General features: G+C 42.6%; 4 protein-coding genes across 4 annotated transcripts; 2 read left to right on the top strand and 2 right to left on the bottom strand.

The window, feature by feature from the left end:
• Nucleotides 1-47,082: 47,082 nt before the first annotated feature.
• Nucleotides 47,083-53,020, bottom strand: LOC120936579 (E3 ubiquitin-protein ligase RNF152-like). Its single transcript, XM_040349040.1, has 2 exons — nucleotides 52,382-53,020; nucleotides 47,083-49,152 (listed from the first exon to the last, which is right to left on the bottom strand). Exon 2 carries the CDS (start codon nucleotides 49,095-49,097, stop codon nucleotides 48,285-48,287), a length of 813 nt encoding a protein of 270 aa, XP_040204974.1. The 5' UTR covers nucleotides 49,098-49,152; nucleotides 52,382-53,020; the 3' UTR covers nucleotides 47,083-48,284.
• An 18,215-nt stretch (nucleotides 53,021-71,235) lies between these two features.
• Nucleotides 71,236-153,379, top strand: SGPP2 (sphingosine-1-phosphate phosphatase 2). The gene is made up of 6 exons (XM_040349039.1): nucleotides 71,236-71,654; nucleotides 110,004-110,063; nucleotides 125,307-125,465; nucleotides 134,964-135,143; nucleotides 140,105-140,194; nucleotides 152,531-153,379. Exons 1-6 carry the CDS (start codon nucleotides 71,427-71,429, stop codon nucleotides 153,071-153,073), a joined length of 1,260 nt encoding a protein of 419 aa, XP_040204973.1. The 5' UTR covers nucleotides 71,236-71,426; the 3' UTR covers nucleotides 153,074-153,379.
• Nucleotides 153,380-165,656: 12,277 nt separating this feature from the next.
• Nucleotides 165,657-244,408, bottom strand: FARSB (phenylalanyl-tRNA synthetase subunit beta). The gene is made up of 17 exons (XM_040349038.1): nucleotides 244,299-244,408; nucleotides 239,644-239,699; nucleotides 230,619-230,773; nucleotides 230,374-230,446; nucleotides 228,307-228,422; nucleotides 223,845-223,995; nucleotides 221,110-221,218; nucleotides 220,052-220,122; nucleotides 218,564-218,625; nucleotides 216,750-216,801; nucleotides 214,221-214,282; nucleotides 211,307-211,514; nucleotides 210,327-210,407; nucleotides 208,183-208,275; nucleotides 204,039-204,156; nucleotides 195,393-195,545; nucleotides 165,657-166,634 (listed from the first exon to the last, which is right to left on the bottom strand). Exons 1-17 carry the CDS (start codon nucleotides 244,354-244,356, stop codon nucleotides 166,483-166,485), a joined length of 1,770 nt encoding a protein of 589 aa, XP_040204972.1. The 5' UTR covers nucleotides 244,357-244,408; the 3' UTR covers nucleotides 165,657-166,482.
• A 7,267-nt stretch (nucleotides 244,409-251,675) lies between these two features.
• Nucleotides 251,676-287,506, top strand: MOGAT1 (monoacylglycerol O-acyltransferase 1). The gene is made up of 7 exons (XM_040349037.1): nucleotides 251,676-251,824; nucleotides 258,443-258,581; nucleotides 266,371-266,549; nucleotides 272,599-272,803; nucleotides 279,899-280,073; nucleotides 284,060-284,259; nucleotides 286,968-287,506. The coding sequence occupies exons 2-7, from the start codon at nucleotides 258,488-258,490 to the stop codon at nucleotides 287,120-287,122; spliced, it is 1,008 nt and encodes a 335-aa protein (XP_040204971.1). The 5' UTR covers nucleotides 251,676-251,824; nucleotides 258,443-258,487; the 3' UTR covers nucleotides 287,123-287,506.
• The last annotated feature ends 852 nt before the right edge of the window (nucleotides 287,507-288,358 follow it).

The raw sequence follows: 288,358 nt of genomic DNA, 5'->3' as shown, positions 1-288,358 counted from the left end.
ACTAAGTGTATCCCAGAGAGCAGCCGGCCGCACGGCTTCACTGCCTGTTTCTTACTGAGGATGGCGGCGCCGGGGGCTGCTAGCATCGAGGGATCGGACTTGGGGCAGCTGACATTGCGGGCGAGTAGGACAGGTAAGTGTCCTTATTAAAAGTCAGCAGCTACAGTGTTTCTAGCTGCTGACTTTAAAAATAAAAATTGCGAGTGGAACCCCCGCTTTAAAGGAAGTCCTTTCCGACTGCAGTGCCATTTCGAAAGAGCACCACCTGCAGTGGAGGAAGTAGACTGTACCTGCCTACACCCCAGTCTGCTTATAAATCTTTGGCTGGGAGAGACATTGCTGATGCGGTATAACTCCCTTGCATCTTGTTTCTGTGCTCAGTCTTGCCACAGTGTTTGACCTGTGACACAAAACTGTCTTCCACAACCTCACCTTAGTAGGCTGTTGCTCACCTATTTTCTAAGCCTCCTACACAGGTCTTTCTGTTTCAGTTAATGACTGTGTTTCAACTTACGAATGAAATTGATGATCATTAGCACCTGCTTGATATAATTGAATAATCACACACCTGACCCTGATCCTACAAAATTCCTGATTTTGTGCAAGTTTAAGAATTTATGTTGGTTTGAAGCCAAAGGTTCATTTCTGTTCATTCTGTTCATTTCTTTTGCATTTTTGAATTGATAAAAATAAACAGTTAAATTATATATATTTTTTTTTTGTTCATAAATATTTTTATTGTTTACGAAAAAAAGAAAATTAGTACAAAACATATACGGTATATATAGTACATAAAAAATATCATATTAAAATATATAGAAATAAATTAACAGTTATAAAAGGGAGTAAGTATTAATCGAAAAAAGGTAAATAACAAATGTATAAGGCCTCATACACACGACCGAGGAACTCGTCGGAAAAGACACATAGTTTTCCTCGACGAGTTCCTTGTTAGGCTTGTCGAGAAACTCGACAAGCTTGCTTTGCGTACACACTGTCAAGACAAAATCTCCTCGTTCTCAAACGCGGTGACATACAACACATACAACGGCAGGGGAAGTTCGATTCCACTGGCACAACTCTTGGGGCTGGTTTTGCTAATCTCATGTGTTTGCGTGTTAAGTAAAAGTTTGTTAAGAGACGATTTGCACTTTTCAGTCTGTTACAGCTTGAAAAATGTGTTATCTCCATTACAAATGCTACTTTTACTCCCGTTTCATACTTTATTCTGAGCAAGCGCGGGTTTCTTAGCATACACACGCTCGAGTTTCTCGTCGAAAACCAGCCCGACGAGGAACACGACGAGCAAATTCAGACTCCCGTCAAGGAAACTTGCTCTCTTTTTTGCTCATCGAGTTCCTCGACAGTTTCATCGATGAAAAACATATACACGACCGGTTTCCTCTGCAAAAAAGCTCTCTCAGCAAGTTTCTTGATGGATTCTGCCGAGGAAACTGGTCGTGTGTACAAGGCCTCAGAGTTGTTAAAGATATATCATTAACGTAAAATGGATCTATCAAATTCCTGTGGTAAATAATATGTAATCCAAGGGGATCATGCTTTCTCAAATGTGTCTAAATCATCACAAACAATAGTAGCAAATTTTTCATTGGACATAAACCAATACCAATACCCACTTTACCAATACCCTCTTCCGTCTTTTGAAAATGTTATTCACTGCTGCTAAACAAACCTTGGCAAAAACATGTTGGTCTTCTACTCCAAACTCCACTTCGGTCAGAAACAAAATTAATTGGTTTATGTCCAAAATATATATATTTTTTAAAGCATTCTTACTTTACAGCATTTCTTCATACCTGCCTAAAACGTTTGCACAGTACTGTATTTACTCATGTACATTGGTATTATGGTCCCCACTGCCTCTGAACCAAATGTGTACTATTCTGATACATATTCCAATACATTCTCAAAGCACCACAAGACAGTCACGAGTCTCCAGTCTCCCCAAACCCCTCTGCACACATTCCCCAGGACTGAAGAAGCTTTAACAAAAGCCACTTTATCTGCGTTGTCCTATTAGTCAATACACGCAAAGACTCTGTGGAGCGTTATGGCAATGTCTTTCTGTCAGACTTACTTATGTGAAGAAAAAGCAGGCCTTAAAGGAACAAAATATAATCCTTTTGTGGCAAAGCTCTGCATATTTCATAACCCAACAGTTTTTATTATTGCTAATGAGATACAGTAAATGAGACTAAGTCTACTCTTAGCTTTTCTGTTTCCAAAACAAAAAAAAAACACGAAGTTTGGGAGTTTAAAAGAACAAATCCAATAAGAATTGAACATGTTCCTTGGCGTAAAATTGATATCTGGAAGAAGAAATCTGTAGTTTGGGAAAGGATTGTAAAATGAGACACAGGGATGATAAGCAGTGAACATTTCATAATGGACTGTATCAAATTCTACATCTGGATAGGTCATTTTCTTCCAACTTTACTCTTTACTGTAAAGATTACCAGCAGGGATAACTGGGTGTTAATGCACACAATTTATCATCTGTATCAAATAAAAGGCAGCTGATTAATCAAACTCATGTCAGTGTCCCAAAACATTACGGGAGGTAGATTTATTACTTATTACATGGCAGATATCCTTGAAGGGTAAAGTTACACAAATATTTTCATAGGAAAGTACGTATGTCTTTGTCAAAAGCATACAGGACCCATCCAACAGTTTAGAGAGGGCACTAAATGGGAAAATGAACTGGGCAGTTATCAAAATATAGTGCAAGGAATTAGATTATGCTGTAGACCATGGCAACCAAAGAGATCAGTTTTGGAAGCTGATCTGTGATTGGTTAATAGAGGTTGCTTTACTGAATTCCCTTTTGATTTCCCTTTACCAATCACGTCAAGTATGAATTCCATTTTGTAATGTGTTATTGAAAAGTCTAAAATGGAGTACACATATTAAGAAAATCGGGCCATCTTTACTGTAAAAAAAAAGAAAATCGGGCCAATGATTGCCCAGTTTTTCCTAATGCTTCACAGCAGTTCGAAACCGAGGATGGAGATAATGTACTAAAACTCTCATACGACAAAGGATTTTTTTGATTGCTAATTGTTTTTGATCATGCACAGTCTTTCGTATCTGATTTTTCTTGTATGAAAACAGTACACATTAAATGAAAATCATTACTTCTGTTCACGGTACGAGAAAAAATTGTCCCTTTAGAAATTTTAATTTGGAAAGTCTAAATGGGATGTTGAAAGTTGTGTACACACTATGCGAAAATTTAACGATCGTTCCTCATACAGATTTTCTCTTCCATTTTCTTATAGTGTGTACCCAGCTAAACAAGAATTTACAATCACTTTAAGAGCCCATTTAAGCTAACCATAGATGGATGATAATTTGGTAAGTTCGGCAGGGACAGGCCACATTTAGATCCATATGTGGCAGCTCCCACTTGACAGAAGTTGATCAAACGATCGTCTATTGTCAAACAGGCTCCATGGAAAATCTTTCCTAATCAACATTTGCAGCCAAGTGTCTGCAGGGGTTGATCAATGTGTAACGAGAGAGGAGAGTACCTGTTGTCAGAATACAATGTCTCAGCGTGGAGAATTCCTCCATCCATTTCGATTGTGTGGGTGGAGGAATATGTTAATATTTTTCGTTCAGCCTGCTGGTCTAATGGAACAAAAAACATCCATTTATGGCCAGCTTTACACTGTTGCTAAAATGCATGTGTCCAACTTTGTATCCTTTCTGTTTTTACCATGGGACAAGAAGTGAAGGGAAATCCCCCAACTGTACACATATGGCAAAAAAAATGTGGGGTTTTGCCCTTTGTTCTATTTTATCATTCTGTACCCGAGTTTGGAAACTTGGAATTTCCATCACTCAATAGTAATACAAATTGCAGCTTCTAAACATTTTCAATCAATTTTAGTAAAAATGTTTTTTTATTATTATTTACCGTACACTCATTGGGTTTAATTCATTAAAGGAATATGGGCTGTTCACCTAGTACAGGGTTCTTCAAACTACGGCCTTCCAGGTGTTCAGGAACTACAATTCCCATCATGCCTAGTCATGTCTGTGAATGTCAGAGTTTTCCAATGCCTCATGGGAAGTGTAGTTCCGCAACAGCTGGAGGGCCGTAGTTTGAGGATCCCTGACCTAGTAAAGTGAATGCGATGAACACGGTGAAGCTGTATTCACTATGAATATCCAATCATGTGCTTGAAAATAAAAAAAATGAATTACCCTTGCACATGATTGGGTAATTAAAGTGAGCATAGAGTCACCTTTTTTTTACTAACATTTACTTTTCAAATTGGAAAAGTGAATAGAGTGAAACAAACCTAATGTTTTAAGGGTACACAGGTTCGCTGATTCAGTGAAAACAAATCACATATACACTAGCAAGTGTCTTGTAGAAGTTCAAAAGAAAACTTCACTGTACCAGATTCTGGGTTTCGAGAAAGAAGCCACACTCTACGGATGTCGCAGCAGAAAATTTTGCTCAATGAAACAGGCTTCCAAAACAGTCTCTGCCTTAAAGCAGAAGTAAACCCATCTATTTGATAGTTTAAAAAAACAGTTAACATTCCCGGCATGCCGGAAATGCTAGATGTCACATTTGCTTGTGCTCTCAACCAAACTGTCAAACCATCCAATGGCTGGTTTCATAACTGATCACATGTGCAGCATCGTGGCAGATGCAGATTAAACAGAGGCCAAGATGGCAGCTTCCTTGGCTGAAAACAATAGGAGGGTTTACTTCCACTTTAAGACATGACGCGTTTCACCCCAATCAGGCTCATTCATTGAGGAATTATGCTGAGTTCATACAGTAGTTTATCAGCAGTGTCCTCCTCCAGTGATAATTCAAACAGTTTGAATTTTTATTTTTGACTTTGGGCAAAATCCAGTAATAGCATAGGTATAATTTTCTGACACTAGTATGTGGTCTGGAACTCAGAAATTGATTTAATTCTGTTCCAGTGTATAAGATAACACTAACAGCTATCAACTCATTTTCAAAGTTGGACATTTTCTGTGGCTAGAGCAAGAGCTTCCAACTATCATACCCCCATACATGGCCTGACCTTGTCCAATCATCCTAAGCAATGCTCAGACCCTGAGATCTGGTTGCAGTGCTATTATGCATGAAGGTACAAGTTAATTCAATTTACTTGGGGTAGGGTCAGATAAATAATAGATCAATGTAAAATAATATCGCTTTAGACACCCACCTCCTTTTTGCCTCTGTAGATCTGATACCACAAAGTTATGCACTATAAGAAACTAGTAAATATTCCAAAGCCTGTCATAAATTTGGCAGTATATAGATGATGACACAATAGAAAATAACAATGCTTGTGTACTTGTGGCAGCTTCTGGCATTCCCAGGTTATGGAAACTTCTATGCATTTACTCTTCAAGCTAGTGGCGTGTATGTCTGCGCCCAATTCACCGGCATCCAACTTGATAAAAGCAGGAATGCATATCAAGAATATTAACCATAATCTGACGCTTTCTCAGACAGACATTGTATTCATTAATCTGTATTTTGCCTTAAGCCATCGTGATTTCACCACTTACTCTTCCAAAGCTTCAAAATCAGTTTCCTTAGAGAAGACAGCTCCGGTCAAGGGGAATTTACACAACCTTCCTACATCAAACAGTTCCACTGGCTGCATCTAGTTGTAGACAAAGAGCGCAAAGATGTTTTCTTTATATACAGATGCTGCTTCCAGCGTAGAGCGGAACCGCAGTTTTCTACTATTTAAAGAGGCAGCCTTGCACTAAACAGAAGCAATCCAAGGACAGTGGCATAGAGTATGGTTTAAATAAGATGCAGCTTCTGTTTTAATACTAATATAAAATATACATTTTTAGATTATTATAATATCAGACTATTAAATAAAATGTGTTTATTATTTTATGTATTGTAGAAGGAATACTAAAACAAAATCCAACAATCCATAATAATAATACTAAGAACAATGATATTATTATTTTTAATATTATTGTTGTTCTTTTTATTACGTTGGTAATAATAATAATAACTAATTAGATATAGATATATCTATATCTATATATATATATATATATATATATATATATATATATATAGATAGATAGATAGATAGATAGATAGATAGATAGATAGATAGATATATAGATATTTATATATCTATATATAGATATCTATATATCTATATATAGATATCTATATATAGATATATCTATATATACTGTATATATATAGATATATCTATATAAATATATAGAGATATCAATATATATATATATATAGATATATATAGACAAATATCTACATTGTTATCATTGCAATTCGTGACTGTACTATTCTTTCGGCTCATTGTATAGTTACCAATTAATTGTTAATCAATTTACAGATATTCTCCTGATGAAGCGGCAATAGACCGCAAAACTAGTTGAGATGTTTTCAGTGACCCTCAATCCCACTGTGATTCTCCCCTTTTGGGGGCCATTATACTGGTGATATGTATGGATTGTCACTATGCTTTTAAATTATACATGATTATGTGTGTTTTATTGATTTTGAATTAATAAAAATTCCATATATTGTTCTATATATGTGTGTCTACACTTGGCCCTACCTACCTATCTGTACCGTAATAGTCCAATTGCCCCTGTTCCTTGTTTTTTTTTTTGTTTTGGGACCAAAACTCCGATCTCCACACGTCTAAATTTTCTGGATGATGGTACTATTAATTACAGTACACTACATATATATTTTTAGAGGCTATATCTAAATTTTATTAATATACGCATACATATATAAATAAAATGTTAATTTTACAAATTGAAATTACTTTGACCGAGATACCATGGAATGTTTCTTCCTCATAAAGTTTGGTATCATATGTTCTGTATTGTTTCTATTGTTTTGTACTAATAATGATGTTGTTTTTGTTAAACACAATTTAAAAAAAAATACACTTTAAGGAATTCTAGTTCACACAAAAACATTTTTTTTGGGTAAAATATAAAAGATGATGTTATGCCAAGTAAATATGTACCTAAACATCCACGGTTTAAAATTGCATACGCCCATAGAACAGCGCCAAACTACGGTACCTAAAAATTTCCATAGCCTTTACAGATTTCCAAATTAGGTCTATACAAGAGCTAGAATTATTGCTCTCAGTCTGACGTTCATAGTGATATCCCACATGTGTGGTATGAACACTGTTTACATATGCGTGCAGGACATCTGTATGCTTTTGCCCTAAAAAGATAAATGATTTGGTAATTTATTTTATTTCAATTAAAAAATTTTAATCATCACTTTTATTGCTATTACATGGGATGAAACCGCCGGCTTCAGTCCTGGCTTCCCGGTGAGATGGGAGAGCCTGGAAAATCACACCACTTGTAAAAGCAATTCAACGACTATTTAGCTGCTGGGATCACTTGTATTTTTAAAGAGCATCACCGGCAATAAAAAAAAAGATACTAGGATAATGCCTGTAGCGTCAGGCATCATCCTGGTCTCCCCACTGAAACCCAGGATGTCACATGACATCCTACGGGCAGGAAGTGCTTAAAGTGGTTGTAAACCCACTTTTTGACTTTTACCTACAGGTAAGCCTATAATAAGGCTTACCTGTAGGTATAAAGAATATCTCCTAAACCTGTACGGTTTAGGAGATATTCCCCTCGCAATGCGAGGACAGTAAAATGATAGAATCTTTCTAACAGAGACACAAACAGCAATAAAAGTACATTTTGTAAGAATGCCTGAAAAGATTTGCAATCTCTGCTGGGTTCTTATAGCTGTTTTGCCTTGTACACATGATCGGATTTTTACCGTTTCACCGATAATCCGACCGTTTGTACGCTCCATCGGACATTTGTTGTCAAAATTTCCGACAACAAATTTTTTATAAGATGCTCTCAGACTTTCTGACAACAAATGTGTGCCGTCAGATTATCCGATCGTCTGCACATCAGAATAAAATCCAAAGTACAAACACGCATGCTCCGAACCAATTCTAACCATCTGACAACATTAGCAGAAGTTGCCCAAAGGGTGGCGCTAAAGAGCTGAAAAACAATGTAGTTTCATGTATGTTGGCTGAAAAAGTTCTGCCGTCTGTATGCATACCAAGTTCACGGCCAACACACTTCGCACAAAATTCCACGGATTTGTCCAATGGAAAACTGATCGTGTGTATGAGGCATTGGAGTCCCCCAGTCACCACACAAGAAGTGAAGCTATATACTCCAGTGGGGACATGGACAGCAATGGAGGTCTAACAGAGGTTCAAGCCCTTTCACTGCTCCTTTCAAAGCTAAAATAAATGTACAGGCTTTGGTTCCACCTGTAGTTGTCAGTTTTCTTGGATCAATACTGTTAGGCCTCGTACACACAGGCCAGAATCTCGTCAGGAAAAAAACATTGAATCTCATGCCGCCCGAGTGTACACACAGTCCTTTCAAAAGAACCGTGGTTCTTTTGAAAGGCAAGAATGTGGTGACCTCATCGCGTACGACGAGCATGCGCTCGTCACATTTGATGCCATCGCTGCCATCTTGCTTCATCCTACCTATGCCGTGGAAGCTACAGCGCATGCGTCAAAGTCATTTCGAGCATGCGCGGGTTTCCTAGGCGACAGGTAAGTATACACACTCTCGGGTTTCTTGTCGGGGAAACAGGCCGACAAGAATCTCAACGAGAAAATAGAGAGCAGGATCTCTATTTTTCTCTTCGAGATTCTGGCCAGATTTCCAGACGGGAAACCTGAAAGCCTCGTACACACGCTCGATTTAGAGGCTTTAGGCTCTATTCCTGTTTACATTTTCACAAAACAATTGTACATTTGGATTTGCATATTTTTTTTTTCTTTCATTTTTAGTTTGCGCTTTCTAAAAAGGGAGCATACTGCTGATTAAGAATTGCAGACATCTTTTAGAAAAGTCTAAGAGGCAGAGAACAAATGGTTGGAATTCTGCATGGCGGGTAAAGCGTTAAGACATCAGGCAGCCGATTATGCATGGTACTCGCAGCAAATCTGCTGGAATCTATGACCAATAAACCAAGATAACTGTTAAACAATGATGCTGCTGTTTACCTTGTTATAAAGATAATTGATTTGGGAATGTAAAAATTTGTGCTTTTTAGGCAAATATAACTGAACATGTCTGGAGGGTGTTTTCAGAGTAAATGAACTCTAGGAAACTAACATCAAGTAATGTATGATGTGTTCTAAAAGCCGATAAACATTGCAACGTATACTGATTTACAGGGGTGACATTTTAGACATACTTCCTTTTTTTCTGATTTGTGCAACTGGTTATTTAATATTAAAGTGAAACTCCACTGAAAGAAAAAAAAACAAGAAGTTATTGTACACGTTCATTTTAGCAGGCTTCAGAGCATATCTATACCTGTAATGCCACGTATACACAATCGGAAATTCCGACAAGAAAACTGTGGATTTTTTTTCCGACTGAATCTAGGCTCAAACTTGTGTTGCATATACATGGTCACACAAATGTTGTCTGAAATTCCGACCGTGAAGAACGCAGTCACATACAACACTACAACGAGCCGAGAAAGTTCAATGGTTCCGAGCATGCGTCTAATTGATTCAGCGTATGCATGTTTTTTCTACGTCAAAATTGCATACAGACGATCAGAATTTCCGACAAGAACCAGCTCTCAAATTTTTGCTGTCAGAAATTCCGACAGAAAAAGTCAGATGGAGCCTACACACGGTCAGAATTTCCGACCAAAGGTCACATCGAACTTTTCTTGTTGGAAATTCAGATCGTGTGTACGCAGCATTATAGAGATGGATAAGGGAGAATGGGGCCCTGGAAAAGGTAGCAACATTGCCCTCCTCCATTCTATAGTTTGACCTTGATAAAGTTTGTAATAGGCACACAGAAGTCATCCCATTTACATTGTCTCTACTGGTATGACCCCTTTAGACACAAGCTACAAACAAGTGTATCAATCCTTTTGAAGGAATGGGAAGGTACATAGCTGTGATCCATTTTGGTATGTCCCAGTTTAGTGCAGGAGCAAAAAGGTGGTAGCTGGACCTCCTAGACCTCCACCCCACAATAGGCTCCCAAATAGGCTGCCTTGTGATGATCCAGCTCTGAATTGCATCTGTACTAAGACTTGGTATTCGGGTAAATTTCTCAAACAGACTTCTAGAGTGTGCTATAATAGAAAAACATTCAGTCCTAGTGTTGTCCAAATAGGAAAATTGAATTTTTACATCCCTGTACTATCAACAACCAATAAATCACCAGAGATAAAAGGCTCATTAGTCATTACATCTCTCTCTTCATTCTCATGATTTATCATAATCGTAATACACTTCATAACTAATCATCCCCCAGATCTCCATCTACTATACAACACAGGCCCACCCTGATACTCAGGGCTGGAGACAACCAAAATATGCCATTTTCAACCTCACTCCCTGGCCTGCATACAGTATATTACTGTTCAAATTGATTATGTTATTCAATTCAACTTGGTGCCACCCCATGGCTAGGGCATCATTTGCCCAACAAACCTCGAACATTTTATTCTAAAGTAATTGCTCTCCATGTTGCACTATTGTTAAGATTGTTTTCACTTCAGTTTTAAAGAAGGATGATTGTAGCAATCTTCTTATGCCACAAATTCTTCTGTGACATGTTAAATGTATTTTGATTGTGCCAATCATGTTATACTACAAATTTTATTGAAACATGTTCATTGTCTTCTTCTCATTTCCTCTCCAATAAAATATTTGAACATGTTCATTGTATTCTTTTTACGTCCTCTCCAATAAAATATTTGAACAAGCAAAGGTTCACTACAGCAAACTTTAAAGAGGAACTTCACCCTAAACTGTAACTTTCACTTTTAAGAATCCTCCAGGCTCCACTAACAATACTGGAGGTTTATTTATTTTAAGCAATTCCACCAGAAGTTGGCCCCCTCCACTCCCTGCAACCTCTTAAAGCACGTTACAGTTCCCAAGAGGCTGCAGGACCAATCACAAAGCGCAGCACGAGGTGCGCGTGTGCGGTGGGAAGCTGGCTGTGACGCTGCAAGGGGTCACAGCTCTCTTTCCACAGTAGACATGCCAGCGCTGGGGACGCAAAGAACGGCAAACAACTCGGTGAGGACACCGCTGGATCCCTGGACAGTTAAGTGTCCTTATATTAAAAGTCAACAGCTACAGTATTTGTAGCTGCTGACTTTAAAAAAATAAAATTCTAGAGACTGAAGATCCTGTTTAAGTCAGTGCTGAGGTTTTCTAAAATGTTACCTCTGGATCTGTTCAGACTTTTGGCGAGTGCTAAGGCGTTTTTTGGGAGTTTTAGCAAATCATAGCTGCTGGCTGCAGATTGAAATGAAAAGGTTGTTTTTTACATTAAGGTGGAGTTCCAGGGACGTAACTGCCCCAAGAAGTTTGACAAGATCTGGGGGGATTGGGTGGCGGCCAGGAGACTGACGTTCTGAGGTATCTGGGTCTAGTTGTATGCCCCCTTTTCCTCCGGGGTGGTCATGGCATTCCCCTACTCATTCTGGGTCTGGTGAACGGGTTGGTGGAGCCCTCGCGCTTAGGTTTTGGCAATCATTCAATGTTCAGGACTCACTGTGGCTATACGGTGTAATGTATGCTGTGATTATTTGGCTATCATGCTTGGCCTGCTGGATGGGATGTGACCCCCTCCCTTTCTTTCTCTCCCCCCCCTCCTTTTCTCTCCCCCCCCTCCCTCCCCCCTCCCCCTCCCCCCTTCCTTCCTTCCTTTCTTTTCTTCCTCCTTCCCTTTATTTTTTGTTTTCCCTCTCTCATTCGGACAAGCTAACACGATGTATTATACTGAAGATGGCTATCCTTGCACTGTCTGTAACAACTGTTTAGAGTCTTGCGGCCCTGTGTGTACCGTTTGGCCTGTATAAGCATGTAATCATCTGATTTTCTTCAATAAATATTCCTTCTGTTAAAAAAAAAAAAGGTGGAGTTCCACCCTAATTTGCATTCACATCTGCATTTGTTGCCGATCGCTTCACATTTTTGGACAGTGTATTTTTTTTAACATATAGTATTTTTCTTTTGTTGAAAATGCTCCACTTCCGTCCATCTGCGCCATGGCAAGGTACGTCACATGCTTTTCCCATTGGCTCCTGGGAAATCAGTGTAATCAATCCCCGGAGTCAATGGGCATCCTCCACTGCTAGCATTGCGTTATTTGTAAATCAAAAATTACATGATGCTAGGTAGAGGTAGGCGCCATTGCTACAGCAACCTGCTTTACACAAGTCTGAGATCGTGAGGTGCTTGCTGGGTAGCCAGCAGCACCCAATCCTGGAAGAGACTCCTAGCGGCTTCAGATGCCCACACTCAGGATTGACGCTTGCTGCATGAGGAGAGTACAGTGAGTACCAATACTTTTACTAACATAGAAAACAAACAAACAAAAAAATATATATATATACATTAGGGCTGCAGAAATGAATGATTAATTCCTCGATTAATCGTTATTTTTTTTGATCGATCAAAATTCTTTTGATCAGTACTAGTGATGCAACGCATCATAAATGATCCGTGATTCACTTGAACGCTTCCTTTTTGATCCATGGTGTGCTGGCAAACATTTTCCTTATGACTTTTTGAACCAGTTCCCTGCTGGTTATTGCTGCAGCACCCAAACCCTTGGAAGCTTTTCCAGGAACGTGTGTGATGGGAAAATGGAATAGTACTAGTAGTAAAGCATCAGTGGAGACACCTTTTTCCCATGATAATTCCTACAGGGGCGAATTTACCTTCCTAGGGGTAGATTTCCTTTCACTTCCTGTCTCCCTGCATTAGTAAGTAGGAGTAGTTTGTAAGTCAGATGTTTGTAACCCAGGGAACGGCCATTGCCTGACCATAGTCATATTGCTGCTTACAAATGCACATTTATTAAGTTGGGTATTTTTTTAACTGCAGGTAGTGCCTTGCTTGCTTTGGGGCTCCAAAACAAGTGAAGAACTATTCATGTCTGTGAATGACAAAAAAGTGCCAGAAAGAGGAGAATCCAATAGCATAACCTGTCAAATTCATATGACTGGCTTTTCCCCCAAACACGGAGTGTCCTCTACATCAGTAAACAAAAAACACTCTGTAGGACACCATAGGCTCATTAACCCAGCCTGAATTTTATGAAAAAAAAATAATAAAATGCTGCGAGCGGGGTGAAGTAGGCCCTGTGGTGTCCAACTAAGAACAGAAAGCAATATCCACTTTCTGTTATAAATGGGCCCCATAGTGATAAAACAGTGATATGCTGTTACCTGGAGGATTACCTGCCTTTTATGTAAAAGCACGTAACAGCACATCATATTTTAGCTTTGTAATTCCAACTGGAACTGCACCATTGAGCATTTATTGTTGTTTGCTTGCAAAAGTAACTGTTGTAGAACACAATACTTCCTTCCTGCTAATATACTGTAAAATGTGCCTTATGTTAATTTATCTACAGTCAAATGTAATCACTACATACAGCACCTTACACGAGGAAGCATCTTTAGAGTAACGGCAGGTGGTAAACATGAGCCTACATGGCTGTAAAAGTTCTGAAATATGTTCCAGACAGATATCAGGGAGTGTCAGTGTGGAGCCACAACTGGCGGCGAGGACTGATACGGCACACACTCACTAACAGGATTATCAATTTTCCCCTTGTTTACATCATATTTCTTTGCCTTTGTTGTCATCAGTTCTAAGGCCAGGTGTGGACTTGCGTTTGCCTCCTGCGGCTGGATCACATGACTTCAACTATAAGAAAAATAATGCAATTGATCATAATGTAGGATGGATATGCAATACATCGGATCAATAACTTCAAAGTAAACATTTATTTTTAAACCAAATTGCCATAATCTTCCTCCTAAAAATTAAAAACATTACCATGACCATAGTGATCACAGAATGGGCCAATGTGCAAGCACGATCTGGCTGCCCTCCAATTGTTTTGGCTCCAAGTTTCCTTCTAAACAAGTATGCTCAAATCTCATAGATGTGGATGCCAATTCAATGGAGGAGGGAGAGTGGAGGATTTGGGAGGAGCAGGCAGCAGTTCTTGGGCTGTTTATCATGGGAGTATAGCTATCTGACAAGGATTGTTAACAAGTTCAAACACTATTTCCCCTAGCTATTGGTTACGTTTTTTTAACCCACCCAGACACTATTTCCTTATGAGACCTCTTAACCAAATATGTTTGCTATTGTCCAGATTGTTGCAGTAAACATGGCCATTGTTAAAAAATGATCTAGCAAAGGCACTTTTTTATGATATTACCCTAATACTTGCCTACCTAATGCCTACCTAATGGAAAATGATTTGAGGATTTCCATCAGTGGATAACACTATAGTGTAATGCTAATACAGGGACTTCTGAAAATAGAAAAAAAAAATTTGGGATGGAAACTCCACTTTAATGAAATACCATACACTCAAACAAAACAGTGTAATGCCAGTCATTGTGCAAATATAAAAAAAATAGGTACATAAAAAAATTACAATATCAGAGGAATCTTGTGAGCAACTGATACAATCAACTAATGCGGATACATAAGCTAAGCAAACAACACTTCACACACTTCCACATCAATGTGCAGTATGAAATAAAACTGTTAAATGTGCTGCGCTTTAAGGTAATAAACTAAAAGGGGTTGTAAAGGAAACATTTTTTTTCCCTAAATAGCTTCCTTTACCTTAGTACAGTCCTCCTTCACTTACCTCATCCTTCCATTTTGCTTTTAAATGTCCTTTTTTCTTATTAATGTTCCTTATTTCTTCTGAGAAATGCTGTTCTTCTGTCTGTAACTACACACCGTAATGCAAGGCTTTCTTCCTGGTGTGGAGAAAGTCTCTTGAGGGGGGAGGGGGCGAGCAGGCAAGTCAGGACACTCTCTACTTTGCAGATAGAGAAAGGAGCTGTGTGTTAGTGGGCGTCCTGACACTCCTGCTCGCCCCCTCAAGAGGCTTTCTCCACACCAGGAAGAAAGCCTCGCATTACGGTGTTGAGTTACAGACAGAAGAACAGGAAGTGAGCATTTCTCAGAAGAAATAAGGACATTTAAAAGCAAAATCGAAGGATGAGGTAAGTGAAGGAGGACTGCACTAAGGTAAAGGAAGCTATTTAGGGGAAACAATGTTTTCCTTTACAACCCCTTTAACAGAAAATAAACCCTGATATGACATACATGTAATACAACTATTTAATACATTTTCTTTCCTCATATTCATCCATCTACATAATGCAGCTTGTTGTATATAAATATAAAGTGCTCAATAAAATAAATATATGCGCTCAAAGAAATTAATAAAGTGTAGTGCCAAATAAGTGAAAAAGAATGTGCTTCACGTGACTTCCTGCAACGTAACACGTAGGGGTGGGCGAAAAGTCTAACGTGATGCTTAGACACAGATTGGAGCAGCACAGAGTTATTGCAGTCCTGTGGATATGTAAAACTGTATATAGCTGGTGTAATGGAGCACCCAACAAATGTCAGTGGTATATATATTGTATATATATTGTTTAATAAAGTATGTGGTTTTAAGGATTTAAGCACTCTGGAGTTCCTTTTCTTGCATATAATTACTGGGTAACCGCTGGTACTGGGGAGCACAAAGATGTATATTAGACACATACTATATTTTCTGTTAAGTTCATTACCTTATAGCACAGCACATTTAACAGTTTTATTTAAAAAAAATTACAAGACTGTGACTATGGTGCCATACTGACGAAACATGTTGGCCATGGTTTGGAGTGATCTTGGAGAGAGTTACCTGTGAGCTTGCTGAGCAATTGGAAAGATGCAGCTGCCTTACAGAAGCACAAGTCTGTGAAAAAGTCCACATCTAAAGTTGTATCCAATGAGTAAATTTATATTAACGGAAAAAAACGTGTTTTGTCACTATGATACCATAGTGTGAAAACACGTTGGCTGTGGTCTTGCTATACTGAGCAATTGGACAGATGCATCTGTTTATACAAGCAGCAGTGCCACATTGTTTTTAAAGTAATACTGTATATCGGTTTCTTCCTTTCATGTCAGTGTAATTCATATTTGCTTCTAAAAAAAACTATTACGGTAAGCACTATGTTTGTTCTCTGTCCCCCCTGAGCATTGATAAAATCCCAAACTACATGGGCTACCTGTGTTTGCTGGATTGATTATGTGGGGGACATGTTGATAATAATCTATACACAGATCTTGCCTACCATTATCAGCCTGGGAAGTGAGGTTTTTCTGTTACTGCACATTTCCTCACTGGATACAACTTTACAGTATGTACACATTGCTACAATTGCTTTTATTACTACACTGCGTATTGTTATTCTCGCATTTTGTCCTGTTCCAAGTCAAAAGGCAGAATTCACCACTAGTTAGAGTCAGTGCTTGGATATTTAGTTTTGGACTAGTACCAAAATCTTAATTTTATCTAACCTTGTTATATACAGTGGGGGTTATTTACGAAAGGCAAATCCACTTTGTACTACAAGTGCAAACTACAAGTGCAAAGTGCACTTGAAATTGCACTAAAAGTGCATTTGGAAGTGCAGTCGCTGTAGATCTGAGGGGTAGATCTGAAATCAGGGGAAGCTCTGCTGATTTTATTATCCAATCATGTGCAAGCTAAAATGTTGTTTTTTATTTTCCTTGCTTGTCCCCCTCGAATCTACAGCGATTGCACTTCCAAGTGTACTTTCAGTGCAATTTTAAGTGCACTTTACACTTGTAGTTTTCACTTGCAGTGCAAATTGGATTTACCTTTAGTAAATAACCCCCTGTATGTTAGTAATTTCTTATTACAAAGGGCTTTTTGATGCTCCGTTTAGGTGAGGGGTTCTTGAGCACTGTATTCTTCATGGATGTGTCATCACATATACGGGCTCATTTATTTGCCTTTTAGAATGTTTAGTACAGAAGGCCTTCATCCTGATAAGAGTGTCACCAATTTTTAACATTTTAAAGGTGGCCTGACTCACACAACATCACTTTACGTATATTAAAGGGGTTGTAAAGGTTTGTTTTTTATTTTCCAAAATAGGTACCTTTAAGCTAGTGCATTGTTGGTTCACTTACCTTTTCCTTCGATTTCCCTAAATTTTTCCCTAAATGTTTTTTTTTCTTCGTTTCCTTTTTCTGAATTTCTCACTTCCTGTTCATCCTCAGTAAGCTGTTTTGTCTGACTAACCCCCAGCCAGATGATGGGGGCAAGCTTACTGAGGAGAAACAGGAAGTGAGAAAGAAAAAATACATTTAGAAGGAAAATCGAAGGAAAAGGTAAGTGAACCAACAATGCACTAGCTTAAAGGAACCTATTTAGAAAATAAAAAACAAACCTTTACAACCCCTTTAAGCTTGGTGAGCCTAGATGCTGATAAGTGAACGCTTTCTATTTCTTTGGTACATAACCCCAAGGGTTGAAAGCCATCAACAAAAAACAAGCAAAGGAAGAGATATTATTAGGCGCAACAAAGGTCCATTAGATACTAGGAAGGAAGCAGATAGTTTGCTTTAAACAACAGTGTACTGGTAAAAATAAGTGATAAGTGAGAAGAAAATAAATACTGTATTTGTTGGCGTATAACACTCACCTTTTTACCTTTTTTTGAAAATAGAGGGTAAACTGTGCCTGCGTGTTATACGCAGGGGGCGGTGGAACGTTTTTTCCCTGAAACTTCCCTCTTAAAGTTAGGGTGCGTGTTATACACCTGTGCGTGTTATACGCCGATAAATACAGTAATAAGTCAATATTGTGAGTGCCCAACTCAACACTAAAGTTGAGATTTTCTATTCAAGGAATCTTTAGAGAAAAGCAGATCATGTTGCACATTTACTGTATGTATTTATTGCTCATAGAGGTGTACAGTATAGCTAACACATTTCAGTGAAATTAAAGTGTCCCCTTTATCAAGGCTGTTTGTATGGAACCAGTGTCCCTAAGGTAAGTTAAAGAAGTTTAGAATCTCTGCAGCTAACATATTAAAACTCTCTCAGGTTCAAATATTTTAGGCAAATGTGTTATTTTTTCTATATGATCGATTTTGAATAGTTTTTCTCACATCAGGAAAGAGCCTGGAATTAGGGGCACTGGAATTGTATGGAAATGTGTTGGCTATGTATCTCTGTGAACAATAAACAAATCAATCATCAAGACAAATTTGCTTCTAAGGCCCCGTACACACGACCGAGTTTCTCAGCAGAATTCAGACAGAAACTCGATCGGAGCCGTATTCTGCAGAGAAACCCGGTCGTGTGTACACTTTTGGCCGAGGAAACCGACGAGGATCTCGTCGGGCCAAATAGAGAACATGTTCTCTATTTCCTCGTTAGTCAATAAGGAAACTTGGCTCGCCCAGATCCTCGGCGGCTTCACAAGGAACTCGACGAGCAAAATGATGTGTTTTGCCCGTCAAGTTCCTCGGACATGTGTACGGGGCCTATTTTGTCATTAAGGTTCACCCCTTTGGTGTAAAGTTGTACATATGGCTGGGGTTGATCTTTCAGTTTCTACAATATCATTAGATATTAGTCCTGCAAGCAGCATCTATGGGGCGGTCAGCGCTCCCAAAACGCCCCTGCCCATTGCAATAAGTGGGCAACGCTCCCGAACGATTCGGAAGTGTCGCAACACGGGAGTTTTTAACCCATTTTTTGGTGTTAAAAGCACCCCTCTAGCGTCCGAAAAGCGCTGCATAAACAGCAGTAAAGTGCCGCTAAAACGAGTAGCGCTTTACTGCGAACGCACAGGCAGCCCCAGTGTGAAAAGGGTCTCAAGTTGGGCTCCTTCTCTAGAATACACAAAGTCTTCATGATAAGCTGTACTGTCATTGTTGTCTATGAAAGGCTGTTGCCACCTCTCTGAAAATGTTTTAACAGTTGAAGCGGAAGAATCTGTGAGCTATGACAACTCGTCTTCCCTTCTGGTCTTTGTTATGTCGGACAGATTTGCTATAACTTAAGCAAATATCTCTCTAAAGGTTCTTCAAATAGAAAAGCAGCTCCACCAGAAATCTAATCCTACAATTATATAATCTGAAGGCACATTTTGCCTTTTCCCCCTGCTAGACATTCTCACGACATCACTTCGGCACAATGCAACGTCTGCAAACACAGCTCAGATAGTGTTCCATGTTTACATAAACACGCAATTGGAGCCAACATGTGAGTGAATGAAGCTCTATGGGGCTGGATGGAGTCACTTCAAGCATTATTGGCCTTTTACAATGGCCTTTTAACTCGTTCATCCCTATAGCAGCCTATTCATTTCACAAATACAATTTTAGTTATTCAACAGTCATCTAATATTTTTGATTGTTGTATTTTAGTAGAATGGTTACAAGATACCCCAAGGAGAATCTGGTCCCTGAAAAGTACAGATATTGTATTCACTTTTTTACTCCTATTATAGAAAACAATGGCTTATATGGCTCTGCGGCTTAGCTTAGTGCTAGTTGTTTTATGAATATATAACAAAATCTAACCATCCTATAGGACTTGGGACCACCTTATTTACAAATAGAATTGGATGGTTTTATTAGCATTGAGTAACTGTAGTATTGGAACTAAATAGTGCTATTTTCTATAAATCACTTTTGTAATCAAAGGATACTTACCTGCTGTGTGGAATAGTTTTCCACAGAGCGGCCTTGAACCTCCTCTTTTTGGATCCCCCACCAGAAATCTTGGCTCCTCCTCTTCTGTGCCTGCCCTTTTTGCAAGCAGCTTGCTATGGGAACAGATGTGTGGACTCAATCCCAAGCCAATTGTGTGTGTCTATAGATGCACACAGCGCACCTCTGCCTCTCCCCCTGCTCCCTCCTTACAGGATTTGATTGACAGCATCAGAAGCCAATGGCACACAGTGCTCTCAGCCAAACTTGTGAGAGCGCGGAGAGGTGTGAAAAGACCGGTAGCCAAGCACAGCAGGGATTTTGCAAGTTATGTTGTGTTCGTGTCCACTAAAAATGATTTTAGTGTATTTTTTGTGAAAATATAGTTTCTTATATTTTCTGAGGGGTGGGGGTTTGTGGCTCCGTTAGATAGGCTGTATAGGGCCCCATGATTTCTAATAGCGGACTTGTTGGTACCCAGTAGAATCACCCACACATGGGTACCCAGCTTGCTACAGGAGTCACCCAAAGGAGGGGGGAACTGAAAGCATTGGCAGGTACAGGCCAGATGAGGAAGGGAACCAACCTTTCTGTGTAATATTGTTGAACAGAGCAGGTAAGTTTACCCTCTTTTTTGATTTTTTTATATTGCCCTTAGAGTCACTTTAATCGGTCCCAAATCGATTTATTTAATTATTCAGCTTATTATTATTATCAAATCATATCATAAAAATGAAAGATTCCCCCCCGTTTTGCTTCCTTGTATTGTATCTATTCATTTATTTACCATTATGTTTTTCTTTTCTGTCGCAGAATGGCCAAGCTCTTTCTGTTCTAAGTTACAATAAAGAATTTTCCACTCCATTAATTCCATGTCATTCATGGTTTCCAACAGCACAGTAGGAGGTTTACTCTAAAGAGCAAATCAAATATTATTGCATCAATTAACAAGCATTGAATTTTCTATGAATTGATGCAATATTGTGTATCCTGACAGCAGATTCAATTATGATGCTGTGTGTCAGCGAGAAGAATCTATTAAACAAGTCAGTGTGGTTTCATTTTGGGAAGACTTAAGAGGATTATATGAAGAACCACGGTGAGATGGTGAACAAACCTGTAGAGAATAACTCTAAAATGGAAAAGAAAAAAAAGAGAAACATTTTATTTTTTATTTCTTTTATTTCATGCAAGTAAAATATGTTTCCTAAATGTATTTTCGGTGAAAAAAATATTTGTCCATAATCTTGTTTAAAAATTATAAAAATGCAATTTACATAATTTTAGTTTTCAAATTTTTATTTACAAAACAGTAAAATAATGCAATTTATATCATTTTAATTTTCAAATTTTTATTTACAAAACAGTAAAATAATGCAATTTATATCATTTTAGTTTTCAAAAGTTTATTAAAATACATTATAATAATGCAATGTATATCATTTTAATATGAAAAATTTGTCTAAAACAGTAAAAAATAAAATAAAAATGTTGGTGCTCGATTATCCCGGATCCAACAGTAGTTTGTAATTCTGTAAATGCTGACAAATGATTTGTGGACAGAGGCAGATGAGAAATGCTTCACTAATATATGGTACACTCACTGTTCAAGATTCTTAGTAATGTATTTTTTATTTCAAATAAATATATATACAATCAAAGCAAATATACGTGCTGTAACATTTTCCCTGCACTGCAGTGTGGTTTGTAATTTGACAGAAAGCACAAGTCTAAAACCCAAGTGTAACATTATAATTATCAATGGGGCCTATCTCTGTCATTGCAGTGCATTGTAAGCATTGCATTTCTGATCATCTGTGATTTCAGTGTGTCATTTATATCTAGAAATATATGACAAAAATTGTAATCAACAAGCATACGACGCAGAATTGAGGTTGCATTTACACTTGAGTTTTGTTTTTGGCAGTTTTGCAGGCTTTTTTTTCTTTTTTATGTTTCTACAGGCATTTTTGCAGGCACTTGAGACTTAAGCATTTTTTTGTAAATGATTTTTAGTCAATGGAAAGCTAGTTACTAGGGAATAAAACCTGCAAACAGGTTGTTTCACACTTTTTTCACACATGGTTTTGTTCATGTGCTTCACTTGTAGTCTATTGGGCCTAAGACTTGCCAAAGTCTGATTCAATGTGAACGGGGGCTAAAAGAAGCTCATCTTAGTGAAACAGTGCACAGATGTGAACAGGCACAATTGAATACAATAGGATTCTGTAGGTTGGATATTTTGGAGCTTTGAGCTTCAAGCTATATAATGCTTATGTGTGAATGGTGGAATAAATAAAGTTTGGTATTTTTATTATTTTTATAAATCTCTGACCAGTTGTTTTTGACATAATATATGCTTCCATTAAGAAGTATGCACGTTTTCCTGAAAATTTGCTTCTAAAGGGGATAATGCTATAATATTCAGGAAATTTTAAGGAACAAGTGCATACTTCTTAATGGAAGCATGTCAAAAACAACTGGTCAGAGATTAAAAAAATAATAATACCAAACTTTATTTATTCCACCATTTACACATAAGCATTATATAGCCATTTTTTCCCAAAACACCAAAAAACATAATCACATGATATGCAATATTTACCTAATAGTAATATTTTTATATATGTAATCCTATGTTCAACCTACAGAATATATATATATATAATATATTAGAACTGCTAATTTTACCGTTTAGTTCTTTTAAATTCATTAAAGTGTATTTTTTCCCCAACAATTGCATTTGAAAGACTGCTGTGCAAATACAGTGTGACATAAAATATTGCAACAATCGCCATTTTGTTCTCTAGGGCAGTGGTCGTCAACCCTGTCCTCAGGGCCCACTAACAGGCCAGATTTTATGTATTACCTTGGGGAGTTGCAGACTAGAATACTGCACTGAGCAGCAAATGATATCACCTGTGATGTATTTCAGTTATCTTGTAAACCTGGCTTGTTAGTGGGCCCTGAGGACAGGGTTGATGACCACTGCTCTAGGATCTCTGCTATAAAAAAAAATATGTAAAGTTTGAGGGTTTTAAGTAATTTTCTAGCAAAAAATACTGATTTTAACTTAAAATACTTGGTTAAACTGACCTCATTTGCAGACAGAAGTTTATCCCTATGATCTAAAAGAACAAAACAAAACATTGTTTCTCTTTATCTCTCAGTGCTGAGCAATGTTGATGAATATTTGCCAGATGGTTGTTTATTTTTTGTTTGTTTTTTGACAGCCATGAGCAAAGAATGGCTCTGCACTTAGATGAATCGTGGAAATGCCAGATTAAGATTGTGAGGGAGGCTGAATCGAAATTGCAATTTTTTAACGATTATTTGTGCAGCTCTAATATATATATATATATATATATATATAAAATAAATAAATATATATATATATATATATATATATATATATATATATATATATATATATATATATATATACACACACACACACATGATAGATTTTTATAGAAATGGTCCTGGAAATATAACTAGACTGTGGGGGATATTTTGTAAGGTATTAATTAAGTTTACCTTTGTGCTGTTTTTTTGGTGGGTTTCAAGCTAAAGCTCTCTGAAAACTGTATTACACTTGATACTTCTGGCCCATACGTTTTCTACATCCTAAAAGTAGAGCAAGGCCCTCTCTGTTTAGTTTTTGGAAAGAGATTCATTCATAATTTATTATTAACTTCTCCTGTCCTTTCTTTTTGTATTTTCTGGAGATGTCATTTAAATCACAGAAAGCGTATGTATGCATTAAAAAAATTCAAGGAAAGGTTCAAAAATATACAATGTGTAGAAGTGAACAGCTCCATAATTTTTGTTTTATTTCCTCTATTTTCTAAGTCAGTTTCCATACAATAATTAGCACATGACAAGTATATCTGCAAAAGATGAGTGGAAACAAAGCCACAATAAACTCCAATTTTGTTTAGATAAAATCTCCCTTTCAAATGGTTTGCATCTATTGCAATGATTTTAGCAAACTTTATTTCAGGCATTAACTGTAGATATTGATTTAGGCCTTGTCAGCATTTTTAAAAGCTTCTACCTTTACTTTAAGAGAAATTTCAGCTTAATACATTTTTTAGGTCAGCAGCTACAAATTCATGCAAATTAGGGGAATTGTTTGGGGTACCCCAGGTCACCAGAACTAGTGTCCCAACTGGAAAATTTCCCCTCTATTACTTTTCTGGGGACAACCCAAAATTTGGGATTTTCTTTTACTTTCACATTCAATGATAACGGTAAACAGGACAAATAGAGAGGATGAATCTCCCCAACGGGTATACAGATGGCAATAAAAACGTATAGATGTTGTATGCTTCTCCCTTCTATCGAAAACTATACTTTAAGTGCTGTTAAAGCGACAATATCCTTATTCTTCAAAAATAAATCATTCGCATCCAAAAATGGAACTTCCGCTTTAAGTGTAGGTGACCCACTGACATGCCAGTAATTTTTTGGGGGGGAGGAGTGGCTACCCTGTTTTTACGGGCATCCAGGTCCCACTTATTCCCCTGGCGCCAGAAGAAAGTTTCCCTCTCCCCCTCCCTCCCTGCAATCTTCTGGGACAGGTCACAGGCTTGTGGCTTGTTATGAAGGACATCATATGACGTCCAGTCGAATCAATGAAGCCCCAGCCCGGATATCATTTTGCTATAGGCTGGGCAGGAAGGTGTTAAGCCATGTAGCAGGGGGTGTGTCCTATGCCCCATTTGTTTACTTTGTCTAATAGGTGTCCCTCGTTCCCATCTCAGAATGTTGGGAGGTATGCATAGTCCAGAGTCCATCTCAGGAGTGAGCAAGAGTGGGTGTCTACCTTCCTACATATAGTGGGATCATAGAGAACAAACGTACCCACCCTCTAACAGGAAGTTAGATCACTACAGCAAAAAAAAAAATGAAAAAAAAAAGGGATTTGGCGATATGAAATAGGCTGAGAGCAAAATAGGGTACTTGAGTTAAGAAAACTCTAATCGATTTTTTTTTTTTTTGCTGTTACTGCAAATTACATTTTACAGCTTCAGTATTTTTTTTTACATGGTAGAGTCTTCAAATGTATCTCACTATACTTATATTAAAAAGTTGTTGTTTGCTCATAAGTTAAGAGCTAAGTCCTGATCTCCATCTATAACTGCTCACCCTGGCACTAAAGGATATATGCTGCACAGTGTCATCTTAAGAGCATTATAGGCCCCCGGGCAATACAGTGCACTGGGGCCCTGTCTACACAATTACGCATGAGAATTACTGACAAAAATCATCATTTACTGGCAGAACCACATTTTTTACTGCCAGTGCAAAAAAAGTACCTAAAATTACAGTTTTCAGTGCCCAACAATGCAAATGTCAGTATTTAAACTATAAACATATAGCTAGTGCTATTAGAAATGTGTTTAAGTTAAACAAAAGTAAAAAAAAAAAAATGTCTTCATTGACATGAAGGTCAGGTTACTATAACCCAGCCAGCACAGAGTTTCCTCTTACATCAGAGTCTGCAGGATTCCCCCTTACAGTGAAAGGGAACTCTTATGTAAAGGGGAACGCTGCAGATCATGATCTAAGGGGGGAACTCCGATGTGGAGGGGGGCTCTGGTGACCAGAGACAACCTTATATCAGAGTCCACTGCTTTCTCTTTCCCACTTACATCAGGGTCCGCAGACTGAGTTCCCCCTTGCATTGTAAGGGGGAATCCTGCAGACTCTGATGTGGGGGGTACTCTGGTGACCAGAGACCACCTTCCTTAGATTAAATACACTAAGGTAAGGGGGGTCACTAATATAGGAGGGGGAACCTTTATATCAGTGCCCCCTTACATTTTTGCATTCACTCCCCCCTTACATCAGCAACCCCCCGCACTCGTGGAGGACCGGATCTTCTCTGTGATTTCCGCGAACTGGGCATGGGCAGTTCTAACCCGTCACTCTCCATAATTTTTTACTGGGGTTGCTGGGCAGCCGGTGGGGCCCCCCAGGCAAGCGGGGCCCCCGGGCAACTGCCCAGCGTGCCCAATGGAAAAGATGGCCCTGATGCTGCACACTGGCACAGTAAGGATGTAGGTGCCTGTGATGTGACTGGCTGATTACTGGCTTTTCCTTCTCTATGGTGTGCATATAAAAAGATGGCAGTGCCCAATGGGGAAATAAACTGGGTCTCAGGGCACAGATGGGTACAGTGTTTTCCTACATGGATAATGTACTGGTAAATAGTTTCTGGTCTGAATACTTCAAAGTTGGCTGCTGTTTATGTACACATTGGCAAAGGAAAGAATTGCTTTAACTGAACCTCAAATATCTCACTCCATCAGTTATCTCAGCTTAACTTGAAATTTAAAATACAGAATATCGAAAAACCAGACATAAACCCCAATAATCTGGGGCAAGTACAAAATAAAAGAAAAAGAAAAACAACAAAATCACCCAAGAAAAACACAATTGGGGTTATTTACGAAAGGCAAATACACTTTGCCTTTAGTAAATAACCCCCAATATTACATGTTAGAAGCATTTTCAAAGGGGTCCAGCAAGGGTGGGCCCAAAGATAAGTGGTTCATCTCTATTTATTAACCCATACCTCCTCATGGGGAGTGACATCTATATGGTACCCCTTCAGCAATTTTGTGGAATTTTTAGTGGGTTGCCCCATTTGTTTACATCAAACATCTGCTGGGTGCTGAAAGTCACAGAAGTTAATACCAGTATAGATAGGAGAACTAATGCTAACAGTCCTCCAACCATGGAGACTCTAGCTTATATGTAGTGCAGCAGGCTAATATCTACTAAACCCGTTTTTTAACACAGGCTGTTGGACAGGTTAATTTGGTTGGTAAGTGGACTGGTTGGTGAGTTGAGCTGGGAATTTACTCTGGTTTTGTCTTTCATGTATTTGCCCTTTCATGTGCTCCTTGCTGTGAAGGCCAGTTATAGGTGGGGGCAGGGGCCAGCTCTTTGTTACTGGTGTAAATTTGGTATGGGGACACACTGGGCACTTTGTGTTATGTGCTGGGTGTCCAAGGTGCCACTGTGCCTTTAAGGACAACCGGGCTACCTCCAGGCCCACCTACCCCCTATCTATCCATTAGAATGCATGTGCTTCCACTGTGGAGACGCTCATAAATTTAGTAGTGTAAGGACTGCACGCAATACACAGGGTGCCTTAAAGAGGCCTTGCAGCTTACGCATGCATTTGCAAATGTGTGCTAACTAAACCACTGTTTTTAACGCAGACTGTTGGACACGTTAGTTTGGTTGGTAAGCAGACCGGTTGGTGAGTTGAGCTTGGAATTTCCTCTGGTTTTGTCTTTCATGTGATTGCCCTTCAATGTGCTCCTTGCTGTGAAGGTCAGTTATAGGTGGGGGCAATACTAATATCTCCTAAGAGGTACATATTTTATTTTTCCACTAATGTTTGTAAAATATAGGTCAAAAAGTATGGAAAACAGAATTTATTGCAATGAAAGTAAGTTCTGTTTTCACATTGCTTCCTGCCAGGTTTCAAAAGTTTTATTTCTACTACATTCAATTTCAGCGCGGGGAATTGGGTGAAGAAAGTACTAGCGATAATTTTTTTGGGCCTTTTTTTAAACAAGCATCCTGAGTTTGACAAAAACATTAGATGAATGTCGCCCAGTATTTCTGTTCTTGGTCACACATCTACAAGCCATCACTTCTCAAACGGAGAGATTATAGACAACATACAGAAAGAACCTCCAGTGTCGGTATATGGTCCCATTCATTTCTATCAGGACTCAGTGTGGAGACTTAGCCAGTGCTAATGAGAATTTTAGAGGTAAGTAGGCATCTGGGGTAACGGTAAGTCCATTTAGCCAATAGGTAGGTAACGTTTGTTTTGATAAACATAAACCTGTCCTTTAAAGCAGAACTCCATCATGACTATCCTGAGTCAAGATTGATAACGATTGATTTCCTGACACAATTCTCGGGGCGGAACCCATTTCTGCCGTTTGACCCAAATCAATGGGAGCATGCAGAGAGCTGAGAAACACATTGCAAACTCACCTTTCAGCATTCAACCTCAAAGAGGAAGGCCAAACTCATTTATTGGTCTTTTATAAACAATATGACATCACAAACATAAGCACATTTGATTGGTCAATCTATACATTTCAGCCCCTTATTACACGCCCCCCTCTGACGTCTGTACTTGGCATCGTGGCACATATTTCACAGCACATGTTTCAAAGTCTTTGGGGGCCATCTTCTTCTCTCGATGGGATGGGCCGGAAGGAGGGAGTTTAGGAGTGCAGTAGAAGGGAGGGGGGATGGAGTGAGAATGAGCGAGGGAGTGGGGGGGTCACAGCTGCTTTTATTTTAGTCCTTTGTATCTCCATCCAAGTAGAAATGTACTGTGTCTTTAAAACATTATCTGTTTCTTCATGTAAGGATAACAACATTTCAGAGGTTTTAATAAAAGAATTAGCTTAACATAAAATAGCATAGAATAAAATATTCATTTTATTTCACGTCGATCACAAGATGGCTACTGCTTACTGTACAAATCATTTCTCCGGTGATGTCAGATATCACACAAAGCATTCTTCTTTTGGTGTTGCAGCTGAAAGATCCAACTCTCATACAGTGAAGGGAATCTGTCATTCACCCTAGCTCTTCTATACCCTCATCCATTAACAAAATACCTTGTATTGTTTACAAATTACAAGGCGTATTGTGACTGGCAAGGGTAGAGGAAGGACAAATAAATCAAAGGGTCTGGTGGTTGTGCCTTTGGGTTCCACTAACACGTTTTGTTATAGCCTCAGTTATACATATAGGAACACATGAAAATATTATATTTATATGCAGCAGAGGGTAAGAGATTCACTTTATTTGGAATCTTTTTATTGGGTATATGATTTATTTAACTTTTTGGTGTAAGAATATACGAAAATATATAAAAAATCTCCAGTTTGGCAATTGAGTTTTGTTGGGAGTCTGGCCCCGTACACACGACCGAGGAACTCGACGTGCCAAACACATCGAGTTCCTCGGCGAACAACGAACAACGAGGAAATAGAGAACATGTTCTCTTTTCGGCCCGACGAGTTCCTCGACGGGTTCCTCGCTGAAAAGTGTACACACGACCGAGTTTCTCGGCAGAATCCAGCTCCGACCGAGTTTCTGGCTGAATTCTGCCGAGAAACTCGGTCGTGTGTACGGGGCCTCTGAAGTATGCTCCCTGTTTTTCCAATATAGTTTTATTTTATTTTTTTCATTCACACCTGAGCATAGCGTCTTTGAGCGCTTTTTTAGTGTTTTTTCAGGCTAATTTCTGGGTGGTTTTGGTGCTTTTTTTGCGTGCTTTGCAGCATTTTTGGGCTTTGCCGTTTTTTTTATTAGCCAATAGAGAAAGCTATTAACTGTTGCATCATTTGTGGCTAGGTATTTCAGCTTTTGTAGCTTTTTCATTAGCTTTTATTTCTTATTTTATTATTATTCTTTTATCATAATGTTTTTCCATTAGGGTAAGGGGTTAGTGAGTTCAGTTTAGGTTTAGGTTAGGGTTAGCATTAGGAGTTGGGTTTTTTTTTTATTATTATTTATTATTATTATTATTATTATTTTATTATACACATAATAATAAATGAATAGATAAATGTAAAATATATACACAAACAAACAAAAATCACGAAGACATTTAATAAATGAATACTACGTAACAAGAAATAAATAATTTACCCTTAACTTTAACCCTTAACCTTAAAAAATAAAATAATAATAAATAACTAAACACCCTAACACAAAAATGATTATTATTATTATTAACCACTTCCATACAGGGCGTTTTCAACCCCTTCCTGCCCAGACCAATTTTTAGTTTTTAGCGCTGTCACATTTTGAATAACAATTGTGCGGTCATGCAACACTGTACCCAAAGGAGCGAAATTTTTGAAAAAAAAACACAATATTTTTTACTTTTTGATTTAATAAATATCACAATTAAAAAAAAAAAAAATTCCTCAGTTTAGGCCGATACGTATTCTTCTACATATTTTTGGTATGACAGGAGGTGGATCTGTGTGTTTACACACACAAATCCACACTCCTGCCGTGATCGCCGGCAATCGCGGGTGCCCGGCGGACATCGCAGACGCCGGGCATGTGCACCGAGTCACACGCGCGCCCTAGATGGCCGGGAAGAAAGGACATCATTTAACGTCCACCCGGAGGGTGGGAGGGTTCCTGCCGGCGTCATATTATTATGGCACGGTAAGGAAGGGGTTAATAATAATGTATTTATTTTTTCAAGTTTGGGTGTTGTTATATTATTATTATTATTATTATTATTATCATTATTATTAATAATAATAATAATGTATTTATAATTTTTTAAGGTTAATTATTATTTATTCATGTATTATTACATAATATTTATAAATTTTACCTATTTATGACGATTTTTAGTTATTTGTGGATTTATTTTACATTTATTTATTAATTTATTATTTCTATTTTATTTTTGACTTTTGAGGAAAAAAACGCACAAAAACTTGTGTTTCTATTCATTTTTATGGAAATACCAAATACCAAAAAAATGCCCAAATCTGCATGACAAAAAAAAGCTCCAGAACTTGATTGAGCTTCAGGCGATTTGGCTTCAGGCGACTTGGTGTGGAGATGTGAACCATCTCCATAGAGAATAATTGATATTTTTTCTTCTCCAGCGTTTTTGAGCTTACGCTTCGAGCAGATAATCGCTCAGGTGTAAATGGGGCCTAAGTGTCTTCTATTGAAACATGCTGTTCAAACTTCAGCCAGCAGAGGGAGATCCAGTGCAACTGCTGTAATATTCCAAGGAGCAGTATGAGGTAGACACGCTTATTTAGCAGGAATAGATTTAAGTAAATAGAGATCCGTTTTTATATATTACAGCACTGTGTAAAGTTACAGAACCGATAGCAATAAATTATAACTAAGTTCACAAAAGGATAAGGAGTAAAGGCTTTGTACAGCACAGTTGTGGTGATTTACAAATGCACACAGGAAGGTTTCCAATAGTTGAAAATATTTTAAAATGACCCCTAGAGAAGGTTATAGGGTGTTTCTACGCTTGTCATGAACAGTAAAATCTTGGAGCGCTAAGAAACACTGTCTACACACATGACATGTTTATTAAACTGAAACATAAACCTTTCTCACATTATAAATGCGCTTCTTAAATTTAAATATATGTCCTCTACCTTACACTAAAAACGATTGTCCTGAGACAGGGTCACAGACACCTAGGCCCAGATTCTCAAAGGACTTACGACGGCGCAGCGCCATGTACGCCATCGTAAGTCCTAATCTGACCCGTCGTATTTATGCGACCGATTCTTAGAATAAGTTAGGCATAGATATCCATTAGATCCGACAGGCGTAAGTCTCTTACGCCGTCGGATCTAAACTGCATTTTTTTTTTGACCGCAAGGTGGAGCTTCCGTCGAATTCCGCGTCGAGTATGCAAATTAGCTAAATACACGAATTCCCGAACGTACGCGCGGCCGACGCAGTAAAGTTACGACGTTTACGTTAGGCTTTTCCCGGCGTATAGTTGCCCCTGCTATATGGTGGCATAAGTGCGGCGCATCAATGTTAAGTATGGCCGTCGTTCCCGCGTCGAAATTTGAAAAAGTTACATCGTTTGCGTAAGTCGTCCGTGAATGGGGCTGGACGTCATTTACGTTCACGTCGAACCCAATTACGTCCTTGCGGCGTACTTTGGAGCAATGCACACTGGGAAATTCCACGGACGGCGCATGCGCCGTTTGGGAAAAACGTCAATCACGTCGGGTCACAGTAGATTTACATAAAACACGCCCCCCTGATCCAAATTTGAATTAGGAGGGCTTACGAATTTCAATAAGGAGCGTCACGAGTTGCCGAAAGAAGCCGAACGGCGATGCGCAGGTGCCGTATAGCGCTGACTCGCCGTTTGGTTTCTTTCGGCAACTCGTGACGCTCCTTATGCGACGGGGGGAGGTCGTTTTTGTCATCACGTCAATCACCTGCTGCATAGGAATGCTAACTCCCACGGGAGGCCCTACCCGGAAGCCAGAGAAGAAAATAGCTGTACAAAAGGTATGAACAGCAAAAAAAAAAAAAAAAACGGCATATTGTCGAGGGTCATGTCAATGTAATATTAGAAAATAGTTTTTAGGGTGGACCCCCGCTTTAAAGGGGTTGTAAAGGTTCGTTTTTTTATTTTCTAAATAGGTTCCTTTAAGCTAGTGCATTGTTGGCTCACTTACCTTTTCCTTCCATTTCCCTTCTAAATGTTTTTTTTTCTTTGTCTGAATTTCTCACTTCCTGTTTCTCCTCAGTAAGCTTGCCCCCATCATCCGAGCGGTGTTTAGGCAGCCACAACAGCTTACTGAGGAGGAACAGCAAGTGAGAAATTCAGACAAAGAAAAAAAACATTTAGAAGGGAAATGGAAGGAAAAGGTAAGTGAACCAACAATGCACTAGCTTAAAGGAACATATTTAGAAAATAAAAAACAAACCTTTACAACCCCTTTAATGCTTTAGGACATAATCACAGCTAACTACCCCATTATTGCAACATTTGAATTCATATAAATGTTTCCTTTATAAAGGTAAGGGTAAGTGTTGGGTGCAACGCTGTTCTAATACAGCAACAAAAAAAAAGTTTTATGAAAAATATAAATGCAACCCTCTTCTCGATATTACAGGAAACTTATATGGAGAGAAAAATGGGGCCTGCCATGGCCAAACTTCTATATATTTTTCACAGTACAGGTAATAGGAACCAAATCTAATAATCAGGGACAAATCTTATAAACTCGAGCCTGTCCCTGAAAATTTAGAACACAGATCGATTCACTTTCATAAATCATAGAAGTTAAGTTCTCTCCTGAGATTCTCCTCTTCTAAAGTGAGTACACCCCTCACATTTTTGTAAATATTTTATTATATCTTTTCATGTGACAACACTGAAGAAATTACACTTTGCTACAATGTAAAGTAGTGAGTGTACAGCTTGTATAACTAAATTTGCTGTCCCCTCAAAATAACTCAACATGCAGCCATTAATGAAACCGCTGGCAACAAAAGTGAGTACACCCCTAAGTGAAAATGTCCAAATTGGGCCCAATTAGCCTTTTTCCCTCCCCTGGTCATGTGACTTGTTAGTGTTACAAGGTCTCAGGTGTGAATGGGGAGCAGGTGTGTTAAATTTGGTTTTATCGCTCTTACTCTCTCATACTGGTCACTGGAGGTTCAACATGGCACCTCATGCCAAATTACTCTGAGGATCTTAAAAAAAGATTTGTTGCTCTAAATAAAGATGGCCTAGGCTATAAAAAGATTGCCAAGACCCTGAAACTGCAGCATTGTGGACAAGACCATACAGCGGTGTAACAGGACAGGTTCTACTCACAACAGGCCTCGACATGGTTGACCGAAGAAGTTGAGTGCACATGCTCAGCGTCATATCCAGAGGTTGGTTTTGGGAAATAGACATATGAGTGCTGCTAGCATTGCTGCAGAGGTTGAAGGGGTGGGGGGTCAGCCTGTTAGTGCTCAGACCATACGCCACACACTGCATCAAATTGGTCTGCATGGCTGTCCTCCCAGAAGGAAGCCTTTTCTTAAGATGATGCACAAGAAAGTCCGCAAACAGTTTGCTGAAGACAAGCAGACTAAGGACAAGGATTACTGGAACCATGTCCTGTGGTCGGATGAGACTAATGCCGCGTACACACGACCGTTTTTCATGAGGAGAAAACTGACATTTTTTAGATTGGTCATGAAAATCGGTCGTGTGTATGCTCGATAGCAGTTTTCTCGACGAGAAAACTGCCTGCAAAAAAATTAGAACCTGATTGTAGTTTTTCCTGTCGTTCTTTATCTCATCACGAAAATCGCTCCTGTGTATGCTTTTGCGAGGGGAAAAAAACGTGCATGCTCAGAATCAAATATGAGACGGGAGCACTTGTTCTGGTAACGCTGTAACAGACTGAAAAGCACAAAGCTGAAAAGCGCGAATCGTCTCTCACCAAACTTTTACTAACATGAGGATGAGCAAAAGCCGCCCAAAGGGTGGCGCCATTTGAATGGAACGTCCCCTTTATAGTGCCGTCGTATGTGTTATCGTACATGTTGTACGTCACCGCGCTTTGCTTGAGCGTTTTCTTTTTCATGAACGTGTGTATGCAAGGCAGGCTTGAGAGGAATCACAATGAATCACGTCGAGAAAAACCTTGTTTACGTGTTTGTAAAGTCTTGTTTAAAAAAAAAATAAAAAATAACAAACAAGTTATACTTACCTCCTCTGTGCAGTTGGTTTTGCACAGAGCAGCCTGGATCCTCCTCTTCTTGGGTCCCTCTTCTGCAATCCTGGCCCCTCCCTCCTGTCGAGTGCCCCCACAGCAAGGAGCTTGTTGTGGGGGCACCCGAGCTGAGTCACAGCTACCTGTGTCCATTCAGACACGGAGCCCCGACCCGGCCCCCTTTCTCCCCTGATTGGCTAACTGACTTTGAAAGCTGTGGGAGCCAATCAGGGGTCAAGTCCTGGGGAAAAAAGTGTGGGAACTCCCACCCAAGATCCACTCCCCCACCAAAAAAAAATGATACATAATTACTAAACCGCATATTTATTTTTTTTCGATCCACTGTACCTTAGTAATCCTTTATGTCACTGGCCGCTTCCTGTATATGGATTCATCGGGTAGTGTGCGGGTATTCACAAGTTACCCGCAAGTTCTTTCGAAATCCCGCGATAACTCGCGGCAGACCTCCGCAATGTCTCCTGGGAACAATGACAAAAGCTCCCAGGAGACATTGCGGCCTTGAGGAAGTGACGGAATACCCGCACACTACCCCAATGAATCCATATACAGGAAGTAGCCAGTAACATAAAGGATTACTAAGGTTCATCTGCCCCTGACAGTGACTCGAGCTGGGCATCACCACTTAGTGAAGGATTGCTCTAGTCCTGCAAAGGGAACTGAGTTCCTGCTGTGAAAAAAGTGCAGGAACTCCGTTCCCACGCGTTCCCGCAGGACTTGAGCCCTGGAGCCAATGGTGCCTCTGCCAATCAGTAGAAGAGTCACGGATGGTGAAGACACTGGTGGACATCGCTGGAGAGAGATAGCATTAGTAAAACGTTTTTTACATTTACTTGTTTTAACTTTTTTTTTTACATTTCTTCAGTTGCTTTCTGGTTTCTGACGTAGGTCAAAATGATGTCATACATCCCAGGAGTCTTCATGGGCTTATTTTTCTTTCATCTGGGGAAGAGGAGGAGATGTTTTCTTAACTAAACACTCCCTCCTGTCTGCATGCCTGAGCTATGGGCAGATGGATTCCAGGAAGTAAATGCTACATGAATTATCTGCCATTACTCAAGATGACCATGGTTTGAAATGCTAGGGAGGTGTTTTCTCAGCAAAATAAAGCATGGAGACATGGATGGATGGGTGAGTTTGCTTTGTATATTAAAAATGAATTAGATTGTTTGTGGTGCTTGGATACCATTTAATTCCATTTTAAATCCTAAATGAAGTCTTTTTGAAAAGAATAGGACAAGGGTAGAATCCCAGTCAGGTTTGTGCATTGTGTGTGTCTTAATCTGGCAGATTTATCCTCATATCCTGTCCTTGTGACACCCTAAAGCTTCGTACACACGATCGGATTTTGCGATGGGAATAGTGTAATGACAGGCTGTTGACAGAAAATCCGACCGTTTGTATGCTCCATCAGACAAAAGTCCAAAGTAAAATAATAGCAAATAAAGAAAAAATAATATAGTGTATACAATTGCAACACAAGTCATATTGTAACTGAATGTTTTTAAAAAAAAATATATATATTTTCAATCTGCAGCCGCTGTAATTTTCTGAAAATGAAATGCAATATGGCTACCTGGAGGAGTTCTGCACACAGAATGTGTACCGACCACCCCCAGAAACATAGTTTCCTGTTTGTGTGATTGGCTCAATGATTTTCCCAGAAGTCTGCACCAAGATACAAGTCAGATTTCAGGCATTCCCTGGAACAAAAATTACATTTTTGGTGAGATACTCCCAATAAGAACGCGTGCCCGGCGCGTCACTAAGATGCTGATGCGCATGCCTGGCGGCCGCGATGTCCTTACGTACCCTCTGTTGTAAACACAGAGCTCCACGTCCTGTCAGGGAGAGGAGACCGATGTTGTGTCCCTTGTACATAGGTACACAGATCGGTCACCTCCCCCAGTCAGTCCCGTCCCCCCACAGTAAGAATCACTCCCAGGGAACACATTTAACCCCTTCCTCGCCCCCTAGTGTTAACCCCTTCCCTGACAGTCACATTTATACAGTAATCAGTGCATATTTATAGCACTGTTCGCTGTATAAATGTGAATGGTCCCAAAAATGTGTCAATAGTGTCCGATGTGTCCGCCATAATAACGCAGTCCTGACAAAAATCGCAGATAACCGACATTAAAAAAATAATAAAAACAAATGTCATAATTCTATCCCCTATTTTGTAGCCGCTTTAACTTTTGCGCAAACCAATCACTATACACTTATTGCGATTTTTATCAAAAATATGCAGAAGAATGCATATCGGCCTAAACTGAGAAAAAATAAATAAAATTGGGATATTTATTATAGCAAAAAGTAAAAAATATTGTGTTGACATCAATTTTGTTTGGGAGCCACGTCGCACGACCGGGCAATTTTCATTCAAAGCGTGACAGTGCCGAAAGCTGAAATTTTGCCTGGGCAGGAAAGGGGTATATGTGCCCAGTAAGCCAGTGGTTAAAGACTGCTAAACTGCAACATATTACATTTTTGTTTTTGAGTTACCGTGAACATTGCAAGTGACGGGCCAATTTTAATGCACCTCCATATAATGTGACATACAGGTATAGTTTGCTGTTATTATGCTGTTCTGCTGGGAGGTACTTACAGATCATGATGATGTAGTGAGGCAACCAAATAAATGTAAAGTCGGCATGCAAAGTGTGCTTAAAATGAAAACGATATTTTCAATGTCCACATAGCACAGTGGTGCCCAACCAGTGGCCCGCGGAGCCCTCCAATGTGGACCGCGACCTCCTGCCCTGGGATGGTAGGTTGGAAAGCCCAGATTGCAGGTTACCTGCACTGAGCCATAGACTTCTGGTTTTACCTGTAGGTGTGGTGCACTTTCTGAAAGTGCACCACACCTGCAGGATATAATAGAATTCTATGGCAAAGTTAATTTAACCTGCAGGAAAGCCACAGGTGCACTGTGCTGCACCCACGGTGTGGGTAGACCGCAGACCATCAGTGTAAAAAGTAGCCTTAGTCCCCTTTAAAATTATCCGTCTGACCCAATCGGACCCTCCATTTACCTCTATGGAGCGGCAGATGTAAACAGGACTTGTGTCCATTTACACCCGCCTACCTCCAATCCGATCTACTAAAAAAAAAAACAGAATCCGTCCCCTTCCATTTGATCGGGTCAGAGGGCCCATAGAGTAGAGTGGGCTGTGTCTGTGTCCGCTTTGCATATGCAGAGTGGACGCAGACCTGTCATCTGCCCACCATGCTCATTGTGGCCTGCGACTGGTTACTAAGTCGCTTAAGTGGCCCTCGCTCTTCAAAAGGTTGGACACCCCTGACATAGCAGTACATGCAGGGGTCAAGTCCTGGGGGAAAAAAGTGTGGGAACTCCCACCCAAGATCCACTCCCCCACCAAAAAAAAATGATACATAATTACTAAACCGCATTTTTTTTTTTTCGATCCACTGTACCTTAGTAATCCTTTATGTCACTGGCCGCTTCCTGTGTATGGATTCATCGGGTAGTGTGCGGGTATTCACAAGTTACCCGCAAGTTCTTTCGAAATCCCGCGATAACTCGCGGCAGACCTCCGCAATGTCTCCTGGGAACAATGACAAAAGCTCCCAGGAGACATTGCGGCCTCGAGGAAGTGACAGAATACCCGCACACTACCCCGATGAATCCATATACAGGAAGCGGCCAGTAACATAAAGGATTACTAAGGTTCATCTGCCCCTGACAGTGACTCGAGCTGGGCATCACCACTTAGTGAAGGATTGCTCTAGTCCTGCAAAGGGAACTGAGTTCCTGCTGTGAAAAAAGTGCAGGAACTCCGTTCCCACGCGTTCCCGCAGGACTTGAGCCCTGAGTACATGCTTCTATTGTTTTTACATACCAACAACAACATGAGAACATTTCCTATAAATAAGAGATGCTGTAAAGAGTGGGTGAGCATGGAGGCACGTAGAGTCCCCCTATCTCTGATATGTCAAGCATTCCCCTTTCATCATTTTAACATAATAAGACACTAACAATCATAGAAGAAACATTTTAATGTAAGATAAATTAACTTGAAACTATTGACCAAAAAAGTTTGCCCATAAAAAGTAATAACATCATTACAATTTAGTATAATAAAATACCATACATGTATATAAACTGAGACATAAATTATCTTTTTGCACTTAAAATCATTATTACAAATCAATGTTACTGCATCTATGTAACACATTTATTAATGTATCAATGACTGAGTATTGTGTCCATGATAATTCCAACATCAGGATAATATATGCAACATGGTCATGTTTTTTTGGAATAAGTAAAGGCCAGTTCTGTTTAAAACTAATATTTGAGTCATGGGTTGCCAAGAGAGATCACTTTCAACTTTTTATATTTCACCCAAGACCCAGCAAGATTACGATTTTCCTGCATAAGTTGGTGTCCAAGTCTCCTGATATATGGCCAGAAAAAAAGTCTCACTCTTCCCTTCCATGCCTCCCTTTCTATCCTTTTATTCAACATGATATTCATTCCATTAAAGGGGTTGTAAAGGTAATTTTTTTCCCTAAATAGCTTCCTTTACCTTAGTGCAGTCCTCCTTCACTTATCTCATCTTTCGATTTTGCTTTTAAATGTCCTTATTTCTTCTGAGAAATCCTCACTTCATGTTCTTCTGTATGTAACTACACACCGTAATGCAAGGCTTTCTCCCTGGTGTGGAGTGTCGTGCTCGCCCCCTCCATTGGACAACAGGAGAGTCAGGACGCTCTCTACGTTGCAGATAGAAATAGGAGCTGTGTGTTAGTAGGCGTCCTGACTCTCCTGCTCGCCCCCTCAAGGGAGGGGGAGAGCACGACACTCCACACCAGGGAGAAAACCTTGCATTACTGTGTGGAGTTACAGACAGAAGAACAGGAAGTGAGGATTTCTCAGAAGAAATAAGGACATTTAAAAGCAAAATGGAAGGATGAGGTAAGTGAAGGAGGACTGCACTAAGGTAAAGGAAGCTATTTAGGGATTTTTTTTTTTTTACCTTTACAACCCCTTTAAGGATGCATGGCACCGTTGCCCAGTCCAGGGCCTCGGAGTGGAATGTGAACTCCCTTCCAATCCTTTCACAGCTCAAGAGTGCCAAGACATCTAAGGGTTTTATTTCCCAGAGCTATAGTACACTGCTTTGCAAATATCTAAAGGAACATCCCCTGACAGTTAGGAGGAAGTGGAAGGTGGATGTAGGTCCCTTGGACGAGGAGCAGTGGGAGGAGGCCCTGCAGTCGGTTACCGTTTGTTCCCTGAATGTGACAACGCCTGACGCAACTATATACACTCCTAAGAGTATACTATACGCCCCACAGATTGCATGTTATGGGATTGCGGCCCACACCGACTTGTGCAAGATGTAAAAGGGACCATGGGGATTTGATACACATGCTTTGGCGCTGCCCCAAGTTGCACGCTTATTGGAAGGGGGTGACAGACACACTAAACGCAGTATTCCAGGTCTCGATCCCATTAGATCCTAAGCAGTGTCTCCTGAATCTTCTAGATGAGCTGGAATGGGAACCCCATATTAGAGAGGCCCTTAACAGGGCCCTTTTTATGGCCAGGAAATTGATCATGCAGCATTGGAAAGCTGAGGTGCCCCCCACGGTCAGGGAGTGGATCACTGCACTTGGTAATGCATTGAGGATGGAGAAGGTTATATACCAACATAGGGGACGCTCTGGAAAATTTGAAAGGTTGTGGGACTTGTGGTTGGGAACGCCGGGGCTAGCTCCGAATGACCTAGTCATGGACAGACTCTTGGGCTAGCAGGACAGGGGGTGGTGTGGGGGTTGGATGCGGTTTATATGTCCTTTCAGTATGCTGATTTGTGTTTACATATACTTCTGTTCTGTATATGGCCATGTATGTGTCTGTTATATTCAATATGATTGTGGTACTTTGGACTGTATGTGTCAAATTTTTAATCAATAAACTTATTTTTCTTGGATTAAAAAAAAGGATGCATGGCACCAACATCTGGCTTTGTGATGACTGTTACAATTAGGAGGTACAAGATCCTCCTACAGAAATATTCCCCCAATGACAGCCCAGAGAAATATACAGTACACTGCTAATGTGAAACAAAAACTGAAATATTAAGATTTAACTGAGCTGAACATTTTTCCTTTTACATTTTTTAATGTCAACAGCTTGCATTGTGTTTATGGGTGTCTATTATTTACCAATGTCAGTTTAATCCCCCTTAAATCATACATCTTTTGTGTTACAAACCATTACATTTAATCATATCTAAAACTGTAATTACTCGTACATGACGGTAAATTCTATACATTCACAAATATATTCTCTACAATTTGACACATTTTTATATTCACATTGCTTTTTTTTCTTCTTGTCTTCTGCTGCTTAAACAATTAAGTAGTAAAACATATTTTCAAGAGCAAAGATGAGATTAGGTGACAATCCTAATGTATGTGACCAGAACCATTTTAGCAGATTAGGCTATAAACTCCAACAAACTGGACCAATCACTACGGAAAAGAAGACAACCGTACTGGTATGGGCATCCTCTGATTACTCCGGTTTATTTCGTTGGTCAGTGCTAAGTGAAGCAGTGACATAACCCATAGCACCCAATCATCAATCAGGAATGAGTTTTACTGTAGTCAGATCACTGAAATATTAATTCTTATTGGCTGCAGTGGGTTACGCTGTGTGCTCATGCCTCATTAACTTGCTACTTTAGTAAAGTTTGATATTTGGCCAACACTTCAGCCTTGACCCAATTAAAGTGTATACAACCTAAACTTTTTTTTATTATTAAATAGAGTAGGTGATGGATAGAGCCTCCATCATTTTTTTATGTGCTGCCTGTATCTTGTTGAGGATATTTCTGTTTGCTTACTGGAGATGCAACAACAAACCAGAGGAAATCTTTACCAAGTCAGAGGAAAGCTCTTTATTTATTATAGAACAGGTGTCCTCATTGGAAGATTTCACCTCCTGTTTCTGTGACATTTATAACATTTGAGTTAACATGGTCTATACAAACTGAGTGTTGCATGGTCTTGCTAGTGGATATTTTCAATACTGGAACTTTATTGACTGCTCAAATAGGGGCCGTTTTATTAATCACAAAAGACGCAACACTTCAGAGCCTCTTCATCAGGTAGACAGTGACTCTATATACTCTTAGGCCCCATACACACGATAGAATCCATCCGCTGAAAAATCTCAGCGGATCGGTTTCAGCGGATAGATTCTATGGTGTGTACATTCCAGCGGATCTTTATCCGCGGATATTTCCGAATTCCAGCAGATAAAAATTTGTTGACATGCCAACAAATCTATCCGCTGGAATCGGATCCCGCGGATCGATCCGCTGGTCTGTACAGACTCACCGGATCGATCCGTCCGAGGGGATCCCCCGCATGCGTCGTAATGATTCGACGCATGCGTGGAATTTCTTATATGACTGCGTCGCTCACGTCGCCCCGCGTCATCATCGCGGCAACGGCGCGACACGTCATCGCCAGAGGATTTCGGCGCGGATTTCGATTCGATGGTGAGTACACTCCATCGGATGTAAGTCAGAGAGGCAAGTGCTGTATTCTCAAAGCACTTGCCTCCTAAGTTACGGCGGCGTAGCGAAAATGGGGCCGGCGTAAGCGCGCGTAATTCAAATGAGGATGAGGGGGGCGTGTTTTATTTAAATGAATGGTGACCCGACGTGATTGACGTTTTTTACGAACGGCGCATGCGCCCTACGTGTACATATCCCAGTGTGCATTGCGGCAAATTACGCCGCAAGGACGTATTAGTTTCAACGTGAACGTAAATTACATCCAGCCCCATTCACGGACGACTTACGCAAACGACGTAAAACTTCAAAATTCCGACACGGGAACGACGGCCATACTTAACATTGGCTACGCCACCTAGGGGGCAGCTTTATCTTAATGCCGGCATACCTCTTACGGAAACGGCGTATCTTTACTGCGACGGGCAAGCGTACGTTCGTGAATCGGCGTATCTAGTCATTTGCATATTCTACGCCGAACTCAATGGAAGCGCCACCTAGCGGCCAGCGGAAATATTGCACCCTAAGATACGACGGCGCAGGCCGTCGTATCTTAGGTAGGTTTAAGTGTATCTCAGTTTGAGCATACACTTAAACATACGACGGGCTTAGATTCCGAGTTACGTTGGCGTATCTACTGATACGCCGGCGTAACTCTTTGTGAATCTGGCCCTTAGTCACTGGTTGTGATAAATAAAAGGCCTCCTATTTGAGCATTTAAGTGCCGGCGATGTTCTACTATTGGACATGTTGGGTTTCCCCATCACTTTCATTACCAGTAACAGTTCCCAGGAGAAATATGAAGAAGATCTCCCCAGCGGGAACGGTCAGGAGACAAACATCAGTAAACACATCATTGTGATTCTAACCCTTCCCCACTCCTTCCAAAACTAACAAAACATGAGATATAGTTTAGGGTAAAGTGCTCTGAAAGTTGGCTTGCCTACCAGAAAGACAGGTAATTCATTATACTCTATAAAAAGAGCCAAGATGCATCCATGTTCCAGAGTTTCATCTTTAGATTCACTGTTCCTGGCCCTGAAACAGCAGGCTTACATAATAACTGTACAGACTATTCTTTCTGGGCAGGGGCCCAAATTTACCACAGGGAGCTAAAGGGAAAGTCACATTTTGGGGCCAGATGACCCAAACACAGAAATACCCTCTTCGGTAATGCAACTGTTGTAACATGGAATTAGGCCTACTGGTTTGGGTTTCTCCAGTCAAAACTATTTTTATTTTTTTTTGTTTTGTATTGAGTGATTATGGGTTAATCCTTTTGTCAAGTTTTTATTGCTGTCCCTCTATTTGTAGAGAAGAATGTGAAATTTATAATTCACCCATTACAAGAAGTGATGGAAAATCTTCTAATGGGGACACCTGTTCAAGGGACCACTGTCTACAACTTTGGGAGATATCTGCTGATGTCTTGTTGAGTCTCTGGGACAAGAAGTGATGGAAAATTTCCTCAGTGGTACACAGGCAGCAAAAAAATATATAAAAATACTTGGCAAGAGTTTTAACCTTTCTCTACTCTATCCAAAAGGAGTGCAAATTGTCCAGTCCAGTTGCGTTTGTATGTACTGCATATACATTATCAGAGAAGTCCTCTGGGGTCCTGACTCATACAGATTTTGACCAGGTAGCACCATTGCTAGAGGGCAAGCATACATAAAGAGCACCAATAATGAGCATCGAAAGGAGAACCAAAGAGTTTTTTGCACTGGTGCTCCATGCAGTCTATGTCCTTCACTAACTGAGCATATTGACGTTGGCACCCACCGCGCTCATATCTATACCTTAAACATTTATAGCCAGATTCATAAACACTTACGACGGCATATCAGTAGATACGTCGTCGTAAGTCTGAATGCGCGCCGTCGTATCTATAAGCGTATTCTCAAACTGAGATACGCTTCACTGTTGCTAAGATACGACCGGCGTAAGTCTCCTACACCGTCGTATCTTAGCTGCATATTTACGCTGGCCGCTAGGGGCGTGTACGTGGATTTACGCCTAGAATATGCAAATGACCTAGATACGCCGATTCACGAACGGACTTGCGCCCGATACGCTGTTTACGTAAGGCGTTTTTCCGGCGTAAAGATAAACCACCAAAAAGATGGCGCAGCCCATGCAAGGTATGGACGACGGAACAGCTGTCGTATTTTATGTCGTTTGCGTAAGCGTATGTGAATGGGGCTGGGCGTAGGTTACGTTCACGTCGAAAGCAAGGAGTATTTGCGACGTGATTCTGAGCATGCGCACGCATGCGCCGTACCAACGGCCCCGTATTTACATGGGGTCACGGGTAATTTACATGGAGCACGCCCCCTACCTGCCTATTTTGAATTAGGCGGGGTTACGCCGGGCCATTTGCGCTACGCCGACGTAATTTAGGGAGCTTTGTGAATACAGTACTTGCCTCACTATGTTACGTCGGCGTAGTGCAAATGTGATGCGCTACGCCGGCATAAAGATACGAGGCTCTACGTGAATCTGGCCATTATTTCCTGTACATATACAGGAAAGTGCATGGGGGCACACATGTTCCTGCCTCTCTACCAGACACATACAACTACGCACATTAAACACTGCCTAAACATTACATGCGCAGAACAGTAAGTAGCGTCATCAACATGCTCAAATCTATTGAGATGGAGGGGGGTTCTTGCAAGAGAACCATATTCAGTTTGGTAAAAGCCATGGCTGTCAACTGACCAGAGTATTTAGCAAACAGCATAGAAGCAGTTCTGCATGATCAACAAACCAGCATCTGTCTAGTTAAAAGAAGCATCATTCAGCATACAAAAAAATCTAAACCCTAACATGTTTTAGTCAGTGTCCTGGGTTTTAGTCATATACAGTATGTTGTACCACCAATGAGAAAAAATAAAGCGCTGCCTGTGAAGGCTAACATATTTAAATTTGAGTTGGTAGCGGTTAGATTCTTATGTTCAGTGAGAATCCAATTTTTGGGGAGTGTCACAGGAACTAAAGAAAAATCTTTTCAATTAAAGCGGAAGTAAACCCATCTTTCTTAGGCCCCATACACACGATAGAATTTATCCGCGAATACGGTCCAGCGGACCGTTTCCGCGGATAAATCCTCTCGTGGATTTCGGCGGATTTTCATGCGATGGTGTGTACACACCATCGCATTGAAATCCGCGCCGAAATCCTCTGGCGATGACGTGTCGCGCCGTCGCCGCGATTATGACGCGGCGACATGCGCGACGCTGTCATATAAGGAATTCCACGCATGCGTCAAATCATTACGACGCGTGCGGGGATCCCTTCGGACGGATGGATTCGGTGAGTCTGTACACACCATAGGATCTATCCGCTGAAACCCATTTGCTGGGATTTATCTGCGGATGGATTCTATGGTGTGTATGGGGCCTGACAGTTTCAAAAAGCAGTTACATTTCCGGCATGCCGGGATTGCTAACTGTCACATTGGTTGTCCTCTTAACCAAACTGTCAAACCATCCAATGGCTGGTGCCATAACTGATCACATGTGCAGCATCATGGCAGTTGAAGGTTAAACATAGGCCAAGATGGCAGCTTCCTTGTCTGAAAATGATAGGTGGGTTTACTTACACTTTAAGTTACATGCAGAAATAAAAAGCTGACAGTATTGAATATTTCCAGGCATCAGTTTGGAACAATGTAACTATGTATATAACATACCCGATTGATGCCCTTGGAAGCTGGAAATCTCTTAAGCAGACACCGCTACTCCAATGATCTCCACTTGCTTCTAGGACCAATGCCAAACGGCTGCTCTCCTGCATTGTGAATATAGGAGGTCGACCACTTGGCAAGAAAAAGCAATCTGTGATTGGATGAGATGGAGAAGTGGTCTGCTGAAATCATGTCCAATCAGAGAATGTTTTGCATTCATTCAGAAAACGCAATGCATTCCTTGAATGGTGCCCATGCTGAGCGGCCAACCTCTTGTGCTCACAATGCATTAAACCAGCAGCTCAGCATGGGACCCAGAAACAAGTGGAGATCACTGAAGTAGCAGTGTCTACCTCAGTGATTTCCAGCTTCCAGTGACATCGGTCAGGTATGTCATATACTGTACATAGTTAAATTAGTCCAAGCTGGACCAGTGTAACTATTTAGAACATGCAGATGCCTGGAATTATTTTTTAACTTTTCAGCACACTAGCTGGGAAAATCTGTTTTTTAATAATGTTTTTAAGGCTTATATGCAAAAATTGAACTTGACAGACTCAATCTTTTAATCTTGTGTTAATGAAAAACTTATTTTTCTCTGTATACTTCAAATGTATATAATAACAGAGAAATATTTGCACACAGCCGTTTCTTCCTATTTAATGGCCCTTTTCACAATGCAAGCCTTTAAATTACTCAGCGTATTTAAATCTGAACTAAGAATATATATTTTGAACATATTTTTTATCTAAAAGCAAGAGGTATTTGTATTTTCAAGATTTTTGCAGTGATCCTGTAGTAAAGACCAGCCACTCCTGCCATCTCTCTTTGTGCAGGGTGACTGGTCTTGTATCCACCCCCTCCTGTAGTTTTCTGCAGGCAGCCTGTATTAAGTGGAAATGCTGGGTTCCTCCCATAGCTTTGCTCTCTGCTTAGGTTAATAGATAATATTTGGGTTTGCAAAGGGATTTGGTGCACACAAATTGGATTTATATACTTTGTGGATATTGAAAATAAGTTTATGTACTTGGAGTTCACCTATAAAATAATGCACCCCCTATGAGGATAATATCTTATGTACTCTGGTGGCTTAACTGTGACTCTCTACATTTAAAGCTGAAGCACTGGAATCAGGCAAAATGTATCCTTGCAATGGGGCTTTCCCACACAAGGTTTATATGGTCATTTAGTCTAGGAGTGTATGAATAAAGTGTAATACTCCAGCACTGCATCCTCTCTAAGGTGCTTCGGGCCCTGGTCTCATGTGTGCTTTCTCACATAGTTACTCGTTAACAGCCTGGCCCCTGTACTGCTCCTCATGATGCTGTCGGACTGCGGGCAGCCCAGAGCTTTGGCCAAAAGAGAAGAGTGATGGAGAAAGGAATAGGGTAAGTAATATACTCTATTCCTGCACCCCTAGACTAAATGAGCATTTAACCCTTGCATTGTTCAGATTTAATAGGTTCAGATTTAATAAGTGACAAAATATGGAAGACCAAGCATACACAAATGTAACTGTCACTAGGATAACAACACAAAAACTCAAAATTTGTGGTCACAGAAAAAACACCATACTTTTCCTTTAAAGGACATGTGAGTTGCTATTTTTGCCCTTTTCTTCTTCTAGAAATTCTATTTGCTTGGCTGTTTCAGACCTGGGGGTGGGGTGATATCAGTTCTGCATTTGGGGATTTAGGTGCAGGATGTGTAATACTGGTGCTGGGTGAATGGTACCAGTGCTGAGTAGATGATATCAGCACTAGATGGGTTATACAGGTGCTGGGTGAGTGATACTAATGCTCTGTGTATGATTTCTGTGCTGGGTGGGTGATACCCGTGCTGGGTGAGTGATACCGTTGCTGGGTGTAGGATTTCTGTGCTGGGTGGGTGATACCGGTGCTGGATGTGGGATATTAGTGCAGAATGGATGATACAGGTGTTGGATTGGTGATATTGGTGCTGGGTGGGTAACAAGGCTAATACAAGTGCTGGGTGGGTGATATTAGGGCTCGGTGGATAGTAACTATCATTGCTGGATTAATAAAATAAGTGCAGGGTGGGTAATACCGATATTGGGTGGGTGTTACTGGTGCTGAGTGGGTGATGAAGGGGCTGGGTGTGTGATACTGGTGATGGGTGGGTGATACAGGGGCTGGCTGGGTGAAACAAGTGCTGGGTTGGTAATACTGGGCTGAATGGATGATACAGGGGCTGGGTGTGTGGTAACTGTGCTGGGTGGGTGATAGAGGGGCTAGGTGTGTGATACCAGTGCTGGGTGGGTAACACTGGTGTTGGGTGGGTGATACCATGCTGGCTGTGTGACACGGGTGCTGGATGAATGATACTTGTTCTGGATGTGCGATACCAGTGCTCAGTTAAGGATACTTGTGCTGGGTATATGATACCGGTGCTGGGTGAATGATACTGTTGCTGGGTGGATTATACCAATGCTGGGTGGGTGATGTCGGTGCTGGGTGAATGATACTGTTGCCGGGGTGGATTATACCAATGCTGGGTATATGATATCGGTGCTGGGTGAATGATACTGTTGTTGCCGGGTGGATTATACCAATGCTGGGTGGGTGATGTTGGTGCTGGGTGTGTGATACCATACTGAGTATGTGATAATGGTGCTAGGTTGGCGATATTGGTGATGGGTGTGTGATACCAATAGGGGGGGGGGGGGGATGATGCTGGGGTGATTCGGCTGTTTGTACCTATTATTTGCAGTAAAAACAGCATGGCAATGTTCTTAAAAGGATGCCTCATTTAGAAAAACAAAAAGGCCAAGATTTTATGTTCAAAAACATGGGCAATCGAATTGGATGCCCTTGTGTATAAGCAGCATTGGAAGGATCTTGTGTTCTCTGTCCATATCAGCCTGATAGGTTATGGCAGTATATATGTGTGAATCATATAAGACAGTGTTCTACCTACAGGGTCACATGGTACATCAATTAACAACGACCTAATATTGCTAATAATTAATCCAAAGGCTGTGTATAAAATACATGGGGTAACGATGTGAGCAGTGGAGATTGTCAGATCAGTCGTATTTTAATTTTTATATTTCATGTGTCCCTCCTACTGGATGGGCCCCTGCTACCTTCCCCGGGCTCCGGCCTGTACTTCAGCCAGCAAATGACCCAGGTGACCACCACTGAGAAGAGGGCCAACACACTGGCCACTGACAGGCAGATAGGCCCTGCAGGAGAAGGCGCTGGGGCCCCACTGTATCTGTTCACAAAAACCAAGCCAGCAAACAAAAGAACCACCATGGCTATGAAGGAGAACACCACACAAACGCAGCCTGCGGTCAGAACTGCCCTTTTACAGCTCTGGCATCTATCATAGCCCCTTCTGGGTGAGGGGGCACTGACTGCCTGGGCTTGACCTAAGGCCGAAAATGTTTCCCGGTCTCTGTTAGCTGCAGCGGCCGCTAAAGTGGCCTCTGGTCCAGGCTGTAGAGCATAGCGAAGCTCAACAGCACCATGGAGCACAGCAGCTACTGGTGTGCCGTGGTGGTATGGCAGGCCACGTTGATGATAGGTGATGGGTGGAAGGACGTCCTGGGGAAATGGGTCATCATGCCGTACATACAATGGGAAGGCTTCGGCCACCTTAGTGTTCACAGGCAACGCATCCACCCTTGAGTCTGGGACCACAGTGCGATGGCGACATACCGGGCAGCAGAGGCGCCATGGCCGATCCTCTCTGCGGTGCAGGGTGTTCAGGCACTCTTGGCAAAAGGTGTGCAGACACTCAAGCAGTTTGGGGGCTCGTCTATCCAAATCAAAGTAGTTGTAGCAGATTTTACACTCATATTCCTCATAGGACAGGGTGAGATCTGAGCCTGAGCTGCCACTGGTCTGGTAATTAGCCATGTCCAAACTTCACTCCAAGGCCCATAGCCCAGTCCAGGATCAATGATACACCTCCCTGGAAGAAAGCAGCACAAAGAACAGCAACTCAAATAAATGTCACTGGTCAGAAATCAGACAGCCAAATGCATTCATAATAATTATATACAGAGCACAGTGATTACCAGGACAGGTCACCTATTGCCTGACACACACTATTAGTGGATTGAAATAAGTCCTGTGTCCTGGCTCTTGATGGTGACATGTCGCTGGTCATCTCCTGTTTGACATTTTCTAATGCCCCGTACACACCATCACTTTATGTGATGAAAAAAAATGACGTTTTTAAAAACGTCACTTTAATTGACTGTGTGTGGGGGAAAACATTGTTTTATGTCTTCTAAAAAACGACCAAAAAAAATTGAAGCATGCTTCAATTTTATGTGTCGTTTTTCAAAACGTCAACTTTTACTTCACAGAAATTGACCGTGTGTAGCAAAAAACATCGTTTAAAACGACGTTTTTTCACCCGCGCATGCCCAGAAGCTACTTATGAAGCAAGCTTCAATGGAAAAAGTGGTGAGAACGTAACCTCGCTTTGCTAGAACATTGTGAGAAAAACGATGGTGTGTAGGCAACTTCGTCTTTGAAAATTGAAGTTTCAAAAACGTCATTTTTTACTTCACAGAAAATGTCGTTTTTTTTCATCACATAAAGTGATAGTGTGTATGCAGCATAATAGATTTTATTTTGGATCTCTGATCTGGTCCTACGATTGTGACTTGTCACTGTATTAGTGGATTACCATCAGTCCTATGATCACTGGTGATCTAATGTCTGATATTTTCTATTGGTGAAATGTAATCAGTCCTGTGATCTGCTTGTATGATTGTGGTGTATGCCACTGGTGACCTAATGACTGACATTTACTAATACTGGATTTTAATTAGGATCTGTGATCTGCAATGGTGGGTGACGTGTGTTATCTATTATTTTCTGTTAGTGGATCGTAATTAGTTCTGTGACTTGCCCCAAAAATAGTGACATGTCTCTGGTAATCTATTGCCAGGCATACACTATTAGTGGATTTGAATCTGATCTGTGATCTGGACATTTGGCTGTGATATGTAATGGTGATCCAGTGTCTTACATTTTCTATTATTGTAATGTAATTAGGATCTGTGATCTGGTCCTATGGCTGTGATATGCAATGGTGATCCAGTGTCTGACATTTTCTATTAATGTAATGTAATGTAATTAGGATCTGTGATCTGATCCAATGATTATTATTATACAGGATTTATATAGCGCTGACAGTTTATGGAGTGCTTTACAAGCGTGACATGTCTCTGGTGATTAATTATTTTATATTAGTGGATTGTAATTAGTCCTGTGATCACTAGTGATCTATTGTCTGGCATTTTCTATTAGTGAATTGTAATTAGGATCTGTGATCTAGCTATATGATCACGACATGTCACTGGTGATCTATTACCTGACATGTTCTAATAGTAGATTGTAAACAATCCGGTTACTTGGCCCTATGATTCTAACATGGCTCTGGTAATCTACTGTCTGATGTTTTTTATTAGTGGATTGAAATCAGTTCTGTGACTTGGTCCTATGATTGTGACAAGTCTCTTTTCTGATACAGTATTTTCTATTGTAGCCTTTTAATCAGTTCTGTGACTTGGCCTTATGATTGTGACATGTCTCGGATAATTCACTGTCTGATATATTCTCATAGTGGATTGTAATCAGTTCTGTGACTTGGCCCCTATGATTGTGACATGTATTTGGTAATCAATTGTCTGTAATCAGTCTTGTGATCTGCCTCTTATGATACTAACAAGTCAATGGCCATCTACTATCTGACACTATAATTGGATTGTAATTAGGAGCTGTGACCTGGCCCTGTGATTGTGACATGTCTCTTGTAATCTATTGTGTGATGTTTTATATTAGTGGATTGTAATTAGTTCTGTGACTTGGCCCTATGATCGTGACATGTCTCTGGTCTATTTTCTGATATTTTCTATTGTTGCATTGTAATCAGTCCTGTAACCTGGCCCTATGATCTTGGCAAGTCTCTGGTAATCCACTGTCTGATATTTCTCTTATTGGAATGTAATCAGTCCTGTAACCTGGCTTTATGATCGTGACATGTCAATGGTAATCCAGTGTCTGATATTTTCTATTATTGGATTGTAATCAGTTCTGTGACTTGGCTCTATGATTGTGACTGATCTATTATCAGATGTATTGTAATCAGTCCTGTAACCTGGCCCTATGTTCCTGACATGTCTCTGGTAATCCACTGTCTGATATTTTCTACTATTGGATTGTAATCAGCCTGTAACCTGGCCCTATGATCGGAACACTGATCTATTATCAGATATTTTCTATTATTGGATCTTAATCAGCCTGTAACCTGGCCCTATGATTATGACATGTCTCTGGCAATCCACTATCTGATATTCTCTGATGTACAGTATTATCGATATTTTCTATTATTGGATTATAATCAGTCCTGTAACCTGGCCCTATGATCTTTACATGTCTCTGGTAGTCCACTGTCTGATATTTTCTATTATTGGAATGTAATCAATCCTGTAACCTGGCCCTATGATCTTGGCATGTCTCTGGTAATCCACTGTCTAATATTTTCTCTTATTGAAATGTAATCAGTCCTGTAACCTGGCTTTATGATTGTGATATGTCAATGGTAATCCAGTGTCTGATATTTTCTATTGTTGCATTGTAATCAGTCCTGTAACCTGGCCCTATGATCTTTACATGTCTCTGGTAATCCACCGTCTGATATTTTCTAATATTGGAATGTAATCAATCCTGTAACCTATGATACATGTCTCTGGTAATCCACCGTCTGATATTTTCTATTATTGGATTGTAATCAGTTCTGTGACTTGGCTCTATGATTGTGATGTGTCAATGGTAATCCATTGTCTGACATTTTTTGTTATGTTTTGTAATCAGTCATGTGACCTGGCCCTATGATGGTGACAAGTCATTGGTCATCTACTGTCTGATATTTTCTATTAGTGGTCTGTGATCAGTCCTGTAATCTGGCCCTAGGATGGTGACATGTGACTGGTGATCTATTGTCTAACATTTTCTACTAGTGAATTATAATCAGCACTATGAATGTAAACCTAGATGAGATGGTCTATATCATTTACCTGGAATTACCTTACTTTCCAGGTAAATGTATATGTTTTCAGTATCAGGCATGATTTCAGCACATGGAACAACAGATTATTACTGTTTGGAAGGTAGTTTTTACTCACAGAAGCTGCAATTCCCAGGAGGAAATCAATGTCACTTATTGGAATGTATTGGCAGCCTTGTCCAGCTCTAGTAAACACACTGATCTGAGTGATGTCTCATGCTTTAGGATGTGTTGGGAAAAATCAGGATTTCAGCATCCACGGTCCTTAACAGTTCTGCTCTCCATCCTCCTCCTGTGCTTTCCTTTGTCTCCTCCTTGTGATGCTGCCTTGAAAAGATGTGTTCTCTTCCTTTCTTGTATTCATTTCATTCTCTGTGCCATCTCAAGCCTTTGTTGGTCTAATAAAGTCAAAAGCAGACAATATTTTCTCCACAGGTCCGACATGACTCTATATTCCATTCCTCCAGTGCCCAATGTCTTTCCAATATTGGAACAAAGGCAGCAGCTGCTCTCCTTGTCTCTTTCTGAGCTTCCTGCTTGCTCCCCAGTAATGTGATGTAACGCAGAGTCTTTGTATGCAGGATTCCTCCTGTTAATGTGCAGGATCTGACTGGTCTGGAGGACAAACACATAGCAGCATCTTTCACCTTTTCTTCTCCTTCTTTTCAGCTGATTTGCTGTACAAAAGGCAAAGCTTCCCCCTTTGCTATGATTTTCTGTCTCCTGTGCTTTTACTGTACACACAATGTGACACCCAGCACCTAGAAGAAGCACAGTGACAAATCACAAGGTGGAAATTACACATTTTACAAGGTGGGGAGAAAAAAACGCGTAAAGGGATGACATTTCAACCCTTGCAAAACCAGTCCCGATAGTAATACTATAGTGGTGGTAGACCATTTTATTGCTCTATAAAAGGGGAATAATAAAGCATTGTTCATGCAGAATGAGTTCCGGGCTTATTCTGTATGGTGGTCAGAATAGTCATGGTTAGTGGCAAATTTAGCATATCATCATTTGCATTATTTTACAAATGTACATCTTTTATTATACAGGAACATCCCCTTTTATTTTTATTTTTTAGAGTGATCCACAAAACCAAAGAAGAATATGGAATCTTTTGTAAAAATCTGTGTTTCTATCAATTTATAGGCTCTTTTTATTTTTTAGGTGAAAAGCTGAAGAAGGGACTTTTAGTAACTTTACAAAATTGGATAAAGAAATTTCTAGCACTCACAATATACAGCAAGAGAAAGAAAGGTCCGTTGCCCCCCCCCCCCGCGCTTTTTTTATTTTAACAAATCTTTTTTTTTAACCACTTAAGATGGATGTACAGTGGATCCGAGTAATGCAGTTAACAAGCGTTTTGCAATACGAGCACTGCATTTTAAAATATCCTAACTCGGTTTGCGAGTGTTGTCTCGCAAAACGAGCACATTCAGGCCAAAGCAGTGTGCAGTACCGTGTTTGGCCTGAGGTGGGAGGGAGGAGGAGCCGATCAGCGCCGTTCGGAAATGCACAGAAATGCCAGAGGACAGCTCGGCTGACCTCAGCAAATCTCAGAAAGGGAGTCTTTCTGATGTTTGCCGAGGTCAGCCGAACTGTCCTCGGCCTTTACGGCCGTTTCCGAGGCTCTCCGGCATCCCCCGCCTCTGACCGCATGCGGTATTGCATGCCATTGAAGTTAAAGCGGGGGTTCACCCTAAAAAAATATTTTCTAACATTACATTGAGCCAGGGCTCAAGTCCTGCGGGAATGTGTGGGAACGGAGTTCCTGCACTTTTTTCACAGCAGGAACGCAGTTCCCTTTGCAGGACTAGAGCAGCCGAGCCGCCCGAGCCAATCCTTCACTAAGTGGCGATGCCCAGCTCGAGTCACTGTCAGGGGCAGGCGAACCTTAGTAATCCTTTATGTTACTGGCTGCTTCCTGTATATGGATTCATCGGGTAGTGTGCGGGTATTCCGTCACTTTCTCGATGCCGCAATGTCTCCTGGGAGCTTTTGTCATTGTTCCCAGGAGACATTGCGGAGGTCTTCCGCAAGTTATCGCCGGATTTAGAAAGGATCCATATACAGGAAGCGGCCAGTAACATAAAGCATTACTAAGGTACAGTGGATCAAAAAAAAAAAATATGCATATGGGTGTATCTTTTTTTTTGGTTGGGGAGTGGATCTTGGGTGGGAGTTCCCACACTTTTTTCCCCAGGACTTGACCCCTGCATTGAGCTCACTCTCGACATTGAAATTTTTTTTTTTGCTGTACATACCTCGTATAGCTATTTTTTTACCCGGCTTCCAGGTAGTGAATCCCGCGGGAGTGAGTGTTCCTATGCAGCAGTTAGTGATTGACTTGATGACAAAAACTACCCCCCCCCCCGTCGCATAAGGAGCGTCACGAGTTGCCGAAAGAAGCCGAACGTCGGTGCGCAGGCGCCGTATAGCGCCGACTCAACCTTTCGGCTTCTTTCGGCATACTGTCAAGGTCGAGAGTGAGCTCAATGTAATGTTAGAAAATTGTTTTTAGGGTGAACGCTTTAATTCGCTTTAATGCGGAACAAATTATTTTCGTTTCGATTGACTTCAATGGGAAAACTCGCTTTGCTGTGCGAGTACTTTGGATTACGAGCATTCTCCTGGAACGGATTATGCTCGTAATCTGAGGTTCCACTGTAATCCCAATTCATAAAATTTGAGCTGGGCACATATACTGTATCTGCAGTATTTTGTTATCTCTCTTCAGAGAGCTAAATCCCGTAGCTCTCTCCTGAACCTTTCCTCTGTTATCAGCCTGATAACTCCTGAAAAATTCTCTGACACATCAGATAAAAGCAGCCTGAAATTCCTGTCAGGGGAGGTTGCTAAAATAGATTAGCAGGCAGCTAGCCCTGTTACAAAACACCTCTGAGAGTCTCTACCTATGATGAGAGGGGGTGTGTGCCTTTTCCCCAATCAGTAATGTTAGCTATGTTGGCTGTGTGCCCAGACATCACACTCTGTGTTAAACAGGAAAAGAACATTTCCTAACAAAATCTGAACTTTCTAAACCGTATATAAATGTGAAGATATACATATAAAATGTAGGGACATTTGGTTCATCTCTGTGTATCGTCTGAGGCTGTTCACTTCACTGGGTGTATGGGGGGTTTACATCCACTTTAAGGACCATAAGGATTTGCCCCTTTAATGATCAGGCCATTTTTTTGCGATACGGTACTGCGTCACTTTAATTGACAATTGCGCGGTCGCATGACGTTGTACCCAAACAAAATTTATGTCCTTTTTTTCCCACAAATAGAGCTTTTTTTTGGTGGTATTTGAAAAATAAATAAAAAATAATTGCAAAAAAAGTATATTGATTAGTTTGCGCAAAAGTTATAGCATCTACAAAATAGGGGACAAGATTTTAAAAATTTGCTGTTCGCTGCTAAAGTGTTCGGGTTTGACTTAAAGAAAAAGGTGGGCAACCCAAATTGAATGGGAAATCCCTGCATACCGTTTCCAATGGCTTATAGAAATCTAGGGGAGCATTTAAAATAAAGGAGCTCCTATTTACAATTAGTTGTTGACACCTGTGATTGCCGACTTTGGCCTGTCCAGTGCCCCCCACCACCTCTTCTACCCTTTTCTTTGTCATTAAAGCGGAGTTCCACCCAAAAGTGGAACTTCCTCTTTAAGCACTGCTTACCCCCTTACATGCCACATTTGGCATGTATTTTTTTTGGGGGGGGGTGCTTAGTTTTGAGTGGGACTTCCTGTCCCACTTCCTGCTTCTGAGTATGGGCCGCCTAGGCGACTCCTCCTCTCCACCTAGGCGGCCCCTCCCTCTCGGCAATCTTCTGGGACACGTCGCAGGTCCCAGGAGATTGCCTGCCCACTCAGAGAGCATCTGGCCGTGAAGCCACAAGCTGTCACGGCCAGGTGCCCACACTTTCAAGGGAGGAGCCATGGAGAGGAGCGTGGGACAGGCGAGTGACTGTTTATTAAAAGTCAGCAGCTAAACTTTTTGTAGCTGCTGACTTTTAATAAGCAAAAAAAAAAAAAAGCCTGGAAGCAATAGTAACATTTTATTTTATTTAAGTGTTATTCATAATGTGCTATTATGCTCCACATATTAGCAAATCATGGCAGACTTACCTGTCAAATGCAGCCCACTAGTGCTGTGCTCTCATCGTTCCTGGAGCTTCCAGGTTCACCTAGTCTTCCTTCCAGGTTCACCTAGTCTTCCTTCCAGGTTTGAGAGTTTAGGGAGGTTCCACAACAAATGGAAATAGGCAGACAAGAAAAGGTGTCTGGTAGTTAATGAAAGTGGCTGTTTCTATGTTAATGGCAACTACAGATTTACATAAAGTCATATGACATTTAGTTTAATTATTGTGTACAGTATATTGTCCTGTATTGATACTACCAGACCAGACCTACCTACTCTATTAACCGTGTCCTTGATCACGCAGTGACAGGTGATCTGACCATGCAGTAAAAGCAGTGCTTGTAAAATATGTTTTTATATTTTCTGTAAATAAAGGAGGTAAAATCGCCAAGTCATTTGAAAGCAAGCTGTGAAGCTTCAACATAAATACTAATATAGTACGTGAATTTGTGACATGGTACGTGTCATGATCCAGCTAAAAGTGAGCAGGTCTGGTTCATATTGAGTTGGCCTACCCTTTGCAGCTATAACAGCTTCAACTCTTCATGGAAGGCTTTCCACAAGCTTTAGAAGTGTGTCTACTCTATGGGAATGTTTGACAATTGTTCCAGAAGCGCATTTGTGAGGTCAGGCACTGATGTTGGACGAGAAGACCTGGCTCTAAGTCTCGGCTCTAATTCATCCCAAAAGTGTTCTAATCGGGTTGAGTTCAGGACTCTGTGCAGGCCAGTCAAGTTCCTCCACCCCAAACTCGCTCATCCATGTCTTTATGGACCTTATTTGTGCACTGGTCCAAATCATTTGGTGGAGGAGGGATTAGGGTGTGGGGTTGTTTTTCAGGCGTCAGCATACCAAGACATTTTGAGCAATTTCATGCTCCAAACTCTGTGGGAACAGTTTGGAGATGACCCCTTCCTGTTCCAACATGACTGCGCACCAGCGCACAAACAAGGCCCATAAAGATATGGATGAGTGAATTTGGGATGGAGGAACTTGACTGGTCTGAACAGAGTCCTGACATAAACCCGATAAAACACCTTTGGGATGAATTAGAGCAGAGACTGTGAGCCAGCCTTCTCGGTCAACAGGCCTTTTTTAGTCATGCCCCTTTTATCAATCGACTTCAGTACACCCCCTGTTGGGGGTGGGGGTGTGGCCACTGCAAGGATGGATTTTTTTATATTCCTTGTGTAGCGCCCTGCTCCTGATGATCAGGAGCTGCTTTAAATGTAATGGGGGTCTGAGCTGTTATTTGATTAAGAATGATTAAGGGCAATTTAGCCTCTGTTCTAGCCATGGCTGTGCTGGGAGTATCCAACATTGAAAGCCTGGGAGTGTTATTACCACCCAAGGCCAAGGGTGGCAGCAGCCAGGTCTTGATACATTGAGTGTCCTCAGCAACGAATCAGTGAGAGTGGTTGCCCCGCTGTGCATGCTGGGGAGGGGTATAAAGGGACAGACGCCATTGGTGCGGGGTTCGTCTGTCTGTCCGTTCCTTGTTTCCCGCCTGACCAGGGGTGCGCGTTGTGAATCCTGGCTCCGGGACCAAGTTGGCCCGAGGGTGCGGCTTTGATTGGTGGGCCCAGTTGTCTGGCTGGGGCCTGTTCTGCAGAGGTGATCCTGTGCTGTCCGTCCTGCGGGAGGAAGCCACTTGATGAAGGAAACCAGGGGAGGACTTATCCTGGTAAGGACCATGCAAGAGGCTGGTACCTAGGGAGAAGGCCTGGAGATTTCATCTAAGGATGCATCGTACACCGAGAGGCCTGACAGTGTCGCCTGTCGGATCTAAAAGTTCTAGTGAGAAAAGCTAAAGAGATCCGGGTGCTGAATCCTGTGGCAGAGGATTCCGGACCAAAATATCTCACCGAGAAAGGAAGGTCTGTGGCAGAGACTGTACTTTATTTTGTGTGCCATCCCGGCTGCTAGGCCAGTGAGAGGGACCTGTTCGGGTGAGCAATACCCACTCTGGCTAGAGTGGCGACGAGAACTGTTTGCTGGAAACAGGAGTGTTTCCTTACTTTGTGACTGTGCAGCTGAACCTACCTACCCTTTCTACCCCTCACTCCTCTTTTCTACTAAAGTTCTCCAAAAATAAACCCAAAGAAAAAAGATGTACATTGTGTGTGGACATTGAAATTCTTTGGACTCTCCTTTCACCCTGGACAGCGAGAATAGAGGTAACGTGCCACCCGAAATCTAAACCAGCAGCTCCTTCCGGGGTAGTGCTACATATCTATTTCACAAAGACAAACTCTGGATATGACGCTGAGCACGTGCACTCAGCTTCTTTGGTTGACCATGGCGAGGCCTGTTCTGAGTGGAACCTGTCCTGGTAAACCACTGTGTGGTCTTGGTCATCGTGCTGCAGCTCAGTTTCAGGGTCTTGGCAATCTTCTTATAGCCTAGGCCATCTTTATGTAGAGCAACAATTCTATTTTTCAACTTCCAGTGACCAGTATGAAAGAAAGAGTGAGAACAATAATGCCAAATTTAACACATCTGAGACCTTGTAACACTAACAAGTCACATGACACACGGGGAGGGAAAATGTCTAATTGGGCCCAATTTAGACATTTTCTTTTAGGGAGGTACTTACTTTTGTTGCCAGCGGTTTAGACAATAATGGCTGTGTGTTGAGTTATTTTGAGGGGCAGCAAATTTACACTGTTATACAAGCTGTACACTCACTACTTTCCATTGTAGCAAAGTGTCATTTCTTCAGTGCTGTGGGGCATCCTCAAATGGAAGGGCAAGGAGCGCAAGGTCTCTAAGGCCGGGTACTCACGAGCAAACATGTACGGTGAAACCGGTCCGGCCTGCCAGAGGGCTTCTGTACGATGGTTGTACTAACCATCGTACAGAAGTCCGCGCGTAAACACTAGGCGGGGCGTGTCCGCGTCGTCGCCGCGACGATGACGCGGCGATGACGCGGCGACGTGGGCGGGCCTGCCATTTAAAGGCTTCCACGCATGCGTCAAAGTTATTCGACGCATGCGAGGGATGGCGGGCGCTCGGACATGTACGGTAGGTCTGTACTGACGACCGTACATGTCCGAGCGGGCAGGATTCCAGCGGACGGTTTTAAAACACGTCCAGGAATATTTGCCCGCTGGGAAAAGGCCCGGCGGGCAAATGTTTGCTGGAATTCGGCCCGCTCGCGCCTACACACGACCGAACATGTATGCTGAAACTGGTCCGCGGACCAGTTTCAGCATACATGTTTGGTCGTGTGTACGGGGCCTAACATTCACCAGTTCGGTGATGTCGTCATGGAGGAGTGAAAGAGGACTCCGGTGGCAACCTGTGACGCTCTGGTGAACTCCATGCCCAAGAGGGTTAAGGCAGTGCTGGAAAATAATGGTGTCCACACAAAATATTGACACTTTGGGCCCAATTTGGAAATTTTCACTTACTTTTTTTTCTGCAATACTTTACGCTATGCGCACAGGTGAATGAGTCAGAACAATTGACTGTAAACAACTCATTCCTTACATTCCTTATGTAAGGGCCAGTTCACACCATAGAAACACAGTCCAGATGCATTCAAGATGCTTTTCTGCATGCATGTTTTTTACATGTTTTTGATGCATTTTGGGTGCGTTTTTGATGTAGTGCACTGCATTCTCCCCCCCCCCCCCTCTTGTTTCTTAACCTTAAGGCCTCGTACACACGACCGAACATGTCCGCTGAAACTGGTCTGCGGACCAGTTTCCGCGGACATGTTCGGTCGTCTGTATGGCCGACCGGACCGTTTTCCAGCGGACATTTGTCCAGCCGACCGTTTTCCGGCGGACAAAAATTTCTTAGCATGCTAAGAAACTTGTCCACTGGAACGATGTGCGCCGGACATGTCCGATGGTCAGTATGACTGATCGGAAATGTCTGCTGGCCCGAGAACCCGCGCATGACGTCAAAGTGATTCGACGCATGCATGGAAGCATTTAACTTTCGGGTTCGCGCACGTCGCCGCGTCATCGTCGCCGTCACTTCGCCTTCACGTCGTCGTCACGTCACCGCGTATTCTGTCCGCGTGGATTTTGGTTTGATGGTGTGTACAACCATCAGACCAAAATCTCCGAGCGGACATGTCCGATGAAAACGGTCTGCGGACCATTTTCATCGGACAGATCCGGTCGTGTGTACAAGGCCTCAGGCTCTGTTCATATCTAGGCATCCCTGATCGCGACCGGAATCGCAGCAATTCGTGGAAGGCCCTTGCAACCTCCGTCACTTCCAATAGCACCCAGATCGCGGCGCAATTTTGCAACGATTGTCAACTGACAATTCAAACCTAAAATCATCTAAAAATCGTGCAAACAGAATCGCGGTACGCCTGTCGCCCAAAAAAAGTTTTGGGTGATTAAGGGTCGCAGGCAGAATCACAGCGATTCTGCCCGCAATCGGGGACGCCTAGATGTGAACAAAGCCTGAATAAGGACATGTGTGTTCCAGTGCTTTTAGGTGCATTCGAGTGCGTTTTTGATGCGTTTTACAGTGTTCCATTACAGTCAAACACAGGAAAAATGCAGCATGTTCTACTTTTTTTTTGGAACTAGAATACATTGAAACTGCAAGCACTGGTGTGAACTATGCCAATGAAAATCATATAACCTACTTTCCATGCGTTTTTGATGCAGAGAAAAAAACGCAGTGGACTGCATGTGGTGTGCACTGGCCCTAAGCCCTAAAATACAATGGCCCAGATTCAGTAAGCAATTGCGCCTGCATAACCATAGTTACGCAGCGCAATTGCTGACTTGCGCCGAAGTAACGAGTTCTCCTGATTCAGAGAACTCGTTACGCCGACTGCAGCCTAAAATCTGCGTGGCATAAGGCTCTTATGCCACGCAGATTTTAGGCTGCATTCTTGCGTTGACCGCTAGGGGGCGCTCCCATTGTGGTCAGCGTATAGTATGCAAATTGCATACTTACGCCGATTCACAATGTTGCGCGGGCCCTGCGTACGCAAGTTACGGAGTTTCCGTACGGCGTCTTTAGCGTAAGGCTGCCCCTTCTAATAGTAGGGACAGCCAATGCTAAAGTATACCCTCCGTTCCCCCGTCGTGAAATTTGAATTTCACGCCGTTTGCGTAAGTGATACGTGAATGGCGCTGGACGCCATTCACGTTCACTTTGAAGCAAATGACGTCCTTGCGACGTCATTTGCCGCAATGCACATCGGGAAAGTTTCCCGACGGCGCATGCGCTTTACGAACGGCGCGGGAGCGCGCCTAATATAAATGATTCCCGCCCCCAGCGGGATCATTTACATTGCGTGCGCTTACGCTGGGCAATTTTGCCGGCGCGGCCTCGCAATTTACGGAGCTACTGCTCCGTGAATCGAGGGTAGCGCAAAATATTTGCGGGGGCGCAGGGCAAAATCGTTGACCTGCGCCTCCGCAAATAGAGCACAGATCTCTTTAAATCCGGGCCAAAGTAATTATGCAACAACAGTCACATGTGTGTTATAATTGCTGCCTCCATGGACTTCTCAATTTCTTCCTGTGTTCTAAGACCCCTTCAGATATGTAGATACTGACATTGGGAATCAAACTCAAGCTCTGCCATGCCCCTTCACACAAGTAAATATTTGTCTGTGCATGTGGCAGGGTGGTTTATTAGCAGAATGGGAGGCACAGGGTGCCTAATTGGTTTAAAAACACCAAGGCTGCGTACACACGGTCGTTCCAAACCGATGAGAATGGACCGAGGTTCAGTTTCATCGGTCCAAACCGACCATGTGTATAGCCCATCGGTCTGTTGTCCTTCGGTCCAAAATTTTAAAACATGCTTCAAAATCGAACCGATGGACCGCTGACCGATCGGTCCAAACCGATGGTTAGTACACAAAAGCATCGGTTCAAAACCCGCGCATGCTCAGAATCAAGTCGACGCATGCTTGGAAGCATTGAACTTCGTTTTATTCAGCATGTCGTGTGTTTAAGTCACCGCGTTCTGACCTGATCGGTTTTTGGAACGATGGTGTGTACGCACATCAGACCATCAGGCCACTTTAGCGGTGAACCGATGGAAATGGCCCGTCGGACCATTCTCATCGGTTTGGAACGACCGTGTGTACGCGGCCTCAGAGTTTCAAGGTGGGATCAGCCAGGACAGGGTATCTACTTTTAATTGTTGGAGCTTTATATAATATTTAGGGCTGTTACTAATTTCGATTAATTATAACGCGCATACAGATCCAACTACTTTTAGCTGATCTCCTTGCAGGCTGATTCCCAGTGCAGCTACCAACCACTGGAAAAATGGATAGCAGGATACACAAAAAACACACAAAGGCAGCGCTCGATGGGAATAACATTAAAACTTTTATAGTCTTCAAGTAGGTAACAAAATAAATATTGCACTGGAGATAAAATCGATGTAGCTACATAAACTTTAAAAATGGTGCAAGTAATACCAAACGGTAGAAAAAGCAGTCATAAAAACATGTAGCTAAGTATGATACTGGTATAAAAATGTGTACAACGATACCACTGCTGAATCCAGATGAGGAGGGGTTAACATCAGTCCGTCGGCATGTAGATGTCCCCATGAATGGAACTATCACAACTCCCTGGCTGTAGAATCCCAGGTTGATAGAAGGAAGTGATAGAGGGAAGTGTAACAGCCCTTGCGTGCGGCAGATAGTAAGGTCCCGTCGGCATGCAGATATGAAGGCACAGCAAGGGAGCCCATGGACATGGCAAGCCCCGCCGGTGTCTGTGACGTCACCGGATCTCCGACGGAATTCCCTGAAGGTCCGGAAGCCGGCGGAGAGGTGAGTACCAATCAAAAGAATTTCGATCAAAAAAATGTAAGATTAATCGAGGAATTAATAGTTAATTTCCACAGCACTAATAATATTGAATATAGAATAGTTTATTTTAATCATTTAACACAAATTATGCAGGGTTATAATGTATATGGAGAACTGCGACTTACTGACAAGAAACATAACTGCTGGTTAAAAGTCAGATTCAGGGATACTGTTAAAAAAAACTAATTCCAGGACAGAGCCTTCAATACCCAAAAACCAAAAATTGGGGGACTATGGACAACTCAGTAGAAAAACCATCCTGACAGCAATAAGCACGTTATCTGTAAAGCACCAGGCGGTATCATCTCTGACAATAGGACAAAGTGCGTATTTACACTTAGTGACGGAGTAGACGAGAACACACAGGAGAAGGTAGGGCGTCACTAAAGAGATCCTCCTACCTGCATTAATACTGTACAGCATATTATCAAGGATCATGATCTGGTAGAGTTGATAACTTTAAAGGTCATGATACACTATAAAATCATAGCAGATAAGCTAAGGATATCGGCAGCCTGGCCATACATGGCTCAATCTATAAGATCTGAATTTTCATTGCTGCTGTTATAATAGCTATAGCTGTGCTATTACCTTTTGTGCAGATGCAGTCATATTCTGGCCAAATATTCAATCAGATAGGTGAAAGCAGAGCAGTCAGGGTAATGCTACCCCTATATAAGCCCATTATTGGCAGTTTATGTCTTAGTTTATATATTTTACCCCAATAGCAGGCGATCAAACATGCCTAGGCCCAATTTACTGTTGCTGCTGTGAATGAAAATGACTCTCCAACTGACACCTATACTCCTGGATATCGGATGCGGGATTTAGGCCCAGATTCTCAAAGGGCTTACGACGGCGCAACGCCATGTACGCCGTCGTAAGTCCTAATCTGGGCCGTCGTATCTATGCGACTGATTCTTAGAATCAGTTACGCATAGATAACCATTAGGCCTAGTACACACGAGAGGATTTATCCACGGATACGGTCCAGCGGACCGTTTCCGCGGATAAATCCTCTCGAGGATTTCAGCGGATTTGGATCCGATGGAGTGTACTCACCATAGGATCGAAATCCGCGCCGAAATCCCCTCGCGATGACGTGTCGCGCCGTCGCCGCGATGATGACGCGGCGACGAGCGCGACGCTGTCATATAAGGAATTCCACGCATGCGTCGAATCATTACGACGCATGCGGGGGATCCCTTCGAACGGATTGATCCGGTGAGTCTGTACAGACCAGCGGATCAATCCGTTGGGATCGATTCAAGCGGATAGATTTGTAGACATGTCTACAAATTTTTATCTGCTGGAATCATGAAATTACCGCGGATAAATATCCGCAGGAATGTACACACCATAGAATCTATCCGCTGAAACCGATCCGCTGAGATTTTTCAGCGGATGGATTCTATGGTGTGTACGGGGCCTTAGATCCGACAGGCGTAAGGCTCTTACGCCATCGGATCTTAAATGCAATTTTTTTTTGTCCGCTAGGTGTCGCCTCCGTCGTTTTCCCCGTCGAGTATGCAAATTAGCTAGATACGTGAATTCCCGAACGTACGCGCGGCCGACGCAGTAAAGTTACGACGTTTACGTTAGGCTTGTCCCAGCGTAAAGTTGCTCCTGGGTATATGAGGCGCAATCAATGTTAAGTATGGCCGTCGTTCCCGTGTTGAAATTTGTAAATTTACTTTGTTTGCGTAAGTTGTCTGTGAATGGGGCTGGATGCCATTTACGTTCACGTCGAAACGAATGACGTCCTTGCGATGTCATTTGGAGCAATGCAACCTAGGATATTGCTACCGTATAGGTTTAGGAGATATTAATTTTACCTACAGGTAAGACTTATTATAGGTAGAAGTATAACATTTGGGTATACAACCGCTTTAACAAGTAATCTAAACGATGTAAGTGCTGCCAGAATATATCATTGACTAGAAGTATATACAGTAGATACACACCAGTATGGCAATACAAACTTTATAAAATAAAAGGATAATAATAATAATAATACATCCAATGTACAAACAGGTAATATCAAAGGGCCCAACAAGAGTCTTGGTGGAATTGTGTACATATCCCGAGTACAGTGCATTTGGAAAGTATTCACAGCGCTCCACTTTTTCCACAGTTTGTTATGTTACAGCCTTATTCCAAAATGGATTCAATTCATAATTTTCCTCAAAATTCTACAAGCAATACCCCATAATGACGATGTGACAAAAGTTTGATTTTTATATATGTAGCACTACCCCCGAAGGGGCTGCTGGTTTAGATTTGGGCCTGCCTTTACTTTACTGTTCCATATGCTCGCTTCAGGGGTTGTCCTTGAAGAGTTTCCATAAGAATGTCACACCAACACATTGTCTCTTTTAAGGGTTTTATTAACAAAGTTCTCCAACAGAAGGGTAGAGGGACAGGGAAAGACTCAGGCACTTTCGCTTTGCGGATCACGGTTACCACTTAGATCCAGAGGATTAACTCAGCTCCACACTGGATTTTAGCAACCACCAGATAGGCCTACTCTCACCAGCCTAGCAGCTGGTGCGAAGCTCGACAAAGTCTCTGCCACAGACATAATGAGTGTCTTCAGGCCGTCCCACGATCTTCTGCCACAAGATCATGTAGCCGACTGCACACCCGATATAGTTCCAACAAAAGTTACACGACTCACGTGCCAAGAATCTTTCAGCCGGACCGGCAGCACACTGAGGTAAATCCGCCAGGGTACGTCCATCAATTGAATCCCACTGGTTCAACTTCCTTCCACAGACAAGGTTGCGAAGGACCATCCCTGGATCAGTAGGCCCCCGAAACTCCTAGGCCTACTCTTAGTTTCTAGGCCTCGGGCCCCCGACAAACGCCATCTGTCCCTTAAGTACCCCTCCCCAGAACGCACAGCGGGTTGACCATGCCTCTTCTGAGAGAGAGATACCCAATACATCCACCTGCTGCCTTTCCAACCATGACCTGCGGTGACAGCGACACCCATCGTCAGGGGGAAATTTGTGCAACCCAGCCGAACTGAACCAACAATTTAGAGTAATCATCCTGAGCCAAATCTACTGCTCAGGCAACTATAATTTAACACATAGCGCCCACTCAATAGGAGCAGGGCGCTACATATAAAAAAAACTATGCATATTGTGCTGTTAACCCCCTTGAATTATATATTGATTATTTCGTTTTTTTTTTTAGGGGGGGGGGGTAAAAACACACCCGATTATGTGCATAGACAACGAACTTTACCCCCTTGTGCTGTCAAACCACCTACACTTTAAAGTAGAATTCCGGGCAAAACCTAACTACTCTTACAAGTGTTACCTTCCCTCTCCTAATATCTAATCTTACTAACCCATGTAAGAAAGATCTGTACACTTACTTTTTTTTTTTTTTAAGGTAGCTCCGTTCGGGTCATGTGATCCGGCTATCCTCTCTCAGAAAGCGGCAGCCAGAGGGGAGAGGAGGGAAGGCCAACCCCTTGCTATGGAGGCACTTGTGTGTGCTTGCTCACCAATCGTGCTCGTCCGCCCACCAGTCCTTTCTCACTGCCTGTGAATGGTTCAATGTCTCCTGCTGCCATGTCTCTGTCAAGCTAATGAGGCTGCAGAGGGCCAGGACAGCAGCATCTCTTGCACAAATCGCTCAATCGCAATCAGGCATGTATTTAGGGGGGCTGTGGGGGTACACTGAAGGTTTTGTACCTTCATGCATTGAATGCATGAAGGTACAAAACTTTCAGCCTTTACAACTTTAACACGAGCACCCACCTAATCTATCCAATCAATTTGTATCCAATCTGGCAGGCGCAGTTTTTGGTAAATCTAAGGGAAGTTACGCAATCAGATTGTAACATGCGTGATGAATTTAAGACATTGCTGCTTCTGACTGATAGTGTCAGAAAATGTGAGGTTTGGTTATGTCACTACTGCATACCTCCCAACTGTCCCTGATTTCGAGGGACTGTCATTGATTTGGAGCAATGTCCCTCTTTCCTCCTCATTTGTCCCTCATATTTGTCTGCTCTATATAGATGTATATAAAATGCACTTTTTATCTATCAAAAAGTGTTTCCCAGCACCAAACCTTTCATCTGATTTCTAAATTGCTGCATTTGTAAATTTCAAAAGACAATATAAAGGAATAGCAGTGGTAAAAAAAAGAACTTGTGGGTTTAACCAATTGTATTTTTTGTACAAGTCTCCTTTAAGGGGGGCGTGGGGAGGGGTGTGTCCTATGCCTGCATACTTTTGCTGATAGGTGTCCCTCATTCCCATCTCAGAAAGTTGGGAGGTATGCTACTGGGCTGCTCACTGTTCTCCAACAGGAGGAAACATAACCCTGCCTTTACCAAGAATGCTGCCTCCATATAGAGACACAGTGCAGAACAAGGCATGATAAATCAATAATGGGGAAAGATCAGATACAGGGAGACCACAGATAATACTGGTGACCGTTCTGGTGACTGTTCTCCTTGCTGGCGGCTCTGGCAGGAGGAAGCAAAACCCTGCCTCTACCAAGATGGCTGTCTCTATATATAGAGACACAGTACAGACCAAGGCATGATAAATCAGTAATGGGGAAAGATCAACTACAAGGTGACCACATATAATACTGGTGACTGTTCTTCTTGCTGGAGGCTCTGACAGGAGGAAGCAAAACCCTGCCTCTACTAAGATGGCCGTCTCCAAATAAATAGAGACACAGTACAGAACAAGGCATTAGAAATCAGTAATGGGAAAAGATTGACTATAGGGAGACCACAGATAATACTGGTGACTGTCTCCTTGCTGGAGGCTCTGGCAGGAGGAAGCAAAACCCTGCCTCTACCAAGATGGCTGTCTCCATGTAGAGACACAGTACAGAACAAGGCGTGAGAAATCCGTAATGGGAAAAGATTAGCTATAGGGAGACCACAGATAATACTGGTGACTGTCTCCTTGCTGGAGGCTCTGGCAGGAGGAAGCAAAACTCTGCCTCTACCAAGATGGCTGTCTCCATATAGAGACACAGTACAGAACAAGGCATGAGAAATCCGTAATGGGAAAAAATTAGCTATAGGGAGACCACAGATAATACTGGTGACTGTCTCCTTGCTGGAGGCTCTGGCAGGAGGAAGCAAACCCCTGCCTCTACCAAGATGGCTGTCTCCATATAGAGACACAGTACAGACCAAGGCATGAGAAATCAGTAATGGGAAAAGATTAGCTATAGGGAGACCACAGATAATACTGATGACTGTCTCCTTGCTTGAGGCTCTAACAGGAGAAAGCAAAACCCTGCCTCTACCAAGATGGCCACCTCTATATAGAGACAAAATGCAAAATGAGGCATGATAAATAATCACTACAGGCGGTCCCCGGGTTACAAACATTCGACTTACAAATAACTCCCTCTCACAAACGGAGAGAGACAACAGAAAGTGAGAGGAAATCTACCCCTAGGAAGGGAATTTCACTCCTGTAAGAGTTATCATAGAAAAAAGGTGTCTCCACGAAGCTCAGTCACCAATCCTTGTTTCCACAACAACTTAACATTTTCAAAATCCAATTGTCACAGGGACAGAAAGTTAGGTGAAATCTTCTGAACAGGTGCACAAACAGCAAAATAAATAATACAGGGGTGTTATGTTAACCCTTTCCTATGCTAACCAAAAAAACATAATGGCCCAGATTCACATAGAGCAGGGCGCACATTAGGCCGCCGTAGGGCAAACAATGTACGCTACACCAACGCAGCGCAGAGAGGCAAGCACTGCATTCAGCAAAGCCAGTGCTCCCAACGGTGCGCCAGCGTGGCGTGGGTTTTGAAGGCGTACATCGGCGTAGGTGGAAGTGGGCATGAACCCATGCAAATGAGGCGTGACTCCATGCAAATGATGGGCCGAGCGCCAGACAGGTATGTATTACGAACTGCGCATGCTCCGTGACGACAGCACCCCCCCATGCGCCTGCTCACAACCACGCCGGCACAACTGCCTAAGCTAAGCCGGATCACTGCGTACGCCGTGAACATAACGTACGCCCAGCCAGACACACGTCCAACGCAAAATTCGTTGGCTTGTGTTCCCTGGTGCAGACCTGTGCATGTCTGTTGCCGGGTTGCACCTCCTTTATGGGGCATAAATTTACGCCGGACGTACAACTTACGCGCATCTCGCGTAGCATGCGCCGGGCACACGCACGTTCGTGAATCGCTGTATTTCCCTCATTTGCATATTTGAATGGCTGATCAATGGGAGCGCCACCATGCGTCCATCCTAAATGTGCGCCTACCCTAAGTTACGTCGCGGGGTGAAGCCTGTTTTTAGGCGCATATTAGTTTGTGGGTCTGGCACACAGATACGACGGCGCACATTTGCACTTACGTCAGCGTAACTTGTTATACGTCGGCGTAAGTGCTTTGTGAATCTGGGCCAATAATTGTTCGACCTCAGAACAAACCTGCAGACCCAATCTTGTTTGTAACCTGGGGACTGCCAGTAATAGTAAAAGATTAGCTACAGGGAGACCACAGATATTACTGGTTACTGGACCTTTGCCTTCTGCCTGTCTTATTTTGGCACAGCTTTAAGAGTTCAGGTTCTCTTGAATATCATTTTTAAACCTGTTTTGTGAACAGATAAAATTTTTAAAGTTTTTGGAACAATACTGGTTTAGTGTAAGGTGACCATATTTTTTAAATGAAATCCGGGGACATTTTTTTTTTTTTTTACTAGTAAGCGTCTCATAGCTGGACTGCGATATTTTGGCGGACAAATCGGACAGGAAGTGACACTTTGTGGGAACCAGTGACACCATTACAGTGATCAGTGCTAAAAATATGCACTGTCACTGTAGTAATGACACTGGTTGGGAAGGGGATAACATCTAGGGCAATCAAACAGTTAAATGTGTGCCTAACAAGTGTTTTCTTACTGTGGGGGTGATGCTTTTAAGGGAAGGCATAGATCCCTGTACCTGCTTTGCATACTGACAGAACAGCAATCTGCCTTGTTTACATAGCCAGACCACCGTTCTGCCTGTGTACATAACGATCAGCGGGTACCGATGGACATCGAGTCCGCCGGAGCCAATGATTGGCTCCAATACCCAGAAATGCAGGATCACCGCAGCCCCTGTTCAAATCAAATCCGGGGACAGACTTGGCGGAAACCGGGGACGTCTGGTCACCCTTGTCTAGTGAGCACTGATTTATGTCTGGCTGTCTGTGGTGAATAAGGATGAGCTCCGGCGTGTTCGCATAGAACACGTGCAGAGCCCGCCAGGAAGTGAGCATGGCGCATGTGCTAATCACAGCCAGGGAGACATTGTCCCGATGCTCAGCTGCAGGGATCATGCAATGTCTCCCTGGCTGTTATTAGCGCAGCGCCGGGCTCACTTCCTGGCGGGCTCTGCATGTGTTCTATGCGAACACGCCGGAGCTCATCCTTAGTGGTGAAGAAACAACTTCTGTTCCCCTGTATGAGGGATGGAGTTGCTGCATACGCTTGTCTGTGCTCAGGTAGATATGTGCTGTATGGTAATTGTCTATTCCAATATAGACTTGTGCTGTGTATATACAGAAACTTGAATTCACTATGGAGATGAATAGGACTTTTGTTGCAGCAGAGACAATTACCATACACATTCACTATGTATCATCTATTGATAGAGGTCCTATGCCTCGCTTTAGTCATTATGGTATGGACTGTGACTAACGTACCTGGACTGCAATCTAATATACATGGTGATAATCTTCTCGTTTTATGTAATAAAATGCATTTAAATAAAGATTTTTTTTTTTAATTATATGGTTATACAGACACAAAAATCAAATACAATTTTATGATAATCTATTCGCATTTTATGATTAATCCTGTTCACAATGCCCTGTGCTGTACAGAGCCTGGCCATCCTTAACTGGAACAAAGGTAGAACAGGTCTGACCTGTCTTTGCAGACATGATGGAGTGAATGGCTCCTTGACTCATGCAAGGTGTGCTGCTGCTTCTGCTTGGATGCAATTGGCAGGGAAAGTGTTACAGTTGCAGGTTCAGGTGCTTGGTAGTACTAGTAAGGTGTGTGCAAGTGCTAGGACTTCCCTGAACACCTGTTTCCCACGCTCTCTACTTTTTGCAATATCAATACTGATCAAAGGGCATAGCCAGGGCTGGATCTGTTCTGTTACCTCTTTTCTAGTTTCAGTTACATAGAACATGGCCCTGGAGCTGGTCAAATCTCTGCAGGATCCTCAGCTGGTGGCCCAGTTCCAGAGGTCTTGTGGCCTGACCCTTCATCTAAAGGGTGAGGCTAATGGGGCTGCTTCAGGGCATTCCACTGCCTACAGGGCAAGCACAGAGAAGACTGCAGGAGGGAAGGGTGTTCCCCAGGAAAATGGTCACATCTACAGCAATGGATCATATGCAAATGGGACACATAGGCAGGTAAAACGCTCACCTTTAGTTGTTATTGGAATAACAAGCACTTGAATGATACTTGTAATCTGAGACTGTGATACACTTCTATTCATTCATGCAAAGGAGAGATACAGATTGAAGGACATAAGGCTATTTCCCATAACAACCTATTAGGGGTAATGTTCCAAATTCCACAGTCTAATTGCTGTGAACAGAACAATTCAATGTATTGGGATTTAAGCATTAATGTTGATGGCATGACTGCTTGTTCTGTATGGTACCAACTATAATTTGAGGCATCCTGGGATTTTAAGGATAGATTCACACCTTTTGGGTATACATTTTCCTGCCATTTATGTGTATCTTTGATGCAGTTTTGCCAACCTACCAGATTGAAATTTACTGGCACGACACCTGAAATTTACGGGCGCAGCCACGTTTTTACTGGCATTTCACAAAAGTTACTAAATTACATTTTTAGGTGCAAATGTCAGTGTTTAGGCTACAAACAAGTACGCTAGGCAAACAGAAATGTGATTTAAGGTAGATATTAAGGTAAAAAAAAATATATTTTTGTTATTTTCGATATAATAAGGGCAAATTATTTAGTCACATCACCCCCTGCCTTCACCCGCCTCTGCGGTGCCACAATCCCCCCCCCCCCCCTGCCTCCAATCTCCCTCTGCCTCCAATCTCCCCCAGGCCCCATGCCTCCATCGTCCCTTGCCTCCATCCCCCTCTGCGGTGCCACCAACAACCCCTGCCTCCAATCACCCCCTGCCTCCAATCTCTCCCAGGCCCCCTGCCTCCAATCACCCCCTGCCTCCATTGTCCCCTGCCTCCATCCCCTTCTGCGGTGCCACCAACAACCCCTGTCACTAGGGTTGCCACCTCATCCCTTTAAAACAGAACACATATGAATTACACAGGTTCTGTGGCTGATTAAGGTGGTAATTGAACTCAAGTGGAGCCTTATCTAAATTAAATTAGCCTCAGAACCTGTGGAATTCATATGTGTTCTGTTTTAAAGGGATGAGGTGGCAACCCTACCTGTCACCATCCCCCACCCTCTGCGGTGCCACCATCCACCTCTGCGGTGCAACACCAACACCCCCTGCCTCCAATCTCCCCCTGCCCCAATTGCCCCCACCCCCCTCTGCGGTGCCACCATCACCCCCTGCCTCCAATCACCCCTCCAAATCTCCAATGCGCAGTTCCAAGCAGAACCGATCTCGGCTACTTTTACTGGCACATCTCCGCAACCACAGACATTTACGAACGGGGGGAAAAGTGACCGTTTTTACGAACTGTCTGTAAAAATACGGACGGTTGGCAACACTGCTTTGATGCATGTTTCAGTGTGCATTTTATGTTTGGCTAAGGAAAGTAAAAAAAAGTAGAGGTTGCCAGGAGTTGGGGCTTATTGTCATTCACTAAAACACAAGAAAACGCATGTTACATTGTTGTATGCTGCCATTAAAGTCTATGGGGCCAAAAATGTGTGCTGATACACCAAAAACGCACCTATTTTTGACACCACATGGCATAACAGTGCACAGATGTTAATGGGTCCCATAGAAACGAACAGCAATCTTGTTGTTGTGTATTAAAGTGGAACTTTAAGTAGAAAAATAAACATTTGGCAAACCGGCAAGATTTTACTATGTCTCTTCTGCAATAAAGTTCCATTACCTGCCTGCCTGTATGCCCTGCATACTGAGCCATGCATACAAATTTCAGCAGTGCCAAGATGAATGATCAGGCTGATGATGGTGGTGGTTGGCGGGGAGCTCCGGGAGAATGCAGCACTGGATAGAAGAGTATAGTTCTGCTTTAGGCCCCTTTAACATTGGCTGTCAGATCAGGTTCACCTGTCGGTTTTTCAAGCGGACCTGATCGGATGGTGTGGTGGACACATGTCCGCTGACACCTGCCGCCATTCGATTTGATCCTGTCTGCGAAAAACAGATGGATTTTGGTCCTATTTTCCATCAATCTGGCAGATCAGATCAGATAGAAACGGGCAGGCGATCCATTTCCATGCGATTGCCCCATAGAGGAGAGCGGGACTGTGTCCGCTCTGCATAGCGGTGCCGACCTGTCTTCCGCCAGTTCAGCATTAATTGGCAGGGAGATTCCCCGCTGAGCAAGCGGGTCCACTTAGGGGAGGCGTTCGTGTGAAAAGGGCCTAATGCACATTGGGCAATGCCCATTAAGTCACACAGGTGTGAATGGGGCCTTAATACAGTGCATTGAAAAAGTATTCATACACCTTGAAATTTTCTACATTTTGTCATGTTACAACCAAAAATGTAAATGTATTTTATTGGAATTTTATGTGATAGACCAACACAAAGTGGCACATAATAGTGAAGTGGAAGGAAAATGATAAATGTTTTTTCAACATTTTTTTTTTTACAAATAAATATGTGAAAAGTGTGGTGTGCATTTGTATTCACCCCCCTTTACTCTGATACCCCCAACTAAAATCTAGTGGGACCAATTGCCTTGAGAAGTCACCTAATTAGTAAGTAGAGGGCCCCCGTGTGCAATTTAATCTCAGTATAAATACAGCTGTTCTGCAAAGCCCTCAGAGGTTTGTTAGAGAACCTTAGTGAACAAACAGCTTAATGAATGCCAAGGAACTCACCAGAGAGGTCAGGGAAAAAGTTGTGGAGAAGTTTAAAGCTGGGTTAGAATTAAAAATCAGATCCCAAGCTTTGAACATCTCACAGAGCACTGTTCAATCCGTCATCTGAAAATCTAAAGAGTGTGGAACAACTGCAAACTTACCAAGACATGACCGTTCACCTAAACTGACAGGCCGGGCAAGGAGAGCATTAATCAAATAAGCAGCCACAAGGCCCATGGTAACTCTGAAGAAGCTGCAGAGATCCACAGCGCCCAAAAAAGCCATAAGAGTATCCCTTTACAATTTACGAGAAGCCATGTGGGGGACACAGAAAATATGTGGAAGACGGTGCTCTGGTCAGATGAAACCAAAATTAAACTTTTTGGCATAAAAGCAAAACGCTATGTGTGGCGTATCACCCTGAACACACCATCCCCACCGTGAAACATGGTGGTGGCAGCATCATGTTATGGGGATGCTTTTCTTCAGCAGGGACAGGGAAACTTGTCAGAGTTGATGGGAAGATGGATGGAGCCAAATACAGGGCAATCTTAGAAGAAAACCTGTTAGAGTCTGCAAAAGACTTGAAACAGGGGCAGAGGTTCACCTTCCAGCAGGATAACAACCCTAAGGGCTCTTTCACACTGAGCGCCCATACAGGTCCGTCTGTCGGTTTTTTTTGCGGACCTGTACGGGCGCTCCGTGCTCCTCTATGGAGCCGCGGATGTCAGCGGTGACATGCCCGCTGATTTCCGACCCGCTCCGATCCGCCAAAGTGTGACGGAGGAAAAACCTACTTTTCCTTCCGTCTGGCGGATTGGATGAACACGGACATACGGTCCGTGTTCATCCGATCCCCCCCATAGGGGGAGCGGAGAAAGGACAGGGCGGTCCCTGCACAGTGTGCGGGGACCGCCCTGTCAACCGCCGGCTCAGCGGGGATCAACGGAGCGATCCCTGCGGAGGTGCACAGGGCGGATCATTACTGATCCAACCAGTGTGAAAGAGGCCTAAACATACAGCCAGAGCTACAATGGAATAGTTTAGATCAAAGTATATTCATGTGTTAGAATGGCCCAGTCAAAGTCCAGACCTAAATCCAATTGAGAATCTTGAAAATTGCTGTTCACAGAAGCTCTCCATACAATCTAACAGAGCTTGAGCTATTTTGCAAAGAAGAATGGGAAAAAATTTCACTCTCTAGATGTGCAAAGCTGGTAGATATATATCCAAAAAGACTTGCAGCTGTAATTACAGAGAAAGGTGTTTCTACAAAGTATTGACTCAGGGGGGCTGAATAAAAATGCACGTCACACTTTTCACATTTATTTGTAAAGAATGTTGAAAACCATTCATCATTTTCCCTCAACTTTACAATTATGTGCCACTTTGTGTTGGTCTATTACATTAAATCCCAATAAAATACATTTACGTTTTTGGTTGTAACATGACAAAATGTGAAAAATTTCAAGGGGTATGAATACTTTTTCAAGGCACTGTAGCTACATACCCTTGTGTAATGGGTATGGTCCGACGTTACTAAATTACATCAGGCTGAAAAAAGGAATATTTCAAACAGTTACTTGCTAAAAAAAAAAATCTAGGTTTTAAAGTTGGGAATTAATGTCAGTCATGGGTCAAATAACTTTTCCAGACCAACCCCATCCACATCCAATACAGTCAATCTCCAATCCTTTTTTTTCTTTTTAAACATACTTTTTTTTTAGGACTGAATAAGTCCACTTTTTTGCCCCTTTGACATCATCTTTGGATCCATTTAAGTATTTTCTCCAGGAGGATAGATCCAAAATGATATCCAGCATCACCTGCTCCAGATGCAGGATGCCCCATTGGAAAATGTGGACTGTACTAAGAAAAAGCAGTGACAACATTCATCCTCAGCATGTTCACGACCCCTCTGCACAGTGTGACAACACTGCAGTAAATTCACGGTATGCCAAATAGCATTGTCACCCAGCAGGTAGAAAGCCATGAACTGGCAGGATCACCAGGTACCTGTATTTATTTCATGAAGCAGCAATTTTTAGAAAAGCTTTGTAATGTATTTCTTTTAGACGTTTTTTCAAGTGCCATAATGAGAATGAAAGCAGGGCTGGGCTAAAAGGTAGGCACAAGAGGCAATGACCATGAGCGCTTAAGCAGGAAGGGGGCTGCAAAAAGGGCAGGACCTGTAACCTTTGCTGCCAAAGTAGTTTAAAGTAGTAGTACCTTGGGTGCAAGCGGACCTTGTCCTGCCACTGGATGGTTGCTAGGGAATTTTTTGTTGCCTTATCTCTCATTTTCATGTATTGTGATCTTGATAAAGGCAGCTAAATCAATGTGTACCAGATGTGCGGGAGCCATTGATCTCACTATGTGACCCTTATGGATTGCTTAGCCAAGGTTATTATTCTGAGCTGGAGTGATGTCTGACTCCTTAAAAACCCAGCTACTTCCAGGGCAGTGTGGACATGTACCTCCCTTCAAACCCCAAAAGTCTTTGGAGACAGATGATGGCATCCTCTGATACTAGATATGAACTATAGTTTTTGAGTGCTAGCGGGGCGCTGTTAACCCTTGCTAGTGGCCGAATAAAGGGTTAAAAGTGCCCACAAAGCGCCGCTGCCAAGGCTCTTTGCAAGCGCTTACCATTGATTTCAATGGGAAGGGGGCTTTAGGAGCGGTGTATTCACCACTCCTAAAGCACTGCAAAGAAGCTGCTTGCAGGACTTTTTTTGCCACCCTGCCAGCGCAGCGACTCAGTGTGAAAGCACTCGGGCTTTCACATTGGGATTGCAGATGAGGCTTCTTTCAGGCGCTTTACAGCGCTAAAGCGCCTGAAAAACGCCCCAGTGTGAAAGGGGTCTCATAATTGCTGCACTATGGCCTTAATCAGCTAGATAAATTAAAGTAAAAGTTAAGACACCTTTTAAATACTGTTGGCCCCCATCACACGGCATACAATGAAGCACAATTTTTTTTCCTTCATTTCCTATGTGGTTAATTGACTTATTATGACGAAGCGCATCTTGCGTGAAATGCGTTAAACATTATTGCTGCCATCCTGTATCTTGGATCTGTGATGTTTTTGAACTTGGAATTTTTTCAACCTCTTTTGAACACATTTCAATCAACCGCAAAGCCCTGGCCCATCTGTGTCATGTGTTGCTGGTGGGAGAAGACTATTGCTTCCTCCGTCAACATCTAGAGCAGTGGATGCAGTTGGGTGTAGTCATGCTTGAGGGAATTCTACCCCATACCCCTGTACATAACACAGAGCGGCTGAGGCATTGTGGTCATGTGACCCCATAGAATATGAAGAAAACAATGCATTCCACATGCTGGTGGAGGGCAGGTATGGCAATCTATGCAAAATAATTGACTAGTAAATAGTGTATGGCTTTCTGGGCAAAATAACGGCAGCTGAATACCTGACTATGTGGTGTGTGCCACCGGTGACCCACTACCGATTAGATCAGACACAGCAGGAGCCAATCAGCGGGTCCACCGGCCACCCGCGATTGTTCTCTGGAGAGGGAGAATGGCGGTCCGTCTATGTAACCAAGGCCGACTGCCGTTCTTTGAGGGAAGAAAATGTAGATCTTGTGTTTCTGCCGAGCAGAAACACGGATCTCTGTTTTCCTACAGTCACAGCATTCCCTCCACAGTTAGAAAGTACTCCCTAGGAGTACACTTGACCCTTTGATTGCCTTCCAAAGTTAACCCCTTCCCTGCCAGTGTCAGTTATACAGTTTGGTGTCACTGGTCCCTAAAAAGTGTCACTTAGTGTCATATTTGTTTGCTGCAATGTCGCTGATCACCACCGATAATAGTAAAAAAAATAAAAAGCCCATAAATCTATCCCATGGTTTGTAGACGCTATAACTTTTGCGCAAACCAATCAATATACACTTATTGGGATTTTTTTTTTTTTAACAAAAATATGTAGCAGAATACATTCAGCCTAAATTGATGAAGAAATTCGATTTTTTAATTGGATATGTTTTATAGCAGAAAGTAAAAATATATATATATATATTTTTTTTGTTTTATAGCACAAAAAAATTAAAATCGCAGGGTGATCAAATACCACCAAAACAAAGCACTTTTTGTGGGGAAAACAAAGACATCAATTTTGTTTGGGTACAGAGTTGCACAACCGCAAAATTGTTAAAATAACGCAGTGCAGTATCGCAAAAAATGGCCTGGTCAGGAAGAGGGTAAAACCTTCCGGAGCTGAAGTGGTTAAACAATGTCACAGTAGTAGCATTACCCCCTCACCCCCCCTAAATACTTACCTCCTCACTCGATCCAGTGCTGTGCCCATCTGTAGCAGCTCTCTCCATGCATTCACAGGACAGGGAGGGAGCAGCGAGAGCCATTGGCTCTTGCTGCTGTCAATTAAATCCTGTGAGCAAAGAAAGCGGGGCAGGGCCAAGCCACGCTGTATGTGTTTATAGATGCACACAGCCCCGCTTGGGAGTGCCCTCATAGCACATGAATGCCCTCATAGTAAGCGGCTTATTATGGGGGCACTTGGAGAAGCAGCGCGAGACCCCAGAAGAGGAGGTCATCATCGCATTAAAAGCAAGACCCTCTCCCCACCATAAAGTATTTTACATTGGTAAATGTCCCCTGTGGCAGTGCCCAGCCCCCACACTTTTTTTTTTTTTTGTCAATCTCTTGCCTATTAGCCTTGAAAATGGCCAGAATTGCCTCCATAGACTTCAGTGAGTTTGATGAACGCCCTTAGAACTGAACCCAGGCACTTTCCCTAGTATGATGTTATTCGTATCCAACACATAGGCCCCATACACACGAGAGGATTTATCCGCGGATACGGTCCAGCGGACCGTATCCACGGATAAATCCTCTCGAGGATTTGCGCGGATTTCCATGCGATGGAGTGTACTCACCATCGAATCGAAATCCGCGCCGAAATCCTCTGGCGATGACGTGTCTCGAGGATTTGCGCGGATTTCCATGCGATGGAGTGTACTCACCATCGAATCGAAATCCGCGCCGAAATCCTCTGGCGATGACGTGTCGCGCCGTCGCCGCGATTATGACGCGGCGACGTGCGCGACGCTGTCATATAAGGAATTCCACGCATGCGTCGAATCATTACGACGCATGCGGGGGATCCCTTCGGACGGATGGATCCGGTGAGTCTGTACAGACCAGCAGATCCATCCGTTGGGATGGATTCCAGCGGATAGATTTGATAGCATGTCATCAAATATTTATCCGCTGGAAATCCATCCCAGGGGATAAATATCCGCGGAAACAGATCCGCTGGAGTGTACACACCATAGGATCTATCCGCTGAAACCCATTCGCTGGGATTTTTCAGCGGATGGATTCTATCGTGTGTATGGGGCCATAGGCTTAGGAGTTTCAGTGGAAAAGAGTTACGGTAATACCTTACTTGGTGCCATTAAAAAATGTCATTCAAGAAATGTTCCACCTTTGTAAGCATCCTATAGACTTCTATAAATAAATGAAATTTAGGTTTTTACTGCCCTGCCCCTGCTTTATAATAGGACGCTCATATGGAAAGGGAATCCATACAGAGTATAGGCTTGCAATGGATGTTGTATATTAGTTGTTTCTGTTACAAATGACCTTTTGATGTCAAGAAACAGTAACTAACAACAGTCACAGACAACAATAGGACAATTCCAGTACTAGTCAGGTAAACAAGAAGAATGCTTACACTTGTACGTTACTGAAATTTGAAATGAGGAGCTTATATGCACTAACAAGGCCAAACCTGGGACTAGTCTGGCAATTAAAGGCAGTTTCCTTAGGCTGGCGTAGGTGGTTTTTACTGAACTGGCAAAGATTTAAACCATGTTTGGGCAGGCTGAATGTACCAGGTTGATCGATCAACTTGGATACAACCAGCCTGCTGGATTTCCTTGCAATTATGGCTAGCGGCTGCTATAGCCACTAACAATAATCACTGTCTCAGGCAGGAGGGGATTCCCCTGTCAGCACTGTCTGTGTTAATGGGGGAATCGTGTAAAGTTCTTTCCTGAAACCATGGGTTGGAAACTTACACGGTCTACTGCCTGTGTTCTGCCGATGAGTGTCGTCCCCCCCCCCCCCCGGCAGATTATGCCCCCCCCCCTGTACTGCGCAGGCGCTTGCCTCCGAAAATAGCCGAACATGCGGCCCCTGCGTGGACCTCGCTGTAAGTGGCCAGTCGGCCTCACTTCGCTCGTACGGCTCGCTCGGCCTCCTGGCTCTTTTTTTAACATCCTCCATGTCCACGGGGATGGTAAGGAATGAGCCTGGATGTCAGAAGTGAGCGCAGGCGCCGTCTAGAGCTACATGTTCGTCAATTTTCAGAGGCGCAGTACAGGGGGGGCATAATCTGCCTGGGGACCTTTTTCGGCAAGACACCTGCCTTAGTCTTCCAAAGATCACTGCTGGTTGGGTGCCATTCTTCCAGAAGCGCATTTGTGAGGTCAGGCACTGATGATGAAGGGGTAGGCCTGGCTCGCAGTCTCCATTTATCCCAAAGGTGTTCTATCGGGTTGAGGTCAAGTCCACCCCAAACTCACTCATTCATGTGTTTATGGACCTTGTTTTGTGCACTGGTGCGCAGTCATGTTGGAACAGGAAGGGCCATCTCCAAACTGTTCCCACAAAGTTGGGAGCATGAAATTGTCTAAAATGTCTTGGTATGCTGGCGCCTTAAGAGTTCCCTTCATTGGAACTAAGGGGCCAAGCTCAACCCCTAAAAAAACAACCCATGCTAGCTGCCATTAAACAACTCATGATGCAGCTTAGAATAAGTGTGTTCAAAATAGGATATGGCCTAATGTGTACTGGTATCATGTAGTACTTGTTCTGTATCTCAAAACTGTGCTTGCTGTACTCCTGTGATTAATGCCCTAGCACAGTGATGGTGAACCTTAACACCCCAGATGTTTGGAAACTACATTTCCCATGATGTTCAACTGCACTGCATAATGCATGAGGATCATGGGAAATGTAGTTCCAAAACATCTGGGGTGCCAAGGTTCGCCATCCCTGCCCTAGCACAACTTGCCACGTAATATTCATGTGCATTGAAGAAGTTCTTTGTCATGTGACCAGTGATACAGTATCTCACAAAAGTGAGTACACCCCTCACATTTTTTAAAAATATTTTATTATATCTATTAATGTGACAACACTGAAGAACTGACACTTTGCTACAATGTAAAGTAGTGAGTGTACAGCTTGTATAACAGTGTAAATTTGCTGTCCCCTCAAAATAACTCCACACACAGCCATCCCTAAGTGAAAATGTCCAAATTGGGCCCAAAGTGTCAATATTTTATGTGGCCACCATTATTTTCCAGCACTGTCTAAACCCTCTTGGGCATGGAGTTCACCAGAGCTTCACAGGTTGCCACTGGAGTCCTCTTCCACTCCTCCATGACAACATCACCGAGCTGGTGGATGTTGGAGACCTTACGCTCCTCCACCTTCCGTTTGAGGATGCCCAACAGATGCTCAATAGGGTTTAGGTCTGAAGACATGCTTGGCCTTGACCTTTACCCTTAGCTTCTTTAACAAGGCAGTGGTCGTCTTGGAGGTGTGTTTGGGGTCTTTATCATGTTGGAATACTGCCCTGTGGCCCAGTCTCTAAAGAGAGGGGATCATGCTCTGCTTCAGTATGTCACAGTGCATGTTGGCATTCATGGTTCCCTCAATGAACTGTAGCTCCCCAGTGCCGGTAGCACTCATGCAGCCCCAGACCATGTCACTCTCACCACCATGCTTGACTGTAGACACACACTTGTCTTTGTACTCCTCACCTTGTTGCCACCACACGCTTGACACCCTCTGAACTAAAGTTTATCTTGATCTCATCAGACCAAAGGACAGTAATCTATGTCCTTAGTCTGCTTGTCTTCAGCAAACTGTTTGCAGGCTTTCTTGTGCATCATCTTTAGAAGAGGCTTCCTTCTGAGACGACAGCCATGCAGACCAATTTGATGCAGTGTGTGGCGTATGGTCTGAGCACTAACAGGTTGACCCCACCCCTTCAACCTCTGCAGAAATGCTGGCAGCACTGATATATCTATATTCCAAAGACAACTCTGGATATGATGCTGAGCATGTGCACTCAACTTTTTTGGTCGACCATGGCCTGTTCGGAGTGTAACCTGTCCTGTTAAACCTCTGTATGGTCTTGGCCACCGTGCTGCAGCTCAGTTTTAAGGGTCCTGGCAATCTTCTTATAGCCTAGGCCATCTTTATGTAGAGCAGGGATATGCAATTAGCAGACCTCCAGCTGTTGCAAAACTACAAGTCCCATCATGCCTCTGCCTCTGGGTATCGTGCTTGTGGCTATCAGAGTCTTGCTATGTCTCATGGGAATTGTAGCTCTGCAACAGCTGGAGGGCTGCTAATTGCATATCCCTGATGTAGACCAACAATTTTTTTTTCAGATCCCCTTTGGAGAGATTACTCATTTCAGCTTTAGGTGTTTGGATGTCGGACAGGATATGTGGTGAACATCTGACCAAGGCTCCAAACCCTACCCTACCCTACTATTATCAAAATGAAAATCAAAAATTATTCGCTAAAGCTTGTCTTTTTAAAATATTAGCTCACCTTTTCTCAACCAGGGTGCCTTGGCAAAATGCCTAAAATTGCCCAAAAATGTATACAAGCCAGCAGGTGGATCAAGCCTGCATTTTAGTTACCCAAAGCCCCAGGTTTTTTATTGAGCACAATTTCAACCTTCCAACCACCAGCGTCCTAACAACCAGTGGTGTCGTCAGTTGATAAGGAGGATGTTGGTTACCTGCACAGCATCCTTGTTTGACCTTTCCCTGCCCCTTTACATCAACACTGGGGTCACATTGGCTAAGTCGGGGGTGTCAAACTCAATGTCATTGTGGGCTGCATCAGCATTATGACTGCCCTCAAAAGGGACGGTTGTATTGTGAGATTAGATGTCCAGAGCATCCCCTCCCCTTACATTAGATGTCAAGACAGAGCCACCCCACCATCAGAAATTGGGTCCCCAACTCTCCCTTACATCACAGTGCACCCTCCTTTCCTTCTGCTGCTGCTGGGAAGAAACTGGATGCATTGCTTGAAAGCAGAAATTAAGGGTCTGGAGAAGGACCAGAGGAGGGCTGGAGCTCTCCTGCAGCTGCAGGAGAGGTGTGAGGGCCACATGAAATGGCCTGGAGGGCCGGATTCGGCCTGCGGGCCTTGTGTTTGCCACCTATGAGCTAAGTGATGAAGAGAAACTGAGGGAGAAGAGAAACGCTGGAATAATAGTCGGTACTAGTGTGTAAAAGTGTTTTTGCTTTTGAAGAATAAATCCCCTCTAATGTTGGGTGTCCTATGTGTGTTGACACTACTACATTATGTAAAACTATTAGAAACTTTTTCACACTTTAGAATGGGGTTCCTTGTGACTGTCCATAATTTTAAAGGGTGCCCTGAGATTGTCCATAATTCTAAAGGGAGCCTTGACTGAAAAAAAGTTGAGAAACACTGTATTAGCTGCACATTACCTTCAATCTGATGCCTCAAAACTGGTTGGAAAGTATTGACTTAGGCTCCATGCACACTGAAGCTCATAAACTGTAGTTTATTGGCGTTTTGGCTTTTTTTTTTTTTTTTTTAAAGCCTATAAACTGAACTCTATGTTAGCCTATGTGTCAATGCACACATGGATGTTTTTTTAATGTAAATGAGCATTGGAGTTTATGGGCTTTTTTCTGAACGCCAGAAATTTGCGTTCAAAGTGTTGTTTTTCGGCGGGAAAAACGCAAAACGCAGATAAACGCTAATAAACGCTCAAACATGCAGCTCGCCAGCCTTTTTTAGCATTTTTTTATCCATTGGAAAAAAGAAGCTAAAAACCGCTACACTGAAAAACGCTAATAAACGCTATTGCAAAAACACTAAAAAACGTTAAAAGGCTCCCTGCAAAGCTACTAGCGTTTTTTATAGCTTTTTTTTTTAGCTTCCAGTGTGCATGGAGCCTAATTCAGCTTTGTTATCTTGATCATGTAGAGATTAATTGTTATTTTTTTTTAACATTAGATTCATGCTCATTTTGTCAAGGGGAATCGGGTAGTTTTTTTAAAAGCGAAGCAGTACTTACCGTTTTAGAGAGCGATCTTCTCCGCCGCTTCCGGGTATGGTCTTCGGGACTGGGCGTTTCTATTTGATTGACAGTCTTCCGACGGTCGCATACATCGCGTCACGAGTAGCCGAAAGAAGCCGAACGTCGGTGCGGCTCTACACGGCGCCTGCGCACCGACCTTCAGCTACTTTCGGGAAAATCGTGACGCGATAGATGCGACTGTCGGAAGCCTGTCGGAAGACTGTCAATCAAATAGGAACGCCCAGTCCCGCAGCCCATACCCGGAAGTGGCGGAGAAGATCGCTCTCTAAAACGGTAAGTACTGCTTCGTTTTTAAAAAAACTATCCGATTCCCCTTGAGCATCAATCTAATGTTAAAAATTAACATTTCCGGGTGAACCTCCACTTTAGCATTCAGGGCTTTTTTTCAGGGGGAACTTGGGAGAACTCGGTTCCACCACCTCTGGCTCAGACCCTTTGGTGCCTGCTCACCACAATCACTTGTAAACACAGAAGTGTGTTTACAAGTGACAAGTGACTCTTCTACTGTTTGTGAAATATGAACGGGTCTTGGTTGAGTTCCTGCACCTATTTTCTGAGGAAAAAAAGCTCTGATGAACATGCAGTATAGAATCCACATTCTGAAGAGTGGACGGGCACATCTGACAAGAAAGGATCATCTGCGGGTCTGAGCAATTGAACAGAAAAGATCAGAAGCCCTTGTGTATGGGCCTCCGTGTGTCTGGTCATAATGTGCAGGCTTGAGTTTAGTTTAGCTCATATAATATTTAATACTATAATAAATAATTTGTGTGCATCATGATTTGCAGGCCTCAGCATTTCACTTTGTTGTTTTGCTGTGGAATGTGTGTTGTGTACCTTATTTTAGAATTTTGCGGCACTTACCATGTCTTGTAATATGTAACTTTCCAGGACCTTTTCATATGGTGTCTCTTCCTATTCTTCTGCATGCAAGCTATAGGGCAGCTGAAACTGTCTGTGTAAAGTTTGTCCACAGTACAAATTGTGGCCAATCAGACAGACGAGGACTATGTTGGATAAGGGATGTGCTTTATCTTGCATGCTGGGATTCTCCATGCTTGCCGTGTGATAGTCATCTTGATGGCAACACACCCATTTAATTGTGGGGAGTGAGTTGTCACACAACTTAATCACATGATAATCTTTACCCTTCACGTTATAAAACACTGGAGACAACATATCGCAATCAAAAAAAAAAAAAAAAAGTTTGCGTTCTTTTGCCTTTGTTAACTTTTATATCGTGGAAAATAAGAACGTTTGGATTGCTATGAGCCATGCAGACACTTCTATCAAGTTGTTGTATCTGTTTTAAATGAAACTAATACTGTTATAAAAGGATGGGTTCTATAAAACATCTTTAGATAATAAGTGAATTCAGACCATGATCTTTTAATACTGTAAAGGTCACAATAAATAAAGAGCAAAAAGTCCAATAAATATTGCAGAAGCGCTTTGGTTCTAGTTAAAATGAACACACTTCTTTATGTAGAATTCATCATAAAGGAAAATGAGGAGAGGTGCTCAAAGGAGTGTAATACGTTAATAATAGCGGTGTAAAAAGTCCTCTTCACACTCCACCAATTACCAATATACCACCACGTGAGCACAGGAAGCCCCTCTCGGGGATGCACTTACCACAAGGATAAGTAAATTATGCCTTCAAAACCCAGCAACATTCCTTCTCTCCTTATTTGAACCTCCTTGTGTAAAGATGGGATCTGATTGGGCTCATGCAAACAACAACAAAGTATACTCCATAGCGTGATACTGTTAAAAGTTTGTTTCCCCATGTGCCCCCCTCACTCACTAAGTACGTAGAAAGTAAACAATCAATATCAGCAGAAGTGCGGATGCATAGATGCTCAATACATGATAGATGTAGTTACCGGTACCGCCAGCCGTTTGTGTGATGTCCAACACTTCCGGGTAGAGCGCGGTGGAGCACAAACGTCACTTCCTGGTGTAGTGATGAGACCATGGCCCTGACGCGTTTCGTCACTTCCGGACGTCGTCAGTATCACGCTATGGAGTATACTTTGTTGTTGTTTGCATGAGCCCAATCGGATCCCATCTTTACACAAGGCGCAGGGAGGTTCAAATAAGGAGAGAAGGTATGTTGTTGGGTTTTGAAGGCATAATTTACTTATCCTAGTGGTAAGTGCATCCCCGAGAGGGGCTTCCTGTGCTCACGTGGTGGTATATTGTGGAGTTTTTACACCGCTATTATTAACGTATTACACTCCTTTGAGCACCTCTCCTTTCCTTTATGAGGAATTCTACATCAAGAAGTTTGTTCATTTCTACTAGAACAAAAGCGCTGCTGCAATATTTATTGGACTTTTTGCTCTTTATTTATTGTGACCTTTACATACTTTTTTTGATATGTGATTCAGAGTGCTTTACCTATCATTATATATACATCAATTTATTTGTTCATCACTCGTACAGTTAACCCCCTGAGTGCTGAGCTGTGCTGAGAGAAGAGGGCAGACTTAGCAGTGGTTTTATAGATCTTTTAATACTACCTAGAAAACATTTAACTATTAGAGCATCTCTCATTCTGAGCTGTGAAGATTGTGTTCTAACATGTGGTTGAAGTTGCTTCACTCCTTTGCTATGTGCCCCTAAATTTGTCAGTTACTGACATAGTCAATCATGCTGGACTAGAACGCAAGGTGCGTCTGCAAATTCCCAATACCTCATGACTGCTGAGAAGCTTAGGCTTAAAGGAGTTGTAAAGAATTTTTTTTTCACCTTAATGCATTCTATGCATTAAGGTGAAAAAACATTGAATGCTGCAGCCCCCCCGAGCCCCCGTTATACTTACCTGACCCCTCGTAAGTCCCGCGCGGTCCCGATATCCTCTTCACCGCTCAGCCTGGCCGCTGATTGGCTAGAGCGGATGGATTGAGAGCAGCGCAGCAATTGGCTGGCGCTGCTGTCAGTCACATCCAGTGACGCGGCGTGCCGAGGGGCGGGGCCGAGTGATACAGCAAGCGGCCATGGGCGCTCGCTGTATCACGGGAGCGCGCCCGCAATTACTGACCACCATGCGAGCTCTCCCAAGACTGTGGTTAGTAATTGCGGGGAGGACCAGAGACAGCCGCCGAGGGTGAAGACATGGCACAGAAGACATGGATCAGGGCCACTCTGTGCAAAACGATCTGCACAGTGGAGGTAAGTATAACGGGCCAAATTCTCAAAACCATGTCTAAATTTAGGATTATCTAACTTATGTCATTTAAGTTACGGCGCCCTAAGTTGGTGTCGTAACTACCGTATTCTCAGTGCATTTGCGCACAAAACTGCGCCATCCTTAACTTAAGTTTCAATGCCTAAGGCGTGGTTATGGCAAGTGGGAATGAAGTGGGCGTGCTTCATTGTAATGAGCCGTGACCCCATGCAAATGAAGTGCCGGCCGTACTGCGCATGCGCGCGCGAATCTGGACCTCAATGCGCATGTGCAGAACTTTGGTCAGCGCAATCAGTGAGATAGGTAAAAGGCCAAGCGTACTTAGTTTGAAGATCGCCCTGTGTCTAAATAGCCCCAGTCAAACACACTTCAATTGCAAAAGTATTTCCCTGTGTTCCCTTCCTAAAGCAAGTTGCTTCTGCTTTGAACGTTTGTCAGTGTTTGTTGGTAAGATTGTTTTGTGAGAAAAGTGTTTGTGGAGTTGGAGGTTATAGTTGGTGTTTGTTTTTGATAATTTGTTTTTTGTTTTGATTGTTTGCCTGTTTGTTTTTCCTATTAGTATTTTTTTGGTTTTGTTTATATTTTTTGTTTTCCTTTTTTGCCTGTTTGTTTTCGAATTAATAGTAGCTGTCTGTCTATTTTTTATTTTGGCTTGTTTGTATTTTCTTTGGTGTGTGTGTGTATTGTTGTTTGTTTGTTGGCTGAGTTCCCTGTTGCTGGGTGTTGTCTGTCATGGCTCCCAAGCGCAGGAAGCTAAATTTTTCACCGGCAGAGAAGCATATACTTGCTCAGGGCGTCATTAAATTTGGGCGATTTCTCCATGGCCCTGAGAGCCACACCACCACCCCGGCCAGGAGGAAGGAGATCCTTCAAAAGATCACCGATCGGATCAATGCGGCGGGGGGGGGGGGAGACCAGGACCATCGCTGGAGTTAAAAAAAAAAAAAATGACTTGAGGAGCGTGTCCCGGAACAAGCTGGCAACGCTGCATGCCCATACCAGGGGCACTGGAGGAGGGGGACCCTGCCCAGTCAGGATGAGTGAGGAGGAATGGGCAGTGGCCCAGTGTTTCCACCCACAGCAGGTGGTGGGCCTGCCTGGCTTTGACAATGATCCTCTTATGAGGACAGGTAATTTTTTGGAATTTCTATCTGGTGATTAGCATGTGTGGGTGGGGGAAGGGAAGATGTGCCAAGTGTATGGATCCAACAACCTGTGATTGTTTTGTGTCCTCCCCAGATGGCCAGGAGGTGGCAGCCCCATCAGCCCAGGAGGTGCCAGCCCCATCAGCCCAGGAGGTGGCAGCCCCATCAGGTCAGGAGGTTGCAGGCCCATCAGCCCAGGAGGTGGCAGCCCCATCAGGTCAGGAGGTTGCAGCCCCATCAGCCCAGGAGGTGGCAGCCCCATCAGGTCAGGAGGTTGCTGGCCCATCAGGTCAGGAGGTTGCAGGCCCATCAGGGCAGGCTGCTGCACCACCCCCAAGACAGGCTCATGCAGAGTCCCAAGAAGGGCAGGATTCGCCATGGGAGGGGAGTGCCCACAACTCCCCTAATTTGGATGTTGAGTGGGAGGAGGATGAGGGGGAGGAAGATGACAATATTCTGATTGGGCAGGAAATAATGATGGGCCAAGATAAGACTTTTGAATCATCCCCTGAGGGAACCCCACAGGCGCCCAGAAGTCAGGCCACCATCATGGGTCGCCCCTTCCAACCCTCCTCCAACATGCAGCAGCACCCATGGCTCACTCCAACTCCTCCTCCAAGGCCACAAGCCTCAGGGGCAAGTAGGATGCCGACCCCTGAAAACAGGGGGGGGTTGGTGCGTCTGCCGGTCAGTCTGTTGAGGGACAATGTCCGGCAGACCCGCAGTCTGTCTGCAATACAAAAAACTATCAGCAAGGTGGAGCGCAGCCTGGGTGCAATGAGGGAGTCACTGGGTGACGTGGCCACCAACTCCGTGGGGGTCATCACCTGTTTGTGGGACCTGAGGAACGCCACAACAGGTGTGGCCCAGGAGGTGACTGCCCTCACCCAGGCTGTGCAGGCCAATACCCGGGCTGTGCAGGCCAATACGGCTGCCATAACTTCCTGTCTGACAAGGATAGCCGTTGCCTTGGAGGGAAGGCCAGCAGGAGGACAGACACCAGGGGAGGCTGCTTCCTCCCCTGTACAGTCCCCCCGCCCTCAAAATACTCCCTCCCCTGCACAGTCCCCCCCCCTGAAAATACTCCCTCCCCTGCACAGTCCCCCCCCCTGAAAATACTCCCTCCCCTGCACAGACCCCCCCCCGTGAAGATCCCCCAGTTGGCCATGGCCGTGGCCGTCCCCGTGCCCGTGGGCAGCCCAGAAGGAGCACTCGGCAACATCCTTAAGTTGCAGGGGTACTTTTTTTTTTTTTTTTTTTTTACACTGTACTTATGATTTGGTATATGTGTGTGAATGATGTGTGAATGTGGGGGGATGGCATTCCTGAAAACATAAGGGTGTCACCCTCAGTTTTGGTGGAGTAGGGATCCCCAGGACCAGGGAGAAGTCATCCTAGGTTCCTGAATGGTGTATGAATGCACAGTGACATAATTGGAGCCGTGGCGGGGCGTTACTGCTCCCAAGTACCAAAGGGGGGGGGGGGTACTTGGATCTAATCCAATTCTATGTGCATGTGATGTGTCTGTGCTAGGGACCACAGTGACGTGCATTCATGCATTCTCATTGTGAGATAATTAATGTGCGTTTTGTAAATCAAAATAAACATTCTGTTTGGCATATAAGTAATGTGCATTTATTTAGCAAAATAAAGATTTAAAGGTCACATAATCTCTGTGATTTGGTCTTGGCAAATCAAAAACAAAAATTGTATTAGGATGCATTTACTGGGCAAAGATGCCTTCAGACAGTTGTCTCCTGATAGCCTGGCCCTCAGCAGACCGGGTAGAGGGGTTTGGGGGGGGGGGTTGCCTGGGTGGGGGGTTAGGTCAGGAGATATCTCCACATGCATGCCCCTTCTTAATGCAAAATTGTGCAGTATGCAACATGCACCAATAATTTTGCACACAAAGTCTGGGGAATACAATAGTGTACCCCCAGTCTTGTCCAGGCATCTGAATCGTGACTTTAGCATGCCAAAAGTCCGCTCAACTATAGCCCGGGTCTGGACGTGCACCTCATTGTATTTTCGTTCTCCGGGTGTTTGGGGGTTCCGAAAGGGGGTCATCAGGTGGGGTCCCAATGCATATCCTGAGTCACCTGTAAGGGAAAAGACAGGAGAATATTAGTCATGCATGTGCCCCTTGTGATGTCTCCATCATGGGGGGGGCATACCTGACACCAATGTCACTCACCAATCAGCCAGCTGTCTCCATACACGTTCATCTCCAAGTCTCTGTAGATCTTGGTCTGCCTTAGTATGAAACTATCATGGCACGAGCCGGGAAACTTGGCACAAACGTGCCAGATGAGGCCATGTGCATCGACAATCATCTGGACATTGATTGAATGCCAGCCTTTCCTGTTTCTGAACAGGTGTTCAGTATCATGGGGGGGCTGGAGTGCCACATGGGTGCAGTCAATCGCCCCGATGATCTTAGGAAAGCCAGCAATATTATAAAAGTCTGTCATTGCTTGCACACGCTGGTCCTCCTGGGTGGGCATGACAAACTGATGGCTCATGCGCCGCAGTATGGCAGGGACCACCTGATGTAGGCATTTACTCATGGTTGACTGCACCATCCCAGCCACACCTCCAGATGCTCGCTGGAAGGAGCCACTCGCTAGAAAATGCAGTGTTGCCATAACTTTTTCCAGAGGTGTCAGGGCATGGGAACGTAGGGTTGGGGCGATTAGATCCTCATGAAGGAGTTGGGTAATCTCCAGGATGGCCTCCCTATCAAATCGGTAGTTGCCAATGACCTCATAAACTGGCATTTGCCAAATATCACGGCGTGGCCGATAAACACGCGCCTGTGCCCTCATCCTCCTCCTCTGTGCCCTCCTCCTCCTTTGTGCCTGTAAGGCCTTGTACTCACGGCAGGACATGTCCGATGAAAACGGTCTGCAGACCGTTTCCATCGGACATGTCTGGCCGGGGACTGCCCGGGGACTTCTGTTCGATGGCTATACACACCATCGAACAGAAGCCCGCGCGTAAACATTACGCGGGGCGTGTCCGCGGTGTCGCCGCGTCGATGACGCGGTGTCGCCGCGACAATGACGCGGCGACGTGGGCGGGCCGCCTTAAATATGCTTCCACGCATGCGTCGAAGTCATTCGACGCATGCGAGGGATGCGGGCGGCAGGACATGTACGGTAGGTCTGTACAGACGACCGTACATGTCCGGGCGGACAGGTTTCCAGCGGACTGTTTTAAAACAAGTCCGGGAAACAGTTGTCCGCTGGAAACCTGTCCGATCCGTCCCAAAATGGTCCGCTCGGGCCAACACACGGCCAAACATGTCTGCTGAAACTGGTCTGCGGACCAGTTTCAGCAGACATGTTTGGTCGTGAGTACGGGGCCTATGGCAGCAAGTGCCGTCAAAATCATTGCTGGTCCTGGCATTTTTCAGCAACAAACTTCACAACTAGAGCTGTAACTCCCTTCTGCAAACCCTTCCACAGCATGTGTAAAATTAGGGCTGGTTTTATAATGTGGAAATTTAGTCAGAAAAACTAACAGGTGCGCACAGGGCGGAAAATACGGCACACACACTTAATTCTGAGAATCGCCCTAACTCCCTCATTTGCATCTTTGCCTATCAAAAACAGCGGCGAGCCTAGCGTAATTTGCGCCCGGGAATGCGCAGGTGTAACTACTTTAAGTACGGCTGAAAATACGGAAATCTTTGCTTAAGTCATTTTGACGATCGCGCGCAAATATACGCGCCGTGTAAAATTAGAAAAATGGAGTTAAGTCTGCGTATCTCTTTTGAGAATTTGGCCCAACATGTTTGTTGTTTTAAATGACATTTTTTTTTTCCTTCAGTGACACTTTAACTTAACTTCCACTTAATTCAACCATAACAAACCTTACCCCCCCCCCCAATAATTACACATAGACCATTTAAAGTTGGAAGTGGGCAAGGCCACAGCTTTATTGAAACATGTCGGTATAACAAACTTCGAATCCAAAAACCATGCCAGTCACGGTTACACTGTGAGCATCTCTAAACAAACTGTCTAGTCTAAGAGGCCTGTCTCCACCGTCAGTGCAAGACAGGCATTAAGCTGACCCTGTAATTCAATGTGAGGGCTTAGCCCAAAAAGTAATGCAATTGCTGGCCAGGTAAAACCGCCAAAGAAGCTATTACGAAAAAACAACACAATGGGCGGGTGGGTGGACAACTCTTGTGACGTCAAATTCTTCGATAGTAGTGGGACGTGCCTCTGCGTAGATTTTTCTAGAGTTCTGGCTCCACCCTCTCACCTCGTGCCATTGTGGCCAATCCCATCGGAGCCACTCTGACTCCCTCCTTATGTTGACGCCCCCCCTGGTTGTCAAGCATCCAGCAGTCAAGGCTCCCTTTCCTTAGTGCAGGGTGGGTCAAGGGGCCTTCATTAACATGTAGGTTTACCAGCAGGAACATTTTCCAAAAAATGCCCCTATGCAATTCCATATCTTCTGAATAGTACATACCAGCACTCCTTCTGTTTTTTTTAAATTGCTGCACCTCCTACAACCATGGTGTGGCCTCTCCGCATTAAAATACTGGCCCCCTCAATCCCCCTTCATCCTGCTGTTTGCTGGTCGGGCTGGACACTACACTGGACGCTGTCTCCAAGCAGGCTTCTGGGTTGTTCAAACTGTGTCTGTACACACTGCGCCCTCTCCTTCTCTAGATCAGCTAAGTAGTGGCCACTCCAGGCCCTTCAAACTGCGGACTGGTAAACTTGAATTGTTTTTCCTCTTGGATTTAGATGGGCTTTAAGAGACTAAACATGTTGAATTCCCCTGTACTTATAAACATTGGAATAAACTTGGGGTTACAAGAGAGCTGAGGACGGGAAACGGCAGCACACTGGTCCTACCAGTGAATGGTTGTGCAGGGGGGAGATGTGTCAGCACACGCCTAATAATTGGAGTTTCCAGCACAGCCAGAAAACTGACCATGTTGTGCTTGTATGCCTAGTGTAGTCAGTTTTTAATAGGAAAGCATAAGGGACTGGCAGGAAGACCAGGGATGTCACACAAATTAAGCAATACAAACAAAACAGGATACTTTTTCATACAATACATGGTACAACAGGCACACATCAGGAATATAATATGGAAAGTAACACATTCTTGTACATCGGGTTTCCAATATTGTGCACATTTTTTATGGTTCAGAAAAACACATTTTAAGTCTTGAGTATGTTAAACACACCAGCATAGTTTGTATATTTTACATTAGGTGGAATTTTGTAGAATTTTGTAAAAGTTGATTCATCATCAGCTTTTCAAAAGAGCATGGTAATATAAAACTGTATACAGTACACAAGTCGGCACCTCCAGTACATAAATTAATGGGAGGATCCCCTGCCCCAAAATATCCCCCATTTCCAGCAGTTCAGCATTAAAATGATGCTAAAACCCAACATGGCCCATTTCCACAATAGGAGTGTTTAAAGTGTAAACAGAAAATATACACAAAACGGTCAACAATCCTCTAGGGGTCTCCAAACTATGGCCCTCCAGTTGTTCAGGAACTACAATTCCCATCATGCCCATTCATGTTTGTGAATGTCAGAGTTTTACAATGCCTCATGGGACATGTAGTTCCGCAACAGCTGGAGGGCCATAGTTTGGAGATCCATATGTATGAAAGTCAGTTGGGTTTAGACATTCACATAACCTGTTATGTATGTTGCTTGATAAATTCATAAATTATAAAAGATAATGTGTGATAATTCTCTAGATTAGTAATTTTAAAATCATGGGGCGTGCACACTGCTGCACCACAGCCTCCCTCCTCCCAGGTCTCCCATCGTGGCCTGCAATGCCCCTTAACCTCCCACAGTGCCCCCTAACATCCCTCAGTCTCCATAGTACCCACCAACCTCCCACAGCGCCCCCTCAGTCTCCATAGTGCCCGCCAACCTCCCACAATTCCCCCTCAGACCCCTCAATCTCCATAGTACCCACATATCTCCCACAGTGCCCCCTTAGTATCCATAGTGCCCACGAACCTCCCACAGTGCCCCCTCAGACCCCTCAGTCTACATAGTGCCCACCAACCTCCCACAGCTTGCTGCAGAGCCTCCAAACCCACACAGTGTCCTCCAGTCTCCCACATTGGTCTTGCAAAACCCCAGCCCCCTCGTTTTATTGTTGGGGCACAGCAGGTTTTGGAAGAGTTTAGCGGGGCCTGGTCTCAGTACAGTTGACAAAGGCTGGTCTAGATCAGACAAACATATGTATGAATGTTTCATGTGACCTAGAAAAATCATGGATACTGTTTTTTTGTTTTTTGTTGTGTTTAAAGTATTATTTTCAGCTTTGTGCGATAACTATAGGATAAACATGCAAATGTTTTCCAAAATACATATATATATATATATATATATATATATATATTCAGCATCTGAACAATTTCCCCACCCCGTCTATTTTGACTCTAAAATAAAAAATCACTTTTTTGTATAATGAACTGCAAGTAGATTTTCCACCTCCGCACCTCACTGAGTATGTTCATATGACCTTTATTGAAGCAATCCTACCCGGCACTTAAAACCTGTCTCTACTAAAGGCTATACAAGGATCAGCCATAACTTTATGACCACTGACAGGTAAAGTGAATAACATTGATTATCTTATTACAGTGACATCTGATATTCAGTGGGACAGCAGCTTACCCGTGTTCATAGTTAAAATTGCCTACATGAGTATGTGAGCATCAAAACTGGAAGAAGGTGACCTGATCTCATGAATCACATTTTCTTTTACTCATGTGGATGGCTCTGTGTCTCTTATCTGGGGAAGCAGGATGCAGTATAAAAAGGCGGCATGACGGCAGAAGCAGTGTGATGCTTTGAGCAAAGTTCAGCATGGAAACCTTGGATCCTGCCATTCATGTAGATATTACTTTGACTTCTAAACACTGCTGACCAAGTACACCCCTTAATGCAAACAGTATTCCCTGATGGCCTTTTTCAGCAGGATAATGCATCCTGCCACACTGCAAAAATGGTTCATTGTGAATAGTTTGAGGAATACAACAGTGAATTCAAGGTGTTTACTTGGCCTCCAAATTCTCCAGATTTTAATCCAATCAAGCATCTGTTGGATGTTCTGAAAAAACAAGCCTGATCCATGGAGGCCCCACCTCGCAACTTACAACTTAAATGATCTGCTACCGATGGCTTGGTGCCAGATACCACAGCATACCTTAAGCAGTCTAGTGGCATCCATGCCTCATCAGGTCAGGACTGTTATGGTAGCAAAAGGGGGACCTACTCAGTATTAGGTGGGGGGGGGGGGGTCATAAAGGTATGGCTGATCAATGTATATGCCAACTTACTGAAGTTATTGTACTCCTGATCCACCAATCAGCATCCAACCTGATGTGAAGTCTGAATCTGATTGGTGGCCTGTGACCATAGTTGGATGACAATACGTTTATTAAAACTCTGTGTAACATTTTTTTTTTTTCGCCTCTTTTTATCCTTTGTTGCCTCTCAGTGCTGCAGCCCTCTTCCAGCACTTCCTGTCTACATTGCTTTGGACCAGATTACCAATAGTGATAACATTGGACCATGTTTGAGCAATGGGGTTAATTTTTACTAAAGGCATATAGGCTGTCCACTTTAGAAGGGAATTTTCGTCTAGCTTACTAAATGAGGTGATGCTCTGCTGCCTTTTATCATCTAATCATGTGCAAGCTAATATATTTAAGTACAAGAGAGATCAGAGGGTCCTGCTCATAAGCGCCTACAATCCAAAAGGCATTGCTCAGTGATAATTGTGAGGGATGAACGTTTTACCACATTCACTGAGATAAGGGAAAATTCCTTTGCAAAGTGAAAAGTCTATTTGCCTTAAAGTGGAGGTTCACCCGAAAAGTTAATTTTTAACCTTAGATTGATGCTCATTTTGTCAAGGGGAATCGGGTAGTTTTTTTAAAATCGAAGCCGTACTTACCGTTTTAGAGCGCGATCTTCTCTGCCACTTCCGGGTATGGGCTGCGGGACTGGGCGTTCCTACTTGATTGACAGTCTTCCGACGGTCGCATCTATCGCGTCACGATTTTCCGAAAGTAGCCGAACGTCGGTGCGCAGGCGCCGTGTAGAGCCGCACCGTCGTTCGGCTTCTTTCAGCTACTCGTGATGCGATGTATGCGACCGTCGGAAGCCTGTCGGAAGCCTGTCAATCAAATAGGAACGCCCAGTCCCAAAGACCATACCCGGAAGCGGCGGAGAAGATCGCTCTCTAAAACGGTAAGTACGGCTTCGATTTTAAAAAAAACTACCAGATTCCCCTTGACAAAATGAGCATCAATCTAAGGTTAAATTTTTTTTTTCGGGTGAACTCCCGCTTTAAGTAAAGTAACCCCCATGTGAGTTAGCATGACTGCTTGTAGTTTCCACCAGAGGTGAATGAGAAATGATTGCAACACAAGAGCACACCTGGGAGACCATTGCCCACCTCCTAGAAGAAGTACCTGAACAAGGACCTTTATGGCAGGATCAAACTGTATTATGTAAAACCCGTATTTATCGGGTATAGGGCGCTCCCGCGTATAGCGCGCACCCCTAAAGTTGCCCCGAATTCCTGTGGAAAAAAGTTTTTTTGTACTTAGTTTTGGTGTCTTGCGCGGCGTCCATCGGCGGCCTCGTCGGGTCCGGCGTCCGTCTGCGGCTTCGGGTGTCCTCTTCATCGGGTCCGGCGTCCTTCTGCGGCGTCCTCCCCGCTCGTTTCCCGCGCCAAGTTTGAATACTGCGCCGACATATACCGAGCGCAGTACACTCGTGTATCGTCGGGCAGGCTCGGCAACTCTCGCGCTGACGTCCTGTACGTCCAGGACGTCAGCGCGAGAGGACCTGAGACTGCCCGACAATACACGAGTGTACTGCGCTCGGTATATGTCGGCGCAGTATTCAAACTCGGTGCGGGAAAGCGGGTATCGGCGTACCCACGATTTTGCCCTTATTTTCAGGGCAAAAAAGTGCGCGTATACGCCGATAAATACGGTAAATGCTGCACTGTGTATTAGTGGGATTCCTCACTACTCATCTGCATATGAAATTACATATCATGGGCTCCTATTATTTCTGTGAAAGTTTGTTTGCACATCCTTAGATGCAAGGCTAGGTGAAAGCTCAAAGTAGCCTAAACATGAAAAAAATGACAACCTAAAGCAGGCTTCTATGAATGTTCTTACTAAAAGGTCTTAGTGACCCCAGTGTGGCTGAGTTGTGTTTACTCCTATGTAGCGCCCTGCTCCTGATGACCAGACGCTATGTTAAATTTGGTGGGTGTCTGAGCTGATAATTATCTCAGACTTTGTTAATTAAGGCTAAATCAGCCTCTGTTCCGGCTCTGCCTGTGCTTGGAGGGGTTTCCCTTTGTTTGTCTATGGGTAGCGTTGTCACCATAGGCCAATGTTGGAACTCAAGCAGGTCAGGGTGTATTGGGTGTCTTTCTCCGGGAACAGCCCAGTGGGAGTGGTCTCCCCGCTGGGCATGCTGCGGAAGGATACTTAAGGGGCAGACGCAATTTTTTTGGGCCCCTTTTCCGCCTCGTGGCCCTCCTGCCACGAGGTATGCGCTGCATGATTTTTGGCCTTGGTTCCATGTTGGCCCAAGGTTGCGTTCCTGCCAGGTAGGCCCAGTTGTCCTGACTGGGGCCTATGCTTTGAAGGTGATCCTGTGCTGTGTGTCCTGTGGGAGGAAGCTGCTCAATGGAGGAAACCAGGGGAGGACCTGTCCAGGAAAGGACCGAGCGGAAGGCTGGTACTTTGGGAGAGGCCTGGTAACTTTATTGGAGGATGCACCGTAGTCTACGAAAACCTTACAGTGTGCCGGGTTGACTTAAAGGCTCTAATACTGTAAGGCTGGATATCCGGGTACCAAATCCTGTGGCAGAGGATTTCAGAATCGTTCACTTTTGTTTGCAACCAGTCTGTGGCAGAGACTGTTACTGATCATTGTTCATGCTTCATTCCGGCTGCTAAGCCAGGTGAGAGGGGTCTATCCGGGTGAGCAATACCCACTCGAGAGGAAGTGGTGAGTGACTGTTTTGGAACTTAAACGTTTTCCCTAGTGATCTGTACTATGCGCCTAAACCTTCCCATGCTCCTCCATCCTTCTACTTTCTTGCAAGTTATGAGAAAAATAAAACCTAACAGCTAAAGGTTTTACAACTTGTGTGGACATTGGAGTTCTTTACAGACTTTCTTCCCCTAGACCAGGGGTCTCCAAACTGTGGCCCGAGGGCCAGATGTGGCCCTTTGCTATCCTTTATCCGGCCCTTGGGGCACAATTCCTCCCACTGATATGAGGCAGCATTCCTCCCACTGACACCAACAATGGGGCACTATATCATCCACCGATACCAATGATGGAATACTCCTCCTCCTATTGACCACCAACCCTGAGGCCATATTTGTTCTCACTGATGCTGGGCCCGTGACATTTTCTTCCCCTGCTGGCCACAATCCGGCCCTCCTAAAGACTGAAAGGCAATAAAGTGGCCCTTTGTTTGAAAAGTTTGGAGACCCCTGCCCTAGACAATGAATGTTGAGGTAACGTGAAAGGCCCAAATCCAATCCAGCAGCTCCCAGGGGGGTAGTGCTACACCTATAAATCCTGTATAATTATACTAATAATAATCCTACTGGACTGTACAAGATACAGTGTGGCTCAGCTGGTCACAGTGTTTCTGCTTTTGTTACCTCCTTTATTTTTAGTACACTTTTTCTTGCCATGTCAGTTGGAGTTCCTGCTTTTGCAGCAATTTTAAAAAGATGTGTGTGTATTTATATCCTATGAAGATAATGTAGCCCTGTGCTTTTAGAGCTAGGCAGTAAGGGAAAAAAAGGAGCCATTACTTCTATGTATGAGTTGCATTTTTATCTGGACTGTGATGGATTACATGATCTGTGTACGTTTCTAGTGAGGAAGAAACACCCCGTCCTCTCTCCCCGCCCATTACATCCAATAATCACTATATTGACTGTTTGTGTATATGACTAAGCAGGAAATCTCTTGCAGCTCAGCCCTGAGTATCTATGACACAGTGCTGTTCAAATAATCAGAATACATTAGTTCTAACTGTACGGTAAAGGCCACAAATAAAATATGACCATATACTGTACCATAAAGGTGAGCAACAATATTGCTTCCATTGTGGATGGAGTAACTAAATAATATACGTGTTTCTGAAAAGGAAGGTAAACGTTCTATTTATTGGGGTACTTCTGTTTATTTACATTGCGTGAGCCCCATTTATTACAGCCAAAGATCTGCTAAAGTCAGACACAACCATAAAATCAATTGATTGACATTTTTGTAAATATTTTATAATATCTTTTCATGTGACAACACTGAAGAAATGGCACGTTGCTACAATGTAAAGTAGTGAGTGTACAGCTTGTATAACAGTGTGAATTTGTTGTCCCCTCAAATTAACTCAACACACAGCCATTACTCTCTAAACTGCTGGCAACAAAATTGAGTAAACCTCTAATGCTGCGTACACACGGTCGTTTTTTGTGATGAAAAAAAACGTCATTTTAAAAACCGTCATTTAAAATGATCGTGTGTGGGCAAAACGTCATTTTTCGTCTTCTAGAACATGCTTCAATTTTTTTTATGTCGTTTTTCAAAATGTTGTTTTTTGTGTCATAAAAAATGATCGTGTGTGGGCTAAAACGACGTTTTTAAACCCGCGCATGCTCAGAAGTAAGTTATGACGCGAGCTTGAATGGAACAGAGTGCCGCCGTACGTGTTGTACATAACCGCGCTTTGCAAGAGCATTTTTAAAAAACGATGGTTTGTAGGCAACGTCGTTTTTAAAAATGAAGTTTGAAAAACGTCGGGTTTTTTTCATGATAAAAAACGGCATTTTTTTCCAAGCCAAAAAGCGACCGTGTGTACGCGGCATTAGTGAAAATGTCCAACTTAGGCCCAAAGTGTCAATATTTTGTATGGCCACCATTATTTTCCAGCACTGTCTGAACCCTCTTGGGCATGGAGTTTACCAGAGCGTCATAGGTTGCCACTGGAGTCCTCTTCCACTCCTGGTGGACTTTGTGCTTCTCCACCTTCCGTTTGAGGATGTCGCAAAGATGCTTAATAGGGTTTAGATCTGGAGACATGCTTGGTCAGTCCATCACCTTTACCCTCAGCTTCTTTAGCAAGGCAGTGGTGGTCGTGGAGGTGTGTTTGGGGTCGTTATTATATTGGAATACTGCCCTGTGGTCCAGTCACTGAAGGGGATCATACTCTGCTTCTATTATACACTGTTATACCAGCTGTACACTCACTACTTTACATTGTAGAAAAGTGTAATTTTTTTCAATGTTGTCACATGAAAAGATATAATAAAATATTTACAAAAATGTGAGGGGTGTACTCACTTTTGTGAGATAATGTAAATACAGCAACTGCCATTGCTGAGTTCATTTTAAGGGAGCAGGTTCTGTATCTTCATCTTGGCTTGACTACCTGGAAAGTAACTGACATGCAACAAGCATGCAGGTAGGAAGTTCACATTTGTTAGACGGCACTTAAGTACCGGCTAAGTAATGGCTGCTCCCACACATGTCAGTTACAATGCAAAACCAAATTTCACAGCAGCTATCACAACATACAATGGGATTCACGTACCTCGGCGCATTAATCCGCCGGGCGCAGCGTATCTAAGATACACTACGCCGCCGTAACTTTATTCTTATTTGAATCCTCAGTGTATCTTTGGCGGCGTAATGGCGCGCCATTCAAATCTCTGTGATGGTGGCGTGTTTTATGTAAATACGTTGTGACCCAACGTAAACAACGTTTTTTTTTTTTTTAACTGCGCATTCGCCGTCCGTGGGGGTATCCCAGTGCGCATGCTCGAAATTAAACCGGAACCAGCCAATGCTTACGACGGTGACGTCATTCTACGCAAATACCTATTCGCAAACGACTTATGCAAACAACGTAAAAAATTCAAAATGCGAGGCGGGAACGACGGCCATACTTAACATTGAGTACGCCTCATAATAGCAGGTTCAACTATACACCGGAAAAAGGCGGATGCAAACGACGTAAAAAAATGCGCCGGCCGGACGTACGTTCGTGGATCGACGTAACTAGCTAATTTGCATACTCGACGCAGAATTCGACGGAAACGCCACCTAGCGGCCGCCGAAAAATTGCACCTAAGAACCGACGGCGTACTAAGACGTACGCCTGTCGGATCCATCCGAGATGCCGTCGTATCTTGTTTTGTAGATACAAAACAAAGATTCGACGCGCAAAATTTGAAATTACGTGGCGTATCAATAGATACGCCGGCGTAATTGTTCTGTGGCTCTGGCCCAAAATTTGTAATTGCAGGGCTCTGTGCTAAAAGGGCATTATTCTCAATGGACTAAGCTATAATGATCCCCTTTTTGCCACAATGACAATTATTTTCACTAATGAGATTTGAAATTAAAATGACACTTGAAGGAAAGTAATGACCATAACAAATGGCATTCCAGGGCAGCACCATCCAGGGCACCTGCTCAACCTCCTACCTTCTGCGCAGACCTGTAAGTAGGGACAGGGGGCTCTGATGTCTATGAAGGGCTTTTGATGTGAAAGTGGGACCCTGATGTGCAAAGGGACGAGGGGAGATTCTGCTGTGCAAGGGATGGGGACTGCTTTGATGTGAAGTAGGGGCTCTGATGTGATGGGGACTTCTAATGTAAATGGAGGGCTTCTCGTGTGAAGCTGTTTCTTGTTTCATGTTTATTCATTTATTACATTTTTATTCATTCTTTTTCTTTTAGAAAATATTTTCTTTCAGCCCACAAATATTTGTAAAATATACAAGGTGGCCTTCTTACTGAAAAGTTTATAAGCCACTGATCTAGATAAATAAAAACCTTCACAAAGGGAAACATTTTCATTAACCACTTAAGCCCCGGACCCGGACAGTTTTTTGCGATTCGGCACTGCGTCGCTTTAACTGACAATTGCGCGGTCGTGCGACGTGGCTCCCAAACAAAATTGGCGTCCTTTTTTCCCCACAAATAGAGCTTTCTTTTGGTGGTATTTGATCACCTCTGCGGTTTTTATTTTTTGCGCTATAAACAAAAATAGAGCGACAATTTTGAAAAAAATATTTTTTACTTTTTTCTATAATAAATATCCCCCAAAAATATATAAAACATTATTTTTTTTCCTCAGTTTAGGCCGATACGTATTCTTCTACCTATATTTGGTAAAAATCGCAATAAGCGTTTATCGATTAGTTTGCGCAAAATTTATAGCGTTTACAAAAAAGGGGATAGTTTTATTGCATTTTTACTAATTATTATTTTTTTACTACTAATGGCGGTAATCAGCGATTTTTTTCGTGACTGCGACATTGTGGCGGACACTTCGGACAATTTTTGGGACCATTGTCATTTTCACAGCAAAAAATGCATTTAAAATGCATTGTTTACTGTGAAAAGGACAATTGCAGTTTGGGAGTTAACCACAAGGGGGCGCTGATGGGGTTATGTATGACCTCATTTGTGTTTCTTACTGTTTTGGGGTGTGGCTGTAGGTGTGACGTCATCGATTGTGGTTCCCTATAAAAGGGAACACACGATCGATCACGGCGCCACAGTGAAGAACGGAGAAGCTGTGTTTACACACAGCTCTCCCCGTTCTTCAGCTCCGGGGACCGATCGCGGGACTCCAGCGGCGATCAGGTCCGCGAGTCCCGCGGCCACGGAGCTTCGGACCGGGTCGCGTGCACGCACCCGCGACCCCACGGCTGGGCTTAAAGGGCCACGTACATGTACGTGGATGTGCCCAGCCGTGCCATTCTGCCGACGTATGTCGGCGTGCATGGGTCCTTAAGTGGTTAATATTAACAGAAGGTAATGTGGGCACACAACTGCTAAATTTAAGGAAAGTGCTAGTCATGTTTTCATGCCCTCATGGTCACAGAAGCACTCCCTGTCCTCCATGTAGCCCTTGGAGTTGGAGGTCCACATTTCCACCTGCACAGATCCTACTGCTACTTCTCTGAAGAGTTCTAATGTAGAATCACACAAGAGTTTTAGTTCCCAGCCACAGCCACTAGGCTGTTGATTGGAACGCCATTGCTGTCCTTAAAATAAAGCCATGGAAACTATGAAATGATTTACAATAGAGAGAATTAGAATTGTAGTGAACCGGGTGAACTAATGCCGCGTACACACGGTCGGAATTTTCGACAACAAATGTTCGATGTGAGCTTGTTTTCGGAAAATCCGACCGTGTGTAGGCTCCATCGGACATTTGCTGTTGGAATTTCTGACAACAATAGTTTGAGAGCTGGTTCTCAATTTTTCCAACAACAAAAGTTCTTGTCGGAAATTCCAAAGTCTGTAGCCAATTCCGACACACAAAAATCCTACGAATGCTCGGAATCAATTTGACGCATGCTCGGAATAATTTTTCTCGGCTCGTCGTTTTGTTGTATGACCGCGTTCTTGACGTTCGGAATTTCCGACAACATTTGTGTGCCACACGGCATTAGAACTATCAAGGAATACTGCAATTCTCAGAATATATGGAATCTTCATAGAATTTTTGCATTTTCTGAATCTTGATTGACACGAATAATGGTGGCTGTGAAGAAGAACCGGAGAATGTCTGTCTGACCTGAAAGTTTCTCCTTTTACCACTTTAGCAACAAAACATAAATAAATTTACTTGTTTCCAGTTTTTACATGGATTTGTTCAGGTAGCACCTGAGTGCCATATATGATAGATTTACTCCCTGTCCAGTTTTGTTTGCTGTATCCTAAACTAGGACATACCTAAGTAAAGCCTGCCATAGCGGGGACTTGCCAAGATTGGAACCATCTATGGACAGGCTGATTGTACCCAAGTCAATCCATCGATCAATTTGAGTAAAACCAGCATGTTGGATTTTAGCAATAATCCCTGTGTCTCCACGCAGGGAGAACACAATAACACCCGGGGGGGGGGGGGATTCTTCCATCAACACTGTATTGGTATTGATGGGGGAATAAAGCATTTTCTTTCCTGCAACCCATTGTTGCTGTAATGTAAATCGCATCATCTATGGCCAGCCTAAGTTTCATGACACCTTGCTGACTGCTCGGAACCCCTGTGCTATGTACAGGCAGTCCCTGACTTACGAACGCCCGATTTACGAACAACTCCTACTTACGAATGCCTCAATGCCGGCTGCTTGTATTCCACGATGGTCCTGGATACCTCTGAGCAGCTATCTTGCCACATTCCACACTACTGTACTGTCATGTACTGCATGGCCAGAAGAGCCCCAGAAGTGCCTGTAACATGCCACATCCCACATGCCCGCACAGGCGGAAGTTACACTTACAAGCAGTGTTCCGACTTATGAACAGATTCCACTTACGAACAAACCTACAGTCGGTATTGCGTTCATAAGTAGAGGACTGCCTGTATCTTGTGAGAAGCGATTTTGGCAACAATGATTTCACCACAAAGACCATCTCAATTTAGTACATTGAGCTGCATAGACTAGGTGTGTTTTTGGGTGGTATTTTTGGAGTAGTCTGGTTTGTGTTTTTGTTTTTTGGGGGATATAATTATTATGTAATGTTGCTTACAATTTAGTATTTGACTTTTTTGCTGTTTTTCTTTCTGTGAAAAAAGAAAACAATTAAGCTTTTTAGAAGCCATTTGTTGCACAAGAACAAAGAGCAAGATAGCTGAAAGGAGCTTCTGTAACCCTCAGTGGCCATTAAAGTCCATTGCACCCTTGAGACCACATTTATTTGTTCTCCCCATTTATTCTGATGCATTTTACCAAAATGGCAAAAAAAATTACCAAAATATTCAGTTTCTATGATGAAATTTCTGGGAAATGTAAATGCTGTTCCACTAAATCTGTCTAGCCAGAAGGACAAACCGGTCACCTGAGAGTCACTCATTCCTTTACTATATAGTTCTATAGGGCCATGGCTTTTCAACTGCATGTGGACTATCTCTAAAGAGTAGTAAAAGCCATACTCAAATCTGGAATATGGTCACTATGGGAAAGTTCTTCATTTTTTTTTCCCCAGAACAGCATTTGGACACAAGTAATCTGAATGTAAGACAATCGAGGACGTCATATGACGTCCTCGAATTTGTGCGGTGATATCTGAATGATGTCTGCAGCTACAGGCATCATTCAGATATCACCGTCTTCAGCCGCCGATTCTCTGCACGATAAGAACGATCAAAGCGGCAGTTCCACCACTTGATTGTTCTTATAGGCAGCGGGAGGGGACGTCCCCCCTCCCTCCGCCATCCGGTGCTTCGCCGGGCTCTCCCGTACCATGGGGGGCCCGGAGAACGAATCGGCTGTCGCTGGCTGGGAAGCATAGAGATGACCGTCGGAGGCCCAGGCGTGACATTATGACGTCACGCCCGGGTACCTGGAAGTAAACAAAGCCGCAATCGCGGCTGTCGGCATTAGATCAGTGAATTTTTTTTCACGATCTCATGCTTGTAAGCCTGGAGGAGAGATGTGGGGTCTTTTTGACCCCACATCTCTCCATAAAGAGGACCTGTCACATAGATTCCTATTACAAGGGATGTTTACATTCCTTGTAATAGGAATAAAAGTGATCAAAATTTTTTTTTAAAAGAAAAGTGTAAAATAAAAATAAAATTAAAAACATTTTTTTTTTAAAACGCCCCTGTCCCCGGTAGCTCGCGCTCAGAAGCGAACACTCATGCAAGTCCCGCCCACATATGTAAACGCCGTTCAAACCCCACATGTGAGGTATCGTCGCATGCTTTAGAGCGTGTGCAACAATTCTAGCACAACACCTCCTCTGTACCTTTGAAAATGGTAACCTGTAAAACATTTTAAAGCATCGCCTATGGAGATTTATAAGTACCGAAGTTTGGCGCCATTCCATGAGTGTGCGCAATTTTAAAGCATGACATGTTGGGTATCTATTTACTCGGCGTAACATCATCTTTCACATTATACAAAAAAATTGGGCTAACTTTACTGTTTTGCTGTTTTTTAATTCATGAAACTGTTTTTTCCCCCAAAAAAGGTGTTTGAAACATTATTGCGCAAATACCGTGCGAGGGGGGGAAAAAAGTTGCAATGACCGCCATTTTATTCCCTAGGGTGTCTGCTAAAAAAAATATATAATGTTTGGGGGTTCTGATTAATTTTCTAGCAAAAAAAATGAGATTTTTTTACATGAAGGAGAGAAGTACCAAAATAGGCCCGGTGGTCAAGTGGATAATGTAGCCTTAGTTACACGTTTATGCAACTGTGGAAAGGTGTTCATAAAGAGAGTTAAAGTTAAAAATGGGTGATTGATCATCTAATGTCTAAAGCCCCTTTCACACTACTGCGATTTCACCGTGATTTGGCCGCGATTTCAGGGAATGCCTGTGTAAGTGGCCTCAAAATCGGACCAAAGTAGTGCAGGGACTACTTTGAAGTCAGAACGACTTGAAGTCATACTAATATGAATGGTTATCATTGGAAATCATGGGAAACGACTTGTCATGCTACTTTGCCATCACAAATCGCGTCACAAGTCGTATAAGTGTGAAAGAGGCCTAAGGGTACATTTCAAACAATGTTTGTGTCTTATTCCCAGTCTTATTTACCTACTATGACCGTTTATTTGAAAACAGAAATCTGAATGCTAGATTGATGTCAAAGAGTGCAGCATAGGCGTGCGCACAGGGTGTGCCAGGTGTGCCTGGGCACACGCTAATCATGTTGTAATGTACAGATTTCCCCTGCTGCTTGGATGAATAGAAAGAGGCAGGTGAATCTCTATCCTCAGTCCCTTTCTCTGTTTCAAAAGTGGGACATCAGAGGACTGATATTTCACCATGCCCCCAATAGGGCTCCTAAAAAATTGTAAACAATGAAATAAACTAATAATAATTTATTGTGTTTGTATTTAATCTTTGCCCTCCTGACACCATCCACTGCTCTGACATTGTCCATTTCCCTACTTCCCATACATACACACACGCATATTTGTTTGAACTTTGGGGTGCAGACCCTAATGGAGTGCAGTATTTTTTAGAAGCCAATAGTAATTTTATTTTCAATGGTTCTGAGTGTATTAAAGCGGGGGTTCACCCTAAAAACGAATTTCTAACATTAGAGCCAGCATACTAAGGACATTTACTTTCGGCAGGTCATTTTTCTTTTTTTTTCTCCGTACATACCTTGATATTCTGATTTTGTACAGGGCTTCTGCGTTCTGATGACTGCGGGCGTTCCTATCTCTGCCTCAGGGTTCTGATGACTGCGGGACTGGGCATTCCTATCCTTCGGTTAGATGATTGACGGCTTGTGAAACAGGTCCCCTGTCGCACAACGCGCGTCACCAGATTTCCGGAAATAGCCAAGCTGCGAGTCGGCACTATACGGCGCCTGCGCCGTGCAGAGCTGACTGCGCAGGCGCCGTATAGTGCCGACTCGCAGCTCGGCTATTTCCGGAAATCTGGTGACGTGCGTTGTGCGACAGGGGACCTGTTTCACAAGCCGTCAATCATCGAACCGAAGGATAGGAACGCCCAGTCCCGCAGTCATCAGAACGCGGAAGCCCTGGACAAAATCAGAATAATAAGGTATGTACGGAGAAAAAAAAAAAATGACCTGCCGAAAGTAAATGTCCTTAGTATGCTAGATGTAATGTTTTGGGGTGAACCCCCGCTTTAAGTTCATGAAAGCTAAAATCTTACAAACTGGTTTAGCAGCTAAAATGGGTAGTGAGAAATGTTATTTTCAACCACAAAGAAAAACAAAAAAGCTTTTACGTTTTTATGTGACAATGACTGCGAACTCAGGAATGTGATGCTTTGAAAGTAATGGTGCTCATTATGGTAACGCCATTTGGATGTCCTGTACAGTCCATAAACCGTATCCTTTAATCGTCTGTCGCACCAATGAGACTGTCCTGTTTTTATTCAATGACAAGAAGAGTGTTGTAGTTGGGGCATTTCAAACATGTGACTGTCAATGAGCTAATCCTCTGGAAATAATACATCTCTGTGCTGCTGCATGCTACATCCATTCAGTTCCGTTAAATCGCATCTGTCATCCTAAGTGTAACATAACAGTGCAATTATCAGACTGGCCATGTTCTTCTAGTCCAAGACTCACTGTCATTGTATCCCTGAATTTAACTCCCATCTTACCACTTGAATCCCATCGCTTTGTGTCATTAACCTCAGAAATGGCATATAAACAAGCATTTATTAACAACAGTGTACTGTGAGATGTCTCTTTTATTCCCTTTAGAACCTGGTGGGATTTTTGCCTAACTCTACCAATATATGTATAGAGCTGACAAAAGATTTTGTTTCATTTTCTTCATTGTATTGCAGAAAATGTATTGCGTGTGAATGGTTCACCTAGATTGTTGTTTGAAAATGTCAACACTGGCCCGGATTCACAAAGACTTACGCCGACGTATCTACTGATACGCCGCGTAAGTCCATGGATGCGCCATCGTATCTATGCGCCGTATTCTTGAAACCAGATACGCCTGAATTCTGGCTCCATCCGACCGACGTAAGTCGCCTACGCCGTCGTATCTTGGGCGCATATATTTACGCTGGCCGCAAGGGGCGCTTCCATTGATTTACGCGTCGAATATGCAAATGACCAAGATACGCCGATTCACGAACATGCTTGCGCCCGTCGCATGAGTATACGCCGTTTGCGTAAGGCGTACGTCCGGCGTAAAGTTAAACCACCAAATAGCTGGTCTAAGTCATGTTAGGGTATGGACGTCGGAACTGCCGTCAAATTTTACGTCGTTTACGTAAGTCGTATGTGAATGCGGCTGGGTGTAGGTTATGTTCACATCATTGCCATTGAGCCGTCGTATCTTAGGGCGTAAATTCAACGTGATTCTGAGCATGCGCGCACATGCGCCGTTCGTTCGGCGCTTCATTTACATGGGGTCACGATTCATTTTAATACAACACGCCCACTACCTGCCTACTTTGAATTAGGCGGGCTTACGCCGGCCCATTTACGCTACGCCGCCGTAACCTAGGGAGCAAGTGCTTTGTGAATACTGGCCTTGCCTCTCTATGTTACGTCGGCGTATCGCATATGAGCTGCGCTACGCCCGCTCAAACATACGCCGCTCTACCTGAATCCGGCCCACTGTCCTTACCATCAGTCTAAAACTTGCATATGAAATAAAAGATTATGCAATATCAATAAGTTTGATATCACCTTTCTGCTTGTTCCTAGGGTCTAAATAATGGAAACATTGGACTTCAAGAGACCTATGCCACTACTTCAAGCCATCAGGTGGGTTGCAATATTTGATTTGCTATTCACTTCTGATAATAAAACTCTTAGTTATTGTCCCATTAGATCCTTGACTCATTCCCTGCTTGGCTAACCTTAAAATGGCTGTAAACATCCAGACATGAAATATGAACGAAGCATACAGTATCTCTCTATAGCAAGAGTCTTCAAACTATGGCCCTCCAGTTGTTAAGGAACTACAATTCCCATCATGCCCTAGTAATGTCTGTGAAGGTCAGAGTTTTGCAATGCCTCATGGGATGTGTAGTTCCGCAACAGCTGGAGGACCGTAGTTTGAGGATCCCTGCTCTATAGTATGTACAGTCACTTCTGTATGCTGCTTCATTCCTCTGTTATCAGCATGAATAACTTCTGACCAAAAAGAGGTGACAGCTTCAGCTCTGATCCTGTGTGAAAGGGGGTTGCTTCCCTCCAATCAGCTCTCAGATCTCTCTCTTTACTGAGCTCTGCAGAGTGTAACTTCAGCTCTCCATCCTCCTTCTTTTTTTATTTTTTTCTGATGGCTCAGGCAAGCTTTATAAATTCTGGAATTGGACGGATGTAGAGAAGACTGCAGATAAACCGGTACAACTTACGGAGGAGGATGTGTTTCACCTCTGTGTATCACCTGAGGCCAATCACTTCACTAGATGGATATATGTAAGGGTATACAACCACGTTAAGCAAGCAACACACGTCCCTTTAAAGTTATAAAGGGAATTGATAAGTTCCAGATTCCTTATGTATGCAAAAAACAACGTTAATAAATGATATTTCACCGGTTTTTGTAAAAGATATATAGCTATACATGTGTAGACATACACACTTTTTATGGTGACCGCATTGATTGAACTGCCAGGTATATGCGGAATTACTGTAATTTTTAATTCCTGTGTTATAGTTGAGTAGGTCTAAAACAGGATGTAAACAGCATAGCTCCCAACATGCAATGGAAACATTATCTGCTCATCTCCAGTACAAGCAGTGCTGTCAATCAGCATATTAAACTGGAAAGAGAGAAACCATATCATATATCATATGTAAGTACATCAGCACTGCTACAAACCTACTAATAGCCGCAATGGAAAATGAAGTATTTTTAGTGATTTTTAGCAACCAATATTTATTTAAGTTAGACTCTCACACACAGCTACTTGCTAGATGTGTTTTTTTTAAAACTGATAAATATGCATTTATGTCGTAGTCATATATTAACATACATGTACCTATATTTATTACTACTAAAGACAACCAGAACATGCAGGGAGCTTCTAAAAATACAAGAAAAAATAAATAGCAGTTAAACACACGTGGATACATGGCCAAAGTGAGTTAAAGGAGAAGTACAGCCAAAGCTTGCTTGGCTGTATCACAAGGGACCCGTTTTTAGCAGACAGCAGGCTGAAACCCCGCTGTCGGCTGATTTCATAGAGCTGCTGAGAGCCAGTCCCCTCCACAGCCCAGCGCTCCAGTGAGAGCCCTGAGAACCGAGTGATCGGCGATGTTTTTTCGCTTGGTTCTCAGTGTTGGAGCCGGCGAGGGACAGATGAAGCATCAGACCGATACTGCATCCACCCAGGTGAGTATGATCAAAACAATAATTCCCATACATCACTTTTCATTCTACTATACTGCAATGTGCCTTCAAAAATTGTCCATATCCCTTAAAATTTTCCAAATTTTGTCATGTTACAACAAAAAACGTAAATGCATTTTATTGGGATTTTGCAACAAAAGGTGTTTCTACAAAGTATTGACTCAGGGGGGCTGAATACAAATGCACGCCACACTTTTCATATATTTTATTTTAGGGCTGTGGAAATGAAAGATGAATTCCTCGATTAATCGCAAAAAATTTTGATTGATCAAAATTCTTTTGATCGGTACTAGTGGTGCAACAGATCGTAAATGATCCGTGACCCGAACGGGTCACCATATACGGATCGGCACACCACGTGATCAGTGGAGCTCTGCTGCTTCCTCGGCCATAGGAAAGGCCGCGGCTTCGGCCTAGCTCCCAGAGCAGCGGCCATCTTGGTCCACCCGGCGGCGGCCTAGGTGAGCCTAGAGCGGCGTGCTCACATCATCACCCGGCCTCAACTGCTCGTGTTCAGCCGGCTTCTCTGGTAAGACTAAGCAAGCACTAATCTTCCTATACAGTGGGGGAGATGTGGATCATATTACAGTGGGGAGATGTCTGTGGATTACAGTGGGGAGATGTCTGGATTACAGTATGGAGATGTCTGTGGATTACAGTGGGGAGATGTCTGTGAATATTACAGTGGGGGAGATTGTGGGGGAGAGGTCTGTGGATATTACAGTGGGGAAGAGGTCTGTGGATATTACAGTGGGGAGATGTCTGTGGATTACAGTGGGGAGATGTCTGTGGATTACAGTGGGGAGATGTCTGTGGATTACAATGGGGAGATGTCTGTGGATTACAGTGGGGAGATGTCTGTGAATATTACAGTGGGGGAGATGTCTGTGGATATTACAGTGGGGGAGATGTCTGTGGATATTACAGTGGGGGAGATGTCTGTGGATATTACAGTGGGGGAGATGTCTGTGGATATTACAGTGGGGGAGATGTCTGTGGATATTACAGTGGGGAGATGTCTTTGGATATTACAGTGGTGAGATGTCTGTGGATATTACAGTGGGGAAGATGTCTGTGGATATTACAGTAGGGAGATGTCTGTGGATATTACAGTGGGGGGGATGTCTGTGGATTACAGTGCGGAGATGTCTGTGGATATTACAGTGGTAAGATGTCTGTGGTTATTACAGTTGGGGAGATGTCTGGATATTACAGTGGGGGAGATGTCTGTGGATATTACAGTTGGGGGAGATGTCTGTGGATATTACAGTGGTAAGATGTCTGTGGTTATTACAGTTGGGGAGATGTCTGGATATTACAGTGGGGGAGATGTCTGTGGATATTACAGTGGGGGGAGATGTCTGTGGATATTACAGTGGAGAGATGTCTGTGGATATTACAGTGGAGAGATGTCTGTGGATATTACAGTGGGGAAGATGTCTGTGGATATTACAGTAGGGAGATGTCTGTGGATATTACAGTAGGGAGATGTCTGTGGATATTACAGTGGGGGGGATGTCTGTGGATTACAGTGGGGAGATGTCTGTGGATATTACAGTGGTAAGATGTCTGTGGTTATTACAGTTGGGGAGATGTCTGGATATTACAGTGGGGGAGATGTCTGTGGATATTACAGTAGGGAGATGTCTGTGGATATTACAGTGGGGGGATGTCTGTGGATTACAGTGGGGAGATGTCTGTGGATATTACAGTGGTAAGATGTCTGTGGTTATTACAGTTGGGGAGATGTCTGTGGATATTACAGTTGGGGGAGATGTCTATGACTAATACAGTGGTGGAGATGTCTTTGGATATTACAGTAGTGAGATGTCTGTGGATATTACAGTTAGGGAGATGTCTATGACTATTACAGTGCAGAGATGTCTGTGGATATTACAGTGGGGGAGATGTCTGTGGATATTACAGTTGGAGAGATGTCTATGACTATTACAGTGGGGAGATGTCTGTGGATATTACAGTGGGAAGATGTCTGTGGATATTACAGTGGGGAGATGTCTGTGGATATTACAGTGGGGAGATGTCTGTGGATATTACAGTGGGGGAGATGTCTGTGGATATTACAGTGGGGGCTATATATGGTGGTGATCTGAAAAATGTATGTGCGTTATAATTAATCGAAATTAGTCGATTAAAAAAAATCGATTATTGGAACACGAAAATTTTAATCAGTAACAGCCCTAATTTATTTGTAAAAGATTTTGAAAACCATTCATAAGTTTCCTTTCACTTCACAATTATGTGCCACTTTGTGTTGGTCTATCACATAAAATCCCAATAAAATACATTTACGTTTTTTGGTTGTAACATGGCAAAATGTGGAAAATTTCAAGGGGTATGAATTGTTTCAGTCTAAAAGGTACATTGGATGCATTTGAAATGTTTGGGCCTATCTTAGAGGGTACCATACAACAACGAAATGCTGATACTGCTTTATAGAGCTAATGACATATTGAGGGTCACCACTGGATTTTATAACCTATACTCTTTACTTTTAGAAATAATATTTGTAAAGTCTGTAAAGCATACAGCAAAGTGTTTATCTTCTGTGTGCTATACAGAGCGTTACTGTTTCGTTTGTGACTCTACCATTAAATATCATTAGTTTTGCTCTGACAAAGGCCATCATTATTAGAGGGGTAATGGTATGAATATGGCAGCAGCCATACTAATGTCAACTCTCCCCCCCTGCCCGCCCTTTGCACATATTTCCTTTTTATCATTAGTGTCTGAAACGGAGACTTCCTGCCCATTTGCTCAGCAGTTCACATGCAGTGCTTTAGTCTAGGAAAGGAAGGATCTAATGTGCTAGCAGCTGACACTGTGTTTCCTGGGTTAATATAGACTGTTCTAACCCATTAAGGATGCCTATTAATTGTAGAGCATCACATGTCATCAGTAACTTAGACTGGGCATAGGGCCGCAGTCATCAGTGACAATGTGAGGGATTCCGATAATTACCATAAGACATGCTTTCATTACTGAATATTTATTAACATATATGATATCTTAACTCTTTATGTTTCGGTTTAGCTATCAGCTTTCTGATAGTAGTGTACCCGGCTGGTATAAAAATGCACTATGACCCTATCCAATATTTATGTAGAACAAACTTTGCCAGGCTTGGGGGACCTACATTATTTGCAGTAGCGTGAAAAAGTATTCATACCCCTTGAAATTTTCCACATTTTGTCATGTTCACTTACAACCAACAACCTAAATGTATTTTATTGGGATTTTATGTGAGAGACCAACACAAAGTGGCACATAATTGTGAAGTGGAAGAAAAATGATAAATGGTTTTCAATTTTTTTTTTTTTTACAAATATGCGAAGAGTCTGAAGTGCATTTGTATTCAGCCCCCCTGAGGTAATCCCTTTTAGGACCACCTTTCTCTGCAATTACAGCTGTAAGTGTATTTGGGGATGTCTCTACCAGCTTTGTACATCTAGAAAGTGACATTTTTGCCAATTCTTCTTAGCAAAAAAGCTCTAGCTCTGTCAGATTGGATGGAGAGCTTCTGTGAACAGCAATTTTCAAGTCTAGCCGCAGATTCTCAATTGGATTCAGGTCTGGACTTTGACTGGGTCATTCTACCACATGAATTTGCTTTGATCTAAACCATTCCATTGTAGCTCTGGTTTAGTGTCGTTGTCCTGCTGCAAGGTGATCCTCCACCCCAGTCTCAAGTCTTTTGCAGACTCTCTAACATGTTTCCTTCTAAGATTTTCCTAACACTATTGAGACCGGGATGGTCATATATCTACTGTAAGTTGGTTTATGGAATGTGAGAGACTACTTTTACTGTTTTCAAGTTTTTGTATTATTCCAATGTTTTATGGAATGATTGTTTGCTTTGATTGTATGCTTTTTGCATATGTATGTAACCCGTTTTCTACCATATGTGTCAATAAACATCCTTTTTGAGAAAAGAAAGAAAAAAAGATTTCCCTGTATTTGGCTCTATTCATCTTCCCATCAACTCTGACCAGCTGCCCTGTCCCTGCTGAAGAAAAGCATTCCCGAAACACGATGCTGCCACCACCATGCTTCACAGTGCAGATGGTGTGTTCAGGGTGATGTGCCGTGTTAGTTTTCCACCACAGCCTTTTACTTTTAGGCCAAATAGTTCAATTTTGGTCTCATCTGACCAGACCATCTTTTGTTACGTTTGCTGTGTCCCCTAGATGGCTTCTCGCTAACTGCAAACTGGACTTCTTATGGCTTTCTTTTAAAGATGGCTTTCTTCTTGCCACTCTTCAATAAAGGGCAGATTTGTTGAGTGCACGACTAATAGTTGTCCTGTGGACATATTCTTCCACCTGAGCTGTGGATCTCTGCAGCTCCTCCAGAGTTACTATGGGCCTCTTGGCTGCTTCTTTGATTAATGCTCTCCTTGCCCAGCCTGTTAGTTTAGGTCAGGTGTGTCTAACCAGTGGCCCGGGGACCACATGTGGCCCGCGGAGCCCTCTGATGTGGCCCACGACCAACTGCTCTGGGATGGAATTAAATAGAATAGAATACTGTTTATTAAAGGTATGTTTTAATTACTAAAATCACAGTGTATGTATGGGCATATCTGTTCTGTAGTGGTTACTGGGCTGCACTTAAACTGATCCACAGGTACAGAGAAGTGCACCTGTGGGTTACCTGCACTGAGCCATAGACTTCTATTACCTGCCAGTTTGGTGTGCTGAGAGTAGAGTGGGCTCTATAGAGGTGGTTGCCATCCACCCACTCCACTCATTGTGGCCCGCAACCGGTTACCAAGTCGCTTAAGTGGCCCTTGCTCTTCAAAAGGTTGGGCACCCCTGGTTTAGGTGGACGGCCATGTCTTGGTAGGTTTGCAGTTGTGTCATACTCTTTCCATTTTTGAATGATGGATTGAACAGCCCTCTGTGAGATGTTCAAAGATTGGGATATTTTTTTAGAACCTAACCCTGCTTTAAACTTCTCCACAGCTTTATCCCTGACCTGTCTTGTGTGTTCCTTGGCCTTCATGATGCTGTTTGTTCACTAGGGTTCTCTAACATACCTCTGAGGGATTCAGAGAATAGCTGCATTTATACTGAGATTAAATTGCACACATATGGACTCTACTAATTATGTGACTTCTGAAAGCAATTGGTTCCACTAGATTTTAATTAGGGGCATCAGAGTAAAGGGGGCTGAATACAAATGCACACAAAACTTTTCACATATTTATTTGTACAAGTTTTTGAAAACCATTTATCATTTTCCTTTTTATTTCACAATTATGTGCCACTTTGTGTTGGTCTATCACATAAAATCCCAATAAAATACATTTGTTTTTGGTTGTAACATGACAAAATGTGGACATTTTTAAGGGGTATGAATACTTTTTCAAGGCACTGTATATATTGGCATTATAGGATATACAAGCCCTACCATTATGAAGACATTTCTGGTACCTGCTGGAGTCCCTCCTTCCTGAAGTATAAAACAAAGTAAAATAAATACAAACTTGGAGTGGGCTATGCATGCCTATTTTCCTATAAGGCTCAGAACTCCAATAAATATTTTTTGCAATAACTTTTTTCGACAGATTTTATTTCTGGGCTTTTTTTCTATGATCCTTTTGAAATCAATAAATGCTCTTTTAAAGGACAAGTTCACCTTTGGAAACATGTTCCACACGTTTTTAGGGTAAAACATGTAACATGTTCCCAATGCTGCGGCCGCTGCCCGATCTCTCACTCCCTGTGACAGCAGTATGGGGAGAAGTTCCCCCTACTAACTGTCACTTTTTTAAATCTGCTCTGTGTGTGAATGAACTACATCTTTTAGGTTGTGCCCCAAATGCCTCTCATTAGTGTCCACTTGTGTTATAGGAGGACCCCTTTTAGTTCTCGCATATATAGAAAAGTATTTCTCCCATGGTTCAGAGAAGCAGAATCTTCCATTCTATGGATAGCATAGGACCCACTAATAATGGGGTACTTTGTCGCAGTAAGTGGGCTTAAGCACCATATAGCAATATGGTGTGACCAAATCCCCATATTTTTTTAACTGTTCAGGCGTTTTAAATGGCCCTATAGGAGGTAAATGTCATTAATATTTTGTTCTGAATGAACTACAAGCCCCGACATCCTGTCAGCTTGTAGTTCTCAATAAACTACCACGGTGCTGTGGAGCTCCGTGGTAGTTTGATGATTCTTCCTGTCAGTGTATCTGCTTGCCCATACGGGATGTACAGGCACACAGATACACTGACAGATCTGCAGGAGACCTGTATGGCACCAGTGATTTGCGTTGGAGCCTGCAATGCCTTACAGGTTCCAAAAAAGAAAAAAAAATATGATTTTTTTTTACCTGCAAAAAAAAAAATAGTTTTTTATTTTTCTTTCTAAAACGAGAACTTATCCTTTAACCACTTCAGAAGATTTTCTCCCCTTCATGACCAGGCCATTTTTTTGTCATACTACACTGCGTTACTTTAACTGACAGTTGTCAGTTACATTACTTTAACTGACAATTGACAATTGCACAGTCATGCAATGCTGTACCCCCCCCCCCCAAAAAAAATGTAGCGGTATATCCCTTTTTTTCCCACAAATAGAGCTTTCCATTGGTATTTGATCACCTCCTGTGTTTAGTTTTTTTTGCGCTATAAACAAAAAAAGACTGAATATTTATAATAAAAACCCAATATTTTTTACTTTATGCTAAAAGAAATATCCAATAAAAATAAAATAGAAAAAATATAATTTCTTCATCAGTTTAGGCCAATATATATTCATCTACATATTTTTTGGTTAAAAAAATTCTAACAGGCGTATATTGATTGGTTTGCGCAAACGTTATAGCATATACAAAAACTATGAGTAATTTTTTTTATCATTATTATTTTTTTATAGTAATGGTGGCAAACAGCAGCTTATAGCGGTACTGCGATATTGCGGCAGACAGTCTGACACTTTTGACACTTTTTGGGGACAAGTGACACTAATGGAATGATCAATGCTAAAAATATGCCCTGTCTCTGTAATGATGACGCTGGGAAGGGGTTAAACATAAGGGGTGATCAAAGGGATAACTGTGCCTAGCCATTGTTTATGTGAACTGCGGAATGTGCTTTTACTAGGGGAAGAGATGGAATTTATTCCCTATTCCTTGTCAGAACGGCGATCTACCTTGTTTACATAGGCAGATCGCAGTTCTGTGTCTTTTCCTCATGATCAGTGGGTGCCAGCGGACATTGCATACGCACCCCCTATCCAGATGTGTCAGATCACGTGTATATATACATGATATATATACATGATTTGGCACACAGGTGTCCCCTGTAGCAGTAAAAATGCTATAGGGCAGGCAAAAGCTAGTCTTTTTTTGAAGTTCCTGCTGTGCATAACTGGGGGAGGGGGGACTATCCTTCTGCAAATTCCCTTGAAGAGAGGGGTTTCATTGGGGATCTGGTCTGGAAGATTCACTGGGGAGTCTACCTGAGTCTGATAGGAGGCATTTCAAGTCCCAGGGACACTGTGAGTACAAACCTGAGAGAAGGATCCTATTGACTGTTTGTTGCTGCTGTTAAGCATTGTTGCACCATCATTAAGGCTTGCTTGGCCTGGAACTGATGGTGTCCCAGTGCTTTCCACTTTATGTAATACTGCTGAAGGGACAGTTCTAAGACATTAGCTGCAAAGGGAAGCGTGTCTCTTCACGTTCCTGTTCAATGTCCTGGAGTATTCCACAGCTTTCCCAAGCCCCATCCAAGTTATTTTGCAATTAACTTAAAAAAGGCAACCCCTAGACTGTTTACTGAGCCAGAGGAGTAAATGTTGCCGTTTGCCTGGCTGCCGCCGCACTTGTGGGAAAGGGGCCTTGGATACAAATTCGGGGGTGGTGCTACACATATCAAAACAGATTGCTAGTGGTTGTTCAGACACAGTCAGACAAATATTTAAAACCTAAAACATTGCTGACCAGAAAAAAGAATTTGAAACGCTACTACACCAGGGCTCAAGTCCTGCGGGAACGCATGGGAACGGAGTTCCTGCACTTTTTTCACAGCAGGAACTCCGTTCCCTTTGCAGGACTAGAGCAGCCGAGCCGCCCGAGCCAATCCTTCACTAAGCGGCGATGCCCAGCTCGAGTCGCTGTCAGGGGCAAGCGAACCTTAGTAATCCTTTATGTTACTGGCCGCTTCCTGTATATGGATTCATTGGGTAGTGTGTGGGTATTCCGATGCCGCAATGTCTCCTGGGAGCTTTTATCATTGTTCCCAGGAGACATTGCGGAGGTCTGCCACGAGTTATCGCGGGATTTAGAAAGAACATGCGGTTTAGTAATTATGCATATGAGTGTATCTTTTTATTTTTTTTGGTGGGGGAGTGGATCTTGGGTGGGAGTTCCCACACTTTTTTCCCCAGGACTTGACCCCTGTCATTGTGTACAGATCATGTCTTCATATTCCACTTAATATAGATATTATAGACCTGTGACCTATATTTATGACAAATCTTTCTTTTCTTTGGGATTTTTCCTATAGCAAAGTTGCCTGATCCATTTGTAAGCATGTGGGCAAGGCCAACTGGTTGGTACCCAATGTGGAGAGAAGGCACACCAAGACCAAGTAGAGTGGAACAGTAATTATTTGGTTAAGTGAAAGTAACAAATAGGTGGAGAACAGCAGCAAGGTATGAGACTAATGTTCTAAACCACCTCAATACCGCACGTCATCATATGACGTCCTGGTATTGAGGTGGGGATATCTGAATGAAGCCTGCAGCTACAGGCATCATTCAGATATCCTTCTTTTCAGCCAGCGATTTTGCGCACCATAAGACACCATAAGAATGATCATAAACCAATAGAGAAGAGAAGGGATCACCGCTCCAGGTGGGTCACTATGTAGAGATGGACTGACTCAGGATACCGTGGGTTCTGGCGATGCACTGACCATGCATAAGATACGAAGAAAGATTAGCATCGTTCTGTAAAGGTGATGGCCATGATTGAGCACTAGCTCAGTGCGAAACGCGTCGGCTATCTACCCGTTCCTTTGTTGCACCTTGTGAAGTGATGTACTTGCTGTGTTTTTTTTAATAAAAGACAACCGTTTGGTCATTGGAGTGCGGCTATCCATCCTCTTTCTTCGTATCTTATAAGAATGATCATAGCGGCAGTTCCACTGCTTGATCGTTCTTATAGGCGGCGGGATGGAACCTCCCCCTCCCGCCGCTATCCGGTGCTTCTCCAGGCTCTGCCGTGCCATGGGGGGCCCGGAGAACTAATCATCCGGTGCCGGCTCATGACGATAGATTGTCACTGGTCATCTCTATGACCGTTGGAGGCCCGGGCGCAACGTTATGACGTCACGCCCGGGTACCTGGAAGTAAACAAAGCCTCAATCGTGGCTGAAAACATGAGATCATGAATTTTTTTTTCTTTTCACAATTTCATGTTTTCAAGCCTGGAGGAGAGATGTGGGGTCAAAAAAAAACTGGTGTCTTGTGCCTCGTACACACAATCGGAATTTCCGATTGGAAAAAGTCCGACGGAATTTTTTAATCGATTTTCCGACCGTGTGTATGCCCCATCGGACTTTTTCTGTTGGAAATTCAGACGGAGTGAAAGAGAACATGTTCTCTTTTTTTCCTGACGGAAAAAAATTCTATCAGAAATTCCGTTCGTCTGTATGAAACTCTGACAGAGAAAAAAACATGCATGCTCGGAAACAATTCAACGCATGCTCGGAAGCATTGAACGTCGTTTTTCTAGGCTCGTCGTAGTGTTGTACGTCACCGCGTTTTTGATGGTCGGAATTCAGTGTGTCATGTGTATGCACGACAGTTTGAACAGAATTCTGTTGGAAAAACCCATCAGAGTTTATTCCGATGGAAACTCTGATTTGTGTGTACAGGACATTACTAACACAGGCATCACCTTTTACAGAACACTGCTAATCTTCCTTCAACCCCTACCTCCCAACTATTCCAGAATGGGCCGGGCTGTCCTGGTGTCCCAACAATCCAGGCTAAATCCCAGCACCCATTGCCCATTTCGGCACCTGGCTCCACTAATCCTCCTGCTCCGATTCTGGGGTCCGTTCCCCCTGCAGCACAACTGGCTGCAGGGGTTCCATATCTGCATTCAACACTACCGCTGCCTTTCTGATTACCCCACCCCCACTGTTCCTATCCCCCTGTATGCCCTCCCTCTTCCAATGTTTCCGGTTTCCGGATTGTGTCACCCCCCCTTTGCGTTCTGACCCACCCCCTGTGCAGGCTGCAGCTCAGATACCCCCTGTGTGCCCCCCCCCCCCACACACACACACAGTGCTGCCAGCTTCCCTCCTGTGACAGGCAGCAAGGAGATGTTATATCACCTCCTCACTGTCTGCTTTAACCCCTCCAATCCCCCTCTAGCATGCCACAACCGGGGGGGGGGGGGGGGGGGGGCGGGTGGTAACATGTTTGCTAGCAAGGTCCATGTATGAAAAATAACTGAGTAAAGGCTGGGCAAACTGTGTGGTGAGTGCACATCGGACAGCATTGGTAGGAAACCACACATGGTGATCAGTGTCTGGCATTGGAATGCATGGTGTCACTGAACATCTGGTGCTGGTGCAAATCAATCTATGGACTGCTGCTTGATGAGGTTGGATCACTGTATCAGTGCAGATGGAAGCTGCACAGCGGCTCTTGGCAGACCCCTCAGATGTCCCCGGGCCAAGAGAGTGATCCCGCCAGTTACAGCCAAATATACAAATATATAGAAAGAGCTGGGTGCACACCGCTCAAAGCTACCTGCTAGGATATGATAAGATGCTGGAACAATCCGGTGCCTGCCTGGTCCACAGCCAGAGAAATTCAATTGAAACAAAGAAAAATGGCGACACATCCGGAAATAAAATCAAAAAAGTTTATTAAAAGTCCATAAAATCAAGAGAACATGACATGCATCAATCCAATAAGGTGTTAGGTGGACGTGTGTCACACAAACATGCTTGCTCATCACTCAAGTATGTTCTGACTATCCCAGAATCCGCTGTTTCAGATTGCTGGGATTTGTAGTTTCAAAGAGGCTTCAAGATTCAGTAAATGTTAGCTGCGGGGACCACAAGTTCCAAAATCCTCTGGTTCAACACAAGAAGAGTGATCTCCCTCTAGAGGCAGGGGGTGATGCAATTAGCTTGTCCATGAGTTTAAGGGAGAAAATGAACAGTCTATGGTTTTCTTTGACAATGTCACCTCTCCTCCATTTCTTAGTAGCTGGCACCTGGCTACACATGCATTTACGCCCTGGGGAAATATGATGCTGGACATAAAGCTGTGAAGGATGGATGTACAGAACTGTTATTTTGTTGCTGTCACAGTAAAATACCATTAAAAGGCTGTGCATGTGGACATTCTTTTATTACCCGAGGTGGGCAACTAAGATGGTGGAGTTTCTCCCTATTGCAGGTGTGTACGTATCCCATCTCATCCCTACATAAGGAAGATAGGAGGTGCCCTTGGCCAGCTTGGCAGAAGCTGGAAGTGAATCAAGGCTGCCAACACATTCATATATGGATATCCTACATAGCATAAAGCAAGACCAATTTGATTCCACACGTTCATCTAGATGCTTTTGTAATTTCAGTATCTTCCTTTATCCAGATCAAGTGACAGGGCCTAATACACCTCTTAAAGGAATGATCCTTTGTGTTAAGTCAATACCAGCCATGTTCTTTTCCAAAGTTTGGATATAGTTCAGCTTTGAGTATTTCTTTGAATAATTATTGGTATTGAACCAGATTTGGGCATCTCTCCAGAATTAAAGGAGATGAAAAGGTTTGTTTTTTATTTTCCAAATAGGTTTCTTTAAGGTAGTGCATTGTTGGTTCACTAACCTTTTCCTTTGATTTGCCGTCTGAATTTTTTTTTTCTTTGTCTGAATTTCTCACTTCCTGTTTCTCTTCAATAAGCTTGTCCCCATCATCCAAGCCGTTCTGGCTGGGGGTTAGTCAGCCAGAACAGCTTACTGAGGAGGAACAGGAAGTGAGAAATTCAGACACAGAAAAAAAACATTTAGAAGGGAAATCGAAGGAAAAGGTAAGTGAACCAACAATGCACTAGCTTAAAGGAACCTATTTAGAAAATAAAAAACAAACCTTTACAACACCTTTAAATACTCAAAGCTCCTTGTACACACTGATGACAGGTTAAAGGCATGCCGTGCTATGGCAGTATTCTTGAAAATACTGTTAACAGGGAATCAAAAACCATATTAGTTCAATATTTTTTACAGATGCCTATAGTAAGTAGAGCATTCCAGTATGGTTTTGGCTTCGATAATTTACAAGAAAAATTTAAAAAGTAAATTGGTCATAACGACTGTTTTTTTTTTTTTATTTCTGCCATTGACCCCATTGGTAAGACTTTCCCTTACTCTGACCCTTTGACAGCCATTTGAAAATAGGGGTACAGAATTCTTCAGGACAAAATGCAGCAATAAAAACATTTTTAGAAGTTCTAACTCCACTAACCCCGGGTTCTCATTTCAATGCTATGGATGTACTGTAAATAAGGTTAATTATCCATGGCGCAAAGTTGTATGTTTTGGACGTATTAAATCATTACTTCGGTGACCTGAATATTAACTTGGCATGTAAAGGTTAACTACAGGGTGATGATGAGCACTTCTGAGCATCAGAATCTAACCAGAACGTGTTGAAAAACTGCTTTTCAACTAAACCTGTTTATTCCCTTTCCTGTGGAGAATTTTTATTTTTTTGTCTTATTCTGATTTGTTAAATTCTAACTTTTTTTTTTGGAAGGCAACTGACTAATGTATAAAGGTGTATAAACTGTCAGTTTTGTCCATAGCAGCCAAATGGTCACTCCTGTTCATTTTGTAAGAACAAAATGGATTTTAAATGGTTGCTGTGGCCAACTATTTACAGGTAAATCCAAGGGCCAAATTGTATGTTATGATTGTGTGACTCTTCTACTTGTATGTCGGTAAATTAAATACTGTGTTTTTATTACAGGAACGGGTCAGAAAATATGTGGTGCACAACTACTTGCTGTATTACATAAAAGGAGGGGTAGAGGAGCATGGGATTATCTCGGTGCCAACAAATAGAAACCAAAAAATGTAGATACAATAGATAAAAAAGTTTTAAGAACATGAGCAATACAATATGAACGTGGGGGCAAAACATCAAAGTACAGGCCAATGGTCAGGTCTTCCCGACTAATTTCGCCAAACCTTTGGCTTCATCAGGGGATTATGACGTGACCAGCTCAATGAGTAGCTCCACTGTTACTATGAGGACCAGACAGGAATCCCAAACCCACTGAGAGGTGAAATCGGATCCAGAAAAGCCAAGTTGTGGCTAAAGAGACTGAGGCTTAAAAGAAAAGGCAGGGACGCTGGAGTAATTTCAAGTACAGTTTATTATGTGACTGAGGTAAAAATGGTTAACTAAGGGGGGCCCAAAGATTGCACATTAGGGCTTGTCTGCAAGAGCAGACAAATAGTCCAAATCCAAAAATGAAACCGAATATAGCAGCAGCGTCCCTGTAAGACAGCGGTAAATCCAAGGGCCAAATTGTATGTTATGATTGTGTGACTCTTCTACTTATGTCGGTAAATTAAATACTGTGTTTTTATTATAGGAACAGGTCAGAAAATATGTGGTGCACAACTACTTGCTGTATTACATCTTTAAATTTGCTGCTGCTCTGGGACAAGAAATATTTTACATCACATTCCTGCCTTTCACCTTCTGGAACATCGACTCCTTCATTGCAAGAAGGCTGGTTGTTGTCTGGTGTGTAAGTATCAACCCAAATACGTAAACTTGTACTTTATAGGACCCACTTCCTAAGGTTTACTAATGCCATTATATGCAAGGGATAAAATTCCAGATTATACTGTTAGATAAATATATATAAACAACTTTACCAGCCTAAAGACCAACTTCAACCAATATTTTATTTCTTAAGATTTTTGTTAGAGTAGAAAAAGGATTGGAATTTGTATTGTTGTCTGAAAGAATATGAAAACCCTCACCTTGTAAAACAACCCATTCAGTTTAAAATAGAAATGAAAGGCAAAACGTGTGTGTAATATATAAAAAAAAAAAAAAAAAAAAATATATATATATATATATATATATATATATATATATATATATATATATATATATATATATATATATATATATATATATATATATATATATATATATATATATATATATATATAATATATATTAGTGCTGTCAGTTAAACGCGTTATTAACGGCGTTAACACAAACCCATGTTAACGCCGTCAATTTTTTTATCGCGCGATTAACGTTCGGGGGTTATACCGGGATGATGCCTGCAGCCGCAGGCATCATCCCGGTACTGTTGTTTAGAGCGGGCGATTGGCTATCCAAACATAACAACCGATGCGGCTAAAAGCCGCTCGGTTGTTATGCCGGAGAAGCGGGAGGGGACATCCCCCCCCTCCCGCCGCCTTTCGCCGCTCTGACCGGGCCTCCCGTCCCACCGGGAGACCCGATCCTCCATCCGCCGCGTTCTGTGTTCAGGCGGAGACTGACACTAAGCCGTAAACGGCTTTGATTCAGTCTCCGCATTGAAACCACGGAAGCGGCGTCATGACGTCACTTCCGGGTTTCTCGGCTGCCAATGGCGCCGGATTTAAAAAAGTACACACTATTCAGAATCGCCGTTTTCGGCGATCTGAATACTTTGAAGTGCAAAGGAGGGCTTGGAGGTCTTTTAGACCCCGATCCCTCCATAAAGAGTACCTGTCACCACCTATTGCTGTCACAAGGGATGTTTACATTCCTTGTGACAGCAAAAAAAGTGATCAAAATGTAAAAAAAAAAAAAAACACAATTTAATATTATAAAAAAAAATAAATAAATAAGAAAACAAAAAAAAAAATGTTTTAAAGGGTGAACCTCCTTAATCGCGCGATTAATCGTGAGTTAACTATGACATTAATGCGATTAATCACGATTAGAAATTTTAATCGCTTGACAGCACTAATATATATATATATATATATATATATATATATATATATATATATATATATATATATATATATATATATATATATATATATAATGAGAGAGAAATTACATTTTTTATATAGGTAAGGGGCAGCTAGTGACACCGCCTCGTAGAACCTGCAGTTTTTTTGTTTGTTATTGTGGCATGGGGTTCTCCTTAAAATCCATACCAGACCTAAAGGGCCTACTATGGACTGGGTGGGGGGACCCCACGCTGTGTGTCGTGTGTGTGTGTGTGTTTTTTTTTTTATTATTTTTTTGAATTTTTAATTGTCAGAATTTTTTCTTTTCTTTTGCATTCAGCTGTCAGCGGGGAAACCCGCTGACAGCTGATAAGTCATCCGTTGTTAAGGATGCGGAGGCTGGCTTTCTGACCCACTCCTTAGCAATCAGCTATTTGTCAAAAACAACGTGGGGGCACCCAGCTCAGTTTTCTATTGTTAGAAATGTAATAACTATATTGCTTTAATTGCTGTAGTTGATGAAAAAGATTTTAAGTGAAGATTTTAATATTCAACATCAAAAAAATAATAGAAGGTTGTTTTTATCAGCCCCTACAACAGTATTACAAGGAAAAACACTTACTGCATGACTAGTGTGTAACGAGTCACCTCTAAATCTTGTGACCTATATAAAATCTCTTCCTGGGGGTTATTGCATATATGAGTATAACTGGAAATACTATACTGTATGTGTACACTTTCTACTATTTCAGGACACAGTATATAGAATACTGAGAATAATTGATATTTTTAACAAGTAATTCACTCTGCTTTCCCACGTTGCTATACACAGTATCTACTTTATTACAAACTGTATTAAAGGGGTGGTTCCGCCGAAATTCATTTTTTTTTTTAAAAATCCTTTCTCCCGCTTTGTACATATTCAATAATGTACTCACCCGTCCCAGGAATCTAGGCGCCAGCATTCTGAATTCCACCAAAAGAATACTTTATATAACACAGAGATGGACGTTTCCATCTTAGCTCCGGGCAGTCTGAAGCCCAACGTGAGTGTCTTCCGGGATGCGGCGAATGCTGTAGTCCCAGCATTCACCGCTCTATCCCGCGCATGCGCAGTGTTGACGACGAGCCGCACCGTCAACACTGCACAGTTACTGTGACAACGGCGCAGCGTCCTGGAAAGGACTCGCCCGCCCCCTTCACAGTAAACACAAGAGCGATATTACAAGACCTGCTGTAGAGATTTCTCTCCCTGAAAACTTGACGCTGCATTCCCAAGAAGCATAGCGGCTATGCAAGAACAAATTGACACGCCCAGCCCCGCCGAGACAGACCAGGAAGTGCCTGCTTCACAGCGCCTAAAGAAAGGTACAGAAACGTTTTAAAATTTTTTGGATGACGAACGGTTTTTAGGCTGACTGTGCCCTTGTGTTTAACGTGAACTTGTTAGATAGGGTGAACTTCCACTTTAAGGCTAGGTTCACATTTGTGCGGGTCGGGAACTTTTGCAAAATCACGCAAATTCTCGACCCGCAGGCAAAATGCTCTGCTCTTCCTCAGTTGTGCAGGGTGCCGGTTAATTCTTAATGGCACCCATGTGCATTGGCAAAATACACACATTTTCACGCACGTAAAATCGCATGGTTCTGTAGCATGCGGTTTTACAAGTCGGAGACTTCTTAATTTGCGTTACTGCGGGCAGGGCAAACCATAAAAAAAATTAATGAGCTACTCTACCCACAGAATGTGGGTTGCACCGATGTGACTCTATACAGAGCAAATAATACAAGAAAAGAAGCTTGTTGCCCTGATTATACCAAGTACTTTAAGTGCTAGTTCCCACCAGACGCAGTTCCGTGCGCTTTTTTTCTGCACAAAATGCATGCACAGTATTTTTCCATGTATACCAATCGCTCTAGTTCACACAATGCAGTCAGTTCTGCACTGGAAACTGACCGGAAAACTGACTGCATGGTGTGAACTAGAGCCATTGGAATACATGGAAAACACTGTGCATGCATTTTTAGTGCAGAAAAAAAGCGCACGGAACTGCATCTGATGGGAACTGGCCCTGAAGCCCTGTACACACGATCGGTTTGTCTGATGAAAACGGACAGATGGACCGTTTTCATCGGACAAACCGATCGTGCGTGGGCCCCATCGGTTTGCTTTCCAACGGTGGAAAAAAAATAGAACATGTTTTAAAATTTTCCTATGGATAAAAAATCGATAGCAAAAAACAATAGTCTGTGTGGAAGTCCATCGGTCAAAAATCCACGCATGCTCAGAATCAAGTCGACGCATGCTCGGAAGCATTGAACTTAATTTTTGACCGATGGTGTGTAGGCAAGACTGATGAAAGTCAGCTTCATCGGATATCCGACAAAAAAATCCATCGGATTAGATTCCATCAGATATGCGATCGTGTGTACAGGGCTTAAAAATATAAGGAAAATCTCGCACCACAGTGCTCAGAACCTGGTGGCGAATCGCCAGGTGCGGGGCACTGTCATATGGATGGGAGGAATTTTATTTTTTCCTCCTTCATTTTTTTTAAACAAAAGAGTTTCACTTTAACTCGCACTGAGTAGAATGGCTATACTGTATGTACAATTACTGCCACTAATGACAGAGCTAATTTATTTTTATTTTTTTCAGTGAGCTGGTGTAAGGGCATTTAATATGTGACTATAGGAATGCTGTAAAACAGGATTGGTTTACTTGTAAAATCAGTTTCTTGGAGTTCACTAAGGAACACAGGATTTAGTTGTTCAGAGATGATTGAGTTGTAATGCTACCTACAGGAGGATTAGGAGGTAGACTTTCAAGCTATTAGCAGTGCAGGTATTTCTGATTCAGATAGGCCCCTGTCTCTAAAGACCTGGACTTCAAAAGCCATGTCGTTAAAGTCTGCGATAAAGAAGCTAGGTGGTAAACTGGTCCTTGGGAGAGAACATCTGGTTGATCTGCATGAGCCCATGGGATGTCTGCCAGAAGTTTGACAAAGTACCACATCTGCCTAGGCCAATTTATCCACAACTTCCACCATAGAATCTCTGGATCTGGAGACAAATCTGTCCAGTTTGTAGTTGAACCCAGAGGCCAGAAGGTCCACATCCAGCTATGTGTTTTTAGGACACAGGTGGGTGAGGGGACTATTTCCAGGGATCCAGACGCTGAGGTACTCTTTTTCCAACTGTGCATATAAATGGCGGATAAGGCTCGATCATGGAGTTCTGCCCAAGCTAGAATGCTTTCTATCCCCCCTGCAGCAGCAAGACCTTCCTGATAATTGATGTATGTCACAGTTGTGGTGTTGTCCGACTGGATCCTGATAACCCTCCAGTCAGGGTGTCTAGTGTTTCAGGGAAAACCAAAGCACGTGTAGCTTCCAGAATGTTGAGTGGGAGGTAAGAGTGTCTGTCAACCATACAAAAACATACTTGGGGGGCACACCCTAAAATGCTATACATCTAAGATGGTGCTGCTATAAGACCAAAGACAGTACAAAACAGATTATAGCGCACACATGCAAAAATGACATTTACCAGCAAGGCTAATTAAAAACACCTGAACATATTCAAAAATACGGGGTTTGGTCACACTATATGGTCATATAGTGCTAAGCCCACTTACTGCGACAAAGTACCCCAAATTAGTGTCTGTCAACCATGTCCCCTATATTGACAAAAACATTATAGGGAAGGAGGCCCTAGGCAATTTTAATGAGGTTCTTCCAAGACAGATGTAGGAAATATTTCCCCCAACTCCACAGCTGGACTCCTGAGCTGCCATAATATTGTCTTTAGTGTCAGTGGGTCAGTTTGTTTACAGCCAAAACCAATTTGTCCCAAGACAACAACATGTTGTGTTGTCTGGAGTGACACTGAACAAATGTAACTGCCTTGAAGGAGGATACCATCAAGCCCATAACTCTCATGCATAATCATTGGGTTGCACAGCTCCTTAAACAGTAGAATCTGACGGTGGAATGTTATGCCCCGTACACACGATCGGAAATTCCGACAGCAAAAGTCCCATGTGAGCTTTTGAATGGAAATTCTGACCGTGCGTATGCTCCATCGGACTTTTGCTGTCGGAATTTCCGCCACCAAAAGATTTAAAGCTGGTTCTCAAATTTTTAGACGGAAGAAATTCCGTCTGTAGCAAGCGATGCATGCTTGGAAGGGCCGAGTCCTGCATTCGGCGGCTATGGACATGGGAGCATGCCCGCAAGGTAACCCCCTCGGGAAATAGCTTCCCAGAGGGGGCTATCTGATGCAGGGAGGAGTTGAGAGAGCCGAAGAGGATGTTCGGGGCCACACTGTGCAAAACGAGCTGCAGAGTGGAGGTAAGTATGACATGTTTGTTATTTAATAAAAATAAAACCTTTTAGTGTCACGTTAAACCTTGCTGAGCCAGTAGACTCTTAAACAGAGCTGTGTACATTCTTGAGCCTGGCAATTGGCCTAACAGGCACCAAGTGTACATTTCTGATAGTAAAATATGCTCCTCCATACCTGGAAGTATTTAGTATTCCTCCAGGCTCTGGTGGCAAATCATGGTGGTAGCAAAGCAAAGGGAGACATACTTCCACCAGTAAAGTAAACATATTACCTTGCCCACTATGGGCAAATTGCAGGTTCATTTTACATGTGTCAAGAACCTGGTAGAAGCTGAGCCGACAAAAGGGCTCCCCTCCTGTCCAATAGCCCTGGAGTTGGTGACAGGGATGTAGTAGGATGGGGAGTGCAGTAGGTCCTTGCACAGTGGGCGGTCAGACAACAGTCTGGAAGCAGCTGTAGATGCTCAAACTGGACTATGTGGAGAATGGTAGCATACATATGGCGCACAAGAGCTTGTTGGTGCAAGCAGCAAAGCTATAGTCGAATCAAGTCAAAGTCTGCAACATTGGAGTAGCAGAGGTACCAACCCGGAAAACAGGAGCAGGATCAGAAGCCACGGTGGGGTCAATATCAGACAAGCAGCAGAAGTACCAAAACAGAAGGTAGGGGACAAAGTCAGGAAGCAAACCAAAGTCAGTAATAGATCAGGGTCAATGAGCAAACCAGGTCAAATACAAAAGCAGGATGCAGGTCTGGTTACAAGTTATAGTAGCAAGCTGACAACCTATCAACGACTCTCCTTAGTTGTGCTGAGCTTTGAAGACCTATGGGTGGCCAAAACGAGTTAAATCATGCTAATACACACATATTTGCAAATCCACTCACAGCTTTGACTAAATACTGATCCGTGAGCTGCACCATGCACACGCATGGATCTTTGGGCATGGCCATGCACTCGATCTTCCTGATAACATGTTAATTCCTTAATGGAATTAGTCATGTGAGATGAATAGGGCTTCCACTGTGGTTCTCTTGTTTTGAGAATGCTAGTTCCCTGGCGATCATTCTGATGCTTTGACTTCAGTACTGCCTCAGTCGCTGACCTGAACCCGGTATAGTGATCAGGAGGTCTGACGTTCATGTCATGGCATGCTTGTTCTGGGTTTGTAATTCAAACATGCAAATGTCAGATACAGGCATGTAATTAGCATTTTTTTGGAGACCTGCAATGGTAGCCCTCATATTTCTCTTATGACATAGTCACTTTAAATGTAACCAAGTGAAATTCACCCTACTGAATTCAGGCCAGCAGATGGTGGATTCGGATTGTTTGTTGTTGGTTACTGCACTTATGAATTAGCACTATATATTGAATAAGGCCATTTATGATCGGATATGAATTACTAATGTAGTCGTACAGATAATAATGTTCAGCTCACTGTATCAGTTTGATTTGCATGACAGGATTTTAATATATGGCAATACCTCGGCCTGACTCACTGAACATGGTTACTTCCTATGTTTCCCCTTCTGCAGCCAGACTTATTTTTAGTGGCTTCGTCAGCCCAGAGTCTTCTCTGGTTTTGTTGCCATAGGAACGGCTGTTAGAGGTACCAGAGTCACAGCCGAAGGCGTCCTCCTATATTTTCTGTGCTGGGAAGGAGTTCTGCTCCCTATAATAAAAAACACATACAAAAATGTACATCCATCAAGGGATACAACAATGTAATCAGACCAGCAACTTATATATTCAGATCAGCTTTCTAATGTCATTCTGTTAAAGTTAATCTTTGGCTAAGGGCTTTTTTGTTCTTCTTTGTATTAAACATTTTACAAGTGGTATTAAAGCACAGTTACAGAAAATCATAAAGGTAAAGTAAATAACTTAACAGCTTAGAATTGCTACCTTTATATCAAGGCCTGTGATATATGAGTAAAGTAAATGCGACTGGAAAAGCCAAATTAACAAAAAACGATAAAGGTGGCAGAGTCATGCTTCCACCTTACACAAATATATTTTACAAATTGTACAAATATGCTACGTTTCTGTAATCTGGGAATATATTTCTGAAGAATAGACCTTCACTAAAAAAAAAAATGAATGCCTAACCAGTCACTGAAGCAGACTTTTGGTCAATTGCTAACTAAGGCTCTTTAGGATTTTTCTTTTTATTATTTATCTGCCCAGAATTACACTATTCTCAGCATTTAATAAGCCCTGGTGAAGTGGGGTCCCTCAGAGCCCCCACAATGGCCTGAGTATTTACTATAGAATACCCTAAACACTGGACTGTACACACCTTTTAGGGCTTTCTTCCATACTGTATCAGTTTGATCTGCATGATAGGATTTTAATATATGGCAATATCTCTGTATCGACTGGCATTTGCTCACAGCAATTGGGATTTGCACCATCGTGGAAGTCTATGGAAATGCAAAAAACACTTGAAGCGGGTCAAATCCATGTCAGGGGGTAGTCAGCTGCAGGTCAAATACACCTGTCAAATGGTGAATGTGTTGTGGATAACTCTGCGCTGCTAATAATAAATGGTGAATGATCTGAGTCCTTAAGACCCCTTTCACACTGGAGGCGTTTTTCAGGTGCTTTAGCGCTAGAAATATTGCCTGTAAAGCGCCTGAAAAATGCCTCATCTGCAATCCCAGTGTGAAAGCTTGAGTGCTTTCACACTGGGGTGCTGTGCTGGCAGGACGTCAAAAAAAGTCCTGCAAGTAGATTCTTTGAGGCACTTTAGGAGCGGTGTAAGCACCTCTCCTAAAGTGCCCCTGCCCATTAAAATCAATGGGCAGCGCCGCCAAAGCGCCTGGGCAGTGCCTCTTTTAACTATTTATTCAGCCACTAGCAGGGGTTAAAAGCGCCTCTAAAACGACAGTAAAGCGCTGCTAATACTAGCGGCACTTTACCACCGACACCACCCGCACTTTCAGTGTGAAAGAGCTCTAAAGGAGAAGTACAGCCAAAGCTCGTGGGTGAAGAGGAGTGAAGATCATTCTGCACTCCTATGACCCGTTTTTAGCAGACAGCTGGCAATAGCCCGCTGTCGGCTGACGTCATAGAGCTGGTCACGATCATATGGTCGGGATCCACCCACACGCCTAGACCGGCACCTGGCTCAGCCTCTCAGCGAGCCACTGAGAGCCTGAGCCAACCCCTCCCACCCCCTCCACAGCCCAGTGCTCCAGCTCTCTGCTCACAGAGCTTTGAGACCCAAGCAATCAGTGGTGTTTGAACGCTTGGTTCTCTGCATTAGAGCCGGCGGGGGACAGATGCAGCATCGGACCGATGCTGCATCCACATGGGTAAGTATGATTAAAAAAAAAAATAAGAATTCCCATACTTCTCTTTTAAGTTGATGTGAGATACAAGTTATTGAAGGCCCCCTGTTTTCCGGAGAGCTGCCTAATGGGAAATGCACTATACGAAATGAAAGTAACCACAGGATCCTAATCGGCTAAAAAATAAAACCCAGGCAATGGCATATTAACATCTTAATTTTAATAAACATAATAACCAAGGAAAAATTTAAATAAGCACCAAAACATTAAAAACTACATTTATAAAGGTGAGCATTACAGGGAATAATTACACAAACCTGTATATAATGTTTATGAAATTAAAGGTTCTTGTCTGTCTTTATAATAAGGATGGAAGTTGTCAAAAGTGATCACAACTTCATGTAGATTTTACTTGGCAGAAAATAAAAAGTACACAGTGCATCACTGAATTTCCTCCATCTGTTCTAATAAGTTTAATACAATCTGCTGAGCCATCTGTTATTGGTTTAAAGCTTCTGTCTGTTATCATATGGCTTTTTTTTTAGCTGCTTCATACCTTTTATGTACACAGTGTGACTGTTCATGAAGTAGAGGTACCTATACCTGTATCCAGATGTGAACTGAACAACTTGTGTATTTCAGATTGTCATGTACATAGGTCAAGCTTCAAAAGATCTCCTAAAGTGGCCTCGTCCTTCCTCTCCTCCTGTGGTAAAGCTGGAAACCAGGGTGGAAGCAGAATATGGAATGCCATCAACTCATGCTATAGCTGCTACTGCAATTTCCTTCACTTTCCTACTGGCCTCAATAGGACGTTATCAGGTAAGCTGCTCTGCCATCTAATTTGAAATCAAGTTTTTTATTGCTACGTCTTATATACAGTACAGCTTCTGTATTTAAAAATCCAGCTATAGGTGTACATACAGTTATAGTGGTATACCTACCAACTGTGTGAGATGAGAAAACTAATACATTTTAGCAAAAAGTATATAGACAACGGAAACACCTTCCATACCTCCCAATTACAGGAACGATGAAGAAATAATATAGAACAAAGATTGGTTAAACTTACAAGTACCTTTTTTATTTTTATTTTTTTTTATTTATTTTTTACACCACTACTTTTCCTTCATATTGGCTTTTCAAAATTACAGATTAATAATTTAAAGGTTGGATAAAAGGCGTAACTAGTTCAGCTCCTTGGGCATAATATTTATGTCAAAAGAGTGAACCATTAATTAAAAGTTGTAGCAGTCATCAGCTGTTGCAGGTTTTTTTCAGCTGGCTTCCAGCTTCAAAGTGAAAGTGATGCTGAGGCTCCATAACCGCCTATTACTTTCGAAGAGCGGGTGGTGTGGTGCTTTCCCCCGCTGGCAAGTCTCTCTGTGATTCCCAGGCTCTTCGGCTCACACCAGGACCACAAAGGACATCTTCAGGGTGGGGAGCGGTGTGAGAGTGAGGCAAATCCATGCCTCAATTTCCCCTGCAAACAAATAAATCAGAATCAACAATGATTTTGTCACTTGCGATTTCAGATCCACCATTTCCTGGCCAGTACAGCCAGGCGACGCATCTAACCAAGCCGATCTGTGCTTGGTTAGATGGTGTGAAGGACAGGGGAGACATTGGGGTCTATTTAGACCCCTAATGTCTCCAAAAAAAGTACCCATAACTTTCCCAATGTGATCACTTGGGTGTTTGGTAATCCCCTGTAACAGGAATTAAGAAAAAATAAACAAATAAAAGAAAAAAAATAGGTAAAGATAAAATTATAATAAAATGCAATAAAGGAGAAACTCCTTTGGCTGGGCTTCTCGTATGGGTCACAGGAGTGCAATTTGTTTTGCACTCCTGTGACGTCACAGAAATCAGTCCAGAAACCGCGTTATCCCGACAACTGGAGTCTGGATCCTCCAGGTGACTGGACTGATGCACGTCTTAGCCTCTCAGTGATTTGCTAAGAACTTGAGACAGCCGCTTGCCACCCCTCCACAGCTCAGTGCTCCAGTGAGCGTGGAGAAGCAGACCGGAGAGCTGCTGATTGACAGTCAGCAGCTCTCTGCTCGGAGAGCTGTGAGAACCGAGCCATCAGTGATGTTCGATAGCTCGTTTCTCAGTGTAGAGGCGCCAGGGGACAAATGCATCCACCTAGGTAAGTATAATGCTTATCTTTTAAGAAAAAAAATGCCATAACCCCCATTGCCCCACACACATGCAGAGTGTGCATGCGTATGTAAATTGTGGTTGCACCACTCGTGTGACATATTGCTGTGAACATCAAAGTGAGCGCAACAGTTCTAGCACAAGAGTTTCAGGTTAATTCTAAACCTATGAACTGTAAAGGCTCTTAAAGTGCCACCTATGGAGATTTTTAGGTACTGTCGTTTTTTGCGATATCACGGACGCACACGAAAAATGCTGTATAATAAACAGTTGCGCAAATATCATGTAACATAAAAACTACCATCTTTTTATTCTACGGGGCCTCTGCTTTCAGAAAAAATATAATGTTATGGGGATTTAAGTATTTTATTGCCAAAATTAAGATTTTCACACATGTACAAAAATTAAAACATTTGCTCTAGAGCAGTGGTCTTCAAACTACGGCCCTCCAGTTGTTCAGGAACTACAATTCCCATCATGCCTAGTCATGTCCGTGAATGTCAAAGTTTTACAATGCCTCATGGGATGTGTAGTTCCGCAACAGCTGGAGGGCCGTAGTTTGAGGATCCCTGCTCTAGAGCAACTAGTTGACGTAGGGTAATATTTATGGTAGCTAAATAGTACATTTTTTATTTCTCTTTTTCAATTTTACTTGTGTAGCACCCTGCTCCTGATGATCAGGCGCTATGTTTAAATTTAGTGGGAGTCTGAGCTGGTAGTTAGCTCAGGCTTTGATGATTAAGGCTAAATCAGCCTCTGTTCTGGCTATAGCTGTGCTTGGAGGGTTTTCCAATTGTTTGCCTGTAGGTGGCGTTACCACCACAGGCCAATGTTGGAACACAGGCAGGCCAGAGTGTATTGGGTGTTTTTCCCCGGGAACAGCCCAGTGGGAGTGGTCTCCCCGCTGGGCATGCTGGAGAAGGATACTTAAGAGGCAGACGCCATTTTCTCGAGGTCTTTGCCTCGTAGCCCTCCTGGCTCGAGGTATGTGATGGTCCATTTTTCAGCCCTGGGACCACGTTGGCCCGAGGCTGCAATTCAGCCAGGTAGGCCCAGTCGTCTTGACTGGGGCCTGCACTTTGAAGGTGATCCTGTGCTGTCTGTCCTGCGGGAGGAAGCCACTCAAAGGAGGAAACCAGGGGAGGACCTGTCCTGGAGAGGACCAAGCGAAGGGCTGGTATCTCGGGAGAGGCCTGGTAACTTTGTTGGAGGATGCACCATATTCTGTGGTGCCGGGTCGGCTTAAAGGCTCTAAACTGTACGGCTGGAGATCCGGTTACTAAATCCTGTGGCAGAGGATTCTGGAACACATTATTTCTACTCTGAAAGAAAGGTCTGTGGCAGAGACTGTATTATTTTTGTCCGTGCGTCATCCCGGCTGCTAGGTCAGTGAGAGAGGCCTATCCGGGTGAGCAATACCCACTCTGAGAAAAGTGGTGAGTTGACTTTTGAAAACCATAGAAGTTCCCCAGTGATCTGCATCGTGTGCTTGAACCTTCCCCTGACCCTCCATCCCTCTACCTATACAAGTTTGTGTGAAATTAAAAACCTGACACTGAAGTTTCTTAGAATCTCATCTCATCCCCTAGACAACGAAGAAGGAGGAACGTGCAAGGCCCAAATTTAAACCAGCAGCTCCTACGGGGGCAGTGCTACACTTGTCAGTGCAGCACAGCCTGGAGCCCTCCCAATCTACCACGTCTTCTCATAGTGGAGACATCCCACAATGCAATGCCTCTTGCCTTGGCACTGCCACAAGTTGTGGGGGAGCATATCTATTGCTGCATTAACAGAGATTGCAAAAACCTTTTTTGCTTGCATGCTACAAGATAGAAGGGGTGAAGCTCCAGAAATGCTTAGGGGTGCTGAAAAGAGTACTAAAAAAATGTAATTGCCCCATACCGAAAAAATAAGTATCCGTAATTACTTTGGCATTACTGGATATACAGCACATAATCCTAGCTTATAGTTATACCATTTTTAAAATAAAAAGGTGCCAAAACACTTATATCTTGTAAACATTCAATGATATATATAGCTGTGTAGATGCTAAATCCTCCTACCTTAGTTTAATTGTTCCCTTTCTGTTTCTTATGTTGATGTTTATTGTAAACTTTGTTATCGTTTTTCATTTCTTACGGTGTATGTCTCTTCATTCTATATGCCTGGAGCAAAGACCTAATCCCTTATTGAACTGTCGATACCGTGGGGGTCATTTGGATCTCACTTCATGGGACACAATTTGAACCCAATTGGGGTGTCCGAGGGGGAGATTCACCCTCTTTCAGTGTCAGAGATAGTTGAGTAACTAATAGTAGTGATTGGAGGCTGGTCTCGCTATTAAACTCCTAAATGAGTGCCTATTTGTAACTTTGAATGAGAGTATTGACATTGTTGCGTACCAAGGCATTGGTTGATACCCTAATTTTGTGCTATATTCTACATGCGGTATACTTTGTATCTTCTGTTCTTTGAAAACTCAATAAAAATTATTGAAAGAAAAAAAGGTGCCAAAACTGCCACACTATAATGCATTAATTTATGACTGTGTACGGTAAGACCTAACAACGTGTTAATGACAGGAGGGAGATACAAATCCACATCTCTATGGGTCTCGGTGTAATATTATCAGAGTACAGACATAAAGAGAGAAGGCTCAGTTGAAAAAACAAAGATGCACATAAATGAAGATATGCCCAGAGGACCTGGGATTCATTTTTATGATCTGCAGTAAAATCCTAAAATGTACAGTAGCTATAATCTATAATTTCATTGTGCTATAACCTATGTTCTGCATTGTACATTTGAACCCTCAATGACATATACATAATGGGCCAGATTCAGAGAGTTCGGCGCATCTTTAGATAGGCGTATCGCATCTCGTAACATTAAGAGGCAAGTACAGTATTCACAAAGCACTTGCTCCCATATGTACGCCGGCATAACGTAAATGGGCCGGCGTAAGCCCGCCTAATTCAAAGTAGCAAGGCAGTGGGCGTGTTGTATTCAAATGAATCGTGACCCCATGTGAATGCATGGCCGAACGAACGGCGCATGCTCAGAATCACGTTGCAAATACTCCCTACGATACGACGGCTCAATGCGTATGACGTGAACCTAACTTACGCCCAGCCCCATTCACGTACGACTTGCGTAAACGACATAAAATCCGACGGCACTTCCGACGTCCATACCCTAAACGACTTAGACCAGCTTTTTGGTGGTTTAATTTTACGCCGGAAAAACGCCTTACGTAAACGACGTAGATTACAGCGACGGGCGCAAGTACGTTCGTGAATCGGCGTATCTAGCTTATTTACATATTTGACACGTAAATCAACAAAAGCGCCCTTTGCGGCCAGCGTAAATATGCACCCAAGATACAACAGCGTAGGAGACTTACGTCGGTCGTATCTTGGCAAAATCTCATTTTAAGAATGAGCGCATAGATACGACGGCGCACATTCGGACTTACAACGGCGTATCTACGGGCCAATATATTTAATGTACAGAACACGTAGGTAACTGCAATTTATTTATTTATTTTTTTAAGCCAAGAACTTTTTTTTTTGCAAAGCTCAGCAAAGTGAGAGTTGACCTGTTGTCTGTTCTCTTTGTAGTTCCCGCTTGTCCTGGGATTTATAGCTGCCCTCTGTCTTTCTACGCTAGTGTCCCTCAGCCGCTTGTATACAGGGATGCACACGGTTCTGGTAAGTGTCCTGAATTGTCTCTCCGATCTTAGTTTATTATTATTCTCGAAAATGTTACATAACATATAATTGGCTTCTTTTGCCAGTATTGTTCTTACCTCTAGGGTTTAGAAATTCTTCCTTGATAGCAGAGAGGTAAAGCATGTCACAGTATTCTTAGGAGCTGTGTCCCTAGTGGCCAAACTGAAAACATTTTTTCAAAAAGTAAATGCGTATTTCAGGAGCTCTATGGATCACACAGAATTGAAAATACTGAGAAAATGTTTGATGCATGCATCTATTTTCATCACATTTGCATTTTTTTACATTAAAAATATTAATTTGCAATTATTTTCATCTAATGATCCAATACATTGATTGACTGAATTCAAAATGATGATCAATTGAAGGTGTTTGTAAAAGCTAAAGTTTTTTTTTGTTTTTTTTTACCTTGGAGTGATACTAAAGGAAAAAATAAAATAACAAGCATGTCATACTTACCTGATTTGTACAATGGTTTTGCACAGAGCAGCCCTGATTCTCCTCTTCTTGGGTTCTCCCACAGGTGCGCTGGGCTTCTCCACTGTGCTGAGTGCCCCCACTGAGTGCAAACCGCTTGCTTTGGGGCAGGATAGCTCCTGAGCTGGCCCTGTGTGTCCAATGCCCCCAAAAACTCAGCCCCGCCCCCTCCTCACTAAGTGTGAATGACAGCAGTGGGAGCCATGAGGAAGGACAGAGCCGCGAGAACAGCTGCTCTTGTGCACTTTGCTGGATCGAGTTCGGGCTCAGGTAAGTGGTGGGGTGGGCGGGGAAGCTGCACACAGAAGTTTTTTTTACCTTCATGCATAGAATGTATGAAGATAAAAACCTGTCTTTAGAACCACTTTAATGCATTCTCTGCATTAAACTAAAACAACTTTTATAGATGCAGCTTCCCCTAAATACTTATCTGAGCCCGATCGCAGTCCAGTGCTAAGCTCAAGCGTAAACAACGTTGCTCTCTCTCTCTCCCTCCTCACTGGACTCTATGAGAGCAGCAGAATGCTGCTGTCAATCAAATTCGGTGACGAGTGACGAAACAGTGCAAGAGAGAAATCACCGCTCTAGGATACCAATCAAAAAGTCTCCTCACCTGATCCAAAGCCACGGGTGTTGGCAATGCATGGAATGATGCAAAATTAAGGAAAAACGTTCTGGACAGCCGCACTCCAAAAATTAATTGCTTTTATTGTAAAATAAAAAAAAACACACAAATCATGCCACAGCAGACGGGGTAAAAACTGACGCGTTTCACACCAAACTTTAGTGCTTATTCATAGCTTAAGCTATGAATAAGCACTAAAGTTTGGTGTGAAACGCGTCAGTTTTACCCTGTCTGCTGTGGCATGATTTGTGTTTTTTTTTTTATTTTACAATAAAAGCAATTAATTTTTAGAGTGTGGCTGTCCAGAACATTTTTCCTTCATGACGACACAGTGCAGCTTAGGATTGAGCCTGTATGAGTATCCGCCACCCCCAGCAAGTGGCTTGCTAGTGGGGTTACTCAAAGGCAGGAGTGCCAGCAGAGGACCCCAGAAGAGGAGGATCCAGGCTGCTCTGGACAAAACTATTACACAGAGCAAGAAAGTATATATATATTTTTTTTAAAGATTCTTTAGGCCGGTGCGTCCCTGTTCGCGGTTTCAGCCTGAATTTTTGGCTGAATTCGAAACCTAAAACGGACAAAAAGACACACAGGGCTCATGTGCAAATTCGCACCAGAGCCGCAGCGGAGATATGTGAACTGGCGCTATAGAGCAGGTGAAAATCTGCTGCTTTTGCGAATTGGATGCGGTCAAAACACCCATATTCAATTCGCAATAGTGTGAACCCAGCCTTACAATTACTTTTAATATGTTTTTTTTTTATACTCTATATAGGTTGCTTTAAAGTTTACCATATTTGTCACATCCACATTTCTTTTTGATTTGAGGCAAACAAGTGAATCCAAAGTGATCACAAAAATGGTCATACACACTTTAATAGATATGATTAAAATATTATCAAATGATGGGATTAAATCCTATATGGGCACTTTTAGACAAATATCCAGATATGTATCTATCTGTATAGTTGGAACTGTCAGATTGTTTGCTCTTGGACAACAGTTATGCTTGCCTGATTTTCCATCTTAAAGTGTAATTATGAGTAAAATTAAAAATGCCATGTTTGTTGCAATCTATTAGTAGCGTGAAGAGATACATTTTTGTTCCCCCCTGTAACATAGATTTATTACCTGCCAGTAGATCTGTAAATCTTCCACTTCCTATAACAGGCAACAATGCTGTTCTTTCTGTAGTGAAAGCACACCGCAGAGTTGTAGACAGGGTATTCTTGGGTGGATATGAAGTTTTAAATGGAAGATGCAAAGCAATTAAGGTCCAACTCCATCTTACAATTTTTAAAGTGGTTACAGCAACAGGTGTTTTTTTATTATTTAATTTTGAATTAATCCATATGATTAAAAGCTGTGCTTTTGTAAGCAACCCTGCCGTTGTTAAACACTTCGATCCAACCCCTGCAATGGAAACTTTTGTTGGACAACGTGGTCTGTCCATTTTGTAAAGCCCTGTGCAAACGGTTGGGGCTATATATATCCTGCATTATAAAAAGTGTAATAATGGAAGTGGGAAAATAACAGATCCACTGGCAGGAACAACAATTAATAAAACTGTTACAGGGAGGACATGGAAAAAACAAAAACAGTTATGTTACAGCTTCTGACAGGCTGCATCATACAGAATGTACCGTATTTATCAGCGTATACCGCACACTTTTTCCCCCTTAAAATCAGGGGAAAATCGTGGGTGCGCGATATACGCCGATCCCCGCTTCCCGCACTGTGTTTGAACGCCGCCTCCGACATATACCAAGCACAGTACACTCGGACAGGCTCGGCTCCCCTTGCGGTTTATGCCTTGTGCCGTCTCCTAGCCTTTATGCGAGCGGAACCGAGCGTGGCCGAGTGTACTGCGCTCGGTATATGTCGGCGACGTTCAAACACGGCGCCGGGAAGCGGGGATCGACTCAAAAACAGCACGGGAGAAGCGGGGAGGACACCACCAAGGCCGCCGACGGACGCCGGACCGGACAAGGCCGCCGATGGACGCCAGGCAAGACACCGACGAGGGGCATTCAAACTGTAATGCTGCATACACACGGTCGTGTTTCGTCATGAAAAAAATGACATTTTTAAAAACGTCATTTAAAATCATTGTGTGTGCGCTTCACATCGTTTTTCGGCTTCTGAAAAACGACAATTTTTTTTCGAACATGCTTTTTTTTTAATGTCATTTTTTAAAACGTCGTTTTTCGGGTTGTAAAAAATTATCGTGTGTGGGCTAAAATGATGTTTTAAACCCGCGCATGCCCAGAAGCGAGTTATGAGACGGGAGCGCTCTAACACGGAATCGGCTAAAGCAGCCCCCACACGATGGTGTGTGGGCAACATCGTTTTTAATGATGAAGTTTGAAAAACTTTCTTTTTTTAGACATGCTGAAAATGTCATTTTTTTATGCCGAAAAACGATCGTGTGTACGCGGCATTTTTTTTCCTGAAATTTCCCTTCCAGGTTGGGGGTGCGCGCTATACGCCGGGCTGCGCTATATGAAGATAAATACGATAATTCTTTATGTTTCCCAAACTACCACTTTAAGATTATTGGACATTTGTGTACATGCCCAATTCCTGTTCTTGAAAATATTGTATACATATGATCTGGCACCACTGTATGCGTATTTGTTTTTCCAACAAAAGAAATGTGGTACTGTTTATGATAGGGGTCTCCAAACTTTCAAAACAAAGGGCCAGTTTACTGCCCTTCAGACTTCAAAGGGGCCGGACTATGGCCTGTGGGAGTAGAAAATGCCCCATCATTGGTATTATTTGGATAACATTGTTGGTATCATGGTAAGAAATAGTGTCCCATCATTGGTGTCAGTGGGAGGAATAGTGCACCATCGTTGGTATTGGTGGGAGGAATAGTGTCCTATCATCGATATTGGTGGAATCAATAAAGCTCAATCATTGGTGTGAGTGGGAGGAATAGTGCACCACCATTATCAATAGTGGGAGGAATAGTGCACCATCCTTGGTGTCAGTAGGAGGAATAGTACCCCCATCATTAGTGTCAGTGGGAGGAAGAGTATCATTGATATTGGTGGAAGGAATCGTGTCCAAGCATTACAGTGAAAGGAATAGTGCCCTGATGTTGGTATCAGTGACAGGAATAATGAACCATCATTTGTATCAGTGGGAGGAATAGTGACCCAAGGGCCGGAAAAAAAGCAAGCAATGGGCCACATTTTGGAGACCGCAAGGTTTATGAAATAATCATTGGTATGAAAGAGAGTTCATTTGAGTGGTAACCACAAATCTGGGGAGGGTAGCCACTCTTGTCTTTGGCTAACCTACGAAATAATTATAACTAATAATCTATATATCCAACTATTTGTGCACTACAAATTTTTTGGTATATGTAAAAAAAATGTATTAAATACACCTAAATCTGTGTCGGTATGCCAAGTCATCAGTCTCTTATATGCTTGAAAACATCCATAGAAACTATGGGCCTGATCCACAAAAGGGATACGCCGGCGTATCTACTGATACGCCATTGTATCCCTGTTTCTCAAGTCGTCTTCCAGGACGGCACCTTGAGAGTAGACTGGCTCCACCTGACAGGAAACACAATCAGAAAGAGGTTTAAAAGCCCCGCCCCTCCCCGTGCACCTCAGTTATTGATTGTGTTTCCCACCAGCGAAACAGTTTATTATTTTTTGTTAGACCTAAGGCCTGGGGCTGGTGGTCCCCCTCCGGGTACTGAGCAGTGGGTCCTGGGAGGCCGTCCCTGCCTCAGCTAAAGGTATTATGCCTGTCCCGGGGGGTTTTCCCCGTGTGATAGGGGGGGGGAGGAAGATTGCAATACCCCCCTTCTTTCCTTTCTGTAGGAATCCCTGGGATAGTGGCTATCCCAGTACTCCTATTTTGGCCATGTTCCCTCTCCTCCAGGACCCCTTACCTGCTGGGCGGGTGTGAGGGCTTCCTCAGCGTGGCTCCGGTGTGCTGTCCTCCCGGGGACATTTTCGAATGGAGCCAGCAGTCGACGCCGCGTCACAGGCGGCGCGCGGTGATGACGCACTTCCGGTCTTCACCAAAATGGAGGCCGCCAGCGGCGTCGGCTCCTCGCTGTTCTCACTGCAGCAAGGAGGAGAGTGGCGCCTGCACGACTTCGCTATGGAGCGCGAGGATCGTTCGCTAACAGCCGCTGCCGAGGACACCACCAAGGGTGAGTCTGCCTCAGAATGTCAGGGGGGCATATTGGACTGGGTCCTCTCCCCCCCCCCCCTCCTCTCACACTTGATGTATGGACTGTAATATTTTTTCTCTCCCCTTACAGGGGAGGAGGTTTCTGCCCAGGGGGAAGCTGCTAATCTCTCCCTAAAACACACTTCCAAAACCAAGAGGTGTGGTAACTGTAGCATTAAGCTGGCTGCAGATTACTCCAAACTTCTTTGTGCCAAATGCATACAAAAACTGTCAGGAAAGGAAACTTCCCTGATTATGAAGGAATTCCTAACTGTCCAATCCCAAATGCTCTCCACGTTAAAAGAATTTAAGGACACCTTAAAAAATAGGGATCCTGAGCCCATAGCAGCCGGCCCCTCTTCCCAAGAGAGCTCATCCACCCCAGTGCCACGAGTTTCCAGGGCCAGGGAGTCTCTCCTATCTGACACCGAAGATTCAGAGGCTGCAGAAGATGGGGTAATTGATAGCCATTCTGAGGATGAGGATGAGGATGAGGATGCCAGATCAGGCAAATATATTTTTTCTGCAGATGACATGGGGGGTCTGCTGTCTGCTGTCTATGCCTCTGAGGGGATCCAACAGCCAGCAGAGCTGGTGTCGCCTCAGGACAGAATGTACCAGGGTCTAGCTAAACCTCAGCCAAAGGTTATCCCAGTCCATCAGTCACTTAAAGATATAGTTCTGAGGGAATGGGCTGAGCCTGAAAAGAAACTGCTAAGGTACAAGACCTGGAAGAGGCGCTGTCCCTTTAAGGAGGAGTTAGAAAATACCTTGTTTAAAACTCCTAAACTAGATGCATCTCTAGCACAACTCTCCAGGCAGTCTGACCTCTCGTTTGAGGATGCAGGGAACTTAAAGGATTCCTTAGACAGGCGGGCAGACACCTCCCTTCGCAGGGCCTGGGAGGCTAATGCGGCCGCCCTTGGACCCGCTTTGGCCTCTTCCTGCATCGCTAGGAATGCAGATACCTGGTTAACCAGACTTCTGGAGCATGTACCTCAGACCTCCAAGTTTAAAGAAATTAGAGATTCTCTTACAGTCATAGGCAGTGCGGTAGCCTATCTTGCAGATACAGTCCGATCCTCTGCTAAGACGGGTGCTCTCGTCAACGCCGCCAGAAGGGCGGTATGGCTCAAGACGTGGGAAGGTGATCTTGCCTCCAAGACCCGTCTATGTGCCCTGCCCTTTGAAGGCACTCTTCTCTTTGGGGCAGGACTTGATCAAGCTCTAACTAGGGCCTCAGAAAAGGGGAAACGGTTTCCCCCAAAACCCAGACCTAACAGGAGATGATTTTTTCGAGGCCCCCAGAATAAAAACCGACCTTCTGACCGAAGATCGGCCTTTAATAAGCGATGGATCGCGGGAAAGGATAAGCCAAAAGGGGGTATCCTTTTCCCCGATCCCAAACCCGCAGGTAAGGACTCCAAGTGACTTAAGAGTCGGGGTAAGACTCTCCCAATTTTTTCCAGCCTGGGAGAGTATAACGCGGAGTCCTCACATTTTGCAAATAGTGAGGGAAGGTTACAGATTGGAATTCCGCCAACTTCCCCCCCCAATATTCCTCCTCACCCATCTACCCCAAGATCCCCTCAAGGCAGCTGCCCTTCTGGGAAATGTGGCAGATCTAGCTCAGCAGGGAGTCATAATCCCAGTTCCGCCAGGACAACAGGGTCAGGGGGTGTATTCACATATTTTCATGGTGCCCAAGCCTTCGGGGAAATTCCGATTGATCATAAATTTAAGACCTTTAAATACCTTCCTCCTCTACAAGAAGTTCCGCATGGAAAACATTTACAGTCTCAAGGGACTGTTGTTAGAAGGAGTCTTCATGGTAACCATAGACTTGAGGGACGCCTACCTCCATGTCCCAATCTTCGGGGACCATCAAAGGTTCCTCCGATTTGCCATTGCCTCCCCTCAGGGGATTCAGCACTGGCAGTTCACCGCACTCCCCTTTGGTCTGGCCTCCAGCCCAAGGGTTTTCACGAAAGTCCTGGCAGAGGTGGTCGCCTTTCTACACCTGAAAGGGATCTCCCTTGTCCCCTACCTGGACGACCTACTGCTTTTCAACCCCAGCCGAGAACTTCTTCTCTCGGATCTGACCACCGTCCTGACTACTCTGGAATCTTTGGGATGGATTGTAAACAGAGAAAAATCTTCTCTCCTGCCAGAACAGAGAAAAATGTATCTGGGGTTCCTGATAGATTCCGTAGAGAAAAAGCTGGTTCTTCCAGAGGAGAAGATCCAGAGACTCGGGTCAGTGGTCAGGTCCGTCATGGGTTCAATAGAAATTTCCCTCAGACAGATCATGAGGTTACTGGGACTGATGACCTCATGCATCCCAGCGGTCCCATGGGCCCAGCTTCATTACAGAACCCTGCAGGCCTTCCTGCTCTCCTCCTGGGACGGGAAGGACTCATCCCTAGACTCCAGGGTCAGCATCCCGGAGTCTGTAAAATGCACACTGGGGTGGTGGCTCATTTCTCAGAATTTGGAGGAAGGCCTCCCATGGAACCAGACAAATCCTCTCAGGATAACCACGGATGCCAGCTCCTGGGGGTGGGGAGCCCACATGTCGGGTCTCCAGGCCCAGGGGTCCTGGGATCGACAACAGAGCAGGTCCTCTTCCAACTTCCGCGAATTATTAGCGGTCGGGAAGGCCTTGGAGGCGTTCGAGGAGAGAGTCATAAACCAAGAAATACAGATTCTCTCCGACAACGCAACCACAGTGGCGTTCATAAATCACCAGGGAGGCACCAGGTCCCGTTCCCTCCTAAGGCTGTCCTTAGAAATTCTGGGTTGGGCAGAACAGAGAGTCCTCTCCCTTTCAGCTATCCACATACGGGGAGTCCTAAACCTAGAAGCGGACTTTCTAAGCCGCCAACCCATCCTCCAGGGGGAGTGGGAATTAAATCGAGAAGTCTTCGACTGGGTTCGACATCGTTTCGGCAACCCAGAGATAGACCTCTTCGCGAACAGGAAGAACAGGAAGGTAGAAAGGTTCTTCTCCCTCTCCCGGGATCAGGGATCGGAGGGTGTGGACGCGTTGGCACAGGCCTGGACATTTCAGCTGGCCTATGCCTTCCCTCCCCTGAGTCTGATCCCAAGGGTCCTACAGAAACTGAGCCGCTCACGAGGGAAGCTGATCCTGATCGCTCCCCAGTGGCCCAAAAGAGCTTGGTTCCCAATGTTAGAACGTTGGTCTGTTCTTCCCCCCCTTCCTCTCCCGGTCCGAGTGGACCTTCTGCGGCAGGGACCGATCTTTCACCCAGAGCCCGACTTTTTCAGTCTGACGGCCTGGTACTTGAGAGGTGGAACCTGCAGCGGAGAGGATGTTCGGAGAAGGTAATAAATACCCTTTTGGCTAGTCATAAGGAGGTCACTAGAAAGATTTATGCTAAGACCTGGGGGATCTTTTCACGCTGGTGTGCAGCCAGGCAAGCCCCACTACCTGAAATATCTGTCATCCTGGAATTTCTCCAGGAAGGAGTTGATCTAGGACTAGCCACAAGAACCTTAAGAGTACAAATAGCCGCCTTGTCCTACTTTTTAGACAAGAGGCTGGCCCTGGATCCGCTGATCAAGAGGTTCCTGTCGGCTAGGGATAGGTTATCCCCTATTCAAATCTCCAGGGTTCCCCCCTGGGACCTCACCTTGGTACTAGACCATTTATCCAAACCTCCGTTTGAACCGATAGACAGCATTCCGGTTAGGCTGTTGACATTTAAATTCTCCTTTCTTCTGGCTATTACTACGGCCAAAAGAATAGGAGACATGCAGGCGCTCTCAATAAAAGAGCCTTATTTTCGTCTTTTTGAAGACAGGGTAGTCCTAAGTCAGGATCCCCTGTACCTACCTAAGGTGGCAACGAAATTTCATAGGTCACAAGAAATTATTCTTCCTTCATTTTGCGCAAATCCACAGAACGAAAGGGAAAAGACCTTCCACTGTTTGGATGTAAGACGCTGTTTGTTAAGTTATTTGGAAAGGGTGAGCGAGTTCAGACGCTCATCACACTTGCTAATTAATTTTTCAGGACAGAAAAAGGGTTGCCAAGCATCTAGAGCCTCTATATCTAGGTGGATAAGACAGGCAATTTCATTAGCATACATTAAGGCTGGCAAAACAGTACCTAAAGTCAAGGCACATTCCACGAGATCTATAGCAACCTCCTGGGCAGAGAGAGCAGGAGTTTCAGTGGAACAAATCTGTAGATCAGCAACGTGGTCAAGCCAGAACACTTTTCTCAAACACTACCGAGTGGAACTTCTGTCACCCCAAGACTTGACGTTTGGCAGAAGAATCCTGCAGGCAGTGGTCCCGCCCTAAGGTAGGCCTGAGGGTTACTTGCTTATCTCTCAAGGTGCCGTCCTGGAAGACGACTTGAGAAAATACCAGTTACACTTACGGTAGCTGTTTTTCTGTAAGTCTTACAGGACGGCAGGCCTATTTCCCACCCTGAGGAATTTATATGGTTTGTATTTTTATATACTGGTTCCCGTGCTCTAATGGTGGTTACTTTATCACTAACTGAGGTGCACGGGGAGGGGCGGGGCTTTTAAACCTCTTTCTGATTGTGTTTCCTGTCAGGTGGAGCCAGTCTACTCTCAAGGTGCCGTCCTGTAAGACTTACAGAAAAACAGCTACCGTAAGTGTAACTGGTATTTTCTATCTATGGAACTGATCCACAGAATCAGTTTAACATAGATAGGCAGAAGATCCGACATGTGTAAGGGACTTACACTGTCGGATCTTAGGATGCAGTACCGCAGCCGCCGCTGGGGGCTTTTCTCGTCGAAATCCAGCGTCGGGTATGCAAATTAGCACTTACGGAGATCCACAAAGCTTTTACGCTTCGTTTTTTCTCCGTAAGTATTAGTTTGCCGTCGCAAAATTAGGGCTGCTTTTACAAAGTGTAAAGTTAGTACGCCATGTAAAAGTAGACCCTTCTTTCCCGCGACGCTGTCAAATTTTTTTTTTTATTTTTTTTTTTCCCGCCGCATCTTTTTTTTTTCCCGACGCAACTTTTTTTACCCGGCGCGATTCACAAAACTCGGCGTAACGTAATTTCGCACAATGCACGTCGGGAAAATCGCGTCGGGAGCATGCGCAGTACTTCCGGCACGGGAGCGCGCCTAATTTAAATGGGACTCACCCCATTAGATTGGGCACGCCTTGCGCCGGCCGGATTTAAGTTACACCGCAGAAAATTTCTAGGTAAGTGCTTTGTGGATCGGGCACTTAGGTAGAAATTTTCCGGCAGTGTAACTTAAATGGGAATATTTAAGTTACGGCGGCTGGCTGTGGATCTGGCCCTGTCTGCTTAGCTACTATTGCTGCCAAGCTGTCAGTGCTTATGTTAAATATACACCTAACTACAAAAAGGTAAGGAGGAAATATTTTCATCGCTATACTACTGAAATTTTAAATAGAGGGTACCAAAACCACAGGCTTCGGACTGCTGACACTCAGCAGAGTGAATTTAAAAGCAAAACTAAATTCTGCATTGCTTCATTCCTCTCTAGAAATTGTTGATAGATATTCTTTAAATGTTATCCTAGTAATGGGAGATTTGCTGATTTCATATTTCTAAGTTTTGCACATTAGCAAGTGTAGGTTAGTTTGTAAAGAGAGATTTATTCTTGTATAAAACAAAATAGCATTATACAAATGGGTATTTTGCTTTCCCTCCTTGGCCACTTATGATCAATGTTTCTTCAATGAATAAGATCCTCATAATGTGGGGAGAACAATAGTGTATGTTTGCTGCTAACTGACCTGTTGAAGTCAGCCAGGCCCAAGACGCCTTTCTTGAGATGGATGGCAGCTGTCGATTACATTCCTGACCTTATTGCTTCCCTTGCATGGGCTCGTGGGATGACTCACTAAAGCATATATTCCTCCTCTGTATCTCAATGCCCCTTTCAGTTTAACTTGTGGCTGCAGCCCTGGGCAAGAGAAGCATGCAATTAGTGCACCATAGATATTTCAATGAAAATGATTACACAGAGAGGAACAATAGCATCCTCTGGTCCCTTCACAGCGGGAGTTCAGGGTAGTACAGTGCAAGTCAGTGATTTGCTGCCTTTTCCAGCAGGGAATGGATTAGACTTCAGAGACACATTACCATGGCTTATGTGGCTACTAGGCATTTGGAAACTGCCAATAAGTCTTGAAAGTATTTTGAAGGAATCAAAGAAGTTTTTAAACACTGAATCACGTGAAGGTTTCATGGGATAATGGCCATCCAATAATACAACCTTTGAAGATGAAATGGGGATGTCTTGTAGTATTAAGATCGTTTTATTAGTCTGGTTTTTGAATGACTGTCAAAGGGGGTCTTTGAGTTCCATCAGGAGATCACAATTTGCAATCTAGACATTAAAGCGCTAGTGGTTAATATGCAGTCTCCTCAACATCCATAATTTACTCTTTGACCTCATTCATACCTCTTTTGTCAATTGAGCCAAATGGCTGAAGAAAGCCAGTACAGAGAATGTGTAGCAAATAGGCAGTTATGGGGTCTGTGCATCTTGGCAAGGTATAGCTCTAAAAGCCCCCCTCCTTGGTCAGAAGAATTACAATTTGTTTATGACTGGTAAAGTACACAAGCTGCTAGCTTAATGATTTACTTAAAGTGTTACTATAAAAAGTTATTTTTTCCCCCATTCTACAAGCCCTATAGATTTTGCAGCAAGGCTCTCGCCATTGATTACATTGCTTGTTTGGCTTCTTCACCCAATGTCCACATTGGGGCCAAAAGTGTGCATGCACGGACATCGGGCTAAGAACATGAGATGAAGCAATGCAAACAAGGCCTCTGGAACGTGTGTATAAAGATATATGAGGGGGCAACATCTGCTTAGGAGAGGCAAAAGTGTAGGGAGAATTTGAGTTTTTCATTACATTTTTATATTTTGTGTGTTCACTTCAGATTCCCAAACCGGTGCAGTAGGGCTGAAAAAAAAACATACTTTACATATTGATTTTTTTTTTCTTCTTCTTCACAGGATGTTATTTGTGGAGTTTCCATTGCCCTGTTTTTTTTGGCAGCAACTTTTCCTGTGTGGCATTTCATTGATCATCAACTTTTGACAAACTCAATTTGTCCAGTGATAGCTGTAACTGCGGGTTTCCTTCTGAGCTACAATTACCCAAAGCTGGATCACTACAGTACCACCAGGGCAGACACAACTGTCATACTGGGTGTTGGAGCAGGGACCTGTGTAGGTGTCTGGTTAACCAATCAGTTGGGCCTTACTTACACTCCAGCTGGTGATTTCCCACTGACTATCCCACCAATAACATTTAACCTGTTGCTCAAGGTCATACTGAGATTTATTCTTGGTGTTTTCCTTCTGGTTGTCACAAGGTATGTTGCTAAAACACTATCTCTTAAAGCACTTGGCTCATGGTACAAAGTTTCAATGCATGACCAGCTGGTGAAGCAAAGGCTTGAAATTGAAGTTCCTTATAAATATGTGACATATACATCTATAGGAATTGTAGCAACAGCTATTGTTCCTTGGTTATATCACATGCTGGACCTGTAACTATGATTTGTCAGAGAATTGACCAGATCTACATTCTAAAAGATGTTCTTCAATGAATATATGATGATATTCAGGAACCGTCGCAGAAAGAAAACCAACAATGTTTTCCTGTAACATCAAAATGTGGAATGAAACCATGTCGACAACCAAGATTTGTTTATTTTTTTCCTGAATTCGGATATATCAACATTGAACTTGATTTCACATTGAGCACCAATGTCTCATTTGATAAGCAACTTTGTGCCAATCTTTGTGAACTATATATTGTATCTGTATATAGCGAAAGTTTACAGAATTTGTATTGCACTGATGTTTTTTTTTTTTCCATTTTTATTACTATGTTGTATGTACAGTTTTTACAGATAAAAATTACGACAATGGGTGTTCTTAATAAGCAATAGGAGCTTCACCCACAGGTTTGACTGAATTTGCACAAAACAGTATGTGCGCGCGTGTGTGTATATGTATATGTATATGTATATGTATATGTATATGTATATATATATATATATATATATATATGTGTGTATATATATATGTGTATATATATATATATATATATATATATATATATAAAAACAGTGAGATAATATTATTGGATTTGATGCATATATATGATTCACATTGTGACATGTATATCTGATCCAAAATCATAAGCTGGAGACATTCAACAAGACTAGAGATGGGTTTTATTAAGTGTTTTTGAAAAATATGGTCAATATTATAACACATATTGTGAGGAAAGGGACAGTGATTCCAATAAACATGTTACTTTAGGGACAAACAATTATTGAAGAAGCATACATTTGCTGAGCTCTGTTTCTGAAATTGCTTGTTCCCCATCATACTGATCCATTGGAACATAGAAAGTAATAGTTCTATTTCATTGACCTAAAATGAGTTTGCTAATTAGGAGTACTGACTTTTTAGATCTTGTTCAATAATTGTATTATATTACAGTGCAAAAAAACACTAGTAGTCCCAGGGATGGCAGCAACCAGACTGTAAGAAGAATATTTTCATAGCAGGTATTTTGCAATCTGTAACTGGCCACACAAGCAACTACTCAATTCATTAAATGGGTATCTGTAATATAAACTAAACAACAGAAGGCGCAACCATTTAAGAATATCAATTTATTAAAAACAAAAAGTGTAAAATGCACTCACAAGAGTAGAAGAAAGCCAGGGCTTGCGGTCCAGCGTGGTTATGGCTCTTGCTGGTAGACACAGTTAAAGCCCTGTATCCCTCTTCAGCTGGATGTCATCTGAACAACACAGTCACTTCGTGGTGCCCATTTGCCAGCCTCTCTGCTGCTTGTCTTTCTTCTACCTTTGTGAGTGCATTTTAAGCTTTTTGTTTTAATGTTTTTTTTAAAAAAATGTATACACTTAGATGGTGTCACCTTCTGTCTTTTTGTTTGTTGTAGTGCACAGAGACCAGCCAATACTCTGCTGGAAGAGCTGCAGCCATCGCACAAGAGGTTCTCCCTAATTTTGACACTCTTACCTTGGGACTTAAGTATTCTCTTTTTTTTTTTTTTTTTGTGCTATTGAGTTTGCTTTTCTTTCTTTGTATTTGCAAGATAGCAAAGAAACACAAGAGGGCATCTCTATGTGCAGCACTTTTATTTTGTTTATTAAAAAATAAATAAATATCCACTCACATGTTGTTGAGTAAATAAGTGCATATCAAACAGAAACAAAGCCATTATCTGTGGTCCCAGGTAGTATAGAAGTGAATACGAGCAGTTGACACTGGGGATGGAAACAAAGGCAGCACGGGCACTAGAGGTGAACGGTCAGCGTGGGAACTTCCATGATGACATCAGATGCTGGGGGCGTGGCAATGCATTTTGGGGCAGTAACACCTCTTTCTTAAAGGGTCACTTTAAAAAAAAAAAAAAAAACATGTTATACTTACCTCCACTGTGCAGTTCGTTTTGCACAGAGTGCCCCCGATCCATGTCTTCTGGGGTCCCTCGGCGGCCGTCTCTGGTCCTCCCCGCAATTAGTCACCACAGTCATGCGAGAGCTCGCATGGTGGTCACTAATTGCGGGCGCGCTCCCGTGATACAGCGAGCTGCCATAGCCGCTCACTGTATCACTCGGCCCTGCGTCACTGGATGTGATTGACAGCAGCGCTGCTCTCAATCCATTCGCTCTAGCCAATCAGCGGCCAGGCTGAGCACCGAAGAGGATATCGGGACCACACGGAACTTTTGAGGGGTCAGGGAAATATAACGGGGACTCGGGGGCGGGCAACAGCATCAGATGTTTTTTCACCTTAACCACTTGCCGTCGCCGCACCGTCATAATACGTCCACAAGGTGGCTCTCCTAGGCGAGAGCACGTAATATGACGTCCTGCCTATTAGCCGCCACTAGGGGCGCACGCGCGCGCCCCCCTCGCTCGCCCCCGACTCCCGTGCGTGTGCCCGGCGGGAGCGATCGCCGCCGGGCACACGCGATCGCTCGGTACAGAGCGGGGAACGGGAGCTGTGTGTGTAAACACACAGCTCTCGTTCCTGTCAGCAGGGGAAATGCTGATTTTCTGTTCATACAATGTATGAACAGAAGATCAGTGTTTCCTCTAGTGAGGCCACCCCCCCCCCCACAGTAAGAACACACCCAGGCATACTTAACCCCTTCCCCGCCCCCTAGTGTTAACCCCTTCACTGCCAGTGGCATTTTTATAGTAATCTAATGCATTTTTATAGCACTGATCGCTATAAAAATGCCAATGGTCCCAAAAATGTGTCAAAAATGTCCGAAGTGTCCGCCATAATGTCGCAATACCGAAAAAAAATCGCTGATCGCCGCCATTACTAGTAAAAAAAAATATTAATAAAAATGCCATAAAAATACCCCCTATTTTGTAAACGCTATAACTTTTGCGCAAACCAATCAATAAACGCTTATTGCGATTTTTTTTTACGAAAAATATGTAGAAGAATACGTATCGGCCTAAACTGAGGAAAAAAAATGTTTTTTTATATATTTTTGGGGGATATTTATTACAGCAAAAAGTAAAAAATATTAATTTTTTTCAAAATTGTCGTTCTATTTTTGTTTATAGCGCAAAAAATAAAAAACGCAGAGGTGATCAAATACCACCAAAAGAAAGCTCTATTTGTGGGAAAAAAAGGACGCCAATTTTGTTTGGGAGCCACGTCGCACGACCGCGCAATTGTCTGTTAAAGCGACGCAGTCCCGAATCGCAAAAAGTACTCTGGTCTTTGGGCAGCAATATGGTCCGGGGGGTAAGTGGTTAATGCATAGATTGCATTAAGGTGAAAAAACATTTTCCTTTACAACTCCTTTAAGCATGCCTACCCGCACATCCTCCTCCACTTTATGTAAATATCCGCTGGTGAGGGAATCCACCCTTTCAGCACAATAGAGCATAGTGAAACTGTAGACCAGGACAGATGAGACCAAGAACCTGTGAGCAGCCGTAAGCGTTGGGGGACATATAATTTGTTGTACGCTATGTGCACACATAGCGTACAACAAATTATATGTTACATAGTAGGTGAGGTTAAAAAAAAAGACACAAGTCCAACCTATGTGTGTGATTATATGTCAGTATTACATTGTATATCCCTGTATGTTGTGGTCGTTCAGGTGCTTATCTAATAGTTTTTTGAAACTATAGATGCTCCCTGCTGAAACCACCGCCTGTGGAAGTGAATTCCACATCCTCGCCCCTCTTACAGTATAGAACCCTCTACGCATTTTAAGGTTAAACCTCTTTTCTTCTAATCTTAATGAGTGGCCACGTGTCTCCCTTCCTCAGAAAAGTTTTATCCCTTTTGTGGGGTCACCAGTATGGTATTTGTAAATTAAAATCGTATCCCCTCCCAACCGTCTCTTCTCCAGAGGGAATAGGTTCAGTGCTCCCAACCTTTCTTCATAACTAATATCCTCCAGTCCCTTTATTAGCTTTATTGCCCTTCTCTGTACTCGCTCCATTTCCAGTAAATCCTTGCTGAGGACTGGTGCCCAGAACTGGACAGCATGCTCTAGGGGAGGCCAGACCAGAGTCTTGTAGAGTGGGAGAATTATGTATTTATCTCTGGAGTTAATCCCCTTTTTATTGCATGCCAATATTCTGCTTGCTTTGTTAACAGCAGCTTGGCATTGCATGCCATTGCTGAGCCTATCATCTACTAGGACCCCCAGGTCCTTTTCCATCCTAGGTTCCCCAGAGGTTCTCCCCCCAGTGAGTAGATTGCATTCATATTTTTGCCACCCAAATGCATTATTTTACATTTTTCCACATTAAACTTCATTTGCCATGTAGTTGCCCACCCCATTAATTTGTTTAGATCTTCTTGCAAGGTTTCCACATCTAGAAGTCATTGCCCTGCTTAGCTTAGTATCATCCGCAAATAGAGTTTCAACTGCTTATCCCATCCTCCAGATCGTTAATGAACAAATTAAGTAGGATAGGTCCCAGCACAGAACCCTGGGGGACCCCACTACCCACCCCTGACCATTCCGAGTACTCCCCATTTATCATCACCCTCTGAACTCGCCCTTGTAGACAGTTTTCAATCCATGTACTCACCCTATGGTCCATGCCAACGGACCTTAATTTGTACAGTAAACATTTATGAGGAACTGTCAATTGCTTGTGCAAAATCTAGATACACAATGTGTACGGGCCTTCCTTTATCTAGATGGCAGCTCATCTCCTCGTAGAATGTTAATAGATTGGTTTGGCAAGAACAATTCTTCATGAATCCACACCGATTACTGCTAATGATACTGTTTTCATAACTAAAATCTTGTATATAGTCCTTTATCAGCCCCTCCAAGAGCTTACATACTATTGATGTTAGGCTAACTGGTCTGTAATTCTCAGGGATGTATTAGGGCCCTATTTTAAATATTAGTAACAATGGTCTGGCAATTACTTGACTGAGTTCCCTAAGGACCCTTGGGTGCAAGCCATCTGGTCCCACTGACTTATTCATGTTAAGTTTTCCATGTCTAGTTCTAATTCTGTTCTCTGCTAGCCATGAGGGTGCTTTCTGTGATATGTCACGAGGATAAACAGTGCAGTTTTGGTTACTGAAGCCACCCGATTTCCTTGTGAAGACTGAGGAGAAGAATAAATTCAAAACCTTTGCCATCTCCCCATTCTTTGTAACCAGGTTTACTTCCTCATTCTTTATGGGGCCAATATGGTCTGTCATTTCTTTTTACTGTTAATATACTTAAAGAATTTTTTTTTTTTTTTTTTGCTCTTCTTGTGTTCGATCTTAGCCACCCTAATTGCACCTTTTCACATTTCTTGGTGCATTCTTTGTAAAAGTCTGAATGATGATGATGATCCCTCAGCCTTGTATTTTTTGAAAGCCTTCTCCTTTGCTTTTATAGGCATTTTTACATTGGAGTTAAAGTGGTTTTAAACCCACGAACAAAACAAAACAAAAAATCTGCAAGACAAAAGCATAATGAGCTAGTATGCATCGCATACTAGCTCATTATATATTACTTACCTTAGATTGAAGCCCCCGCAGCAGTCCTCGTACACCGCTCCCGGCATAATTTCCAGGTATCACAGGCTCCATCGCTGTGATTGGCACATGCAGATATGGGGGATATCTCCTAAACCGTGCAGGTTTAGGAGATATCCAGGGTAGCTATGGGTAAGCCTTATTATAGGCTTAATATGCAAGAAAAGAGAGGATATGTGGCGCATGATCCAATAGGGCAAACACAATGGGCTGAGGTATATAAGAGTCTAATAAAAAAGTCCAGAGATAATGTCCATGAAAGTCCTGGATTGAAATAATATAACACAGAACCGGAATGGAGAGATGCAGATGATCGGTGATCAGATGCGTGCCTGGAGTCATTCGGTGATCATCAGCCTGCTGCTGCCCGCGATTTGGACACCCGCTAGTTGAGATCACCGAATGACTCCAGGCACGCATCTGATCACCGATCATCTGCATCTCTCCATTCCGGTTCTGTGCCTACTATCTACCCCTGTTTGTGAGTAGGCATTGCACATGTATACTTATTTTATTTGTATCCTTTATTAAATTTGGGCTTATTGCACTTAGATTGGCGCATCTTGTCCCTTCGTCTTTGAATCTTTCAGAGCATCGCTTCTGCTTTAGGTGCTGCCGCCAAGTGTCCCTTACAGCCAGTTATATTATTTCAATCCAGGACTTTCATGGACATTATCTCTGGACTTTTTTATTAGACTCTTATATACCTCAGCCCATTGTGTTTGCCCTATTGGATCATGCGCCACATATCCTCTCTTTTCTTGCATATTAAGCCTATAATAAGGCTTACCCATAGCTACCCTGGATATCTCCTAAACCTGCACGGTTTAGGAGATATCCCCCATATCTGCATGTGCCAATCACAGCGATGGAGCCTGCGATACCTGGAAATTATGCCGGGAGCGGTGTACGAGGACTGCTGCGGGGGCTTCAATCTAAGGTAAGTAATATATAATGAGCTAGTATGCGAGTATACATCGAGTTTTTGTATTCTTAATCATTCTGATCTATTATGCAATTTGTACTGTATATATTACCTCTTCTAAGGTATTTACCAGATCATTTTTTGTATGCTGTGCACTAACATACCCCCCGATGCTTACAGCTGCTCGCGGGCTCTTGGTTTCATGCGTCCCAGTCTACTATTTCACTATGAGATCTCGGCTTGGTTGTGCTGAAAGGGTGGATGCACTTGCCAGACTCTGTTTGCATAAACAAGAGGAGATTGTGCAGGTAGGCTTGAGAAAGAGGAGTTATCGCCTCAAAACGCATAGCCACGCCCCCCGGGGACATCATCATAGAGGTTCCCATGCTGTCAGAACTGTAACAGTTTGACTTCAGTGCCTGTGCTGCCCATGCTTAAATCCCATATTAGCGGCTTTGTGGCTACTGCTTTAGATACACCTCCGTACTACCTGGGAGCACAGATAATGGGGGTCATTTACGAAAGGCAAATCCACTTTCAAGTGCAATCACTGTAGATCTGAGGGACACATGCAAGGAAAAAAAAATTGCATTTTAGCTTGCACATGATTGGATGATAAAATCAGCAGAGCTTGCTCTCATTTCAGATCTTCCCCTCAGATCTACAGCGACTGCACTTGTAGTGCAAAGTGGATTTGCCTTTCGTAAATAACCCGTAATGGCTTTGTTTCTATGATATGCACTTCATTTTGCAACAACATTTAAGTGGGTATTCCTTTTATTAATAAACTTATTAAACTGTTTCACGTTAGAGGTGCCCTTTTGTGTTCCTTGACTTTACAGATCTGCATACTTACTCCAGATCAATGAGTCAAACGTATGGGAGCCAGAGAACTAGTCGACTATCATTTATGGGAGGTGGTCAGCAATAGCAGCCTCCATCTTTATCCCAATACAGATTTCCTTTAAATAAAATTGTTTCTACTCGTTCTAACATGTTACTGCACATAAAAAATGTCTGTATAGTAAATATAGTTTGTCTGTGAATGTAAAGTTTAGTAACCCCTAGCAACCAGCCCAATTTCAGTTTTCTGTCAGAATTTCAGTAAAAAATGTTTTTTTTTAAACATACCATATGTTATACATAAATAGAAATTGGCATGGTCTGTTATAGGTTTAATTATTACTTATTTTGTGTTTAGAGGCCCATATAAAATGTATTTATTTTTGGAAAAATCAAATGCAGTTGAATATCCATGTTTTCCCATCACTGTACATCAGGTTAAAAATGCCTAAAAATACTGGAGGAGAGCCACTAGAGTCTAATCTGCACATACTTGCCAGTCACAAGTGGCGGTACAGTTATTCTGACATAATCTACTATCTGATTATTTTATCTGTACTCAAGGAACAAGTGATGTTACTGAGCACGAAATACCATAATTGAAGATAATGAAAAGTACAACGTTCTGGGACATTATACGTTTTCATGCAGCCTTACATCGAAATATGGTGACCGATGCTCCATATGGACTACTGACTGTTAAACATTAACACAGATAAATCCACCTACCTCTGAGAAATACAACATTCATGCAAACACATGTTGCATACATTTATAATTATGGAGATGTGTCCCATTTACAGTTAGTAAAAAAAAAAAAAACATTTTTTCTACATTTTGGTTAAAATAAAAACCAGTTATACACACACTTGTTGTGTCCATTTATTTTATTTCCAACTATGACCTACAAGCCACATCTGGCTCACTCCAACATTTTATCCAGCCCTCAACTAGGGTCACAGGCTTATCTTCAAAGTGTGCTATGGGTTGGGACTCACCGTGCTCTCATACACTGGACCATTTCAGCATTCAGGTTAGCAGGGGCTGCCTATATTCTCTGTACACTTGACAGTTTTCAGCACCTGTAGCCCCCCACCAATTGTGTTATTGTCCATGTTGTTGTTTGACCCAGCATTCACATGAAGAGGGAACTTCATCCATTCAAACCTGCTGTGCCACCTAACTTCTTGCCTGCTGATACAGCCATGCTGTAAGAAAAGGGTGGACTCTGATGGGGACCTGGCTGTAAGGTGGACACTCATGTCAGGGCAGAGTCTGATGGGGACTCCTGATGTAAGGGTGGATTCTGATGTGAACAGGGTCCTCAGATATACAGGTCGCCAAGTTGTCACTGCTTGCAGCCTGGTTTCTAAGTTTTCATTAACTATTTTATGAATTTCTTCATATACAGTAGGGTTCCTCGAGCAATTTCTGCCTCTCAGATAAGTTCCCAATGACATCACTGATATTTTTAGCTATCTATAAGGGGATAATTCTTCCCAATCACCACAAGTGTAGGGAACATTCTTCCCACTAACCATCACACTAATAGATCATGAGTTGTAGATATCATTTTTAGCAGGGGCTCACCGAGACCAGAAAGTTATTTCAAGAACTTCTGTGTTGAAAACGTTGAGAAAGGATAACTGAAAAGTTTTGAAAACCTGTTTAAACCAACAGTACCGCAAAGTTGCTTTAGTGTGCAAGGTCCATTTATGCTGCAATTCACTCCCTTCCTCCCAAATCAAAAAAACATAAAAAGGCATTAAAAATTTACAGAAATTGTAAAAAGTACTCACCTTACAGCCAAGCTTTAAGTTTTGTGAAGGTCACTAGACCTTCTCATGAGATTCTGGGAAAGCAGAGGATCCCATATCCCATCAGAATGTGTTTCTGCTCAAAAGATTTGGGATGCTGAACTTTTCTGGCAAAGGAAGCAGGCTGTAGTATATTGTTTAACATTTTCAACAAATGCTTTACTTAATTGCTGTTAAGTAGCTTTTTTTTGGGAGAGGGGAGAGTTCCAACATAAGCAGATCTTGGATTTTCATGCAAGGTTCACTTTAAAGAGTATCTCCTTCAAAAGTAACATGGTGGAACAAGGTAGGAATCTAATTCCCCAATGACCCTCCAATTAAAAGTCCTATACATCAACACTTTCTTTTTCCAATGATATGGAGCTGGAAAATTTTTGATCCCCAGGCAAAGAGTGGTAAATGTAAAAAAGGACAAAGATGGGATTACCACACCCTGCCAAACCTCTTTGGTGATGTTCTTCAAATGGGAGGCCAATAATGATATTGTAGCCAGAGTTAATTCCAGGATAACAATATTCAAGTCAAAAGGATATTCTTCATGGCTAACACTGTAGCATACAGTACGAAGGCTTTCATGCTGGTGGCTTTGAACAGAAACCCAAATAGAATGGATAATAGCATGGTAGTTGCAGATTAGAAACAGAATCAAAAAGCCACTCAGGTTATAAAAAAAAAAGTGGGGTGGGGTAAAAAAAAAAAAAAAAAACTTTCTAAACCTAACTGGTTTATTATTTATTATTAGTCTTAGTTTTGGGTCATGCAGGCCATATATCATAAATGTATATATTCTGTAGACCAGCCTTTCTCAACCAGTGTGCCGTCAGAGGTTCTCAGGTGTGCCGCAGGGTCAGTGGAGAGAAGGCTGTCAGATGAGCCTGCTCTCCTGCCAAACTGTGAGAAGCTCTGTCGGCTTCAAAAGTGAAAGTAAAGTGCAGAGGAGTGTGCTGTGCTCTCTGCTTCCCCCTAGAATGCAGTACCCAGCTGAATGAGAAATCTGGAAAGGAACGGAGCTAGAATCTAGATTAATTTTAAAATGGCATTATACGTGTGTGTGTGTGCACATGTGAGTGTGTGTGTGTATGCGTGTAAGTATGTATGTGTGAATGTTACTTTTAATTCTGCCCCCCCCCCCAATTCCTGTACCATGAGAGTGAATTTTGTAGGGTTTGTTTGATAGCAGCAAGGACTGCTGCTCCTCTGAAAAGCAATCCATGCACAGATTGTTTTTCAGAGGCATTTGACAGGCAGTAAAGAGGCATTATGTTGCCTCTTTACCACCTGTTTTAGGCCCGTAAATGCAGCATCACTACACCGCAGCCGTGCAATGCACACAGTTGCCGGGTAGTTGCAGTGCAGCCCCATTCACCCTCGGTATACCTCCAGTTGCAGCCACAGCATGTGAACACCCTCAGCTGCTGCCTCTGCAGCTAAAGGTGGAGAAATTGGGGGTGGTAAAAAACAGCTCAACCATGTGGTTTTACCGCCCCTATGACATGTGCACAAGCCCTTGGTTTAAATCTGTGTAGCTGCATGTAGAGCAGTCCATTCATTTCCGTACCCACAAAATGCAGGGAAACAAGTCCCCAAACTTTTTTTTTTTTTTACTTGCACTGCAGCAAAAGCACCCCATGTTTTCCAATGTGAGGGGGCACCATAAAGAATTAATGGTACCCCTAAGGAGCAGAGCATTTGTCTGTGTGTCAGGAATGAGCGCGATTTTGCGTGTGTTCTGCGACACACCGTAATGTGAACCAAGCCTTCGACTGGGGTGCCTCAAGACTGAAAATACTTTTTAAGGGTGCCCTGACTGGAAAAAGGTTGAGAAACACTGCTGTAGACCACAAACCTGAAAGTCATTTACAGTAAAGTAGAATGTAACAAACTTTTAGAGCAATAAGCAAATCTTCAAATACTGGTGTTAGAAATCTTCCAGCATGATAGAAAGTCTTCTTTATTCAAGCACAGAATTGTTTTTACAAGTAGCAATTGGCCTTGAGAGAAAATTCACACATTTTCTGCACAACTGCCCAAAAAACTTCATAACAAAAGATTGTATTATCTATAGCTGATAAAAAAAAGAACCTGGTAACAATTTAGAGAATGGACAGATTTCAAATACTTCAAAGTCTCAAAAGCTTGCAGCCTGGTTTCTAAGTTTTCATTAACTATTTTATGAATTTCTTCATATACAGTAGGGTTCCTCAAGCAATTTCTGCCTCTCAGATAAGTTCCCAATGACATCACTGATATTTTTAGCTATCTATAAGGGGATAATTCTTCCCAATCACCACAAGTGTAGGGAACATTCTTCCTACTAACCATCACGCTAATAGATCATGAGTTGTAGATATCATTTTTAGCAGGGGCTCACCGAGACCAGAAAGTTATTTCAACAACTTCTGTGTTGAAAACGTTGAGAAAGGATAACTGAAAAGTTTTGAAAACCTGTTTTAAACCAACAGTACCGCAAAGTTGCTTTAGTGTGCAAGGTCCATTTATGCTGCAATTCACTCCCTTCCTCCCAAATCAAAAAAACATAAAAGGGCATTAAAAATTTACAGAAATTGTAAAAAGTACTCACCTTACAGCCAAGCTTTAAGTTTTGTGAATGTCACTAGAACCTTCTCATGAGATTCTGGGAAAGCAGAGGATCCCATATCCCATCAGAATGTGTTTCTGCACAAAAGATTTGGGATGCTGAGCTTTTCTGGCAAAGCAAGCAGGCTGTAGTATATTTATTTAAAATTTTCAACAAATGCTTAACTTAATTGCTGTTAAGTAGCTTTTTTTTGTGAGAGGGGAGAGTTCCAACATAAGCAGATCTTGGATTTTCTTGCAAGGTTCACTTTAAAGAGTATCTCCTTCAAAAGTAACATGGTGGAATGAGGTAGGAATCTAATTCCCCAATGACCCTCCAATTAAAAGTCCTATACATCAACACTTTCTTTTTCCAATGATATGGAGCTGGAAAATTTTTGATCCCCAGACAAAGAGTGGTAAATGTAAAAAAGGACAAAGATGGGATTACCACACCCTGCCAAACCTCTTTGGTGATGATCTTCAAATGGGAGGCCAATAATGATATTGTAGCCAGAGTTAATTCCAGAATAACAATATTCAAGTCAAAAGGATATGCTTCATGGATAACACTGCAGCATACAGTACGAAGGCTTTCATGCTGATGGCTTTGAACAGAAACCCAAATAGAATGGATAATAGCATGGTAGTTGCAGATTAGAAATAGAGTCAAAAAGCCACTCAGGTTATAAAAAAAAAAAAAAGTGGGGTGGGGTGAAAAAAAAAAACTTTCTAAACCTAACTGGTTTATTATTTATCATTAGTCGTAGTTTTGGGTCATGCTGGCCATATACCATAACTGTATATATTCTGTAGACCACAAACCTGAAAGTCATTTACAGTAAAGTAGAATGTAACAAACTTTTAGAGCAATAAGCAAATCTTCAAACACTGGTGTTAGAAATCTTCCAGCATGATAGAAAGTCTTCTTTATTCAAGCACAGAATTGTTTTTACAAGTAGCAATTGGCCTTGAGAGAAAATTCACAATTTTTCTGCACAACTGCCCAAAAAACTTCATAACAAAAGATTGTATTATCTATAGCTGATAAAAAAAGAACCTGGTAACAATTTAGAGAATAGGCAGATTTCAAATACTTCAAAGTCTCAAAAAAGTATTAGTACGGCTAGAATAATCTGCAAGGTTGGATGCCAGAGTGGCCACATACATACAGTACAAAAGTTGTAACACATTCCAGCTTGTGACCATTGGGCCATATGGGTCACAGGCACTTCTAGTTCTTACACACAGATGTTGTTGACTGTAACTAGTAGCATATTTTTGCCATAGAAAAGGGGACAAGACCCTCACCTGCTTGTGTCACTGAAATCCTAAAAGTACAGTTGTGTATGGTGATCTCCCTCCTTCACTTGTATTTAGTGATATATCTGCATATGGAAACATTATACAATCAGCCCAAAGTAATCTCCTCAGTCTACAGTGCATGACGACAACATTTAATGCCATGTCTAGTATTATGTAGGCTTTTTCTCTTTTCCAAATAGTTACTAATGCACACCATAACTCAACCACAGTAGCAAATCATTTTATTCAGCTGAATGAATGAGTTAAATAAAATAATTTCTATAGTGTGAGATAGTCAATATTTGGTAGTGTGATGGACTGGGCCCTTCCAAAGCCACTGCTGAATGCCAATAGATACACTATAGAGGACTGGGGATGAGTCTCTAAATAAAGGACCTTCTGCTGTTGAAATGAGATCACAGGAAAGGCTCCACATTTATTTCTAGAGCCGAGCAGGGTAGCGTTAGATCGAACTTCGTGATGACATCAGGGTGTAAGACGCCCAGTTTTCCAATGCTCTTGCCATCAGCCACTATTTCTGCACAGCGTCCAGGAAAAAAAGCTGGATCTGTAAAATACATAAAAACACCATAATGATACAACAGGAGCTATAAAGGCAAATCGGGCTACTACATTAAGAGAACACCAGTACAATTGATTCCCTAACTAAACCATTTGAACTTAATAAAATATTATTTTAAAACATAATATACTGTATGTTTTATATTATAATATAAAAATGCATTCAAAACAACATTGACATGTTCAAAAGCACAATATTTTGAATACCTTTGCACAAAGGCACTTGTTATTTAATAACGTTAAGGGATAACTGTAGTTTCCAAAACCCTCTCTCATATGACCTGCCTCCTTGCTCAAATACAATTTATAAATGCACACATATTGCTTCTTGGGCTGTTGTAGGCTACCAAAAGTTGAGTAGCATTTCAAGCTGTCAGAGCTGGATACCTGCTTTCTATGAAGCATCCATCTGCCATAGACAAGAATAAAAAGACAGATACTGTGACTGGTCATGAGGGGAAACACTCTTACATCTCAGAGACAGAATGTCACTAATCCTTATGCACATATTTACTTATATTATTACGATATTAAAGTTGTTTTTTTCACACGATATACTTACCTGCTCTGTGTAATGGTTTTGCAAAGAGCAGTTCAGGTTCTACTCTTCTTGGGTCCCTCACCAGTGTTTCTGGCCCCTCCCTCCTGCCCCCAAAGCAAACAGATTGCTATGGGGGCACCTGACCTGAGCCGTTGCTCTGTATGTCCACTCAAACACGGAGCTGCTGTTCAACCCCGCCCCCTCTCTGTTCTCATTGCCTGTTGCTGTGTCTCAGATACATAGGATAATGAAAGAAAGAGATTTCATGGTGTAGTACTTCAACGTATATTTATTATAAAATGTGTAGCACTTTTAAGAAAACAATGAAAATCAGTGCGTTTCCCCATAAGACCCCATTCACACCTGAGCGTTTTGTAGCTTGAAGCCTGAAGCTACAAAATGCTGGAGGGGAAAAAAATCTATTATTCTCTATGGAGATGGTTCACATCTCCACTCCAAAACGCCTGAAGCCAGAAGCACCAAAACGTTTTTCTGCTTTTTACATTGGTGACCTTTTGACATGTCCAAAACGTGGCAAAAAAAAAAAACGCTGCAAACATCGCTGTAAAATTGCACGACTTTCTGCCTGAAAACGCTATGCTCAGGTGTGAATGGGGGCTAAGGAGGCATCAGCTGGGACCGGCTGAGGCCTTTTATGGAAAAACACGTCAGGTGGAGCAGTATTCCTTGATGTCACTACATATCAGCCTCTTACACGGCTGTGTTACTGTGATTTTCTCAGTTTTCTTGAATGTAGGTGCTACAAATTTTATAATAAACATACGTTGAAGTACTACACCACAAGGCCTCTTCCTTCTATTATCCTATGTATCTGAGACAACCCGCAGACAGATGATCCACTCCTACGAGAGATCCTTCAGCTAACAGCCCGGTCCCATTGGAGAGGAGTCTGGGGAGAGGTTTATCCCTGTTGGCTGACATTTGAACAAGCCCATTTAAACGCTATACACCTTTTTCACCATTTTACATCCTTTGGAGCATATGTGGGACTTTAATGGTTATTTTTAGTTTTTATATGGACACTCACTGTTTTTGAATCCTTTGGATTCACAATATTTGTACCTTATTGGATTGCACGCTTATATTTTGCTTCTAACAAACGTAATTGTCATCCAGCTGTTGTCATCCAGTGTTCATTCCATACTTAAAACAGTAGTAAACCTGTAGCTAAAATAAAAATAGCCAAGCCCCCTGTGGGTTAATGCCATATTGTGCTAGCATGCACTACATACTAGCACATTATGACAGACTTGCCTTTCAAATACTTCAGCAGCGTCTCCTTCCTGGGCTTGCACACCTGGGCTATGACGTAGTCACTCCCACGTCGGTGATGCCACCGGCTGCAGCCGCAGTGAATATCCTCTAAACAGCACACGTTTTGAAGATATTTACTAATCAGTAAGCCTTTTTATGAGCTTATCTGTATGTATTATTATTATTATTATTATTATTATACAGGATTTATATAGCGCCAACAGTTTACGCAGCGCTTTGCATAAGGTAATGAGTTTGCTATCACTTTATTAAAAATCAGACTTTGCTTTTGATTTCAAATACTAAAAATGTCTGTAAATGCTAAAGGTTTTTTATTCTCATGCATTCTATGCATGAAGGTAAAACAAAAACCTATGCGCAGCAGCAGCCCCCCCCCCAAATACTTACCTGAGCCCCATCGCGATCCAGCAATGTGCAAGAGAGAGCCTCGGCTCTCTCTCCCCATTGTCTGAGACAACAGTGGGAGCCATCAGCTTCCGCTGCTGTCAAACACAGCCAGTAAGGAGTGAAAGAGAGGGGGTAGGGCAGAGTTTCAGCTTTGGGTGTGAATGGACCCACGGCTCTGGAGCAAGCCTACTTGGGTGTTCCCATTGCAAAAAGGGCTGATGGGGGACCTGAGAAGGAGGATAGGCGCTGCTCTGTGCAAAACCACTGCACAGAGCAGGTAAGTACAACATGTTTTTTTTTTTTTGTTATTGGACTTTAATATCACTTAAAAAAAATTAAATCAAATTAAAAAAGCATGTACAAAAAACTGATAAGACCCTTAACCCTAAATTATGTTGCACAACCAGTAAGCACAGCAAACAACCAACTTATGTCGCTCTCAGTGAGGTAGTTTGGCCCATACTTCTTGAGCAAACTGCTATAGATTTCTCAGATTTAAAAGGGTGCCATCTTTAGACTGCACAATTTAGCTCTCCCCACATATGCTTGGTAGAACTCAGATCAGGGCCTATAGAGGGCCACTTAAGAATAGTCCAATGTTTTGTTTCTAGTAATTTTTGGGTGCTCTTAGGGTCATTATCCTGTTGGAAAGCCAATGACATTTTTACTGAGGAGCTTTCTGACACAGAGCAGTGCATTTTTCCACAGAATCCCTTGATAATCTTGACACAGATTCAAGGCAACCAAGTACCAGATGCAGCAAAGCAGTCAAAACATAAACAAGCCTCTTCTATGTTTTACAGTGGGTACGATGTTCTTTTCATTGAAAGCACCATTTCTTTTCATCTGTGCACACAGTTGATTTGACCTGCCATAAAGCTCCAATTCCATCTCATCTGTCCAAAGGGCATCCTCTCAGAAACACTGTGGCTTGTCAATATGCATTTTAGACGTTCCAGTCTAGTGCTTTTCCCTTAGTGGTAGAGCCCTCCTGGGTCTTGTTCCTTTGAGCTTAATTTCACTCAAATAGCGACACATGATGCATTGATTTAACTTAACCTTGGGGTTCAGCTTGCATCTCTTTGGAAGTTTTCATTGGCTCTTTGTCTAGCATTCACACTATACTTATGTGCCGATTTTCCTTTTGCAGCCACATCCAGAGAGGTTGATTACTTTTCACCATTACAGAAAACAGTCAGTTTGAAGTATGATTATGATCAAATAATTTATACTCTTTTTCCAGGGCCAACAATAAATCTGTCCAGGTTATTTTAGAATATCTTTGTAGAATATTTTTCTCAAAAATAATGTTTTACTCTTTTCACACTCTTTGCTTTACTGTATTACACACCAAAGGCTTGTCACTATAAGGAACGAGTGGCGTGCTGACGTCATCACCCTCATCTGCTCGATCTCCACCTGGACAGGTTTGCCTGTTTGCGGCTGGTCTTTGATTGCTCAAATGTGAGTTTTTTACTGTTTTTAATTGTTACAATAAATCACCTTTGGTTTTACGCTATATGAGGCATTTTCTTCCTTGCATGATTGAATTGCCAATGTGAGACTTGTTTGGAGGCCCATCTGATGTTACACCATACCACGGATACAGCTGATACTAATGACCTGCTGGGTTCCATTATATGCTGGATTTGGTCCATTGGTCCATCTGGTAAGCAGACTACTTGACAATTGGTGGTGGATTCACATTGGGCTGTATACGGCATCACGATAGTGTATTCATTTGGATCGTGCACGGGTGTTACTTATATTACACTACTTCTATGGACTCTTTCAATTACTCCTTGGACTTGATCATTAATGGTCACTGCGTCACTGATTTTTATTTTTTGATTCACATGTTTTTATGGTTTAATTAGTCCATTCATTATTGGACATATTTGCCTAAATTGCTTCATAGCTCTTAAACTTGTTTATAGCATATGCACATGATATACTTTTTCAATGGTTTTGTCACATGTGGTATTTGATTTAGCGCAACTATAAATGTTTTATATTTTTCACACTGTTAGTTCACAGATTAGTTGCAGCTTATTATAGCTTCAGGCCACAATTTAATGTATTTCATCTAACCAGCATAGCGCAGTTGTTTCCTGATTTTTACATTTGTCACTATACAGTATATGAGACAATTGCTTTTAATGCAGCATTGTTTCAATGAACTTGTAAAAGTACCAACAAGTTTGTCTGCATTTCTTTATGGAAACAAAATTACTGATTATTTTACCAAAGTCAATATCATACAGTCAGGCTTATTCAATAAGCAGCTATTTGGCTGACTTCACCATAAGGAGGACTAGACTGGGGTAGATGCTTTCCAAGCAGCAATTTGTTTGATTCTCATGGTACTAAACTGCCCAGTATGAAGCCCCGAAATGTTCCTACATCTACAAGGTTCGCTCATTAGGGAACAAGAAAAAATAATTGGAAGAATAAAGCGGAGACATGGCATAACAGTAGCATGCAGAACAATACATGGAAGACACTGGATCCATGAAATGCTTTCAAAGTTTTTCTACTGCATTTAGAAAGAGGTGTGAAATCAGAGACTGGAGCATACAGCCGCCAATAGCTGTGAAATGGGCTTAGGACCCTTCTGCAATAAAAGGTTTAGGATAACACTCATTCAGCCCGTGGCACCCTTGCCTTAAGAATCCATACTGATAATTAAGTCATTATGATAATTACTCCAGAAGTGATACAGAGTCCAACTTGGGGCTGCTCACTTTCTGCATTACACCTTTTTTTGGGATACATGTCTAATGAATATAAAAACAAAAGAAATCTTTTAAAACAATCAATCCATGTAGTAAAAAGCATCTTAGGAAATATTAATCGTAACAAAAAAAAAACCTAATCAAACCTTAACCACTTAAGGACCGCCTCCTGCACATATACGTTGGCAGAATGGCACGGCTGGGCACATGCACGTACAGGTACGTCCTGTGCTAGTATCCAGCCGTGGGGCGCGGGCGCGCGACCCGGTCCGAAGCTCCGGGACTCGCGGACCCGATCGCCGCTGGGTTCCCGGGATCGGTCCCCGCAGCTGAAGAACGGGGAGAGCTGTGTGTAAACACAGCTTCCCCGTTCTTCACTGTGGCGGCGTCATCGATCGTGTGATCCCTTTTAAGGGGGACACAATCGTTGACGTCACACCTACAGCCACACCCACCTACAGTTGTAAACACACTTCAGGGAACACATAACCCCATCAGCGCCCCCTGTGGTTAACTCCCAAACTGCAATTGTCATTTTCACAGAAATCAATGCATTTTAAATGCATTTTTTGCTGTGAAAATAACAATGGTCCCAAAAATGTGTCAAAATTGTCCGAAGATTCCGCCATAATGTCGCAGTCACGAAAAAAAAAACGCTGATCGCCGCCATTAGTAGTAAATAAAAAAAAAATTAATAGAAATGCAATAAAACCATCCCCTATTTTGTAAACGCTATAAATTTTGCGCAAACCAACCGATAAATGCTTCATGCAATTTTTTTTACCAAACATAGGTAGAAGAATACGTATCGGCCTAAACTGAGGGGAAAAAATGGCAAAAGGTAAAAAATATTGATTTTCTTTTCAAAATTGTCGCTCTATTTTCGTTTATAGCGCAAAAAAAACCAAAAAAACCACAGAGGTGATCAAATACCACCAAAAGAAAGCTCTATTTGTGGGGAAAAAAGGACGCCAATTTTGTTTGGGAGCCACGTCGCAGGACCGCGCAATTGTCTTTTAAAGCGACGCAGTGCCGAATCGCAAAACCTGGCAGGGTCCTTTAGCTGCTTTTTGCTCCGGGTCTTAAGTGGTTAAAGTGACACTTCGATTTTGCATGAATGCAGGTTGACTGTATGAAACTCAACTACTTCCCCCTGAAGTCTGCTACAACTACCATAAAGGATATTACCCTTGCTATTGGGTTCTCCGTTTAGATACGATTAAAAGAAACCTATACTGAGAATAATATGGAGGCTGTCTTTGCTGACCTCTACTTCAGAGAATGCTAGCTGTCTCGTGGTCATGTTGATCCAGTAGCTTCAGAACTTTCTGTGGCATTGACCTGGATCAAACATACAGATCCCTTTTAGTGTGCATGCCTGTTCCTGGTCATTGATTCAGAGAGCACTGGCACCAGAGAACTATCATACTTAGGCCCCTTTTACACTAGGGCGGGAGGTGCGGTTGCGGTATAGCGCTGTTATTTTTAGCGTCACTATACCGTCGGAATTGCAGCGGAAAAAGGGCTTATACCGCCCGCAATGCACCTCTGCAGAGGCACATTGCCGGAGGTATAGCCGCGGTTTCCCATTGCTTTCAATGGGAAGGAGCGGTAAACACACCGCTCCCCTCACCGCTCCAAAGATGCTGCTAGCAGGACTTTTGGAGCGGTCCTGCCAGCGCACACTGGGGAAACAGCAGCCGATGCTTAGGGTCGGTTTTGCAGGTGCTATTTTTACCGCAATGGCGCCTGCAAACCGCCCCAGTGTGATAGGGGCTTTAGGCAGTTATCAAAGACGCTCCTTATTTCTCTCAGTACAGGTTTCTTAAATGAAGGAGAAAATGGCACAGACTGCACCAGACCTTTGTTTCATGATAAATACAAAGTAGATAGGAATAGGTGGGTACAAACTTAAGCTCTTATTATGGGTGTCCCTGAGATTTAAATGGAAACTATTTTTGTATATAGTTTTACAGCTGCTATCTAGGTTTTTCTAAAAAGAATAGATATTACTAAAAAGAAGAAAAGTAATGGGTCACAAAGGACTCCAACTAACTGGAATCAGTCACACAAAACAAGGCAGGCGATAAACAGAGCAAATGTCTTTCCTGCAACCCGATTTCCTCTGCCAACACAGACAGCGGTGGAAAGTCAGTGATTACTGCTAACGGCTATGCCATCCGCTAGTGATAATCACATGTAAAATCCGGCGTGCTGGTTGTACCCAAGTTGATTGATCATCAACTTGGTACATTTAGCCTTCCCATACATGGTTCAGAAGAACCTGGCCGAGATTAGAACTGTATATAGTAGGCCAACTATAATAAACCACTTTACAGTTTTTATAATGGACAGTGCTTGTTCAATACCATTGCTTGGTTTATTATTACTTGTTTGTTCATTGCTGTTGTGTTTTAATTAATTCCAGGTAGTAGGTGGTCTTGAATATGAGGGATTGTTCTTGTTGAGCTCAGAAGCCTTTCACTATTCCCATAAAGTTACCTCAAGACATCAATAATGCAGATTATCAGTGCTAACTGCTACTTCATCATTCTCTCCTGGGTATACAATAAATATTATATAACATACGTACAGTGGGGAAAATTATTATTTGATCCCCTGTAGATTTTGTAGGTTTGCCCACTTAGGAAATGAAGAGTCTATAATTTTTATTATAGGTATATTTTAAATGATAGAAACAGAATATCAACCAAAACCCAGAAAAAACACAGGATAAAAATGTTATAAATTGAGGAGTTGCAGTTCAGTGAGTAAAATAAGTATTTGATCCCCTACCTACCAACAATAATTCTGGCTCCCACAGACTGGCTACAGTATGTGCTCATGTGGTACACATATTAGTCTTGTCAACTTAAGAAGGTGCTTCTAACGACAACTCGTTATGTGTATAAAAGACATCTGTCCACAGAATCTTTCTTCCATTAAAACCTCACCATCATGGGCAAGACCAAAGGGCTGTCAAAGGACGTCAAGGACAAAATTGTAGACCTGCACAAGGCTGCAATAGGCTACAAGACCATCAGCAAGAAGCTTGGTGAGAAGGAGACAACTGTGGGAGCGATTATTCGCAAATAGAGAAACAAAATAACCATCATGGAGCTCAATGCAAGATTTCGCCTCATAGGGCAAGAACGATCATGAGAACAGTGAGGGGTCAGCCCAGAACTACACAGAAGAAGCTTGGGAATGGTCTCAAGGCAGTAGGGACCACAATCACCAAACAAACCATTGGTAACACAATAAGCCGCCATGGATTGAAATCCTGCAGTGCCCGCAAGGTCCTCCTCCTCAAGTACACACATGTACAGGCCCATCTGAATATTGCTATTGAACATCTAAATGATTCAAATAAGGATTGGGAGAAAGTGCTTTGGTCAGATGAGACCACAATTGAGCTTTTTGGCATTAACTCAACTTGCCGTGTTTGGAGGAAGAAAAATGCTGAGGATAACCCTAAGAACACAATCCCTACAGTCAAGCAGGGAGGTGGAAACATTTTGCTTTAGGGCAGTTTTTCTGCTAAACATACAGACCGACTTTGCTGCATTGAGGGGCCAATGAACAAGGCCATGTATTGTAAAATCTTGGATGAGAACCTTCTTCCCTCAGCCAGAACACTGAAGATGGGTCGTGGATGGGTCTTCTAGCATGACAATGACCCAAAACATACCGCCAAAGCAACAAATGAGTGCCTCAAGGAAAAGCACAGGTGGAGTGGCCTAGCCAGTCTCCAGATCTTAATGCTATAGAAAATGTATGGAGGGAGCTGAAACTTCGAGTTGACAAGCAACGGCCAAGAAACCAGGACGTAGCGAAGAGCTGTAACGAAGAATGGACCAAAATTCCTCCTGAGATGTGTGCAAACCTTTTAACTACAAGAAACGTCTTGCCTCTGTGCTTACCAACATGGGTTTCTCTAGCAAGTACTAATTCATGTTTTGCTTGGGGATCAAATACTTATTTTACTCACTGAACTGCAACTCAATTTAAAATATTTGTATCACGTGTTTCTGGATTTTTGGTTGACATTCTGTCTCTACCATTTAAAATACACCTGATAAAAAATGATAGACCCTTAATTTCTTTGTAAGTGGGCAAACTTACAAAATCTGCAAGGGATCAGATAATTATTTCTCCCACTGTATTAGACAGATATATGTACAAAAATATGAAGGCTAAACTTGTCCTTAATCTTATGGATTCAGCTTTGGACAGCAACTTCCAAAATTAACATATTGGTCATTAATATATGTTTAGAGAACCTGAACCTCAGAGCTTTGATATCCACTCCCCTGTATAATTAATACCTCACAACAGCTGACAGATGTGCCTGTGAACTGAGCATGAACAGATGTGAACTTCAGCCACCATGACACTACAGGAGGATAGATGCTCATTCCCCTAAAGCCATAGATGTCACTTTATTTTCTAGAGTCCACTGGCTTGTGAATAATCACATAATTACAGCTTCTACAGACGGGCCTATGACTTCTGTACTTGGATAGACAGGCCCATCTATACATGCAATTCTTCCTGGAACATTCTGCAGCCTTTACCGCCATGTCATGAACCACAGAAAGGGTTAAGAGCTTAGGGCCCAAGTGTCATTTGTATCGACTAATCTTTATCACATTTTATGGACAATTAAATATCAAAGAGAGGGTTCTTCTTATCCACTAGAATAATGCATTTCAGCTTCTTTCTTGTGTGTGCTTCAAAATGAAAACTGGGAATAAAAAAAATCTTTAGGGTAATATTATAGGCTTAAACATACCTGCCCAGGCCTATAATTTGATAGGATGTGCGGAAACTAAGGCTTACAGGCAGCAATTGAGAAGCAGCTTTAAAGGCTAGAATCTGAGAAACACTTAAATGTTTCTTTCATCTACAGCTGAGCTCTGCTGGTAACATTTGTAAGCTCCAGTTGATGTTTGATGCACGTTCACCCAACAGACCTGAACATAAGGAGCTTCAGCCAGTAAGAACCATTGTGCTAGATACTTTCTCATCTTTCGATTTGGAGGGTACACAATTAACACCTTACAAAGTGGTAGAAATGTGGTTAAAATAAACAACTCAAAGTTATTAATGTAGACCTTTCATATCGTCTTTAGAAAAAATGTCTACCACTGCACCTGCACCAAAATTAAGGAACTCAAAAGTTATTAACCACTTGCCCACCAGGTAAATTCTGGCACTTCTCTCCTTCATGTGAAAATCACAATTTTTTTGCTAGAAAATTTATCAGAACCCCCAAACATTATATATTTTTTTTTAGCAGACATCCTAGGGAATAAAATGGCAGTCATTGCAATACTTTTTGTCACACCGTATTTGCGCAGCGGTCTTACAAGCGCACTTTTTTTGGATAAAAATCACTTTTTTGAATTAAAAAATAAGACAACAATACATTTTGCCCAATTTTTTTATATATTGTGAAAGATAATGTTACGCCGAGTAAAATGATACCCAACATGTCACGCTTAAAAATTGCGCCCGCTCGTGGCATGGCGTCAAACTTTTACCCTTAAAAATCTCGATAGGCGACGTTTAAAAAATTCTACAGGTTGCATTTTTTGAGTTGCAGAGTAGGTCTAGGGCTAGAATTATTGCTCTCGCTCTAACGATCGCGGCGATACCTCACTTGTGTGGTTTGAATACCGTTTTCATATGCGGGCGCTACTCGCGTATGCGTTTACTTCTGCGCGCGAGCTCGTCGGGACGGGGCGCTTTAAAAAATTTTTTTTTGGTTTTCTTATTTATTTTTATTTAGTTTTATAATTTTTTACACTGAAAAAAATAAAATAAAAAAAATTGATCACTTTTATTCCTATTACAAGGAATGTAAACATCCCTTGTAATAGAAAAAAGCATGACAGGTCCTCTTAAATATGAGATCTGGGGTCAAAAAGACCTCAGATCTCATAATTAGACTTAAATGCAAAAAAAAAAATAAAAAATAAAAAAGTCATTTTTTCAAATGACAAAAAAAAAAAATGTTTCTTTAAGAGGCTGGGCGGGACTGACGTTTTGACGTCACTTCCGCCCAGCAGAGCTATGAGGACGGGTGAAGGAGATTTCTCCTTCAGTCCCGTCCCCGCTCAGCTGCCGGACACATCGGATCCCCTCCGCCGCTACCGACGGCTCCGGTAAGCGGCGGAGAGCGCGGGAGAGCGGCGGGAGGGGGGGGGCCCCTCTCCCGCCACCGATAACGGCGATCTCGCGGCGAATCCGCCGCGGAGACCGCTGTTATCGTGTACACCACCGCCCCCTGCAAAGATGAATATCTCGGTTGTGGCAGCAGCTGCTGCCGTTATCGAGATATTCAACTTTAAAAAGGAGGACGTCTTTTTGACATGGGGCGGTGGTCAAGAGGTTAAAAGTAGACCTTTTATATCTTCTGTAGAAAGACTACTTATACTGCATCTTTACCAAAAGTAAATTAAAAGACCCAACTCAAAGTTATCAAAGTAAGCCTTTTATGACTTCTGTAGAAAGAAGTTTACCACTGCATCTATACCAAAAATGATTTAAAATGTTACTGTATATGTCTTTGATGCTTCCAAAGTCAGACTGAAGGATGTAGTAAACCATACATTGCTAAATGTCTTACTGTCCGTTGTTAGTGTTTTAGTCTCCAATAGCAGCATTAAAGGAGTTGTAAAGGCAGAAGTTTTTTTTTAGCTTAATGCATCAAGATAAAAAAAACTTCTGTACGTAGCAGCCTCCCCGGAACCACCAAATTACTTAACCAAGCCCAATCTTACTCCAGCGATGTCCACGAGTGTCTTAGCCATCCAGGACATTCCTCTTGATTGGCTGAAACAAAGCAGCGGCGCCATTGGCTCCCGCGGCTATCAAAGTCAGTTAGCCAATCAGGGGAGAGAGGGGGCTGGGCGGGGCCAGGTTGGGGCTTCGTGTCTGAATGCACTTGTTTAAGAGTGGTGTAAACTAATCACACAAACGTGAGTGCTTAAAATCTTGTGCGATGCCCCTCTGAATGGCCTTTAAATAGGATTTGGAAACATAAAAGGGTAGAGCTCTAAAAAAAAGTAAATTATTTTGTGCGAGATCGCCACAAATTTATCTGGCATTCTAAAAAAAAAAAAAACACAACAACAAGATTCCACAAGTCCATGTTTTATAGACCGCAACCACTGGGAAGACTAGGCCTACCTGATGTATGGGGTTATTACTTAGCAGCCAGATTTACCCAGACCACCCAATGGCATATCCTGGGGTCAGATATTGCTTGGCTAGCGTTTGAATCACACTCAGTGTTTCTGTACTACCTCCCAGGCTTACTAAGGTCTAGATCCATTAGACCCAGTCATTTAGCTCCTCTTAATAGCATAGTCTGCCAGGCCCTCTATCTCTGGTCTTTGTATAACATCAACATTTCAATTAGAATCTCTGCTTGCAGCCCTATACTCCTTTATGTGTGACCCTGACTTCCCACCAGTCTTCCAGAGGAGAGAAGATGTCCACATTTGAAGCTCATGTGGCCTATATTTACATCCTTTATCTGGCCCACATTTTAAGACCTTTTATTCCAAATTCAAGAAGAAAACAATCTACCCTCCTCAAAACATTTTAGATACCTTCAGATCTGACACTTATAGTAGAGGCACACTAATGTCCCGTTTACACTACACCCAATTTGAACATATATGCAAGAGCATGACCGGGGATAAAGGTGTCAACTCCTATACAGTGGGGGAAAAAAGTATTTAGTCAGCCACCAATTGTGCAAGTTCTCCCACTTAAAAAGATGAGAGGCGCCTGTAATTGTCATCATAGGTATACCTCAACTATGAGACACAAAATGTGGAAACAAATCCAGACAATCATATTGTCTGATTTGGAAAGAATTTATTTGTAAATTATGGTGGAAAATAAGTATTTGGTCAATACCAAAAGTTCATCTCAATACTTTGTTATATATCCTTTGTTGGCAATGACAGAGGTCAAACGTTTTCTGTAAGTCGTCACACACTGTTGCTGGTATGTTGGCCCATTCCTCCATGCAGATCTCCTCTAGAGCAGTGATGTTTTGGGGCTGTCGCTGGGCAACACGGACTTTCAACTCCCTCCAATGGTTTTCTATGGGGTTGAGATCTGGAGACTGGCTAGGCCACTCCAGGACCTTAAAATGCTTCTTACGAAGCCACTCCTTCATTGCCTGGGCAGTGTGTTTGGGATCATTGTCATGCTGAAAGGCTCAGCCACGTTTCATCTTCAATACCCTTGCTGATGGGAGGAGGTTTGCACTCAAAATCTCACGATACATGGCCCCATTTATTCTTTCATGTACACGGATCAGTCGTCCTGTTCCCTTTGCAGAGAAACAGCCCCAAAGCATGATGTTGCCACCTCCATGCTTCACAGTAGGTATGGTGTTCTTTGGTTAAAACTCAACATTCTCTCTCCTCCAAACACGACGAGTTGTGTTTCTACAAAACAGTTCTTCTTTGGTTTCATCTGACCATATGGCATTCTCCTAATCCTCTTCTGGATCATCCAAATGCTCTCTAGCAAACCTCAGACGGGCCCGGACATGTACTGGCTTAAGCAGGGGGACACGTCTGGCACTGCATTATCTGAGTCCCTGGCGGCGTAGTGTGTTACTGATGGTAGCCTTTGTTACGTTGGTGCCAGCTCTCTGCAGGTCATTCACTAGGTCCCCCCCGTGTGGTTCTGGGATTTTTGCTCACCGTTCTTGTGATCATTTTGACCCCACGGGGTGAGATCTTGCGTGGAGCCCTAGATCGAGGGAGATTATCAGTGGTCTTGTATGTCTTCCATTTTCTAATTATTGCTCCCACAGTTGATTTCTTTATACCAAGCTGCTTGCCTATTGCAGATTCAGTCTTCCCAGCCTGGTGCAGGTCTACAATTTTGTTTCTGGTGTCCTTCGACAGCTCTTTGGTCTTCACCATAGTGGAGTTTGGAGGGTGACTGTTTGAGGTTGTGGACAGGTCTCTTTTATACTGATAACAAGTTTAAACAGGTGCCATTAATACAGGTAATGAGTGGAGGACAGAGGAGCCTCTTAAAGAAGATACAGGTCTGTGAGAGTCAGAAATCTTGCTTGTTTGCAGGTGACCAAATACTTATTTTCCACCATAATTTGCAAATACATTATTTCCAAATCAGACAATGTGATTGTTTGGATTTGTTTCCACATTTTGGCTCTCATAGTTGAGGTATACCTATGATGACAATTACAGGCCTCTCATCTTTTTAAGTAAATACTTTTTTGCCCCACTGTATCTATAAATACCTAAACAAAACGTTTATTGCTCAGAAAACCAAACCAAACCAAACCAATGGTCAAATGGGAAATTGAAGCTGATCTAAATATCTCTCCCTTTGAGTGGGAAGAATTGTTAGAAAATATGTTTAAACACATGAAAGCACTATCTATACGGGAAACAGCAAAAAAAAAAATTGAGTGGTTGCTGCTGTTTCAGCCAAAGTGAAATTAAAAAAAGTGGAGAGTCACAGGATCTGGATGCTTTTTATTGGTAAATAACAGCAGCGTAGAGAAGATAAAAATCAGCTTTGTTTGCCAAAGTTTAATGAAATTAAAAACCTGGTCTTCCAGCTCCTCAGCAACCATAACAGCATTACAAGCATAAGTTAATCTTTTGTAACGTTACACCCATATTCAGGCAAATGTACTGGCCCCCGCACCCCCCATCCAGCAGTAAGTGGGGAATCTTCTCCGGCCGTGTCATCCATTCACAGCGACTTGTGAATGGGAAAACAACAAGTACCTACAGCCTTTGCGGCTGTCTGCTTGTAGTTCTCAATGCACTACTACATCGCTGTTGAGCGCTGTGGTAGTTCACCGATTCTTCCTGTCAGTGTAAAACTGCCTGCCTGTTCGATGTACAGGCAAACAGCTTACACTGACAGTCTGCAGGAGACCTGAATGGCATCAGCCATCGGCTGATCGCAGGTGCAATGCGTTCCAGGCTCCTAAAACAAAAAATGGTAAAATGCACATTTTTTTGCCTGTAAAAAATAAAAAAATAAAATGTGCATTATTTTTTGTTAATAGGTGAATTTATCTTTTAAACACATGACATTGTGGTTAATTGTTTACATTCTTCCTAACTAAAGGGCTCCATTAACTGTGCAAACTCAGAAAATGCATTTTCAGATAGGCAGCTTGCAAAGAAGCGCCATCAGATTCCAAGAGACCGCTCACCTCTAATGTTGCCACACACATGGAAAGTTTAACGCAATGTCAACCAGTTTTTCATTGCAAAAAAAGGAGTGCAACCTACAAACTGTTTTTACTAACTCTATGAAATAATTTAAGCCTATGTATTTGGTTCCCTTGACCCATGAAGTGTCCATCATATTTCTCAGGGGCAAGAGTACGGTAAGTTAAAAAGACATAAATATAAAACTTTCATCGAAAAGTCTGCACTTACATGATAACTTAAGAGTGTATACGTAAATTCTTGGATAAGCTAAACTGCGACTTTCTCTTCAAAAACTGAACAATACCCAGACCAGGCATGGTCATGCAGGTAAGGGCAGTGCATGTTCTGTACACAACAGGTACAGATAGGTGTGGTATAAGAATAAGACTATTAGTAATGCAATATACAATGCAGATTAAAGGCACTGGTTACACAAGGGACCCCCACAGGGAGCTGATAATGACCCAACAAACTCAGGCTAAATCTCCAGCTGTGATGACATACTTGAATGCCTTAGACAACAATTAATCTCCTATTTTGAGTTTTACAAGCTTTTCTTAATTATAAATTAAAACACTCCCTGCATTTCATGCCCGCTTAGTGGACTTTGGATTTTCCAGGAAAAAGTAGGAGTTACAGGTGTAGTCAACATTCGGATGACTGCTGACTCCAGTAAATTGTGACACGCTTAATGCACCAGGGGGTCCCACCCTGCCTGCTAAAGTACAGCACGTATTAAAGCGTGTAAAGGTGGAGGGCTTGAAACAATTATCTACACATGCGTGTCAGCAGGTGCAAACACCTTGTATACACCTCTGCAATTGTTTCAATAGGTCGCTTGGAAAAATGTTAGAATGATAGAGCTCAGGGTTCAAAGAAAGTCATCTGCCAGTCAACAATAATTAGTCCATCCAAAAGTGATATTTTGGCTAGAAGTTGAGCCTATTAGGCTGCATCAGCCCCTGGCTTTAACTGCCATGGTTCTCAAATTGGTTTCTGTCCACGTGTACGTTTTGGGTGTACTTACCTATCTTAAAAAATGTCAGTCCTCTCGGTTATATGTATTATGGTTGAGATACTTATAAAGCTGTACACTTTGCCATTATCTAGGCCCTGAGCCCTTGACCGCTTACCTCCTCGCTGTGCTAGGCCGGTGTATCTACAGCTGTTCTCTCTCTGCTGTAGTCATTTTCCTTTTTTGACCATATGCATTCATGCGATTTGTTCTTTGCAATGTATACCTGCTATATGTGGTGATTGTCAACTGTATTTTGTTTGATAATAAAAGCTTGAATTACAAAAAAAAATGTCAGTCCCTTCCGTCGCATTCTTCATAAAAAAATATATAAAAAGGCCAACTGGGGGACTGAAAACCCACATAATGGCCACAACAGGTGTGCAGACCCAGGAACCTGAGCTTAGACATCAATAATATCAGACAATAAGCCCAATGGCACGCCTACGATCTGTCACTGGCAACATTTTACAAGTGGCACGATCGCTCAATAGCATAGATTGCCTCTGCTTGCATTGTGTCGCTCCCTCTGCTGCAGGATGTCATTTGCCAGCAACTGATCAATGTCTTGCTTATCTGGCCATTAGGCCAGGAAGCAGGTGAGGCTTTCTTTGCCGTCATAAAAAGGGATACTGTCACTGGTGAGTCGACTGGAGCAAGATCGCAAGTGTGACATGAATCTAAGGCTTCATTTCCATGGACGTTTTTACAGCCACTTTTCTGAGCTTTTTTTGCAGCTTAAAAACGGCTCTCCATGTTAGTCTATGGCCTCATGCCCACCATGACGTTTTTGAGCTGTAGATGGCTGAGCCGTTTTTAAGCTGCAAAAAAAAAAAAACAGGACCAGTGCGTTCTGAAGCTCCAGCCTTAGAGCTGTAAAAACGCCAGACGTTTCTATCTATATTGGTGTTGGAGGTTTTTCCTTCACTTCCTGTTTGGAGAAACTGGTGCCATTGGGACAGAAAGGGAAGAAAATCCTTCTAATGGAGGCCTGGATAGCAGTAAAACCTGTCAAGAACACAAATCCTCCCCCGCTCTAAAACTAAAATGAATAAAAAGGTTGTCTGGACATACATTTTAAACTTTGGGGGTCATTATGTTTGTCTCTGAACCCCATTTTTCACACAATTGGACTTTTGATGCCTTTTTTAATCTATAAGAAGTTTTTTAAAGCAAATCAGGTCATGCTTTAAAAAGGCTGGCCTTAGACTGAACAAATTGCTTTCCTGCAACCACACAGACAGTGTTGATGGGCGAATTCCTCCCAATGAGCCATTGTGTACACAGTGATTATTGCTAATGGCTATAACAGCTGCTAGCGAAAATTGCATATAAAATCTGCCAGGCTGGATGTACCCAAGTTGAACGATCAATCAACTTTGGTACACTCAGCCTGCCCATACATGTTTTGTATCTCGGCCGGTTCAGCAGGAATTCAGTCAGTCTATTATTATTATACAGGATTTATATATCGCCAAGAGTCTGTGCAGCGCTTTACAACATGAGGGTTGACAGTACAGTTACAATACAATTCAAGGAATCGGGGAGCTCTGCTCATTAGAGCTTACAATCTATGGCCGGCTTACGGGTTTCTTTTTCTTTTTGCATCATTCTGGACCAAATGCAGCTCTCTTATCACGCATTGCACACGGTGTGTGAAAAAAAACTTGGGCCCGGCTTCTCAGAGGACTTACGACGGCGTAGCGCCATGTACGCCGTCGTAAGTTCGAATCCGAGCCGTCGTATCTATGCGCCCGATTCTTAGAATCAGTTACGCATAGATTTCTATTACATCCGACTGGCGTAAGTCTTACGCCGTCGGAGCCTAACTGAATTTTTACGCTGGCCGCTAGGGGCGTGCAAGCTGATTTATGCATCGAATTATGTAAATTAGCTAGATACGCGAATTCCCGAACGTACGCGCGGCCGACGCAGATACGCCGTTTACGTTAGGCTTTTCATGGCGTAATGTTGCCCCTGCATAACTGCATTGCCCCTGCATAACTGCGGCGTACCAATGTTAAGTATGGCCGTCGTTCCCGCGTCGAAATTTTAAAAAGTTACGTCGTTTGCGTAAGTCGTCCGTGAATGGGGCTGGACGTCATTTACGTTCACGTAGAAAACAATGACTTCCTTGCGGCGTACTTTGGAGCAATGCACACTGGGAAATTCCACGGACGGATAAAACACGCCCCCCTGATCAAAATTTGAATTAGGCGGGCTTACGCCGGCCGATTTACGCTACGCCACCGCAACTTACGGAGCAAGTGCTTTGAGAATACAGCACTTGCCCGTCTAAGTTGCGGAGGCCTAGCGTAAAGCGTATACGTTATGCCCGCACAAAATTACGCCGCTGGACGAGAATCTGGCCCTTGAAGTGTATCCGTAGCCCAAACGTTATTTTTAGTTTTAGACAGAGCATGGAATGATTAGAACTCCATTGGAGAGATTCTTTTACTTCCTGTCTGGTAAAAAGGTTGTTTCCCAGGTGAGGGGAAAGCCGGATGGGGTCCTAACCGTTTCCCATTCTATCCAAAGCAAAAAAAAAAAAGTGAGTTACACGTAAACTTTAAAAAAACAATTGCCTATTTTTGCTTGGCCTCCTCAAAGCTCTACTACTTGCTTCTGCAATAATACAGACACATTTTCAGATACAATGCTGTATTTAGCCTGTCACAATCCCTAATTAGTAGTAATGAAACTCTGTTTAAAAAAACTGATGTGCCATGAGACCCATTCTATCAATGTACACTGATTTGAAAAAATAAATAAAAATTTGAATCGTAGAAGTATCAGAGTGTTTAACATCCACTTCGCTTCCATGTCTGTTTATCACAAATGATTTCTGGGGCTCTTTAGGGCAGAAGAGCTAATGTAATTCTTAACAAGCAATTCCTGGAGATCTCAGCCGTGCTGATAATAATCCAATTCCCTATAAGAATAAGACAACAGCTAAAACACAGCTTGGGTTACAGTGATTGCTCCTGCAAATCCCAAGCCAAAACATCACAATTTCACTGTGCTAATTTTTCACGGCTCCTGCCCATAGAGAGGAGCAGAGGTTGTGACCTGGGTCAGGTGTACACTCCCTGAGTGTTTGAAAGGGACAGAAGGTGCGTGGAAATCTGAATATTATACATATGCTTATAGATACAGCAGCTGGAAACATATGGGGATCAGTGGGGCTAATCTAGAGTGCAACACAACCAAAGACATTAAGAGTGGGCAATGTGGACAATTCCAGCACACATCCTTCTGTTACAATGTCCAGAGCTTGGTCAGGCTGAGGCCAGAAATATATCTATTTACCGCTACAATTATGTTTATGCTTCAAAATGTTTCCATTGTTGTTCTCAAACATGATATGATGAGATTACAGACAACTCCACAAAACATTCATTTATATTTGAATTTTGGGTTGACACTGGTGGACAGTATTCATTTTGGAAACTCTTGTCAAAGGCTGAAACAAAGCAGCCATTCTATACCAGTTAGAATCCCTGATTATCTTTATTACCTTCCTACCCTACTGGCAGGATCATACATATACGTTTATAAACTTTTTCAGAACTATGTCATGATGGAGAAAGTTTTGGCTAGCAGTACCTCCAGCAATAAAAGGCATGCTTTGTTGGAGTCGACATTGGTCTTTACATGTCAACATATTAACCACTTCAGCCCCGGACCATTTTGCTGGTCAATGACCAGGCCAAATGCGACGTGCGACGTGGCTCCCAAACAAAATTGGCGTCCTTTTTTCCCCACAAATAGAGCTTTCTTTTGGTGGTATTTGATCACCTCTGTGGTTTTTGTTTTTTGCGCTATAAACAAAAATAGAGCGACAATTTTTTTTAAAAAAATGAATATTTTTAACTTTTTGCTGTAATAAAATATCCCCCCAAAAATATTTAACAAAACGATTTTATTCCTCAGTTTAGGCCGATACGTATTCTTCTACATATTTTTCATAAAAAGAAATTGCAAAAAGCTTTTATTGATTGGTTTGCGCAAAAGTTATAGCGTCTACAAAATAGGGGATAGATTTATGGCATTTTTATTAATATTTTTTTTTTACTAGTAATGGCGGCGATCTGCGATTTTTAATCGGTACTGCGACCTTATGGCGGACACTTCGGAGACTTTAGATTTTTTGGGACCATTGGCATTTTTATAGCGATCAGTGCTAAAAAATGCATTGATTATTGTAAAAATGTTACTCGCAGGGAAGGGGTTAACACTAGGGGGCGAGGAAGGAGTAAATTATGTTCTCTCATTGTGTTCTAACTGAAGGGGGGAGGTGGGACTGGCTAGGGGAAATGACAGATCGCTGTTCATACATTGTCTGAACATGCGATCAGTCATTTCTCCCCCTGAAAGGATCGGGAGCTGTGTGTTTATATTACGTGATTTTTCGCAGTCGAGCCGACTTGCCGCCGTAAAACTACGGTGGGTGGTCGGCAAGAGGTTAAAGAAACACGACTAACCATTTATAGCAAGTTTAAGAATGTAGATCCATTAAAGCGGATCTTCACCTGATCTAAGCACCCCAAACCAAAAAGACTATATATTTAATTTTTAAATATTTAAAGCAAACTCCCCCATCCATCCATGTCTCCATTCTGTATTTTGTTGAGAAATCACTTTAACCAATTTGAGCCCGGCCATAGGCAAAAGACGGCCACAAGGTGGCTCTCAAATGCCGGGAAAACGTCTATTGATGTGCTCGGCTCCTCCGGCCACTGGGCGGCACGCGCCCCTAGTGGCTGAAATGCAAAATCACGTTATATTACGTGGTTTTGCACAGCCGAACCGACCTGCCGCCGTAAAACTACGGTGGGCGGTCGGCAAAAGGTTAAAGAAACACTACTAAACATTTATAGCAAGTTTAAGAATGTAGATTCATTAATAGCACATATTTATAGCACTGATCGCTGTATAAATGTGAATGGTCCCAAAAATGTGTCAAAAGTGTCCGACATAATGTCACAGTCACAATAAAAATCGCAGATCGCCGCCATTACTAGTAAAAAATAAATAAAACAAAATTCATAATTCTGTCCCCTATTTTGTAGGCGCTATAACTCTTGCGCAAACCAATCAATATACGCTTATTGCGATTTTTTTTTACCAAAAATATGTAGAAGAATACGTATCGGCCTAAACTGAAACTAATTTTTTTTTTTTTTAAATGGGATATTTATTATAGCAACAAGTAAAAAATTTTGTTTTTTTTTCAAAATTGTTGCTCTTTTTTGTTTATAGCGCAAAAAATAAAAGCCGCAGAGGTAATCAAATACCACCAAAAGAAAGCTTTAATTGTGGGGAAAAAAGGACATCAATTTTGTTTGGGAGCCAGGTCGCACGACCGCGCAATTGTCAGTTAAAGTGACGCAATGTGGGAAGCTGAAATTTCGCCTGGGCAGGAAGGGGGTATATGTGCCCAGTAAGCAAGTGGTTAAAAAACAACCCGCCGGGCATTTCTGGCTGTGGCCATCTTGAGTAAGGGCAGACGATTCATGTAGCATTTACTTCCTGAAATCCATCTGCACTGAGTTTAAGCATGCATGCAGGAGAGTCTGCTTAGCTGAAAAAATGCCTCCTCCTCTACTGAAGACTCCTGGGATGTATGATATAATTTGCCTAGGCAAGAAACCAGGAAGTAACTGAAGAAATTTAGAGAAAAGGGTTTAATACAAGTAAATATAATATGCAGTGCATTCACAGCGCTTTACTTTTTCAAATTTATGTTACAGCCTTATTCCAAAATGGATTAAATTCATTATATTCCTCAAAATTCTACAAACAATACCCCATGATAATGTGAAGTTTGTTTAAAATATTTGCGATTTTATTTAAAATAAAAAGATAAAAAAAAAATCACATGTACAGTGGATACAAAAAGTCTACACACCCCAGTTAAAAAATGTCAGGTTTCTGTGATGTAAAAAATGAGACAAAGAAAAATAATTTCAGAACATTTCCACCTTTAAACTGTACAACTCAATTGAACAACAAACTGAAATCTTTTAGGTGGAGGGAAGGAAAAATCAAAAACAAAAATAATCTGGTTGCGTAAGTGTGCACACCCTTACACTAATACTTTGTTGAAGCACCTTATGATTTTATTACAGCACTCAGTCTGTTTGGGTATCAGCGTGGCACATCTTGACTTGACAATATTTGCCCACTCTTCTTTGCAAAAATACTCCAAATCTGTCAGATTGTGAGGGCATATTCTGTGCACAGCCCACTTCAGATCACCCCACAGATTTTCAATGGGATTCAGGTCTGGGCTCTGGATGGGCCATTCCAATACCTAAATCTTCTTCTGGTGAAGCCGTTTCTTTTGTTAATTTGGATGTATACTTTGGGTCATTGTCATGCTGAAAGATAAAGTTCCTCTTCATGTTCAGCTTTCTAGCAGAAGTCTGAAGGGTTTGTGCCAACATTGACTGGTATTTGGAACTGTTCATAATTCCATGTACCTTGACTAATGCCCTTGTTTCAGCTGAAGAAAAACAGCCCCAAAGCAGGATTCTGCCACCACCATGCATCACTGTGGGTATGATGTTCTTTTGGCGATGTGCAGTGTTGTTTTTATGCCAAATATATATTTTGGAATTAGGGCCAAAAAATGTTGAACCTTGGTATCATCAGACCACATGCTTTTGGGAGACTTCAGATGTGTTTTTTCAGAATTTAGCTTTGGATGTTTTTCTTCGTAGGAAATGGCTTCCGTTTTGCCACTCTACCCCATAGTCCAGACATAGAAGACTACGGGAGATTGTTGTCACATGTACCACACAGCCAGTCCTTTAATGTTGTAGGCCTCTTGGCAGCCTCCCTGACCAGTTTTCTTCTCGTCTTTTCATCAATTTTGGAGGGACATCCCGTTCTTGGTAATGTCATTCTTGTGCCATATTTTCTCCACTAGATGACTATCTTCACTGTGTTCCATGGTATATCAAATGCCTTGGAAATCCTTTTGTACCCTTCTCCAGACTGATACCTTTTAACAATGAGATCCCTCAGATGCTTTGGAAGCTCTCTGCAAACCATGGCCTTTGCTGTAGGAAAATGTCAGGAAAGACCTACTTGAACAGCTGAAACGTTATTTGGGGTAAAACAGATGCACTTTAAATGATGGCAGGTGTATACTGACTCCTATTTATGAGTTTGAATGTGATTGCTTAATTCTGAACACAGCTACATTCCCAGTTATGCAAACACATTATTATTTTTATTTATTTTTTACTCCCCCCCCCCCCCCAAAATTAATTCAGTTTGTTTTTCAATTGAGTTGTACAGTTTATAGGTAAAATTAAAAGGTGGAAAAAGTTCTGAAATTATTTATTTAAATTACAGAAACCTGACATTTTAATAGGGGTGTGTAGACTTTTTATATCCACTGTACATACTGTAAATATTCACAGCTTTTGCCATGATACTCCAAATTGAGCTCAGGTGCATCCTGTTTCTACTGATCATCCTTGAGATGTTTCTACAACTTGATTGGAGTCCACCTGGGGTAAATCCAGTTGATTGGACATGATTTCGATAGGCACACACCTGTCTATAAAAAAATCCCACAGTTACGAGGCATGTCAGAGCACAAAGCAAGCCATGAAGTCCAAGGAATGGTATGCAGGCCTCTGAGACAGGGTTGTTTCAAGGCACAGATCTGGGGAAGGGTACAGAAAAATGTCTGCAGCATTGAAGGTTCAAATGAGCACAGTGGCCTCCATCATCTGTAAATGGAAGAAGTTTGGAACCACCAGGATTCTTCCAGCCAAACTGAGTCATCGGGGGGGAGAAGGGTCTTTTTCAGAGAGGTGACCAAGAACTCAAGGGTCAATCTGACAGAGCTCCAGCATTTCTCTGTGGAGAAAGGAGAACCTTCCAGAAGAACATTCGTCTCTGCAGCACTCCACCAATCAGACCTGTATGGTAGAGTGACCAGACAAAAGCAACTCCTCAGTAAAAGGCACATGACAGCCCACCTGGAGTTTGCCAAAAGGCACCTAAAGGACTCTTATATCACGAGAAACCAAATTATTTGTTCTGATGAAACAAAGATTAATTTGTTTTGGCCTGAATGGCAAGTGTCATGTCTGGAGGAAACCAGGCACCACTAATCACCTGGCCAATACCATCCCTACAGTGAAGCGTGGTGGTAGCCAAGATAACAAAAAAGTGGCTAGAGGACAACTTTGAATGTCCTTGAGTGGCTTAGCCAGAACACAGACTTAAAACCCGAATGAACATCTCTGGAGAGATCTGAAAATGGCTGTGCCCCCGACGCTCCTATTCAACCTAATGGAGCTTTAGAGGTTCTGCAAAGAAGAATGAGAGAAACTGCCCAAAAGTAGGTGTGCCAAGCTTGTGGCATCATACTCAAAAAGACTTGAGGCTGTAATTGGTGCCAAAGTGCTACAACAAAGTACTGAGCAAAGGCTGTGAATACTTATGTACATGTGGTTATTGTTCATAAATATGCAAAGAGTTCCAACAAACTTCATTCATGTAGTCATTATGGGGTATTGTTTGTAGAATTTTAGGAAGAATAATGAATTTAATACATTTTAGAAAAAGGCTGTAACATAAAATTTGGAAAAGGTGAAGCGCTGTGAATACTTTCCGGATACACTGTACTAGCAGCATGAGGATTAAAAATAATCAATGTTGATTGGGAGAATGAAGTTCCACTTTAAGGAAGCCAGGAGTTGCTGTAATGATGCTAAACTGTATGAAACACATAATTCATAGAACAAGTCTGTTCTGATCTGAGCCTAGTGTATGAAGGCACAGATCAGGAGATCCAACACATTAATACATGTTATGCTAAGAAGTACCCATATAGCACTGTCAATTTACGCAGTGCTTTACATATTTTATACATTTACATCAGTCGCTGCCCTCAAGGAGCTTACAATCTAAGGTCCCTAATTCACATTCACACACACATAATAAGGCTAATTTAAACAGGAGCCAATTAACCTACCAGCATGTCTTTGAAGTGTGGGTGGGAGGAAACTCACGCAAGCACAGGGAGGACATGCAAACTCCAGGCAGGCAGTGCTGTGGTTGGGATTTAAACTGACAACCCTAGTGCTGCTAGGCGGAAGTGCTACCCACTTAGCCACAGTAGGATACCTGCATTTTTTGTGTGTTTAACATCTATTTCCGAGGGTAAACGTATAGAGAAATTGAAATCTAAAGGCTGTGCCTAAAATAAGGCAGTAGAAGACAAAGGGCTCATCACCAGTATTGCCTGTGGTCCCGCTTTACAAAAACTTTTTCCACTGCAGACTGTTGTTCTGTACTGTGTTGCTGTGTGAAGGAGACCATCTTGGTAAAGGCAGGAGTTTGCTTCTTCATGTCAGAGCCTCCAGTAAGGGGAACAGCGAGACGCACCAGTGGCATAGCTAGCACATATGGCACCCGGGGCTGGACATTTTTTTGCACCTAGCCACCAAGAAAAATGGTATGGGGCAATATAGCGGCACCATGCCAACACTGTGGTGTGGTCAGTTTGCATTGGGAGAAGCTTAAAGGGCCATATTCTTTAATGTGTCAAAAGCGAGTATGTACAAACCTTAGTACACTCATTTTAATAAAATACAATTATTCTATTGCATATCCTTTACTACACACAACTAACCTTAAAGTAATATTTAAGTCTTGTGGATTATTTTTCTTTTCTTCTAAATAATAAACATGTTATACTTACCTGCTCTGTGTGGTGGTTTTGCACAGAGCAGCTTGGATCCTCCTCTTCTTGGGTCACTTGCCGACACTCCTGACCCCTCCCTCTTTCTGTGTGTCCTCACAGCAAGCAGCTTGCTATGGGGACACCCAAGCAGGCACGCACCTGAGTCTGTGTCCATTCACACGCATAGACATCGCTCGACTCCACTACCTTCCTCTTGCAAATGGCTCACTGGCTGTGACTGACAGCAGTGTGAGCCAATGGCTCCTGGTGCTGCCAAAAGCCAATCAGAAGTGCGAGTCCCCAGACAGCCAAGGTTTTGTGGACATTGCTGGATCGAAAGGGGGCTAAGGTAAGAATTAGGTGGGGCTGCTGCACACAGGTTTTTTACCTTCATGCATAGAATGCATGAAGATTAAAAAGCTTGTGCCTTTACAACTCCTTTAACAAAGAATGTGCTATACTTAGAATGCAGTAGTCAGACGTAAAAAATGTAAAACACAGTGAGGGGAATTTATCAAAACTGGTGCAGTCAGAATCTGAAACAGCTTCTTTCTGATTGGTTGCCATATACAGGCAGTCTCCGAGTTACAAACGGGTTAGGGACTGTAGGTTTGTTTTTAAGTCAAATATTTTCGTAAGTTGGAACAGCATGCACAGAACGTCAGATACGTTGTTTTCCCATATTCCGCCGAAAAGTGGGCGTGCATGCGCAGAATGGCAGATACGTTGTTTTCTGATGTTCCGTCGAATGTGCCCGCCGTCGAAAAGTGGCCAGGCAGCCTCCTGTTCATAAGCAAGTCGGATGTTCTTAACTCGGGGACTCCCTGTACAGCTGTTCCAAATTCTGTCTGCTCTAGTTTAGATAAATTCCCCATAGGGCTCATTCAGACAGGCGCCGAGACAGGTCCTGTATGCTGAGCCACTTTTTGCTGCATCTGCACCCACCAGAGAGCTTCACCTATAGAAGCGGGTGCACAGATCCGAATGTCGACACTGCGTTTGGATACATGCATCCCTTCCTGTCTGCATCCCCACGTGGTACACAACCATCACACTGGTCATGGATGTATATGCTCCAAATGAATGAGGCCCAATTGTTGTCATGTGGACTGAATAGCACGAAAGAGGAGAAGTCAGGTAATTAAAAAAAGAAGTATGGGAATTTTATTTATGAATCATACTTACCTAGTCCTGTATCTCCCTTGTACCCCCCTAACCACAATTTCCTAGGTAATTGCCTATTCTGCACTAACCCCCCTAGTCCAGGGTCACCTTTGCACTCCCCTCCTAGTCCAAGGCCTCCTTTAAAGCCCACCCGAAGTTAAGAGCCTCCTCTGCACCCTGCTCTCCGAATCCAGGTCCTTTATCAACCCCACTTTTCAAGTCCAGGGCCTCCTCTACACCCCCCAGTCCAGGGCCTCCTGTGCACCCCCCAGTCCAGGGCCTCCTGTGCATCCCCAAAGTCCAGGATCTCTTCTGCACGCCCCCCCCCCAGGTCAGGGCCTCCTCTGCACCGCCCCCCTCTCAGCCCAGCGCCTTCACTGCAGCCCACGGCCCCCACTAAACCCCCCCCTCAGCCCAGGGTCTTCACTGCACCCCCCAGGTCATGGCCTCCTCTGCACCCCCCCTCAGCCCAGGGCCTTCAGTGCACCCCCCCCAGCCTGGGGCCTCCACTGAACCCTCCCTCAGCCCAGGGCCTTCACTGCACCCCCAGTCCAGGGCCTCCTCTGCACTGGGATGCCTTACGCAGAAAAGACATATGCTGTTTGGGCATGACTAGGAGGGAGACCAGCCTGTCCATTACACTTGATCGGGCAGCAGTGACACCCTGAGAGCAGCGGTTCCCAGTGCAGGTGGGGGTGGAACCCCCTGGCGGCACCCCCTAGATGCGTCACCAGGGAAAGCGCCCCCCCGTTTTGACCCTGAGAGGTGCGATAGTGACCTGCTCAAGTCTCTGGAGATTACCAGTCAGGGGCAGCAATGACTAAAGCTGGCTGTCTTTTTGACCCCAGATCTAAATATTTAAGAGATCCTGTCATGATTTTTGTCTATTACAAGGGATGTTAACATTCCTTGTAATAGGATTGTTTTTAATAAAGAACAGTGTCAAAAATAAACAGTAAAATAGGATTTATTTTTTCTTTATAAAAACGCACCCCGTCCCGCTGAGCTCACGTGCAGAAGCGAAAACATACATTAGCAGCACCCGCATATAAAAACGATGTTCAAACCACACATGTGAAGTATCGCCATGATAGAGCCAGAGCAATTAATTCTAGCCCCAGACCTCCTCTAACTCAAAACATGCCTGTAGGATTTTTTTTAAGCGTCGCCTATGGAGATTTTTAAGGGTAAAAGTTTGTCGCCATTCCACGAGCGAGCGCAATTTTGAAGCGTGACATGTTGGGTATCAATTTACTTGGCGTAACATCAAAAAATGGCGTAACGTTACTTTTTTATTTTTTTCATTCAAAAAAATAATATTTTTTTCCTAAAAAAGTGTGATTGCAAGACCACTGCGCAAATACAGTGTGACAGAAAGTATTGCAACGACCGCCGTTTTTTTCTCTATGGTGTTAGAAAAATTATATACAATGTTTGGGGGTTCCAAGTAATTTTCTAGCAAACAAATATGTTTTTAACTTGTAAACACCAAATCTCAGAAAGAGGCTCAGTCCTTAGGTGGTGATTATACAATGTCAGGAATACAGGCATGCATTAAGTAAATTAGCCAAAGACACACGGCTGCTCCTGAATTCAACTATATTTTACCATTTAATGCATTTAAAATAGCTGTGTAGTATCAGAATGAGGTCTTACCTTCTGCAGCCTTGATATGGTATCCTTTCTCCGTGCTGGGACACACAGCCAATAATTGCATTATCCGATCCAGAAGGCCATGTATCACCTCAAAGCCAGGGTTCTTATTGTAGTACACAGCACATAGGTGTCGGTGATTACGGGCTCCAACATCTAGGAGGAACAAATTCCATAATGAGTGCTTATTTGTTTTTTTAACAGAAACAGATTGGTACTGACATGTACTGGAAGCATAGGTTTCTTTTACATTGTGGTTCTAAGACACGTACTAAGTGTTATACAATTTTTTAATGCATGCATTAACAGAAATTGTTCCTTAAAGTGGATATTTACTGCATGTGAGCACCACAAAACCAAAAACACCATTTAATTTATTTTAGTATTCAAAGCAATTTTATGATAGATTACAGGGCCACTATGTAAATGATGTGTATGGATTATTTTTGTAGAACAAGAAGATCATTTAGTGTCAGTTTAAGTACTGGCATCAAGTTTTTAGATGAATTCACCACATGTCCACTGAGATTTAGCCAACTATTGTCTACACGATAATGCTGATTTTACATGGATCTCAAAGCTAGCTTTCACTAGACATGCATATACACAGTTAAGTAAATGAGAGCTAATTTTCCAATGAGCTGTATCCCATGACAAGGACTTAGCTAAGGAGCCGTTTCAACCTGCCCAATGTCAGACATTTAGAAGACATCTGTGGTACAATATTAAATCAATGCAGGAAAATATACGGCTTTGAATCCTTTCTGTACATTAGGTGGATAAAAACAAAAAACACGATGTCAGAGAACACACTATGGTGTGAACAGCAGCAACCAACCAGTTTAGAATTTTCTATCTCAAAGATTCAAAAATGTTGCCAATTGTCTACATTCTGATTTGAAACACATTCCAACGTGAAAACACAAGCATTGATGTAAGGCTCCGTTCACACCGCTGCGATGGGAGAACCCTGCAAACCCAGTGTGGGTTCCCGCATCGCATACAACTCACAGGCAGTTCACACTGCCCTATGGGAACTGCTGGGAGTGTCAATACAAAGTTAAAGCGGTGGTTCACCCTCCATAGCAACATTTTAGCATAAAATTAGGCATAGTAGCGCGAGCTACAGTATGCCTGTCCTGATTTTTTTCGCCCGGTACTCACAGTGCAATCCTGTATAGAAGATTCCGACTCCCCGCGGGGAATGGGCGTTCCTATCCAGACGGAGGATGATTGACGGCCGGCTCTGGCACGTCACGCTCCCCGAAGACAGCCGGAGTAGGTCTTGGCTCTTCACGGCGCTATACGGCACCTGCGCACAGACTATGTGCAGGCGCCGTGAAGAGCCAAGCCTATTTTGGCTATTTCCGGAGAAGCGTGACGTGCCAGAGTCGGCCGTCAATCACCTTCCATCTGGATAGGAACGCCCATTCCCCGCGGGGAGTCGGAATCTTCTATAGAGGATTGCACTGTGAGTACCGGGCGAAAAAAAATCAAGACAGGCATACTGTAGCTCACGCTACTATGCCTAATTTTATGCTAGAAGAAAAAAAAAAAATGTTTTTGTTTATAGGGTGAACCCCTGCTTTAATGACACCTCCAGATTGGTTTGCATATCGCAGTGTGAACTGTCAATTCGGACAGAAATCGGATCGCATGTGAACACCCATGCAATCCGATCCTGGTGTGGACCAAAAAAGGGTCCCGACAGAGTTTGCTCCAAGTATGATGCCAATTCAGCCATACAAGCTGTATGGCTGAATTCACATGGCACAGATATCGCATGTGATTTGCACCGCAGTGCGGTGCAAATCACATGCACTGTGACATCACTGCAGTGGAAACTGGCCCTTAATCTTGTAAAAGATTCGCCCTAGATGTGAAGTTTCTATGCCTATTCATGTAATATGTGCATCTTTGTACGAGAAGGAAATACAGGTTAATGTGTACTGAGTCTCTGACATTTAAATATCAAGCATAAAGCAGATTGGCCAACAGTACAGATGATTATTATTACTCTAAAAAGCTTGAAGCAGCCATAGAAGAAAGACAGTTGTTCCTTTATCTGATGATGACCCCCTCATCAGTTACCTATTAGGTGATGGATCTTGGGAAAAAATTGATTAGCCAATGTTCCATATTTCCAGCCAATTGCCGTTTACTAGAAATAACCTGGCAACAGATAAGTTTGCCCAAATATTCCCCATCCATCTATGAATCATTACCACCATATATCTGACCAGCCTTTAACATCTATAGTTACCTTTACACCCAGTACAATGTATAAGTGGATTATAAAGCATAACTGTGCATGTAAAGGATATATAGAAAGGCTTGACAAGTGGCAAGCAGTGAGATGAAGACAAAGAGAAGAGGATTATATGAGAATGGCATACAACGGTAGACAAACAAGATAAGGAAAATCACAAATGAGCTGCAGACTTGGTCTTTGTAGAAGTAAGGAAAGAAATTGGTAACAGACCCCAGAAAGCCGCAACCCAGCTGTACATTGTCAAGCTTCAAAAGGTCTGTATCTCAAGCGTACCCAACATGTCCGGAGTATGGGGGCCCAAAGCGCTTCTTATGTTCATGCAGCAAGCCGTGCACTTCAGTGAACTATTCATACACTCTGCATGTTTGTATACAAAGGGGCTGATTTACAAAGACTGGTGCAGAGAATACTGGAGCCAAACTATAGCAGTTACCCAAGGGAATTCGTGGCTTCCCTTTTAATCAAAGTGCTCTGATTAAGTTCTGAATAAGAACTTATACGCATTGAGGGAATTCATTTTTTTTAATGATTTATGTAAAAGAACAATTGCTTTGGAGAGAATCGATCCAGTCTAGTTTTCAAGTATATGACTTTAGTTTAATAAAATTGTGACTGGTTGCTGTGGGCTGCTTCATCTTGGATATAATTACTGCTCTCTGCAAGCTTACAAGCACAGTCCATGCCCCTGTGTGAATAGGATTCATCTTATGTTACGTTGCCCCCTGGTGGTGAACAGTAAAAAGCTCAGGAACTTTTACCATGACCAAATGGGGTCACCCCATTCATTCCATTGTGTTTAGGCTCACTATACCACGCTTAAAAACTGCACCAAAAGCAAGGTAATGGTGCATGAAGGAACTTACAAAAGGCGTGTAGGCTGCTCGATCATATGCAGCTGCACAAATGTGCACAACCACATCCCTTTTCTCTTTCCCCTTGGAAAATAACACAGAAAATGTTTGTAAATACGCACTTCAACTCATCTAAAACACATGGATTTAAGTGCACAACATTGAATTTTAAGGGAGAGCGTCTTTTTCAGTATTTTTTGGACTATACAACACTTAAAATCCAAAAAATGAAATTTAAATTCTAAGTTGTGACAGAAAACCAGACATATAAGATAATTAGAGTCTTTAAGTACCCATAGATTAACAAAAAGCCAAGTAAGACAGCAATGTCATGGAGGGTGCTGCCCTCTCCCTGTCATTACAGGAATAGCAGAGAAATAAAATTCGCAAACAAAACAAAATGATTTAATCTGGAGACTTTATAAGCAATTTAGTTGTTTCCCTTTCACAAATATCAGCCTACAGGCAACTGTCCCAGCTGTAGAAATTATTTTATTTTTAGAAAACAAAAGTAGAGAGTTTTTTTGTGGAAAGAGAGAGAAAAGAAAAATAAAGACTAAAACACACAAAGTCCTGATTTTAGTTCAGTTTTTTTTTTTTTTTTATGTCACATTCACTTTCCTAACTATATAGAAATGTGGAAGGAAATTGTGCATTGGCATGTACTGCTGTATATTGTCCAATCAGCTTTATAGAAAGGGACATTTTAGAAAATGTCAACTGAGGACAGAGATTATAGTTATTTCTTATGCAAAAAATTAAAAATGCAACTATCACAGAAAGAAAGGTGGGAGCTAAAGACAGCAGATGGGGAGATGCAGAACTAGATTGACCACATGGTACAGGCAGTGAGTATCGTGGACAGCCCAGCTTTAAGGAGGAAGTAAACCATCTAGAAATGTTCTTAAGAAAAAAACCTGCAAGAGAAAGGCATAATGAGCTAGTATGCATAGCATGCATACTAGCTCATTATGAATGACTTACCTGAGATCAAAGGCGCTCCTCGTTCCCCTCCTCGGCCGCTGCCATTTCTCCTCCGAGTGCCTTCTGTGCATCGCCGCTCCGGCGCTGTGACTGGCCGAAATGGCGATTACGTCACTCCCGCGCATGACCGGCAGATTCCATTCAAGACCCGGCACACTCAGTGCGCCTGCACCGATGTCTATGGCGCGCATGTGCCGTAGACAGCGGTGCATTTTTTTGGGCAAATATCTCTTAAACGGTGTAGGTTTAGGAGATATTGCAAACACCTACAGGTAAGCCTTAATCTAGGCTTACCTGAAGGTAAAACATGTCAGAGAGGGTTTACAACCACTTTAAAGTGTCACTAAACTGCTTCATAAAACACTATCAATAAATAGTATATTACATGCTGTTCATACTCCGTCACTATGAGATAAATTTTCTGTATTCTGAAACAAAAACAAAAAAAAACTGGTTGTGCCTGCTGTTTTCTATCTCCCCCTTCTGTCCATGTCTCCAATTCAGCTAGTGATTTTGCAGAGCAGTGTTGGCAGCTTTGCACATGCTCCGTTTTCATTGAGTTTCTATGCTGAACATTTCCTCCCCATCACATCTCAGCAGCCCATGTAACCATAGAGTCACACATGTGGGCATATACAAAATGGTAAATGACAGTCCACACCCCCCCCCCCCCCTCCTCCATGTCCACTAACCAGCTAAACACAATGGGGTGGGATATTACATGTAGATTAACAGAGGCTTCACCTCCCTCTTATTCTAAGACACAGGCTGGAGGGACATAAAACAGCCTGTGACTGGCAGAAATCCCCCCACACCAAGTTATTTCCACAAAATAATAAAGATTTCAATGCAAAGATATATTTGTATGACAATTTAAAAATATTTATGAATATTTTTTTTTCTGTACTCCAAAATTCCTTTTTTTTTTTTTTTTTGATTATGTGACCAGCAAAAAAAATCGACTAGAAGCTCCTCCTGCTTATGTTTCCCTGCAGACAGGCTGGGAAAGAGCTTGGTCATCTGACAGCTGTATATCGATTAGGAAAAAGGGTACTTGAGGTTTTCCATTATTAATTAATTACAGTGCCATCATTCATATACAGAAAAAAGAAGGGACAAGGTCAATTAAACAGTGCGTGTTTGGCATCAGTTTAACCATCTGCCCTTACTCATTTTGTCCATTCATTTCGAGGAAAAAATTCAGCACTGGAGGCCTCCTTCGAGGATACAGGGTTGCTAACAAGCTATCTGTAGCTCAGGTAACATGTAGGCAACTCCACTTTCTCTGAAGGGCTTGTTTACAATTTGGATTAGCAGCAAGGATGGGAAGTGTTATCATAATTTTAATTATCTGGACATAGACTGGGCGGAGGGAACCACGCATTCATCTAAGGCTCGCCAGTTCCTAAATGTCTTGCAGGACAAATTTATGGGTCAGATGGTAGAAGCACCTACTAGAAACAAGGCATTAATAGATCTACTGATTACCAACAATACAGACCTGATCACGGATGTGGAAATACAGGGCAAACAGCGATCACAGGTCAACTGGCTTCAGTATAAAAATAACACAAATAGTAAACACAAGGGGAACACCAAGACACTGAATTTCAAAAGAGCCAACGTCCCTAAACTACAAATTTTGCTAGAAGATATAAATTGGGATAAAATCTTCGAGGCAAAGAACATGGAGGAGAGATGTGTTTGCTTTAAGAACATATTTAATAAGGGCATTAGCCAGTGCATCCCATTGGGAAATAAATTTAAAAGGAGCGAACAAAAGTCCTGGATGGCTTGACTCCAATGTAAAAATGCATATAAAAGCAAAGAAGACAGCCTTCAAAAATACAAGGCTTAGGGATCATCATCAGCATTCAGACTTTATAAAGAATGGAAGATATGTTAGTGTGCAATTAGGGTGGCTTAGATGGAAAACGAAAGACACATAGCTGAGGAGAGCACAAGAAGCTCTGTATATAAACAGTAAAATAAAGGAAGACAGACCATATTGGCCCCATAAAGAATGAGTAAGGACATCTGGTTACAAAGGATTGGGAGATGCTGAAGGTATTGAATTTATTCTTCTCCTCAGTCTTCACCAAGGAATTGGGGGACTTCAGTAACCAAAACTGCACTGTTTGTCCTCATGACACATCACAGGAAACACACTCGTGGCTAAAAGAGGACAGAATTAGAAATAGACTTGGGAAACTTCACATTAATAAATCACCGGGACCAGATGGCTTGAACCCGAGGGTACCTAGGAAAATCAGTCAAATAATTGCCAGAACATTGTTCCTAATTATTACTGACAGTCTACTGACTGGAATGGTACCAGCTGATTGGAGAAAAGCCAATGTAGCTCCAATATTTAAAAAAGGGCCAAAATACATCCCTGGGAATTACAGACCAGTTAGCCTAACATCACTAGTATGTAAGCTCTTGAAAGGGATGATAATAGACTATATATATGATTTTAGTAATGAAAACAGTATCATTAGCAGTAATCAGCATGGATTCATGAAGAATCGTTTTTGCCAAACCAATCTATTAGCCTTCTATGAGGTGAGCTGCCACCTAGATAAAGGAAGGCATGTAGACGTGGTGTATCTAGACTTTGCAAAAGCATTTGACACAGTTCCCCATAAACGTTTACTGTACACAGTAAGGTCCGTTGACATGGACCATATTGTGAGTACATGGATTGAAAACTGGCTACAAGGGGCAAGTTCAGAGGGTAGTGATAAATGGGAAATACTCTGAATGGTCAGGGGTGGAAAGTGGGGTGCCCCAGGGTTCTTTGCTGAGACCAATCCTGTTTAATTTGTTCATAAACGACCTGGAGGATGGGGTAAACAGCTCAATCTCTGTATTTGCAGACAATGCTAAGCAGGGCAATAACTTCTCCGCAGGATGTGGAAACCTTGCAAGAAAGATCTGAACAAATTAATGGGGTGGGCAATTACATGGCAAATGAGATTTAATGTAGACAAATTAAAAAATTATGCATTTGGGTGGAAAAAATATGAATGAAATCTACTCACTAGATTACTACCTCTGGGGTAATCTAGAATGGAAAATGACCTGGAGGACCTAGTAGATAATAGACTCAGCAATAGCATGCAATGCCAGGCTGCTTCTAACAAAACAAACAGACTATTGGCATGCATTAAAAAGGGGATTAACTCCAGAGATTAATTTATAATTCTCCCACTACAAGACTCTGGTCCGGCCTCACCTGGAGTATGTCCTCACCTGGAGTATGTCATCCAGTTCAGGGCACCAGTCCTGAGGAAGGATGTACTGAAAATGGAGTGAGTACAAAGAAGGGCAACAAAGCTAATAAAGGGTCTGGAGAATATTAGTTATGAGGAAAGGTTGCGAGCACTGAACGTATTCTCCCTGGAGAAGAGACGCTTCAGAGGGGATATGATTTAAATTTACAAATACCGTACTGGTGCCTCCACAATAGGGATAAAACTTTTTTTGCGGAAGGGAGTGTAACAAAACACGTGGCCACTCACTAAAATTAGAAGAAAAGAGGTTAAACCCTAAACTGCATAGAGGGTTCTTTACTGTAAGAGGAGAAAGGATGTAGAATTCCCTTCCACAGGCGGTGGTTTCAGCGGGTGGCATTGATAGTTTAAAAAAACTATTAGCTAAGCACCTGAACGACCGCAATATACAGGGATATACAATGTAATATTGACCTATAAGGATGGACTTGTCTTTTTTTCAACCTCACCTACTATGTAACATGTACGCATTACTACAACACACCATACACACCTCCACAACACATCCATGTTGCGGAATTTTTTTTTTTTCATCTATTAAAACTCATTCTGAATTAGCTGCATAACAGCATGCCACAATGTGCCTCAATGTATGAAAAAACATGTGTTACAATGCAGTGTGTGAATGGGCACCTAGGTTCAAAATGTAAAATATTTTAGTTTTTACATGGTATTTCAGTTATTTCTAAACTATGTCTATTAATCTGTACGATCTTATAGTTTGCTAGTTCACTTTGTGAAGATTCCACTGCATTTACTTCAATGAAGTCTGTCACATGTATTACTATGCCCTGTGAGTAGACACTGCTGTGTCATAGAATTCACAAAACCTGCCTTCTGAACTACAGAGGTGATAAGAGAAGGAGTTTCAGGAGGCGAAGTCAATACAGGAATCACAGCTTGCAGGCAGCAAAGTACCGTGGGATATGTAGTCCTTAAAATTGAAGATAAGCAGCAGAGGAGAAACTGCAAAACATTCAAGGAATCCAGGAAGTTGTGAAAATAGATGGCCAGCAGACAGGCAGCACTCACAACATGAAAGGAGCTTTTTCAAGTAACCTTATGATGGAGTGACAATCATATCTATTGTTTGTATTTATATTAGAATGCTGGTGTAAGGCATAAAGGTACATAAATATCAATAATGGTGGTGATGAAATGGATGTGGCCAGTATAAAAGGGTGTCATAATATAAAATAACAAGATCTCTCTGTCTTGGGGTAGAAGATAGTAGATTGATGTTTACCTTTAGAGGGGTCCTTCGTTATCACATCTGAGATCTCAAACAGTTTCAAAGGGAGCGGCATTTTGCGATTTGCAGCAATGGTTTTCAGTAAGCCTGGGAGTAAGGTTGTACGTGCCACCTAATCAATCACGATGCAAGATTAGATTAGAAAGTTGTTACATGATTGAACACATAATAGAATGCCACAGAGCAATTTACAAGGTTGCCCTCACTTTTCAGACATAGCAGTAAAAATGTTTAAATAAAATAAGTTACCCAATTTATCGTTTTATTACATCCCGACCCTGGCAAGAAGAAATTAATTAGGGTTTGTTCACACTTGTTTGGAGATGACCTTTTCTGTAGTGGCACAGGCAAACAGAAAACAATTATTTACTATGTGCCCTGCTTACATTGAAAAGCAGGTGCAGAAAGGTGCAGGATGTCTGCATTTTTCTGCATCGCAGCAGAGCCCCCATCTGTGCATCTCTATGTACTGCAGTTGAGCTCCAGTACACAGAAATTAATGTCTCTGTGACATTTTAATAAAAAAAAAAAAAAAAGGAAAAACAGTGCCTTGTTGTAAAAAAACACAAGCCACCACAATTGTCTTGTTTTTTTTGTACAGGTAGATGGAAGTACCTTAACAAGGAAAACAACTTACTGTAGATTCAAACATGCTGGGGGACAAGCTAGATCTATATTCAGACAAAAAAAAAAAAAAAGTTAAAAGGAAAAAAAAAAAAATAAAAATAAACTGGGCAGACTCGATGGACCACTTTTTTTTTTTTTCTGCCATCACTCTTCTATATTTCTGAAGTTACTGCCAGCATTAGAAGTAAGCAGTCGCTTGCACATTGTAATCAGTGCTTCAGGGTTATGCAGTTTTCCTCTTTTCATTACTAGTAGTCTTGTAACTCTTTCATTCGAAGTATAGGGCAATACCTATAGGGTTACTGGGAAATCTGCAACTCCTAAATGTTCACTGCAGTCTCCTCTGGAAATCTATAACCCAAGACCCTTATACGCAACAAAGTGAAGAAGGGCATGCAGCCACAGAGTGTAAACTAAGCCAATATTGTGCTTAGCCACCTGTGTGCATTAATCCATTCTGCTTAATATCAGTTTGTTCTTTGGTGCGCAATGTGCAGGATCCAATGGATGTAGATTGGACCCTAGTTTACATTAAAACTGCTCCAGGAGAAGTTAAAGATAAATCGGTTCACAGCCAAGAGCAGGCCTTTTTTTTTTTATTATATTTATGTATTTGGTGTATATTATAAATGCAGGGCTTACTTTGTAGTAGTTGTGTTTCACTCCTCCTTACAGGATGCAAGTAAGTCATGAACTAAAAGAAAACAAAGCACCCCATCTTATCTTAATCTTAGTTAAACAGCATAACTGCCCAGAGAGCTCCCTCTGGTGGCCAAGCTAAAAATATTTTAAGCAGAACTGCAATCCCAATGTTAAGTAGGCGTGTATTGTAATATAGACTCCATATGAAATCTCTTCCTCTGCCTGCCAGCTCCTCTTCTTCAAAATGTAGACTGAGCCACACATGCCTGGCATAGTGTAAAATCTCAGCTTTCCTTATAGACAGAAAGAATTAACTTTCATGTGCAGGAGTACCGTTATCTCAGACCACCCAATCACAATGGTTGAAGATGCTGAATCTGAGAAAAATTGAGTGAAAATGTTTCCAGGGGAGTCAACGGATGCTCCCTTGCTGGCAACTGTGTCACCTTCCTGGTGTGTTGGAATCTTGCACCTTCCATAGCACTGTGGTATCTCCTGCTGGTCCCTATGTCACTACAGGACATAGAAGCGACATACGGGCCATGAGACGGAGCCACAGCACAGCATCTGACCCTTTTTTACCACAATACAGTGCCTTGAAAAAGTATTTATACCCCTTGAAACTTTCCACATTTATGTCATGTTATGCCCAAAAACTGGTATTTTATTGGGTTTTTATGTGATAGACAAACACAAAGTGGCACGTAATTGTGAAGTTGAAAGAAAATGATAAATGGTTTTCATTTTTTTTTTACAAATAAATATGTGATAAGTGTGGCGTGCATTTGTATTCAGGCCCTTTTACTCCGATACCCCTAACTAAAATCTAGTAGAACCAATTGCCTTCAGAAGTCACTTAATTAGTAAATAGAGTCCACTTGTGTATAATTTAATCTCAGTATAAATACAGCTGTTCTGTGAAGCCCTCTGAGGTCTGTTATACAACCTTGGTGAACAAACAGCCTTGCAGCTGTAATTGTGAAAGGTGGTTCTACAAAGTATTGAGTCAGGGGGGCTGAATACAAATGCACACCACACTTTTCAGATATTATTTTGTAAAAAAAAAAAATTGAAAATCATTTATCACTTTCCTTCCACTTTACAATTACCGTATTTATCGGCGTATATCGTGCACTATTTTCCCCTTAAAATAAGGGGGAAATCGTGGGTGCGCGATATACGCCGATAGCCGCTTCCCGCGCTCAGTTTGAAATCCTGCGCCGACATATACAGAGTGCAGTACACTCGGGTACATTCGGCCAGGCTCGGCTTCGCGCGTGCTCACGCATAAACGTCACAGAGCGTGAGCGCGAGCTAAGCCGAGCCTTGCCAAATGTACTGCACTCGGTATATGTCGGCGGAGGCGTTCGAACTGAGCGCAGGAAGCGGGGACTCGACGTGAGGCGCGCGCTGGAGAAGCCGGGAGGACACCATAGAGGCCGCAGACGGACGCCGGACCGAACGATGGACGCTGGGAAGACACCAAAACTGTAAGTAATAAAATCATATAACTTTTTTTTTACAGGAATTTCGGGGGCAACATTAGGGGTGCGCGGTATACGCGGGAGCGCGTTATACCGCGATAAATACGGTATGTGCCACTTTGTGTTGGTCTCTCACATAAAATCTCAATACAATTTATGTTTTTGGTTGTAGCATGACAAAATGTAGAAAATTTCAAGGGGTGTGAATACTTTTAGGCACTGTAAATACCCAAAATGTTTAACATTTTCACTTTCAGTCTAAAATTATATTTAAAAACTGACTGTACCCATAAAAAAGCACCACAATCTAGATCAGTGTTCCTTAAAGCGGGGGTTCACCCTTAGAGGGCACTTTCCCCCCTTAGATGGATGCTCGTTTTTACTAGGGGAATCGGCTATTTATTTTAAAATATGTGCTGTACTTACCCGCTTACGAGATGCATCCTCTCCGTCGCTTCCGGGTATGGGCTGCGGGAATGGGCGTTCCTTCTTGAGTGACAGTCTTCCGAGAGGCTTCCGACGGTCGCATCCATCGCGTCACGATTTTCCGAAAGAAGCCGAACGTCGGTGCGCAGGCGCAGTATAGAGCCGCACCGACGTTCGGCTTCTTTCGGCTACGAGTGACGCGACGGATGCGACCGTCGGAAGCCTCTCGGAAGGCTGTCACTCAAGAAGGAACGCCCGCTCCCGAAGACCCATACCCGGAAGCGACGGAAGAAGATGCAACTCGAAAACGGGTAACTACTGCTCATATTTTAATACAAATAGCCGATTCCCCTAGACCGAACGAGCAGGAAGCTAAGGGGAGAAATTTTTTTTTTTTACAAATGGGTGAACTCCCGCTTTAACCTTTTTCAAGGCACCATTTAAAATTATGCACAATTTTAAAGTACCCCATTCTAAAATGTAAAAAAAAAAAAAAAAACTAATAGTTCTATATAACACAGCAACATCCACACATGTAGGTTACCCAATGTTGCAGGTGATTTATTGTTCCATACACCTTTGGACACTAGTACTGACTAGTATTCCAGTGTTTCTCTTCTTAGTTTATCTCCCTTACTCGGCTAACAAGAGAAGGGGGGAAACAAGGATGCTCTACAGGCACCCAACATCCAAAGTAAGACATTGGAAGCCTGCAGAGCATTCGCTGTCATCATTGGTTGGTAGGATGCCAGTGGCTGGAAGGTTGTGATGGTGCACAATGAAAACCTGCGGCTTTGTGTACCTAAAAAGCAGACTTGAGCCACCCCCTGGCTTGTACAAGGCACACCTTAGAAGGCAAACTGATTGAAAAAGGCTGATCTAGATCATCACTCGCCCACATTTACATTGTACATACATGATGAGCTAAAAAGTGCTGACATTGCTCAAAGAGAACCAACCTGAAACTCTGCGGTTTTGGGATTTGCAATGTGGACTGCTTTGGTGGAGGAGACAGAAACACCTAGTTTATCAGCGATGTCATCCACTGAGCACTGCAGGTACAAGACATCAAATAGAATAGTCATACAGGAAAGAATGATAAATAAAATACAATACTGTATTATACACTTTCTAGACTAATTTAACAAAGTGAAATTAAAAGGGTTGTAAAGGTAAAAAAAAAAAATCCAAAATAGCTTCCTTTACCTTAGTGCAGTCCTCCTTCACTTACCTCATCCTTAAAGTTTGCTTTTAAATGTCCTTATTTCTTCTGAGAAATTCTCACTTCCTGTTCTTCTGTCTGTAACTACACACAGTAATGCGAGGCTTTCTCCCTGGTGTGGAGTGTCGTGCTCGCCCCCCTTCCTTGGACTACAGGAGAGTCAGGACGCTCTCTACGTTGCGGATAGAGAAAGAAGCTGTGTGTTAGTGGGCGTCCTGACTCTCCTGTAGTCCAAGGGAGGGGGCGAGCACGACAAGTCTTGCATTACTGTGTGACGTTACAGACAGAAGAACAGGAAGTGAGGATTTCTCAGAAGAAATAAGGACATTTAAAAGCAAAATGGAAGGATGAGGTAAGTGAAAAAGAGGACTGCACTAAGGTAAAGGGAGCTATTTAGGGAATTTTTTTTTTTTTTTTTACCTTTACAACCCCTTTAAGTTTAACTTTTAAAAACTGCAAGCAGATAACTTCTTATTGCAGAAGAGACATTCTGCCATATTATATATATATATATATTAGGGCTGTTACTGATCAAAATGTTTGTTCGATTAATCGTTTTTTTTTTTAATCGATTAATCGACTAATTTCTATTAATTATAACGCATATACAGATCCAACTACTTTTAGCTGATCTCCTCCTTGCAGGCGGATTCCCAGTGCAGCTACCAACCACTGGAAAAATGGATAGCAGGATACAAAAAACACACAAATGCAGCGCTCGATAGGAATAGCATTAAAACTTTTATAGTCTTCAAGTAGGTTACAAAATAAATATTGCACTGGAGATAAAATCGATGTAGCTACATAAACTGTAAAAATGGTGCAAGTAATACCAAACGGTAGCAAAAGCAGTCATAAAAACATGTAGCTAAGTATAAAAATGTGTACAACAATACCACTGCTGAATCCAGATGAGGAGGGGTTAACATCAGTCCGTCGGCATGTAGATGTCCCATGAAGGGAACTATCACAACTCCCAGTGGATGGTTGTAGAATCCCAGGTTGATAGAGGGAAGTGATAGGGGGAAGTGATAGGGGGAAGTGATAGGGGGAAGTGTAACAGCCCTTGCGTGTGGCAGATAGTAAGGTCCTGCCGGCATGCAGATATGAAGGCACAGCAAAGGAGCCCTTCAGATGGACACGGCAAGCCCCGCCGGTGTCCGTGACGTTACTGGATCTCCGACGGAACTCCCTGAAGGCCCAGAAGCCGGCGGAGAGGTGAGTACCAATCAAAAGAATTTTAATCGATCAAAAAGATTGTGATCGATCAAAAAAATTAAAGATTAATCGATTAATTAAAAGTTAATTTGCACAGCCCTAATTATATATATATATATATATATATATATATATATATATATATATATATATATATATATATATATATATATATATATATATATATATATATATATATATATATATATATATAATTAGGGCTGTGCAAATTAACTTTTTTTTTTTTTTTTTTTTTTTTTTTTTTTTGGGGGGGGTTATACTGCCTTAAGTGACTTTTACCATGGAATTTTCATTTTTATTTTTTGGCCAAAAAATCTTGTCAGTGCTGGCCAATACACAGTAGAAAAAGGGTGTCAATTTTGTGCTGAAATTCTGAACACATGTACGATTCAGAAGTGTTCCCATGAAAATTGGCACCTGAACCGCACCGCAGTGCTCAGAAAATGCACAGGACCCTTTTTTAATTTGCACTGTGGGTGAACCGCATACATGTGGACAGCTTCAATGGAAATCATTGTTATTTCACATGTTATGTGCATCGGATGTAGTTAAAAACGCATCCAATTCGCATATACAAACATCACATTCATACAAAAACTGTGTTCCGCTATATCTTGAAAAAAAGAGTGGGAGAGAACATACCAGGGCAAAAGTCAGGGCTTCTGTAAACCCAGCTGCAGCCAAGTCCTGTCGCAGCAATTCAGTCAGCTTATTTAAAGGAAACTAGAGAAAAGAAATATGCATATCTGTTACAAATTAAAAAAAACGTATAAAAAGATTATATAAAGTATTTTACAAAGATGTATGGTGGGAAAGCTGCTGCTATCCAGCATAGCCCCGATACCAATCATCAATACATTCACCACACAGCAGAGGGGAAATCGGCCAGCATTACACAGAAAGTAATTTAAGAATACTATAGAGATGATAGGCCATAAAGCCTTCCACGTTCCTCCAATATTCTCCTGAAAGTTCCCTGTTCAAGCTTTTTTAAAGTGGTTGTAAACCCCAGAATTTTGTAATAAAATAAAAACCTGAAAGACAAAGGCATAATGAGCTAATATGACTAGCATACTAGCTCATTATGAATTACTTACCTAAGATCAAAGCCCCACAAAGCTGTCCTCGTCTCCCCCTCCGGCCGCAGACATCTCCCCCGAAGGTTACTTCTGAGTATCGGCGCTGTGATTGGCTGGAGCGTCGAAGACGTTACTCCGCGCAAGCCGTCAAAGGAAGCATTACCCATCCACAAAACCGGCATTCTCAGTGCGCCTGCGCTGTAGACATCGGTGCATTCTTTTTGGCAAATATCTCCTAAACGGTGTAGGTTTAGGAGATATTGCAAACACCTACAGGTAAGCCTTAATCTAGGCTTACCTGTAGGTAAAACATGTCAGAAAGGGTTTACAACCACTTTAATGGAGGATTCAGTAACGCCCAATCAGATTCATCCTTCACTGATAAAACTTCAGTAAAGTAAAAACCTAATTGGTTGCTTTGGCCGAATGCATATTGCAAATGATCTCTTTTTTGCACTGATTTATGAAATGCCCCAACTTATGTCCATTTCTTTATACCACACAAGCTTTTTAACACTAGCTAAGGATGGATGGATTTCTCACCTGGTTAGCAATGGTGTATGTTTTTGGGATGGTCATTGGAATATTATTGAATCCATACGCTACAGCTGCATCTTCTACAATGTCGCAGGCATGAATAATGTCCGCTCTTGTTGGAGGAATCTCAATTTCTAATTGATCGCCATCCTCTAACACATGTGATTTCAAACACATCCGGGTGAGTAACTTGGCTAAATTTGCTGGTGTCTCCCTGTTGAAACAAAACACACACATGTATCCTCCAACATATATAAAAAAAATAAATAAGAAAAACTTAAAATTTACATAAAGCCAAAAATGCATCAAAATAAAAAAATAAAATAAGAAATAATAAAATAATGGGAGGTATAGATTGTGTCAACTCTCCACTTTTGCGTACCAGCATAGTGTGCTTGATAATGTGCAGAAAATTATCAGCAAGAAAATAAAGAAAATGTAAACCCCCAAGTACACAGTTCTACCTGCCAAAAGATTTGTATTCCTCTCTAGCTAATCCTAAGATTTATGCAGCCCTGCCAGACAGCACAGCCACACAATTTTTTTCTACTTAAAGTGATACAAAAGCATTTTTTTTATTTAATAAAAAAACTTACCTGCTATGTGAAATGGTTTTGCACAGATCAGCCTGGATCCTCCCCTTCATGGGTCCCTCTTAGGTGCTCTTGGCCCCTCTCTCCTGTCAAGTGCCCCAACAGCCAGCAGCTTGCTATGGGGGCACCCGGGCCGAGCCACAGCTCTGTGTGCTCATTCAGTCATGTCGTGGTTCGGCCAGCCCCCTCTCTCTTCTGATTGGCTAACGGACTTTGACAGCAGCAGGAGCCAATGGCACCGCTGCTGTTTCTCAGCCAATCAGGAGGAAGAGTCGCGGGCAGGCAAAGCACTCATGCACATCGCTGGATAGAGATGGGCCCAAGTAAGTATTGGGGGAGCTGCTACACACAGAAGGTTCTTTTATCTCAATGCATAAAATGCATTGAGAAATAAAAAGCCTTCGGCTTTAACAATCCCTTTAAAAAGAAAATATAGCTATGCCACTTCCCTACCCCGGCTTGTAATTGGGGTATGAAGAAGCAGCAATAGGCTGATATGATTTATCAAAGTGGATATATTTACAGGTCATAAAGAGCTTTGCCAATTACTGCATGATAAGAATATTGGTTATTATCCAGCTGGACCTTAGAACCCTTTAACTGCATAATAGACTGCCTATGATTATTCAGCTTTATTTGGAGCTTATGCATGGATGGATCCCTTTGGGTCATATAACTTATTTGATACTAAAAATGTTGATTTCTTCTCTGTACAACTCAAGAGGACATATATTAAAAGGTTCATAATACAAATGTATTTGTGGTTTTGTAATATGAAACAAAAGGGATAACGTTTTCGTTTGAAATGATTTCTGTCAACATTGTGGTAAAAGATTGAGCAAATTAAAAAATGTTTAGAAACATGAACTGCCATTGAGCTGCATCTTTGGTGACTAATTGCATAATTGACATAAAGCCTATAGTAATTATAAATACCTTACATTGGTTCGGATCAATAACAGAGTACTGGGCATACTTGGAGCATACTCTATCACAGTGGTCTCCAAACTGCGGCCCGAGGGCCGGATGCGGCCCTTTGCTTGCCTTTATCCGGCCCTTGGAGCAGTATCCCTCCCACTGATACGAGACACTATTCTGACATCGATGGTGGAGCACCATTTCTCCCACTGACACCACTAATGGGGCACTATTCCTCCCTATGATACCAACAATGGAGCACTATTTCTCCCCCTAATACCATATGTTTAGTCCCACTGATGCCAGGAAAATTTACACCCCCCACTGGCCAAAGTCCGGCCCTCCAAGAGTCTGAAGGACAATAAACCGGCCCTTTGTTTAGAATGTTTGGAGACCCCTGCTCTATCACAATGGGTTGGAAGTGCAGAGTTACAGTACATCAGGAAAGTATTCACAGGGCTTTACTTTTACAGCCTTATTCCAAAATGGATAAAATTCATTATTTTCCTCAAAATTCTACAAACCATACCCCATAATGACAACGTGAAAGAAGTTTGTTTAAAATCTTTGCAAATTAAAAACTAAAAAAAAATCCCATGTACATAAGTATTTGCTTTACAGCCTTTGCTCAATACTTTGTTGAAGCACCTTTGGCACCAATTACAGCCTCTTTTTGAGTAGGATGGTATAAGCATGGCACACCTATTTTTGGGCAGTTTCTCCCATTCTTTTTTGAAGAACCTCTCAAGCTCCATCAGGTTGGATGGGGAGCGTTAGGGCACAGCCATTTTCAGATCTCTCAAGAGATGTTCAAATCGGTTTCAATTCTGTGCTGTCGCTGGGCCACTTAAGGACATTCACAGAGTTGTCCTGTACCCACTCCATTGTTATTTTGGTTGCGTGCCTAGGGTCATTATCCTGTTGGAAGATGAACCTTCATCCCAGTCTGAGGTCCAGAGTGCTCTGGAGCAGGTTTTCATCAAGGATGTCTCTGCACATTGTTGCATTCATCTTTTCCCCGATTTTAACTTGTCTCAGTTCCTGCCGCTGAAAAAACACCCCACAGCATGATGCTGCCACCACCATGCTTCACTGTAGGGATGGTATTGGCCAGGTGATGAGCATTTTTATTTCAATTGGCTTATCTTGATAAGATGAAATTGTGATATAAATATTAGGTATTTGTTGCAGCAAATTGGCGAATATGTTTTATTGTTCAGTAGGCTTCTCACCTTTTCCCCATAAATGATTGCCATTTACTGTAAGCATAGAACACAACGTGACCTAATTTTTTAACCCTTTTGGTTGTGACATACGAGAGAAAAGATATACCTCCTGTTCTAAAAAAAAATTAAAAATACTGGACTGTGTACTGACGTGACACCAAAATAAATTCTGATGTTTCTTACCTGATCCCAATCTTACTGTTCATCTTCTCAGCAGAAATAGTTTCTTTCCTGTATGGCAGTTCCTACAATTAAAAAAACATTGCAGCTGCTTAGATTACATGAACTGGGAATGGGGAATTACTGACCAGTACAAGAGAAAAAAGTCTATAGACAAACACTAAAGAAGTGGAAAAAAAATGAACTCACTGAATTTTATTACACATGGGCATAACAATGAGCAAAAAAAAAGAAAGCAACAGAGAAGAGGAAAAAAAAAACTGTTTTTGCACAGAGCCGGTTCACACATGGGCAGCATGACTCGCAGAGCGACTCAGCAAGGCGCTCTGCATACGACTTTAGAGGTGACTTGCAAAATTACTTCTGTGTTGAAGTCAATGCAAGTGGTTCTGAAGTCGTCCCAAAGTCGTACAGGAACCTTTTTCTTGAGTCACTCCTATTAGAACGGTTCCATTGTACAGAACGGAGCACGGCTTGTAAGGTGGCTAAGTCGCCTGACGAGTCACCCCTGAGTGAGCCGGCTCTTAAATATACAGCAGAAAGAAAAAGAAAAGATATTAAAGCAGAAGTAAACTCTCTCAATCAACATTAACTATTTTTAATCTTTATGCTGCGATCATTAATACAAAATTGGAAGGTATATTATAATTACATGTTTTAACCTTTTATTTTAAATTTTTTCAGTTGCTTCCTTGTTTCTGGCCTAGGCCAAAATTATGTCATGTCATACATCCTAGGAGTCTTCATGGGCATCTTTTTCTACTTTCATCTGGGAGGGGAGAAGGGGCTTTCTCAGCCAAACACACCCTCCTGCCTGCATGCCTGAGCAAAACGCAGATGGATTCCAGGAATTAATGCTACATGAATCCCCAGTAGCGATGGAAAGTTTGGATCTTTTATGTGAATCAGTTCATTTCAAACTACTCATTAAAATAAACCGATTCTTGAGTTCACTTGCTAAGTCTGCTGACAAGCAAGTGAACCGAAGCTCTGGATCTGACCAAACCTTATTAAATAATCTGAATCGGAAGACTCCAATTCACAGAAGGTTGGCAGATCCTTGTAAAGTGCAAAAAAGTGATAAAAAAGGAAAAAATAAAATTATATAATAAAAAAATAAAACCATCTCAACCGACCCTTATATCTGCATGTGAATAAACCATGCATAGGGCATGTACGTGTACATTAACGATGATTGCTTCACACGCTAGGTGTCAGAGAGAGCAAATATTCTAGAAATACAATTCATGGTTAATTCTAAACTGTCCTCTACAGGCTTTGAAATTGTCACCTATGGAGTATTTAACCCTTTCCGTTATATAATCAATCGGATCGTAGGGTACTGTGCTACAACTATTACAGTGTAATAAAGGGTTCCTTTACCGTTTAATTAAGTTTTGTTTTTGTTTTTTTAAAACAAAAAAGATTAAAGAATTAATCTGAATGAGGCGCTCCTCTCATCCAGACTCTGCGTCCCCGCTATCTTTAAGGCTCTGTTCACGCCATGGTGCTCTGGATCGTAGGTGGAATCGCCATGATTCCGAATCGACACAAATGCGGGACACGGTTGAGATCCCAGTTACTTAGGAATGGCACCCCAATTGTCTGATGAATCGCGGTAAAATCACACAAACAGAATCGCGGCGCGCCATTTGCCCAAAATACGTTTCCTGAACTTCTTTTGGGCAAAAGTAACTAGGGCAGAATCGCAGTGATTCCGCCCATGATCCGAAAGACCACGGTATGAACGAAGCCTAAGGCTGCCTGTACCTCATCACTACTGCCATCTGATCATTGATTTAGTGTATTGTTCTACTGGTGGTGACTCATGATTCTTTGATTCTTTCAGTGTACTGCGTTCTAACTGAGACTCATGATTCTTTGACTCGGTGTACTCGATTCTTTTCAGTGAATCGCCGCAATTCTGCCCTCATTCTCAAATTGCTGCAAAAGGTGGGACGCACTTGCGATTCCTGTTATTCCTGCCCAAAAGAAGTTCCAAAAATTATTTTGGGCGACAGGCGTCCCACGATTCTCTTTGTGTGATTTTACCGCGATTCATCAGAACTGAATCAGAACTGTTGTGTTTGTATCCAGTTCTTGATTGTCAGCGTGATGTGAGGTGGCTGAATGGGTGCAGGGAGGGGCTTAGCTCTCTCACCCTAGTATCACATTACCAGACCTGCTCTCCTCTTGAGTCAATAGTGAACTGTTTCAAATGAATCAGCTCAGTCAGATGAATCAATTTATCCAGTTCACTGAAAATAATCGATTCAAAAGAACGATTTGTTCATGAACTGGACATTCTTAATCCTCTGCCCTTATTCTAGATGGCTATGGCTTTATTTAGGGATAAATGATAGTAGATATAAGGGAATTCCCACAGAGATCAGTTACAGCAAGGTGCATAAAGTGCGGCCCTCTGTTGCTACATAGTGGAAATCTCTCTCTAATACATGACTTTTGATGAACATAATCAGGTTATATTAGCACAAGGCTAAAACTTGTCCAGGTAAGAAAATGACCTCTTACCGGATAGAAATAGCTTTTTCCATCTGGATAAATAACCTCAGCAGCTTCAGCACTGTAAATAAACAAAAAGGTACAAATAACTAAAAGAGTACAAAAGACTGGACATGCGTTGCAGTATGCATTACATTGCATATCATAAAATAATACAAATGAAATGTCTAGATATGTATGATGCACGTAGTTTGTGTAAGGCCACTGTTGGCACTGCAGTAGATGATGGCTAGAATGAGACGGATCCAGATATCTATGGGACTTCAGCAGCCTCCCTCTTTCTCATCAATGTCAAAGGTAATTGGCCCAATGCCACCCCATTACTGTGCCTCCAGGACAAGGCTAGTAGGAACAGTAACTGCACAGAGCATAATTAGCTGACAGAAGTGTACATGTTTATACACTAATCATTCTCAGGAGCTGTCACCCTCATCTAACCGCCATCACACATCTTAGAAGCATTCTCCTGATTAATCAGATCTGTAAAATGCACTGGGAAAGAGATTCATTCATTGGACCAAATATATATATATGTATATATTTTACACACACACACACACACACACAGTATATATTATATAATAATAATAACGGTTTGCGACATGAGTCAGGGGTTGATGGATATAACAAAGATATACAGAGATTGATCTATCTAATAACTACACATACACACAGGGGGTTATTTACAAAAGGCAAATCCACTTTGCACTACAAGTGCAAACTACAAGTGCAAACTACAAGTGTAAAGTGCACTTGAAATTGCAGTCGCTGTAGATCTGAGGGGGACATGCAAGAAAATTTAATTTAAAAAAGCCATTTTCGCTTGCACATGATTGGATGATAAAATCAGCAGAGCTTCCCCTCATTTCAGATCTACAGCGACTGCACTTTCACGTGCACTTTGCACTTGTAGTTTGCATTTGTAGTGCAAAGTTGATTTGCCTTTAGTAAATAACCCCCAGTGTATATTTAAATACACACAAATACACAAAACACATTATAGATACACACCCACACACAATTTTGCAAGCGGTAACTACCGTATTTATTGGCGTATAACGCACACTTTTTTCCCCTTAAAAACCATGGAAAAATCGCGGGTGCGCTTTATACGCCGATCCCCTGTCTCTGAGCGCCGCTGCCGACATATACCGAGCGCAGTACACTCGGCTAGGCTCAGCCACGCTCGTCTCCGCTCGCGGTCACGCCCTGCGAGAGGAGCTGAATGTGGCCGAGCCTAGCCTAGTGTACTGCGCTCGGTATATGTCGGCGGCGGCGCTCGGAGACAGCGCGGGAGAAGCGGGGAGGACACCACGAAGGCCGAAGACAGATGCCGGACCAGACAAGGCCGCCGATGGACGCCGGGCAAGTCACCGAAGAGGGACATTTAAACTGTAAGTCATTTTTTTTTCCCAGGAAATTTCCCTCCTAGAACTGGGTGCGGGCTATACGCCGGTGTGCGCTATACCCAGATAAATACGGTATATTGTTTGTAACATTTTAAACAAAGTAAGGTCAACATTGTCAGCATATCCACTAAGCCAGCTAAATTTTCAATATTCTAACAAGTTTTCCTGTTAGTTGCACATTTCTTTTGCCTGTGGCTTCGTTTTGTGACATTTGACATGACTGCTCTTCTCCTTAGTGCTTTAGAACTGGTTATTGCAGCTGTCTGTGTGTCTAAGATGTCTGTCAGGGGAGAAGGGTTGCCCAAATGACACTACAGAAACTGCTGACAAGGCATTGTGCAACTGTTTCACAATTAGCTGAAAGTAACAGAAGTCTGAATTGAATTGAGAAATCCTTTGGCACATTTTACTTACGTGAAGGGCTCATCGCAGAATTCACTGAACATGGTGACCATAATATCCAGGACTATTTTAGCCTATACAATATGGAAGATGAATTCAATTTAATATTCAGCATAATGAGCATTCTGTTCAAATATTTGTTAAAAACTAAAACTAGCAATACACGGTTTGAATTTCTGCTATATCCACAAAAATTAGAGCCCTGGATGGTCCTGTCAGCTTGACAAAAATTGACTAACAGTGATCACATTCATACAGATGCAAGCACTGTGCAGGTATTCAGACAGCCCCGGCTACAATGCAGATTCCTCCATGCATGTTGTTCAGCATAGATGGAAGAGTGACAGATTTCTCCCTTTCGGCCCATGAGGCTGAATGACAGAAAACTACAGGTGGCTATGGCAGAACAAGGGGCTAGTTAGAAAAACACAAAACAAAATGTATGCAAAAGCAGAATTGTTGCCTACAGTGATCAATTAGGTTTTATCTTTTCTTTTTAGAGAACATGAAATGATGTGACTGGTCTTGGTTTTCATCATCCAGTTTTACTTTATATATAGGCATATAAAGCTATACATATTAGAATCTATTGGTAGAAACTATGTACGGTGTTAATAAAGGCTAAACCCCTAAATTAATTAATGAACACACACGAGCCTGTCAGGAAGAAATGTCAATTGGCCAAGTGTGTGGTGATCACTGCACTTGTGGCAGGCAGGACTTGTAGATCATTCATTCTCAGATATCCATGAATGAATGAGGTGCTTGTGTGGACAAATGACTGAATGGTGCAGATTTTAAAAGTGACAACATCTGTGGGGGGGGGGGGGGAGCTGTTGGATGGGGGAGCTTCTTAGCACTATGTTACACCCCATTTGTATTTATAAGCCATGATGCAGAATGGCGCCCGTTGCCCTGGAAGATGTCTTTTGATGATTCAACACATTAGATGGAGCCTCCTACTGAAGTCATCACGCACCAGGAAGTAGATGTCTATGCCGGTTTGGTGAATATTTATACATGCGTGTGTCTTTGAACTTTGTGTAAGTGCACTTCTTTATATAATAAAGCATTTAAAAAGATTTTACACTGTGGAGCGGCTCCTTTCTCTTGCTTTACATAAACCATTATGCTGAAACTCTGGTCACATGCATCCAACTGTTCTCGGTTCACATTGAGTCTATTTAGTTTCCTAAGGAGATTCTATAAGCACTTTGCATCCAGTCTTAAATCAAGGTGGTCATGGAAAGTCATAGAATGCATGAAGATAAAAAGCCTTGTGCCTTTACAACCACTTGGAAACCTGGTGTAAAAGAAACTCCTAGCTCGCCATGCTGACCTGCTGATTGTGCAGCAAGCAGTTACAAGCTCAAGTTCAGGAATTACAGTTCCCATATTTCCTTATGCAAGTCACAGAATTTTTTTTTCTCAAAAAAGGATGTTTATTGAATAATATGGCAAAAATACATGGAAGTCACAGAAATTTGATTCCTCCCTTACCTTTGTCAGATCTGTGGCAGTGCATTCTATGAAGACATTATGAGTATTCAAGCTGATTTTTGTGTGATCCCCTGAAAAAACAAGAAACAAGTATAAAAAAAAAAAAGTGTTGACATAACAATGAATGTTGTTAACTGGTAGCTTTACAGTGGATGTAAACCCTCTCTTACAACCAGTGAAGTGAACAGCCTCAGATGAAACACAAAGATAAAACAAATCCTCCAAATTAAGTTTTACATGTATATGTTCTGTTTTTCCCTTTCTACTATTTGGAAAGTGCAGATTGTTAAAATCGTGTTTCCTCATTCAGCAGCTGGTGGGGAGTCTGGGCTTACACTGCGTGAGAGCTGATTGGAGGAAAGGCACCCCCCCCATCCCCTCCACAGAGGAACAAGGAACATATAGAGATGTATCTGAATAGATGAGCTCTCTGCTAATCTCCCTCTAAGCTCCCTTCCCAACACAAATTTGCAGCTGCTATCTTGTGAGTCTGAGAACTCTATTGATAACAGAGGAACAGAGCAGCAGAAAGACACGGTACTTAGAGCTTTGGAGAGAGATAAGTAAACACTACAGATATATGTGCCCAGGTCATATTTCATGAATGGGGTTTACAACCACTTTAATCTGAAATCCAGTAGGCCCACTGGTTAAATCCTGCTCTCAAAGCATAATGGTATAATCACTTAACTTAGGGAGGAAAAAAAAGGCTAGATTGGCTGTACAATAAAAAGCCAGCCTGTGCAGTTATTTCTGTAATGCAGTTTTTCATAACATAAAGGCCATCACTGCCGCCCTCTTAAAAATGTAAGTTCTCTGGTTAGTCAATTGGTTTCTGTACTTTGAGCCATTGACCTGAAAGCAGGCAGATTATCAGATCTGACTTCACGCTGACTTTTCCAATGTGCAAGCTTGTTTCAGGTTAGTAACACTAAAATAATTGAAGACACACATGGCCAGGCACCTAGCATTTTCAAAAAAAGTTCAGCAATTGCAACTCCAGTTTTAACATACTATTTTTCAAACTCTAACAGGAGTCAAGATGTAAACATCTTTACCATTGATAATTGGCGGCATGGAGAGTAGAATCTCATCACTATCATATATCACGGGGTAAACTGGTTTATCTTCAATGATGTGCAGAAAATGTTTCAGGTGGCTGTCAGTCTGTGGGTGATAGATAAAATACATTGCACAAACATATAAAACACTCTTGACAACTTCAACATTTCACAGGTTCTGATCCAGTACAAGATTCACCCGGGCACTATTTCTTGGTAAATTCATCATAATAGTACAGATTTTTAAAAATGTTGTTAATAAAACAGATTTGTGTAAGAAGTTTTTTAAAACATAAAAGGGATTGTTTGAAATAAAATGTACATAATTAGTTGTGCTTATAATATGCTATTCTCAAGGGGCAACCCATACCAGGGTGTGCAAGTCAAAATTTTCTTTAATGAGAGAGATTTAAAAAAAAAAAAAACACACCTCTGTGTAATGAATAGTGCACAACCAAACCCATTAAAAAGGAAACAAATGTGTTTTTAAGCAACAAAGAACTGGTTAAAGCCCCGTACACACGATCGGATTTGCCGACAAGAATTGTGTGATGGCAGGCTTTTGTCGGAAAATCGTTTGTATGCTGCATCGGACAATTGTTGTTGGATTTTCCCGACAACAAATGTTGGATAGCATGCTGTAAAATTTTCCAACAACAAATGTGTGCTGTCGGATTATCCGATCGTGTGTCAGGAAGTTGTTCGGAAAAAAATCACGCATGATCAGAAGCAATGCTAACCATAACACAACATTAGCAGAAGTTGCCCAAAGGGTGGCGCTAAAGAGCTGTAAAACCACATAGTTTCGCGTTTGCTGGCCGACAATTCTTTGCCGTTTGTATACAAGACAAGTTCATGGCCAACGCCCTTCGGACAAAAGTCCTACGCTTTGTCCGCAGAAAATCCGATCGTGTGTACGAGGCTTAAGAGAACCAGTACCAGCTGGTCTTTTCAAGGAATCTTAAAGTGGAACTTCATCCAAAAGGGGAAATTCTACTTGTTTGCACCCCCCCCCCCTCTATTTTTTTTGGTGAGGGGGGTACATGTTTTTTTCACAGGTACCCGGTCTGTCTACAGGTCTGATCTCCACAGCGATCTGTGTGGAAGTTCAGCCCCACTCATTTCCCCCGCAGCCTTCAGGAAAGCATCACAGGTTCCAGAAGACTGCAAGATCATTCACAAGGGTCAGCTCACGCATGCACAGCAGGACACCAGCTGTGAAGCCAGAAGGCTCCACTGCTGGTTTTCCTGTCCCAAGATGCCGGTGCCTGCATCCAAATACAGATGAAAAATCAGCTTGGATGAGGATGTCACTGGATCCAGGGGCAGGCAAGTGTCCTTATATTAAAAGTCAGCAGCTACAGTATTTGCATCTGCTGAATTTTTTGTGGGACGACTGGATCTTCGCTTTATTATAGATGTGCTGGCCTACCAATTGTATGTACATAACATTACCTGTAAGCCAATTTCTACTTCACCCAACCCCGAAAAAAATAAAAATAAAAAAAGCTGCTAGACTGTAGAAAAAAAACATGCAAAGACTTGTTTCTAGCATACAGAGCCTATGGCACATACAGAGGGCACAGTACTACAGGGCATATCCCGCACATGTCTAATGCCGCATACACACCATCACTTTATGTGATGAAAAAAAACGACACTTTCTGTGAAGTAAAAAATGACGTTTTTGAAACTTCAATTTTCAAAGACGAAGTTGCCTACACACCATCGTTTTTCTCACAATGTTCTTGCAAAGTGAGGTTACGTTCCACCACGTTTTACCATTGAAGCTTGCTTCATAAGTAGCTTCTGGGCATGCGCGGATGAACAAACGTCTTAGAAAACGACGTTTTTTGCTACACACGGTCAATTTCTGTGAAGTAAAAAGTGCACTTTTGAAAAACGACACATAAAATTGAAGCATGCTTCAATTTTTTTTGGTCGTTTTTTACAAGACATAAAACAACGTTTTCCCCCACACACGGTCAATTAAAGTGACGTTTTTAAAAACGTCATTTTTTTTCATCACATAAAGTGATGGTGTGTACGCGGCATGAGAGTTACGTCACCAATAGATGCCCAACAGAAGACATTGAAAAGAAGACCCAGAAAAACAACAAAATGTCAGTGGGAGCTGTAATGGAGCAACAAAGGGAATGTCATTTGCTGCTAATGAAGGAGAGCACTTTAAAGCATCATACACACGATCGGACGTCCATCAGACAAATCTGTGGATTTTTGTCCAAAGGGCGTTGTCCGTGAACTTGTTCTGCATACAGACGGCAGAACATTTTCAGCCAACATACACCAAACTACGTGTTTTTTCAGCTCTTTACCGCCACCCTTTGGGGAACTTCTGCTATTGTTGTCTGATGTTTAGCATTGGTTTTTAATTTTTTAGAAGCAAGTAGGTGGTATACCTGTTCACATTAGGGTAATAGCCTACCCACCAAAAAACGGTAAAGTTCTGCTTTAATTATTTCTTTGCTTCCTAGCAGTTGTTACAATATATAGGAAAATGGATTACGTAGTAGATTATCAAAGTGCTGCTTTCTTTATAAAAGAACAGCACACAAAGTTACAGATGACCAATAGGGGCTCTACGTGTCAGTTATAAGAAGTTAGTGATATTTAACTCATTGAGAGCAAACACACAGCAAAGGTAAGCTTTGGAAAGATGTATCAATACATATATGTAAGATATCCCAAGAAGTGTAAAAGCCATTACTCACTCTGTACAATTCCATAAGCTCTGGAGCAGTGTATTCTTTGTTTTGGTTCAGTGGTCGAAATTTGATACTTGCTGGCGGCTTAGCAGTGTAAATAAAAGGTCCCTTTATTGTGTCTAGATCATGAGTTCCAATTGCGACCAGCGCTCTTTTTCTATTAAAAATAAACAAATATTTAAATAACAAAACTATCTTACTTATGAAAAAATTTGCAAGAGGGAAAACCAAAGTGCAATTTGCTACAACCTAAAAGGGAACTCTGATTGGTTGCTGTAAATTACTGTACATTCTGAATATACCTGACACTTGCAGGTTTGCTTTCACAATTCAAAATGAGCAGAGGAAAAAAAAAGGAAATTTAGTATACGTTGATGGAAATGTGTTATTTTTTATTATTTTTTTACATCTACATTAAAGCGGACCTTCAGTCATTTTTCAACTTTCCAGCTATTAAATCTTCTGCCCTTGTTGTTTTAACTTTGGAATAGTATTTTTTTTTTTTCTGCCAGTAAATACCTTATACAGCCCACTTCCCGTTTCTTGTCTGGTAAAAAGCCTAGGCTTATGACATCATGCACATCTCCGTCTCCCAGGAAGGAAGGGGGGTGAGTCATAAGAGAGCCAATGAGAGATGCAGAGGTGGAGGTGTGCCTCTGTGTGTCTATGTAAATCCAGGAAGTGAACAGGCAGCAGCTTCAGCTGCCCACAGTTAAAATGGCTGCAGCCAGACTCCATGTAGGGAGATTTCTGCAGCATATTTGGTAAGTACAGAATCACTGTCATGTTTCACATGCTTTGTGATATGCCTGTAAATGTTATATGTATTATTCTGTCCCTGCTCCTCCCCTTCCTTTATCTGAGCTTATCCTGTATAGTTAGCCCCACCCCCTTCTCCCAGTAATGCATCAGCACATGTATGGACTAAATCACATGATCTTTTGACCCATCCGCTGCTCATTGTTGTAAGATCCTTACAGTTTATGGATTAAACTTCAAGATCAACAAGGTTTCGTCTGGATAGAGTCACTGTCTGTTAATCCTAATAAGATTGGGGTTATCGACATCTCAACACAACTAACTAAGTTACGGAGATCACACTTTCAATGCTTAGATTGGAGAGACAGAACAATCACAGTATATGTAAAATTATATGCAAAGCTTCAGACTGACAAAGATGTTTTTATACAAATTATGTGAGCAGACTGCAGTTTCTCTAACTTTGAAGCAAAACTTTTCTTTACTTTTGAGAACAGCATAAGAACAAGAAGTTGTCTCTAATTTTGAGTATTATTATTAGAATACAGGATTTATATAGCATCAAAAGTTTGTGCAGCACTTTAAAATGTAAAAAGAAGACCATACAATTACAATACAGTTTAATACAGATAGATTGGAAGGGCCCCGCTCATGGAGCTTACAATCTATAGGGAGGGGGAGGTGGTACAAAAGGTAATAGTTGTGGGGGAATATCTATGATCAGATGGCTGCCGTTTACTGTACAAATCCTATACAGATACTACACACAGCGCTCGTCTTCCGTCAAAACTACAAGGCTGTCTGAAAATTAACAAAGGGAAATCCTGTCATTTACCTGCAGTGTCCCCCCGTCCAGTAAAGGTATTTTGTGAATGTACAATGGGAATTCCTGCCATTTACCTGCCCTTCTGCTCTTATCCATTCACAAACAGTAAAGAGAATACAAGGCATTCTAGAATGGATGAGGGGAGAGAAGTGGCAAGTACATGGCATAAGCTCAGAGAGCCGGAAATATTAGCTGCACTACCTGAAGAAGAGCACTAGGTGTAATATCTGGCAACAGTGAAGATAGGATTTGTACAGTAAACAGTATGCATCTGAACAGTCAGTAACTAATAAAATGTAACTCAACTCACTTGTGCTGTTCCCCAAAAAAATGTAACACTGGAGTTTCACTTTAAAGTATACATAAGCCCTCGCCTTCTAAAACAACCCATTCAGTTTAAAATAGAAATGAAAGGCAAAGTGTGTTTGTGTGTATATTAGAGATTATATATATATAGATATATATATATAGATATAGATAGATAGATAGAGAGGTATGTATCTATCTATCTAGCTCTCTCTATCTGTTTTCGAATTCATAAGGTGCTCAGGGGTAGACAAGGTGAAACAACATAACACTGATCTTCCCAGTGAGTGAGTGTGTGTGTGTCTCTCAGCAGAAATGGAGGAGAAGAGAAGACTGTGTTCTCATTGCTTGTGCGGTGGTCAGCAGAGGGACTGGCAGGATTCATCAGGGATTTCAGCAATACAAAGGGAACAGCAGGCACATACCAGGAATACAAAATGTTGGGTTAACACAGTGTTTCTCAATTCCAGTCCTCAGGCCCCCCCAACAGGTCAGGTTTTCAGGATTTCCCTCAGATGAAAAGGCTGTGGTGATTACTAAGGCAGTGAAACTGATCAAATCACCTGTGCAAAATAATGGAAATCCTGAAAACCTGACCTGTTGGGGGGGGCTGAGGACTGGAATTGAGAAACACTGCGTTAACATAGTCTAAGTTTTCTGTAATCATTTAACTTGAACTTTTCTCACATGAATGCTTCCATCACTAACCTTTCCATACATTCCTCTAATGCCGCATACACACGATCGGTTCGTCTGACGAAAACGGTCTGATGGACCGTTTTCATCAGACGAACCGATCATGTGTGGGCCCCATCGTTTTTTTTCCCCATCTGTGAAAAAACTTAGAACCTGTTTTAGAATTATCTGATGGTTAAAAAACCGATAGAAAAAAAACGATCGTCTGTAGGGAAATCCATTGGTTAAAAATCCACGCATGCTCAGAATCAAGTCAACGCATGCTCGGAAGCATTGAACTTCATTTTTCTCAGCACGGCGTGCGTTGTGTTTTACGTCACAGCGTTCTGACATGATCGGTTTTTTAACTGATGGTGTGTAGGCAAGACTGATGAAAGTCAGCTTCATCGGATATCTGATGAAAAAATCCATCAGACCGTTTTCATCGGATGAACCGATCGTGTGTACAGGGCATAAGATAAATAACTGTCATGCTGATCCACTTTAATAACTTCTGAGCTACTGACCTAGAACAAGTATGCAGATCAGGAGTTCCGGTTTTTCTTTTGACATTCTAACTTCCATGCTTATTCTTATTCTGCAAAGGCTGTCGGGACTTGTAGTTTTCCCCATTTATAGAACACGTTAGATTATGGCAGCAAGCGGATAGAGAAGATCCCCCGCTTGCTATAAAAACGGGGACTCGGGGGTGCAGGGGCCAGTGCATTCATAACATGTTACACCCTGAATATGAGTGTAAAATGTAACACAAAAATGTAAAATGTTACAAAAGGCGAATGTATCCTTTAACCACTTAAGGACCGGACCTTTAGGCAGCTAAATGACCCAAGGGGTTTTTACAATTCGGCACTGCGTCGCTTTAACAGACAATTGCGCGGTCGTGCGACGTGGCTCCCAAACAAAATTGGCGTCCTTTTTTCCCCACAAATAGAGCTTTCTTTTGGTGGTATTTGATCACCTCTGCGGTTTTTATTTTTTGCGCTATAAACAAAAATAGAGCGACAATTTTGAAAAAAAATGCAATATTTTTTACATTTTGCTATAATAAATATCCCCCAAAAACATATCTAAAAAATTTTAGATACGTATTCGTCGACCTATTTTTGGTAAAAAAAAAAAACGCAATAAGCGTTTATCGATTGGTTTGCGCAAAATGTATAGCGTTTACAAAATAGGGGATAGTTTTATTGCATTTTTATTATTTATTTATTTTTTTACTACTAATGGCGGCGATCAGCGATTTTTTTCGTGACTGCGACATTATGGCGGACACTTCGGACAATTTTGACACATTTTTGGGACCATTGTCATTTTCACAGCAAAAAATGCATTTAAATTGCATTGTTTATTGTGAAAATGACAGTTGCAGTTTGGGAGTTAACCACAGGGGGCACTGAAGGAGTTATGTTTCACCTAGTGTGCGTTTACAACTGTAGGGGGGTGTGGCTGTAGGACTGACGTCATCGATCGAGTCTCCCTATAAAAGGGATCACTCGATCGATATGCCGCCACAGTGAAGCACGGGGAAACCATGTTTACATACGGCTCTCCCTGTTCTTCAGCTCCGGGGAGCGATTGCGACGGAGCGGCTATAAACGAATAGCCGCGCCGTCATCCCGGATCGCTCCCCGAGGGAATCCGACCGCCGCAAGTACCGGGGGGGTCCCGATCAGACCCCCGACCCACGTCTAGGCAGGCACGTACAGGTACGTTGATGTGCCTGTCCGTGCCATTCTGCCAACGTAAATGTTCCTGAGGCGGTCGGGAAGTGGTTAAAAAACAATTACACAAAACAACTTAAGAGATTTTCACAATATCCAGCCTGTACATGTGACATTTACATCCATTTAATGCAGACAAGGGAGGGAAAAAGCAGGCTACCTGCATATGTTCTGGTGAAGTTTTTCTTGCAGATCAATGAAGTTCTCATATCGGTCCTGGGTGAAGGTTATGTTGCGAAGCACTGCAGCCACTGCATAGGGACGTACTGCAGCAGTCTAATACACGCATAAAACATAAAACTTTAATATATTGGACTTTTTAAATAACCATTAAATTGTTATATTTAACCAATTCCATTTTTGAACTTAATTAAGTGAAATTAAAGAAAGACTGTGAAACTGTATATTCAGCCCAACATTGTACAGATGCATCTATTTGTACATTCAAAATGCAAAACTTTACCACATATCAACATAGAAATGCATCCAAAATATTTTACAAAAGTCTGCCAGGTTTGGCTAGAGACCCCTGGGGTGACCCCACCACAACTTGTTTACCAGGTTGCTTCAAATGTAAAAGAAAAGGCAGATGTGAAGCATCTTATAACTTTAGAGGGTCTGAGTGTGAAGTAGGCTGTTAGTGTTAGCAGGATGCTACCCTGTGAAAGGCTTTCCTGGGCAGGAAAACTGCCATGAGAGCTTTTGGCTGGGAATCCCAGCAGGAAAAATTAGAACAGGTTTTCCTTTTTCCTGCCAGGATTCCCAGCGGTCTTTTTGCCGGCAGTTTTCCTATGGGAAACACTGCGATGGAGCATACACATGGCCTGGATTCCCGGCCAAGGCTCTAATGGCAGTTTTCCTGCCAGGAAAACCGGACGTGTGTACGCGGCATGAGAAAAGAATTGTCCCTGTAGTAAAAATGCCTTTCACAGGGTAGCATCCTGCTAACACTAACAGCCTACTTCACACTCAGACCCTCTAATGTTATAAGATGGTTCACATCTGCCTTTTCGGTTCTCCCCTCAGTTTTCCTGGTGGACTTTTTACCGCCGGGAAAACCGATCGTGTGTAGAAGGCATAAGACACATTAAGAAGACTCAAGTGTTCGAATGAGAAACTATGTACCTTGTCCATAGTAGCCAGATTTTCCCCTTGCTCTCCCATAATGTGCTTGGATATTCTGAGCATAAGCAATATGCAACAGGGTCAGTTTTTAGGATGCCATTTTCCCTAGATCCATACAACCATGTTACATTTTAAGTAATCTTTATATCAGGGATGCTCAACCCAGGGCCGCAGAGCCCTCTGATGTGTCTCCCAACATCAAACCAGGGAAACGCATGCCCATGCTCTGGGATGGTGGGTCGGCAAGCCCACATTGCGATCAATGGGTTACTGACCCGCCATCCCAGAGCATCAGAGTACATGGAGCCGGCAGCAGAGGAAGGAAGGCAGCCGCATATGCCAATTCTTCCTCTATAGCGCTGGCTCCTGTCCCAGGCAGAGTGATACCAAGTGCACTTGGTCTGGGACCTTTCTAGCAGCCTAGAGAGCGATGCCAGCAGAAGCTAAAAGAGGAAAAGGTCAGTGTATTAAAAATCACATACACTGCATTTCTGCAATGGGCATATTAGTAGTAAAAAAAAAAAATGGATTATTAGGCTGCTTTCACACTAATCCACAGGTGCAGCGCAGTGCACCTGCAGGTTAGCTCCACTGAGTCATATACTTCTATTATATCCTGCAGGTATCTTGCAGGAGTTTTGGTGTGCTTTCTGAAAATGCACCATGCCGGCAAGATTTAATAGAAGTCATGGCTCAGTGCAGCTAACCTGCAGGTGCACTGCCCTACACCCATGGTGCTGGTGAACTGCAACACATGAGCGTGAAAGCAGCCTTACAGGGGGGCTCAGGACAGTAAGGGCTCCTTTACATTTGCAGTTTGGACGGGGGGGGGGGGGGGGGGGGAAGTAAAGTCCCATAGTTCATTGGGGGCCCCTGACTGGTTACCAAATTACTTAAGCTCTTCAAAAGGTTGAGCACCCATGCTTTATATAGATCCCCACTCCTTTGTTACATTTCAAGTTCCACTGTTGATAAACAATTTAAGTAATAGAGATCACCAAGGTCCAAACAAAGGCATACAGGCAAGGGAGCTTCAGTTTGGTTTATTAAACCACTATGGAAAGCACATAAATAGTTATTTCAAATCAGACGTTAACCTCACCTCCTCTGTAATAAAAAGTCTTTGTAGTTGGTTATCAGCTGGTGTGATCCTTTTATATCTAGGTGCATCTATCCTGTAAAAAAAAAAAAAAAAATAGTAACATTATTATCAAAGATATGCACATAAACTGTATACTGCTGTAACACTTACGTATTAGTCCATAGATGACACCAGCAGTCAGGACTGCTCTTGCATTTAGAAAGGTTACTTGTTTCCTACATCTAAGTGCAAGCAATCGGTATTACCTTTCTTTGAAGACCTGCAGCCCACGCACCAGGCCTTCAAGACACAGGAGGTCATAGCGGTTGGCGGGTACATCAATCTTAAAGAGAATAACATCCGATGCTCCATCAGCTTTTCCATCCCCTTTTTCTTTACTGATGATCTCTTTCTCTGATGTCTGAAACAGCAATTAAATTTACATCAACATTTCTAATTTATGGGTTTGGTCAAGAGTCTTTAATAAAATCTTTTCAGTTTCCCTATGTTACATGTCTCACTTTATTATTTTGGATATATGCAGTGAGCACATCTTCCATATTGCTACACTGAGGATTTTGCACTGATGCACTAAAAATGAGATCCTGGTCTAAAGAGAAAGTTGCAGTATAGTCTAAAATGATAGCTAGACAAAAAAAGCAAGGATGATCCGGCATCAGTAGTAGTGTGAGGTGTGTACTAAAGGAATAAAGTTGGCAACAGAAGAATAAAATAAGGAAAATCACAAGGTTTGCGAGAGAAAGAAAAGTTCTTGTTATGTTAAGCTAAGTTTACAACAGCGGCTGGGGGGGCTGAAAAAACAGGCAGTTGATCAGTGTTTTTACCACCCATCTCTAAATTTACAGGAGGTAAGTACATAATGCTATGCTTCGCATCGCCATAACTTTACCTCGGCATTACGAATCTGACAGGTCGCACCCCCTGTCAAGTTTGCCCACGGAAGTCCTTGGGGCCGCGCAGCTATAGCAGTTTAAGCATGGAAGTTCAATCTAACATTTCCACTGGGATGCAGAAAAAAATTCCCCTGGGGAGTGATCAAACAGGTGTGCAGGAAGCAGCAACGTTGCCTCTAAAATGCCTGTAAAATCTCTGACCACCATCGCCTGAAAAGCAATCAACCATGGATTCCTTTTTCAGAGGGCAGTAAAGTGTACATCTGTGTAAAAGAGGCCTTATCATTTCTAAAGCTATGTTTTCCAATATTTACATTAAAGAGCAACTGCAGTCTGCTCACAAAATTTGTAATAAAAACATCTTTGCCATTCTGAAGCTTCCCTCCAAATACTTTGCATATTATTTTATATATACTGTAATTCTGTACTTGCCAAATATGCTGCAGAAATCTGGGACTGCAAAGTAGCATGACAAGTCGTTCCCCATGATTTCCAATGACAACCATTCATATTAGTACAACTTCAAGTCGTTCCGACTTCAAAATAGTCCCTGCACTACTTTGGGCTGATTTTGATGGCATTTACACAGGCATTCCTTAAAATCGCGTGACTGTGAAGCCGCACAAGTGTGAAAGGGGCCTAAAGAAAAAATCCGGGCAGTCTGCCAAGTTTGTAACAGCATGAAACATTGTAACTAACTTCCTTCTTAGAACTAACTTCTGTGTGTAAATGCAGGAAGTTTAACCACTTAAAGTCCAAATCTTTTTCTGTCACTTGTTTCTTAAAGTGGAGGACCACACAAAAAGTGAACCTCCACTTTTCCGCTACCCCCCCCCCCCCCCTCCGGTGTCACATTTGCCACCTTTCAGGAGGAGGGGGTGCAGATACCTGTATAATACAGGTATTTGCACCCACTTCCGGGAATAGACTCCTGCAAGTCACGCCCCTTTCCCCCCCCCCTGTATTCTGGGAAACACACTGGTCCCAGGAGACAGCGGGGACCAGTGAGAACGGGCTGTACTGCTCGCACATGCGCAGTAGGTAACCGGGCAGTGAAGCCGCAACGCTTCACTTCCTGATTTCCTCACCGAGGATGGCGGCGGGGGCAGCCGAGAGACGAGCGGTTGCTCAGCCTTGGCTACAGACATTGCGGGCGCGCTGGACAGGTAAGTGTCCGTTTTTTAAAAGTCAGCAGCTGCAGTATTTGTAGCTGCTGGCTTTAAAAAAAAAAAAAATTCGGTTGGACCTCCACTTTAAGTTAAAATCAATATTTTCTGCTAGAAAATTACTTGGAACCCCCAAACATTATATAGATTTTAGCAGAGAACCTAGGGAATAAAATGGCAATTGCTGCAATATTTTATGTCACACTGTATTTGCCCAGCGGCCTTTCAAATGCAATTTTTTGGGGGGAAATTACACTTCAATGAATAAAAAAAAAACAGTAAAGTTAGCCCAATTTATTTGTTTTAAAGTGAAAGATGTTACGCTGCAAGAATCGTGATCTATCTTCTAAGCACTTCCTGGATTTAAACAGAGGCACACCTCTGTAAACACACAGCTCCCGGTCCTGTCAGGGGGGGAAATGACCGATCGTATGTTCATACAATGTATGAACAGCGATTCATCATTTCCCCATGTCAGTCCCCCCCCCCCCCCCCCTTCAGTTAGAACACACCCAGGAAATATTGATTAACCCCTTCTTCGCCCCCCTAGTGGTTAACCCCTTTACTGCCAGTGGCATTTTTATAGTAATCAATGCATTTTTATAGCACTGATTGCTATAAAAATGCCAATGGTCCCAAAAATGTGTCAAAAGTGTCTGAAGTGTCCGCCAAAATGTCGCAGTCACGGAAAAAATCGCTGATCGCCGCCATTACTAGTAAAAAAAAAATATATTAAGAAAAATGGCATTAAACTATCCCCTATTTTGTAAACGCTATAACTTTTACGCAAACCAATCAATAATCGCTTATTGCGATTTTTTTTTACAAAAAATATGTAGACGAATACGTATCGGCCTAAACTGAGGAAAAAAATAGTTTTTTTTATATATTTTTGGGGGATATTACAGCAAAAAAAAGAGATTTTTAATACAGCTTACCTGTAAAATCTTTTTCTTGGAGTACATCACGGGACACAGAGCGGCATTCATTACTATATGGGTTATATGGAGTACCTTCAGGTGTAGACACTGGCAATCTCAAACAGGAAATGCCCCTCCCTATATAACCCCCTCCCATAGGAGGAGTACCTCAGTTTTGTAGCAAGCAGTATGCCTCCCAAAATGGTCCTCAAAAAAGAGGGGTGGGAGCTCTGTGTCCCGTGATGTACTCCAAGAAAAAGATTTTACAGGTAAGCTGTATTAAAAATCTCTTTTTCTTTATCGTACATCACGGGACACAGAGCGGCATTCATTACTATATGGGATGTCCCAAAGCAATGCTTACAATGAGGGGAGGGAGAACATCTCCAAGACAAAAGGATTTAATTTAGAGATATACTCAAATCATAATAAATCCAACTTAGTTGAGAAAAATAATTTTAAATTTTAAATTTAACTCAAAAAAGAGGAGCCCCCGGAATCCGAGGGTCTCAAACTGCAGCCTGCAGCACTGCCTGCCCGAAGGCAGTATCAGTATTCCTTCTTACGTCCAACTTGTAGAATTTTGTAAACGTGTGGACAGAAGACCAGGTTGCCGCCTTGCAAACTTGAGCCATAGAGATCTGGTGGTGTGCTGCCCAGGAGGCGCCCATGGCTCTAGTAGAATGAGCCTTTAATGATACTGGAGGAGGCAACCCTTTCAAGCCGTAGGCCTGAGTGATTAATTGCTTAATCCACCTAGAAATGGTGGACTTTGCAGCTGCCTGCCCCTTCTTGGGCCCATCCGGTAGAATGAACAGCACATCTGTTTTCCGGATCTTCTTTGTAGCTTTAAGATAGGCCTTCATGGCCCTGACAATATCCAAGGTATGCAGCAACCCTTCCTTTCTGGAAGTAGGTTTAGGGAAGAAGGATGGTAATACCAAATCCTGGTTCAAATGAAAACTGGATATGACCTTCGGTAGGAAGGAAGGATGAGGGCGGAGAACGACCCTGTCCTTATGAAAAACAAGATATGGTTCCTTACAGGATAAGGCCGCTAGCTCCGAAACTCTTCTTGCGGAAACTATGGCAACCAAAAATACTAACTTCCTTGTCAGTAGAACCAAAGGAATTTCAGCCAACGGCTCAAACGGTTGTTTCTGTAAACTTGACAGAACAAGATTTAAATCCCACGGACAAAGCGGGGATTTAACTGGAGGTCTAATACGTAAGACCCCTTGAAGGAAGGTCTTAACCAGCGAGTGGGTGGCCAGCGGCCGCTGAAACCACACTGACAGAGCAGAAATCTGTCCTTTGATTGTGCTTAATGCCAATCCTTTATCCACTCCTAGCTGGAGAAAACTTAATACTCTATCGATGGTAAATTTGCGAGAAAAGCCATCGCTTGGACTCACACCAGCCTACATAGGCCTTCCAGACCCTGTAATAAATCACCCTAGAGACCGGTTTCCTGGCTCTGATTAGGGTAGAGACTACTTTCTGAGACAGACCTCTACCCCTGAGAATCAGGGATTCAGCTTCCAGGCCGTCAAATTTAGATGCCGTAAGGCAGGGTGGAGGATCGGACCTTGCGATAGCAGGTCTGGCCGTAGAGGAAGAGTCCAAGGGTCTCCCACTACCATCTTTAGGATGAGTGAGTACCATGCCCTTCTGGGCCATGCTGGAGCTACCAGGATGACTGGTATGTGTTCCACCCGGATCCTGCGCAGCAGGCGGGGTAGTAACTGGAGCGGGGGAAACGCATAAAGAAGTTTGAACTGATGCCAAGGGCAAACCAACGCATCGGTTCCGCAGGCCATCGGATCCCTTGAGCGGGATATGAACCTGTCTAGTTTCTTGTTGAGTCTCGATGCCATGATATCCACGTCCGGCACTCCCCATCTTTGGCAGAGTGCTTGAAAGACTTGTGGATGCAGAGACCATTCCCCCGGCCATAGAGTCTGGCGGCTTAAGAAGTCCGCCTGAAAGTTGTCCACTCCTGGAATGAATATTGCCGATATGCAGGGCACATGCGCCTCTGCCCATAGGAGAATCAAGCTCACCTCTCTCTGAGCGGCTTGACTCCTGGTTCCCCCTTGGTGATTTATGTATGCCACGGCCGTGGCATTGTCTGATTGAATTCTCACCGGGAACCCCTGCAATTTTGACGTCCAAGCCCTGAGGGCTAGTCGAGCAGCTCTGAGCTCCAAGATGTTGATGGGCAACTGCTTCTCTGGCTTTGCCCAAGTACCTTGGCGAGTGCAACCATCCAAAATTGCTCCCCAGCCCGTCAGGCTGGCGTCTGTGGTCACTATCTTCCAAGCCACTGGGCTGAAAGACTTCCCCTTCAGTAGATTCTGAGGGTCTAACCACCAACACAGACTTTGTCGGACTCTTGATAAGAGCGGCAACGGGATATCCAAGGCCTGTGGCCTTCTGCTCCATGCTGACAGGATGGCTGCCTGTAGGATGCGAGTGTGGCTCTGGGCGTATGGTACCGCCTCGAACGTGGCCACCATCTTGCCTAGTAACCTCATACATAGGCGAATAGTCGGTTCTTTCTTGCTTAGAACCAGTAGGATTAATTCCTTGATGGCTTTTACCTTCCTCAGAGGTAGGAACACTCCTTGTTGTTCTGTGTCTAATCTCATGCCGAGATATTCCAACTGCCTTGTGGGCTGGAAAGCTGACTTTTCTCGATTTAGGACCCAGCCGAACCTCTCGAGGTATTGGACCGTGAGGGCCACTGCTCGCTCCAAGCCGGGAGACGAGTGGTCTATGACTAGGAGGTCGTCCAGGTATGCTAGGATCGTGACCCCTTGGATCCTTAGCTTGGCTAGGATCGGAGCTAGGACCTTCGTGAACACCCGGGGGGCCGTAGCCAACCCGAAGGGAAGCGCCACGAATTGGAAGTGACGCGAAGCCACCATGAAGCGTAGATATCTTTGATGTGGCTGATAAATTGGAACATGAAGGTAGGCATCCTTTATGTCTATGGACGCCATGAAGTCGTCCTTCTGGAGTGTGGCAGCTGCTGACCGCACGGATTCCATCCGAAATGAGCGGATCTTTAGATATGCATTTACCATCTTTAGGTCCAAAATTGGCCTGACATCTCCATTGGGGATGATGAATAGGTTGGAGTAGAAACCCAGCCCCTGTTCCAGGACTGGCCGGAATCCGAGGCGGATCGTTTGGAATCCTCGACTCCTGGAAATGAGGAGGAGGAAACCTTAGGAAATCTAATTTGTAGCCTGTGGCCACGGAAGACCGTACCCACTCGTCGGGAATGCTGGCTTCCCAAATCTCTGAAAAGAGTCGCAGCCTTCCCCCCACCTTCGTGGGTGGGGGCGCCCCTTCATAAGGTTGGCTTGGGGGCTGGTTTTGCTGGTTTGCGAAACCACTGCCTTTTGCCTCTAACAGCCTGTCCTTGTGATTTGCTGTTGAAGCCGAAGTTTGCTTTTGCAGGAGGCCGTCGATACTGCTTGGCATTAGAGGGCCCCTGCCCAGGGGAATACTGTCGTTTAAACGCAGGCCCCTGAACCTTCTTCTTAGTTGGCAAGAGAGTACTCTTGCCGTTTGAAATGGTCTGAATGTATTTATCTAGGTCTTCTCCGAAGAGTCGTCCTCCATGGAAGGGGAACCCTACCAGGAGCTTCTTGCATGGGGGCTCAGCCTCCCAGCTTTTTAACCATAAGAGTCTTCTCATATGGATAAGGGATAACGATAAACGTGACGCTTGCTGGATAGAATCCTTGATTGCGTCTACCGTAAAACATATGGCCTTAGGGACATCCGAAAATTCTTCTGCCTGCTGGGCAGGAATAAGTTTAAGCATCTGCTTAAATTGATCCGATAATGCTTGAGCGACCCCAATCGCAGCCACAGCTGGCTGTACTACTGCCCCTGCAGTAGTGAAGGAGTTCTTAAGTAGTGCTTCCAAGCGCTTATCAACTGGATCCTTGAACACCTGTATGTTTTCTACAGGGCATGTTAACGATTTGTTAACACATGAGATGGCTGCGTCCACTGCAGGAGTAGCCCATCTTTTGGAAAATTTTTCTTCCATAGGATATAGGACAGAGAACTTCTTAGGTGGTAAGAAGATCTTATCTGGCTTGTTCCAATCTTGGAACAAAACTCCCTCTAATAGAGGATGGATCGGAAACACAGCATTGCTTTGAGGCGCCCTCAGTGAGCCCAAAGCTGAAACCGTCGATACCTGGAGATCTGGTACTGGCAAGTTGAATGCCCTATGGACCAAGTCCGACAATCCTTGAATCCACCAGCTCTCCCTCAGGGAGACTGCCCCAGACTCCTCTGTATCCGGATCTTCGATCCCTGAACCTACTTGGTCCTTGTCCAAGAGGTCGTCCAATTCCCCTGAGGAAAGGACCTCCTCTTCTGAGGGTCCGCGCTCGGGCGACGGAGATCTATTCCGCTTACTGCCCCGCATAGCTGCGGCTATCATTTTACCCATGCTTTTCTGCATCTCTTTTAAAGAGGTGAGTAATACCTCCTCCGTGACCATCTTAGGGTTGGACTGACCCGCGTCAGCTCCAGCCCCAGATCCCGATGGCCCCAAGGCTCCCTGTGGGGAAAGCAGCGGCATAGCATTGTCCGAGACCTCAGACTCTCTGGGGGAATCCCCACCTCTTGTACCCTTGTTTTTTGATGCCATGGTACAATACCGAGGTACACCTGCTACTTATTGGTACCTGGGACTTATAAATAGTTAAATGCCCAAACACCTGTTTGGGGGATAAAAAATGCTTCCTCTCCCCTAGATGACACTTTTTTTTTTTTTTTTTTTCAAAAAAAAAATCTTTTTTTTTTTTTTTTTTTTTCAAATCTAGGAAAGAAAAAACATTCTGTCCCCCTGAGTAGTATTGCAAGAAAAACTATGAGATGGAAAAGAAACAGCCTATTTCTAGGCTTGAAAACAGTCTTTCTGAAGACTGCAATATTCTTTCTGGCCACTGTGTGTCCTCGGCGCCCCGTGCTTGCCGTTCTGGTCTTTCCTCCTCAGTTCCAAAGTATTGAATGAGCTATATGGAACAAACAAGGAAGGGCCGCCCCTTCCTTAAGCCACTGACCCGCCCTTCCCCCCCAGCAATCTCAAACAGGAAATGCCCCTCCCGACAGGGGGGGGGTGGGGTGGGGTTGGGAGGAAGGGACCTCTCTGCTCCAGAGGTCGGCGTTTTGCCTGCTTTGCAGGCCGTGAGGAGGAAGACTGAATGGAGCATCGCCTGGAGGCTTGCAGGTAAGCACAGCTCTCTGACACACACATATACTTTTATATCACACAGGCCCCACTCAATGCTTTTCCAACACTACAAGGGAGGTCACATCTTATGGGGAATAATACATATAGAGCCATCCTATCTTTATGATATGTGACTAGTTTGCCAGATGCAGTGCATAACTTTAGGCATGTCCCCTGTGACCCCCCAGAAAAAACCTGCTAAGAACCAAGTTCCGCAAGTTTTCCCCTCACTTACCTGCTCCATGCCGCAGGACTTTGCCAAGCAAGAGGCCCAATCTTCCCCCATCTCGGTGGGGATGTCTAGACCTTCAGGCCCTGGGTTCCTATGAAGGATCCACTGTCCTGGGCCCATATAGCACTCTGGCAACAGAAACATTAGGCACCCAAAGGTTTCTAAGTTCTGGGCCCAGGGTCCAGCTCTCTAAAAAGAAAAGCATTATGGGCTATACCCCAAGGGTTTGGGGTCCGGTTACTGACCACTTTAGCGCTGAGGCTTTTTTGGACAGAACCGGTTAGCTCACCTAATCCCAAGGATGTGGAGGCAAGCTAAACCATGACTAACACCTAAGACACTGGCGGAAAAACTGAGGTACTCCTCCTATGGGAGGGGGTTATATAGGGAGGGGCATTTCCTGTTTGAGATTGCCAGTGTCTACACCTGAAGGTACTCCATATAACCCATATAGTAATGAATGCCGCTCTGTGTCCCGTGATGTACGATAAAGAAATATTAATTTTTTTCTAAATTGTCGCTCTATTTTTGTTTATAGCGCAAAAACTAAAAACCGCAGAGGTGATCAAATACCACCAAAAGAAAGCCCTATTTGTGGGGAAAAAAGGACGCCAATTTTGTTTGGGAGCCACGTCGCACGACCGCGCAATTGTCAGTTAAAGCGACGCAGTGCCGAATCGCAAAAAGTGGCCTGGTCTTTGACCAGCAATATGGTCCGGGGGTTAAATGGTTAAGGATATTGGTACCAAAAATACAAAGCCATCATTACAAACATGTGCAAACGAATACTTACAATTTCATCTAATTCAAGACCAAACTCAAAGCAGAGCTCATCAAACTCTTCATCAGCTGTTAAAGCAAAACACAGAAAAAGAAGTGATCACCATTTCTAAATTGATAACTTGATTGGTTTTGTTAGCTTTGTTATAATCTGGCCAGAGAACTGAAACATGAGATGTAGTTATTTAAAAGTAGGAATACACCGCTGTGGTAAACAAAGGAAATGATCTATGCAGGCAAGTGAAAGGAACACCCTCACACATTCTATATATAGATTTGTGTACTTACCCTTCATTTACAGCACTCTGTATTTAAGTCTGCTTTGCATTTACAAAGCAGTAAGCCAACATATGACATCATAGCCTGTCTGGAATGATCGCTCATCGCCAATAACAGAACCTTTTGTAAAGACTGAATGGAACGCTATGCAAACACATTTCCTCGGTGGCCTTATCATGTCAATCTTAGGATGTGAAGAGTGTGAGGGGAGGCTGAACGTCACCAAGGGTTGCTTGGTGTCAATAATAATATCTGGTAGCTTGAAGACGAACAGAAATTAAACACAGTGCAATAGAATTATAAAGGTAAATATCCACTTCAAGACCGGGTCTCTTTTTCTTTTTTTTACTTTTTGTTTACATGTAAAAATCTGTATTTTTATTGGAAAATTGCTTAAAACTGCCAAACATCATATATTTTTTTAAGCAAAGTTCCTAGAGAATAAAGTGGCAGATGTTGCAATTGTTTATGTCGCAGTATTTCAAATGCAATTCTTTGGAAAAATTACAGGTTACCATTTTTAGATTTACACATGAGGTCTGGTGCTAGAATTACTGCGATAACTCATGTTTGCTGTTTACGTGCTGATGTGGGACCGACATGTGTGTCTGCACAGGGATTGCGGCACTTTAAAAAATATTTGTAATTATTTCATTTTTACACTGTCCCTTTAACCACTTAAGACCCAGACCATTATGCAGGTAAAGGACCTGGCCCCTTTTTGCGATTAGGCACTGCATCGCTTTAACTGACAATTGCGCGGTCGTGCGACGTGGCTCCCAAACAAAATTGTCATCCTTTTTTTCCCACAAATAGAGCTTTCTTTTGGTGGTATTTGATCACCTCTGCGGTTTATATTTTTTGTGCTATAAACAAAAATAAAGTGACAATTTAAAAAAAAAATCTGTATTTTTTACTTTTTGCTATAAAAAATATCCCCCAAAAATATATATATAAAAAAAAACGTTCCTCAGTTTAGGCCGATACGTATTCTTCTAAATTTTTTTGGTAAAAAAAAAAAAAAATCGTAATAAGCGTTTATTGATTGGTTTGCGCAAAATTGATAGCGTTTACAAAATAGTTTTATGGCATTTTAATTAATAATTTTTTTTTTACTAGTAATGGCGGCGATCAGTGATTTTTTCTGTGACTGCGACATTATGGCGGACACATCGAACACTTTTGACACATTTTTGGGACCATTGTCATTTTCACAGCGAAAAGAGCTATAAAAATGCACTGGTTACTGTAAAAATGACACTGGCAGTGAAGGGGTTAACCAGGAGGGCGGCACTGTAGGGGTTAAATGTGTACTAAGGGAGTGTTCTTACTGTGTGGGGGAGTGGCTGTGTGCGACGTCACTGATCGTCGTTCCCTAACACAGGGAACAGACGATCACCAATGGCCGCACTAGGAAGAACGGGGAAGGTTTGTTTACACTTACCTCTCCCCGTTCTTCCTCTCTGTGACCCGATCGCGGGACACCGGCGGTGATCGGGTCCGCGGGTGTGGTCACGGAGGACAGGACCAGGTCATGAGTGCGCCGGCACGCTCGCGACCCACGGCTGGGCGTCTTAAAGGCGACGTACCTGTATGTCTATGTGCCCAGCCGTGCCATTCTGCTGACATAAATAGTCGTTTGGCGGTCCTTAACCGGTTAAAAAAAAATGTTTTATCACTTTTATTGTTAGATCCCGGATCTCTCCTCTGCCCTTAAAAGCTTCAGATAATAACAAGATCAGTATGATCCAATGCTTTTTTTCAAACAACCAGTAGTTTGCTGACATTTGGTGAAACCAGAAGTGACAAAATACTTGTGGCTTCCAGTTTCTGTGACCATAGAGATGATCAGGGCCATTCCATTCCCCCCGACAGGCTCTATTTTTAGCTGGCAGAACCGCCGGCTACACACTTGGGTCTCCCAGTGGGATGGAAGAGCCTGGAATGCATGTGGAAGGCTACAAGATTGGACATCCCCTCCCTCCTGCCAATATATATATATATATATATATATATATATATATATATATATATATATATATATATATATATATATATATATATATATATATATATATATACACACACACACACACATACATACATACACACACACACACACACACACACAGTGTGCGATATAGTAAAATATACATATTTTACTAAGTGCACTTACCTTACAACTTTTTTCACGTAGGACACCGAGACAAGGGATATCTCAGGCATCTGCTGATAGATCAGGACAGTTGGGGAGGGATTCTGTCACACACTTACATACCTGTATGAGAAGCCTCAAATGGAAGCTGCTACAACGCAGCATACCTGTTCCAGCATAGTGCCGTGCCATTACCCATAGATGAATTGTACCTCTAGGTATTGGAATTATCTCCTTTATGAGATATTTACTGTACATGCAGCCCCTTATGTCATTGGTGCATGCAGTGTGAAGGAACAGCCACCCGTGCCGTTCTTTTGTGTCGTGACAGGGGGCTCCTGTGCACATGCGTGGGAGTGATGTAATGTGGCTCCAGCCAGTCACAGAGCCAGTGTCCACCGACCCATAAGGAAGACAGGTGTAGATGGACGCGGCCTCCAGCGGTGACAACACATCGCTGGAAGGCTTCGTTTACAGCAAGGGTCTCAAACTGCCGGCGCTTCAGCTGTTGCGGAACTACAAGTCCCATCATGCCGCTGCCTGTGGGTGTCATGCTTGTAACTGTCAGCCTTGCACTGCCTCATGGGACTTGTAGTTTCATAACAGCTGGAGGGCCGCCAGTTTGAGACCCCTGGTTTGCAGGTATGTTTCACATAATGGGCTGGTATGCAATGCATACTAGCACATTATGGCTTTACTTTACATGTCAGAAAACAAATTCAGCCTGAAGCTTACTTCCTCTTTGAAGGGGTTTTAACCACTTCCCTACCCGCCCATAGACAAATGACGTCTACAGATGGGATCTTCCATATGACGTCCTGGGCTTCCCGGCCATCTAGACGGCAGCGAGCCATTGCTCGGGACCCGGTGCGCGTGCCCTGCGGCCGCGATGTTCGCTGGGCACCCACAATTTCCTGTGATTACAGCAGGACCATGGATCTGTGTGTGGAGCGCCTGTCAGAGGTGATGAGACCGATGCTGTGTTCCCAGTACAGAGGAACACATATTGGTCTCCTCCCCTTGTGAGTCCCCTCCCCCACAGTTAGAATCACTCCCTAGGGAACATATTAACCCCTTCAGCGCCCCGTAGTGTTAACCCCTTCCCTGACAGTCACATTTACACAGTAATCAGTGCAGTTTTATAGCACCAATAAATTTAAATGGTTTCAAAAATGTGTCAAAGGTGTCCGATATGTCCGCCGCAATGTCACGGTCATAAAAAAAAACACACAGATCGCCGCCATTACTAGTAAAAAAAATAAAAATGCAATATATCTATCCCCTCTTTCGTAGACGCTATAACTTTTGCACAAACCAATCAATATACTCTTATATTTTTACCAAAAATATGTAGAAGAATACGTATCGGCCTAAACTGAGGAAAAAAATGTTTTGTTTTTTTTAAATAATTGTGATATTTATTAAGTCAAAAAGTAAAAAATATTGTGTTTTTTTCAAAATTGTCACTTTTCTTTTGTTTATAGCGCAAAAAATAAAAACCTTAGAGGTGATCAAATACCACCAAAATATAGCTCTATTTGTGGGGAAAAAAGGATGTCAAATGTGTTTGGAAGCGACGTCGCACGACCGCGCAATTGTCATTCAAAATGCAACAGCGCTGAAAACTAAAAATTGGTCTAGGCAGGAAGGGGGTGAAAATGCCAAGTATTGAAGTGGTTAAATGTTAGCTTTTTGCTTTATTTTCATTTTTTTAAATAAACATATTACACTTCCCTACTCTGGAATGTTTTTGCACAAAGTGGCCCCAATCCTCTTCTTCTGGGGTCCCCCTACTGGCGCTCCATTCTTCTTTATAGGAAGCCACTCCCTATGGTGGCACACCTGTGGCCTCAATCCTGAGCTGGGCTGTGCGCCTCCATTGACACACACAGCACTGCTCAGCCATGCCCCAAGTCTGCTCACAAGATTTGATTGACAGCCAGTAGCTCCCATTGCTGCCTCTGTCCTGTGGTAGAGATGAGAGATCTGGAGTAGATGGGTACAAGACTGGACCAAGTAAGTAAATGGGGGGGGGGGGGGGTATAGAAACATTGACACATGTGTACCCCAATGCAGGGAATACAGTAAGGTAAAATGTTTCCCTGTTAGAGCCACTGTAATAGACTCTCTGTCCTGGAACCGAGTGCCAGCTTCCATGTGCGGCTTCTGAGACCCGCGTCCCCCCTCCCTGACATGACTGGCTCACGTTCTCCGTGCTGTATGCGGACACTTACTATAGGAGCGGCCCAGGGCCTTGTACAGCACATCTCTCTTCACATTGACAGTCGGCATGCTTCAGCTGGGACACCGGTACCATTGAGGACCCCACAACTACGAGGCAGTAGTCCTCACATGCCGGGGTGCCCATGCCGCCTGAATCCAAACTCACAATAAGTATAGCGCTAATAGCTTCGTGTGAAAAACAAAACTCAAATTCGTTGTTTTAATCCTTATTTTTGTATGATACCGTGTTAGAAAAATAGCTTATCTACTCCAAGTTTTCTGGAGACTCGTGTCCGGCAATAACGAGGGCATCACAGGCTCCTTACTATCTATTGCATCACGTTTATTGCCGTAGAAGCGGGGCCTTTTCCATTGCCCAATCAGAGCTTGAAAATGTCAACCAATGGCTGAGCTGAAATTTCATTTCGAGACTTGGAACGCAAAACAGGCCTGAGACACGTGATTGGTGTAGAGGAAGGAAGGTCTGCGTTAAAGGGAGACTGCGCACTGCTGTTCTGTAGTCCTATAAAAAATACTGTAACATAAAAAATGGCACAGAGAACAGGATTTAGCTGGTTATAGAATGACATAGTTCCAAACTTGTCCCTGATTTCGAGGGACTGTCCCTGATTTGGAGCTATGTCCCTCTTTCCTCCTCATTTGTCCCTCATTTTGGTCTGATCAATAAGTGTTTTCCAGAGCTAAGCCTTTCATCCAATTGCTAAATTGATGCATCTGTAAATTTTAAAAGCCAATATAAAGGAATAGTAGTGGTAAAAAAAAAGCACTTGTGGGTTTAACTAATCATTTTGTTGTTGTTGTTGTTGTTTGTCTCCTTTAACCACTTAAGCCCCGGACCAATATGCAGCTAAATGCCCAGAGGTGTTTTTACAATTTGGCACTGCGCTGCTTTAACTGGTAATTGCGCGGTCATGCAATGTTGTACCGAAACGAAATTTGCGTCCTTTTCTTCCCACAAATAGAGCTTTCTTTTGGTGGTATTTGATCACCTCTGTGGTTTTTATTTTTTGTGCTATAAACAAAAATAGAGCGACAATTTTGAAAAAAATGCAATATTTTTTTACTTTTTTCTATAATAAATATCCCCCAAAAATATATAAAAAAACATTTTTTTTCCTCAGTTTAGGCCGATACGTATTCTTCCACATATTTTTGGTAAAAAAAATCGCAATAAGCGTTTATTGGTTGGTTTGCGCAAAATTTATAGCGTTTACAAAATAGGGGATAGTTTTATTGCATTTTTATATATTTTTTTTTTTTACCACTAATGGCGGCGATCAGCGTTTTTTTTCGTGACTGTGACATTATGGCGGACACTTCGGACAATTTTGACACATTTTTGGGACCATTGTCATTTTTTACAGCAAAAAAATGCATTTAAATTGCATTGTTTATTGTGAAAATGACAGTTGCAGTTTGGGAGTTAACCACAGGGGGCGCTGAAGGAGTTATGTTTCACCTAGTGTGTGTTTACAACTGTAGGGGGGTGTGGCTGTAGGACTGACGTCATCGATTGTATCTCCCTATAAAAGGGATGACTCGATCGATGCAGCCGCCACAGTGAAGCACGGGGAAGCCGTGTTTACATACGGCTCTCCCTGTTCTTCAGCTCCGGTGAGCAATCGCGAGTGGGCGGCTAGAAACGAATAGCCGCGCCCTCATCCCGGATCGCTCCCAGAGGCTTACCACCGTCGTATGTACCTAGACACACGTCTAGGCAGCGACATGCGGGCACGTCGTTCTGCCTGTCTGTGCCATTCTGCCAACGTATATATGTACATGGGACGGTCGTTAAGCGGTTAAGGGGGCATGGCAGGGGTGTGTCCTATGCCTACATACTTTTGCTAATAGGTGTCCCTCGTTCCCATCTCAGAAAGTTGGGAGGTATGGAATGATGGTATTTGTAGTAGACGCCTAGGGAGGATAAATGTGCCATTTTAGTAAAATGCTGGCTTAGTGGTTAGTACTTCTGCCTGGTCTGAACTATCAGACATTATCTGCATGTAGTTTGCATAGTTTGCATGTTCTCCCTGTGCCTGCATGTTTTTTATTCCGGTTTCCTCCCACACTTCAAAAGACATGCTGGAAGGTTAATTGGATCCTGTTTAAATTGGCCCTAGTATGTGTAGGTATAAGAGTTAGGGACCTTAGATTGTAAAATGCTAGAAAGCCTCAGGCAGCTGAACGCAAATTTTTAGCATTCCATTTTTTTATATATATATATATATATATATATATATATATATATGCTGCCTTGTGCCTCTTTAACCCTTTCACTGCCAGATTTAGCATTATTGTTTTGCATTAAAGCGGAGTTCCACCCAAAAGTGGAACTTCCGCTTAAACCACTCCTTACCTCCTTACATGCCACATTTGGCATGTCATTTTTTGGGGGGGGGAGGGGATGGGGGCTTCAGTAGGAGTGGGACTTCCTGTCCCACTTCCTCCTTCCGCCCAGGGACCACTTAGGTGACTCGTCACATTGCCTAATGTGGCTCCTCCCTGTAGGCGATCACCTGGGACCTGTCACCGAACACCTGTCCAGTTAGGGAGCGTAGCGCCGTTCGCGCATGCGCAGTGAGTGCCCAGCAGTGAAGCCGAAAGCTGTCACGGGCGGGTGCCCACAGTTAGAATGGAGGCGCCGGCGGAGAGGGGGGCGGAGCTCCGGGTGGCATGCCGCTGGACAGTGGAACAGGTAAGTGTATGTTTATTAAATGCCAGCGGCTACACTTTTAGTAGCTGCTGACTTTTAATGAACATAAAAAAGGCTGGAAATACGCTTTAAGGTGAACAACCATCAGCCTTTAGAACCAATTTGAGTGGGCTGATAGCAATCTTGATCACGATTTGTGTGACATCAGCCTAATATCATAACTCCTTTATTGTTCTGATCATAAGTGTCATTGATATAGCAGGATAATCAAATCAAATGAGAAAAAAAAAGTAATTTATTTTATTTTTTATTGAATTAAAAAAGATGTTCTGTTTATCTGCTCTGTGCACAAAGCAATCCTGATCCTCCTAATTTCAGTCCCCTGTCAGTGCTGTCTGCCCCTCTTTCCTACGGATGCATCCATAGACACACGCCGCACCGGTAAGCCATGCCCCCCGATCCCTCCTCACAGGAGTTTGATAGACAGAAGTGGTGGCTCAGTCAGGCAAGTGTCTAGGGATGGGGGTGAGTAGATTGGGTAGTGGTGAGTTAGTTTCATTTGAAAAAATAATAGCCTGGGGTCCTCCCAAAAATCCATACTAGACCCTTGTCCGAGCATGCAAGTCAGGAAAGGGTGGGGATGAGCGAACATCCCCCCCAACAATACCAGACCACATGCCCTTAACATAGGGGGGTGCTTTGGGTGGACCGGTGTTGATGGGGTCAAGGGCCCCTTCCCAGCAACCCTGGGTGGGGGTCTGCGGGCAGAGGCTTATTGAAATCTGGAAGCCCCCTTTAAGAAAGAGGCTCCTGAATTCCAGACCTTCCATGTGAATGAGTATGGGGTTCATTGTACTCCTACCCATTCACCCAAAAAAAGTCCTTTATTAAAGGGGAGTTCCAGGCTTTTTTTATGTTTATTAAAAGGCAGCAGCTACAAAAAGTGTAGCTGCTGGCTTTTAATAAACAGACACTTACCTGTTCCATGGTCCAGCTACGCGCCGCACGGAGCTTCGTTCCTCTTCCCCCCCTTCTCCGCCGGCGCCTCCATTGTAACTGTGGGCACCCGGCCGTGACAGCTTTCGGATTCACGGCCGGGCACTCACTGCGCGAACAGCGCAGCGCTCCCTAAATGGACAGGCAATCGCCTGGGACCTGTCACGTGTCCCAGGTGATCGCCTACAGGGAGGGGCCGCCAAAAGGTGATATGACGTATTGTCTAAGTGGTCCCTGGGCGGAGGAGATCCCCACAACCACCAAAACACCCCCCCATGTTGAGGGCATGTGACCTGGTATGGTTTGGCAGGCGGGCGCGCTTGCTCGTCCACCCCTCCCTTTTCTGACCTGCCAGGCTGCATGCTCAGATAAGGGCCTGGTATGGATTTTTTTTTTTGGGGGGGGGTGGGCTACGCCATTTTGTTGGGGTCCCCCTCAAAACCCATACCAGACGCAAGGGGTGACCTCACACAGTTTATTCACAATTTTGTTTATTACCAGCAATAATTTTTTTTACATTCAGCTGTCAGCAGAGAATTAAATATTCATGCTTTTAAATGATGAACGGTATAGGGATGCAGGAAAGAACAATACAATATACTGTATATATATTGTATATCTGCTACAACCCTGTTGGCTGATGTGCATATAATGTATATATAAATATGCAATATAATAAACATTGTTTTGCATTATTGTTTTATTGATTTCATAAGCGATCAAAGAAACCTGGTTAGCAGGTCTGGACAAGCAGTAGTAAACCCAAACAGCATACCAAATCTTAGATGGCTGCATTCATTTTCTTTTCAAGCGCTGGTTCACATTTGTGCCATTTCTGATGCGATTTGAGAGGCACAGAATCGCATGAAAGGGGAAATCACATTATTTTGAATGGTACACCTTTCACATCAATGTAACATCACACTGTGATGTGTGCGGTGCAATTTTGTAAAAGGATCCTGTGCTACTTTGGTGCAATTTTAGTGTAATTTGGCTCCATTAAGTATGTTAACCACATTCAAAATCGCCTCAAAGTAACACTACAGAATTGCTCAGAAAATCGCATCAAACGTGCATTGCAGTAATGTGAACTCAGGGTTTTTTTTATTTCCACCTGGTAAACCCAGCTGGGACATAACTGACCTTTTTAACAGTCTTTGGGGTAGATTCAGATACAATGGTCTATCTGTCCGCCCGGCGTAACGTATCTCAGATACGTTACGCCGCTGTAATTTAGGGCGCAAGTTCTGTATTCAGAAACAACTTGCGCCCTTAGTTACGGCGGCGTAACGTATCTGTGTCGGCGTAAGCCCGCCTAATTCAAATGTGGGTGATGTGGGCGTGTTTTCTGTATATTAACTGTGACCCCGCGTATTTGACGTATTTGCGCCGTTCGTGAAAAAAACACAGTGTGCATGCTCGAAATTCCGCCGCAAATCGGCATTGCTTTCGACGTGAACGTAAATTACGTCCAGCCCTATTCGCGAACGACTTACGCAAACAACGTAACATTTTCAAAACTCGACGCGGGAACGACGGCCATACTTAACATAGGATACGCCTCATATAGCAGGGGTAACTATACGCCGAAAAAAGCCTAACGTAAACGACGTAAAAAAAAATGCGCCGGACGTACGTTTCTGAATCGGCGTATCTAGCTCATTTGCATATTCCTCGCGTAAATATATGGAAGCACCCCCTAACGGCCAGCGTAAATATGCAGCCTAAGATACAACGGTGTAAAACACTTACGCCTGTCGGATCCTAGGGAAATCTATGCGTAACTGATTCTATGAATCAGGCGCATAGATACGACCGGCCGAACTCAGAGATACGACGGCGTATCTGGAGATACACCGTCGTATCTTCTCTCTGAATCTACCCCTTTGTGTATGTGTACACAAAGTCCCCATGACTAAGCTTTAGGGGGCGGAGTGAAACATTTTTGAGGCGTGGCCTGGCAGGAGCCAAGGCTGAGGTTGTATCTCGCTTACCACCATAGGACTCCGTGGATTTGCGGCATTGGGATTTTTCCTCTGTTCCTTCCTGATCCAGCCAGTATGTATGCTGTTTTTCAATAGAACAAGCTCCCCAGCAGAATGTATCAGTTACAGAGATGAGACAAACCATTTAACACTGAAAGGGGTTACACAATTTTTAGCTTGTATTTATTTATGTAAAACCTTTATCCCAAAAAAGAACAAAAAAATGCTGCTGTAACTGCTTGTGTAACTATTGTGTAATCTGAAGTGTATCTAATTCTGCTAGTCCATCTAACACTCCCTCCCCCCAGACTGACAATGCTGTTGTCCAAGAGTGCCTCTGTTGCTCCTTCATCCAGAGTGTAGGCACTCTAATACAGGTATGTTACTGGCCAGATCTCCAGCTGAAAACAGGGAAAAAATGAAAACTAATCCAGACACTACATCTAAAGCCCCTTTCACACTGCCGCAACTTAAAAGTCAGGCGATATTACCGTCATTTTTGCCGCAATTTCAGGGAATGCCTGGGTAAACTTAAGGTCTATGGACCTCAACTCACATGAAAGTTGGACCAAAGTAGTTCAGGGACTACTTTGAAGTCGGCACAACTTGAAGTCGCACAGATATGAATGGTTATCATTGGAAATCATGGAGAACGACTTGTAATGCGACTGTGCAGTCCCAAGTCGCACAAGTGTGAAAGGGGCCTTAGCTAATGATTGGTAAACTGCAATATATAACATTTTTGGTTTTGGGTTTAATACCTATTTAGGTCCCTCTCACACTTGTGTGACTTGTCCTGCAAAGTGGTATGGCAAGTCATTCCCAACGATTTCCAATGATAAAACCCCTTTTACACTGGGGCGGGAGGTGGGGTGGTGGTATAGCGCCGCTATTTTTAGTATTCGGCCGCTAGCGGTGCGGTTTTAACCCCCGTTAGCGGGCGAAAAAGGGTTAATACTGCCGGCAATGCGCCTCTATAGAGGCGCATTGCCGGCGGTATTACCACGGCATCCCATTGTTTTCAATGGGAAGGAGCGGTAAACACATCGCTCCTCTCACTGCTCCAAAGATGCTGCTGGCAGGACTTTTGGAGCGGTCCCGCCAGCGCATCGCCTCAATGTGAAAGCCTTTGGGCTTGCACATTGAGACTGCAGGGCAGGAGTTTTTCAGGCGGTATTTAGGCGCTATTTTTAGTGCTAAACCGCCTGAAAAACTCTTCAGTGTGAAAGGGGTCTAACCATTCATATATGGTCGACTTCAAAGTAGTCCCTGTGCTACTTGGTCCGACTTTCATGCGAGTTGGGGTCCACAGACCTCAAGTTTACACGGGTATTCCCTGATATTGTGGTAAAATCACATGACTTTAGCGGCGCACAGCAGGGGTCTGGTGCGTGCTGGTTCACCGGTTCAGGTCCGATTTCAGCCTGAATTTTGGGCTGAAATGGAACCTAAAACGCAGCAAAAAAAAGCACACGTTTTTCCGGCATACCGGACCAGCCACTGATCTGTCTGCACCCTGCACACTCACTCCTCCATCACCAGATGATGTACAACATGTGCTTAGTGATGTATTTATCTGCTGGTAAACCATAGACACAGCAAAAAGGGTTCCTTTATTACAACATCAGGAAGGATATGCATGCATGGCTCGCTCTAATAGACTGTGTGTGCTGAGTATTTGGGGATGGATGTGGCAATCACCCTGATGGGAGGGAAGGAGTTAAGCTATGATCAGCTGGGTGTTGGACTCCTTGCACCTCCCCCGGTGTCCAATGTCATCCTAATAGTGTACAACATGGTGTAACCCACAGCTTGTAGGAAGTAGATGGGTGGAATTGATCCCAGCCCTGATCACACACAGAGGATCCCCTCTACTGACTAGGTGAGTGTCCTGGAGTTCTTCTATAAACTTTATATGGAGGAAGATCTTCCCTGAATCACTATACAGGGCAGATCACTTTGTGTTGATTGTTGAGTAGTGTAATATGTATAATCAGCATTGTGTGAGTGTGTATGGTGTGTGCAGGGTACACTGACCTTGCTGGGTGAACTACATTCACATGAACGTTTGTATCTGACAGCAACGAAACACCAGTAATCTGCACTATTTTCAAATATTTCCTGCAGATAGTTTAGTTTGCAATGAGTTTTTAGGTGCGAATCGCATCTCTGAGATTGTGCTTAGACTAAACCGGGCTTAAAAACAACCTTTTTTTGACATTTGTTGGGTTCAAGTTAAAATGGAATATATATATATATATATATATATATATATATATATATATTATATAATCATTTATATTTATTAGCAGAGACCCTAGAGAATAGAATGGTGGTCGTTGCAATATTTTATATCAAACTATATTTGCGGAGCGGTCTTTCAAATGCAATTTCTTTGGAAATATACACTTTAACCACTTAACCCCCGGACCATATTGCTGGTCAAAGACCAAGCCACTTTTTACCATTCGGCACTGCGTCGCTTTAACTGACAATTGCGCGGTCGTGCGACGTGGCTCCCAAACAAAATTGGCGTCCTTTTTTTCCCCAGAAATAGAGCTTTCTTTTGGTGGTATTTGATCACCTCTGCGTTTTTTAGTTTTTGCATACAAACGGCAAATAATTGTTGGCCAACAAACACGGCTCTTTAGCGCCACCCTTTGGGCAACTTCTGCTAATGTTGCGTTATGGTTAGAATTGCTTCGGTGCAACTTTTTTTTTTTTTTTTTTTTTTTTTTTTTTTTTTTTTCGGGAAGTTTGAAAGCATGCTATCCAACATTTGTTGTTGGAAATTCCGACAACAATTGTCCGATGGAGCATACAAACGGTCGGATTATCCGACAACATCCTGCCATCACACAATTCCCAGCGGAAAATCCGATCGTGTGTACGGGCCTTAACTGCAACGAAACTGTCTGCAACTAAGCGTTTCTTTTTTTTATTATTTTGTGCGTGTACTTGAGAGAGGAGCTGGACTGCAGGAGTTGAGGAGTTGGGAGTAGGCAGGCCTCCCCCAGAGGCAATCTGCCACCTTTCTCCATGCCCCGGGTGGCAATGGCGGGTGTGTGAGGGGGTCCTCCCACACAGCCCGCCCTACCTGCTCCGCTTTGAAGCCCAACAGGGCAGAGGGACTCCCTATAAGGGAGTGAGAGGATCTAGCCCGCTCAACCAGCCCCGTTAGTCCTTCGCCTCTCTTTTTAGAGACCGCGTGGTCAAAGTGCGTGCATGTTAACCCAATTTTGAGTGCGTGTAAGTGTAGTGGTTTTTGTGGGAGGGGGGTGGGCGCACTAAGCGCAGGCTTACCTCGCATAGCACACCCACCGGGAACCGGGCTGAGACCACCAAACTCGATTCACATGTAGCCGAGACCGGGATCCGAACCCTTAGCTGCAGAGGTGAATGGCTTGTCAGCGCAGTGCCAATCGCGTTAAGCGTTTCTAATCGTTATGTATGAATAATATCATTACATTTCATTGTGAAAGTCCAGCTGCTTTTAGAAAAGTCTTCTAAACGCAGCTAAACTCTGAAATTTAGACGTCCCTGTGAATGTAGCCCAATGACAGATCTGTCATTTTTAGTTGCGTTGTGCTATTAGTGTAGAAATTGATTCGTTATTGTAAGAAAGTCACCAGAACGAGTGTCCCCATTGGAAGATTTCTCCCTATTCCTGTTCTGGTGACAACCCAACATTTTGGGATCTTCTTTTACTCTTGATAAAATAGGGAGAATCACAGACCGCAATAAAAAACCTGACCTCTCCAATTTATCCAAAACGAATAAAGTAAAGTTTTCATAGTTGCACCACACCTGTTGTGAGAAGGGACACAGGTGTAGATTCCTGGTATAATAAATTGGGAAGGAGGAGCTGTGTGTTTGTATTTGAAGTGACATGCACGGGTGGTGGTGCCTCCTTCCCCTCTGCCTGCTCTATGGTGTGTGTTCACCGTGACTGGCTGCTCGTCTTCTGTAATATAGTCACAAAGAAAAAAATAATATAAAAATGCAGACACAAAGGAGTGTTTACGCACCAGCTTGTACTTGTACACAGCCGTATTCTGTCATTTTATTTGTGTGGGTAGTTGTGTACAATGCCTGTGGCTCCTGGGCACTGAAATACGCCGATATTGTATGCCCATGTGCATGAGCCCTTATACTGCCAATTCTCATGTGGAGTAACCTATTGCCACCAATCAGAATCCATTTTGTACTGGCCTGATATTAGAAGAGTGAATTCTGATTGGTTGATGTGGATTATTGCCCTCTGCACCTCAGGTCACATTCACACTGCTCTGTGTTTTTCTCATGACTGGCTTTCTTTTAAGGGCGCTTTCACACTGCTCCGGTGTGATTTGCCCACAGTGCCAATGTACCCATGGTTTTCGAGCAGGTTACCCAAGCCCGCACTTTACCACCGACTTCTCTTAGATCAGGTGTTTTTGATGCTTTTCCTGAAAGTGCATGCTGCATCTTTGATGCGCTTTCGGAAAACGCACCAAAAACATTTGTGCTAAAAGACGTTTATGAAAAAGTGCGGGTAACACACAAAAAAACACAGGTAAATTGCCCTGCGCCCGTGCTGTGGGGAAACCACACTGGAGCTGTCGGCACCCTAATGCCCCAATTGCAGGCAGAGCACCCTAATGCTCCGATCGCAGGCAGAATCGTGTGGTATTGGCAGCACAACGTGCTGCACGAGTTTGGGTTCCATTATCTTTAAATGGCACTCCAAATGCGTTGCTGCTGCAGTTGTCGCATGGCGATCGCAGCAAACCAGCCCTTTACACATCACATGAAGTTTGTTACCCGAAAAAGGAGCCTTTTCTCCAGCAAAAAACACACATAGGGTTGCCCATTCAAGTCAATGGGCCGCTCAATGCGACACGCACAGTATCCTAAAAAACACATGTCCAAAATTGCATAGCAGAAACACTTGTTCTCGTTATGCAATAATGTGAATGGAGCCCAAAAGAAGCTTGTCATGAGGAAATGCTAGTTGCCTGGCTATAGTGCTGACCTTCTTGCATCCATACTGCCAGCCACTGGACTGGAACAAGTATGCAGATACGGACTTTCCTGATCCACATACTTGTTCCAGGGCAGTGACTCGCAAAGCAGTCTTGGGATCAGTGTAAGAACCAGGAAACTAGCATTTTCTACAGAAGGACATTAGTAATGACCCCATATTTTTGACAAGATTTTCTTTAGGCTGCATTCACACCTGAGCGTATAGTTTTCAGGCGTTTTTCTGGGCGTTTTTTGCAGCGTTTTTAGAATTTCAAAGGTCACCAATGTAAAAGCAGAAAAACATCAGTCATCTGCCAAAATAGAAGCTCATGTACTTTTTTGAGGTTTAGGCGTATTGCTTCAGGCGACAGAACGCGCCGATGTGAACAGGTGCCATTGAAATGAATGTGATTTTTGGAACTTTTGAGATGAGTTTTATGAGCTGAAAACGCTCAGGTGTGAATGCGGCCTTAATGCGAACCTGTGGCTATGCTACAGACTTCCTTACAATGAGCTATACAACAATCTTGTGTATCTTGTCATGGTTTCTATTATGAGGGTTCCAAAAGGCCACATAATAGAACATTGTAAAAGGGACAAAACGCATAATGTAGAGAGAAATTGCTGCTCACCCCGAAAGTGACGACAGAGAAATTTTCCCCAGACGGGTTTTTAGGCAGCTAATAAATTGGGATGCAATGTGTAAAAAAAAAAGGTTTATTTAGGAATAACGCATACAAAAATAATATATAAATAATTCTTTGTATATTTTCTTTTCAGTCACAACCAAAACCTCTGAAGAAGACCTTTAGGGTCGAAACGCTTTAGATCTACGTATAGATGCTATGTTTACTATTATCAAGCTGTATATTAACCTGTTGTGTTCTGTATAGAGTTATGGAATTTTATATGCTTCTTGTAATACCGCAACTCGTATCTTAACGACACTCCCCATCCCCCCCCCCCCATTTTGTATGTGTTGTTCCCAAATAAACCCTTTTTTTTACATTTCCTGTATTTTAGATCCCCTTTGCTGTTGTGATACATTTACAAAAGAGAAACCGTTGCTTCATATACTGTACATAAGTCAGAGATGATAATTTAGTGGCATTAAGCAACATAATGTTGCACATAGAGGGGAAAAGTCTTGTGTTATTCTGACATGGCTAAATATTTCTATATACATGTTGTAACCGGCTGCAATCGGACGAGAATATTTCAGACTTGAGCAGAAGTAACACAAAATGATTCAATTTTTAGGTAGAACTACTAGCACTGCATGCTTAAAGAGACCCTGTCATAGCTTATGACATAATTAGCTGAGTACATCAGGGTGAACATGAGGAAATGCGCTCATGAAGTATACATTTTGTTTTGTTTTGTTTTGTTATACTGCATTGGACATTTATCAATAAAGTCTCAGTCGTTATGTTTACAAATGGTGCTGCATTTTGTGTGTCTGTCGCTGACATTAACAGATTTATCCAAATGCGTTGCAATCGTTTAAATCCACCGTTGTGTCTGAATATATGAAAGCGTGACAGATTTGCCTCAGATGTCATTTCAGTTTGCCTAAAATCAACCCTCTGCTATGTGCCAGGGGCTATATGATCCAAAATGTGGGTATATTTCCCCACCTGGGTGCATCATACAGCACAATGGCTATACACGGGTACTTGGGTGAACATGGATGCCGGGATGCCCACTCCTTAACAACCAATGACACATCAGCTGTCAGCGAACTTCCCCGTTGAGATGTAAACAAAAGAATGACCACAATGAGAAATTCTGAAAAAAACAGGCCTTTCAGGTCTGGTATGGATTTTAAGGGGAACCTCCCTCCCAAAAAAAAGCATGGGTCGTCCCCCCCCCCCCCCCCCCCCCAAAATCAGTACCAGACCCTTATCCGAGCATGCAGGCCAGGAAAGAGGAGGGGACGATGAGCGAATGCGCCCCCACTCCTGAACCATACCAGGCCACATGCCTTCAACATTGGGGAGGGTGCTTTCTGCCCCAAAGCACCTTGTCCCCATGTTGATGAGTACAAGGGCCTCTCCCCCCACAACCCTGAGCAGGGTCTGTGGGGCTTATCGGAATTTGGAAGCACCCTTTAACAAGGGGGTCCCCAGATCATCCCCCCCCCCATATGAATAAGTATGGGATACATAGTACCCCTACCCATTCACCAAAAAAAAAAAAAAAATGAATTAAGACACAACACAAGTTTTTGACCATTTCTTTTATTTAAAAAAAAAAGTCCATCGCCCCCCCCCCCCCCCCCCCCCGATTTGTAGAACCATCGCCCGCTGGACCCGAAAAAACAAAACAAAAAAAACTCCCAGTCTCATTAAAGGCTTCCACCATCTGTCTGCTTCACCTGACTGTTCTACCATCTGACATTTCTTAAATAGCTAAGGCCGATGCCCCAGTTGATGACACTACAAGGAATTGTCAAATACTTGTGCTGTGTCTTTGTGTACTATTTATCCCATACTCATTCACATGGGGGGGATCTGGGGGGGCCTTGTTTAAGGGGGCTTCCATATTCTGATAAACCCCCACAACCACCTTCCAGTGTTGTGGGGACGCCCCAAAGCACCCCCATGTAGAGGGCATGTGGCCTGGTATGGTTTAGGAGGGGAGAGCGCTCTGCCACCATTCTTTTGTTTACATTTCGGCTCTCAGCAGGGAATTACGCTGACAGCTGATGAGTTGTCAATTAACAATTGTTAAGGATGTGGCGGCCGGCCACATCACATCGTTATGAAAATTTGGATTTGTTTGAAAACTAACAAAGAAAACAAACATTTCCAAGTAAATAAAATTAGTAACATAATGAATCTATCCGAAACAAAATAAATGTTTCCATTCTGCACATTTTTAACCACATCTAAGGACTGGTAAGTTTCAGCATTTTTTTTATTTTTTGGCCGGGCAGGGGGGATACACTTTAAGGGCCCGTTCACAGCAGAACGCAGTGTGGGAAAGGTGTTCTCTATGCACATTTCTTGCACCATGCTGGAAGCTGACTGCCTTTGCAATCGTGGTATCAAATGCACTTGAATCACTGTATGCGATTCTGTGCGTTTCTGGTGTGAATCGGCCCTAAGTACATGGAAGTAATGGTGAGCCAATGACCTCATCATACCTATAACATTTTTATTCTGCAGCTTTCATTCACTTTTTTTTATTTTTTGTGCAGGTGAGGCTGTAAAAATACACAAATAGTGTGTGACTGCATGTAGCTTCCTATACTGTAATTCTAGTACAGAGTGCAAGTAATCCTTCTTTCCCTTCCAGGTATGTGTGTGCTACTTATGGCCATTAAATGTTGTTGAAAACAAGGAGTCAGCTCTCCAAGCATTGAGTTGTTCTAGCATATGGCAGTGATTAGGCCCTGAAACCTGTATTAGTGCTAGCATATGACTGTGAATGTGTTGACCAATGCTTCTTTTAGATTTAATATAATAATTATTATTATATATTTTTTTTACAGGGTCTGATGAACCAGGGGGTCTCGCAGCAAAGAATATAGACCAATATGAAGGTAGAGTTTGCGCCTCTCAATATCCCCCTGACCCGGAGACTGCAGACGGCAGCTGTGTCTCAGTGGGTCTTCTCTTTTTTGTTACTGGGTAAGGCCATTAATAGACCTTGTATTGGCATACTTTAATAGGCAATATTTAAAAGATGTTATTTAGTAAGTAGAACAATAATGTGCTATAGCATCTATGATGTTGCACGTTAACTGTGAATTGACGATACAGGATTTCCTTTATTGAATTACTATAGAGAAGGATTGCTGTGTACTGGAAATAATTGCACCCATTACTGTACTACATTTATTTTAAATATGGCAATCACTTGAAATACTCGCATATTTGTGCTTTAGCTATTGAACTTTTTTACATTAGCCACACTAAAAGAACCGTGTAATATAGGCATAGTGGATGTTCATTTACAACATGTGCATTCTTAAGTAGTAAGTTTGCACATTTCTGTTACTTGAAAACAAAGCAGTGTGAAGTTGTGGCCAGATGATGGACTTTTGAACACGCTCTCACTGACCTCCTGTACCCACGGCACTGGGAAGGGCAGTTTATCCTCAAAGTTCACCAAAGAAGCATAGGAGGTGGCATTCTTTCAGCAGATTAGCTCACCCTGCTCCCCATCCAAGCAGTAAGCTCTGCCAGCCTACTATTGTAATATAAACACAAAAGGGGTGAACTTGGAAGGAGAAAGGGGAGTCAAGCTACTAAGACAGCCCTCAAAATTTCCACTCGCCTACTAGCATTTGGCGAGTGGATTTAAGCTGGGGGCGAGTGATGCCAGGGCTGCATGAGCAATCTCCCTGCAATCTGTGCCTACACTTAGAGTCCTGATGAGATTGGCGGCCGAAGAGGAGGTGCATGCTCGGGAAAAGTAGTCTGGTGAGCCGCGCACAGGCAGAGCAGTACACAGGTGCTCTCCTTACAATTCTCATTAAGCCATGGGACCTAACCGTATGACCTCTCTGAGCCTGCCCCCTCCCCCGTGCCCGACCAATGTAGCTGGAGAGCAGAAAGTAATGAGTGAGGTGGAGGATTGCGAAAATTACCACTCCGGTGCAGCGCTCACTGAAAGTTGCCCTGACATGAGAGCGGCAGCCTTCCAGTTTATGCAGTTTTTTTCTCCTTGTGCTCTATGTGAGTGTCCAACAGTTTAGCCTGAGCACTGTGAACAGACTGGTCTCAATGTGTGCTGTGCGGTGTAAGTGTGCGCTGTGCTATGGTGTCAATGGCTGTGCAGTTGTGTGGATCTCAGCGCTGGATTGTACTCTCTCCCGCTGTGCTGCAGCTCCTCTCCTCTCTGCCAGCCTGAATAAAAGGGGGAAGTGGGGACATGCAAGCGTGGAGCCGCACACACAGGCTCCTGATGATGAGATGAATGGGAGAGAGAGAGAGGATGGATGGAAGTTGCAGAGGAGACAGCAAGAGAATGGGGAATAGACCCAGTTCTAGTGCCCTGTCCCTCTGGTCTGCCCCCAGTGCCCTGTCCCTCTGGTCTGCCCCCAGTGCCCTGTCCCTCTGGTCTGCCCCCAGTGCCCTGTCCCTCTGGTCTGCTCCCAGTGCCCTGTCCCATTTTGTTAAAGTTGTTGTTGGTAATATTTAATTTTGTAACTTGATTCTGCATAAAACCTTGTCATTCCATGAGATAATCTACGAGGGCGTGTTTACAGGTGCAATTAGGCGCAGGGCAGTGTATGAATTAGGTAGGGCAACTGGTGGCGAGTAACTCTTGAGGCCTGGCTAGTAGCTCAGGACTTGAAATTTTGAGCCCTGTACTAAGACCATAACTACTTTTGCCGCCCTTTTTGCCCTGGTTCACATGTCAAATCGCATGCAAAATCAGAGGCTATTGCCGGCAATGGCATCGTCCAAATGGGTGCAAAGCTGCATTTGTGTCACCGATTTCCAAAAGTCGTTTCTGTATTACTATTGGCGACTTCAGGGTGCAATTTCAATAGACATCTGTGCAGAAACCTGCACAGATGTCTCTGAAATCGCCCCCCGAAGTCGGGACTGATATGCAGGAATGAAATTGTGTGAGTTCAGCTGAACTCACACGATTTCATTCCAGCTGTCAGTAGTACATGCAGCTATAGATGTCCGTAAGGGTAAGACTTTTCCTAGACGTGATCTGCCTGCTTGCCCCAGATCCGTGATTCAGAAGGTATTGAAGTTGGCGGATCAGCGAAAACTTGTACGAACACTGTTTAAAAATAAATTTTGTTTAAGAAAAAAGTTTTCCAACCAGCTCTTTAGCAATTCTTTTTTTGTACTGCGGTCAAAAACAAATGTCAATGGGACGCCACTAATGATTGGAAACTTGAACGTAACTTTCTTGAAATAGAAAACATTTAATTAAATTCTACTCATGTATGCCTAGCTTTATGTTAAATTGGGATGTGGTTATGCTAGGGCTACATGACCAAATAAGTACCATATCTATGCAACTGTTTGCTGCTGAGAAATGTAACTACTTCTAAGCAAAGGGGGAGATTTACTAAAAATCTGGTTCAGCTGTGCATGGTAGCCAATCGGTTTCTAACTTCAGCTTTTTCAACTGACAATATAACACTGATTGGCTTCTCTGCATTGCTACACCAGATTTTGCACCCTCCAGGTTTAGTACGTTTTCCCCCAAAGATTTTTAATCACCTTTTGTAGCCCGAGCCTAATGTCTTTGTAACATGACTGATTTTCACAATGAGAAAACCTGACATTTTTTATATTGGTCGTGAAAACCGGTCGTGTGCATACTCCCTAGCAGTTTTCTTGACGAAATTTTTTTTAAACCAACTCTTTTTTTTTTTAAATTTATTTATTTTTTTCTTGTCGTGTATTCTTTTCCGAGGCGAAAAAAAAATGTGCATGCTCAGAATCAAGTATGCAGCCCAAAGGGTGGCGCCATTTGAAAGGAATATCCCCTTTTTAGTCCCGTCGTACGTGTTGTACTTCACCGTGCTTTGGTCGGACGTTTTTTTGCATGAACGTGTGTATGCAAGTCAGGCTGGAGAGGAATCGCGTTGTGAAAAACTTTGTTTTTTTTTCCTGCCGAGAAAAATGGTCAGGTGTACGAAGCATTAGATATATTTCTCTTAGGTGTTTTTGAGTTGCCCATAGTCGGATTCCCTGGTACCTAAATAGCAGCTTAAAATGCTTACTAATGCATTGAGTCATGGTTTCCCTAGACCAGTGATGGCGAACCTGTGATATGCATGTCACTCCCGTCACGCCGAGCCATCTCTGTGGGCACACCAGGAAAACCAAGAAAACACACTGAAACGCTGACATCCAATTGTCCGCACCACCCATCGCAAACTACATCTCCCACAGGTCTGTAGGACAACGTGATGTGTCCGAGGTTGGCGTGACTAAGTAGAAGCAGCCAGGGGTGACGTGCGGGCGGAAATACAAATATGGCAAAATCGTATGGTTTTGGTCCCTTAGGGCTCATTCAGAGGGATGATCAGTCCTATCCTCTATACAGAGCCGCTGCTAGGTTTAATTCTGTGTTGGCACTTTGAAAGAAATAAGATGGTTTTGAGTCGCTGTTTAGCCATTCAGGTTCAAAAAGGTTCGCCATCATTTCCCTAGACAGATGAGACTAGGAAAAGAAAAACGGATGTCGTCATTTTCTGCAATTGATCTGCTTTGCAGTGACCTCATTCAATCCTCCTCCTTGTAGAAACACACATTTGAAGATCTCTACTGTGTTTTTAACTCTCTTTAAAACAGGAGCTGATGGTAATCGGAAAACATCGATTATCTCCTTAAGCCCTGGTTCACCTTGATGCTACTTTGAAATTGCGCTACTTTACTCGAAGTAGCGCATTTTCGAAAGTAGCAAGGTCAGCGCGATTTCAGGTGCTACTTGATAGACATTTGTGTATGAAGCCACACAAATGTCTATTGAAGTCGCATCTGAAAATCGGCAAAAGTAGCGCAGGAACTATTTTTGCAAATCGGTGCGGTGCTGCAAAATCCGTGTTGCACCTATTGGAACAGTGCCATTGACGCCAAGATGGTGCGACTTGTCATGCGATTTGATCTCTCAAATCGCAATGCAAATCGCTCCAATGTGAACCTAGGCTAAAGTTTAACTGCAGACCTAAATGAACTGAGAAAAGATGTCATAGCTAGATGCAAGCGCATACATAAAAAATGCTAATCTAGAGAAAAAGCATCCGACTATTTAGAAACACTTGTGACTCGTCAATGTGTGACTTTATAACAACACAAGGTCATTTCACACTCACCTTTATTCCACATTCAGTGTAGCTGAAGTTAAAAATAGGTTGGACACGTTGTTCTAGGAAGGTTTCAAGACTGAGTGCTAAAGAACAACCTACGTTAAGATGCATGCCATTAAATATACAAATATACAGTATGTATGCCTAGTGCTTTTTTCAGCTTTTCCTGTGATATCAAGCAATAATATATTTGGGGGAAAATGCCCATATGGTGATCTTGTGTTCTGCATGGCTTTGCCAGCAATGCAAACACACATGAGTTTTCCAGTCTCCACCCTGCTGTTATCTGTATAGAACAATGCTTATAAGGACACTTTTGTTGCCGACCTTGCACAAACACGGATTCTATTTATTTTAAATGAATGGCACTACGTACTCTAAAATGAGAGGAAGACAGTAGTTATTGGTAGCTGCTAGCAATAATCGTATGCGACTCAGACTGGCTGGTTGTACCCAAGTAAATCATCCAATCAACTTGGTACACTCAGCCTGCCCACACACTTCTTTATTCTCTCAATATGGTTTCCTCTTTGGTCTTGTACAAACAAACTCATATGTACAAAGGAAACAAAAAATTTGCGCTAACCAGAAAATGAATTTAAATTAATAAAGCATAAAAAATGTGAGTATGTTAAACCCGAAGGCAGCAATAAACAGTGCATATACACATAAATAACATAAGAAAAGAAAAAAACTGCGCCAACTCTATAAGCCAGCTGTGATACCGGAAAAATCAATACATTGATCAATATAAAATAGTCCAAATAAATGTCCTAATGTAAATAAGACAAAAAATGCAGTAGGGATATTTCAGCTGGAGTCTGACAACACCGCAGTGAAGGGCATGATTATTCAGTGAAACCACCACCACATAGCCTCTTACCAGATTGATAAGAGGGAATAGCCTTGAGCAAATACACCGCTCTGTAATGACACCGGATCCAGGGGAATTCTGATCAGATCCTCCAAGGGAAAAAAGCCAGCTGCCCAGGAAATACTCCAATCCTCCACAAAAGAAGTAGCAGCCCTTCCACCCAGAAGTCCCGAAGGTCCCCAGAACAGAAACAGACTATAGCGTGATACAGTTTGGGGGTGTTTATTTTGATATAAAAAGTTGTACTAACAATTTACACAAAATCGTAAAGCATTAAAAACATATGCCGGCCGGCAGTAAGAACCCTTCCTCATTCGAAATGAGCGCGGTAGCGTCACTGAGTGCACGTCCCAGACGCGTTTCGTCACAGGTTGACGTTATCAATGGGGATTTTTTACCTAATAGAAATAGAAGTTCCTAATCTGCCTCTTCATCCACCGCGGCAGGTCTTCTTCCTCGTCCTCCTCACGGTGTCTTCTAGGGAATGGTGCGCACCTTCTGGGAACTGTGTGTATCCCAGAAAGCAGCCGCCCATTCACAAATGCGACTCGCGCATTCGCAGTAGGAAACAGGCAGTGAAGCTGCACTGTTTCCCTCAGTAAGGATGGCGGTGCCGGGAGCTACTTGGATCGAGCGGCCGGCCTCGGGGGGCCGGCACCGCAGGTGCCTAGGGCAGGTATGTGTCCTTATTAAAAGTCAGCAGCAACAGTGTTTGTAGCTGCTGACTTAAAATAAAAATCGCAGGTGGAATCCCTCTTTAAGTGTATGACGAGGAAAAATAAAAAATGTGCAGTATATGGGGAATGCCCATTTCCCCATGTTTTATCCCTCTAAAGACAAGTACAGAAGAATCGCTTGCCTCCGTAATTTCATGTGATATGACAACACACAGCATTTTTGTAGACTGAGTGGTGTCAGCCCTTCCCAGTTTATATTTGCTAATTAAACCCTACTATCACTCTCCAGTTTCTACAACATAGAGACTAATCATTCTGTTGTCTCAGGATAAGAACTAGAGGGAAAATTACTCTCCTTAAGAGAAAGCAGAAAACATGCACAAGTCACAGGACAGCTCTAAGGCATGGAGCGAATTTCTTTCCTGCAGGGGTTCTTTCCACGGGATACAGGAAAGAAATTTGTTCAATTCTCCGATCACAACACAGAATGTGTTGATGAGGGAATCCCTCCTGTTGTTCCATTGTCTTCTCCAGGTAGAGGAAGCCGTCCAGAGAAGACAGTGATTATTGTTAGCGGCTATAACGGTCGCTAGCGATAATTGCAGGTAAAATCTGACATGCTGGTTGTATCTAGTTGATCAATCAACTTTGTACATTTTAGCCTGCTTATACATGGTTCGACTCTTGGCCGGTTAAGCAGGCATATAATAAAAAATGTATCTATAACTGCAAAATGGCAGCAGTAAAGCTAAACCACAGCTTTCTAAATGGAGCCCTTTCAGTTATCAAAAACCATCGTACATGCCGTGTGTGCTTATTCCTCTTGAGTAGAACTAAATCTTCCTCTCTCTTTTACAGCCAGGAAGCTGCCATCTTAGCCTCTGTTTGATCTGCAGTTGCCATGATGCTTCACATGTAATCAGTTATGACACCTGCTATTTCATGGCTTGACAGTTTGGTAGATAGAACAAGCAACTGTGACAGTTGTTATTTACGACATGCTTTAAATGTAATTGTTTTGTGAAACAGTTAAATTGATGGATGCACAGACACAACATACTTCTCCATAACGCTTTAATGATATTAAAGGAAACCTGTCATAAACGAAATATAGAGGCTGACATTAAGTCTGCATTCACACCTCCACGACAAGTAACGCCGCGTACGCAGCGTATTTTGCCGCGATTTGTGTAACTTTTTTTTTTTTTTTTTTTTAACAAATCTTTCCTATTGCTTTCTATGGCCGAACGCCAATGCCGCCTAAAAAAAAAAGGGTCCGGGATTTGTTTTCAGGCGGCAGGCGAACCATCTCCATAGGCGGCAATGGGAATTCTCCCCTCCAGCGGCACGAGCGTCCGGCGTCGGGCGTTTTGTCGCCAAGGTGTGAATGGAGCCTAATTGGCTGGCTGTCATACTGGCATATTGTTTTTAGTACCTTCTAACTGAGCCACCCAACTAAAGTCAAAACTTCTAATATGCAATCTTCTTTGGTGAGTGACTCTGTACATAATGCCGAAGGATAACCAGGACATGCCACAAGTAGTATTATTTGAAGTGGGTCAAAAATGGCAAATTCCATATTCTTCTTATGAGCAATTTTATTTAAAAGCAGATCTACCCATTAGCAATTGTGGGTGTCTGCCAATTTGCATATTGGAAACCCTCCTAGCTTTAGAAAATGAGACCACATTTCTAATGAGTTATATTTAGAGATCTAAGGAGTTGTTATTTATAGTGTAACGATCAATAAACTTTTTTAATTTTGAATAGAATGGGGGAAAGGGTAAGACCCCCTGTCTGGTTTTACTGCTATGCAGGGCTCCAGTAGAGAGAACACTTTTTTTTTTTTTTTGTATTATTACCAGACGGGAAGTGAAGGAATCTCTCCAACAGCAATACACCCTTCCAATCCTTCGTCGCCATATTCAAAACTATCCAAATATTTTTACTTGTAAGAATTTGGCATTTGGGTTCTTGCAGTTACAAAATAAAAGTATTTGAACAGACCATCAATTCTACTACTATATATTCAGCACCGCTATTGGACTTTTCATGATGTGGCCATGTTTTCTCTGCAGCGCAATGTTGTGTGGGAATATTCCTTATGCTGGTACTCGCCAGGTTCTGGCTCCTGACATCTCTATATGTTCTCTGGCTCTATTTGGACTGGGAAACCCCACAAGCTGGAGGCCGCAGGTGTGAGTGGGTGCGGAGCTGGACCGTGTGGAAGCACTTCAAAGAATATTTTCCTATTAAAGTAAGTTACAGAACTCCTCTTTAATGTACTATATGACAAATGTTTCTGCTGTCTGATATGCTAGCTATTACTATGTGTCTGATAAATACATTGCTTTTTATGTGTGGGTCATAGAAAAAGCACCTTGACTTAAAATAATTTTAGCAAGTTAAGAAATGATACAATTATAATGGTATTATCCCAACTTTTTTAAAGATCCATGTTCTAGATTGGGTTTCTTCCAATGCACCTCTATTTCGGCTTCAGAAATGGTGAAAAAACTTGGGTAGATCAGAGCTCATTGGGTTTCCTTACACTCCACACAATCTGCTCACACAGAGGAGCAAACACCATCTGTCTTCCACTTACCGTATTTATCGGGGTATTGCGCGCTCCGGCGTATAGCGCGCACCCCTAAAGTGGACCTGACATTCCTGTAAAATAAACATTTTAGTACTTACAGTTTTGATATCTTGCGCAGCGGCCTCGTCGGGTCCGGCGTCCGTCTGCGGCTTCGGGTGTCCTCTTCGTCGGGTCCGGCGTCCTTCTGCGGCGTCCTCCCCGATCGATCCCCGCTTTCCCGCGCCGAGTTTGAATACTGCGCCGGCATATACTGAGCGCAGTACACTCGTGTATAGTCGGGCAGGCTCGGCTACTCTCGCGCTCATGTCCTGTACGTCCAGGACGTGGGCGCAAGAGGAGCCGAGCCTGCCCGACTATACACGAGTGTACTGCGCTCGGTATATGCCGGCGCAGTATTTAAACTCAGCACGGGAAAGCGGGTATCGGCGTATATATTGCGCACCCACGATTTTGCCCTGATTTTTCAGGGCAAAAAAGTGCGCGGTATACGCCGATAAATACGGTATGTCATTTTAAAGTGGATGTAAACCCAATTCATGAAATTTTGAGCTGGGCACATATACAGTGCCTTGCGAAAGTATTCGGCCCCCTTGAACTTTGCAACCTTTTGCCACATTTCAGGCTTCAAACATAAAGATATAAAACCGATTTTTTTTTTTTTTTTTTTTTTTTTTTTTTGAAGAAGAATCAACAACAAGTGGGACACAATCATGAAGTGGAACGAAATTTATTGGATATTTCAAACTTTTTTAACAAATAAAAAACAAAAAAATTGGGCGTGCAAAATTATTCAGCCCCCTTAAGTTAATACTTTGTAGCGCCACCTTTTGCTGCGGTTACAGCTGTAAGTCGCTTGGGGTATGTCTCTATCAGTTTTGCACATCGAGAGACTGACATTTTTGCCCATTCCTCCTTGCAAAACCGCTCGAGCTCAGTGAGGTTGGATGGAGAGCGTTTGTGAACAGCAGTTTTCAGTTCTTTCCACAGATTCTCGATTGGATTCAGGTCTGGACTTTGACTTGGCCATTCTAACACCTGGATATGTTTATTTGTGAACCATTCCATTGTAGATTTTGCTTTATGTTTTGGATCATTGTCTTGTTGGAAGATAAATCTCCATCCCAGTCTCAGGTCTTTTGCAGACTCCATCAGGTTTTCTTCCAGAATGGTCCTGTATTTGGCTCCATCCATCTTCCCATCAATTTTAACCATCTTCCCTGTCCCTGCTGAAGAAAAGCAGGCCCAAACCATGATGCTGCCACCACCATGTTTGACAGTGGGGATGGTGTGTTCAGGGTGATGAGCTGTGTTGCTTTTACGTCAAACATAACGTTTTGCATTGTTGCCAAAAAGTTCGACTTTGGTTTCATATGACCAGAGCACCTTCTTCCACATGTTTGGTGTATCTCCCAGGTGGCGTGTGGCAAACTTTAAACGACACTTTTTATGTATATCTTTAAGAAATGGCTTTCTTCTTGCCACTCTTCCATAAAGGCCAGATTTGTGCTGTATACGACTGATTGTTGTCCTATGGACAGAGTCTCCCACCTCAGCTGTAGATCTCTGCAGTTCATCCAGAGTGATCATGGGCATCTTGGCTGCATCTCTGATCAGTCTTCTCCTTGTATGAGCTGAAAGTTTAGAGGGACGGACAGGTCTTCGTAGATTTGCAGTGGTCTGATACTCCTTCCATTTCAATATTATCGCTTGCACAGTGCTCCTTGGGATGTTTAAAGCTTGGGAAATCTTTTTGTATCCAAATCCGGCTTTAAACTTCTCCACAACAGTATCTCGGACCTGCCTGGTGTGTTCCTTGTTCTTCATGATGCTCTCTGCGCTTTAAACGGACCTCTGAGACTATCACAGTGCAGGTGCATTTATACGGAGACTTGATTACACACAGGTGGATTCTATTTATCATCATTAGTCATTTAGGTCAACATTGGATCATTCAGAGATCCTCACTGAACTTCTGGAGAGAGTTTGCTGCACTGAAAGTAAAGGGGCTGAATAATTTTGCACACCAATTTTTTCAGTTTTTTTATTGGTTAAAAAAGTTTGAAATATCCAATAAATTTCGTTCCACTTCATGATTGTGTCCCACTTGTTGTTGATTCTTCAAAAAAAATTAGTTTTATATCTTTATGTTTGAAGCCTGAAATGTGGCAAAAGGTCGCAAAGTTCAAGGGGGCCGAATACTTTCACAAGGCACTGTATCTGCAGTATTTTGTTATCTCTTTTCAATGAGCTAAGTCTTATAGCTCTCTTCTTAACGGTTCCTCTGTTATCAGCCTGAGCCTGAGAACTCCTGATATGTTTTGACTTTTTGGACGAAAGCAGCCTGAATCTTTTGTCAAAGGAGGTTGCTAAAATAGAGTAGCAGAGAGCAGCTCCTATTACGAAACGGCTCTGAGAGTCTCTGCCTATGAGGAGAGGCGGTGTGTGCCTTCCCTCCAATCAGCAATGTTAACTATCTTGGCTGTATGCCCAGACATCACACTCTGTGTTGACCAGGAAGAGAAAATCTCCTAACAGATCTGAATTTTCTAAACAGTATATAAATGTGAAGACAGCAGATATACATATAAAACCTATTTAGGGAGATTTGGTTCATCCCTGTGTATCATCTGAGCCTGTTCACTTCACTGGGTGTATGGAGGGTTTACATCCACTTTAACATCTGTACCCCAGCAATTTGACAACAGTTCACATCTTTTAGTGGTGTAGCAGATGGCACTTTTGCCTAGCAGCAATCCCAACCACGAAACTACCTGCCTGGAGTTTGCATGTTTTCCTTGTACCTGCCTGGGTTTTTCCCCAGGTACTCTGGTTTCCTCCAACACTCCAAAGACATGTTGGTAGGTTAATTAGATCCTGTCTAAATTGGCCCTAGTATGTGTATGTTTGAATGCGAGTTAGGGACCTTAGATTGTAAGCTCCTTGAGGGTAGGGACTGATGTGCTCTAAAATATTGTGCTGGTCAAAAAAAAAAATGATATGGTCTTCGATGGGACTGAAATGGCACCATATACTATACTAACATAAACTGTGTGAGCATACCATTATCTTTCTCTGTCTATAGTAGCTGAAACTTTATGCATTGACAAACATCCGTGCTGTCAATGCAGATCTGTATCTTTTCAGGTGACAACACTGAAGAAATTACACTTTGCTACAATGTAAAGTAGTGAGTGTACAGCTTGTATAACAGTGTAAATTAGCTGTCCCCTCAAAATAACTCAACACACAGCCATTAATGTCTAAACCGCTGGCAAAAAAAGTGAGTACACCCCTAAGTGAAAATTTCCAAATTGGGCCTAATTGGCCATTTTCCCCTCTGTGACTCAGTGTTACAAGGTCTCAGGTGTGAATGGGGAGTAGGTGTGTTAAATTTGCTGTTACCCCCTCTCACTTTCTTACTGGTCACTGGAAGTTCAACATGGCAAAGAACTGTGAGGATCTGAAAAAAAAAATTGTTGGACATTTTCACTTAGGGGTGTACTCACTTTTGTTGTCAGTGGTTTAGACATTAATGGCTGTGTGTTGAGTTATTTTAAGGGGACAACACATTTACACTGTTATACAAGCGGTACACTCACTACTTTACATTGTAGCAACGTGTAATTTCTTCAGTGTTGTCACATGAAAAGATATAATAAAATATTTACAAAATTGTGAGGGGGTGTACTCACTTTTGTGAGATATTGTAAGTACATTCCTATCCTTGCCTTTTGTTGCAACCTCTCTGGGGGGGGGGGGGGGGAGTGGTACCTATACATGACTGAATCCATAGCTAATATAAGTTTAAGGCATATCCATGCCAATTCGCCACTGCAAAGAGCTGATATGATCACAGGCTGGCCTGTACATTTAGGGGACATTAAAGAGATCCTGTCATCAACGTAATAAAATTGCAGGTAAAACGCATCTTCTGTGATTACGCACAACGGAAGCCAATCGGCGGAAGCACAGTGCCCGATGTCTGCCGGCACTCGCTGATCGTGAGGCAGAATGAAGATCTGCCTATGTAAACAAAACAGATCACAGTTCTGACAGGAGGAAAAGGATGGATTTTCTGTCCCTACAAGGCAGGGAATAAATGTAATCTCTTTACCTAGTAAAAGCACCATATACAGTGTAATTAAACACACAGGCTAGGCTATAGGTGTGCGCAGCCTATTGCATTAGGGTGTGCACCTCAAACACGCATGCCTTTCTCTGCAGCCTCAGTGGCTTCCTGTTCATTTACAAACTGAAACCCAATTTACTATGCTTCAGTTATGAATGGTCAGTGAGCGAGTGTGTTCATTTAGAAAAGGAAAGGGCTGGTAAATTGTGTTTTTTTTTTTTCTAACCCCCTTTCACTGCTCTCCATCCTTAAATATCCCCCACAGCCTCAGGGAGGAGAGTAGAGGAGGGAAGCCGGCAGGACTGCAGGGCCAACAAGAGGGGAGGGGAAACCTGGGCAGTAGGGGAAATCGCCACAGCACATAGTAATTGGGGTGTGCCCAGGCACACCCCCTGCGCACGCCTATGGGCTAGGCACACAGTTAACTCTTTAGTCGCCCCTGATGTTAACCCCTTCCTAGCCAGTGTCATTGGTACACTGATTTAGCCGAGAATATACACCTAGCTACGCATGCACAGGTTTTTTGTTTTTTTCTGTCTTTGTTCCAGAAACACAAACGGTGAGAGGAAATCCCCCAAAGTGAGGGGCAGGCCCTGCTAAGACAGTATGCACCAGAACAGGTGTCTCTATTGGAAGGTTTCCCCTCACCTTCTCATTCTAGCAAGGATGAATCTGCCCAACGGGGACACACAGCTTCTTTTGGGTGTCGGTCTTTGGCCGTTTTGGTTGGCTTGTACGGCTGATAAGAGTACAGTCATCCCAGCAAACAGAAGACTGAGCAGGCAGGTAGATACATTTTATTGCAGAAGAGACACTGAGACATTGTCTCTAATGTAATAAAAAGCTTGTCTGCTCAGTTTTTTTTACTAATTTAGGCTTTAAAGGAGAAGTGCATCCAAAACCCGTTTGCTGTGGATCACAGTAGTGCAGTTCATTCTGCACTCCTGTGACCCATTTTCAGCTGACAGCAGGCTTAAGCCCGCTGTCAGTTGACATCACAGAGCCGGTCCAGGCTTGGGAAAGATCACGACCATATGGTCGGGATCTGCCCACATGCCTGGACTGGCACCTGACTCAGCCTCTCAGCAAGCCGCTAAAAGCCTGAGGCGACTGCTCCCACCCCTTCCACAGCTCAGTAGCCCATTGAGGGTTGGGGGTTTCAGAGCAGACAGCAGTGACTGACGGAAGCTCTCTGCTCAGGGAGCTCTGAGAACCAAACAATCGGCAGTGTTTGATCGCTCGGTTCTCAATGTTAGAGCTGACGGAGGACAGATTCAGCACCGTCCTTTTAGTTCTGCTTTAAGTGCAAGCTTTCTGAGTAAAGTGTAAATGTAGCAATTACAGGTTTTTATAGCTTTCCAAATAGATCACAGTACTTGCTGACAAGATGATTTTTTTCAAGGTTGAGTTAGGCTGATTTCACATCTATTTTGTCTGTCAAAATGGGGGCTCGGCATATATACAGTGCACCAATTTAAAGGCCAATAACTATGCTTTGTGAGCAATTTTAGTTTGCACACCTTATAACCATAAGATACAGACCAACCAGTTTTATCGTATATGCTGCTCTTTCCTCAGCTCATCAAGACCGAAGATTTGGATCCTCAGCACAATTACCTTTTGGGATTTCACCCTCATGGCGTCTTAGTCGCTGGAGCTTTTGGAAATTTCTGCACAAACTACACTGGGTTTAAGGAGCTTTTCCCAGGCCTGACTCCTCACCTGCACATCCTTCCCTTCTGGTTCCGCTGCCCCTTCTTCCGAGAGTACGCCATGTCTGTTGGTCAGTAAAAGGATCTTTTCTACATTGAAAAAATATATGTTTTGCATGTTTTTCGGTCAGGTTTTTTTGAATTGATGGTGCAGTATGCATGGGTAGATAATGGTCTCCTTGGCTTTCTTTTACTATACTATTCTACTATGTTCACCAATTATAATATAGATCAGAGGCCTCCAAACTTTCTAAGCAAAGAGCCTTCAGACTTTAGGGGGCTGGACTGTGACCAGTGGGAGCAGAAAATGCCCTGGCATCAGTGGACATAATTTGTGCCCCATCATTGAATTGCATGGATGGAAAATAGTTTCCCATTGATGCTCTCAGTTGATGGAGTAGTCCCCCAAGAGCCAGATAAAGGCAAGCGCCACAGTTTGGAGACCACTGCTATAGAATATAACTCATTGATGTGTTTTTAGAAGCGTCAAATGTTTTTTCTGCTAAAACTCTGCTGCTCCTGCATGCACTGGCTGAGTTTTTTTTTTCCTGCCTCTAAACTCTAGGCTAACATTTTAAGGGCGTTTTTTAGAGGCAGAAAAAAAAAACGCCAGATGCACCTAGGAGCAGCTGAAAAATCTTCCATTGTGCATGAGGCCTTAAATTCCTTTAACGCTCACCAATTTAAAGTTAACTGTAAAATTAGGGACCTAGCATTATTACTCTCACTCTGGCGTCCAAGGATAAATATTTACATACACTTGTGTTCTCTACTTTTGCATTCATAGGTGTGAACTTGGGGTGACGGGGGACTTTCATTTTAATTTTTTTTAACATTTAAATGTTATTGTGATCCCAAAGGGGACTCTGCTCCAGCCAATCAAACCCAGACTGTACTTGATCTGCAGTGCACCGAGCTGTTCAGCCAGGATTTTGACAGCTCTGGAAATACTCGGTAATGCTGAGAGTCCCTCCACGTTCATAGTCAGCAGCAGAACATCCATTATGCGATTCACTTGCATGTACAAATGTAAGGTCTATCAATTTGAACTCTGTAAGCAGACTTTTCAAAACAAAGGGAAAGCCCTGAAAATTGTTAAAAGGTACTTTAAAACTCCACCTGGCAAGTCAAAAGGAGAATGCAGATTATTAAAATACAATATTGTGTGTGTGTGTGTGTGTAATATATATATATATATATATATATATATATATATATATATATATATATATATATATATATATATATATATATATATATATATATATATATATATATATATATATATATATATATATATATATATATAAATTATTATAAAGTCTCTAAACTACTAACTTAAAGGAGTTTAACCCCTTTCCGCCACCGCTCCCAGCCTTTTAACAGGATCTAAATACTAGGAGGCAGAGGTGGACTTTGAGATCTTCTGACCACTGTGATTGGCTGTGACAGTAGTCATGTAATTGGAAGTTACCGGTCGCAGGTATGTATCAAGAGCTGTCTGTGACAACTTAATGGGATCACAGGCATCATGCATTCAGAAACAAACATGCATAGAGAAAGAAAAGAACCGACAGCAATATATTTCATAGGAATATTTATTTTTTAATAATGCATAATCATTATATATATATATATATATATATATATATATATATATATATATATATAATATATATATTATATATATATATATAATTTTTTTTTTTTTTATCCATTCAAATAATATACCATTACTCATATTCCATGAATGCATATAATTCAATAAATTATATCTCCATAACCATCCTAAGCCCAGCCACTGAGACTCAAGCTGATTTATCATGAAACTTTCTTAATTCTCCCAATCGACAGAAGGGGGGCCCACAGCCACCCTTCTGTCCACACCACCCCAAACCACGGCCAACTCTATGCATGTTTGGAGATCTGCATTAAAGATATCTAGACCTATGTTTGACAGGTGTACCCCATCGTTCCTATATAAACCTTTTGATCCCCCCCCCCCCCCTTCCAGCTCTGAATGCCTAAATGACATACCCAAACCAGGGGACCTTCTCCAATGGCCTGGAAATCATAGACTCTAACCAGCGAAGGCGCGGAATTATTTCCGAAAAAACAAAAACCGTATGTGGAGAGGCCAACTTCAAAAAATTAAACGTATCCTTCATACTTCTGACTAAATCTTATGTTTTTTAACTTCCCAATATCGTTACCACCAACGTGTAATATCAATATATCAGGGGGGTCATAAATTGCATATAACCTACCTAGTTCAAAAATCAAATCATCCCATAACATCCCCCTACGTCCATACCAATGATTACGGAAAGCTAAGGGATCCAGGCCCAAATTCTCAGAATAAATTCTATCCGCTGCTCTCTTCTGCGCCCAAAAAATAAATGAATGACCTACAATCCAAACTGAACGTTGATGACCTGAAATAAATTAAACCATTAATAAGGACGAATGTATAATTTAAAAGCATTTGACTTCCATCTTCCAATCTTTTTAACAGTACTCTCTTCAAGTCCAATCCTAGCGGCTTCCGTGGCCGCTCCGATTCGAAAAGAATGAGATGTTATCTTAACATGACTTAAATGAATATGTAAACCACATTTCTTTGGTACTGATGCAAATTGGTAAATGGATGTTGGAGAGCCATCCTTATGAATAAACAATAAGCCGGGAACAGGCGGGCGAATTTGTAGATACTCCTGAAGATTAGCCACTGGGCAAATATTCTCTACACTATATTTCTTCAATGACACCCACGTCCCTATCCTAACAAATCTGTTTTACTATACTTTAGAAACCGTTTCAAACGATCCTCAAGAATTAACACATCGGACAATAAAATTCCCGAGATGTCATTCTTAGGCCTCGTACACACGACCGAACATGTTTGCTGAAACTGGTCCGCGGACCAGTTTCCGTGGACATGTTTGGTCGTCTGTACAGATTCCCGGCCGAGCGGACAGGTTTCCAGCGGACAAATGTTTCTTAGCATGCTAAGAAACATGTCCGCTGGAAGCCTGTCCGTCGGACATGTTCAGTCGTCTGTATGACTCACCGGACATGTCCGCTCGGCCGAAAGCCCTCGCATGCGTCGAAGTGATTCGATGCATGCGTGGAAGCATTGACCTTCCAGGGTCGCGCACGTCATCGTCGCGGCCACGTCACCGCGTATCCTGTCCGCGGGGAATTTGGTCTGATGGTGTGTTCAGCCATCAGACCAAATGATCCCAGCGGACATGTCCGATGAAAACGGTCCGCGGACCGTTTTCATCGGACAGATCCGGTCGTGTGTACAAGGCCTAAGAGGCAGGACGCAACTCGGAGATTCTAAAGGCACCAAAAAATGCAATAGTAAACATAGATTTAAACAATGTAGCTTCATATGCAGAAAAACATATTACTGAAGTTACCCCGCAAATCTGAGATAAGATAGCCGAGGTAACAGGTGACCTAACTTCCTTCCTAAAAGTACCTTTTCTATACCCCTTCATAACTTGCCTAACTGCAAAAAAGCTGGCAAGGCGGCAGATTGTAAAGGCGCAAGAAAAAGGAAATCCCAGATAGTGTTTTACTGATGTGGGACCATGAGTACTGTTTCTGAATCCGAGAATTGAGAAATAATACCAGTTCTTCTGAATGATCTGATACAGACAACCGAAGGGATACTAAAAAGGCTGACCATAGCAACCATGAAGAAGTGTAGCTCTTCCAGGTAGAAAAGGCTACTGAATTTTGAATGTTCTGTAAAATCAAATTAGATCCCATAATTGGGAAGGACAAATCACCCCCACCGGATCTGCCCTTGGAAGTAACTCGAAAAACCGGTCCATCTGTAGGCGAGAGAGAGCATCAGCAATAACATTACTTTTTTTATCAGGGATGTATTTAGCTTTCAGCCAGATGTTCCATTTTAAACAAAGAAAAACTAAATGACGTAAATAGGACACCACTGCAGGGGATTTTGATGGAAGACTATTTACTGCAAAAGACACGCCTTTGTTATCGGCACTTACCTTATATTAGCGAATAAATGTCCCCAGATTTCCAAAGCTACAATTAGAGGAAACAATTCAAGTAGTGCTATGTTTTTGCAGAAACCATGGAGGACCCACCTATTAGGCCAGGTAGCAGTGCACCAATGGTTTCCCCAAACAGCCCCAAAACCAACTGAGCCTGCTGCATCAGTCTCAAGATGTAACTCGCTGTCAAGAATAAAATCCTGCTGCCACATAGTTTTGCCATTAAAGTTCTCCAAAAATTGCTTGTTTGATGTCGGATTTTAGTCTAATATGTGCTGATGGGCTTTTCAAACCCGACATGGCGTAGTATAGTCTTCTGGAGAAGACCCTACCCATAGGTAATACTCTTGTTGCGAATGCCAATTGGCCAAAAAGGCATTGCATTTCCTTCAGCGTCACTTTACTCCTTCTAAAGAATAATTTTAACGACTGGGATAGTTTATAAATCTTGTCTGGTAACCTGAATTCCATAGCGACTGAATCTAGAGTTATACCTAAAAATTTAATGGAAGTTGTAGGAAAAACGGTTTTATCTTCTGACAAAGAAATCCCAAACTGCTTGCATACCAATTGGAATGAGGACAAAAGATGAGAGCAATGGCCAGAGCCTCCTTGACCCAAAAATTTAAAATCATCTAAATAATGGATGAGATATTTGGAACCTGATACCATACTCGCCATCTATTCCAAAAAGGTTGAGAATGCTTCAAAATAAAAACAGGAACATGAGCAGCCCATAGGTAATGCATTGTCAAAATAAAACTGTTTCTCAAAACAAATGCCCAGAGAATTAAAGCAATTTGGGTTCAAAGAAAGTAACCGAAAAGCCGTTTGAATATCTGCTTTAGACATCAATGCATCCTTTCCTAAGTAACAAAGTTTATCGATTGCTGAATCAAATGATGATAATGACACGGATACAGCATTGGAGTCAATCTGATCATTTAATGAGCTGCCAAATGGAAATGATAAGTGATGAATCAAACGGAATTCATGTGGCTCTTTTTTGGGAACTAAACCCAAAGGAGAAATTCTGAAGTTTAAAAAAGGTGGATGGTGAAAAGTACCTTCCATTCTACCAGCTTTTACTTCTTTCATCAATTTTGATTTTACCAATAGCGGTGCTTCTCTAACAGATTTCAAGTTTTCAACCACAGTGCAACCATTACCTTGAAAGCTTGGTACATGGAAACCCTCTGAGAAACCCTCAACTAGCAGAGAAGCCATCCGCTGGTTTGGGTAGATATGTAACCATGGGAACATGTTTGGGAGTATCACTGGTGTAGCTGCTTTTTGGAAATCCTTTTGGGTGTGCTTGTAGTTTACGAAAGCACTTAGAAATAGGGTGGTTCCCTGAGCAGAATGCACATTCATGCTTGTATTTACAAGCATTCAACCACTTACATTGCGTGTCAATGAAAGCAAAGCATAAGCCTTTCTTATAACCACTACTGGGAGGCGCCTGTGGCGCTGCAGGTGCGTTTGAACGAGAAAATGGCTGTTTTGGAGGCAAAAATAAATTCAGCCAAAGACCAACATTATTGGACCCCCACTGTAATGACAGCTGAACTGCTAATTTTTGCCTAAAAGCCTCATCGTATAGTAACCAAGATAAGCCACTAAAGCTCCAGTAGGCTTCTAAAATTATATCAATGTGTTGAAACAAAAGCAGACTTTTTTTCAGGAAATTTCTCACAAAGTATGCTGGAGTAGATGACAAATGCCTGTAACCAACTATAAAATGTTTTAATTATGGGCTTACGATCGTCTGACTTCTCATCCCTCCTGTCATACTTTGAAGATTCTCTAGAACAGTTGTTTTCACAACCTGGGGGTCGGGACCCTCTCGGGGGTCAAAAGATTATTTGCCAGGGGGTCACCGAATCCTGGGCTGTTCCTGAAGCCCACACCACTCTCCCAGCCTTTTTGGGGCCCCCAAGCAGGGCTATCACTAGAGCCTGTGGCCGCCTGGCTGTTCCTGTAGCCCGCAGCTGCCCACTCAGCCTCTTCACAGACACCCATTCAGTTCGCGGCATGGCTGGGGGGCAGAGACTAGAGGTCAGCTGACTGGTGAGGAATGTGAAGTGGGAGGGGCTGAAGGAGACCCTTTCTCCTGATTTCGGCATAGGTGTCACTGCTACGAGACACCACAAAATCGGAGACACAGTGAGCAACACTACCTGTGATTAGAGTTGCCATTAAAAGGACTCGGGTAGTGCTAAATGTCTGTGGGTTAGGGGCACAAATTACTTGTCTTGCCTTGGGTGCTGACAACCTACGCTACGAAAATAATTTTACTGTTAGGGGTCCCCATAACTTGGGAAATGTTATCAAGGGGTCACAGCACTAGAAGGTTGAGAACCACTGCTCTAGAAGGAGGAAGAATTGTGCATAAATCAATATTTTTTTTTTTTCCAAATCCTCTCTTTAATGCTTAGAGATAAATGAAACCCTAATGGTGACAGAAAACATGGCATGCATTCTTTAGAACTTTTATCTGATATATTCCTAACAATGTCACTATCGCCTTCCTTTGATACAGTAAAAGGAGCTTGAGACATAGATTTTTGGTCAGCTGAGACCGCCGACCAACCCTTGACTAACCATTTCATTAGATAAAGTAGACAATTGAGAACCTATTCAAGGTGTGTTTTTTTTTTTTTTTTTTTGTTTTTTTTTTAACATACATTTTTCAAAGAAATGGGGTAATGCACAGCATAAATTGCACTAAATATACAAACATAGTATACAAAAGCTGGAAGACTGCAGTGACATCTGAAGACCCATAATGGAAATGTATTGTAAAAGTAGAATTAAGCCGTATATGATAATGACAAGCGGGAAGGTTGCAGTAGACCTCCAGATGTTGCAGCAGACCTCCAGATGCTTAGTGCTCTATCAACCCTATTGCCATGTGTACATGTAGATATACACCTTGCTTAAATTGGACAAGGGTATAGATGGGGGTGAGCTCAACCCTAGACATGGTACGATAAGACATCTCAAGCAGGTTGTATCAGTTGGGCTGTGGGACTGGGGCTTATCCCTCTACAGAAGAGTAAAAAAAAGAAAAAGAAAATGGGGGAAGGGTAATGATTGAAGTTTGATGTGCAGTTTCTATGTTGTTCACAGGTCTAGTGTCAGCTTCTAAGAAGAGTGTGACGCATGTCCTGAGCAAACCGCAAGGTGGAAATGCTGCAGTCGTAGTGGTTGGAGGAGCTGAGGAGTCATTGGATGCTCATCCTGGAAATCTAACTCTCCATATCCTGAATAGGAAAGGATTCATCAAAGTGGCATTGAAGAGAGGGTGGGTTTCTTGATGATTGGTAATTTAACCTGTGAATACTGGTATCATGTAATCGATTCTTGTGCTACTCTGAATTCAGTACTGTTTAAAGGAGAAGTCCAGCCTGAGATTTTTAGGTTGGGCTTCTCCTCTGGGTCACGAGTGCAATTCATTTTGCACTCCTGTGACCCGTTTTCAGCGGAGAGCGGTCTGAAGTCCGCTCTCCGCTGACGTCCCTGCCACCAGTTGGGGCAGCGCGTCATTGTGACTTACAAGTCAGGATCCGCCAGCTGCCCTGATTGATGGCAGTCTCAGCGAGCCGTTGAGATAGCCTCTCCCCGCCCCTCCACGGCTCAGCGCTCCAATGAGCATGGAGAAGCAGAGAGGAAAGACGCTGACAGTCGGCAGAGCAGAGATGCCGAAGGACAGAAGGAGCATCGGTCTGATGCTCCATCCACCGAGGTAAGTATGAATCTTAAAAAAAATACTCTGTATGTATGTGGAATTCACATCTAAAGGAGTTATTACACAATTCTTAGCTGTTCTATGATTTAAGCCTCTGAGGCAGCCAACTTGGAGGAAATAATGCACTAAAAAATGGAAGAGCAAGATTGTAAAAATGCATTTCAGAATTCGGCCATCGTGCGGCAAGTATAATGCTCATATCTGTCCACGTGTTTGTGGACAGGTAACCTGTACAAATTGGTGACAATATGACAGGAGCCACAGTCCATCACTATAGGCATGTAATAATAATGACGTCACCCGCTGCTACACAGTCCCATGTTGTCATGATATGCTGTTTTTGGGCCTAGACTATGGAACGCTTTACCAACCAGCATTCGGTTGGAGGAGAACCACTTGACGTTCAGGAGAAAGATCAAGACTCATCTCTTTTGATACCAAAGGAGACAGGAACAACAAGCGCTAAGAGGCGATTAAGTTCGCATGTGCTGCGCTATATACGTTTTCATTCATTTGTTCGGCTGATATGTGAGTAGCCTGCTATATTTTAATGATCGTTTTACCTCAAACGGAGAGCACTTAGAATTTCCTTTATCTTTTCCACTTACCTGCAATGTCTGCTGAGGGTAAGGGGGATTGATTTCTGTGGAGTCCTTATTGGAAGACTTACTTTGTGGCATCATACCTGGGTTCTGTCTGCTTTGCATGACTTCCTGGTGATTCAGGGGTCCATGCCGGGAGGTGAGAGTACCTAGAGAGACTTATGGTGGAAGGATTGTTTTAACACTGGTGGATTACTTTACTTGACACATGCTTAATAATTTACAATTTATATATATTTTTTTATTGGATATTGATTTGCACAATTATCACCAATAGGCTATTATTGCGCTGCACTTTTCTTTGTATATGACTTGCAGCTTGCATACGAGGGGGTTGTTTGGTTGCTATTTATATTATATATTTTTGCGCTGATTGCACTTCTTTTGCTTTATGCAATAGTATGTTGAAGAGTTGCATGTGGTTAGAGACGGGTGATCGGCCTTAGTACACAGATTACCAATGTGCAGTTACCTTGTTACAGGATTTGAAAGCCATGACCCTTGTCAGCCTGTCATTGACTTGTACAGGCTTCCAGGCCATGGCTGCCGGCAAACACCTGGGCCCCTGGCTGCAGATATCTGCAATATGCCTGCCACGCCATGTATGATTTGGACATGTGAATGGGAGGTAACTACGAATTTGGGACAGAATGTGCTGAAATGGCGAATTTGACATAAACCAGGAGGGACATCCAAATGTCTGCTCAGTGAGCACAAATCAATATATGTGCCCAGTGTCTCCAAACTATTGTGAAGCCATAGTAAACCGTAGAGACTACAAGAAAGGGGGAACAAAAGGGTTTTAAATCAATAGAACTGCCCAAAGTATGCCCTTTTTTATATTAAAACACCAGGGATTTGAAATCCAGTTAAGGGCACAATACCAAAATAATAGGCAACATATCTCACTGCTTACAAAATAAATATAGGAAGAATAGAGCCCCTGGAAAACGAGAGCTTCAGTAATGTGTGACCGTAATTTTTTTTTTTTTTAAGCCCTTCAGCAGTAACCAAATGACCAATGCCCAGCATGTGGCTCTTCCTTTTTAGATGGAGAAAATTATAAATCATAAATAAATAAGGATTTGTAAAATGTGTTAAACAACCACTATAACAATCTGTATGTTTCCTTTTTTGTTTTTATGATTTATTTTTTTATTTATTGACCCCTTCGCACCAAGCGTACGCACATATGCGTCCTCGGCTTTCGAGAGTTATACCAGGATGATGCCCGCAGCTGCAGGCATCATCCCGCCACCGTTGTTTAGAGCCAGCGGTTGGCTTTCCAGGCATAACAACCGCTGCAGCTAAAAAACACTTGGTTTGTTATCCCAGAGGAGCAGGAGGGGACACCCCCCTCCCACCTCTCTGACCGGGCCTCCCGTCCCACTGGGAGACCTGATCCGCGATCCGGCACTTCCAGCGCCTACTGATAGACTAGAACGAAGCCGTAAACTGCTTCATTCCAGTCTTCTGAATGTAAACACGGAAGCGACGTCGCAGCGTCACTTGCCAATGGCGCCTGATTTAAAAAAAATATACAGTATTCAGAATCGCCGTTTTCAGCGATCTGAATACTTTGAAGTATAAAGGAGGGATTTGGGGTCTTTTAGACCCCCGATCCCTCCATAAAGAGTACCGGTCACCACCTATTACTGTCACAAGAGATGTTTACATTCCTTTTGACAGCAATAAAAGTGATCAAGATTTTTTTTTTTTTTTTAAAACGCAATATAATAACATAAAAATAAAATGAATAAGAAAAAAAATTATTTAAAGCGCCCCTGTTCCCGCGAGCTTGCACAGCAAAGAAAGCGCATACGGAAGTTGTACCCGCATTTGTAAACAGTGTTTCAATCACACATGTGAGGTATCACCGTGATCGTCGGAGTGCGAGCAATAATTCTAGCACTAGACCTCTGTAACTCTAACCTGGTAACCGTAAATTAATAAATAAAGCATTGCCTATGGAGATTTTTAGGGACCGTAGTTTGTCGCCATTCCATGAGTGCGTGCAAATATAAAGCGTGACATGTTTGTTATCTATTTACTCGGCATAACATCATCTTTCACATTATACAAAAAAATTGGGCTAACTTTACTTCTTGTTTTTTTTAAATTCATGAAAGTGTATTTTTTCCCAAAAGGTGGGGTTAAAACACCGCTGCACAATTACCCTGTGACATAAAATATTGCAACTATCGCCATTTTATTCTCTAGATTCTCTGCTAAAAAATATATATAATATTTTGGGGTTCTACGTGATTTTCTAGCAAAAAAATATGGATTTTAACTTGTAAACGCCAAATGTCAGAAATGGGCTTTGTCATGAAAGGGTTTTAGAGACCATTTGTTGTCAGTCATGCAGCCAATCTCTATATTCGGGTCCTTGGGTATTGCCATCCTTATTTTTTTCAGAGAAATCCTCACTTCCTGGTCTTCTGTCTGTAACTACACGCAGTAATGCAAGGCTTCAAAAGTGGGAGGTGTGCCTTTGTCTGGCCCTTGGGACACAAGTCCTCTCACGGACACTAACAATGGGGCAATCATTTCTGCATTGACACCGACGGGGCATTAATCATCCCACGGACACAAACGATGGGGCACTATTCATTCCTCTAATACCAAATATGGGACATTGTTTAATCCCACTGATGCCAGGGCATGTTCTACTCCCAATGACCATGGTCTAGCCCCCTTAAAGTCTGAAGCACAGTAAACTGGCCCTTTGTTTAGAAAGTTTGAAGACCCCTGCTGTAGAGCAAACGCTGAAACTTAAAAAGTGAATCTGTAAATACTGGAATTTGGTTGTACTTTTGAAATATGTATGCTAAGATAAAAGTCGATGTAATTTTGCAATCTAATGTATAATATTCAGGGATTTATTTTTATTTTTTATGAGCTGGCACTTGTTAATTTTTAAATACTTTCTTCTTACAGAGCCCATTTGGTGCCGGTATTCTCTTTTGGTGAGAATGAATTGTTTCTTCAGGTGCCCAACCCTAAAGGGTCTGTGCTGCGGAATATACAAGAGAAGCTACAGAAGACACTGGGCTTTGCTGTACCTTTATTTCATGCCCGTGGCATCTTCCAGTATAGCTTTGGACTAATGCCATATAGAATGCCCATCCACACTATTGGTAAGTTGTAAGGATTGAACAAACAAATTCTATCAAATTGGAGAAGATCACTGCCATCCTCATGTGTTCTCATTACCAACAGGGCTTTTTTTCAGGGGGAACTAGGTGTAACTCGGTTCCACCACCTCTGACCCCTTGGTGTCTGCTCACCACAATCACTTGTAAACACAGAAGTCTGGTTTCTGTGTTTACAAGTGACGGCTCTGCACTCTGTGTGTAATGCAATCCTGGTATTTAATGGCCCTTTAACCACTTAAGCCCCGGACGATTTTGCAGCTAAATGCCCAGGCCAGGTTTTGCGATTCGGCACTGCGTCGCTTTAACAGACAATTGCGCGGTCGTGCGACGTGGCTCCCAAACAAAATTGGCGTCCTTTTTTCCCCACAAATAGAGCTTTCTTTTGGTGGTATTTGATCACCTCTGCGGTTTTTATTTTTTGCGCTATAAACAAAAATAGAGCGACAATTTTGAAAAAAAATCAATATTTTTTAGTTTTTGCTATAATAAATATCCCCCAAAAACATATATAACATTATTTTTTTTTCCTCAGTTTTTAGGCCGATACGTATTCTTCTACCTATTTTTGGTAAAAAAATCGCAATAAGCGTTTATCGGTTGGTTTGCGCCAAATTTATAGCGTTTACAAAATAGGGGATAGTTTTATTGCATTTTTTATTTTTTTACTACTAATGGCGGCGATCAGCGTTTTTTTTTTGTGACTGCGACATTATGGCGGACACTTCGGACAATTTTTACACATTTTTGGGACCATTGTCATTTTCACAGCAAAAAATGCATTTAAATTGCATTGTTTATTGTGAAAATGACAGTTGCAGTTTGGGAGTTAACCACAGGGGGGTGCTGTAGGAGTTAGGGTTCACCTAGTGTGTGTTTACAACTGTAGGGGGGTGTGGCTGTAGGTCTGACGTCATCGATCGAGTCTCCCTATAAAAAGGATCACTCGATCGATGCAGCCGCCACAGTGAAGCACGGGGAAGCCGTGTTTACATACGGCTCTCCCCGTTCTTCAGCTCCAGGGAGCAATCGCGAGGGGGCGGCTAGAAACGAATAGCCGCGCCCTCGTCCCGGATCGCTCCCCGCGGGTTACTGACTGCCGCATGTACCGGGGGGGGGGTCCCGATCCGACCCGCGGAAAGGCGGGGACGTACATGTACGCCCATATGCCTGTACGTGCCATTCTGTGGACGTATATGTACATGCCGCGGGCGTTAACCGGTTAAGATCCTCCTACTGTTAATGAAATTTGACAGACCACACCTACTATTTGATGTGATTTGGAGGGTGTGTGTGGGTGGAGGGGTTTTGGGGGGTCGTGGTTGAGTTCCAGCACATATTGTTTTGAGGGGAAAAAAACCTTGATTACCAATATGTAGGGAATGGAATAGGTAGACAGAAGTGTTGTGGGGCAGCTCATCGGCTGCCTTTAGAAAAATTAATTCTGAGTGCCAGAATGCCAGAACAATTTTCTTCTGCCACATTAGCCATGGCATCAGGGCCTCTCAGTGGTGTCTCAAACAAAACCTCCCATGATCTCCCGAATACAAAGTGTTATTTTATGGTGAAATTGAAGAGATACATGTAGAAGCTGTCTGCCAACTTCTCTTTTCTGTAGCAAGATTATCAAATGTTGTTGTTGTTGTTTCTTGGAGGTGGGTTTCAGGCTGAGCAGGGCCTACTTTAACATGGTACATACTTTGCTTTGTGTAAGTGCCTTCCCTTTCTTTACGCTTGAACACTATTCCCGTTTTCAAGACCTTGGGAGTACCAATCTGACTTGTGTTCTCCCAGGTACCACCCCAGCCTGGGTTGACTGACTGCTCATATCGGAAAGGTCTGATGATGTCATCTTTAAAGCAGTCTTTAGCTGACTGCTGGGACCCGCCATGATCCCTTCATGGTTGTTAGTGATGCAAGTGTAGTAAAATACTTATATTTTCTCCTTAGAGAAGGGAAAGGATGCTGCCTGCTTGTACGGTGTAAATTTGCACACTCGGGTAACGTCGGTCAGATTAAGACCCCTTTCACACTGAGGAGTTTTTCAGGCGGTACAGCGCTAAAAATAGCGCTGCTATACCACCTGAAAAACTCCTGCCCAGCAACCTCAATGTGAAAGCCAGAGGGCTTTCACACTGAGGCGATGCGCTGACAGGAGAGAAAACCTCCTGTCAGCTGCTCTTTTCCATTTTAAACAATGGGAAACCGCGGCAATACCGCCCGAAATGCGCCTCTGCAGAGGCGCATTGCGGGCGGTATTAACCCTTTATCTGCCGCTAGCGGGGGTTAATACCGCACTGCTAGCGGCCGAATCCCGCAGCAAATTCGGCGCTATACTGCCACCGCGGCTCCCGCCCCAGTGTGAAAGGGGCCTTACAGCTGATGGCGAGAAGCGCCTATTGTAGCCCCCCCAATGGAATCTCCAATTGGCCAGAAATGCATGGCCTGATAAAAGCCTTGCTCAAGACAGCATCTAAAACTGTGTCTCCAAACCCTTTTTTATTTATTTTTTCAGTTTTGGCTTGAGCAGGGAATAGTTGGAACCCATTATGTTTTTTTAATTGCATACTGTTTAATGGATATAACATGGATGGGAATCGCCTCTTTAGGGTGATATTTTGTTCCATGAGGTGGAGTATGAATGATTGGTAAAAAGTGGAGTGTATCTGAAGGTTGTTATTTTGTTTTTACAGTAGGCAAGCCCATCCCAGTGAAACAAACCTCAAACCCCACTCAGGAAGAGATCGACGAGCTTCATCAGATCTACCTCAAGTCCCTCCAGGAACTGTTTGAGGAGAACAAGGCAAAGTATGGTATCCCTGAGCATAAATCCCTGATCGTTACATGACCTTCACTACGCGGCTCTTTTATAGGACTGGAACTAATACAAAAAGACCTGTGGTACAAAACATTAATACCAGAGTGGTAAACGCGACACATTGGCTTATTATTCACACAATATCTGTACATTTTTGTTTTCGCACAGTGTAATGCTTCATACCTGCACATTTAATTCTCCAAGAAAAATATAAAAATGCTCCATAGTTCACAAAGCACTCACATATGTCTCTTATCTTCTGCATCAGAAATGTAAATTGCCTTGCTGGCTGAATGAGCATAATGGGGTGTAAAGTTCTATGACTGGATTTGTCAGTGTGTGTTCTATTATACACTGTATGTTAGGGTTATTTTATTTACCCATCACTATAGAAATAAATGAATATATAAGAACTGGTGTTTTATTTTCTGTTTAGTTGTATTGTACCATGAATGCCTACAGGTGGCAGCAAAACCAATGGCAAAAAATATTTATATCAAATTTACATTATTGTATAAAATATTCCTAGATTCTTTAAAAATATAGAAGTACATTGTATGCAGATTCTGTCAAAGTAAAATCCCAGGAACAATCTACATATCATTTCTGTCCAAATCAGAGGACTTATTTCAGACTTCATCAATAAAACAACAAATAGAGCAGCAATAACGCACATTCAATCACAGCCAACCATTCGTATTTATTTTTATCTGACTATGGTAAAATTTTAAGCAATTTGTATTGGTGGATAAAAATTTGACTATATACTAAAAGCCTTTGTGTATTACAAACACTATTCGAAAAAATGTTAGTCTAAAAATAATAATTAGTTAAGACATTAAATGATAGTATTTAGTAGGGTTGTCCCGATACCGATACCAGTATCGGTATCGGGACCGATACCGAGTATTTGCGGGAGTACTCTTACTCGCGCAAATAACCCTGATACCTAAATAGAATACTTTCCCCCCCCCCACCGCTGCCGCCGCATCGAAAGCCGCCGCATCGCACCGCCACATCGCAAGTCGCCGCATGGGTTAAACGGCGTGCGGGAACATCACAGCTTTCATTTGAATAGCTGTAGTGTTCCCGCGCGTATAGACACTCCCCCTTGCTCGGGATTGGATGGGTGATCGTGATCTGTCCAATTCCGAGCAAGGGGGAGTGTCTATACGCGCGGGCAAAACAGCTATTCAAATGAATGCTGTGATTTTCTCCATGCGGCGGGGGCGGCTTTCGGCGGCAAAGGTATGGGGGAAATGGCTG

Source organism: Rana temporaria, chromosome 4, assembly GCF_905171775.1.
Source record: "Rana temporaria chromosome 4, aRanTem1.1, whole genome shotgun sequence".
Lineage (NCBI taxonomy): Eukaryota > Metazoa > Chordata > Amphibia > Anura > Ranidae > Rana > Rana temporaria.
Note: the sequence above shows the minus strand (reverse complement) of the source record. Positions and strands in the feature narration are given on the sequence as shown.

What these genes read in the sequence shown, in the direction of transcription:
- FARSB (XM_040349038.1), bottom strand. Translation starts at nt 244,356, where the DNA reads ATGCCGACTGTCAATGTGAAGAGAGATGTGCTGTACAAGGCCCTGGGC. An exon ending in GACTTTTTATTACAGAGGAG is followed by an intron (nt 228,423 to 230,373) that starts GTGAGGTTAACG and finishes TGCGTGTATTAG; the next exon opens with ACTGCTGCAGTACGTCCCTA. An exon ending in CCAAAACCGCAGAGTTTCAG is followed by an intron (nt 204,157 to 208,182) that starts GTTGGTTCTCTT and finishes GTGATTGATTAG; the next exon opens with GTGGCACGTACAACCTTACT.
- LOC120936579 (XM_040349040.1), bottom strand. Translation starts at nt 49,097, where the DNA reads ATGGCTAATTACCAGACCAGTGGCAGCTCAGGCTCAGATCTCACCCTG.
- SGPP2 (XM_040349039.1), top strand. Translation starts at nt 71,427, where the DNA reads ATGGCCCTGGAGCTGGTCAAATCTCTGCAGGATCCTCAGCTGGTGGCC. An exon ending in CCACTACTTCAAGCCATCAG is followed by an intron (nt 110,064 to 125,306) that starts GTGGGTTGCAAT and finishes TTTTTATTATAG; the next exon opens with GAACAGGTCAGAAAATATGT. An exon ending in GGCTGGTTGTTGTCTGGTGT is followed by an intron (nt 125,466 to 134,963) that starts GTAAGTATCAAC and finishes TGTGTATTTCAG; the next exon opens with ATTGTCATGTACATAGGTCA.
- MOGAT1 (XM_040349037.1), top strand. Translation starts at nt 258,488, where the DNA reads ATGAAGGTAGAGTTTGCGCCTCTCAATATCCCCCTGACCCGGAGACTG. An exon ending in AAGAATATTTTCCTATTAAA is followed by an intron (nt 266,550 to 272,598) that starts GTAAGTTACAGA and finishes CTCTTTCCTCAG; the next exon opens with CTCATCAAGACCGAAGATTT. An exon ending in AGAGTACGCCATGTCTGTTG is followed by an intron (nt 272,804 to 279,898) that starts GTCAGTAAAAGG and finishes TGTTGTTCACAG; the next exon opens with GTCTAGTGTCAGCTTCTAAG.